At 49.1% G+C, this 237,283-nt stretch overlaps 1 protein-coding gene across 2 annotated transcripts; it reads left to right on the plus strand.

The window, feature by feature from the left end:
• The first annotated feature begins 13,501 nt into the window (after positions 1–13,501).
• Positions 13,502–162,486, plus strand: Kcnn3 (potassium calcium-activated channel subfamily N member 3). 2 transcript variants are annotated; one of them, XM_041656246.1, is made up of 8 exons: positions 13,502–14,465; positions 55,320–55,415; positions 103,252–103,670; positions 133,264–133,405; positions 139,642–139,752; positions 148,961–149,088; positions 150,319–150,388; positions 154,781–162,486. In XM_041656246.1, the coding sequence occupies exons 1-8, from the start codon at positions 13,539–13,541 to the stop codon at positions 155,075–155,077; spliced, it is 2,190 nt and encodes a 729-aa protein (XP_041512180.1). In that variant the 5' UTR covers positions 13,502–13,538; the 3' UTR covers positions 155,078–162,486. The 2 variants fall into 2 exon arrangements, with proteins under 2 accessions (XP_041512180.1, XP_041512181.1); XM_041656247.1 differs by lacking the exon at positions 13,502–14,465 and adding an exon at positions 15,309–15,414.
• The last annotated feature ends 74,797 nt before the right edge of the window (positions 162,487–237,283 follow it).

The raw sequence follows: 237,283 nt of genomic DNA on the forward strand, positions 1-237,283 counted from the left end.
TCCTGGAACTCACTCTGTAGACCAGGATGGCCTCGGGCTCAGAGATCCGCCTGGGACTAATGGTGCTGAGACTAAAGGTGTGTGCCATCTCCATCTGGCTCTGGTCTGTCTTTCTTCACTCACCTCACCCTCTTTCCTTCTCATATCTCTTGCTCACTTTGGGGTAACCTTCAAAGTCCCCTTCAGCTTGGCTTTAAGGGCACTCGGAGAGGGCAGAGTTGGGGTGTGTTGAACCCGGCTACTGTCCTTGTGCATGGCCTTCTAGAGTCTGGATTTGTATGCAGGAGAAGGTCTCCCTGCTCTGTGTGTCTCTACCAGGCGGAAACATATCCAGGCAGATAGTCATCAGGCTTCCTCCAGGATATTAAAGACCCCAGCACCATGCGGATGTTCGCATCGCTTGTTCATAAGTTTCACAAAAGGCTTTGTCTCCCTGGTCTGTGATAGAACAGATCTAATAAGATTTCTTCTCCAAGTCTCTCTAGCAAAGTCAGTCGTGTGTGTGTGTGTCCCCTCTATACAGTTTGCAGGGCTGGCAGGTTCTCATTTGGGGTCAAGCCACTGCCTCTCTCTTTCCTATCTAAGCCGCAGGGACACAGATCACACCTTATGGGTTCAGACTGCGGAGCTGCCCCCGGGGAAGATCTCCTGTATAGAAGTATAGACTAAGTCACCTGGTGGCCTGGGTGACCCAGCACCTGCCTGTCCAGAGGCCAGTAATAGTTATTACTGTGTGTGCTGTGCTCTAGGTTCCAGCTCCTGAAGTCAGCCCCCCACAATGTGGTTATACCCCCACTTTTGCCAGTGGTGGTTTAGGTCTGAGTATGTGACCCATTTTGTGAGATGGGAAAGAAAGTCTAGGGGCTTCTAGGGACTTTCCCTCTATTATTAAGTAGAGATTCATACATGGCAGACTTTCCCTGGTCGTCTCCAAACCCGAATGGAATGCCTGCCTATGCTGCAGTCAGCACGCTGGGGATGGAGGATCAGAACCCCAAAAGAATCATGTTCTGGTCACAAGTGCTACCAATTAATGAGACTTTCAGCTCCCAGGGGAGGAGATAATAGCCGTACTTGGGTTGTTTTTGTTTTCTCCTGGAGATTCAAAGCATCTTAGCAGATACAGAGAGGCCGGGATGCCCCCCTCATGAATTATGAAGGTCGAGGTGACAGGGTAAAGCTGGAGTCGATGGTCTCCATGTTGGAGCACCAGGTTTGCAGTCCCACAGTGCACGCCGTGGGGGAGTAGCCCCCTTCTCCGAGCTGACGCTTCCTTGGGTCAGAATGAGTACTGAGTCCGCACGAATGCTCAGTGATCATCACTTCTCTCCTCTGTCAATGTGTTTATCTTCCAGCTATTTTTAAAGGGACCGAGAGGTGCCAGGTGCAGGGAGCTACTTAACGGCATTTCAGTGCTGGAGAAATTTTACACAGAGACCGTTCTGAGCCCTTTACCCAGTTGTTCAAAGTACAAATCCTATCTCTAATGCCAGCAACGGAGTTGAGGGGGAGGAGGATACACCCGATTCTCGATTCTCTATGGTGATGAGGGTCCTGGATAACTGAAAACAGCAGATAATCCCTGAACCTGCTTTGAGTCATTGGCTTCCATCACCTCCCCCAGTGTTGTCTTTTGTGGCGGAGCTGACAAACTGCCACGCAGATGCACGCTTCCCCCTCTCCTCTGTGTGTCTCTTGGCAAAGCTACCAATGGCCTTTCGATGGCCCGGTTGAGGTGACAGAAGAGAAGAAGGCAGCCTGGAAGCGTCGTGGGTGTGCTTTGAGTTGGGCTAGCATAGCTGAGATTTCCAAATATTCTTTAGCACAGTGTTCTCAATCTCCCTAGTGCTGAGACTCTTGAATACAGTTCCTCATGTTGTGGTGACCCCAACCATAACATTATTTTTTTGCTACTTTATAACTGCAATTTTACAACTGTTATGAATCGTAATGCAAATATGCAATATGTCTGATGGGTGACCCCCTGCGTAAAAGTCATTTGGCCCCCAAATGATTTGAAACCCAGAAGTTGAGAATTACTGATCTAGGACATCAGTTGGGAAGGCTTACGGACCCTCAGGGGGACAAGGGACAGGAGCTCAGAGAAACCCAACTTCTCTCTTTGAGTGGGCACAACCAACCACACGGATGTTCTGAGACCCTTCCATAGACCGCACATCCTTGGCAACAGCAATCACCTCTCCTCCCCTTCTCTAACACAGGGCATGGCTGAAGATGAGTGTGCCGTGGGAAGACCTTTTGAAGTTTTGATTCAAGCTCCCTCTTCAGACAAGAGGGCTGAGAAGCCAGGCCTGGTGGCATCTGTCTATACTCATAGCTACTCAGGAGTTACAGAGGCAGAAGGACCGTGAGTTTGAGACTAGTCTGGGCCACTGTGAAGACAGTGAAATAGTGTGGGAGAGTGGAGCTCGGTGGGAGAACGTTTGCCTCCTGCGTGCAAGGCTCGGGGTTCCGTCCCCAGTGGCACGAGACGAAAACTGAGATAAGCAAACAAAGCCACACTCGGTCCCCTAGCCACGCCACTATTTCTGGGAAGCCAGTCTCTTCGGTTGGAGCTGACTGGCCAGCCTAAGAGATATTTGCTTCTCTCTTGCCTCTGCTGCCAGCACCACCCAAATCAACTTCCTAAACCCAAACTCAGGGTTTCTTGCTGGCCTCTTCTCTATGCTAGAGTTTTGATCAGCTGAGCCTCCTGGCTTGGAGTGCTGGGCAGCCTGAACCTCTCCCTGGGCATGGGGAAGCCGATGGCTAGTCTGACCATGTTGGGAGGTGCTGAAGAGCCCCACGGGCCAGAGTAAAGGCTGGTGTTGCTGGAAATGACAATAGACAGTTGGTGTTGGGTGCCGCCCACGCTCTGCTCTTGTCCTTTCTTTAGCTAGAGTGAAGGAGAGATGCTACAAGCCACTGGCTGCTCTGCTCTGGGGGTTCACATTTACCAGTTCTTGGGGGCCTCCAGGAGACTCACTAGGTTTGTAGAAAGCACTACACACAGAGAGGATTCACACTCAGCAGGGTGCCTGGGAGCTCCTGGGACAGGGCGCAGGCTGTGGGAGCAGCAGTTTGTCAGGGAAACAACCCTGGGCACACAGCTTTGGAAATATCAGAGTAGACAGGACAACCTCCCAGCTAGAATCATGGCTTTTACGTGGTACGCATTCTTTCTGGGACGCATGGCCTTATTCATCTTATCCCCATTCTGTCCTGCAGCTCCCCCAACCCCCTGCCCCAGACAGGGTTTTTTTGTGTAGCCTTGTCTGTCCTAGAAGGAGTTCTCTAGACAAGGCTGGCCTGGGATTCTGAGAGATCCACCCACCTCTGCCCGGGTGCTGGGATTAAAGGCGTCCATCACCACCACCCTTTTTGAATGGCGTAGGGAAAGGAGAAAGACAAGGGTGCTGGACCTGAGACTGGACCCCATTGAATCTGGGGCAGGTTCCCAGGCCTGGGTCCCAGTGTCACTATGAATGGGGACAACCAGAATGACCTCACACAGAGACATACTGGCAAATGACTCTATGTTGCCGCCAATCCTTTTACACACAAGTTCATATGCACATACATGCACATACGTGTAAGTCTTCTTCCTACTCCAGCCTCTATCTGCCCATCTCAAGGATCCCGAGCCTGTCCACATTCTTCTGGGAGTGATGGGGGAGGGGCGATAAACACGCAAAGCTAACTTTATGTCATGCTGACTCACTTATCACGGGCTCTGAGGGAGACGCGCATGGCTTCCAGAAGGCCGCCCTGGAATTCATGCAGTGACTTTAGGGCTAACATGCTCTCCTCCACGTCCTCTCCTGTTCTGTGTGGCCACTCTGAAGCATTCAGCCACTTAGTCTTGCCCACAGCAGGAGTCCCTATGGGACACTTTCCATGGGACTTGAGTCTGTGGCGCTGTCTTGGTGTCCAGGTCCGAACAGTAGGAGATAGCTCTGACGTCATTGTGGAGAATATCCTCTGATCCTAATGCGCAGAACAGAACGGCATGATGTCCCGATGTCCTAGGGAAGGTTCTCAAGACAGTGATGTGCTCTGGTCTCATGGTTGTGGCGACATTAAAGGTGACAACGTTCCAAAACCACAGAGAAACCCTGTCTCGAAAAAAAAAAAAAAGGTGACAACGTTTGTCATATAGCAGGAACCCACGCAGGGTATGTTCTCTGAGTCCGTGGTTGGGAGAGTGGCTAGCGGCAATGATAGTGACCTGATTTTCAGCTGTACAAATGAGGGGCAAGTGGGGACCTGGGGGACTTCTGCCCACAGAGATCCAGGAACACGCTGACCCATGGCTGTCCTGTTTAGCCAAGGGCCGTGAAAGTCTTTCCACAGACCCTGCTTGGACCCTCGCTGCAGAGAGACACCAGCTGGAGCAATTAAGTGTCTGACTTGGTGGGGAGCCTGTTTAGACACCACTGCTTTTCTAGTTCTGGCTGAACCGACATTGGTTTTGTCAGGTCTCCCAGCATAGGGCAAGCTTGTTGCCTCCAATTCCAGGTGATTTCCATCTTGTTTCTCTCCTTCCTTCTACAGCCCCTCTCGTCCTCAGGCTCTCAGCTGGCCAGTCCCTCGTGGAAAGGATCCAGGCTGCCTTCCAGGCTTGGCAATTAGAGACCCAGTCTCCAGCAGGGAGGGCAGCTTTGGATTATTGCTGAGGAGGGAGAGCGCAGCCGTGTGTCCATAGCAACCCTCCAGCTTTCACCTTTACCGGGAGTGAAAGGAGACAGGGAAGGGGTGGGCGAAGGCTGCCTGGCCTGCATCTCGGCAGAGCCCCGGATCTGGGGCCCTGGTCCTGGGTGTGTCCACTGATGCAGCCAGGGGACACGGCTTCTCTCCTCACTCGGCAGTGGTGACATGTGAGCTGAGGCTGTGACTGCCATTGTAAGGGTGACAGTGGGAGACGCTGAAGGGCGGCTGGTTTACGTCCAGCTGAAATGGAGAAAGGGCCAGTCAGGAGAAGAGCACAGGTGATGAGGCCTGGGGCACCCAGCTTGTCCTTAAGATGTGTGAGGTTATGAGGTCGCCTCTCAGTTTGTTTTCCTGGTGGGTAAAGGCAGGCCTGAGGCAGTTCTGTGCCCTTGTTCAGCCTTGCCTCTCACAAGCATTGGGCTGTCCTCAAGGGGGCTAGGAGGGCGTGTGCCTTTTCTACGAGGTGCTAGCAAACTCCAAACTTGACAGATAGAAGCTACCTTTGTGCTATTTGAGGCCAATGTGATAGACATAGCAAGTTTCTAGCCAGCTAGGGCCACACAGTGGGGCACAGAGGGCTTCCCCACACTCCAAAGATCAAAATATCACTTTTCAAAATATCATAAGCCTGAATGTCGAGTTGGCAAGTTCATATTCTGTTCCTCTGTATGTGTGTGTATGTACATATGCATGCGTTCGTGTGTGTGTGTGTGTGTGTGTGTGTGTGTGTGTGTGTGAGACTTCCTTGAACGCAAGACTATGTGCATGTGGCTCCAGCAGAGGGCGCCACACTCCTCACAAATCCTCCACAGGTGGCTCTGCCATAGGTGGACAAGCAGAGCAAATCTGAGCCTGTAGGGCTCAATCTCGAGGCTGTATCTGGTGTGTGGGCCTCCAGGTCCTCTCTTTGGTGACAGGTCTGATGTGGTGTGCTCAGGGTGCTCAGGCCAGAACCCAGTCATGTCCCACAGTTGCATCTCACCCTCCCTGCAGGTGGCTCGTTCCCCAGACTCCAGAGTGGCTATGCCCTCTTTTCCTGTTTACCTGGGTAGTAGACAGCAAGCCTTGTCTACCTGGGTCTGGCTCTTACCTTAGCTGGTTCTGGAGCCTGCATTGTGTCTGAGAAACTGTTAAAGACTTCTTCTTTAATTATTGTGGGTTAAGGGCCAAGAAGCCAATTTACTCAGCGTATTTTACTAAGAGCATGCTCTATGCAGGCAGTACTGGAGATGCTGGGAACACAGCAGAGGTGAACGCTGCCCAGGTGAAGCGGTCCTCACTGTCTACAGAACAGCCAGTCTGCCAGGTTCTCTCTATGATTTGGTCTCAAGAAACCAACAGTTTGGATAATTCTGGGAGGAAGCCTCCTCTAGCCAGGAGTCTACATGGGCCTGACAGCAGCCAACTGCCCCTGTGTTTGCCCAGCCTCCATGGGTGGCCCCGTTTATGGAGTATATGTGCTACCAGTGGTGGTGGAACCCCGACTCTGTCCATTCCCCTCTTTCCTGGACACACGTCCTTCCCGTCACAGCGTTGATACCTCTCATTTGACCCTGACCCTCGGACAGGTGTTCCCATCCCAAGTGACTCATCTGTCTGGACGGTGAGTTCTCACATCAAAGCCCTGAAGAAGGGGCCGAGAGAAGCATTTAATGCTCTATCTTGGTTTCCACAGCCAGCTGTGGAAGATGCAAAGGACCTGGTTTACAGGCTGCGTGCTGAGATGTGTTCTTCACGGGCACAGGCAGAAGAAGGGCAGCTGGAAGCTGGGGGGTTGGGCCCCCAGCCCACGGTGACTCCCAGTGCACTGCCCAGATGTCCCGTCCTGTCTTAGCTGGCCGTTTACAGTCAAGGGCAGACTCACCGCCTCCTCAGAGTCTCTCGTCATCAGAGCGGATCCCATGAGGACCTGGGGTAGGAGTGGAAGCATACGGAGCACCTTCCCTGAGAGGAAGGAGCCCAGTGGTGAGGCAGAGTGGACAGGATACAACTGTGTGGGTTCCTGGCTGGGCCTCTTGTCTCTTCTGTGAGTCAGAGCCAGCTGCTCACTGTCGCTCTAACTTGACTCCATTTTTCCAAGTGTATAATGGGTATATTGATCTGATATTGGCTGTTGGCACCACGTATGCACAGAATAAGTCCCAATAAGTGCTCGAGGTGTGGCAAGGCCATAGATCTTTGTTCCTACCACAGTGATACCTAAGCCAACCGTTTCATTTCTTTCTTCACCAAAGCAGGATGCTGTGTGATCCCTTGGCTGGGGATCCCTTGGCTGGGGATCCCTTGGCTAGCTAATAGTGGTGTGGCTAGGAGTTGTTAGTGTGTGGCCTGGCGGCCAGAAGGCACTGTAGTCAACCTTACGCTTTAGGTCATGGATAGGGTATAGTTAAGTTTTAACACACCTCACTCCAGGGTCTGAACATAGAGGGACCCAGAGAAAAGAAACGGGAGACCTATACTTTTAACTGGCACCCCTGGGGGCCAGGGTACAGGCCAGGGGCAAGGACCCCAGAGTCAAAGTGCTCCAAGCTCTCACTCCCACATAAACTCACTGGGTGACTTGTTTATGCAATACACCCTTTGCATCCAGGGCGATTATTGCTGGTGGTGTGTGTATGTGTGTGTGTGTGTTTGTATGTGTGTGCGGTGTGTGTGCTTGTGTGAATATGTGTGTGTGTGTGTTGTACAATTTGTACCTTAAGCTCCTGTCACCAAGAACTTTATGGTACAAATTAGATGCGGAAGAGAAAAGCCACGCACATCGACAAAGCCGAGACAGGAGGAGGTGACGAATGTCTCCAGAGAGAACCTGTGAGAAGGGTTCAGAAGTGAGAGAGCATGTCCGGGTGTGGGAGGGTGCCCAGGAATCTGGATAGAGGGCAGGCTGAGGCAAGAAGGCATGGGAAGCAGAAGGGACAAGGTGCCATAACTAACGGAGACCTCGAGACCTCGAATCACTGAGCCCTTTCTGCCTTAGTTTATCTGGGCGGAGGCCCCAGCCTGCACCTCCAGAGCTCCCAGGATGTGCACATGAAACGATCTATGTGCAAACTGTAAAGGGCTGTGCAATCAGAGTGTTATGATGATTTTAGTGCCAATTAACCTAACACCAAAGCTCTTAGATGCAAAGACAATGCGACCAATGAGCCAGTTCTTCAGTCTAGAGCTGTCTCTGATCCAACCATCTGAGTGATGTGGGGTTGGCCCTTCCTAGATGTCTGAGGAGATCCTGCACCCTGTCTTTTCCAGACACCCCAGCTGGTGGTCGCTGTAGCTATCACCCACCCAGCCAGCCTCCAATTCACTTTAATAAGCGCCTGCGAGCTCAGATCCCTGCCTGGCGCTGGCCTTCTGCTCCCAAGGAAAGGGGTGCACGTGACCTGAGCCACGGGGCACGACCTTCCAGTCAGTTCTGTTTATAGCAATGAGGTCTGTAGAGTAGACAGTTCCAGAGCTGGAACACCCAGGAAACACCTTCTCTGTGGCACCCATTTCACCACACGGGAAACTGATTGTTGGGGGACGTGCTGTGGCTTCCTCTTCTTCGCCCCCAGAAGATCTCTCCCTGATTTCCAGGCTGGCGCTTTGTCCTTTCTCAGGCCTCTGCTCTATGCCCAGCTCTAACTGAAGGTCTCCCCCCCCCCCCAGGTTCCAGAATAACCACTCTAAGGTTTAATATTAATTATAACTGCTTGACCAATGACTTGGGCTTCGTACTGGCTAGTTCTACATATAAATTAATCAAATTCTAATAATCTGTGTATTGCCACGTGCCCCCTGGCATGCTCTGGCATCTTATTCCTCCAGTGGCTGCTGGCATCTCCCTGGACTCCGCCTTCTTTCTCCTTCTCTCTCTGTTTGGATTTCCTGCCTTGCTATATTCTGCCCTGCCATAGGACAAAGTAGCTTCTTTTTAACCAATGGTAATAAAACATATTCACAGCATACAGAAGGGCGTCTCACATCACCTAGCTCTGTGGAGGAGGCAGATACAGATCGTCCCACCCTCCAGAAGGTTGCAGTTAGGAATAAGGACACAGAAAGTGATAGAGAGTTGCACTGTTTGATGGTGACAGGGAGTCCCCAAAGGAAGAGGATAAGGGCCCTGATTTGCATTTGGGGAGTTCGGGGGAGGAAGGATTTTCTGAAAAAAGACCTTTGAGCTGTGCCTTGAAGGCCAAGGAGAAATGTGTTGGGTGAAGGTTTGGGGGAAAGGCATGCCAAGCAGAAGGGCACAGAGGTGTGAAATGTCATGACTCAGGAGGAGCTGAAGCTGAAGTTGGGGTGGTGAGGAGTGAGTCTGGAGGGAGGGCAGAGTGGCTTGCCTGTAGTGGGGATGGCTTGGTTGGTGGCTACCCTTCTGAGTTTGGGGACTCTACCCTCACCCACTCTCCAGTACTCCATGAGGTAAGAAACTTCATTATACCACCCTGACCCTCATCTTTACAGTCAGGAGAGTCCCAGTGTGCCATCCTTTTGTTCCAGGGCAGTGTAAAGACTCTATGTCTCCAGTTCTAACATCTCCCTGTGTGTTTAGGTGTCTTGCCTGCATTTTTGTGTATACCAATTGCATGTAGTTCCTATAAAGGCCAGTAGAGGGCATCAGATACAAGGGAACCAGAGTTACAGCCAGTTGTGAGCGTTATGTGGGTGCTAGAAATCAAACCTGTGTCCTCTGGAAAAGCAGCCAATGCTCATAACCACCGAGACATTTTTCTAACTACTGTGAGCCTTTCTGTTAAAGTGGATTTTATTTATTAGATTTATTCACTTTACTTTGTATGTGAGTTTCACCTGAGTGTGTCTGTGTGTGTGTGCACCATGTGTGTTCTTCATGCTCATAGAGGTCAGTCCTAGGAGGGCATCAGATCTCTTGTGATTGGACTTATGGATGTTTGTGAACCACTGTGCTGGGAATCGAACCCAGATCCTCTACAAAAGCAATAAATGCTCTTAGCCGCTCAGTCACCTCTCCAGCTCCAGGAAGCCTCTACTGACTGCCCTCTGCTCTTAATGAACCCCAGCTTCTTGGATACTCATTGAGATTCGTGTTGTTTCCATCCGTCTGATTAGCAGCTACAGAGAAACCTTAAAAACCTGGCTAACGCCTCAACTGTCTCACGGTGCTCCCAACTCAGGGGTTGTTGCATATAGACAGGCGCTGAGGGCTCGGGAGAGGCACTAGGAGCTCCTTATTCGTGGGCATGTACAATGGAGGGAAGTCACCAGGTGTGGCGCAGCTCCGGGCAGCTGGAAAGGCTCTGTGTGCACAGATCCTGGCTGGTTCACACTTTCAAGTTACAAAGCCTGGTCTGCCCTACCTTGGAGCTAAGGAGAGGAGGGTGTGAGCGTGTTATCAACAGACCTGGGTCTTCTCAGAAATCCAGCTGTGTGCTGGGAACAGGAACAGTCTCTGGAGATGAACAGCTGGAGCTGATTGCTAGGGAACAGGAACAGTCTCTGGAGATGAACAGCTGGAGCTGATTGCTAGGGAACAGGAACAGTCTCTGGAGATGAACAGCTGGAGCCGATTGCTAGGGAACAGGAACAGTCTCCGGAGCCGATGGAGGAGAAGGAGGCAGCCCTGTCCTGGGGGAGGTTTACCAGCCAGTAAAAACTTACAGCCACATAGTGGGAAGAGGCAAGCCTGGGATGACATGTCTATCATTCCGAGATGTAAACACGCCCACCACAGATGATTTCAAGCTGCCAGTGTGGCACTGGTGAACTGGAGTGGGCAAGGCTGTCAGAACTGGCTCTTAAAAACCAGTACTGCCAGGCCCAGGGGCACACACCTTGGATCTCAGGACTTGGGAGGCAGAGGCAGGTGGAGCTTTGTGAGTTCGAGGCCAGCCTGGTTTACATATCAAGACCCAGGACAGCCAGGGCTATACAGAGAAACCCTGTCCCAAACCAACCAAGCAACCAGCCAACCGACCAACCAGGACTGGCAAGCTCCAACACACTCTGGAGGGACAGGGTTGCTGTTTACAGTGAAGAAGGGAGGTCAGCACGGCAGTCAGGACGTCGGCACGGCAGTCAGGACGTCGGCACGGGAGTCAGGACGTCGGCACGGGAGTCAGGACGTCGGCACGGGAGTCAGGACGTCTGCACGGGAGTCAGGACGTCAGCACGGGGGTCAGGACGTCAGCACGGGGGTCAGGACATCAGACGGGAGTCAGGACGTCTGCACAGGAGTCAGGACGTCAGCACGGGAGTCAGAACGTCTGCACGGGAGTCAGGACGTCAGCACGGGAGTCAGGACGGGAGTCAGGACGTCAGGACGTCAGCATGGGCGTGTGCTCATCTCATCCACCTTCTCTGAGGACGGAATTGCTGGACCTCAGGGGTGGCAGCTGCCGCTGGGGCCTCCGTCTTAGACCACTCCCAGATGAGCCTCTGGAGAGCAGCCTGATCCACGATGGTGACATCCCTGGTTCTGTGTGGATCCTGTTGTTGTCTCAGAAAGGTTCGTGGAGGCAGAAGACAACCTGTGTGGTAAAGAAGCTTCCAGGCCTAGAAATGAATTTCCAAAGCACAGAATCTCCATCTCTTACCAAGTCCAATGTACTTGTACCAATGTAGCACAGCATATTAAGCCTAATCATCTGACCTGGAGCCTTGAGTCAAGCAGGTGACTCTATTTGGAGATTGAGGAGGGAGGAACATCAAGGAGGAGCGTGAGAACAGGGACTGGGCAGGCTGGGCATGCTGGAAGGCCTATCTGGACCCAGAAGAAGGTTCGAGACCCTAGGCTTGCACGGGTGCCCCGATGCTACGACTCAATGTATTAGCAGCACTCATGCGTGTGTGTGCATGCATGCGTGAGTGTGTGTCTGTGTGTGTGTAAATTGTTCCATCATCATTGATAGCAATCTTGTGCAAGGAGTGATTGTCATTATCAGGTCCCTGGGGGTGAGGCTGATAGTGCAAGTAGTTCAACTCTCAGTCTTCTGGACTGACAGCAGCCTACAGAGGTGAGGGCTGACTTTCAGAGGGGGACCCTGAGCTCACTTGGTGGGAACTCTGCCGCTCTCTGACCTGGCCACTTGCTGTTCACCATTCAGGAGAAATGCTTTGGAAGCACGATGGGCATGCATAGGTGTGCATGTTCTATGTATGCTTGCACTTGTACACACTCATGCTCACACATACGCATCTCTGTGTTCCTGGCTCTCCTGGTATTTCCACACTCACTTAGGGAAGGCATTGGACAGAGGGCCAAGGTGGTGGGGACCTGGGAAGTTGACAGGAAGGTGTCTCCCCGTGAAGGCCCCAGGTGTGCCTAGAGGAATTCCGTAGCCTTCTCTTTTCCTCTGATCCCTAAGACTGCCACCGTTAGAAATGGAGATAAATTCATCTCTGCCCTTGTCCCTTTGGAGCCTCTTCTACACACAGTGGGAGTTTAATAAATACTTTATGAGGAGGATTCTGAACCAGCGAAGCCAGCAGCTGTTTCCGGCTCTGACTCTCAGAGACCCATGGGGCAGATCAGACATGGAGCCACCAGGATCTTCAATCTTCCTTCCAGACCCTGAGGTGACTCCAGGCCCAGCTGTTCAGGAAGAAGCTGGATGCAGGTTATTCCACACATCCTGCTTAGGGGAAGTTGGCTCTTCCTTGACGGGTTCTCTTGGCTCTTTCCCATCTGTCATGTGAACACTACTTAGTGAACGACCACATTGTGCTGACCATCACAGAAGAGGGGTATTCTGGGTACCAGCATAGTGGGGTCTATGTTCAAATCCCAGTGCCTTTACTTAAAGAGGCATTTCTTATCGGTGCCTGAGTGGGTTTCTTTTCGTTTCTCTTTTTCTCTTTCTTCTTTTATTTCTTTTTTAGAACGATGACGTCATTTCATAGGGTTGATGTGAGGTTTGGAAATAACAGGCTCGTGCACTCAGCGCAGGTGCTCCGGCCGTGGTGGGTGAGCTTCTCCCTGCCAGGAGGAGTGGGTCCCTTCCACTCCTGGCCGTTCTCACTCAACGTCTCTCTGTGTTAATTTTCTTCTTTGGAATATGAGAGCAGAGTTCCGCTCGGTTGGGGTTTGGGAAGGTGTACCTGGAATCCTATGTGTCAAACAACCTGTCACAGACGCTGGCCATTAATCAACGTTTGTTCTCTGTTCCCGGTCTCCCCAGCATGACAGCTTCCTCTTTAGGATGCCCTCTGCCTCTTCTTTCCACTGCCCCAGCGCCAGCGTCCAGCCCCGATCAGGGTGGGGGTGGGGGTTCAGGGTCCTTAGCCATACCTCCCTGAGGAAAGAGGGCAGCTGCTCGGCTCGGGGTTGGGGTACGGAGGGGTTGGGGGTTGGGGGTCTTGGAACAAAAACTACAGTTCCCAGCCCTCGTTGCGCTGCCACCCGGCGGGGAGCGGAGGATGGCAGGCCCCTTCTAGGAGGCGGAGCCTGGGTGAGAGGCGGAGTTAGGAGGGTTGGAGAGTTAAGCGAAGCCAATGAAACCGCTGGCTAATAAGTGGGCTTGGCTTGCCATATAACAGTGTCAGGAGGAGGGGAGCGAAGCTATTGAGCCAGCGAGGAGTGAAGCTGAGTCTGCCTCATACACTCCTAGAGGACCGCCTCCCGAATAGAGTTCTTTTCGCCCCTTCCTCCTTCTCCCAGCTCCTCTCCTGGCCTTTCTACCCGCCCAATACAATGCACACCCGAGTGGCAGCCCCAGAGAACTGAAGCAAACCAAAGACAGAGGACTGGAGCGAAGACACTTCTGGTGGGGAAGCTTGGATGCCTGGCTTTCTTTGAGGTCATCTTTGGAACAAGGGTGGCTTTGGGGTGGAGGGTCGTGCTGCAGGGAACCCAGCCAGGCCCCAAGATGGACACTTCTGGGCACTTCCATGACTCGGGGGTGGGGGACCTGGATGAAGACCCCAAGTGTCCCTGTCCATCCTCTGGGGATGAGCAACAGCAGCAACAGCAACCGCCACCACCGCCAGCGCCACCAGCAGTCCCCCAACAGCCTCCAGGACCCTTGCTGCAGCCTCAGCCTCCGCAGCCGCAGCAGCAACAGCAGCAGCAGCAGCAACAGCAGCAGCAGCAGCAGCAGGCTCCACTGCATCCCCTGCCTCAGCTTGCCCAACTCCAGAGCCAGCTTGTCCATCCTGGTCTGTTGCACTCCTCTCCCTCGGCTTTCAGGGCTCCTACTTCAGCCAACTCCACCGCCATCCTCCACCCTTCCTCCAGGCAAGGCAGCCAGCTAAATCTCAATGACCACTTGCTTGGCCACTCTCCAAGTTCCACAGCCACAAGTGGGCCTGGTGGAGGCAGCCGGCACCGGCAGGCCAGCCCCCTGGTGCACCGGCGGGACAGCAATCCCTTCACCGAGATAGCTATGAGCTCCTGCAAATACAGCGGTGGGGTCATGAAGCCCCTCAGTCGCCTCAGCGCCTCTCGGAGAAACCTTATCGAGGCCGAGCCTGAGGGCCAACCCCTCCAGCTCTTCGGTCCCAGCAACCCCCCAGAGATTGTCATCTCCTCCAGGGAGGATAACCATGCCCACCAGACTCTACTCCATCACCCCAACGCTACCCACAACCACCAGCATGCTGGCACCACTGCCAGCAGCACCACCTTCCCCAAAGCCAACAAGCGGAAAAACCAAAACATTGGCTATAAGCTGGGACACAGGAGGGCCCTGTTTGAAAAGAGAAAGCGACTGAGTGACTATGCTCTGATTTTTGGGATGTTTGGAATTGTTGTTATGGTGATAGAGACCGAACTGTCTTGGGGTTTGTACTCAAAGGTAGGGGCTGTGGTTTCTCTTTATACCTTCAACAAAAGGAGTATGTAGAGGAGAGAGAGAGAGAGAGAGAGAGAGAGAGAGAGAGAGAGAGAGAGAGAGATTTCCTTTGCTTAGTTACAGGGAACACCCTAACTTCCCGTGGTTTTCCTCCTTGGTCCTCTGAGAATCCCTTCTCCGCTCCCTTTGTAGGGACAGCCCATACACTGTGTCTGATTTGTGCTCCCTTTGTAGGGAGCATTACAGAATCCCTTCTGAGAATCGCTCCTTTCCCCTCCAGGCTCACTCGTACTAAAGCATAACCCAGCAGCTTAACACACCAATTAATTACCCTCTGCCTTGATGTGGCTGCCAGTTCCTGCGACTTCCCTCCTTTCCTCCCCTCCCTGCTCCACTCCATTTTCCCCGGGATAAAAAAGAAATAAATGTCTGGCTGGGGGTAGGGATCCTGTACCATTCCCCAAGCACCCCCCCCCCCCTTCCCAAGTTTCTATACTCCTTCCCAGGGAGACTCCAGGGCGAGTCTCTCCCAGGGGCACCAGGTTAAAAATACAGGGGGAGGAAATCAGCAGTCCCTTCCTTCAGGAAAGAGGACTCAGAATAAACCTGCCGCTGCCTTGTAAACACGCCCTGATAAAAATGGCTACAGGTGTTATCCAAGCAGAGCAGATGGGCACCGCCTTGGCATCACGGGGAGAGCGCCTCTCCTTAGGAGATGACAGGGCTTTCCCGGCAGCGGGGCGGCCGCGGGAGCCAGCACCCCCCCGGCTCAGCCCCGGCTCTTCCCTCCCACCCCAATTCCTTCTCCTTGGGATAAATAAAGATGAGTGTACACGAGAGTGCACACTGGATGGAGAGTGGCAGGCACTGTCTTGTGTGGGGGGCTCCACTGCCCCAGCCTTTCGGTCGGAGGAAAAGAGCTCCTTCCCAGAGGGCAAGGAGGTCGAGGAAGGTGGGTTTTTGCCGATGTTGTATTTGCCAGGAAGCTGCTGTCTGGAGGGCTTGGAGATGCAGGGAATTGTTGGACAAGTGGTTCCCCCCACTGTACCCTCTGGCCCCAGTTTGTTGGTGTTTGCATTTGTGTGAATACGCGTGTCTCTGTGCACTTGTGTGAGTGCCTGCTTGCTGTGTGGATTCCTGTATTTATTTGTCATTTTGGACATGGGCTGGCTGGGCTTGCTGGGCTGGCTGGTGGGGAGTTGGGAGGGGCTCAGCTGTTGGAGGTTTCAAATAGAGCCTGTTTCAGGCAGAGCACAGCTGCTGGAGACTGTCACATTCCTTCTTGAGATCTAGTCACAAAAACCTGGGAGTCACTGATCAGATTTCCCCCATTCCCAGAGTCTGACTTGAACCCAGGATGGGCAGTGTTCCTTGTCAGGCAACCGGCATGGGCAGAGTCCTCCAGGGACCTGCTGCTCTGCAGGGGCTGCTCGAACCAGAGCACTTGGAAGCTGCTTTAGTCTAAATAGCTCATGGTTGAACAGACCTCTCCACGAGCGGAGAGTGGGGTTTCCCCTGGAAGCCCAGCTCACTTAGTCATTCCCTGTAATGAGAGTCTGCAGTCCCTCTGCCCCTGCCTTCTCAGAACCGCCTCTCCTGCTGTGTGCTCTGCCTGGGAGATGGCTGGCAACCACCCCTGGGAATCGGGAGCCCTTGCTAGGGGAAACCCATGGAAGCCCATATCCCGGGGGTGTGGGGTGGCACCGCATGTTTAGTGTTCCCCGGGGTGGCTTTCCTAGGAGTAGATGCTCCGAGCATGGGATCCATGGTCATTTGTCTGGATGTGTTGGGAGGGTGGCCACCAGGCAGGGATGAGCTAGCTTCTCTGACGGAGTACTCATGGGAAGAGGCTTCCCCAGGAAGGGAAGCGAGAAGTGATGGCAGGGTGAGATGACCTTGGGGGTGTGCTTCCCCCACTTCGAAGACAGGCTTCTCTGTGCTGATGGCACCCAGGGACGGTGGGTCAGAAGCTCCTGCTTACCTCAGCTGGTGAGGTGGCCACTTCCTGTGTACTTTGGGTACAGGATTGGAACAACAGAATGTTTAACGAGGCCATGGAGGCAAACAGGATCATATTGAAGAATGGGACCAAAGCTGGAGTCCCAGCTCGGCCACTGTTGTGTGACAAGTCACGTGCAAGTCCCTTCCAGCTTCCAGGTGGGGATAGCTCAAGGCCCTCCATAGCTCCTCTCAGGAGGAGGGGTCTGCTGGAGCTGCTTGCGATGACCAAGGAGAGAGATACGGTCTTCCTCTGTAGTCTAACTCTGCCTCTGGAGTTAGGAGAAAAGTTCCGCAAAGCATCTGGGTCTGATTGGAGACCATCTTCAAACATGAGGCAGCTGTTGGGGAGAGGTGTCAGTCTTGGGGGTGGGTGGGGCATGGGCTTTGGGACAGAAGAGCTCAGAGAGGGTCAGGACAGATGAGTGACTCTCCTTGGCTGGAGGTCTTGCGTGCTTGCCTGGCTCTGATGGTTCTGGAAGCCAAGACCAGACCAGGTACCCAGTCATTTCAGGTGATCCTGCATCTACGGTGGCTGTTTCTGCTTAAATGGCTGATGGTCTGTAACCTGTGCCTTAGCCAGCCCCGAAGTTCTCTGCTTTATCTCACAAGGTTACACCTTTCTATTCACCTGTCCTTGGCTGCTGTCTGCTGCCGGGGGAGTAGTGCACCACGCAGGCCCCGGGCGGCGGGGAGAAGAGCAATGTGGCGGGTACCCTGAGCGTGCTCCAGGTTGTTGCAGCAAGGAGCCAGTGTGAGGAGGCTGAGAAATGGGGACAAAGTGCTTCCCAGCTCCCACCCTCACAGGCTGTAGGCGATGGCACTGGAAAGAGGGGAGGTTCTACTGAGAACGGGAGGTGAAAACCCAAGCAGGGAGGGGGCTGCCTCCCAGGCCCTCAGAGGTACTAGGCTGTCTCTGAACTGAATGGGACTCTAGTTTGTTCCTGCTTGCCTTCCTTCTCCCCCATCTCCCCACCCTTCTCTGTTCCTCCTGCCTCTCTTCCCTCTCCTCCTCACTCATCCTCCCCCATCGTCGTCTTTAGTAGATGAGTAGTTTCTTATCTGGAGACCTAGACAACAGGAAAGGGCAGAGTCTAGGGATTCTGCTTGGAAATCTTGGCGATCCATCTCTACCTTTCAGACTCCCTCTAACTGTTAGAGCCGCGCATGGTTAGGGCAATGAGGATTTAGGTGCTTTTCTTACCGTGTTCTCTATTTTCTTCTGGAGCTGGGTTGGCCCACACAGCCCTGTTGCCTTGAGCGGACAGTAATTCACTCTCTACTGGGAGAGCCTGGCCTGCTCTCCCTCCTCTACAGCCCGACAGACCATCAGGCCTTAGCCTGTGGCTGCTTCCGCAGGAAGTCTGATGTGCTGGGCAGGAGAGCAGCTGTCTGTTTCCATGGATTTTGCACAGTTTCCAACAGCTTCCCCATCCCCAGCCTAGGGATCCGCCTGAGCTTCGTCTCTGCCCCTTGTCCCTCTTGCTCGACTTCTTTTCTTTCTGCTCCTTCTGATACCCCTGTTTGTCCTGTCACTAGGACGCAGATGTAGGAACCCCTGTCTGCTCCTTCTGATACCCCTGCTTATCCTGTCACTAGGACGCAGATGCAGGAACCCCTGTCTGCTCCTTCTGATACCCCTGCTTATCCTGTCACTAGGACGCAGATGCAGGAACCCCTGTCTGCTCCTTCTGATACCCCTGCTTATCCTGTCACTAGGACGCAGATGCAGGAACCCCTGTCTGCTCCTTCTGATACCCCTGCTTGTCCTGTCACTAGGACGCAGATGCAGGAACCCCTGTCTGCTCCCCTGGTGGCCTTTCTCACTTCTTTTTACTTTTCCTTCTTTGGACCAATCAGTGAGCTGCCACCTAAGGGAACTAGTTCTGCTGGGCACCTTGAAGAGGTCTCTGATTAATACTCTTCAGAGAATGGTGGCGACTAGGCCTATCTCTTTTCTGGCCTCACAGAGAACAGAGAAGCCCCTCCAGCCTTCAGCTGGAGTGACTGATAGTATTCTAGGATTTATTTTTGGGCCTTGTAGGGTGTGTGTGGGGAGGTGGTAGCCACAGCTTCACACTGTAGGTAACACTCTACTGAACACATCCCCGACACTCCAAGAACCTCAGTTCTGATCCTCTGCCCTCCTGGGAAGAGAGGTCCTAGCTGCAGCAGGGCAGAGAGTACCGGACTTCACAGGACGGACAGCCCTGCCTTTTCCTCTCCAGCCCAAGTGCTACTTGAGGTTAGGCAAGTGGTCACTGGACCATTGGTTTCTGGTGGATTTGGGGGGCACCAGTAACTGTGATTTCAGGCATGCTGGGGTAGTAGGAATAGGGCAGACCCTTGGGTAAACCCCCTGCAGGATGCCCCCCCCCCCCCCGTGAAGGCAGGAGACTTGATTTGAAAAAGGGCACTTTGGCTGTAGGCAGGACCCTGAGAGCTGGTAGCCAAAGGCCTCAGGTCTGTATTTTATTGTCACAGGGCATACTGGCAGTGCTAGCCCAGGGGAGGGCAAGCGGATCCGACAGCGTGAAGCAGCCACAACCCTGCCCCCATGGTGACCATTTGTTTATATTCTTTGTGGACAGTGAGCAAAGAAGTCAAACCTTTGTAACCTATACGGCTACTGCTAAGTCGTCATACGCTTTCCCTTGCATGTCACCCCACTATTTATAACTGTCCTAGGGACAGACTTTCCTTCCCCACAGGCGGTATCATGGGTGCCGGGCACTGAGACAATGGCTGGGCATTTGTCTCCTGAATAAGCTAATCAGAAAGCTACTCCATGGCCCTTTACTCCCTTCTTTAGCTTCCAGGAAGGAGGATGTATGAGGACATCCTCAAAAGATCCTCTTTAAAAAATTAGGTAGAGAAAAACAACAAAATTTGAGTAACCTGTGTTGTGATTCTGAGGCTCCAGTGGATATGTGAAATCAGAGCAGAGAGCTTAGGCTCCGGACCAGTTATTTATGAAACACAGTGAGGGAAAAATGAGGTGTGTGTGTGTGTGTGTGTGTGTGTGCGCTGCGCGCGCGCGCGTGTGGTTGTGAGGGCGGCTATATATTGATACAGTATTCCCTTTCTTTGCTCGGTGACAGGACACTAGAGCATTTGTTGGTAGTTGTTTTTCTTTCAGAACCCCAAAGAGAGAGAGAGAGAGAGAGAGAGAGAGAGAGAGAGAAAGCAGAAAGCCTTCAATTCCTCTTTAAATCATGAGGGTGGGAAATTCTAAGACTGCGCTGTTCTCAGGAGCCTTGGGGAGGAAAATTCTAGTGCCTTTTTTTGTGCGGGAAGTCCGGAGGAGGCTAATGGGTTTTCAAGGCCCCCTCCCCTTGTCATTCCACCCCCAGGTGCTCCGGAGTCAAGGGAGGCTGGGGGCAGGGACCACACTGTTTCTGCCCCACACTGCTCCTGCGTGAATCATTGCTGAGTGACAGGCGAGGGAAGGCGAGGACCTTTTCTTAAGTAGATGACTTTACACCCCAGAGTCCTAGAAGTAGGTGGTACTGGAGGCACCCTAGGCTATGCAGATGAAATCTCTCACTAAACTAACGCTGCCAGTGGGTGTGGTATTGAGATAAGAACCCTGCCCTTTTGACTCCTGAGTTTAAGCTCTTCTGTGCTGGTGGCAGCGGATGGTTTGCTTGTATTTCTGTGTGTTTCCACTGTGGTGTTTCAGTGCAGAACCTTGTACATGTTTAGGTAAGCCCTCCGCTGCTGAACTAGCTTCCCTGCCCAGATTGCTTCTCTCTGCGTGTGCTGTGTTCTAGCATATGCGCACGTGGGGTTGGAGGTCAGTGCTGGCTGTCTTTTTTATTTTGTGGCAGGGTCTCTCACTGAACCTAGAGCTCACCCAGTCAGCTAGTGGAGCAGCCTATGAGCTCAAGGGCTCTTGTGTCTGCCCTCACCTGTATCCCATCTACCCCTGCACCCTGGTTTTATGTGGATTTTAGGGATTGAACTCAGATCCTTATGCTTGTATGGAAGAGGTTTGACTGACTGAACCAACGGCCCCCCTGCACCCCCACCCCTGATTTATTCTTTTTTAAAAATTTTATCTTTTAAAGAAAGAAAACAAACTATCTTTTTTCCATTTTATCTACCAATCCCAGTACCCATTCCCTCCCCTCCTCCCATTCCCTTCACCTCCCCACCCCCCCATCCACTCCTCTGAGAGGGTAAGGCACATTGCTTTGGAGAAGGTCCAAAACCCTTCCTACTATATCTAGGCTGAACAAGGTACCCTGATATGTTCTTAGAAAACACAGATCAAGATCTATGGGCCAGAGACCAGAGATACAAAATGTTGGGGCAGGAGAAGCTTGACCAAGAGACAGGCCGAAGGGCTTGATTGGAATGGGAGCTGCTGGTGGAGAGACCCAGAAAAAAGATTCTACAGCCTGGGTTCAGGGTGAGGTTGTGGGCAGGCCCATGGTGGGTCCTTGAGATGTTTTCTCTATGGGGGTGTGGTCGTATACTGTCAGGGTGACCCTGGATAAATTGTGAGGATGTTGTTGTGGAGATTACAGGGAAAAATGAGAATTTGCCTTGTAGAGGCTTGTGGTAGGTGTCTACCACAGCACCGTTGCCGCCTGAGAGCCAGTGGGGCCCAAAATATCCATGTTACCTTGTTCCCTCTTGCCTGGATCTTCTCTTAGTCATCTCCTTTCTTTTCCTGTGCTGGCTGCAAGGTGGTACTAGGGAGTGGGGCTCAGTATCGTATATCTGCCTGGCAGAGCCCATCTGCTTCCCGGCATGGTCCCCACGGCGGCTCAGAGCCATTACAGCCCACTGTGAGAACCACTAGACCCCCTTCTTAGATGGTTCTAGGATGGAGTTCAGGGCTCTGCTACACTATTAGCTCGCTCTTTCTTTCTTTCTTTCTTTCTTTCTTTCTTTCTTTCTTTCCTTCTTCCCTCCCTCCCTCCCTCCCTCCCTTTCCCCCAACCCAGAGAATCTCTGAGGATTTCTCCATTGTCTATTCTAGAATGTTTTTCTTTCTTGAGTCCGTTTCCCTCTCTCCATCTGTGCGGTCAGCACAGTCAGTGCTGAAGAGGGCCTGCTCTCTCTTTAAGGAGCCCCAAGGAGGTGCTGGTACTTGGTGCTTCTTGCTTGTTTTGTGATTGTTCTCAACTCACTCAAACTTAACAAATGCACTCCTTTTCTGCCACCAGGCCATGTTCCCCCACAAGGACTGGCTGAGCCATTGTCCTCAAAGCCACATTCCCCAGGGGTATCTTGTGGGCAGCCAGACAGCCAGACAACATTGATCCAGGGTGGACGGTTTATAGTGTTGGCGCTTGGGAACACTATGAGGGAGACAGTAACTCGGGCTGGAGTTATTGGGGACTCCCCGTAGAAGGTGGGGTGGTCACTGAAGGACCAGAGCTGTAATGGAAAGAGGAACTCAGTTTTGAGGGTGAGAACTGTAGGCAGAGGGGATGGAGTGTGTGGGAAACAAAATTGGCCACGCAGGGTATTGTGAAGATGTCCTAGGATGTGTGTACAAAGGCAGATGGGAGGAAAGAGAAAATTGTGCAAATTGTTGGGGGCTGTGCCGCGTCCTGAGAGGTTCTGAGGAGGGATCAAAACACTCCTGCCAGGGGTGTGGGCACAATGATGGAATTGCCATGAGCCCTGAAGATCCAGGGCTCTTTTCCCCCTCAAGAATGATCTTACCCGTTTATGGCCTGGTGTGGCAGTTAAGGGTTCGGAATCTACATTCATATCTTAACTCAGCAGCTGCTAGTGGTGGGAGTTTGCTGAACCCTGAGCCTGTTTATTCAGACGGTAAGAGGGAGTCCCAAACGCTCCCTATGCATGGCACCCAGCATCTCTCTGCAGTGTAACACCAGCAGCCTTCCCTGTACCGCAGCACGCAGCATCCTCTGTGAAGCACAGCCCCTAGTACTCAAGACGTCTGTCTGTACTGGAGTGCCTGGCCCTCTCCCGAGAGCATGGTGCCGGGAACCTTGCCCTGTAGTATAGCCCAGAGCCCAGAGTTAAGCATGCGTTGACCCTCAGCAGCTGTCTGCTAGACAGCCAAGCCTGGATACAAGTGCCCACGTCACCTGTGTACACTTTCCAGATGGCGGTGGAGAAGATGGGGTTCTAGTGAGGGGAAAGATCTCAGGAAGAGCTGAGCATGTGGCGACCCTGCCTTTATTCTCAAACACGTGCCGCCAATGTTACTGCTGGATGAACCTCAGTGTGTAAGTGAGGGGGAAGGTGGGACTGTCATGGTGGCCCGGCCTGGCCTGGCCCTCTGGAGTCTCCTCACTCAGGGTTGGCAGTCTGTGGCCTGGGCATAGCTAATTGGGTGTGGACGTCCAAATTGGACAGGTGGAGAGAGCACAAAAATAGAACCACGGGGCCAGGCTAGAGGCTGAGAGGAAGATCAGGGCACACATGATGATCTGGCAGGAAGAGACTGTGGGCTCTAGGGAAGGAACCAGTCAGGAGGCTGGCCTGGGACAGACCCAGGCCAATGGCGAGGGCTGCATCTTGGCAGTTTCCCTTCAAGACCTGAGAGGGGTGCTTAGCAGACCTTAAAAGTCTCTCCTGCCTCTTTCACCGGGCTTAGGACATAAGGCCATGCTCCCGGCCAGGCACCAGGGGGCACCAACAGTAGTTGGGTAGAGGAAGATATGCCGGGGGGGGGGGGGGGGGGGGGGGGGGGGGGGGGGAGCCGTTCTTCCCACCCCAAGGCCTGGTCACAAGATACTGGAGCTGTATTCTGAACACAGCCTTGGTGATACCAAAGGAATAACATGCAAATGGTGTGTGAAATAATATGCAAATTGCTATCTGTTATTGTGGAGTCGGCTCGTTGGGCATTTTCTTAAAGGATAAGAATGTCACTCAGTGTCAAGTCAGCATGAATGCTGGCTTAGATGGCGGGCTTGCAAGGGCTCTGTGGACGGTGTCAGCGGCTGCATGGACTGGTGTCTGTACCTTCAACCTGTGGGTTCTGCGTCTCCCAGGTAGCATGTTTAAGGCCAGTTGTTTGGTATTTAGCTTGGAGAAGTCCAAATTATGACCACCTTGCCCAAGGTCACCAGCAAGCCGGGAGGAGGCAGCAAGATCAGCGGATCTCCAGAGCCCTTTCCCTGTGGGTGGCTTGGAGCTGGAAAAGGCTGTGGGGAGCCAGGAAGAGCTGGCTGCCCTGGGTCCTAACTGCCGAGTTACCCTCAAAACTCTCTGAGCCTCAGTTTCTCCATTTATAAATGGAAGTACTGGCATTTGTAGACAGGAATACCAGCCCACTAAAAACCACATTTGGGAGCAGAGAAATAAAAGCCAGCATGGTGCTGACACCTCTCCCAGGCCGGCCATCCCTCCTGATGCCTTCGCCTGAGCTGCCACCTGCCCACGTTCCCCTGAGGTTCTACTAGCAGGGATTTTTGCTGGGTCTTCTCCCTTTTGGTTTCTGATTTTAGCAAGCTGAAGATTAGGCCCTTTTTCCTCTGCTGACTTAGCAGGTGAGACATTAACTTTGCACCAAGCTCCTACACATGGAGACATCTGAACTGCCGGCAAGGCTACAGTTCTCTTCTCGAGAGGGTAAGGTTCTGTTTTGGTTCAGGTCACTATGTTTGTAGGGGGCTCAGAGCTGGAGGCCATTGGTAAGAGAACCCTTGGAAACCTTCTGTGGGGGAGAGCTGGGGTATCCCTACCCTGGGTGGCATCATACCTGCCTGGACTGGTCAAGCTCCACCAGCCTGGCTGGGCATGCTCCTGCACAGACCCCACTTTGGTGAGGGACACAGTTTGGGGACTATCCTTCAGGACTCCAAGGCTCAGAGAGGGTGTGCAAGTTCCCTGAGAGCACCCAGTATTTTAAGTAGCAGAGGCACAGCAGGAATCCAGGGATTCCAGTTTCTGTCATGCTCCTCCTTCTCTAAGCATTCCAGGTTCTAGGAGTGGAAAGGGTCGCGTCCCCGAGGCCTAGAGTCAGCTCCAGGGATCCCTCCCGACCCAGCAAGCACATTGCTCTCTCCACCTGAAGGTGCTGAGACTTCACTGCAGACTGCAACAGTGACTGTTGAACCGAGCTCTTTGTATGGTGGAAGGTGGGATTTTAAATCTTCTTGCTGAGGGTGGAGGTGGGGGACTGAGTACAGACCGGGCTGGGACAGTAAATCACTGCCCTGCTGTTTACCTCACATACTTGAGGCACTGGGCTCCGTCCTCGTGCCCAGGATGGCAAGGAGAACACAAGTCAAGTGAGCGAGCCAGCTGGATAGGCATGGTCCCTAAGGGGCTCTTGTTCTTGGCAGTGGTGATCTTGGCCTTTGGTGTCTCTTCTGAAAGTCATGGCCTTGTGATGTTTGGAGTTCCTTCATTGGTCCATGGTTCCCAATCCTTCCTTGGTCCATGCTGTTGGCAGAGATCCTGAGGTCCCTGAAGAGTGAAATGGATGTGAACTGGGAGCCAGTCTTAGATGGAAGCTGAGTCTGGGGAGTTTCCTCATAGGCAGGTGGCTTCATAGACAATGCTTCTGTCCCAGCAGCGTGGGAGAATATGCTGCTGGCTTAAAGTGGATGCGTCCATGGGAATAACACCAGAGCCATCGGGATGGCTCAGAGGATAAGGACACTTTCTGATTCTTTAAGTTCAGTCCCCAGGACTGACATGGTAGGAGGGGAGAATCAGCTTCCATAAGTTGTCCTCTGATGACCGCGCATACTCCCCTAAATAAGTACATAAATGTAATTTAAAAAATTCTAAGTGGATAGCCATGTCTAATTTGGTGGTGGAAAAAGGAGACAGAACTGGGAGAAGATAATGAGTCTCTCCGAAGTCTCTACTCCTGTCTCCATACACCGCCTTAGCGCCTCGCAACAGTGTATGAGGTGGACGTAATCGGCCCCACTTCAGGAGTGATGTGGTCTTGCCCAGGGAATTGCAGTTAGGGCATCAGAGCTGAGCCTTAATCCAGGGCAGAGTGACTGAAGCCTGAGCCTTGATCCAGGGCAGAGTGGTTGAAGCCTGAGCCTTGATCCAGGGCAGAGTGACTGGAGCCTGAGCCTTGATCCAGGGCAGATGATCCAGGGCAGGGTGACTGAAGCCTGAGCCTTGATCCAGGGCAGGGTGACTGAAACCTCCCTGCGCAGTAGACAGGCTGTTGTAGGCTGGTTCTTGGGTGTTCTCCTTTAAGCCAAAAAGCCGCTGGGTCTTTCAGAGCCCACCTTGCTCCCTGTCCTCTTACTTTATGACTCATCGGCTCACTCACCTGGTCTTCTATCCCTGGGGTGTGTGGAGGGGTGGGCAGAACGCTGTTAGTTTAATGGACACTCCAGGAGCCAGGGACCGGGAGGGCTGGGCTCGCTCAGTCCGTGAGTTTCTGTCTGGCTCTGTGACTCTGAGCCTCCATCTCTAGGTTTGCATGTGGGAACAATGAGGATGTGTTGTGATGGAGACAAGGTGCAGTGTGGGCTTTGGGAAGGGCTATGTGAGTGCCAAATACTACATCGACCGTGTTCTCACCGAATCAACTCCCAGTGCTGGCTTCACCCCGAAACTGAGGACTAGAATGAGTCCCACTCCTTGCCTCCTCCAGGCAGAGTCGTCTGGGCCCCATGTGCCTATCGTTCTCCTGGTTTCGTGTTCTCTCTGGGTCTAAGCTCCATTCTGGCACCTGCTAGCTTTAGGAAGATGCTCCAACATCGTGACACAATGCCCTTGGTGGCTAACGGTACCCTGGCTGTTCAGGCTTCTGCGGGAAATGACGGGTTGCTGTCAGCAAGCTTGTGACCCGGCTTTTGGCCTACACTGAGCACTCCGTACTGTGGGTGGCTGGAGAGAGCCGCTCTGGCTAAGCATGGCAAGCTCGGCACCTGGAGACGGAGCAGGGAGCTGGAGGAGCCTCCCTCCGGCCATCTTGGGCTGGTTGTGGTGGCCAGGTAGACCTGGGGAGTGAACAGGAGAAAATGGTGGTACTCTGGCTGCAGGGTACTGCGCGCAATGTCTGCTGGAGGGGTGGGTGGGCAGTTATCTGCATGTCCCACATGTGAAAACCCGTGAAGGCAACGCAGCTAAGTGGATTTCCTCTCTCTCAGGAGACAGCTGAGAGACAGGCCCTTTGGCCAGGCGCCCTCACTGCTGCCTCCTCCCTGCAGGCCAGCCCTTGGCACGAGGCCTGTTTGTCTCCTGAACCCTCCTAGCAGCAGGGATTTAATCACTATAATGCAAGGAGCTGTGGCCCGAGGCCTTCTGGCAGAGGGGAAGCAGATTTGTCTTCTCACTGGGAGAGTAAAAACTGATGGAAGGGAGAGCCGTGACCCTTCCCTGGGGCGCCGAGGCTGCCAGCTTGTGGGGCTCTTTTCTGGGGATAAGGAGAGAGGAGCAGGCAGGCGGGGGTCCAGTGTTCAGCGTCAGGTTTCAATTTTCCTTCTATGAATGATTAAGCTAAGCTGCCTCTGTTTTCCCAGAAATCTTAGCAACAGACATCTGCCAAGTACCTACTATGTGCTACGTATAGCCCTTGAGAAACTTCCTGTCCAGGCAGAAAAGCGGGTACTTCTACCTGCTCTACAGATGGCTAGTGACCACCTGTGAGCACAATGCAGTGGGAAAAGCCACAGTAGACAGAAGTCCTGTCCTTGGGGACTCTCGTTTCCATAGCCGAGCCCAACAGTAAGGATGTCAGCTAGTTATAGTTTACGTCTGAAGTGCTGGGAGGGGAGGAGAGCTGGGTGGGAGGGCACAGGGCTCCAAGGGGAAGCTCGGAGGAGGCCTGGTTGAGAAGGTGATGTTTGTGATGATATGAGGTCTTTGAGCAAGCCAGGCATCCTTGGGAGTGGAATGGGTCAGGTTTATGGCTGCCAGGTCTGGATAGCCCTGTCCAACAAAAATAGAACATGAACTCTCTTGGTCCTTTTATGCTTCCCAGTAGCCATATATTTTAAAAAGTAGGACACATGAAATTTATGTTAATATTTTCATTTTATGTGATGAAACAAGATATTATAATTTCAATGCATAAGTGATGTAAAAATTTTCAATGAGATGTTTTAGCCTCTCTCTCCTGTACTATGTCTGGTGTATATCTGACAGCCCATCTCAGTCAGATGCTAAATCTTCACTGGAAACACTTAACCCGTTTTAGAGTCCATAAAATTTATAGTGAAATAAACACTCACATTGTTGCAAGCATACTTTAGAGTTTCCTAATAAATTAGTGGTGAATCAGTTTTAAATTTATAGTTCTTTATTTGGGTTCTAGGGATTGAACCCCGGGTTTCCCATGTGCCAGGCACATGCTGTACTGCTGATTTATACCCCCCAAACCTTGGCACATGCTGTACTGCTGAGCTATAGCCCCCAAACCCTGGTACGTGCTGTACTGCTGACCTATAGCCCCCAAACCCTGGTACGTGCTGTACTGCTGACCTATAGCCCCCAAACCCTGGTACGTGCTGTACTGCTGACCTATAGCCCCCAAACCCTGGTACGTGCTGTACTGCTGACCTATAGCCCCCAAACCCTGGTACGTGCTGTACTGCTGACCTATAGCCCCCAAACCCTGGTACGTGCTGTACTGCTGACCTATACCCCCCAAACCCTGGCACATGCTGTACTGCTGACCTATAGCCCCCAAACCCTGGTACGTGCTGTACTGCTGACCTATAGCCCCCAAACTCAGGCACATGCTGTATTGCTGATCTATAGCCCCCAAGCCCTGGTACATCTGTTTTCAGATGAATCACTGACCACAAAATGCACATAGAAACCGCTTGTGCTAGCCATGCCAGTGGGGCTGGTGGAACTGGTGACATCCCACAGTCAGATCTGCCTGGCTGAGCAAGGGGAAGGAGGCAGGACTTGGGGCAGATGGCATCAGGCTAGGGCTCTGAGCAGAGGCTGACGAGCTGGCTTTGGCTTTAGAGTTCGGCTCAGACAGGGAAGCCCTGTAAGAGGTGTGGGGACTTCAGGTGAGGCTGGTGGTGACCTCCACCCGGAGGTAGCTGGAAGATGATGAATGTTGGTTGGTCCTTGTGGTGTTTCTGGCGAAGCTGATGAAGTGGGGAGGTGGGTAGGAGGCAAGGGGTAGAGTGTAGCCCTAGACATTGGGAAATTTGTGCATACCATACTTGGGTTATAGAAGGTTCTTGTCCAGCCTCTTCCCATATGGATAGCTCCTCTTGCATCCCAGAGGACAGTCTGTGACAAGGTTGGCAATTAAAACAATCAAGGGATGGGCAAGATGACTCAGTGGGGGTAAGGATGTTGCTGGCCAGCCCTATCAGCCTGGAACCCACAGTGTGAAAGGAAAGAAGCTACTCCTGGCCTCCACATGTGTGTCATGGCCTGTGTGCAGCCACCAGCCCCACAACATAAGCGTTAGAAGAAGAAAACCAAACAAATCAAATAAGAGACTGTGGAGATGGTTCGGTGGCCAAGGCTCTCTCAGTACATGTGTCAGGACTCAGCTTTGAGCCCTTATAAAAATCCCAGGGCTTCTAAGGTGAGGTGGGAGGCAGAGATGGGAGAATCCCTGAAAGCTCATGGGCCTACTAGCCTGGTGTATACAGTGGTGAACAGCAAGGAGATTCTGTCTCAGGGTAGAAACTAAGGACCAATACTGAAGATTATACCCGAGAACTACACCATGCAATGTACATCCCCCACACCCCAGCCGAGACACAAATGACACACACAGAACCAAATCAAACCAACCAAAATCAAGCAAGTTATCTGTGCTTCTAGTATCTCTGGTGCTTAGTTTCCAAAGGTCACAGCAAGCCTGGGGTTTTCTGGGTCGGTCCTCATTTGAAGATCAAGTCTTCTTATTCTGGACTGACCCCAAGAACACTGATGGGTAGATCCAGGAGTGACCGAAAACTCCCTGGGTATGGATGAGAGATGACTGAAATAAGATAGGCACCAACGACTCCTAATATTTTAACACCTTCAACTCTGTGGGCACAGGTTTGTAAGGTAACTCAGAGGTGAGGCTTCGATGTCTAGAGTTGCTAGCTGACCACTGTGTGCAAAGTCGCTAGCCAACCACTGTGTGCAAAGTTGCTAGCCAACCACTGTGTGCAAAGTCGCTAGCCAACCACTGTGTGCAAAGTCGCTAGCCAACCACTGTGTGCAAAGTCGCTAGCCAACCACTGTGTGCAAAGTCGCTAGCCAACCACTGTGTGCAAAGTCGCTAGCCAAACACCGTGTGCAGTCGCTAGCCAACCACCGTGTGCAAAGTCGCTAGCCAACCACCGCGTGCAAAGTCGCTAGCCAACCACCGTGTGCAAAGTCGCTAGCCAACCACTGTGTGCAAAGTCGCTAGCCAACCACTGTGTGCAAAGTCGCTAGCCAACCACCGTGTGCAAAGTCGCTAGCTAACCACTGTGTGCAAAGTCGCTAGCCAACCACTGTGTGCAAAGTCGCTAGCTAACCACTGTGTGCAAAGTCGCTAGCCAACCACTGTGTGCAAAGTCGCTAGCTAACCACTGTGTGCAAAGTCGCTAGCCAACCACTGTGTGCAAAGTCGCTAGCCAACCACTGTGTGCAAAGTCGCTAGCCAACCACTGTGTGCAAAGTCGCTAGCTAACCACCGTGTCCAAAGCTTACTGATGGTCCCAGAGCTCTCAGGGACTCCAAGCGATGCCCCTCTAAAGGTTTCCTTTATAGTGGTGGAAAAAGGGCAGGAATGGCTTTAAAGGTATTCTCCCGGTCTCTTGGTGTCTGATGGTTGGCCTTAGAGGGTGGGAGGGTCTTGGTATCTGTGGGCCAGCTCCCCTAGTTGGGTGGCCAGGCATGCTGGGTGAGGGCCTTCTGACCCCTTCAGAGTTGGACCCTGCCACTAGTTGACCATAAGACTGTAGTAACTGAATCTTCAACTGTTAGTGGTGCAGGCGAGAGTGATGTTAAGGGATTATGGTGATCTGCTGGTTCACAGATGCTGATTCCTCCGTACACGAGGCATTTCAGGAGTCCTGTGCACAGGCTTCTCTGGCCTTTGGGTGGAGAGAGATGTCGTGTCTGGGACTGGGATGTGGGTGAGGAACAAAAGGTGGGGAGACGGCAACAAGGGGACCCGGGATCTAACTGACCTTTGACCCAAGGCTTTCCACCTGAGGAGCTTTGGCAGACATGTAGCAGAGCCCAGAGCCATGTTTGGTTATCCCAACCAGGGAAGGATTTGACAGACACCTAGTGGGCAGGGGCCAGGGATACTCACCGAAGCGAGGCATTACCTGGTTCCAACAGCAGATGACGAGGAAGCTGGGTATGACTTGTCACCGGGACAATGGGAGGATGAAATGCCATCCTAAGTGCAGTGTGACACTTGTCTGCCTTCTCTGGGATGAGGGACTAGGACTTGAACATGAATTTTGTTGTTTGTTTTGAGGGTCTCACTATGTAGGCCACTGCTGGCCCAGCACTTGCTATATTAACCAGGATGGCCTCAAACCTCAGAGGTTCACCTGCCTCTGCCTCCTGAGTGCTGGGATTCAAGGCGTGTGCTACCACACCAGACTCTCGGACTTGGATCTAAGTTCTGAGTTCATGTTCAGGCCCCTCTGGAGTTCGTTCTTTGTTTATGATCTCTGTGTCTTTATATCCTTGGAGGTTTTCCCTGTAGATGAGCCTGGGGTGTGAGCCACATGGGAGCCCGTGAGAAGGAAAGATGTAGGGGCCTCTCCAGGAACCCCTCTTGCCTCTGAGAGGCCTCAGATGTTGCCCCCTTCATCTTGGTCTTTTTTTTTTCTTTCTTTCTGAGAGCAGGTGGAGCTGTAGTCTCCATTTAAGAAAGAGAATTTGCAGGACTCTTACTTCTGTGCTTGTGAGTGGGAGACTTAGCTGGCTGAGTGGCAGGTTTCCTGACATGGGGAAACAGCTGGTGTGCCAGTCTGGGTCCATCTAGAAGCCTCTTGAGATTGCGTTGGTCAGTGTTCTCCAGGTCTACCTTGGGAAGCAAGTTCTTGTACTGAGCTCTGTACAACCCCTGGGAAAGACAGATGGAGAGAAGTAGGTGCTGACACACAGAAGCTCGGAAGGCCTCCCACTGGGAGGACTCTCACTGATGTTTGCTCTTTGCTAGGGGCTGACCCTGGTGACACTGGGAACACCGAGATGGATAGTATATGATTGGGGGTATGCAGGCTGTGGTCGCTTGGAGGCTTGCAGACAGCTATGAACTCCACAAGGTCCCTCCCTCCTTACAGGTGTGCTGTGAATCTGAATGGAGACCTCTCAGATGGACTGGGGCTTGAGGTGAGCTTCAGGGCTTCATGAGGCAGAAGTGAAAGAGTGTTCTGAGCTTGAAGGGGTGATGGCAAAGGGAGGTTACAAGACCCCAAATTGGAGAGTGCTAGGTGTTCTGGGAGGACCTGAGGAGGCAGGTTTCTCTGGGAGTGAAAAAGAACGGACCAGAATGGGACAGGGGTTCTCTGGTCTTCACATACCAGACTGAGGGGTTTGCATGCTTGTTGAAAGGCATAAGGAGCAGGGCTGTAGTGCGGTGAAGTTTTGGCACAGAGAACAGTGGTAGGAAGAAACTGGCTGTGAGGTCAGGGCTTGAACCAGACAGGGGCAGTGGGCAAGGAGAAGGTAGAAGATGATAAGTCGCACATGGTGGCCATCCTCCCTCCGGCCCAGGATTTCCGAGGCTGTGTGTGAAGGCTGATACAAGTCCTGTGGCTTGGGTACCTCCCTATTCTGCTCAAAATCCAGCCCTTTCTTGGAGGACAGGCATCAGTGAGCAGCCAGGCAGCCTGCTGTCCCAAAGAGTCGGGTGGCAGAATGCCCACACCACCCGGCACCAATTGGCACCAGCGCCCTGGCTGGGGGCTCTCCTTCTGGAACCCATCAGTACTGGCTTCCAGCCAGACCCGATGGAGATGGAGACACCCTCTTCCTGCATGTTTTCAAAGATCCGGGCGGAGTGGCGACAGCATACAGAGACAGCCCCATCCCCCTCCCTAGGCTCATGTATAGCGGAGAAGTGTCTGACTACACATGGGGGCAAGTGGGCAATGATCGGGACTCCCTGATTAACCCTTGCCATGGCTGTCAGAGAGGACTCGAGAACACAGGTGGAGGATTCTGGCTCGGCAACAGTCACCATTTTGAATTGTCAAGGAGTAGTGCTGGACTGAACGGGATGGGAGGCAGAGGCGGGTTATGGTTGCATTGAAGGAGAAGAGGGAGAATGAGTGGAGATGGCAGCTCCCTTAGGCTGTGGCTCTGGAGGGCTCGAGGAGTGTGGGAGGCCATCGAGGGGAAGCCTGGGGTCATCTCACGTCATGGTATATAGATGATTTTATTCTCTAACATGACCGACTTTTCAAAAATACCCATCATCCATCCCTACCAGCCACCCCATGCAGTGAGCAGAGGTGTCAGTGGGGTCAGCAAATCAGCTTAGCCTCTGGTCTTGCCTGTGTCACTGGAGACTTTCCTGGATCCCCAGTTCCTCCCTCCATCACTTTGTTTCTCAGAGGCTAGCTGGCTCTCTTTCCAAGTTGGGGCCTGACCCAGTTCAGGTCCCAGAGAAACAGAGTCCTGGCTGGCACTCTTGCCCTGATGTTCACTGTCCTCTGCCCTCTCTGTGTGTGACCTGGACAGACATGAAAGCTCTGAGGGGTGGTGTCCTGCATAGAACAGGATGGTGATGCTGCTGTCTGGGTCCTCAGGAGGATCTCAGATCAGGGGTGAGCTGGCGTCAGCGCATGGAGGCTGCCTGCAGGTATTTGGTAAGCGAACAAGGATGGGGTAGGCACGGGATGGCAGAGGTGGGTGAGAGGAGACAGGCCCAAGGGGAGGCTCACAGCAAGGAGTCTGTGATGAGGTGTCAGGAGAACAGAAAGACTGTCTTGGGGGCTGGGGGAATGCTCCAGTGTCTCCAGCACAGCAGGTGACAGGTGTGCTGTGTCAGCAGCCCCAGTGACCTGCACACCACTCAGGGGCTGCTCTTCCTTCAGTGAGTACAGTAGTTCCCAAAGGGCCGTCCCCAAATACCTTGATTACCCCCACAGTGGCAGGGGAAGCGGAGCACACGTCTCAAGGCAAGCTCTCACTGTTGCTGTGCTCTTTCCCATATGCCTTCTGGCTGCTCTCTTCTCCTGGAATTTGATCCAACCCTGTGGAAATCTGCTGCAGACTCCTAATGGCTATGGTAGACTGAGAAGTGGGGCAGATTTGTCTATTCTAGGTGTAGACCATAAGGGGCCATGTTGTCTGCAGAGATGGAAAATGAATAAAACCGACTGGAAGTTGGTCCGCTTTTTACTATGCACTTGTAAACAAGGTCTGTGGTAGTCTACTGTTCTCCAGTGGTGGGCACGGATGCTCCCGCATGCTAGAATGGAGCTGGCTAATGGTCCTTCTGCCCAGGGTCGGCATGACTGCAAACATTAAAACTCCTCAAGTCTGCTCCAGGAGGGCCCTGGATGATTTGAAAGGATTTGAAAGATGAACCCACCCAGGACTGCTTTGGGAGCCAAGGGACGAGAGAGAGGGAAAGAGAGAGAGAGAGAGAGAGAGAGAGAGAGAGAGAATGAATCTCCCTGCGAGATAAAGGCAGAGGAGTAGTGAGCAGAAGGAAGCACAGTGGCAGCTGAGCGCTGTCTGGGTCCTTGGTTGTAGGCAGAGAAGAGCATGTCTGATCTGTCTCCTGGGGACTAGCTAGCCAGCACTGGTGAGTTCCAGAAGACCTAGCTAGGGCGCTCTGGGGCTAGCAGGCAGCTTTCTGTCTTCCGTCTGGTGAGCAAAGGAGTGTCAAAGAGCTCTGGGCAGGGGCAAGGTTCACGTTTCTCTGCTCTGAATAAGAAGGGTTCTTTGAGGATCGCTGTGAGCACTTTAGGGTTGTCCCAAAGTTGTCCAAACAGGTTCCCTTGAAGGACATGATGCGTGCATGCATGTGTGTATGTGTGTGTGTGTGTGTGTGTGTTTGTGTTTGCTTTGTTTGTGTAAGAATTGCAGGAACATTTTCCCTTCGATTTGGGAGACTCAGCAGATGTACAGGGAGGAGGTGTGTTCCTGAGGCTGCCTAGTCGCAGGACAACATGCTTGTGTGTGTGTATGTGTGTGTGTGCGTGTGCACACACATGGCTCTCATGTGTGTGTTAGGCAGTGTTTGGTCTCTTTTCCAGCTGAACACCTTGAAGGGTCTTGTTTCAGAATATTCAGGCCAAGGTTACGTTTTGGAAGTGTGTCACTGCTGCAGCTGAATGTGGACATTAGTTAAGGGTGGCTTATGATCCTGTGTGGTAGGTAGGCCCTGCAGGCACAACAGCGACCTTTCGGTCCTCTCAATCCCTTTCAATTGGCAGGTGTGTCCTATTCCCTCAGAACCCATTTGGAACTGGTCAGCAGGCTAAGGGGTGTCATATGGGTTCCTGGGGCTGAGCAGCCAGGCTAGGCATAGCCCACAAACAATTCTCAGAAATTTGTGGCGCTGTCACCATGTTGGCTGAATACTGAAGAGTTGGCAGGATATGGAGTAGGCATAGAGAAGAGGTTTTATCCGGGTGTTAATTCTGAACAGTTGGCACCAGCTGCCAGAGGAGCTGTGAAGAGGAGGATTCTGAGGTGCTAGCTGCGCTCAGTGAGAAAAGTGCTGTGATTGATTTGTCATGTCTGTCATGGAAGCAGAGATGGGGAGAGGGCATGTGCTTTCCCTGCAGAAGGAATACAGAGATCCTAGACTGACTGTTAGTGAAGAACTCATACTTCGTCATATCCCAGTTTCTTCAGCCCTAACATGGGAGTGACAGGCTGATTGTAGGTACTGAGGAAGAAAATGGAGTTCAACATTTTACAAAAGGTGAAAACATGGAGTTTGGATCTCGTTGATTGGAGTCACTCAGGAGCCCAAAGTGGCTTCACAGCCATAGTACAGTCTCTGCCTCTCTGCTTGCCGTGGGCACCACAAGGACAGTGTGTAAGACACTTGATTGGCATGACTTGTGACCAGTCCTGTGCCAGGCACCTGATACTATGATACATTCTTTACTGAAGTATCAAAGAAGTGTTCGTTACATTTCTGACTGGTAGTCATTTTGTTTTTGCCGATAATTCCCCCATGTGATAATTTAAACACTGTTTTTGTATGTAATGAGGAATTTTGTTTCTGACTCTCCATTAAAGGTAGCAAAATTGCTTTATACAGTCTGAAAGCCCAACAAGATCATATACTAACAATGCATACATTATGCAAATCTGCATGGAGTTACTTAAGTTGCATAATGGGTGACTGAAGGAGGGCTGGGAAGGGGGAGGGGGAGTGGGGGTTCTTCCCATTTACCCCACAGGGTGAGTTTTCCCCGCCCATATTCACCCATATTCGTGCTTGGCCTTGAGAAGGCTGGTCCTGTTTTTTCCTATAGCTGCCTGTCCCTCTGTAGTCACCCTAACCTGCAAGACAGTCACCCAGGCAGGCACAGAGGGCCTTGTGCTTGCTTCTTAGCAGAAGGATTTCATTAACTCTCATAGACAGCTTTCCTTGAGAGGTCTCCTCGGTCATTGTCTCTCCTGTATTTGAGGCTTTGGACTTTGTTAAGCCATCGTGAATTGTGAGTCTTACAACTGGGTGGCTTTTTCTTGGGTTCTATGGGAAGTGCAGGGGAGAAGGTACCTTGGGGACACCACTCCTGATCTGTCTGCTTTCTCTATGAACATATCTGATTTTATACCTAGCTATGAGGGGTTTCAATCTTCTACTCTTTCTCCCCAACTTCCCTAACCTTTCTAAGCTCCCCTTTGTCCTACACCCTCAGGGGCTAGGACTCAAACCTGGGGTCTCCTGAATGCTAGGTACTGAGTCCCAGTCCTCACAACCCCTCTTCCCTCACGAACCTCAGGGCTTAGAATTTGACAAGGACTGATATCGAGACCAAGGGTATTTGAGGCCAGCGGATGCTCCCTGGTAGCCTGGGGATTTGGAGGGTTAAGGTTTAAGAGGTGTTGGGAACCAGATGTGTAGGTCAGGCAGGCGTGGGAGCGTCTGGGCAGTTGACTTCTCTGGATAGTGCAGAGAGTGTGCTCCGTGCAGTAGATAGGTACAAAAGTCACCTCTGGCAGAGGGTGGCTAGGGGGCTGAGTCTGCAAACAGTGTGATCAAACCTGCTCCAAGTTCTCAGTACCAGAGCTTGTGCTAGGCTCTAGGACTCTGAAGGCAGGTGCCTAGTCCTGGTACTTCATGAAGACATTAAGATTATTGCCCCATTTGTAGCAGAGTACTGGTAAGGCTCAGTCTCATAGCCAATGAGAGAGCAGCCGTGTGACTCCCAAGGCCCGTTCTCTTGACACCGAGCATCCTATCCAGATCTCTGGTGACAGGGTGTGAACAGAGGGTCTGTGCAGTGTGCTAGAACCAAGAGGAGGGATGGAGCTGGAAACACAAGTAGCAGGACATTAAAGGACAGTGGGGAGGGCCATGGGTGAGCCATGTTAGGGAGTCTAACATGCTGGCCTTGTCTTTGGGGAATGACAGAAGTTCCTTGGTGGGGGTGGGGTGGGCAGGGACATTGAGCAGAGATATCTGCCCAGACACTGGGGAGCTGTCAGGTGAGGCAGACCTGGTATACTGGCTCCTGTCTTGCTCAGATGGCCATGGTTGGGGAGGTACAGGGTGTTGCCCCTCCTGTTGGCCTGTTTGTTGAACTGGTGCATTGTTATCTCCTGCTTGGGGCTGGGTGTGTCTGAACAGTTTGTGGGCCCTTTTTCTCTGGAGTGAGGCTAAAGCTCTTCCTACATCCTCTCACGCCAAGAACGGGCCCCACAAACTTCGTGGAAGACCAGGCTGGAAGGATCCATGTGGATCCACGTGCAGAAGAGGAATCTGAGCCCCCGTGAGGGGAGCGACTTTCTTCATGTCCCATATGCAATGAAGGACTAATCATAGGCGTTCTGGTTCCCAGGTTCCTGGAGTCCTTCCTCACTTGCTCTACTTTGGGCTTGCCGCATTGCCTTCTGTGTAATGTCTATGCTCTTGACTGTATCGTCTCTATGTCCTTTTGGGTTAGGCGGCACTTAGTTCTGGAGAGATCTCAAATGATAGCGCCAGTTGATGGAGCAGAACTTAACGATTCCACGACTGCCTGGTGGGGCCATGCACACACACAGTCTGCTCTCCAGCCAAGCACAGACCCTGTGTTCAAGCTCCCGAGTCTTGGAGGAGCTCTGGTTTGGGGTTGGGGGTGGACAGTAGGGAGGTGCCCCTGGTGTTCACATTTGAGGTGTTCTGCTGACAGCTCTGAGTGTTAGAGACTGACTTTAGGCGGGCGATTTAGCCTGTTAATTTTCTCATGAATAAAATAGGATATAACAGCACCTTCTTTAGGGGTGCATAAACCCTGATACATTTTCTTTTTAAATCTGAGACGGGGTCTTTACAGCCTTCAGTGGCTTTAAATTCTCTATGTAGACAAAGTTGACCTTGCATTCAGAGGTCTGCCTGCCTCTGCCTGCCTGCCAAATAGGGGGATTTGGGTGTTTGCTACCTTGCCCAGCCCTTGCTACATTTTGGAATTACCTTGGGATCTTTTTTTTTTTTTAAAAAAAAAATGTGTTGTAAAGGAGAAACAAAAATCAACAAGTAAACAATAACCAAAAAACCCATGATGCCTGTCCCAGCCTTCTGACCGCATTGGTTGGAGTAGCCTGGACACTGGGAATTTCCCAAGTTCCTTTTGTTATTCTAGTGTGCACCAAAGTCTGGGAACCACTATCATAAGTTTGCTGGAGATTAAAGGAGATAACACAGGTTCCTGTGGCAAATTCAATAATGGAGGTAATTAGTATTCTTAGTCTTCCTCTCATTGCTTTTAATGTGAGCTTTGGTAGGAGAGGGAGGATTTCACTTTTATTCCACTGTGGGTCTGTCCTCAGCGGCCAGTTTTTACACAGAAGAGTTCCTCCCTCTTTCTGGCAATTATTTCTGCCACTTTAGGGCCAGCTTTGGTCTTCCTGATGGCTATGATTAGGTTGGGTGCCCAGAGGTGAGCAGGGATGTGCTGGACTCAATGGCAGGTGGTCAGGCCTTTCCTTGAGTCCCTTCCTGGTTGCTTTGAATCCTCAGGATAGCCAATAGAGTCAGAGCTGAAGATGCTTGCTGGATCTGTGAGAAGTTCTCGGCTGTTGCCTGGCACCAGCAGAGGCTGTGAAGGAAGACACATTTCCCCAGACTCCTCTGCTGCCCTAACAGGAAGTTGTGCATCAATGGGCTGACAGGAAGAGAATGGCTCTGCTGCTGGGAGAAGCTGATGGGGGCTGAGGGAAAACGTAGAATCTTTTGGTCCACAGTGAGGAGTCTCTTTCCTCAGGCAATTCCCCTGTTTATTTTCCTTTCAACACGAAGATTGGGTTTCGCTAACGAGGAGCCGCAGGAGGAAAGCAAGAGGGGCCTGTGCAGGTGTGGCAGTGGGGAGTTTGGTGACAAGCTGCCCTGGCTTTTGTCAGGATCCTTTCTCCCAGCCCCCTTCCTTGGGGACTGCGAGGTGACTAAGCACTCTGTGATCTCCAGTGCTTTGCTCTGTCTACCAACCCTACCTTTGCAGATGCCTTTGATTTCTGTTTCTTTTTGCCACCCTCCCTTCCCCAAAACCCCACAGTGAGTCTTTTAATAGCATAGGCCTTTTGGATCTCTAACCAATCAGTTGCCAAATCCTATCTAAAGTACACCCAGAATAGATGCTTTTAATAAAATATATCACCTTTAAGCCAGCAGAAACCTGTGAAATTTGTACATTTCTTCTGGAGCATCTCTACAAATTTTACAGCATTGAAATCGCCACCCGGTGACCTTTGAGAAAATACTAGACAAATTGCAAGCAATAAATAGACAAACTAAGCACCGTTCTAGCAAGGGCCTTTCCTGGTGGACTCTGAGCCTGGGCCTTTTAAATCCCTGACTCCCACCCCCATCCCAGGCCATGGAGCTGCCCCGTGCCCCGAAGGCCTGTTTCCTGCCTGACTCCTAGCAAAGAGCTGATGGCATGGGAGTCCTTAGCCTTGCCAAGCATGAGCTGAGCTGTGGTCTGAGCTGGGTGGCCTTCCCGATGGGAAGACATTCCGTGCCTAGGCTGGTTCTTGGTCACCTGAGTGTGATGATGCACTCCAATGGTTAAGTTGTCATTTGGTCCCCTAGGTCCAGTCTCTGCTGTTTCTGCTGTCTGGGTACCTTCTTGCTTGCCAGTTGCTGCAGCACAGGGACTGTGCAGGGGTAACACCCTGTTTATGTTTTATATACGGAGAGCCATTTGAAGGCAATGGTCTGTAAATAATAATAATAATAATAATAATAATAATAATAATAAATCTCATCAGTGGGAACCCTCAGAGAGTCTTGGTCATTCAGTGCTCCCGCCTCCTAACGGCTGCTCATTGCAGTTGCTGCCATGGCTATGGTCATGTGTTTGTGGGTTCGTTTCACGGGTAAATGAGCTTAGTCACCGGCCTGGCTGCTTTGCCATCACCATTTGATGACCCATGGCAGCATCAGTGGGGGCAGGCCTTCACGTCACTTGGATTTCCGTCACTGTTTTCCTGTGAATTACCACCTCACAAGGCTCAGTTGTGCCTGAAACCCTACTCCCCTCCCATGTGGGGAGGAAGGGAGAGAAGAGAGAAAAGCAGAGGTTACAGCATGTTCAGAGCCGGCTGGCTTTTCCATAGGTGACACGGCTTTCTGAGACCAACGCAGTCTGAGTTCACTCCCTAACTTGACAACTGAGTCTACCAATATTACTGACATTTTTTTTTCATATCTCAGGCAAAATGCTGGTTTTCTGGAGATAGTGGAGAGATAGGAAGACAACAGCCACCCGACTCCCTTGTGTGTGTGTGTGTGTGTGTGTGTGTGTGTATAGGGTGGGCGGAGTCTGATTGTCTGGAGCCTATGATGTAAGTAGGAGCTGCAGAGATGGGCAGGGCTTGTACATGCAGTGCCTATTCTGTCCCAGAAACTGGAGAAGTGACAAAGACAGCCTAAAGAATGGGGGGCATGGCCTGTTTTATGTCACCTTGCTACAGAACCAGTGTGATACCTCAGAAGAAGCACTGAGGTCCGGGTCCAGGATCCAGGCTCTAGGTTTTGTTTCTGGATCTGTATTCTGCAGCTAGGTGACTGAGACCTGTGTGTCCTGACCTGCATGGTGTGAGGAGCCTAAGACCTATCCTTGCCCCGAGAGTCCACACTCAGGATCTCCCTTCTTGGCAGCCATCTCTTTGTTCTGTATTTGTCCCCCTGCCTCTTGCCATCTGACTCAGCCTCCTGGCTTACCATAACCAGCAGCTGGTGGTGGCTGGAGCCGGAGGGATGAGTCCCTCGGGAAGAATGTACCCTCCTGACTCTGCAGCCCATTGGCTTCCTCCCTCTGACCCCAGGACTCTGGACTTCCACCATCACACCCTGGGCCCAGCTGGCTCTCTTCAGTGAAGTCACCACTTCCTGTGCCTACGACCCTTCCACCTGGCCTGCATCTGACAACAGGCAGCTGCTTCGTAGCCAGTGACGTCTTTGTGAGAAATGACAGTGCACTTGGCCCGTCCTGTCTTTTTCCTATGCTGACTTGGGTTTTAAAAGCTCAGCTGTTGTCGTCTACGGTGGTTGCCTGTGAACTGCAGTGTTGGCTTTTCCCACCCTGGGAATCACTTCTGAAAGCCTTATTGGCCTTCTGCTCCTCTCCCATCCAAGTGTTCCTCCAGGGTGAGGAGCCCCAGGAGGGATTGGCAGGCTTTCTGTTTTCCTTGGTCTCTGAGCACAGCTGTTAGAGTTCAAATCGTGAGTGATGGATGCTGAACAAACAGCTATCTGTTTAGCCAGTGGGATGAGGAAATTAAGGTGACTCAGATATTAAATTCCTAACTCTAGTTGTGACTACCTGAGGGATCAAATCTGTGGCAGAGCAATGCATAGCTCCCTCTCCTGAGGAATCCGTTCCTTCTCCATCTAGCATCTATGAGTAGGTGCCAAGTCTTGTGAGGGGCAAGGGAGCAGAAGGAAGAGAGCCTTCCTCCCTCCTCCCTCTGGTGCAGAGTAGAAGACCATACGTTCGGGACTTCGAGGGTTCTAGTGGTTTCATCTAGACTCCACTCTTTGGCTGGCAATCTTAAAGCATGTTCCTGGAAAACAGAAACAGTGCAGAAGGGAAGAAGTATGGGGGAGGAGCCTGAGATGAAGGTGGAGGAGAGAGACGGAACATCGCAGCTAACTTTCCCACGAGGGAGTGTTCCACACAGTTGCCTGCGGAAACCCACAGCCTTGGGCAGCAGGAGGCCAGAGGAAATGAGTTCTTTCTCAGCTCTGCCCGGCTTGTTTCTATATGGTGCCTCAGTTTTACCATCTGTCAGGTTTCTCTATGTAGCTCTGGCTGTCCTGGAACTTGCTCTGTAGACCAGGCTGGCCTTGAACTCACAGAGATCCACCTGCCTCTGCCTCTTTCTCCCAGTGCTGGGATTAAAGGCGTGCGCCACCACACCTGCTAGTTTCATTATCTCCAAAACAGGCTTTGGGTGAGGTGACAGAGAGGACTGCTTAGATCTGCATTTCTGAGAGTGGTGTGGGGCTGGCACACTCTAATCATGGACCCAAATATCAGACACTCAGGTGTCAACTGACTTTCCCTGGCTTCTCCCATTTCAACACTGGTGGAGGCCTGTGGGAGCCCTGTCACCTCACTTGCAAGGGGTGCCTTCCAGTGGCACTGCAGCGAGATTGGAACCTCTGGGTCTCTGTGTTTGCATGTTGTTCTGATCTGGACATATTCTTCTTAGAATTTCTTAATTGTTTTTCTTTCTGTCAGTGAGGCCCCTTGAAGCTCTTATGGCAAAGGGCTCCGAGCCTGACACACACACACACACTGATGCATTTTGTTGGCTTCCTGTCAGGCCTGTTTCCAGGTAGCTGTGGACCATCCCAAGTACCCAATCATGGGGCTACTTCAAAGCACGGAAAGAACCCCCAATGCAGTTCACACCCATGGATTTACCAAAAAGGCTTGATGATGTTTTGGCTATGCTGTGTTGGCAGAATTGGGGTTGGCAGAATTGTGGCTTTATGTACTTGGTTAGATATCCCGGGCCTTAGGTTTTCTGTCCATGCATCAGGAGTGACTTGCTCTGTCTCCTAAAGATCAAATAGGGAATTGGGAAGGACAAAATCAAACAAGACCCATAAATAGGAAGATTCTAAACTGATGTCCAGTGATTCGATTTCAAATATATTCTGCTAGTTAGCTCTTGACATGTTGCTACCTCTGAGAAATTCTGTGCTGAGAAATTCAAGCCAGCGAGGACTAAAGCAAGCTCAGCTCATGACTATGGCTGTCCATAATTGATATGATAAACCTTAAAGGAGTGACATAGAAGTGCAATTAATCCAGGCACAGTGACACCGCCTTGCTAAAAATAGTGTCTACTAATAATCACTTTGATCTAGCAAATGATGCCAGTCTGTGAGCCTGGCTGGGGCAGAGGGTCTGCTAATGCAGTAGAAAATTCCTTTCCTCCCTTCTACAAGGTGAGAGACTTCAGGGTGGAGGGGTAGGAAAGTGAGCCCTTCTCTCAGGCCCACTGGCAGCAAATGCATTGTGGATAAGAAGGTGTCTGACTCACTGTCGGGTGTCATACAAGGCTACTATTCATATTGATAATTATGTCAGGCACAAAGTGGACTCTCTGGGCTAGCGGACATTATAGACACCCTGTGTATGGGTTGTGCTGTGAGCTCATGGGAAGTCATGACTACTACTAGCTCACATTCATCATCTGGCCTTCACAACAATCCTGGAGGGGAGAAGAGGTTTTGCTGTCACTGAATAGATATTAAAGACAATAACAGGGCCAAATGGTTCACCTGCCATTTTGGGACTGGCTTTCTAGGTGGCTGTCCTCACGAAGGTGGAGGCAGCTGGCTGGGGTCAGGGAACTCTGTGGCCATGGAAACAGAGGGAGGGGTCAGTCAACCTGGCTTCTGCAGAAGGGGAGCAGGTGTCAGCAAGAGCAGGGTGACCTCAGCAGGCCTCAGCCTGGGACTCTACTAGTCTTGGACAAGGGATTAGAAAGCTAGGGGTTAGCTGAACGTGAGCGTGGTGGTAGAGACCCCTGATCCAATACTCAGGGCAAGTAGACCCTGTGAGTGTGAGGCCAGTCTACACAGTGAGTTATAGGCCAGCCAGGGTTACACACACACACACACACACACACACACACACACACGGCGGCGGGGGGGGGGGGGGACTTGAGGTTAGAGTCCAGCCCCTCTACTTCCCAATTATCCTTGGGAAAACTTATGGGTTCTCTATGCCCCAGTTTCTCAATTGTCAAGTGCAACACCATGCTTTTTTTTCTTTTGGAGGTCTTTCCCTCCCTCCCTCCCCTCCCTCCCTCCCTCCCCTCCCCCTCCCTCCCCCCCTCCTTTCTTTCAAGATGGTTAGCTCCAGGACCTGCTGGGCAGCAGTTTCTCAGGCTGTCTTTGAGTGTTTGAGATTGGAACGTTCCCAGAAGCAGTCTTCATGGGGCCCCAAAGCTGTGGACAATCCACTGTTGCTAAACAGAGACACATCCAGGCCTTGTGGTTCCTTGTAGGGGGTAGTTTCATAACTATCTGATGCTCTGTAGTTAGCTCTCATCCACACTGACGTGCAGATCTGCGGAGGAGGCAGCAGGGACACAGGCTACAGAGCCCCGAGCTTGCTCAGGGACTCTTCGCCCTCACTGTATTTCTGGATCACCAAGTCGGGACGGCCCCTGTTCCTTCAGCCAGTTTTGTTTCACTGGGTACATGCAGGGCCCGAGTTTCCTTCATGGCAGGTTCTTGGGTGTCCCTAAGCATCTGAGATTTGCTTCCTAAAGCTGATCATGGTGGATATGGTCATGAAGGTAGGAGATGTCTTCCTGACTCATCGCCTGTTCACTGAAGCATCTTATGCTACCCTTCCTTGGGATAGCCATTTTGTCCGGTCCCAGCTGGGAAGGAAGCATACGGGGCCTGTAGAAAGCTGCTCTGTACAGCACCTCGATCTCCGTTTACGTCAGTGGCCATGTGACCCACGGCTGGCCTTCTGGGCCCTCAGATAAGCTTGCTTGATGGGAGTAGTTGACATGGCTCAAGTGGTGCCCCATTGCTGGCATTGCTGGTGCTCAAAACAAGGTGGGCAGGCTGGCAACGGTTTGGTGCCAGAGGACTAGAGAAAGAGACGGTTTGTAAAGGTACCACAGCCAGCCCATTCATAGCCCATGTTTGGTCTCCGCCTCTTCTGTCAACATCATCTATCACAGCGAAACAATTGAAAAGCCCGTGTGCCAAATGGTTAGGAGTTAACAGCTCATGGTGGCGCTGAGTTTCCCAAAACAGTATTTCCACTTCTTCTGCAGACTGAAATGCCAATTGTTCCATGCCAACTGGTTATTTTTCCAGACCATTTCTCTTTATTTATGTTGAAGTGGTTGTGTTTTAAGCGAGAGGAAGATGGAGAAACTGGAGTAGGTAATTGCTATTTCTTTTGATTTGAGCCATTGGAGGAATAGTCTTTCCTCAAACCGTGAAATGAGCCCACAGGTGCTGAGGAGGCTCAGGCGGGCCCTGCCCTTTGGGGGAGCGTCAGGCTAGTGGCAGGCAGGATAGGGGCAAGGGGAAAGGCCAGCCCAAGCCTTGAGAGGCTGGAACTCTTACCCCTTTCAGTTTGTAATGTGATCTTGGATAGGAGGGGCCTCAGTTTCCTCATCTGTAAATAGGGACTGGGAGATGCAGTCTGAGGCCAGCAGCCGTGGCGAGTGTGTGTTCTGTATTGCTTTTCGGCACAACAGGACTCATGACATTGCTGACTGGCTGATACTCACGTGCCACAGTAGAGGAAGGAGAAAGAAAATGACTAGGTGATAGGCCTGGAAATGGCTTCTCAGGCAGGGTCCAGGCTTTCGGAGAACAGATGAAGTCAAGTGTGACGGGACTGCCAGGTGAGCCTGTGAACGCAAACTTGGCTTCTACAGTTGCTCTACCACAGGCTGACTTCTGCTAGGGACAAGCCAGCCTTCCTGTCCCTACCGTCCTCATGTAGAATTTCCAAGGATGCCTTCAGACCTGGCATGAGAAGGGGAACTGCCATAGGGACCTGTGAGGCCAAGTCGGAGTGAGACTCACAGGGGTACTGGCTTAGCTTCACACCTAAGTAGACCGAGGACAGATTTCTGAGACAGTCAAGGCCTTCCAGGGGAGTGTCTCTCAAAGGTGCCTGGAGAGGAAGCAAGTTGTCAGCCTGAAGAGTCAGTCAGACAAGCCTGGGCTAACAGCTGCTGCCACTCTCACACAGAGAGCCAGGAGGGTTTAACTGTTGCCACCAATGGCAAGATTCAGGACTCCATCATTTTTATGAGCATCTGCTTAGTGGCATCTCAGTGATGACGCTGATTCCCGCCTCCCAGATTCCTAGAGGAGAAGCTCTCACCTCTAGCCTGCATATCAGAGCCAGAGATCATTTTAAAAAGCCTGCAGAGATTCTGAATCTGTTGTTCTGGTTAGGGCTGAGGTCACTCCATCCTAGGCCCTGGGTCTTGTGCCTGGGGGAGTTGCATCCATGTTCACACTCGCAGTGGGACAAAGAGACGCTGCTATTCCTCCTTAGCATTCTGAAGCACATTTGCTTGTGCTGGCTTTGTCCGGGAGAGGCCTCGGCAGCTCCCTCTGGAGTAGCAATCAGGCTCTGGGAAGGCCCCGTCCTGTTGTGTCTACCTCCCACACAATGCAATGCCTGGCATATGGCAAGTGTGTAACACAAATTCTGACTGATCGCCAGTGTCGTAAGTGTGGCAGGAAATGCAGGACAGGCGGCGTGCAGCACACCTCCTTGTCTGTCTGCCCTTTTCTGCCCACACCTTGTAAAGGAATCATCTCAATCAGAATTATGTCTGTGGCTGAAGGGGCTTGGGACTTGATATCTGGAGAACCTGGTTCCCAAAGTGACCTTCTCTTTCTTTCCTTGGGGCACCACACCACGGGAGAGCCAGGCGCCAGGAGGATCGTTGCCTCTTAAGCTGGTGCCTTAGTCTTCATGTTGGCTTCACTAGACAATACCAGGCCACCCTCTGCTCAGACCTGAGTGTCCTTGGTTTTTTCACTGCAAGATGTCCCTCAGATATCAGGTCCTATGCCCTTCTGGAAGTGACAAAATAGAAGGCCACAGACAAACATCCTAGGCCAAAGTGATTTTATGTGTTTTAGTCCTTCACTCACTGGCACCCCATCTTCCCTCCCCATGCCAGGTTAGGCCTGGGCTGGACTTGCAGGGACAATCAGGACTCTCAGCTCTGACCTCAGACTGTCGTTGTCACGCCAAAATCACTGAGGTTTAATGGCACAGCTGGGGCCTGGCCACGAGATTTTCTCCAGACCCTCTGGATGTTAGAGTCAGACTTGTTTAGGTTCAAATCTTGCCTCTACTTCCTCCTTGCCCAGGGACTGTGTATAAGTGACAAGCTTTCTCTCAGCTTCAGAACTCTCTCTATAGGGTGGGGCCACGTGGGCCCCGGGGCAAGTGAGCACATATTACTCATTCTTTTGGTCGTCCCCTTTTTGCTTCATGAATTTGAAGATCCAGCATGGAAGTGTCTGCTTTGGGGACACATCTCTAAATTTTGCTCCCTTCCTTCAAATATTCAGTATTCAACATTCAACTGGTATTTATCGACTTGCTATGTGCTGGACGGTAGTTCCCCTGTGATGACTTACGAAGGAATTTAGTGTTAAGATACACCCTCCTGACTGGAGTTCTGGCTAGGATGAGCAACAGTAACAGGTCAGGTCTTGTCAAGTGACCCCCAACTTGTGTGTGCGGCCTCGGAGAGAGTGTGGGGCAAGAACAGGTCTCAGGCAGGTAATGCTCCCAGCTGAGAGGGTGGATGAGACTGGAGGCAGAGAAGGTGGCACAGCAGGGCACGGCTCCAGGCAGCCATCTGTTTAGATCCCCCCCCCCCCCCCCGAGTTAGTCAGCCTGCACATAACGGTCCTGCTGGGCCCAGGGCTGAGAGAACAGAGTGGCCCACTGGAGGCCTTCTGCCAGGGCACTGTGCTCAGACACACTCAGAACAGAAGCACTACATGGAGGGAAGAAGAGTTACATGCGTAGTCACTGTAAGGATGAAGCAGCCGTGAGGACCTTGCACGAAGGGTTGCGGGAAAGGTGTCTGAGGCTTAGACCCAGGAGCCCTCGAAAGCTCTCTGCCAGTGGGTGAGGTTGCAAGGTTGCAGCTCACACTCAGAACGCAGGGGCTCCTCAGATGGCTCCAAATGTCGCCTCCTCTGCAAGGTTGCAGCTCACACCCAGGATGCAGGGGCTCCTCAGATGAGTGTAGCCTCCTCTGGTCCCGGTCACTCCTTGATGAGCACAGCCCTAAGGGACCATGTCTTCTCTCAGTTGGAGATTCCTGTCTGTTTTGACCATCTCTGCCCTATTTGTCCTCCTGTCCCTGCCTGCCCATTGTTTCTCTCTTTTCTGGCATTTGGCTGTGTGCAGGGCGAGCGCTGAGGGCGCATGTCCAGAAGGGTGTAGTTCGGCTATGGAGGTCAGGGTGCTGATGGGACAGGATTCCCTCAGTACAGTGGAGTGGTTGTGGGGGACCCCGGTGTTCTGCAGAGGCTCAGCCTGGAGCCTGGGCAGGGTGGTGGGGGACCCCAGTGTTCTTCAGAGGCTCAGCCTGGAGCCTGGGCAGGGTGGGAGGGAGCCTGGGAGAGCAAAGGCTCAGCCACATGGCTGCCTGAGTGAAGGAGATGTAGCCGGGTGGTGTCTCTGAGGTGCTGAGAAGACAAGGTGCTGATGGTGGAGCCTGCAATGGAGACCAAGTCAGCTTCTCTGCTCTGCGTGACAAGAGGAAGTGTATTTGACTTAAAAAATGTGGAAAAATAACTATATCTTATGTGTGTGAGGTGAGAGAAGAGGAGGGACTGGAGACCTTGGGAGGATAAGGCCCAAAGAAGAAACTGGAAGCCCAGTGTTAGAGCAGAGAAGTCTCAGAGACATGACTTGAATTCTAACCTTTTGTTGTCAGGTTATGTGTTATAGAAAGAGACAATGAAAACGTTATTATCCCCACACTAACAACAGGTTAGAGTGGGCTGAGCCTTTCCATGACTCCATTCTGGACCGTGAGTACCTACAATGAGATGGGACATCACGCTGAGGATGCTGGTAGTGCCAGCATGACCTCAGGTGACCTCATGACCCAGATGACCTCAGACAGGTACACCTGGGAGGAAGACGAGCTAAGGTCTGATCAGGCAAGATGGTGAAAGTTCAGAAGGCAAAGTGAGGAGAAAGGGGCAGGGAAAGAAAGATAGGGGAAGGAAGGCAGGGAAGGAAGGAAGGGAGGGAGGGAGGAGAAGGAAGGGAGGAGAAGGGAGGAGAAGGAAGGTAGGGGAAGGAAGGAAGGAGAAGGAAGCAGGGGAAGGAAGGCAGGGAAGGAAGGAAGGAAGGGAGGAGAAGGAAGGGAGGAGAAGGGAGGAGAAGGAAGGCAGGGGAAGGAAGGAAGGAGAAGGAAGCAGGGGAAGGAAGGCAGGGAAGGAAGGGAGGAGAAGAAAGGGAGAAGGAAGGCAGGGGAAGGAAGGAAGGAGAAGGAAGCAGGGGAAGGAAGGCAGGGAAGGAAGGGAGGAGAAGAAAGGGAGAAGGAAGGCAGGGGAAGGAAGGAAGGAGAAGGAAGCAGGGGAAGGAAGGCAGGGAAGGAAGGGAGGAGAAGAAAGGGAGAAGGAAGGCAGGGGAAGGAAGCAGGAGAAGGAAGGCAGGGAAGGAAGGAAGGAGAAGGAAGGCAGGGAAGGAAGGGAGGAGAAGGAAGGAAGGGGAAAGAAGGGGAGAGAAGGAAGGAAGGGAAGGAAGGGAGGAGAAGGAAGGCAGGGAAGGAAGTAAGGAAAAAAGGAAGGAAGGAAGGGAGGAGAAGAAGGCAGGGGAAGGAAGGCTAGGCTAGGTGCAGAATGACAGGCCCAGGCAGAGGAGAGAAGCAGGGTCTCCCTGGAGATCAGCAGTCAAGAATGCTGACTTCCCTGGCAGCAAGGGGGAGGGGGGGAGGGACGGGGAATGGGGAAGGAAGGCCTGGCTTAATCTGCATAGCATTAATTAGCAAGAGTGTCTAATTAGGACAACCATTACAGAGCTCCAGTACGAAGCCAGTGCTGAATATCAATCAGTCTTGGAGCCTCTCCATGAAATTGAAGCAAAGGTTGACCTTATTAAACAGGAACGATTCTAACTCAATTATTTCCCAAGTCGAATGCACAAAGCGAGTTGATGTCAGGAAGGCACATCAGACCTTAATTCAGGAAATACAGGTTCTGGATGTTATCACCTCCATCCCTTGGGGGCTCCTAAGCAGCGACAGAGTCATGAATGGGCCATGTGCATGTGCTGCGTGCTCGCGTGCACACCCTTGGAGCTTATTAACTTGGCTGGGGAAAGGAGCCTGCACAGACTCTGGCGCTGAAGCTTGCATTTCACTTTGGTTCAGGGCTCCTGCATGACTCTGTCTGCATCATTTTCTGTCCCCCACCCGCAATGTTCCAAATAATAAAACACATTAAAAACTTCAAAGTCTCTGGGGAGATCTACTGTAATCATTACAATTCTGGCCTGTCTCTGGAAGCTGCAAGCCAGGCCAGGAGAGCAATTTATCATGCAGGCTCAGAGGCCTGGGGACCACTCTATCACCTTGTGCACAACCCCAGGAAGGGAGCAGCAGCCCTGAGAAGCTGCTCCTTGATTGAACATGGAGGCCAATGGGGCCCAGCTGCAGGGCTGTGGGCTCAAAGCTGGAAGGAAGGTGGGTCTGAGTGGCAGCCTGACCCCCCAAACCTGCCTTTGCTCTTTGTTGGCTTTGCCCTTGAACAAATACAGTTCTTTGGAGCCTCAGTTTTCCTTGTCTGCAAAAGAGAGTTCATGATGGCTCCTTTGAGCAGCAGATGCCTGTACTAGCAGGATGTTAGTCCAGATTATTATCAATGGGAAGATTACAGACCTGTGAAGGGCTGGTTCGTGTCCAGGGGCGGAACAGGACCACTTGGTGGGAACGTCTCCAGGAATGTGTCTTGATCTCCTGCCCAGCCAGAAATCTCTTGTGTAGCCCAAGGCTTCACTGAGGTAACAGGACATACTGTCTCACACAGTCCCAAGGACACCGAAGGGCAGGGGAAGTGTGGGACTCAGAGAAATCTGGCAGATAGCTAAAGTCTGAGTGAGCTGCGTGACCTGGAAAACGTCACTTCGAGGACTCTCCAATTCTCGGTGTTTTATGGTAAAACGGTGACAGGAGGTTTATCAGGGGTCAAATGTGTGGTGGGTCTGCTCAGAGGAAGCTCGCGATCAGGGCTCATGGTGGGTCTGTTCCGAGGAAGCGTGTGATCAGGGCTCATGTGTGATAGATCTGCTCCGAGGAAGCGCGTGATCAGGGCTCATGTGTGATGGGTCTACTCCGAGGAAGCTCGCAATCAGGGCTCATGGTGGGTCTGTTCCGAGGAAGCGCATGATCAGGGCTCATGTGTGGTGGGTCTGCTCCAAGGAAGCGCATGATCAGGGCTCATGTGTGGTGGGTCTGCTCTGAGGAAGCGCGTGATCAGGGCTCATGTGTGGTGGGTCTGCTCCAAGGAAGCGCGTGATCAGGGCTCATGGAAGGTTAGCTGTAAAGGAAGTATTTCTTAAGTGCCTGTTATCCTCAGAGCACCAAACAGGTGATGGGCTCACACAGGACAAATGTGCTAACATGTGTTACCATGTGGGTTAGATAGATTGACAATCAGTGAAGCAATAAAGCCGCCTGAAGCAGGCACGCGTGCATAAGCCCAGCCCAAGCGATTAAGGGGCCCAAGTGCCCACCTGGCCTAAGTGTGAAATCTGCTCAAGCTGAGAATAGTCTCTCTTTGAGCACAACACTGGGGAATGGGCATGAGTACATGAAATGAGCTTTTGAAACCCAGAGGAAGCTTAGACCATCATCCCCAAGCCAGAGGTGCACTTGAGGCTCACTTTCTCCTGCAGCCACCGGTGCAGAAGGCATGTCACAAGTAAGGCTGTAGCTTCCCACTGCACAGAAGCCTCTTCCTGGCAGTCCAGGGCTCAGATTTTGAAAAATAAACTTTTCAATTATAAATGCTATCTTCCCATTATTAATAATTTGAGGAGAGAAGAAAACAGTCTATGATACAGAATATTGGTATTTTCACAATCTTTTTTCTACATGGGAAAATTGAAAAATAATCAGAAACATGCAGTTTGAGGCTCAAAACTTTCCAGCTAACAGTCTATCCCATCTTCTTTCTCTCTGTGACTTCTGATGCTTTCTATCTTTATGGCCATACTATCCTCCATCACTAGCTGCTCAGATGGTCGGAGCCACTTGAATATCCTTGAACCTATAGGACTAGATGGATTTTGAAATGAGTGCTGGAGAGTGGTTAAGAATGCATACGGCTTCTCCAGCAGACCAGAGTTAGGCTCCTAGCACCCACCGTGGGAGGACGTAAGTGCCTGTAACTCTAGCCAGGGGAGTCTGACTCCCTTTTCTGGACTCTGTGGGTGCTGTCATCACATGCACCCCTCTTACATTCATATTTTAAAAATAAAAGTAAATCTTTATATATAAAACTTCCCCCATCAATGGAATGTGCCCTGCGTATCCTGCTTGTTGGGGGTTATTTCTTTGTTGTTAAAAAGGCCTCAGACATAGGGGAGAAGGGTTGACTAGTTGACCGCAGGACTCCTCACGGCCACTGAGTCGATTTTAAGGCCCCAGATGGAGTGTGTTAGGGCACAGCGGGTGTGACAGGTGCCCCACCATGTGGTGTTTTGCGACTAATTAGTCAACCCTGTGTCATTGGTGTCATCCGAAGAGTCGCATCAATTTCAAGCTTCACTAAAGTTCAAGTGGGAAAGAAGATGATAATTCAACATTTTAGCAAATAGAAAATGTTCCAGATCCAGCTAGACTTTTTTGACATGTTTTATAGGTGTTAGAAAATGAGTTAATGTTTTTCTTTTATTGACGTGCGATGAGACCTCAAGGCTGTCTGTAAAGTCTCTAGGGTCTCTGTCAGTCCAGTGCACAGCCCTGACTCCCCGCAGGCTGCCACTGGCCCCGCAGGCTGCTGCAGTCCAAACCTCTGAGCAGGTGGGAGTTGCCTTTTAATGGAAAAGCTTTGACCTTTGGGAGAAATGGAAGATGCTTAAAGGGAGGAGACAGCGTCTGGCCTCTGTCCCTTTACCTCTTCCCCTAAAAATGATGGAAATAGACATAGATTCTGACGTTAGCTAGTTTTTTGCCAAGAAGATGAATTAGGGGCGGGAAGGGTGCCGCTGCTCACAGGCCTTCCTGGGGTAGGCGTGATGCTGGCCACATGCTTCTGGACCACTTTGACAAGGACCTTATGGTCATTTCTGGCTGGAGAGCATGGTGAGCTGTCCCAGCTCCTTCCTGTAGGGAAATTCATCATGTCCCACAACAACCCGAGTGTCCCTGTGCCTCCAGCTTTTGTCTTCAGCCCCAGCTGGGTCTGGGATCAGAATCAAGTAAGCTTTCAAAGCTTGAACCTTTTGGAGGGTCAGAATTGGCTCTGTTTCTCCTGGTGTTCACGTTGCATCAGCGGAGCACCAGGACTCCCTGAGACACCCCTATACTCACGGGCTCCAGACAGAGCTCCAGGATGCTCTTCGCTCTGAAGTGCGCAGGAGATGCTAAGTAGGCCAGCACTGGGGACAGCATCCAGACCTCTGCCTTGTGCGGTTAGCTCTCTGAAACACTAAGCTACACCCCAGCTTGGCCATGTTTCTCCACAGTGGGAACGTGTAGTTCAACTAAGTGAGTGTTTACACAAGAAGACAGACTAAAAACTTCCCGTGGGCGGGGCCTTCTTTGTGTACCCCCAGCATGGACCACGCCCTGGGGTGTCTAGCAGGTACTCAGCAAGCAAGAACTGGTTGAAACTGTTGTGAAAACGCAAATGAATAAGAACTTGGGATGCTGAGGCAGGAAGATGAAAGTTTACATACCTGGACCTTGTCTCAGAAAACAAAACAGGCTCTCGGGGATGGCTTTACAGGTAAAAGTGGTTGCCACACAAGCTTGATGACCTGAGTTCAATTCCTGGGTTTTACATGAAAGTGGAAGGAGGGAACAGACTTCCAAAAGTTGTCCTCTGGCTTCCACATGAATGCTCTTGTGCATGCACATGGCTGCTTGCCGCATGTGCACCCTGCAACAGACAATGCAAACACACAAAAACCAAGTGTGAATGAACGAACCAGTGAGTTATTTTGCTAGTTCTTCCTTGGAGCTAATTATATTATATTGATATTATATTATAATTATATTGATTATACCAAGGAGATAAGAGATGAGCTTGATGGACACACCAGAGAGAGTAGCTTCCATCCCATGTCTGCGCACAGGGAGTGCCGAGAGCATCAGCATGGGCATCTGCTGGTCAACCTCTGCCAGTGATGCCTCCCTCCCTGAAGCTCTTTCTGCTCTGCTATGAGAATCCCCAGGCTATTAACCTTATTAACCCGTTAATAAGGCTATTAACCTGTTGAAATGCTTCTATTGTTATCTTAGAAATCTTAGCTGAAACATAATATGTGTATATTTCTATGGGAGTTTTGTCACAGACTTTGAAACATGCATGTATGTGATAACTGGCTCAGGCTGGAAAATACCCCATCCCCTCAGACATTGTGCAGTTCTATGTGTTAAGAACGTTTGTCCTTTTCTAGTTATTTGCAATGTGCCATAGGTAGTTTAACCATAGTAACTCTATACAGAATAGTAGAGTTTGTCTGTCTTACCTAGTTATATTTTAGCCTCTTGTCTTAATCGGCCGTTTAGATCTGTGTCGGGGAGTTTTCACCAGCATCCCTACTTCCTGGCAGAGTTAGCACGGGGCAATGGCCTGGGGGTCGGAGGCTCTGGCTTTGAACTCTGGCTAAAGCCATTTGTGCCTCTGGTCACGTCGTTGCTATAAAGCTGGAACATGCAGAAATTGTACATTATTGATTTCCTTGAGGATAGCATTGTTTCTTTGGTCTCCCCAGCTCTCAGGACCATAGAGAGGTGCTTGTTGCTCAAGGCTATGTGGAGGTAGCTCTCCTTCCAGACTTGACTACTCAGGAGTAGTCTCAGCTATATGCTCTGACTGCCAGGAACAAAACTAATGGCAGCCAACACTCACTGAGCCAGGCTGATGTAGGCACCTTGATGGTCATGCGTCTCTGAGTAGCTGGGGCAGGCTCTGGACCCACCAGACAGCCCGAGAGCGAATGCACAGACTACAGACTCTCAGAGCTACCTTGGCAGGAGCTGCAGGCAGTGTCCTCTGCCCTGACCAGCAGGCCACCAAAACCTTCCCCTACCCAGAACCCCTTTCTGTTCCTTTGCTGGCCCCTCAGCCACCCAGTCATCCTTCTGCTATCCTTGTCCTTCCACTATTGCACTTGGCTGAAGTCCGGGGACAGAGAAGCTACCAGGGCATTCTGATTCATTCCTAACAGAGCTCTCCATGGCTGGGGATGTGAATCTTCTGGTTTATGCTAAGATAGGAACATGAGCTGACAAGGTATAGATACCCAAACCATATAACAATGGCAAAAAAGGAATTACATTCTTAAGACTTATGAGCATGGAGGCCAATAATATAAAATCTAGCCAGGTATCACAGACATGAAGCACTGCGCCTACTGGAGTTGTTCTGGGAATGCAAGAATGTTTTCTTATCAAAAGCAAAGGCTCAGAAGGGACAGCCCAGGCTCAGGCTAACTTCCTGCTCTACCCTGCTCCCAGGAAGGACTAAGGATTCTCCTTCCTCGGCCCCGCTGTTTGCTGTTGCACCCCATGAGCTACTTCTTTCCCGGACCCCTAACTGTCTTTCCCTCTCTCCTGCAGGATTCCATGTTTTCGTTGGCCCTGAAATGCCTTATCAGTTTATCCACCATCATCCTGCTGGGTTTGATCATCGCCTATCACACGAGGGAAGTTCAGGTATGTCCCTCTGCTTGGAGCAGTGGCCCATCCTCCCGCCCGGATCTGGGCTGAGCCCATCTGTCTCCAGCCCAGCTTGGAGGGATTTTACAAGATGGTGTCTGAGATCTTGGCTCTTCTCTTTCTCTTTGGATCCTCAAGAAGGGCATCTTGATGCTATCTTGTGACCTTAGAACAACGGAAACATTATTTTCTCTCAGGTGGCCTCATGGGGCGAGAATATGGCTTTGTGACTGGGAGTTGTGCTCTACATACACACCACACACACCACACACACACACACACACACATACACACACACACACACCAGCAAGGGGATTCTACCTCTGCAGACGCCAGGCGATAGAATGGATGTGTGATGTGGTTGAGGATGCCTCTGGTTCCTGGCTGCCCGGGATGACTCGGTACTCTGGGAAATATTTCTTGGACATCTGGGTATTCTTCCAGCTTGGCTGATGTAGGGTGGATAGTTGAACATGGACTGTGAGGGTAATTCTGAAATGAGTGGACCTGGGCATCCTCTCATGACAGTGAGCTGTCATCCCCTGGCCGCCCTCTCCCCTCCCCTTGCAGGCTGATCTGCTCACGGCTGACCCAGGTCACCCAAATTATCCAGATGTTTGTGATCATGTGTGTGTGAATCTGGACACTGCCCCAGTTCTCTGGTCAGAGGGACAGAGACAGAATCACATCTGGGCAGCAGGAAGAGACTGATGAGGACCAGAATTCGAGAGTCAGAAAGATGGGGTTGAGGCTTGGCCATGACCTCTTCTTGCAGTGTTTTTGGCTAGCCCTGTGACCTTTCACCTGGATCATGGAGGCTTTATTCCAGCTTTGCTGGGCTCGTGTGAGGATGGAAGAAGAAAGTGGGTATATGTATAAATGGCAGTCAGCAAATCCTGGCAAACGTGGGTCCTTCTGTTTCTCATTGTCCTGAAGCAGATGCACCATGGGGAGCCTCCTGGTCCCTAAGTGAGGGCCAGCCTTTGGCTAAGTGCTGGAGTTGCTGTGGCTGGACGGGATGTAGTTATTTTTACTCTTGGCCTCCTGGGCAGGACTCTCAGTGCCAGTGCCACGAGGACACCCCTTTAGAGGCTCTACTCGAGCTTTTACAGAGTCTTGTGTGCTTAGACTGGGCTACGCTTTGAGGGCTGATTATAGGGCTCACTAGGCAACGTCCTTCAGAGTCAAACTGGAGGAAGCTGCTGGACTCAAACCCACACTGTTCCCTAGCAGATCCCAGAAAGCAGCCAGTAGCATAACTGAAGCAGACCAAGGGGCCATGGCAGGAGAGGGGCCTCCAGCGTCGGCTTCAGCCCAGGCTCCACCATTCCTGGGCGTCTGTGGCCTTTCAACCTCTGGAGTCCCCATGTTCTAATCTGCAGGGAGGCTGCATTGTTAGACACCACCCTGGCCTATGTGGGAAGTTGTCATAGAGGCCAGATTGAAAAAGAAGAATCAAAACTCTGTTGGACCCGGGTTGGAAGGAAGGGCAGATGGTGGTTCCCAGCACACAGTGGTCCTCCCTGATGGACTCGGGTTGGAAGGAAGGTCAGATGGTGGTTCCCAGCACACAGTGGTCCTCCCTGTTGGACTCGGGTTGGAAGGAAGGGCAGATGGTGGTTCCCAGCACACAGTGGTCCTCCCTGTTGGACTCAGGTTGGAAGGAAGGGCAGATGGTGGTTTCCAGCACACAGTGGTCCTCCCTGTTGGACTCGGGTTGGAAGGAAGGGCAGATGGTGGTTCCCAGCACACAGTGGTCCTCCCTGATGGACTCGGGTTGGAAGGAAGGGCAGATGGTGGTTCCCAGCACACAGTGGTCCTCCCTGTTGGACTCGGGTTGGAAGGAAGGGCAGATGGTGGTTCCCAGCACACAGTGGTCCTCCCTGTTGGACTCGGGTTGGAAGGAAGGGCAGATGGTGGTTCCCAGCACACAGTGGTCCTCCCTGTTGGACTCGGGTTGGAAGGAAGGATAGATGGTGGTTCCCAGCACACAGTGGTCCTCCCAGACATATAGACTTCCTATTTCTGCCCCAGGCATCACGGGGGAAGAGCAAGGCCTGACTGTCTTAGGGCTGGTCCTGTTTCCTGCTTCAGGTCTATTTGCCTGACTTAGTTCAGGATGCCACTGGTCACGCTGCTGGCAGACATCTCGCCCTCAACTTGGGTAGTCTCTGTTTCGGTTGTAGCCACACTCTCATGCTCACTCACCAGCCCAACACTCACAGTTTTAGAGAAACAAAGTGAAGTAGGGAGCTTTGATTTTTTTTTAACTGATTATTTTTAGTTTTAGCTTTTTGCTACCGTGTGTTGTTCTGGGGATGGAACTCAGGACCATGCCCATGGCAGGCTAGTGCTCTGCCTGTGGCCTACACTCAGCCCAGAGGGATGGCTTTGACTCTTAACTCAGACACTTCAGCTTGAAGGACCTTAGGACAGTATCAAATGCTCAGCTTTCCCACCCAAAGGATGGAAGTCCTGCTGCCCACTTTGCTGGATTCTTAAGGGTGCCGGATGGTATAGAGTGCAGTGTGATTTCAAGAAATAGAGACTTTCCTGTCACACACGCTCCTGCCTTCTAGTTTCTAGCTGCACCTTGGAATCTGCCAGGTGGAAGAGCGGTATGGTCACTAACGCTGCTGTCCAGCGCTGGCAAGTGTGTGGCTTTCCTTCTGTTGTGGCTGGACTTGGTTCCTGCGACCCAGACCCCATCATGCTGTGCCCACTGACTCCCAAGGGACGTTACTAGTGTCTTTACCTTTACAGTCTCTCTGCAGCTGCCTGTGCTATGAATGACTTGGGCCCAGAGAGCCAGCAAGAGAGGTGTTCCCATCCCCACCTCACCTGGCCAAATTACAGGTTTCTAATGATGGCTTTCTCCTCACTTTGGAGACAGTGAGATCATTAATATTTGCATTTCTAAAATTTCTACAGTGCCTGACAGAAAGCTGGTGCCTGCAGCATATTTTGGAATAGAAGGTTCTGGACTCAAAAGTTCTAGTTTCTAAAACAAGTTCCGTCATTATTTTGCTCTGTGGTCTTGGGCCTCAGTTTCCAGGAAACTTCTTCAGTCATTAGAATCCCAGGCCCCTGGTTTTAAATTCCCCAGTCTAGGCATCCCTGTCCCTTGTGTGACTGGCAGAGAATTTCCAGGGGAGCAATGGAAATACTTTCCTCAGGGCAGGCCAGCTGCTGCTGCGGTGAGCAGGGCAGGAAGGCTGTGGCTGTCCCATCTCCTAGTCTTAGAGGGCTGCATTCTGTGCCCACCTGCCTAGCACAGGATCTGTTGGGCTTTGCGAGTACTACGGTGACAGAGTGACAGCCCCTTGAAGAGGAGCACCTACCAGTGACATTGTGCATCTAGAACACCCCCTTTCTGCTTCAGTCCTGTCTCTGGGACAGCAAGGAAAGTACCCTGGTTGCCACGTGGTCCCTTCTGGTGTTAAAGACATCGCCCTGCCTGCCTTCAGCCTTGGCCTCTTGTGATGCTTTGGAGTGAAGCGTTGAAAGACTCAGGCACCTTTCGTCCCCAAGCCAGTGTATCCTGAAAAGGAATGAAAACACAAAAGCTATGCATTTTGGGCATTGCTGAAATGTACCTGGGTGCCAAGCTTGTTGACGATTTACTCCTGTGTCCTTGTGCTTTAGATGCCCCTGGTATATGTCACTGCGCTTATATGCCCCTGGCATGTGTTCTTGTGCTTTAGATGCCCCTGGTGTATGTCCTTGTGCTTTAGATGCCCTGGTATATGTCCTTGTGCTTTAGATGCCCCTGGTATATGTCCTTGTGCTTTAGATGCTCCTGGTATATGTCCTTGTGCTTTAGATGCCCCTGGTATATGTCCTTGTGCTTTAGATGCCCCTGGTATATGTCATTGTGCTTTAGATGCCCTGGTATATGTCATTGTGCTTTAGATGCCCTGGTATATGTCCTTGTGCTTTAGATGCCCCTGGTATATGTCCTTGTGCTTTAGATGCCCCTGGTATATGTCCTTGTGCTTTAGATGCCCTGGTATATGTCCTTGTGCTTTAGATGCCCCTGGTATGTGTCACTGTGCTTTAGATGCCCCTGGTATGTGTCACTGTGCTTTAGATGCCCTGGTATATGTCATTGTGCTTTAGATGCCCTGGTATATGTCCTTGTGCTTTAGATGCCCCTGGTATGTGCCTTTATGCCCAAGGCTCTGAACTGGCTGCTCTCCTGATAGCCTTCCTGCCCTGCTCTCTGCTGCCCCTCCAGCTTGTATTTAGCAAGGGCTTTCATGAGGTTGCTCTGTGCACAGCTTGTATGGAGCTCTTCTATCTGAGCTGGAAACCCTGGCACCACCATTGCTTCCCTGAGGGGTTGCCAGCTTTGACTCTGTCTGGTGCTGTCTTAGAAGGCAGGCACTAGGTTTTTGATAAGATGATAACCAGCTTGGGTTCAAGCCCGACTCAAGCCTTTTGGGGTAGGGTATATGGTGACATTTAGAAAGTTCCTGATTCTCCTATATTCTGTTTCCTTCCTGTAAAGTCAGTAGTGACTGTCTCTACCACAAATACTGCTGCAGAGGCCAAATTTGGGCATCATAAAAAATGCTGCAGCTTAGATAAAGTCCGGTATGCCTGGCTCACAGGGTGGAGAATGTGTCTGTCTTGGTCACTGTTCTACTGCTGCAAAGATACACCAAGGCAACTCTTCTAGACGAAAGCAATTAATTGGGGGTTTGCTTACGGTTTCAGAGGTTTATGGTCAGTATCATCATAGTGGGGAACGTGGCAGCACTATGCTCTAGCAAGGGGCTGGAACAGTGAATGAGAGCTGCATCCTGGTCTTTGGCACGAGACGGGTGTGGGGAGAGAGAAGGAGAGAGAGGCAGGGGCCTGGCTGGCATGGGCTTTTGAAATCTCAAAGCCCATGCCCAGTGACCACACCTCCTATTTCTTCTCAAACAGTGCCAGTCCCTGGAGACCAAACATTCAGATACATGAGCCTGTGGGGCCACTCTTATTCAGACTGCCACGGTGTCCCACACAGAGGTTGCACAATAAACACAAGCCCTGGGGTGGAAGCTGCATTAGGCATGCATCAAGGTAGCAGGGGAGCTCCACGGTGAAAGGTGGCGGGCCCGGTGGCATCCGTTTGTCTTGCTAGCAGGTTTCGAGATGTTCTGTAGGCAGCAGCAGTCACAATGAAAGGGTGTCAAGCTGGAGGGATATTTACGTTTTTGACATACTCTCTGCAGCTGCTGGCGAGCTTTAGAAGGGTCAATTTCGGAGGCAGGAAGATAGCTAGAAGCTGATTACAGCATCCAGGTGAAGGATAGCGATGTCTAACCAGGGCAAGCACAAGAATGAGGACGGGGGGAGGACATATATTAGAGATGCTGGGAAAATGGAAACAACAAGACTTGGTTACCAATTAGGGTGGTTGCATTCTCTGCAGGGAGAGAGGAGTCTCTCAACTGCTTGGATAACTCAGTGCTGGAAAGTGCCATTCATTAAGACTGAAAACACAGAAGGAGGTCAAGGTAGGAAGGGTGTTGGGGGTCTACTCTGGGCATAGGAGGGGCCCCTAGCTGCCTCCAGCAAGGGGATGGGAGCTAATGATGTAGAGTAGCTAGGAATGGGTGTACAGGGGCAGGGAGATAAGAGGAGGGGCAGGGTCCCCAGAGCAACCTCGACAGGTGATAGATAGGAGACAGAGAAGGACAGTTAAAGACTGTAAGGAGGGGAGAGAGAAGGGAGCCATTGCATCTGCCGCATGGGGGCAGGGCTGAAGAACAACTTTGTCCTCTGCTTTAAATTATCCTTTTCAGCGCAGCCATTGGGAGCGGCAGTGATATCAGGGGGTGGAATGAACAAGTAGAGACAGTGAACGTAGGTGGTTTTCCTTTGTGGATGGACCAGGAGCAAGGAGTCAACTGAAAGGAAGAGGGAATAACCAGGCTTTCCTGCCTGGTCCAGGAGCATGCATATGGGGAGGCTGGCACTCCCAGGAGGAGGTGCCTGGCTCAGGCTGGGATATGGACAGCAGTGGGCGTGCACATCAGAAGCCTCTGGATAGAAGCTGCACGCGCCAACAGTCACAACTTGAGCGTCAGCAGGGTCATGCTTATCTGCTCCTGTCTAGAAGTGTTGACCCCTCAAGACCTAACCTCAGCCTACACACACTTCTTTAGTTCCTCCAAGGTGACCGGAACATAACGGTAGTGATAAGATATAAGCCTCCAACTTTATGAATTTGGACCACAAGGGACCCAAAGTGGAGATTTTCATTTATTAGGTATAAGTGAATATTTTTATTAAACACCAATAGGGTTACCAGAAGACAGGGACATAAATTTATAGGACATAAATTATAGTCAAGAGACAGCTCACCCTTGTAAAAGGCTCACCCACTGCGGCATGATTGTCCAGGAGATTCAAGACAATGTGCTGTCACCAAGACACAATGTGTGGTGCAGACTCTCTGGGTCCCTATGCTAGAGGTTAGTGGCATCTTCCCATCTGGGAGAGGCAGACAGTGCAGTCCTGCTCTTTGCCTTCCCTTCCTTTAGAGGCACGGACTCAGTCCTGGCCCTGCGAGGAAAGGTGTGACGGCTGCTCTGCACCGACTTCTCCACATCAGTGACTTTACCCTCCTAGAATTTATAACACTGAGCCTGCTCGTTCATCTCTTTACTCAATAATCACAATTTGCTCGTAATTCCGCCTCTTGGGTATGTTTGACCCACACCTTGAGCCGGCTGACCCAGGGTCATAAGCACCATAGGAGGTGTGTGTGACAGTCCATGGGGCATGAAGGAGGGAGTGGGTTGTGTCTTGAGTTCTAGGGAGGGGATGCTGGGCACTGTGGTCACTTGGAGCAGAGACCTTGTTTATCATAGACAGAGCTGGCCTGGAGCAATTCAGAGGCCAAAGAGAGAAGGAGGAAGTTCTGTCTTCCCTGGGAGCTAGAGGCTGCTCACCTTTCTGCAGATGGACCGCAGACAGTCCTGAAGGTAGCCTGCTTGATCGATTGATGAACTCCAAGTGCTGACTTGGGCTAAGGAGATGACTTGCCACCAACCATGTGGACCTCAGCAACCACACAGAAGCTGGGGTTGGTGTTTGCAGCCTATCTGGGGGCTCATATAGCATGTGCATGTCTCTGTGTCTCTCTGTGTGTTTGTCTCTGTGTGTGTAGATGGGTGAATCTCTAGAGCTCATTGGCCAGGCAAGTTAGACAAAGTGAGCTCCGGTTTCAGGGAGAGACCCTGTTTCCAAGAGTAAGATGGAGAGTGGCTAAGGGAACCATCTGTCTTTGCTTGGGTTTCTACTACAGTGCTAAGACACAAGATCCAAAGCCACTATGGAGGAGAGGATTTATTTTGTCTTCCAGCTTGTAGTTCATCATCCAGGGAAGTCAGGGCGGGAGCTCACGCAGGAACCTGGGTGCAGGGACTAATGCCATGCCACTGAGAAATGCTGCTTACTGGTTTGCTGAGCCTACTTTATAGCATCGAGGACTACTCCTCCAGGGTGGCACCACCCTCTGTGAGATGGGCTACTCACACCAGTCATCAGTCAAGAAAGTGCACCACAGGCCAGTCTTGTGGGGGCATCTTTTTCATTTGTGATTTCCTCTTCCAAAATGACTATCCTGTGTCAAGTCAACAAAGAAAGCACAAAACTTAGTGCTTGTCCACATGCATGTGAGCACACATATGAACTCACACACACACACAGACACACACAGACACACACAGACACACACACAGACACACACACAGACACACACACACACACACACACACACACACACACACACACACACACGAGGTGAATTGTTAGCTCTGAGTTCCCAGGATCTGAAGACCCTAGGTAGCCATCTCAGCCTGGCTTGGTGTGAGGGTAGCAGCACAGAGGAGACCAGGGCTCAGATGGGCACCCAGACTGACCAGGACATGCTGCACAGCAGCCTCCTCTGCCAAGTTTATGCCCATCTCCTGTTCTGCTTTCATAAATCTCCGTCGATAGCTCACAGCACATGTGGGAGATTGGAAACAAGGAGCGTGTTCTAGGGAGCTCGCTGTGGTGCTGCTAATCCCGGGGTCAGCCTGTGCATGGTGGAGCTGGAAAGAAGGAAGCAAGAGAGAGGAGGGCCTGCCATGAGGACACATGCCTATAATCCCAGCGGTCGGGAGGAGGCAGGAAGGGTTGGAGGCTTGGGCTATAGTGTGAGGCTGCTGTGTCTCAATAAAAGAAGAAAGGAGGGTGGGAGAGAACGCAGAGCAAGAGAGTGAGCGAGAGGATGGATGCTTGGCTCCAGCAGAGCTCCGGGAGGCCTGGTCATGTTCTCGGAAGATGGGAGACTCAGCGGCTGGCACTTGGACAACTGCCTGGGAGGTGACGGTTTCACTGCCCTTAGCCTGGGCTTTGAAATCTGAAGGTGTTTCCACAGGCCTGTCGGCTTTACTGTCTTCACCTTTAGCCTGGTAATTTCTCTTCTAGTTCTGGCCACCTCTGGTGCCCAAGCAAGGTTCCTGTCTTGTCCGTCACTTAGCCTCAGCTCTTTGCCGGCTGCTGCATGCTTAATTGGTGGATCGCAAATGCCGGCTCTTGTCAGCCTCTCTTCGCTAGATGTGGACTCCATGGTGACAGGGACTGTACTGGGGTGAAGAGGTGCCTGTCTGGCCCATAGTTAGACTCGGCAAGAGCTGAGCGGTGAGTGGATGGCCTGAGCTCGGGTGGATAGATGCAGCCTCTCTTCCTTCTCTGGGGAAAACTCATCTCCAAAAGGCTCGACGGGCCTAGGTCCACAGCACAGACTTCTGGCCCAGGATTTCTGTATCCCAAAGGGTAAAAGTCTCAGCAGGCTACTCTTGTGAGCTGGTCTTGCCACTGCGGTCCACGCTGCTGCACTCTGGTCAACCTCAGTCCCAGGACCTGTTCATTTAGATCTGCCCCAGCCATGAATTGCCGTGGTTACCACATCAGTACTGATGGTCAATTTCTATGTAACACTATATCTTTATTTGCTAAATATTTAAACACTTGAATTTAACTCTTTTGCCTCACAGAGGACTTCTTGCCTCTGCTCCTTTTAGTTGGTGTGAAGGTCTCTGCTCTGCCCTGACTGCTGGGGCGAAGGGATAGCCAGGTTCCATCTTGGCTGTCTGTACTAACTTTCAGTTGTGGCGTTGGGAAATGCATTCTGAATCATGCTGCTTCCTGCCAGTGTGTGCTGTGTTTGTCAAAGGTTGAAAACCCATAGCCTGGGCATGTTGGGACTTGTCCCAGCCAGAAGGACAGCTCCAGCTCCGGACTTCCCAAGTTCACTTGCTAGGTGCCATTGACTCGAGGGTAAATGCCTGTGGGAGTGAGTAAGTGGGGAGGTGTGTGTGTGTGTGTGTGTGTGTGTGTGTGTGATTTGCTCTCGCTTGTATGTGTATACATATGGAGGCCAGAGGTCGACACTGACATTGGATGTCTCTCACAGGTTCAGCTAGACTGGCTGCCAGCGAATCTCCAGGACTCACCGTCCTATGCAGTCACAGGTGCATATGGCCCCTACACCCAGGGTTGGTTTTTTTTTTGTTTGTTTGTTTGTTTTGTTTTTTTCAGTCAGGATTTCTCTGTGTAACAGCCCTAACTGTCCTGGAACTAGCTCGTATAGACCAGGCTGGCCTTGAAATTATAGAGATCCGCCAGCCTCTGCCTCCCGAGTGCTGAGATTAAAGGTGTGCGCCACCATTACCTGGCCTGCCCCACACCCATGGTTGGGGCCTGAGCTCAGGTCCTCGTGCTTGGTGTTTGCTCAGGAAGGTATTTCACTCACAGAGTCATCCTTCCGGCAGATTCCTCTTGCCTCCCCAAAGCTTCCTGGGCCCCAGCAGTCCAGGGTCCTAGACCCTGGCAGGACCGCGGAGCACGTTAGCTCCGGAGGTGTTGTCTTGCCAGTGGAAGGTGGTTCCTCTTCACTTCTCCCTTCACTGGCTTCAGACAGGCCACAGCATTCAGAATCCACCTGCATGCGGTTGCCTTGGAAACCACACACTCGCCTTCACCCTGGGCTATGTGGGTGAGTGAGCCTTGACTGTGTGGTTCAGGAGACTTCAGCAGTGCAGAGCCCACACCATGGGCAACTGACCAAGGGTAAGGGGCCCGGCACCTGCCCCACCCAGAGCTCTGGCTCCAGCAAGCTCTTCGCTGTGATGTGGGACTAGAATCTGGGTCCAGGTTGTCTGCAGTACTGATCACTGTAGTCAGACAGGCTGCCACCAGCTCAACTTTATTATTATTAATATTATTGTGTTTTGTGGTTGCTAAGTAGAGAGATTGGTCAAAATGATTCTTTGGGGCTTCTGAGTCTATGAAGGTGCCATAGCCGAGGGACACTTGGTGACTAGGAGAGAAATAGAAGGAACGTGGCTGGAAGCAGTTTGGAGGAGAGTGGCTGGCAGTGTGCTCAGGGCTCCTGCTGGGCTGTCTGAATGACTCCACCACCCTCTAATGGTCTTATGTCTTTCCCAGAAGCAGAATTGGACACCTGGCTAATGGCCTCAAGTTGACATAGAAAGCCATCAAAAAGACAGTTTTCTTGGCTCTGGTATCTTGTAGTTTAAAGGAGACCTCTCTCAAGTCCCTTACAGATACAAAGTGCCCACCACTCAAGGCCTTTAGGATAATTACGGTAGGTGGCCACTCAAGGCCTTTAGGATAATTACGGTAGGTGGCCACTCAAGGACTTTAGGATAATTACAGTAGGTGGTGGAGCTTCTTCCCCTCTCAATTCCATCCCCCTTTCTCCAAAGTCACTGGGCTGCAAGCTCACTTCATGAAAAATACATCTCTGACTCTGTTGAAGTGTATGTCTATGACTTTTTCAGAATTAATTTATCCTACATCTGTATTGTTACTTAGTGTTTGTTTCTTCATTTGAGGTTAGGGTTTACCTTGCAGTTCAGTCTGGCCTGGAATTTGTGGGTTTTCTTGCCTCAGCCTCCTAAGAGACTATTTGATTTCCAGATGTGTGCCACCATACCCAGCTACCTTTCCCCCTGATAATTTATGGAGTATTATTGTAGGTGACCTATTTAGGGCTCAGCACTCAATAGTACTATGATTAGCTATTAACCTCCACATGAACTCTGACCCTGCTGAGAGATCAGCTGAAGGTGACCACAGCACTACTCTATGCATATAGCATAAATATTTAGAAGACACTTTGATGGCCTGCCATTTAGTAAAAGAACAGTAGTAGGTTCCTCCCTAGGACCCGTGACCCCAGGAGCTATGGACTTTGGACCAGGTCTACAACGCCAGGCCTGGAATCTTCACTGCGGACCAAAGTTTCAAATCCAATCCCAAAGCAGCTTGTTACCTCCACAAGCTTTGTACCCTATTTCACTAGTGGCATCTCTTGTCTGGAAGTCAGTATTGTAGCATGCAGGGTTGGCTGCAGGGTCACCATGGGTACATTTTCTTTCCCAGTAGCCTGGATGGAACCTTCTGGAACTGTAAAAGCTAGTCAGCAGGGAGGAAGTTTTCATGTTTGCCTGATTCCTCTTTGTCCTTCAAAAAAGCATGTTGTATTTTCAGTAATTGATTCTTACCAGTCAGTTCTGGTGGGAAAATGAACTATGGCAATAGCTTGTGTTCTTTAAAGGCCTTGGGCCTACCTGACTCATACCCTTGGTACCGAGATTTCCATTTAATAATCCTTGACAAGCCTGACCACGCAGGGCATAGCTACTGTTTTTAAACGGTGATCTTTCCCACGATGGGGTAATCCTCCACCAGAAATGTGTATTAGGCCCAGTGTACTTGTGCCTGCTCCCCCACAGGCTATTGAACCCCACTTCCATAGAGGTTCTATGCACTGTAGAGGAACAGTGCCATTTGTGAACTCAGTGAAGGAGGTGTCTTCCTTCAGCCATCTGCATAGCTGCTCCTCCGGTGTCTAATAAAGGTACTGTACACAGTAGGAGCTCAGTGATTCTACACTGGGCAAACAGAAACTGACTCCAGGGGGTTTGAGAGATCGGAGACACTGTAGAATTTTACTTTCTAGAGATTTCTATACCATTGTTATTGTTATTGTGCTATGCTGCCAAGAAAATTCTGGGAATTCTAGCTTCCTGTTGGGCAAGCATCTAGTAAAGTGGCATTTCCCCATTTCTAAGAAGGAGATGGTGAAATAGGCACAGCTTAGATCTTTCTCACCCAGTAACTGGATTAGGGAAGGTGGGTGGGGCCTGCCTTCCATTTCTCTACCGTTGAACAGTTTTGTGTAAGTTAGAAGAAATCCTGTCACTCAGGCACCTCCCCTGCGGAAGGGACGGACGTCCATGGCCGTGGACCCGGCCCAGGGTGCGGCTTTGTCATTTAATTTCTTTTCTTAAAAATGGTAGAACGTCTACACAGCATAGATTTGCCACTTTACAGTACGTGCAATGGCATTAAGTGACGTCCATGTGTGGTCCAAGAATTGCCACCGGCCGCCTCCAGAACTGACGTAACCACCTCTGTAATCTGTGTGCCTTGTTATGAGACAGATTGCTTCCTGCCCTGATTTACACAGTCATCTTCCATCGTGCCAGCTCTGACCCTACCCTGGGCAACACCCCTAGACTGGTCTCACATTCATGGCAAAGTGGCAGCCCCATGTGTCCATTCTTCTCTTGTGGGTCTGGGATTGCGCCGTTGTTGTTCCACTATCCCTGCCAGCAGGCTTGTTTTATAGATAGTGGGGCTGGGAGAGAATAAATTACCTGCTCAGAGTCATGCGGCTGATGAGAGGCAGAGCTAGCTTCCAATAGATGACCATCTCCAGAGCCTACAGAGTTCCCTGCTGGCGGGAGTGACCCCACTCTCAAGCCCACTCCTACCCCTCACTCCCGTGGTGTCTAGAAGCACCTGGGAGCATAGGTGAGTGGCAGGGCTCACATATGTAGCTGAGAAGAGTGAATGGGCCGGGGCCAGGGCTGAAGAGCAGCACAGACACATCGGTCCCACCTTTCAAACTCCTGAGGTCTTGCTGGTAACACCTCAACATCTGCTGTGCCTTAGGTGGGCTCCGCTCCACCTGTTAGAACCTCTCTCTCTTTCTGGCTTCTCTGCCGTCTTCCTATGGGTCCTATGCTTGTCTAAGGACGGAGCCCAGTTCCCTGGAAGAGAAGGTTGTGATGCTGGTGAAATGCCCGTGTTCCCTGCCTGCCCTCCCCTTTGCTCTAGGTGCTAGTCTTTCTTGCAGATCAGCTGCTGGGTTGTTTTGTCTGCCTCCCTGCCCCTCTCACGGACAGGCACCCATTTCTTGTGTCCTTCTCTGCCTGTCTGGAGCCTCTAGCCCTGCTAATCCCTGGGCTATCAGGTTCATATTTGCTTTAGCTCAAGGCACTGAAGACTGGGCAGCTGGGGGTCTGCTTTGGACGTTGTCTTTGCTCACTGTAATTTTATAGGTCAGCTCCTCAGGGTCCCTCTGCCTGGGGACTCTTCCTGTGCTGAGCATCTGTGCTCTGCTCCCAAACCTCCTGGAGGGGGACCCAGAGCGTTCCAGCATCTTCTCTTTTCAGATGGAGCTCGGGATCCTGCCCAACTCTGCTGCTCTGGAGAGATTCAGGCAGAGGTGCCACACTGGCTCCATGCACACCTGGTCTGTAGGGGCCCCCTCCTTGCTTTCTCATCCTTTAGACCTGAAGATGACTTCCACGGCAGCTCGCTGGTTCACTCAAAGCCTGCTGTTTTCCTGAGCTGATGGGTTTTCAGCTGTTCACCCCCTGCCTTAGTCTCTGTTTTTTTGCTGTAGAGGCAGCCTTTGGGGGGAGGAGCCTTTGGGGGTTAGGCAGCCTTTGGGGGGAGGAGCCTTTGGGGGAAGGCGGGGGCAGAAACCTGCACCTTTAGTTGTCCCTGTTAGATTTCCCTTGCATTCCTTTCCTCTCACACTGCGGCTCACTCAGCAGCAGGATCTTTGTCCCCAGTTCTCACACACTGGAAGAGCTTTGTCCAAACCGCTGTGATAGAGGTGAAACCAGAAATTCAGTCTAGGGCAGTACATTTTCTTTAGTTGGACTAAACAGAGGGAATTGAGGTTAAGAAAGAAGCCCAAACGTTTGTGAGTTTTTGTTCTACAAACAGCGACTTCCCCTTAGGCCACAGGGTCGCACCTGCCCACCACACTGCCCTACCCAGCATGCGCATCTGCGGAACACTCATCTATCTCAGTGTTACCCAGTGTGCTTACCCAGCTACAGTAAGGCTCCGTGCTGGGCTCTGGATTGGGTAACACATGACGCTTGGCCATTTGGTAAGACCATGTTGTAACAATGTTGCCCCAACAGTTTGTGCCACAGGAGAGTGTTGACACATAGCCACATGCCCTGTAGCCCTAACATTCTCAATTGCTCTACCACAGCAGCTGGGCTGGGCCCTTGCTCCTGACCTGTGACTAAGCTTGCTACAGCCACAAAGCAGGGATCAGTAGCCAGCCACGGTGGAGCCATCTGCCAGGTGCAGAGCAACCACAGCCTCCAGACTCAGACCACGAGGTAGCAATGCATGACTTCCAAAGTCCCTGACACCTTCTTCCCCACAGACCCTTCCACTCTCTTCTTCCGTTCCTTCCTTGGTGCCAGTGGAGCAAGGAGCTAAGTGCTCTCCAAGGTCCTTCTGGGTTCTCTGATTATCACTTGTTAGAATGTACTAGAAGCTGTAGCCATTTGATAGCAAAGAGGAATTGCCTCTACTGGGTGTGTAGGATGGAGGTAGGGAGGGGCAGGCCTGGCGACATGGCCTCCTGTTGTCAGAATAGCAACTGTTCTCCAGCTTGCCCAAGGGCTGGACGAAAGATGGTGAGTTTCCTTGACTCAGAGCCGTTGAAGGTCTGTTCTAAGCCACAGGTACCATAAGGCTCCAGCCTAAACTGGCTCATGAGCTACCCTGAGACAAACATCTTGACTGCAGGTACAGGGAACAGCCCAATGATTCTTCCCATGGGGTGGGAACAAGGACCTCACAGTACCAGGGAGGTGGTAGGAAGGTGGGTGGAGTTCTAGCAGAGGCTGGAACCGGGAGGGCCCTCTAGGGGAAGGATTCTGCCAAACAGCCCGGAGAGGTAGGTCAGTCTAGCACTTTTAGGGGTGGAAAAGAGAAGTATAAAGGGCTGGAGAGAAGAGAGGGTAGGTAGCTGGGGCTGTCTGTCCTGGTGGGACTGGAACGGTGGCGGTCACAAAGTGCTTAGGAGAAGGACAAGGGATTGCAATCTGACAGAGGCGGGGGGGGGGGGGGTGGGTTATGAAATGTCTCCAAGCTGCAGCTTATCAAAGAAAAGGGGTGGGAATGGCGTGGGCAGGTGGACATATATGTGGGGGAGTTCGTTGCCTGGCCACAGGCATTGGCTGGGACTTCCAAGTTCTGAACTGTGCTTGGGGATAGGTTGAAAAATCTCCCTCACTGGAGATCCCCAAGACTAAAGATGGCAGCTACCAGCTGCCCTTGTTTGAGAATCAGGAATGACATGTACCATCTCAGCCTAGAACCCCCAGATTCCAAAGCCCATGGGTAGATCACGCCCCAGCAGGGCCTGTGGGACCTCCGTACACACAGGATCAGATCTTCTCAGGAGATGTAAAGCCCTTCAGGCTCTACAGGAGCCTGAGCATTTTACAATTGTGTGGTTCTCCTATTGTTCCCAGTTACCTCCACTTAGAAACAGACATCCCCAGCACTCTGGGGAAGCTAGCTTCTCCCAAAGGCAAGGGTTGGAATCTTTTCTTGTCTTCAGGATCCAAACTTGCTTGTTTGGCCAGGTGGCTGGGAACCGTCACTGTCCCAGACTGTCAGGAGTATGGGCTCCTGTGCAGTGACCTATCTTGTGTGTAGTGGCGGTCACTTAGGCGGAGGTGTGCTGCCTGGGCGGGAACTCGGGTGGCGCAGCTGTGGAGGATCTCAGAGCCAGAGCCCAGCTCACAGTCTTTTCGGTGTTCCCATTTCTGTGTCTCCAGCCTTTCCCCAGCAGAGCCCTGCTCTTCTCCCTGAATGCGCTCTCCGCTCTTTTCTTAATTGCGGCCATCTTTTACTTTTTTCATTTTTGTATCGGAACACGCGGTGTTTGTTGTTTGGGTTGACTCTGCGGTAGCACACGCATGTGTGTGTGTGAGTGTGGTTTTACAGTGGGATTGACAGCAGTGGATTTTACAGCCCATACTTCCTGGTTCTGGAGAAAGAGAGGCAGACAGTGAGGGGCAGGATCTCTGAAGTAGGGAACATTTTGATCTAGGTGTGCTTTGGGGATAAATTTAGTTCTCAAGGCTGCTGCGCTGTTCTGATTGAGCAGGAGTCCTTGGGTACCCACAGCGGGGAGTGGCCATGCCATCTCTCACCTGCTGATCACCCTTAGGGGCCACAGGAAGCCCAAAGCTTCAGAGCTCTGACTCCAGCAGCCCTAGACTCCCTCCGTGCTCCTCCAGGTGCTAGTGGGTTTTGAAACACTGCAGTTTTTATGGCTGGCACATCTCAAAGAGGAAATACAGATTAATGGTGTATATGGCCATGTTCTCATGTTCCCAGGATTAAATCAATGAGACCTGAAATATTAATTGGGCTTTTATGAAGAGAAAATGAAATATGGTGTGGCATGGGATATTCTAAATTTAGGTTCATGAGTTTGACTGTCAACCTCAGCTGAATTGCTGGGTTTCTCTGAATCTGCTTCTTCCATGTATAATAGGCTGGCCATACACACATTGTATCTGCTCAGAATACCTCCAAGCCTGGAACACACAGGAGTCTGGGTGAGTATTCTATTTTGCCTCCTCCTTGGCAAGACTGCCTTTTGCCTATAACACAGGGGCCAGCTCTCGGCTGTGGTTTCGCCTGCTGAGCCAGTCAATTCATTCAGCTGAGGTCTCTGAAGCCCTTGCTGGCTGTACTCAAGTTCTTTCCAGAGATCCGTTTCCTCACCATCTACCATTTCCGGTACTAATGATCACACTAGGGCTGTAGGGAGCTTCCTGTACTTCCTGCCCAAGACTGGCCAGTCCCTACTGGTCTAGGTATAAACTTATTGTGAACACTTGGCCACAGAGCCCCTCATTCTCCTGAGTCCTGGGAACTGGGTCTCAGGCTGGTAAACAGAGCACGGACAGCCTCATTAAAGCTGCCTGGCTGGATAGAATGGTGGCAGGGGAAATAATAAAGCATTACACACAAGGCCACATGCTACACTACACAAACAGTATCCTATTTAATCTTCATATTGTCCTCAATTTACTCCCATCCATTTTGTATTTGCGCTGTAGCTTGAACCAGCGCGCATTTGTTATCTTACATATGGGGGTGGGGGTCAGAAGTTCAAAATGGCGCCAGCAAGACCGAAGCGTTGGCAGGACTATCGGGATAATCCATTTGCTTGGCCTTTTCAGCTTCTGGAAGTGGCTTGCCTTCCATCTTCCAAGCCATTAGTGGCTGGTTGAGTTTTCTCATGCTACATCACGCTGCCAGTGCCTCTCCTGCTTTCCTGCACTGTATGTAAGGGTCTTTGTGACAACACGGTCCCTCTGATAATGCAGGAGGAGCTCCCACCTTACAGCCTGCTCATCTTACTCGTCTGCAGCCGCTCTGCTCCTTTGCTGTGGTTTGGGGACTGGACGTGAACCCTTGGTAGTGTTGTTCTGCTTACCACAGCCCCCTTCTTGCAGTTGGAGAAACCGAGACTTCATGTGACTGCTGGAGTGGCAGGCTGGAACTAGAGCTAGAGGTGGTTGATCCAAGAAATTCAGAGAAAAACACTGCAGAATAACCCAATTGCACGTGGCAGTCAGGGGAGAGGAAATGGGAGGAGCTCGAGGTTGAATCCCAGTTCATCTTAGTCTAGAATGGGGAGGATAAACTGGCCTGGTTAGCTACCGCAGGAGAGGCTGTGGTTCTTCAATTTGGCTGCACACTGGAATCACCTGGGAGCTTCTAAGTGATACCAGAGTGTCACCTCTGGAGAGTCAGTCATAATGGCTCTGGGGAGACCCTGAGTTCAGGGATTTCCCGTGCTCTCACTCCAGGCTTCCCGAGTGGAGCAGAGCCAGCATTTTAACTAAACAGAGCCCCAGCTGTGCTTCTCACCCTAATAAAGACTTTCAGAGTCCCTGGCATTGGCTGGAGCCCCTCTCTCCCTCTCCCCCTCTCCCTCCCTCTCCCTCTCCCATCGAGTCAGGCTCGTGAGCCTTTGCTCTCCTCTGCCTCTTTGTAGCCCCAGTTGCAGGCTCCAGGGCATCATCTGTCCCCAGAGCCTCCCCTTTGGTGACGCACGTGTTCTTCTCTGGCTCTCTTCAGTCCCTCTTGTATGGCCATCAGCACAGCTGTATCCGTTTCTCCTGTTCATGCTAATGGACAGAACAGACTGAACAGAAGCACACTGCCCAGGTTCAAACCTTAGCCCTGCCAAGTCCTTACTGAACTTGGAACGAGTTAGTCTTCCTCTCTGTCCCTTGGTTCCCTCACCCATGAACTTAAGATACAAAAATGAAGTAACGCTTGCCTGGGCAGTGTGAAGATGAATGGCTTTGTACATGAAGGAGATTACAGATAAATGTTTGCTAGTGTTACCAGCAGCTTCATCCAGCCCTGTGGGTCCAATTGATTGTAACAAACATTGATTCTTTACTTAGTGCAAGGTTAGGAAAGGGTGAAGTGTCTTCCCTGCCTTGAGATAGCTCACAGTGATGGAAAAGGGAAATCAGTCGGATCAGACCACTAATTACAGCACAGCATCTGGTGTGGAATCAGACAGCATAGAGAGATAAAGGCAGGGATACCGTGATGTGGGATTGTGAGGACCACGGTCTGAAGGTGCATCATTAGTTCTTGGCACTAATAAAATCTTAGTGGGCTTTGTCTGTGTCTGCACATCTGAACCTGTGGGTTGTATACCCTACCAACCCCCTGAGGCCATGCTGTGGATTTAGGCAACTTGCAATAGCCTTCACCAGCAATGCAAAGGTGTGAATGGCACCCCAAGACCCACTGTGAATGTAGGTGCTGTCTGCAAGAGGACAGTTACAGGCTCCTCGGCAAAGTGGATCCCGCCTCCTATCCAGCTCTCCCTGGAGAGCAGCAGGAATCACTGCAGAGACAGAGGACTCCTGTAGACAAAGGGGCTATGGCAGCATTGATGAAGGGGCGTGAAAGAAAAACATGGATGCACAGGGTAGGAGGGCCTTAAAAATGGGCAGGGTCTTGTTCCAAATGGCCAGAATAAGAAAAAAAAAAAAAAGGTTGCCCATGAAGGAAGTGAGGTAGTGGTGGGGACAACTTCAGGAGAAAGGCAGAAGGTGTCCTTCCTGTTCCCGCTAGCCAAATGGCCAGTGGCTCCACTCACACTTCTCTCGTGAGGAGCATCAGCTCTCTCAGTGTTGGCTGATGCTGCTGGCAGCTGTGGGTGTCTCTGCCAGCTGTGTGAACAGCTGTGCAACAACCCTGGGCTGTTCTGTGCCCTGGCTCATTTCCCATCCCTACTTGGTTGAATACACTTTAAAAACCAGGCTCTTGAACTCCCTGGTTCTAGCTGTAAAATACGTTGCTCGGAGGAAAACAGTGTGTCGTCTGCCGGGGGAAGACAGGGAGGTGAGCGAGGTAGACTTGCAGGCTTTTCTCGTTTTTAAGAAAAGCTGTCTGAAGCAGACAGGTGTTAATGAGTGTGTTTCTGTGTACACGATGCAGTAAGAGCTAATAACAACACCAGATCTTTCCTGAACGGCAGTTGTCAGTTCTGACTGAATCCCACAGGGCTTTCCTGTCAGAGATCATTCGAACCCCACCTCTGTTGGTAAGCTTGCATGCTGCTGATTCCTTCACCTGCAGCCTCCACAGGACTTCTAGAAACTTCTAGTAGCCTGGAGCTTGCCTGAGTGTCCACAAATCCACTGATGTGGCTCACCTGGGGTGAGAAATGGCCCTTCTTTTTCCTGGGCTGCTGGAGTCTATAGGATTCTGCCTGGTACTTCTGGGTGGGCAGAGTCAGGGAGGATTTCCGAGCTGTTTCTCAAGGCCTGGCCAAGGCCAAAGCCCAGGGACACACCTGGAGTAGAAATGGTGGCTCCATCCTTAATGAAGGAGGCCAGAGCCTTGACTTGTCAGGGTACAACACCAAAAGACCTCCTGAAGACAGTGTTTCCCTTCCACACGATCTGAATAAGCAAAAACATCAAACATCTAGGAATAAGGCCAGGGGAGAGGTAGGTCTTAACACGACAGGCAGAGGGAACCTTGTGGGAGCCTCTGGGATTGTGGGCTTCTGCCCACTGTTGGGAGCTCCGTGCATGCTGGCGAGAGCAGGTGGGCTGTCTTCTGTGGTGAGTCTGATATCCAGTCCTTGCTGGAGGATCATGACTAGATCTGTTTTTTTTCTGTAATAGTCTAGATACTATCATGATTATTATTTGGTTTCAGTGGGTTATGAGGTTGCTCTACACACCCAGCCCTGAACTTAGGCCTCAAGGCTCCATGCTTGCTGAGTTTACCTCTGCCCCGAGGGCGACCCCCTCCACCTGCCTTGGGGATTCTAGGTCTTACCTGGTCCCTTTCCTGTGTGTTCTGTGACTTCCTCCCTCTTTGCTCTGGAGAGAGCCCCTTGGGTGGCGGGGAGGCGTCTCCTGCTGCTCTGTGCCGGATTCCTGAGTCACATAGTCTTTGTTCCTGCTGACAAGCTCAGTAAGTGCACATGGCATTTGTCTTCCTCTGACCCAGAGTCCGAAGGATCTGGATATAAATTTCAGCTCTGCCTTTCCCTGGCGATACAGCCCCAGGCTAGTGGTTTAAGCCTTTGTACTTCAGTTCTCTCATGGTAAAGCCGAGTAGAGCTAGTGTCTTCCTAACAGGTTGCCACGACCAGCAAGTGAAATAACACACGAGTGCTGTGGGCGTGGGTGCCATATGGCGGCTCCTGTTTCATCTCATTCACCTAGCCAGGACATGCGACTTGGACCCCATATCCTTTTGGGCTGTCAGAGCCTCAAGCTGTTCTCAGAAGCCCTTCCCAGGTCCAGGTCCCGCTGCTGTTGGCTGGTGCTGCCAGCTGCGGGAATAGCTGTGCCTCTGCCATCTTCCCTTTGCCTCCTCCTGGGTGTTTGCTGTCACCTTAGCAGGCAAGTGTGCTTAAAAACCAGTGGAAGAGCTGAGCGTGTTTGAAGTGTAAGGTGTGTCGCTCTCGGAGAGGGCGTTTGCACTGTATAATAGATGAGAAAGAGCTATCTGGGTAAAGAAAGTTTCTTGGCTAGCTTTTCTTCCAGGGCGTGGGAGGAGCATCCTCCGTCCTGGTGTGGGCTGGGGAAAGAATGAATGTGCTCTTCAGAGCCTCTGCACAGGCTCTCGGTTTGTGGCTTTCTCATTGATCTATTTCTCTCTAGTGAATGGGCTTAACAGGAGGAGAGAGAGATTTTTCCCTAATGACCAGGATAGAAAAGAATAAAAAGTGACTTTAGAGGTATCTTGGGACCTGGGCTGTCACTGTGTGCTGGGCTGATACTTCATTTCTGAATGTAAAGGGCCCTGCTTCTGTTTGGTAGGAGAAATTGTCCACTTGTCAGGGGCAGCCAGGAAAGAGGCCAAAGTCTCCGCCTAATAACACACAGCATGGAGGGGTCTCTCTCTCCTTTTCTCTCTGGGAAAAATAAGGCTGGTGCTTGGGTCAGCTGGCGCTCAGGACGGCTCAGCATGGAGTCCCAGTGAATTGTTTGGAGCAAATATTTCCTAGTGTTACTGGGAATCCAGGCAGGGTGTGCTCAGTGGGCCTTGAAGGCCTGTCTTAGGCTTCTGCTGGGAACTGGTGCCCAGGTAGGAGGTGGCTGTGTTGGTCTGCATTGGTCGAGTGATGCTTGTTGACCCTAGGATCCTCCATCCTACCAGGTGACAACCAGGACAGCTCTGGAGGTTTGTACTGGGACAGGAAAACACTAGGCCTTGAGCACCCATTTCTTTGGTGAGAATTTGGGTCAGAACAATCCCTTGAACGATTTTGAGTCCTGTGCTAGAGAAGGTCAGAGCAAGGCTAAGTGGCTGCCCTGCATTGCTGCACGTTAACCCAGCATGCGATGGTGTTCTTCGGCCCAGAGGGACTGGCATCACTTGGCATCAGTGCTGACTGAGCCGAGCAACATCAGCACAGAGAACCTAGGCCAAGGGAAATCAGTGAGCTCACCCTGTGCTTGAATAGATGGATGGAGGAAAAGCTTACGGCTTCTCCAGGAACAGGTGGTCCTCGTGGTTTAAGGCTGGGACTGTGATCCACCAAGAGCTGGGACAGGGGATCAGGGCACAACAAAGTCCTCCTTTGCTTCAGGGTGAGAGGCTTTTGTGCTTTATTCTCTAAGAGTCAGACCAACAAAGCCATCAGAAGCAATATGAAGACAGCAATGACAGGCTCAGTAGCCTGCCTTGGTCTAGTTTTGTTGCTATAACTGAATACCATAGATGGAGTAAGTTATAAAGAGAAGAAGTTTATTTAGCTCACATTTATTTAGACTACAAAGTATAAGAGCATAATGCTGGCATATGCTCTATAACTGGGAAGGTGTCTTGCTTAAAGTATGATAGCCTGGTCTTTCTTCTTCTTTTTATGAAACTAATAATGTCACCTGGGGTCTCACTCTCATGACCTCATGACCTCATCCCCTAAAGCTTCTAGATACCATTAACACAAATTAAGGAATTGTTTTTTTTTAAAGTCCTTCCTTTGTTGAAGGAGCTACGAGCTGCTTTCTTGCCACCCTGCTCCCAGCCACCTGGCTAGCTTATGCCCCGAAATAACAACACACAAACTGTATTCATTTAAACACTGCCTGGCCCATTAGTTTCAGCCTCTTAACCCATTTCTAAAAATCTGTGTAGCACCGAGGTGCACTTACTGGGAAGATTCTAGCCTACGTCCATTCTGGGTCGGAGCTTCATCACATCTGCCCCAGAGAGCAGAGCTAAAGCGTATGAGCTCACTTCCTCTTCCTCCCAGCATTCTGTTCTGTTTACTCCACCCACCTAAAGGCTGGCCTATCAAATGGGCCAAGGCAGTTTCTTTATTAGCCAATGACCTTCCTCCATCCCTTCCTAACTTCCTTCCTTCCTTCCTTCCTTCCTTCCTCCCTTCCTTCCTTCCTTCCTTCCTCCCTTCCTTTCTGTGTGCCACGGTTGAAGATAACCCCTATCCTTCTGTTTCCACCTCCCAAGTGCTGGGATTGTAACAGCGCATCACCTCACCCTGGTTCTGTGCAGCGCTAGGGACTTTGTGCACATTAGACGTGTACTTTAGCAGCTGAATCACATGCTTCTTCAGCCCAGGAATCACTCTTCTGATACGTGAGCCTTTGGGGACACCTTCCCAGCAGGGCAGAGTGCCGAGAGGTAAAAGCAGAGAGTCTCACATGAGTCCGGGACTCTGGCATCCTGCAAATTGTTTGTCAAGTGTGTGGGTAGGCTTCTAGGAGGTTCCTGAAGATCAGCAGGGAGGGTACATATCAACCCAGCTCCTGTCAGGAACTGCGTCCAGCTCTCTAGGTGAATTTGTGTGGTACTTAAGAAGCTGAAGGGACCTGGCTTTGGCCTTGCCTAGGGTTCTATTCAGTCAGCTCGGTGTGAGAATCAGGGACAGAACCCGGGGATACCTGAGGTCTCAGCAGTCATCTCTGGACTGTCCTCTGAACGGCAGAGCAGTGGGAGACTTACTCCAGCCCAACCTGGCCCGAAGCCCTGCCTTGGTCAGCCTTCTGCACTCCGGCTGAGCCTTGAGCACTTACTCCACACTCACTAGTCAAAGCTAGGCACTGGAGAGCAAGGACAAGCAGGGCAGAGCTAATCCCACCGTTGTGGAACCTCCACTCCATGGGAGGAAAGGGCAGGTCATAATGAGGGGAGAGTCAAAGCGGCCAGAGTACCCGGGCTCAGTGGGTCATGCTTGTAGTCTTTAGTACTTAGGAGGTAGAGGCAGAGTCGGGAGTTCAAGGTTACCTTTCACCACACAAGTGAGTTCAAGGCCATTCTGGGCTACCTCAGACCCTGTCTCAAAGGAAGAGTTTATGTAAATTTTGTAAAGGACAGTGAAGAACAGAACAATGAAGGAGAGATTGACCAGGGCTGAGGTTTCAAGAGTGACAGGTGTCTATCTTCGCGATGGTAATTTGGGTATCACAAGGTTTATTTCTGTTAATATATTTCCTTTTCCTGAATACTGAAGTATTATCTCCCCAGGAAAGTGAGGCTTAGGGAGACTTATTAACCCCCTCGGTCACACAGCTGGCCAACAGATGAACCACGATTTGAACACTACTTTGTCAGACTCCTAAATCCAGGCCCTTTCCTACCTTACTTGGCTGTTTCCAGTTAGGATGATTGTATTCTGTTCTTCATGGCTACAAGGTAACTGTTAATGTGAGCAGGAGAGGTGAGGTCTGAATCCGGCTCCACTGCTCCCATGGCCCCTTTTGTAGGAAACTGTAAGCTGGATAACCCGGGGGAGTGTCTCCCGTCTTCTGGAAGTGGCCTCATTAAGAACGAGGTGACAGTGTCCCAGGGCCAGCTTATTTCAGCCACAATCTATCTAACCCGGACTTCTGGGTTAGAAGCTGGGTAAAGCACACCCATCTCTTTAGGCCCACCAGGCTGGCACACTGGCGTGCCCCCTCCCAAATGTTTTTCTCATTTCCGGTTTCATGGTTGTTTTGAATCCTCAGGCTCGTTTCATTCATCACCAGAGCAAGGCGTGCAATGGAAAAGACACATCCTGTCCTCCAGTGCTGCCTCATTTCCTGCCTGTGACTGACAAGTGCCATTGGAGCACTTTCGCACTCCTTAGGGGGGGGTTTGCTCTTCCTGTGGCCTGCAGGGCCGCCATGCCCACAGTCGCAGGGGCATGCAGACGAAACTCCAGCTGCTTTAACGGATGGAGTCAGCTCTTCAGCTATGACTTGTCTCCCCAGCCACAGATCCGTCACCTTTTCACTGTGAGCCTCTGAAGCCTGTGTTCCTCAAGGTTTTAGCCAGGTGAAAATTCTAGACATGTATGGATGGGCGCAAGTGCATCCCCGTGTTTGTGTGCACACAGTGTCAGTGGCTGACGACACAGACATGTGGAGTGTCACCCACCCCTCAGCCTGTTTCTACTGGGGACAGGAGATGTCCTCCAAGGACTGTAATCCCAGGCCCACAGTGATGCTGAAGAGCCCCGGAGACCAGGGGAGGACACAGTGCAGATCTGGAGTTGAGGCCGGGGAGGAGCTACTAAGGCTCTTTGAATACTTTCTTGACTGTTGCTCATTGTGCTAAGGTATTTCTCAAAGAACGCAGGGAACTCTTATTAGGTTTACTTTATTTTATATTTTATTTTATTTTATTTTATTTTTGGTAGTGCTGGGGATTAAACTGGTCCTTGCACAAGTAGGCAAGTACTTGTCCAGTCACATTCAGCGACTAATTCACTGTCACCTCTCCATCCCGCTCATCACCCTCACTCGGTCTCAGGGTGCTAGGACAGCGGTGGCCTCTGTGTCCTTTCCCCCGTCCTCACAGCTGGCGAGCCCTCAAATAGATGCACACATTGACCTTGACCTTGACCTGGCCTGCAAGCTTCCTGTAGCTACTTACTCCTCATCCTTACACTTAGTTCAGACTCTGTAGGACAGCATCTCTCGGAGCTGACCCTGCCTGGTGCTGAAGCCACATTCATGCCGCCTTCTCTTTGAACACTTGGCAGCACTGTGGGGTCTACATAGCCTCAGAACTACATTTCTGACCCTTGGCACATACCAGGTCTTCCTGGTTCCAAGTGCCACCCTGTTGCTGTGAAGTATCCCAGGTATCCCCACCTTCTGCCTGCCTTGTGACATGGGCATCTCCTGTGCCCTTGTGTGCAGTGCACAGACATCTCTTTACTTCACTGAGTCTTCCAAGGGCAGTCCTGGCCCATGCCTCTGCACCCCCAATCTCATATGGCATCCGGCAGAGTGGGGGTTCAGTGAGTGCCTGGTAAGTGAATGGATTCCCCACAGCATCTGCACACTGTTAGCCAGCTAGCCGCTCATCGGATCTCAGAGCAGAGCCACACGCTTAAAGAAGTTTCTTTCCTTCTGCAGGGACTTGAACCACCTAGAGGTGGCTTTGCTGAATGACCTCAGGTTCCCTTACTCGGAGGACATGTACAGAGGTGGCCTTGTGAATGACCTCAGGTTCCCTCACTCGAGGGACATGTGTGCAGACATGGCCTTGCTGAATGACCTCAGGTTCCCTCATGTCTACCAAGCACTTGTCTAGATGGGTAACTAGACTCTTTCCACAATATCCAGCCAGAGAAGAGATACAACTCCCCATGCCACAAAAGGCAACATACTCCCAGAATTCCAGAGTTTCTGTTTGTTTGTTTTTTTAGTTTGTTTCATTTTGCTTGTGTGATAAAAATGTGAATGTCATAAAAAACACAAAGTCTGAGACTTTAGGACTTCGGCATTGTGGTCCATCTGTTCCCCTGGGCAAGATAGCAATATTTGTCTCACTATGAAGTCCTGTCCTACCTTACTACATAGGGCAGATTGGTCTCAAACTCACAAGGATTCACTTAGCTCTGCCTCCTGAGTGCCGGGGGAGGGTGTGTGTCACCTCTTCTGGAGCTCTCAGAGAGCGTTCTGTGGAAACGTGAAAGGTCCGACGTGATGCCTGCGTGCTTCCGTGGCTCCAGTGTAGGCTTCTTAGGGACCCATCGAGTTGTGTGACAGCTAGTGGCATATACCAGCCGTGAAGACGTGGCCTCCTTTATTACACAGAGCCCCTGTGTTCTGACTAGGTGAGAACTTACTCTCCAAGGCCAATGAAAACAAGCTCCCCTACATCTTCATAGCAATTTGTCATAGGGTTCTTATGCACTCATGCAGACATGGCTTATCTATCCCACAGTTCTTCCTTGGTGAGCTCCTGGGCTACCTCAGTGCAAGCGACCCAGCTGGAGGCATACTCTGCCTCTGTGACTCTGCTTGATCACTGACCACAACTCGTGATCCCAAGGCCTCAGTAGCTACTCAGAAGATGAGAAAAGTGATGTTAAAGTCAGAAAGGAGCATATAAGTCACCTGTCCTCCACAGTCCAAACACTGTCTCACCCCAGAGGGTCGCTGCCGCAGATAGCAAGGCATCTTGCAACAGGCCAGGAACAAAGCAGCCAGTGTTTGGAAGCCTAGGACTGAGTGCCCGCTGGAGTGTGGCAGAGGGAAGGGAGGAACAGTATCCACAAATGTGAGTGTCAGGGAGGAGACGAATGTGCCGGAGAGCTCCCGTGGAAAGCCTGGTGGTGGTGGGGAGCTGGAGTGGAAAGACGGCTCTCCTTCATCCCAGGACAGGGAACACCCTGGGCAGCCACTGGTCTCCCATCTCCAGCTCCTGGGCATGCTGATGCACCTGAGGACTGAAGGAACTATGGAGGAATATCCGGTGTGATGGGTGGCGGCTGCTCGGCCATCTTGAGTGTCTGCAAACAATGAACTAGAGGCTCTGTCCTGTTGTCTGAGGTTTTCTGTCCCATCAGGTCCCACAGCCATTTAGTCCCAATTAAATACACAGAGGTGCCTACTATCTCAAGCTTCTCATTAACTAACTCTTACATCTTAAAAAACTAGCCCATAATTCTTGTCTGTGTTAGCCACACAGCTTGGTACCTTTTACTGCGAGGCAGTCACATCTTGCTTCCTCTGTGTCTGGCTCACAACTACAGACTGAAACTTCCCTCTTCCCATAATTCTCGTTGCCATGCCTCTACCTCCTACCTGGTCGCTGTTGCCTCGCCTATACTTCCTGCCTGACTATTGGCCAGTCAGCATTTTATTAAAAATAATACAAGTGACAGGATAAAAGACCATTGTCCCCCAGCACTGTCCGGGTCATGACTAGCCTGCGGGACTTTGACATTTCTTGCCTTCATCAACTACCTTATCTGCCTTGGCCATTCTTGGAACTATTTTATTGGAACCATTTTGTGTTGTGTGTTTGCCTCAACCACAACAGTTGGGCAGTGCCTCCCAACATTTTAAGTAGCAGGACTTAATATTTTCCATTATTAAAATTATTAATGATTCATCGATAATTTGAAGTTTTCCTTAACCACATTCACTCATGGTGATCATCTATTGGCTTATTACTTTCAGCTGGGGTCTGTGTGTCTGTCTGTCTTCTAGCCTGGTGGCTTTTTCCTTGGGCTACACTGGAGTCTTCTACTTGCTATTGGTGGCTTTCTTCCTGTGCCCCTTGGGTTCTTCTCCGTCTCTTCTGTTGCTGTAAGGTGCAGCAAGGACAGCTGGGGGAAAGTGTTTTGTGTCTGCCTCTTACCGGCTTTTGGGCACCTGCCTGCCCAAAAGACAAGCTGTGTTTCCTGTCTGGCCTTCTCTCTGGGCAGGAGGAAGGAGGCCACCACTGCTCACTTTCCTGCTGCTGAAGGCTCTGACTTAGCATTCCTGGTTTGCATGTCTGACACCTCACTTGGCACATGATTTATTACAGTTTTAAATAGCCTTTTCTTCCTGGATTGAACTGTCCATATCCATTTGGAGTGGGAAAATCTGGCTATGGTGTTGGTAGTGAGAATGTTTTTGAGTGCAATTGTTTGGGGGTTCTTGGTGCAGCTGATGCTCACACAGTGGAGAGTGCCCTGTGTCTGGCTGGGACCCAGGAGACAGAAGCAGACAGTTGCCTGCCACTTGGATGAAGGCAGCAAGGATGCAGAGAGCCTTTTGTTCCATTTTGTCTACATTTCAGAGACAGAACATCCCAGGTGAGGGGAGGTAGTCTTACAAAGAGCCTGGAAAGGGCTTTGAGATCCATCCTAACCATGCCCCTGCCTCTGTGGTGGGCTTTACCACAGGTCCCTGGCTTTGGTAAGAAAACCCTTCAGAGGGAGGAACACCCCTTACTTTCTCTTTCTCTCCCCTCCTTCCCTGGGGGTTGGTAGTCTTTCTAGCCAAGTCCTTTTCGCTGTGGTTAGAGTCTCTCTGGAACAGTTAAGCTGGAATACAGGATGGTTACAACGAAAAACATGCAAATTCCCTTTCCTCTTACAGAGATCTATGTCCCCTAGATGCCACCTAAATTAGCTCATCACATTGTCATTGCCGTCCTGGGGTTATGATGATGTGCCGGTTGCCGAAATCCTTCGAAACCCTCCATCCTCCAGGGGGAGGGGGAGCCCCCCAGCTTCCTGTGGACCGTTCTGTTCTGGTTCCTTTTGGTACCCTGCACTCCTAGACTGGGGTCCACTAACAGGTAAACTCCTGTGCTGATGGTTGGAGAGCTATTTTGTGTGGCCCCAGGGAAAAGGGAGAGGGTTTATCACGGCCGTGAGAGCCTGGCAGAGAGAGGACAGAGGGAACAAGTCGCCTGGGTTATCTCACACAGGGATGCCCACCAGCCATGTCTCTGCCCTTCATCCCCCCCCCCCCTCAGGATTCCACAGAGAGCCGCTCACCCATTTTCACTGCAATGGCAAATGCTTCTCTCAACAGTCAATTCTGAACCCTCAACGGCAGTCCCTTGACCATGAAGCCGGTCTCACCCTGTCGCGTTGACTTTGGTTTATTTTTTTCCACTTCCAAGGTTTCCTTGACTAGCTAGAAGGGTTCTTTTTCATTTGGAATGATAGGAAAAGATGAGATTTCTGAGGGTTGGAACCAAAGAGTGAGAGCTCTTGGGGGAGGTGTGTCTTCCCTTCCAAATTCAGACAAACAGTTGAGAGGTTTCAAGAATGCTCCAGAAAACTCTACCCCCATTCGCTTGGCACCAGGAGAACATAGTATGACGTCCTGGGCAGAGCTTTAGGTTGTCTGGAAAGTGCACAGCGGAGCTCTTGCTCCTCTTGAGAGTTTCTTGAAAAAATGGGCGAGAGCCCCTTCTTATGGCTGTTCTTTACCACAGCGCAGTCTGCCCTCCTCCTGTGTGCCCCTCCCCATGTTCCCTGCTCCTTACCACAGCACAGTCTGCCCTCCTCCTGTGTGCCCCTCCCCATGTTCCCTGCTCCTTACCACAGGGGCAGTCTGCCCTCCTCCTGTGTGCCCCTCCCCATGTTCCCTGCTCCTTACCACAGCACAGTCTGCCCTCCTCCTGTGTGCCCCTCCCTACGTTCCCTGTTCTTTACCACAGGGGCAGTCTGCCCTCCTCCTATGTGCCCCCTCCCCATGTTCTCTCTCAGTGCTGTTGCCATCGCTGTAATCACACTTGGTATGGGTGCTCAAGCACCAGTCCGTAAGGTTTCTAACCCACATGCTCACAGTCAGGGGAGGTATTAGAACCGGGCACTGACCCACTCAGTGGTCAAGAGTAAACACTGTGTACCAGTTGGAAATGGGCAGAATGGACCGACCATGATGTTGCCCTGCAAAAACTTGCAGTGTAGAAGCAGGAATTATAGTTAAATACACCTAATATAAAATTTATCATCTTTACCATTATTTTTTTCGGAGACAAGGTCTCTTGTATCCCAGGCTGTTCTCAAACCCTGTATGTAGCCTGGGGGGAGCTTGGACTCCTTTACCATCTAGGGTTCCAGGCATACAGTGGTACCAGGCCCTTGTCAGTGCTAGACAAGCATCCTGTCAACTGTAAATTATATAGTCAGAAGATGTCCATTCGTGAGGGAGTGGGGGGGGGGTATGGGAGGGTCTGGAGGGAGGAAGGGAAGGGGGAAGAGATATAATGATAAAAGGGCATTGTTGGTGGGTTAAGTAATCCCTTCCCCCACAGCTCTTAATCCCTGGATTAAGTGTGGTTAAATCAAGGACTCAGAGTTGAGAGCCAGCCCTGAGCTATCTGAGGGCTCTTATGACCACAAAGGTTCTTGTGAGCAGGGAAGCTTGGCCACAGAGGAAGATGTGGTGAAGCCAGAGGTCCAAGTGCTGGGGGAAAAGACTGGGAGGGAAGGAGAGTGGGTACCTTCCAGAAACCAGGCCGGGAAATGCATCCCCTCAGCTCTCGCAGGAGCCGCCCTGCTCACAAGCTCCACTTAGTCCAGCCGGGCTGAGTCATCATCTGGGCTCCCAGACTGTGAGACAACGCGTTTGTGCTGTCACTGCTGCCGTGGTGAGTCCTCACAGCGGCCACAGGAAACAGACAAACAGGCTGAAGGGGACAGAGCAGGGTCAGTCCAGGCTAAGTAACTGAGCAACTGTGTGCTTTCGTCTCTTGGCACCTCGGCTTTAAATACCAGGGCTCCCTCAGAGGTTCGTTAAGGGTTTGGAGTTAATATTTGTCAGCCACCAAGGACTGAGTTGGTGACTTGAGTGTGGTCACCCGTGAACTGGAGCAAGCTGGGGAGGATGGCGACTTATAGAAGCCTCCATTCCCTGTCCTGCCACGTGCTTCCTCAGAGTAAGAGGGCAAGCACATCTCTGGAGCTGTATTTCAATGCTGACCAGTTTGCTTATGTGCCAGTGAGCTTAGCGAGTCCTGGGAAGCACGTTAAATATCTGGCACTGGCCCCCTGGTTCTGGTGTTCCCCCAAAGACCCGAGTTCTCAGAGCAGGTCTGTGAGCCCTGGGCTGCTGCAGAGGGTAGGACAGACCAAGAGGGGGCATCACCTCTATGTACCTTGACCTTGGAAGGATCTAGAAAATATGGCTGTGGATTCTACTTGCTTTAGTTAGTCTCCAAGATGGTCAGAAACAGTTGTGGCAGATTCATCCCTGACATCTTCATGGCCGTACCTAAGATGTCTGTGGGATACTTTGATCATCACATGAGTTCCATCCAGCTCCCCTCTGAGGAGAGGAGCAAGGAGAAGGTACCATGTGGCCCTGGAAGCAGGCTTGGCCCTTTGAATAGGGGATTCTGGGATACTGGATATCGGAAGGTAGGCTGATGAAGTGGGGTGGCCCATGGGTTTCCAGACCTGTGAGGAGGGGCTGGGGAGAAAGCTCACATGGGTTGCAGAGTGGAAGTCCTGGTGTATGGGTCCGGGGCAGTCACAGTCATCCGTGTAGTGGCCAGGCCCTGGGTGACAAGTAGCACTCCCCTCTGCCTACCGCCAGGGGGCCAGCCATCTGCTCAGCCCGAGCCTCACCTCAGGTGTGTCCCTGCATCTCTGGGACACAGCCTGAGCTCTGAGCTCAGCAGGGTTTCCTCTCTAACTCCATAGAGCCTGGCACTGGAGCTGGCCCAGAGAGGCCAAGGGACACTGTCACCTGGGTGACTGTTGACTCTGACTTTCTCCAGACCTTCTCCAGGAGGGAAGGGGCAGAGGACAGTGGCTGATGATTTCAGGGGTGAGAAGAGGCCCCTCCTAGCAAGCCAGCCTCCATGGAACTGGGCAGGCTGGACATGCTGCAGCCTTGGGAGGCTGTCAGGGCCTGTGAGGGGCAGGCCTGGGAAGAAGCGTCAGGGTTTATTTCTTATGCATTGGTGGCTTGGCTGGGAGAGGGTGTGAAACTGACCCTGGGAGTGGCGCTGGCCAGCAGGGAGGGGTCGGCTGGACGCACTGAGAAAATATCAGGCAGGGGAGCACGGAAAGGGTCAATTTCCCTCTAAGAGTGGCCAAACTTAAAATATCTCCAGTAGGCTCTGTGAGTGGCCTTCCCCAGGAGACTTTTGCTAAAAAACGTTTTTATTAACTTTTTAAAATTACAAAAGAAATATTGGTTTGTTTTAGTGCAGAGGTGTTCTCATTATTAAAGGGGGAAAAATCAATAGTTCCCTTGATTCCTGCTCTTACCTCTCCATAATGTGAGGTGTCAACTCTGTGAGAGTAGCCAGAAGTGGTCTGCACACCTGTGTGCACATCTGTGCACACTCACACAAGACAGGACACCTGGTGTACACACCGAGGGACACTTTCTATGTGCATATCTGTGCACACTTACACAAAACAGGACACCTGTATACCCACCGAGGGACGCTTTCTGTGTGTGTGCATACTCACACAAGACAGGACACCTGGTGTACACACTGAGGGACACTTTCTATGTGCTGCTGATTTTGGAAACTGGATACTCACACTATGCCCACTGCACAGCCGTTTTCTTTCCTCTGTTTGCTTAGCATTGCAAACCTTTCCTAAGTCAATACATATAGACCCGCTTCATTTTAAACAGCTGCATGACGTTCCACGGTGTGAGCATCATGATGTCACTGGTTCCCTGTGGCTGTGTATTCGGGTTCTTTTCTGGTGCTTAGAAAATGGTGAGCAAGCAGCTCTTTAAGGAATGGTATTTGATTTCTTCATTTTGTGTATTTCTTTATTCTCTTGCCTTGGAGAATTAGAGAGGTGGTTATCAGTGAGGCACCCTTTTCCTTTCAATCGCCTGACATAGTTTGGAACTTCACTGTCTCCGGATCCATCTGGGGCATCCCATGTTCCCTGAGCTTGTGCTTGGCACTGTGGCCATATGGAAACCAGTCCCCAAGGGCCCGGTGTCAGTAAGGGGGCTGACAAGCTGGGGCAGGCACCTTTGGTGAGATGGTCCGGGCAAGAGCCACTCAGGAGCAAGTTCCAGAAGGAGGCCTTTATTAGGTAAGGGCGTGGACTCGGGGCGCTACCCTGTGAGCTGGAGATGGTCCTCTTGTGTTGCCCTTGTGAGGAATGCATTAGTGAACATGCCCAAACACTGTAGGGCAGGAAGAGTGGACTTGGGTGACCTACAGCCCAGCAGTGATGGTAGTCCATCACCAACTGTGTGTTCTCAGAAGCTCTAGACATGGGAATGTCATGCACTGAGAAACAGTAGGGGAGCTGGAGATTTGACTCAGCATTAAGAGAACTGGTTACTCTCCCAGAGGTCCTGAGTTCAAATCCCAGCACCCACATGGCAGCTCACAACCACCTCTAACTGTAGTCCCATGGCATTTGACACCCTCTTCTGTGTGCATATATGTGGACAAAATACCCATGTATGTAAAATAAACAAATCTTTAAAAAGAGAAATGGTAGAGATGAAAAGCTAAGTCCCTTTATTTTATCAGCACACATGTTCAAGTGTCACAGTATGCCCCACTAACGTACAGTTACTACGTGTTCCTTAGACAGAGATGAAGTTCCTAATACAGCGTGAATGGAGTAACCAGGCAGTTACCTGCTCCCTGAGAGACCAGCAGATGCCCCCGAGGGCTGACGCTTCAGAAAGCCCTTTTGTTTATTTTATTTTTAATTAAAAATTACATACAAATCTATTTATTACTCATTTGTGTGTATGTATGGGCATCACATATCATAGCGACTGCGGAAATAGCAGAACAGATTTCAGACGTTGGCACTCTTCTTCTGCCATGTGGGTTCTGGGACTGAATTTAGGTCAGCCATCATGCAGGCTTCTTGCCCACTGAGCTGCCTCACTGCCTCCTGCCATCGATTGATGATTGACTGACAGCATCTCGTGTGCTCGAGCTGGCCCTGCACTGCCTCCTGCCTTTGTTTATTTGTTTTTGCCAGGGGTTCACATAGTTTAAGTGGGTCTTGGATTCCTGATGTAGCTGAGGGTGACCTTGAGTTCCCGGTGCTCCTGTGTCCACTTCCCAAGGGCTGAAACCACAGGTGTGTGCTCCCAAGGGCTGAAACCACAGGTGTGTGCTTCTGCATCTGGTTTATTCTTGTTTTTTCCTGAGACAAGGTCTTCTCTGTAGCTCAGGCTGGCCCTGGACTAGCTACCTGGTGCTGGCATTGTGAGCTGAGACCTTCACAAGCTGGTCCTTGACAGTGAGTTGAAGGCCCCGTCGGTCTCCCAGGACTCCCACTAGGCCCTGATCTCAGCCCCCAAGGCTGCTCAAGGATTCCAAACCTCTTGACTTGGCCAGGTTTGAAGACTCTCCAAATGGTAAAGAGGTTGGATTACTGGCCTGGTGGCTGGGCCCTCACCCTAACCTTCCCAAAGACCCTTTCCTGCGTCAAGCCAAAATGGAAACTTAGACACTTCCTGTTTGGAAACCATTCTGCTTACCCCAGACATCACGGGTGTTCTTTCATGGCAGAAGGGACCGGGAACACACTCCAGCTTGACCCAAAATGAAACACCATCAGGTCACCAACCCCCCAGCATAGCCTGTGCTGGGACCCAGTGGTCAAGAACATGGATGTACAAGAGAGTGGATTTGAAGGAGTCAAAGCTTGCCCTTCCTTAACGGTTTGACTGTTACTGAGTCCCCACATTTTCCCAAGTATCAACTTCCCTGTCTGTGTAATGGGAATAATAATACTTTCAGAACCTTGTTCAGGACGGAACGGGCTAGTTCTGTAAAGCACACAGCGTAGGGCCTGGCACCGAGAGAGTACTGTTGCACTCTTTCCCCGCCTCCCTGAAGTCGGGACTGGCACTGTTAACTTCTGGCCATCCCTCCCCAGCTTCTGTTTGGGGATCAGAGGGACTGAGAAGTCCCCGAGATGAGTGGAGCTGAAAGAAGGGCAGTCCCCTGGGAAGGAGCCCTCTGGGAGGGCAGCAAGGGAGTGGCCCAGTGGGCGCAGCTTGTGGTCTGAGTGCCTTGGTGGGCAGGAGGCTCTGGGTGTGCGGTGGCAGGTGGTGGTGGGGACAGAGGGTGGTTCTGAGGACGGGGTCATCTGAGCTCAGATGGGGAAGAGCTCTTTTTACCAAGTGAACTAAGAAGTTGAACTTGACCCAGAACACCCCAGGGAACAACTGTCAGGGTCCAGCCAGGGAAGTTATGTGGCTTGGTTCTGTTTGGGGACATTCACTTTGGCAGCTGAAAGGTGGGTGGAATGGGGCCCCTGCCAAGACTAGGACGTGGCAACTGTAACCAGTGGCCAGCGAGGTCACTGTGGTCTCACTGCATCAGACAGAACTGGACAAACTCCAAACCTGTCTCCAGAAACCCTGGGGAAGGAGGCTTCTTGGAAACCCTGTTTCTCCGGAGTTCACCCCCAGTGGGTGCTGGGTAGCCTCCGTTCCCTTCTGTCCTCTCCTCAGGCAGCGCTGTCCCGGATGCCTGCAGGATCACACTGTTTGTGTTCAGACGTCTCTCATTTCTCTCCCGTCTTACGTTCACACCAGCAGGCATGGCTTATGATGTTATATGGTTCATTTGCTTACTATTTGTTCCCCTGCAACACACGCTCCATGGCCCAGGCTTCTTATCTACTGGTTTTTGGTGTTCCAGAGCTTAGCGTGAGAGTCCAGAGGCAGAACCCAGCACGAAAGGGGCATAGATGGCTGATGAGCCCTTCAGAGTGAAACTCTATGCCTGTGCATCTAGAATCTTACAATTTAATTTTAAACTTTTCAATCTAGTTGAGAGTTTCCCTGCTGTACACCTGTGCACCAAGTGAGTGTAGTGCCCACGAAAGCCAGAAGAGAGCAGCAGATCCCCTGGAATTGGAGCTACAGAGGTTGTGGGCCACCCTGTGGGTGCTGGGAATCCAATCCAAGTCTCCTGGAAGAGCAGCCAGTGCTGTTAGTCGCGGAGCCATCTCTCCAGCCTCACACCCAGGGGCTTTAGAAGGAGGCCCCAAAGCTCTCATTTCTAGGAGCACACCCTGCCTGTCACAAGTGGAGGAGATCAGCGCTTTTCCTGCTAGGCTAGTGGGACACAGAGGCTGTGCAGAGACCCACGTAAGTGGAGAGGGAGGAAGTTGGCACTGAATGATGTCCCCCACCCTTAGCCCGGACAGCTGACTTCCTTTGTCTTATTGGACTTGAGGCTGCAAACTGAATCCAACTCTCATGATCCAGATGAAGAGCCTGAGGCCAGGGATGGAGAGAGACTTGCCGGTGGGAGAGTGCTGTCCCCAGGTCCTGCTCAGGGAGAGAAGGATTCTTGCTAAGAGAGAAACATGCTCTTTCTCAACTGTCATTGCTTGACCGTCATTCTCCAAGGACTGGGATGGGCAAACGACACATGGACAAGGCTGCTCCTGTCTATGACAATAGACTAATGGTTATGTCTGCCAGGGCCCCTCCGAGAACCTTAGTCTGGCTGGGGCAGAAGCCACTGTAGGACATTCCACATGGCCTGTGCCACCAGCTGTGAGAAGTTTGTTTCAGGTAGGGAGGATCTCTTCTTAGAAGGATGCAGAACAACTGGGCGGTGGTGGCGCACGCCTTTGATTCCAGTACTCGGGAGTTAGAGGCAGGTGGATCTGTGAGTTCCAGACCAGCCTGGTATATAAGAGCTAGTTCTGGGACAGGCTCCAAAGCTACAGAGAAACCCTGTCTCGAAAAACAAAACAAAAGAAAAGAAAAAGAAAGGAAGGCAGGAAGGCAGGAAGGAAGGAAGGAAGAAGGATGCAGGACACAGAGCAGGAGAATATCACTCCCCATACCCTAGTCTTGCTGCCGTTACAATGAGAGTCTCTATAAGGCAGTTTTTTTTAATTGCTTATTTGTTTGTTTACTTATTTATATATTACTTTCTACTCACTTAAATACTTATTGGTTTTCTGAGACAGGATTTCTTTGTGTGCCCTGGCTGTCCTGGAACTCACTTTATAGACTAGTCTGGCCTCAAACTCAGAGATCTACCTGCCTCTGCCACCCAAGTTCTGGGATTAAAGGTGTGTGCTACTACTGCTTGGCAAAATTTTAATGATTTATTTTTATTTTATGTGCATTATTTGCCTGCATGTATGTCTTTGTGAGGATGTCAGATCCTCTGGAACTGGAGTTACAGGCAGGTGTGATATGCCACATGGGTGCTGAGAATTGAACCTAACTCCTCTAGAAGATCAGCCAGTGCTCTTAACCACTGAGCCGTCTTTTTTTGATAATTTTTGCTTTTTCGATTTCAATTTCTTTTTCTTCCCTTTCTTCATCTAGTTCCATGTAGCGCTTGCTTATTGGAAATTTTATGTTCACTGTTGCTGTAGACCTGGAGTTCAGTCTACAGTCAGTCTTGTCCTCAGGGAAACCCAACTAGGGATCACAGTACTTTTTGATGTTGTCTCCATAGTAACCCCATAGTAATGGTGTACATACCTAATATATGTTCTAGGGAGTTTAAGTCTATTTATCTACAAGATATACAAAATAACACATTTTAAGAAAATTTGGGGCTGGGCATTGGTGGTGCATGCCTTTAATCCCAGAACTTGGCAGACAGAGGCAGATGGATCTCTGTGAGTTCGAGGTCAGCCTGATTTGCAGAGCAAGCTCCAAGACAGCTAGGGTTACACAGAGAAACCCTGACTTGAAAAACCAAAAAGAAAAAAAAAATGGATTTTTTTAAAATTTAAGATGTTTTCTTCTGCATTAAAAATTGTTTATTTTTAATTTTATGTGCACTGGTGTTTTGTCTGCATGTATATCTGTGAGGGTGTTGTGTCCCCTGGAACTGGAGTTACAGGCAGTTGTGAGCTGCCATATGAGGGCTGGGAATTGAACCTGGATCCTCTGGAAGAGCAGCCAGTGCTCTTAACCACTGAGCCATCTCTTCAGCCCCTTCTTCTGCATTTTTTTTAGTGATGGAAAATTTCTTTGAAGTTTTTCTCCCACAGGGAACAGCGGAGAACACAAGCGGTTTCCCTCACATCCCATTTTCTCACTTGGATCTAGAACATTAGAGTTGAGTGAGCATGGTCAGGCTGGCTGTAGTTGTTCACACAGGGCCTCCTTGATGGCTGAGGACGTTTCGTGAGATGGTTCTGCTCAGATAGAGAACAGAAAGGCCTTAAGACTTTCAGACTAGAATGGAGGGAGCAGTGATCCAATGAGACAAACTCACTCCGAAACCAAGAGGACAGTTAAAGCCTGCCCTTGCTTTCCTGCCCGGGCAGCCACTCTGCCCCCTGCAGCTGCCCTGCGGGAGGCGCCTCAGTGAGCTGGAGACAGTCTGAGGGGGAAGAAAGCTCACCTCAGTGAGCTGAAGACAGTCTGAGGGGGAAGAAAGCCCACCTCAGTGAGCTGAAGACAGTCTGAGGGGGAAGAAAGTCCACCTCAGTGAGCTAGAGACAGTCCACAGGGGAAGAAAGCCCACCTCAGTGAGCTGAAGGGGCCGAGAACTTCTCTGTGCTCAGGCCTGTGAAGAACAGGTACCATGGTCAAAACTCAAGGGTCTCTGGCACATGCTGAGATCTCTAAGATCCTTTGGTATCATCAGTGGCCACTCAGGGTTGGAACTGACCTCTTTGCCCTTGCCCGCTAATCTCCTAACTCCATGGGTCTGCTAAGGAGCTCCGCTCTTCCCACGCTCCATAAATTCTATTTTGCCTGTGTTATTTGATCTAATTTTCCAGTGAGCTTCCTCAAACACTTCCAGGAAACACTTCAAAAAATAACTAAACAGTTTTGACAATAACTTTTTAATACTTTGACTTATTTCTTGGTATCTGAAATGAAGCACGCAGAGGATGGTGGGTAATGGAGAGGCTCTTGGTCATGACCTGCCCTTCCCTGCACTGGCCAGCCCTATAACTACGGGGGTGGGAGGGTGTGAATAGGTGTGTGGGTTCTTTCCAGAACGTGTGGCAGGAGAACTGAAAAGCGAAGTGTCGGGCATGGAAGGCCATTCGCCTGGCTCTCCCAGCATCTACCCAAGTACATGTCAGTCTTGGTGGATGTTGTGGTATTGAGCTTCTGAGAAACAGTAGCCTAAGACAGCGTCTGTAACCGGGGCTGGCTCAGCCTCCGTGTGGGGGCTCTACAGAGCTGCTGCCATGCAGCTGGTCTAGGAAACCTCACTGTGGTGCCTGGCACAGCTGAGTGACAGGAGCCAACGAGGCCATATGTCTGCAGCAAGCCCCACAGAATCCACCTTTAAACCTTGGATGCACTGCATCTTATAATGTCCTGTTGCCCAAAGAAAGGCACACAGTCAAGTTCACACTCTAGAATCTGAGACATAGACTATGTCTTTTGTGGAATGGGGAGATGATGCCACACCCACAGAAGCAAGTGGTTCTGTGGACATTTTCTGTAAGACATGTGGTACTTGTCTCCGAGTGGTGCTGAAGTCCCATCTTGCCCGAGAGGCTCTCCTGTGAGGGTCCTCATCTGCCTCTCTGATGCTAGAGCCACTTGAGACTGCAAACTGGTTTCTGGGGCACACGTTTGACTCATGTTTCTGTCTTAACCCAGGTGATTCTAGCTGGTTGTTTCACTGAACTGAGTTGAGTTGAAGCAAACTGCTCCGGCTTTTCCCTAATCACTGCACGTGAGGAATAGCTCTGCTGTGTCCCTCCAGAAGCTCCTCTGCTCTCAGAGTTAGAGAAGTAGTAGAAGGACCTGGCCTGGAACAGCCTCTCTCCATCCGAGGAAGGCCATGGTGCTCATGTCCCCTCTGTAGGCTGGACCTCCCTTCTAGAAGAGCGTCTGCTTTTCAATGAGAGGCAGCAAGATTCAGCAATTTAGAGATGGGATTTCTTTTCCTGCAGGGAGCAGTGGGCAGGGGCAAGCACAGGCTGAGTCGGGCAACACCTCTCCCTTCTGGGACTATCTGTGGCCCTGCCTCATGGTTCATCCCATCAAAATCGCCCCAGGGCCTTTCCAAAACCCACCAGAGACTGTAGGGCTGGCTCTTTGAGATCAAGTTCTCGGGGAGACCATGGGCCATTTCCCCTGATTCCTCTGATCCAGAACCACTCAAGATCCTGAGTCTAGGGCCAGCCAGAGGTTCATCAGGGACAGGTGCTGCCACCAAGTCTGATGACCTGCATTCAGTGCCACATGGTGGAACGGGAGGACCAGTTCCAGCAATCCTCATGAGCTTGCCCATAAATAACAAATAATGTAATAAACATAATAATAGATATCATTTAAAAAATTAATAAGAGATGCTGGTTCCAGGTTAGCTCTAGAACTTTCTGACATCGGAGATCACCTGGGGAGTGTCTTAGTTAGGGTTTCTATTGCTGTGAAGAGACACCATGACCATGGCAAATCTTATAAAGGAAAACATTTAATTGGGACTGGCTTGCAGTTCAGAGGTTTGGTCCATTGTTGTCATGGTGAGAAGCAGGGCAGCACACAGGCAGATGGTGCTGGAGAGGCAGCTGAGCGGTCTACATCTGGATCCAAGAAGAGACTGAGACTCATTTCCTCCAACAAGGCCTTACCTCCCCTGATAGGGCCACCCCCTGAGCCTATGGGGGTCACACCTCCCCTGATAGGGCCACCCCTGAGCTTATGGGGGTCACACCTCCCCTGATAGTGCCACCCCCTGAGCCTATGGGGGTCACACCTCCCAACAGTGCCACCCCTGAGCCTATGGGGGTCACACCTTCCGACAGTGCTACTCCCTGAGCCTATGGGGTCACTTTCTTTCCAGCCACCACAGGCAGTTTGTCAGATTCCTCTGGGGATGGGGCAGTGTCCTCTACGGCATGAACTATATCATCAGGCCCTGGTTAGTCATGGGACTGGGAGTGAATTTTCTGCAGGAGTCTCCATTCTGGATTCTTCATAAAGCAGTCATCAGCTCCTACTCCTCATTAGCCAAAAATCGACTTAATGCCACAATGTGCTGGCACCCTCCCTGGCACTGGAAGTAAGTGAACCAGCATGGGCCTTGCCTGGAGGAGCTCACAACACCAAGAACACATACATGCCGGGTAGGAGTCGCCGGCAGGAAAGTGCCTCAGAATTCGGGATCCTCAGAGCAGGATGCATGTGCTGGTTGGTTTCCCCCAATCTGACACAAGTTAGAGTCATCTGGGAAAAGGGAATTTCAGCTGAGTCACAAATGGGGGAGGGGCATGAGAAATGAGTGGCAAACATCTCTGCCCCCTCAGTCCCACCTCAGTGAGGCCGGGCTCACCACTTGAATTAGGCATCCAGCACCATCAGAACTCCCACGGGAAAGCCCCAAAATCGACAAAAATAAATGCAAACGGGCCCTGAGCCCTAGTGGCATGTACTGAAAAGGGGTACTCATGGAGATGGAGCCGAGCTCAGCTCGAGCACATGCGAGAAGGGCGTTTTCCAACGTGTGGCCATGGGCCTGTGGGAAAAACAGCCCCCCTCCTGACGGGACTTCCAAATGTTAAGTATCTTCTAAAGGACGAGCTTCTCCGCCAGCGCAGGTAATCCCAATCAGACCGAATCAGACCAAATTAAAGATGCCCGTGTTTAATGGAGCGCTCCTGGGTGGCCCCGGGAAAGTGTGGAGAGGGGAAGAGAGGGAAGGGGAGACCACGTGAAACCCGGATACCATGTGTTCGTTTAAATAGCCTGTGGGAGTGGTCCCGACCTTCCCTGGGGAGGGGTCACCATTTGGTGGGCTTTCTTGGAGGTGGAGTTTGGACTGAGGAACCCCTAGGGGAGGGAGCTTATGCCAGGAGCTGGGATGAAGCTCCCAGCCAAATATTCCACTGAGGTGATGCTTCCAACCAAACACTGGGTGGGTGGTCCTGACTTGTATAAGGATGAGTGAGCCATGGAAAGCAAGCTGGTGAGCAGCAGTCCTCCATGGCTCCCTCTGATGATGAACTGTAACCTGTAGCCCAATAAGCCCTTTCTCCCCAGGTTGTTTCTGGTCCTGGTGGTTTATCACAATGACAGTGTCTTATTTAGGTCTTCTGTTGCTGTCAAGAGACAACATGGCATGTTAACTCATATAAAGGAAAACCTTTAATTGAGATGTCGACTTACAGTTTCAGAGGTTCCGTTCATTATAGTGGCGGGACATGGCGCTATGCAGGCAGACAGGGTGCTGGAGAAGTAGCTGAGAGTCCTACATCTTGCAGGCAACAGGAAGTGGTCAGTCTCAGTGGGTATGGGTTGAGCATATATGTGAGACCTCAAAGCCCGCCTCCACAGTGACAAACTTCCTCCAGCAAGACCACACCTCCTAATAGTGCCACTTCCTTTGCGGGGCATTTTCTTTCAAACCACCACAGACAGAAACCTGAAACAGTGCACACTGGGGACCGTCATGAAATTCTTCATCCTCAGAGGAGGAAGCAGCCCAAGAGAGGGACGATTAGCTGCCCAAAGTCACAGAAGTGGCAGCGTTAATAAACATCTACTACATGCTAAGATCGAGGTTAGGCATTGGCAAGAGTAGGGGTCAAGGGAGTTCCAGTTGTAATCACTGGGTCCCAGCCCTCGGTATACTTAAGTATCACCTGCGGAGAACAATCCCAGCACCCAGGAGGTTGAGGTGGAAATATAGTAAGTTCAAGGGTAGCCTGGCCTACATAACAGACCTGATATGAGAAACTAAAGTAAGAACAATCCCACTCCACCCCACAAAGACCTCAGCCCATCGAGCCTGTCTTGGTCTAAGGATGGACCTTGGCAGGGAAATGCCTATCTTTCCTTTGTCCTTCTCACCCCACCCCCTGCCTCTTCTGCTGTGCTCCTGTTGGGAAAGGCAAAGGGAATTTTACCAGGCCTCCAAGTGGCTCTGGTGTGCAGCCACATTGACAGCCCCTGGGCTAAGTGACGAGACCAAGGAATAGCTGAAACTTGTGATTGGCAGGGAGTGAGCAGGAGGCTGAGACGCTGCAGGGTGCATCTGCAGGAAGTGAGGTCACACTGCAGAGCTGTGATTCCGGGGGCAGAAAGCACAAGGCATAGGCTGTCCTGGGTGGGAGAGCCATGATGTGCTGGGAGGTGCCGGGCTCTGCAGAGCCACCAAACCTTGCCATGGTGCCTGTCTAGCAGGTGCTCTCAGTCTGTAGCCTGAAATAGGTTCTTGTTCCTCTACTCCAAACAGCCTCCCCCAAATGCACAGTGCTTGAGAATGCCCCAGCAGCCAGCTCTGTGATCCACCTACTTAGAGAACAGTCAGCAGAGTGCGGAGGAACAGGTGAATTGTCCCGTAACGGAGACAGTCAAACTGACTGAAAGAGTCTAATACCTGGTCGTGGGAAGCTTCCATCCAGCGCACCAGCCTCTGGCTTTGACTACCCAGTACTGCCATCTTCTTAGCATCAGTAAACTGAAGTACAATGGGACATCTGAGAGCCGGTGGGGCACCGCCCCGGTCCAGCTCTCCTGTTGAGCTGTGGAGATCATGGAGACCCCATCCTTCAGTTTAGATGATGCACCAGCTCAGTGCCCACCAAGCAATCAAAGGAATCTGTTACTCATTGCTTCAGTTCCTACTGCGTGAACCCAGTTACCATAGCAACCGAATGTGCTTCTTTATTACTGGATGGAAGGCTTTAATTTTGTATTAAAAGGGTTTGGCCAGATAGTCATGTTGCCATGACTCGGCCTGTCGGACCACAGTTAGGATGCCTTGGAATGGCCACAGATCTGTCGTTCTAATTGATGGATCTAGGTCTGGGAAAGCCCAGGCTGCACTGCATTGAGAGTGAGGGACAGGGAGGCTCCCCTGGTGCTGGGCTGGAATCTTTCCCTGTTCCCAGATGACTCTATGGGAGGCCTCTCAGCCAGGCGTGCTCATGGTGGCCTTGCTTGCCTGTTTTTTGCTCCACCCCCTCCCAATGGACAGCCACACACGCATTATGGCCCTGTATTGTCACAGTACAGGAAGGGGGACGCTGAGGCCCCCTCCGCAGCCACCTCTCTTGCCTCTCAGTGGCCTGCTAGCATGTCCGGAACTTGCTACTGTAGCTCATAAATGTCACAGGCAGACACTAAGAGCAAGAAACACCCCCTCTCCACCCCACTGTCTACAGCATGTGACTCACCTGTTTGCCTTCTATTTGTATCCGGGGTACCAGAGACTATCTGACTCGCAGCCTTATTCTTGGAGACCTCAAGCCCAGGCAGCTGAGTCTTCTCTTCCTCTTGGGATGAAACAACTCATGGGAAGGAGTGGAGAAGGGTGAAGGCCTAGGGGTGGGGCCCAGACCTTGTGGGAGATAGAGGCAGTCTGTTGCAGGCGAGAGTGGGCAGGGAAGGGAGCTTAGTCCTTCTACCCTTTGGCCAGCCATCTTTTCTCCTTTGTGGATGCTGGATTTCGGTTAAACTCATCTTTCCCCAGTTCCTGCCACAGCTTCAGCCTCTTTTGCTCCCAGCCTGACTGTTTGCTGGCCTTTCAGAACTGGTCATCCAAGACAGGACTCGGGTCATTCTCTTTCAGGATGTACAGGTGGGGACGCCTGCACCCCCCGAGGCTCTCTGCCCCAGAGTGCCGTGTGCACCAGAGTGCAGGACCTTCGCCCTAGCTCTTCATTAAAGGCCAGCAGAAGTCGTGCTGGAAGGGAACAGCTTCCCAGGCTTCTGAGCAGAGTACATGGGGGTGTGTGGCAGCAGGTGGCATCTAGGGAGGTACAGGGGGTGTGATGGTCACCTCCAATGTCCTGGCTATAGCCTCAGCCGTAGGCAGGCCCCAGTTGCTCGGGACCTTCAAGGCTCCTCTGTTCAGAGATGGCTGAGCTTGCTGAAAGACAGAAGTACAACTGTCTGAGCAGTCATCAAACACAATGGGACCCCATAGTGGGGCTTCCTTGGGGACAAAGGCTGGGCCTTCCCCACATAATCTCAATGGAGTGTGGGCAAGGTAGGTAGCAGGTATCTAAGGAATGCCTGCTGCAGTGGGTTCTCATGACCAGGCCCCAAGGTTTAAAGATTTGAAGAAGGCTGGAACTGGAAAGGAATGGAGACAGAGCCGAGCCCAGTCCTCACTTTATGGGAAGACCAAGATGCTACCCTTTGTAAGGCTAAAAGTAACAGTCATAGCTGATATTAACAATCGCTAATAGTCACCGCTTTGCTCATGGTAGCTAATAGTGTGGTAGGGGTTAGGCAGGGTGTGTTGCACACTGGACATACTACTGCGCATGACACATGCGATGTGCCCACTGTAGCCTCCTCTGACGTGCTTGCAGTGGATGTCACATTCCTGGACAAGAGAATGAAGGGGCATTGGGGTTCAGGAACTCACCCAAGGTTACCAAACTGCTTAGTCCTAGGCTCAGGAGCCAGGCAATGGATGCTCCATGCATTGCTCGAGTGCTCTGTGGTCAGCAGACACTTGCTGCCTCTTCCAAGTTGGAATCAGAAACCCGGTCACTGGTGAGCTCAGTAATACAGGAAACACTCCCTTCCATCACACCACACTTGCTGAAGCTCAGAGATGTGGGGTTTCTGGTTTTGTTACCCCTTTAAACACAGAAGCACTTTTAATCCCCCTGACACATGGAGGCTGGATCCTTCACGCTGGAGGGAGCGTGGCGGTGTATAGCAGAAAGAGGCCGACCCAAGGCCTTAGTGCTCTGCTCTTGGATTTGCGGGAGTTTTGTCCCCACACCAGACATGAACCCCAGAGGGACGCTCAGCAGTTAACCCAGCTCTAACACTCCACTCGAAGTTAGCATTAGACGCCGCTGGCAGAAGAAGGAAGCCACTTGTTCCCTGGCTGCCCAGAACCGAAATAACCACACAGAAACTATATTAATTAAAACACTTAGGCTTAGGCTTCTTATTAACTAACTCTAACATCTTAAATTAGCCCATTTCTATGATTTTATATTTTATCACGAGCTCATGGTTTACCAGTAAAGTTTTGGGGCATCTGCCTCCTTAGGCAGCTACATGGCGTCTCTCTGACTCCGCCTTCTTTTCTCTTCTATCTCTGCTTGAAATTCCCACCTTGCTCAATTCTGCGCTGCCATAGGCCCAAAGCAGATTCTTTATTAACCAATGGTAATAAAACATATTCACAGCATGCAGAGGGGAATCCCACATCAATTGACTACTGACCTGGTCCCTCAGCTCTGGCTCCACTCCTAAAGCCCGCATTGGGCTGTCTAACTGGCCAGCTGTGAGTCAGGTCCCCTGTGACCTGGGCCTTGGATTTGAGTCATCTGCTGGAGCCAGGGAGACATTTGCACAGTTCTTCAGGATGCTTCAGAGAATCCTGTTAGCAGCAAGCTGGAATGGACTCCCAGGGCAGGAGTGTGGGAAGGGCACAGAGCTCCTGGGGTTTCTGTGGGTGTGCTGCCCTGCAGGTACCTCCATATGCTCAGCTATCCAGAAGTCTCCAGACCTTGTCCTTGGGTTTTGCAGAGGCTCACTATGTGGCACACTTGATGAAATGTTTTGCCACTAATGCCACCTGGGGAGGGTGAGACTGATAGCCATTTTCTTCCTAGTTCCTACCCCGTGGATGACCAGCACTTCCCAAGCAGTCATGACCCGGGCATTCAGTCACAACATGGACATTTAGGAGATTTTGATTGTGCTGGTGGTGTGGCTCAGTGGCAAAAACTTGCCTGGCTTGTGTGAAGACCTGGTCTTAAACCCCAGCACTAAGTAATAGTAGCCAGGTATGAACACTTTTAATCCCAGCATTCAGGAGGCAGAAGCAAGTAGATCTCTGTGAGTTCAAGGCTAGCCTACTCCACATAACAAAACTCAGGATTGCCAGAGCTACATAGTAAAACCCTGTCTCAAAACAAAACAAAACATCCTCCTAGTCATTTTTGAAGCTCATTGTATGTGTGTGTGGTATGAGATGTGTATGTATGGTGTGTATGTGTGTGTGGTGTGTACATATGTGTGTGCATGCATGTGTGTGTGTTGCTGGGGATCAAATACAGCATCCTGTGCATACTCTGCCAAACCCTGTCCTCTCCTGAGGTTTTAATAACTGCATGCCTCAGCCAAGGTGAAGACCAAATATATTCTTTTTGATTATAAATCTCAATATCTAGCTTGTCATGTTGGCTTATTCTTGTAATCCCAGTACTAGAAAAGTTGAGGCAGGAAGATTTCCATGAGTTTAAAGCTAGCTGGCTACAGAGTGAGACCTTGTCTCCGACAGACAGACAGGCAGACAGACAGACAGGCATGACAATATCCTAGGAAGCAACTTGAAGAGAAGGAATACAAGGTGCAGAGAGTGAGCATTTTAGCCAGGACCTTCAGCTGACCACACAGGTCTCAACTCTTGACTGGGACTCTCACCACAGGTAGAATTCCAGCCTGCCCCTGAGGAGGTCAGGACAGTGGAACCCCATTAGCCTCTCCTGTGATGTTCCTGCTCACCTGTCCTGGCCACACTAATACACTCTCTGCTCCCCCAGCTCTTTGTGATCGACAATGGTGCAGATGACTGGCGGATAGCCATGACCTACGAGCGCATCCTCTACATCAGCCTGGAGATGCTGGTGTGTGCCATCCACCCCATTCCTGGAGAGTACAAGTTCTTCTGGACCGCACGCCTGGCCTTCTCCTACACCCCTTCTCGGGCAGAGGCGGATGTGGACATCATCCTGTCCATCCCCATGTTCTTGCGCCTGTACCTGATCGCCCGCGTCATGCTGCTGCACAGCAAGCTCTTCACCGACGCCTCCTCCCGAAGCATCGGGGCCCTCAACAAGATCAACTTCAACACCAGGTTCGTCATGAAGACGCTCATGACCATCTGCCCCGGCACGGTGCTGCTGGTGTTCAGCATCTCTCTGTGGATCATCGCCGCCTGGACCGTACGCGTCTGCGAAAGGTATTCCAGGGAGCCTCTAAACATGGTATGGGGACGGGAGGCGGAGCAGGGAGGCCCGGGTCTGAGGTCTGATGAAGGAGGCGGGAATGTTCTCAGACCCCTCAGAGGAGAAAGGAAATGGGAATGAGAAGGTAGAGCTGGTTTAGAATGTTGACCATTGGAGCCCAGGTGAGCGGGAAGATACACAGAACTAACTTCTGTTCCTTCCTCAGAGCAGTGTGTCAAAGCCTTCTGGTTGCGTCTTAGCTCCTATTCTGTATTCATCAATTTACAAGTTTCTGACTGCTCTCCCCTTGGAGATGAAGAGTGCTTGCTGATGTTTCAAATGCTCCTGTAAGTCCTGCCGTAATGAAGCCTGTTCATTTTGCTTCAGTATCGGCATCACTGGGGGACTTGTTAGAATCCAGAGCCTTCGCCCCAGAGTTATTGACTCAGCAATGATGTTCTAGAGCCTCTCACCATGATTCATTTGGACTTTAGAGCTGGCGAACCATGTTGTGGTGAAATAGATTTGGCAAAGATTACAGGGAGCCGGTGATTCAGGAAACCGATGATGGGAGCGAAGTGCGGCCTGAGACCGCGGGCTCTGTGATGACCAGCCAGTTCTCAGAAGAGCCACCCTGTGGCTCCCATTAGGACCGATAGGACCTCTACCTCCCTCCTCCACTCCTCAGCCCAGCTGGGGACACCTGCCTTTTTCAAGCTGACACCGTAGCTCATTCTAATCTTATTTCACATGGAGGGTCCAAATCGAGGCAAGGCCTCTGGAGTCTGCCCACGAAGCTGAAGTTTCCTCATTTTAAAGTAAGAGTCACTTGAAATGAAATAGATAAAGCCATGCTCCAGGGGTAGAGAGCTTCTCTGTGTGGGAGGCCCAGAGAAAATCTGTGCGGCTTACACAGACCCTGGTAGCTGCCCTAATGCATCAGTGCTTACAGTTTGTCTGTCAGACCTTCTGTGTGCCCGGGTCCGAGCAGATATAAAACAAGACAGAGAATCCAAGTGGAGAGTTGGCTAGAATAGATCTCACACAGGAGCCATTAACTAAGTTTCTCACTGGCTTTGGGGTGTTATCTGTGACTTTCAGATTCCAGACGGAAGCATTGTGCTGCCTGGAACACAGTCCTTAGATTGAGAGGGGCAGCCTCTGAGGACCAAACTGTGACTGTCAGTATTGGGGGCCTCTGAGAGAGCCCCAAACCACACCAGCTGACTATCTAGAGCCCTACCACAGCTCAGCAGCAGAGCTCTTCTCCTAGCAGGGATCCACACTAAACAGTTCCCTGGGAACTTTCTCTGGCAAATATGTTCCTACACCAGAGAAAGTGGAGCTCTGTCTGTTTCCAATCCCAAACTTCTCATGGGACTGTTTACTGTTTATTTGAGACAGGGTGGTCCAGGTTGGCCTTGAACTTGTGATCCCTCTGTGCTGTTTCCACAACCCCTCCTCCTGCTTCCTCACACTGGGATGGCAGGTGCATGCCCACCATGCTGGCTGCCTTATGGGACTCTCTGCTGAGGAATAGCAGCTACTCCACCTCCCTGGGCTTTAATAAAGAATGAAGGATAACAATACTGCTTTATAGGATTTATTGTTTGAGTCCAGCAAGGCGACCCTTGCAGTGGCAATCAGTTAATAACAGGCGTTGTAGGATCCCCAAGTAACTCAGGGACTTTGTGGTTGCCTTTTTTAAAATAACCAGAATAGACAGACTCCTACCAAATCCCGCTGATACTTACCCTATTTTCCTTTCTGATCATCAGAAGCCAAGATTTCCAACAGCAGTAATTGAATTTGTATAGCCTTTTGGGACACTTGAGGTTTTCCATGTTTGTCCCTTGCCTGGCATGTATTTCAGATGAACAGTCAGCCTGAACATACAACCAGGTATCCCCAAATGAGCTGCATTGTTTATTGAAACTGTCACAAGTTTAGCAACTTATTTATTTGTTTCTGGAGAATAACCACATTGTGGAAAACCTCGTTTTCAGAAGTCTTTGCATCATAGTTGATATTTAATACCTTCCAAAGCTTCCAGGTCCAGATTGGGTTAGTCTGGTTAGACAAGGTTAGCTTGCATCAAGATGATTTAGCCCAGGTTAAGCAAGATTAGCCCTTGTTAAGCTAGGTTAGCCTGTGCTGCTACAGAATCCCCAGCTGCTTTCTAGGCAAACATGGCTCAAGAGACCCAGCTGCAGATCAGGAAGCAGAGCCAGCCAGACCCTCCCATAGCTTGGCCTTTAAGGACACAGGCTTCAGGATGGGTTGGTGCTGAGCTCAGTGCCCTGGCTCCTGCTTCTCACGCTGCTGCCTCTATAGCTCACGTTCCATGCTATCCCAGATTAACCTAACACAGACACGAGGAACCCTGACTGTCCTCACGCTGGAGTCGCTGGACTCGGCTGCTGGGAAGTAACTGGTTTGCAGTCACAGGGCTCCACAGTGCGCAGCCATAATGCAAGCCTGATTTCCACTCTAAACTTCACATTTATCTTGTCAACCCAAGCTGGATCCTACAGGGCCAGGAAATTGTGCCCCAGATTGTCCTAGCCATGTCCCCAGTCTGAGGTCTAAAGGCCACTGTGGTGACATAAAAATGCCAGGCTTGCTGTTTGGTCTTCTCTGGCGTCAGTGTCCTTCACCACTTTGCCATGCTGCTGCCAGGGTTGACTCCATGTTCAATGATGTCTTCATGTGTGTGCATACATGTGTACACGTGCATGTATGATGTCTGTGCAACTGTGGATGTGCATGTGTGTGTGCAATGGGTATTAGCGTGCACCTGCTCCACCCTATGCTGATTGGGGCACTCATTGCCTTCACCTGGGATTGTGGCACCTCTCAGGAGAGCTGCCTGATTCGGGGTCACGCCCCTTTTCAGAGGTGGCAGGAACCCATCCACTAACAGGGAGTTTGGAGAGCCCTTTGCCTCCTGGAACCTAACTCTCTAGGGCCATCTAGAGGTTTCTGTTACCATTGCGCCACAGCTAGTCTGTGCCATGCTTCCTGTGTTGATCCAGAGAGCAGCCCCACCCCCAAATTTCTGTCCCCAAATCTCATGGTCTTTGGCTCTTGCCCAGAATCTGACCTATAGGGCCATGAAAGTATACACAGACCAAGTAATCAGGCAAAACTCCTTGCAATGGTCGGCTAGTCCTTTTCGGAGCTGTAGGTAATCCTGTGCTTCCCAAGGTCGAATCCTAAGCATGACTGGCCGAGACACTGAGATAGGGGCTGCACTGCGGGGCTGGAGCGTTGGACCAGGGTAGGAAAGGAATATGGCAAAGATGACCTTGTTCTCTCTCAGCTTGATCTGATGGAGACTCTGTCACCAAGTGACTTGCCATGGGCATTAAGCGCCATGATGGGTTCTAGAACCTTCTCTGGCTCTGCAGCCCAGGCCAGGCTTCGCATAGGGTCCAGGTGGCTTCCGTCAGCTGTACTCGATCCTAGCTGTATGCACACGCTTTTGAAGTTGCTATGGAAATCCCTCTTCAGCAAGATGCATTTTTGAAATCATGTCTCCTATCTGGGCTTGGTTTTTATGGGACAATAAATGTTTCTACATCTCCTGCCAAGGACAGACAGGAGTTAATAATGGCACAGAGGAGCCCTGTGTTGGGAGAGCAACACCTGGTTGCCAGGAGGGCAGTGGCAACATCAGCTTGTTTTCCTGGGACCCCAGAGATGCATGACATCACTGCCTTTGAGCCCTGACAGCGGCAGCACTCAGCATTCTCCAGGATTCTCTTGGCTGCATGCCCACCTCCCACAGGCCTCCCAGGGCCACCCCAGGAACCTCCTCATTAAACACTGTCAAATGCCAAGCAGCAGTAGAATGGGAACAGTGGAGGCCCCAGGTCCCAGTGCATCAGGCTGAGGAAGTCAGCTTTCCCTGTACACCCTGAGCCATGCTCTGGCTGCCCACGTGTGTGTTTGTCTCCTTGGAAGAAGCAGAAAAGCCTCCACGGCACTGACAAACATGGGCTGCATCTTGCTTTGCAAGTAAACCTTCCCATCTTCTTGAATGCTTGGACCCTTTTGGATTCTCCGGCCTGTTAGCAGGTGTTTGATCTTGACTGTGTAAATTTTATTTCTTTCTTACAGATATTCTAATGAAGAGTTTGTTTCTAGAGATCTGGCCTGCAGAGTCAGAGGGAACCAGGCCGTTCTGGGGTTGGGGTTACAGCTCAGGGAAAACACTTGTCTGGCATGCACGAGGCCTTAAGTTGATCCTCAGAAGTATAGAGGAGGAGAAGGAGGAGGGGCCAAACTATACTCCTGCTCTCTGCTAGTATCTGGGGAAGCTCTGAGGCAGGAGCAGGAGGGAACAGGGGGGCCATGGCAGTGACTTTGACGTGAAGAAAGCGTGTCTACAGGATGACACATTGCAAATGTAGTCGAAAACATAATCTAAACCTTTAGGTTCCCGCAAGTAGGATTTAAAAACAAAGATTTATCTTTATGCTTGGGTGTTTTGCCTGCACATGTGTCTGTGCAGTGCCCATAGATGCCAGGAGAGAGCATCAAGATCCACTGGAACTGGAGTCCCAGACAGTTGGGAGCTGCCTTGTGGGTGCTGGGAGTCAAACCTGGTCCTCTGGAAGAGCAGCCAGTGTTCTGTAACCACCGAGAGAAACTCCTCTGGCTCCCACAAGTAGGACTTTAAAACCATGCAATAAGGAAAACACTAGCATCAGCCATGGGTCTCCCACACACCCTAAGTTGGTACCTCACCTGTCTGAGGCCTCATGTTTGTGTGACATCCCGGTTCCACACAGGATGAAGCTAAGGCATGAGGAAGTTAAGCAACATGTACTTTCCATACATCAGGTCCCACTAAGCTAAGACAGAAGAAACAAGGACTTGGGACTGGAAAGTATAAGGACAGAAAACACAAAACCAGATGACAGAAAACCAAATTTATAATAATCCAAAATTTATAATGATCAACAATAGTTGCATTTGCCTCCTCAATTAAAAGACAGTGTTCCTTACTTTGATGAGATTTCAAAGTAATAGTTATTTTCATGCTATTTTAAGAAGAGGAAGCTAAAGCAAAGGGACCCAGAAAAAAGTAAGAGCCAGGAGTTATTATGTAAATGCGAAGCAGAGGGCAATGGGGCCAGGCTGACTTCACCGCATAAACTGCTATGTGGTTCAAAGGAACCGCTTAACATTTTAGATGAAAAGGGACTGGAGAGATGGCTCATCAATCAAGAGCACTGGCTGCTCTTCCAGATGACCAGAGTTCGATTCCCAGTACTCCAGTTCCTCTCTGCAGGCGCCAGACCCACAAGTGCACAGACATGATGTAAGTGAAACACTCATACACACGGAACAAAAGAAACTGGCACTGATGAAAATGTCCTAGCACAGAGTGCACTTTCGTCCTGGAAAGACGAGCATGGGAATCTGGGGCTGGAGAGATGGCTTGGTGGTGAAGTTGAGGATCAGCTTTGGGTCCCCAGAACCCACATAAGAGCCCAGTGGGTGTGGCAGTCACCTCTGATCTCATCGCTCAGGAAATAGAGATAGAATCTCCCCAGCAAGCTAGCCAGCCAGACAAGTCAAAATGGCAAGTCCAGGTTTACTGAGACATCCTGCCTCAATATATAAGGTGGACATGGACTGAGGAAGACATTCAACATTAACTTTGGGCCTCCATATAGACACATGTACCCCACCCCCACACACATGCACCCCACCCCGGCATGCACCCCACCCACACACACATGCACCCCTACACACACATGCACCCCTACACACACACATGCACCCCCACACACAATGCACCACACACACACATGCACCCCCACACACACATGCACCCCTACACACACATGCACCCCTACACAACATGCACCCCCACATGCACCCCTATACACACATGCACCCCACACACATGCACCCCTGCACACATGCACCCCTACACACATGCACCCCTACACACACATGCACCCCTATACACATGCACCCCTACACACACATGCACCCCTACACACACACATGCACCCCCACACACAATGCACCCCTATACACACATGCACCCCCCACATGCACCCCTACACACACATGCACCCCTACACACACATGCACCCCACACACATGCACCCCTACACACACATGCATCCCCCACACAATGCACCCCTACACACACATGCACCCCACCCCGCATGCACCCCACCCCCACACAATGCACCCCTACACACATGCACCCCCCACATGCACCCCTACACACATGTACCCCCCCACACACATGTACCCACACACACATGCACCCCACCCACACACACATGCACCCCCCCACACATGCACCCCCACACATGCACCCCACACACACATGCACCACACACACATGCACCCACCCACACACACATGCACCCCCCCCCACATGCACCCCCCACACATGCACCCCACACACACATGCACCACACACACATGCACCCCCCCACACACATGCACACACACAATGCACCCACACCCCCACATGCACACTCATATGTATACATGCTATGCACATATACAAAATAAGAAAGGAATCCTGAAGTACTAAAGGTTTTAATGGAGAACCATGTACTCAGATGAAAGTACTCTTTATCGTCTTCATTGCTAAAATGTGAAGGAGATTGGAGAGATGGCTCTGTGGTTAAGAGCTCTGGCTGCTCTTCCAGAATCCCAGGTTCAAATCTCAGCACCCACATGGCAGCTGACAATCATCTGTAACTCCAGTTCCAGGGGATCTGAACCCCTCTCTGTCCTTCGTGGGGATAAGCATATATATGGTACACTGACATACACACAGGCAAAACACCCAAACATTTAAATAAAAATAAATACATTTTTTAAAAAAAGTGAAGAATGAAACCAGGTATTGTGGCACTCTATGTACATGCTTCAGGAGGCTGAGGCAGGAGGATTACTTTTAGTGTTTTACCAGCATGGGTTGCATGTTGAGTACCAGGGCTGTATACCAAGATCCTGCCTCAAAAAGCCAAGAAAAAGAGATAAAGAAGGAAAAGAGATAATACTAATGAGAAGAATGAAATAAGTTTGGGAGTGGTGGTGCTCACCTCTAATCCCAGCACTTGTGAGGCAGAGGCAGGAGGATGTCTGTGAGTTTGAAGCCAGTCTAGTCTACAGAGCGAGTTCCAGGACAGCCAGGGCTGTTACACAGAGAAACACTATCTTGAAAAACAAAAATAAAAAGCCTTATATAGAAAGCAGATTAAGTTTATAATGAAGAAACAGGAACTAATAAATTTTAAAAACAGGATTTACAAATCTGAAAGTTACCAAATTTAATCAATTTTTGCTGAATCGGAAAACAAAATTAGAAAGTTTAGGGAAAAACAGCGAGTGATTCACAGAACATTTTAATAATAAGTGAAAACAGCTTAACTCTTACAAGAGAAGCCCAGAGAGGGAACTTTCTCTGTGGATATTAAAATGTACTATAAAACAAAGAATAATTAACTCCCTTGGGCATTACTCATTACTAAAGAACCAGTAATGGCAGATCAATGAGACGTAATGGAAAACCCTGAAATACATCCTAGTGTGCAAACCCAGTCATGGAGAAAGAAAACCAATTAGGAGGCAATAGATTATTCTATAAACGTTCATGGGGAAATTGGAAGCTTGGATGAAATATCAAATTGGCACACCACCTCTCACCAGCCGCCAAAATAAATTCCAGGTAGATTAAAGAGTCAGATAGAGAAGAAATGGGAACAGGAGCCGGAAATCAAAGTGAATATTTCATCAATCCCGGGGTGAAGAGAAATGTTAGACAGAACATCTCAGAAGAGAGGAGCCGTAAATACAATTTAAGATTTCTCTCCTTTAAAAAAATATATAAACTCAGCCTGGAGAGATGACTTAGTGGTTAAAAGCACTGGCTGCTCTTCCAGAGGACCTGAGTTCAATTTCCAGCAACCACATGTTGGCTCACAGCCATTTGCAACTTCAGTTCCCAGGAATCTGGCGCCCCCTTTTGGCCTCTATAGGTGCTAGGCATGTGAGTGGCGCATAGACATACATGCAGGCAAAATGCACCCCCACAGTATGAGGATCGTGTGCTGTACATAACGCTCTTGTATATTGTAAAGATTTGCTACTCGGTATTGGTTTCATAAAACATGGATTGACGACAAGCCAGGCAGGAAGTATGGGGGATGGGTAACCAGACGAGAACTTCCCTTGAAGAGGGCCATCGACCTTCCTTCTTGAAGGTTCACCTTCCTACCTAGCAGTCAATGGCCTTAGAAAAAGGCAGGATAACAAGAGCCTTGTGAGTCATCTCCCTGGAGCCTCCCTTGGAATGGCTGGGTCCTGGGCTTGTGGCACCAAGGTGTGGGTGGGTGGGTCACGGGGGTGCTGCCTGGCACCGTCCTTGGTGGGAAGGCGTGGGAACGCTGCAAGTGAGGGTCCATTTGGAGATCACAGAAAGAGGGGACATGCTCTTGCAAGGAGGGTGGGAAAGGCGGGTGGTTCCTTGACTCCGTGGCCACAGCTGAGCTCTGGCGCATGAAGGAGAACGCTATTCCTGCACCTGCCTGGCCGCAGGGGCGGCTGCACCCAATCTCCCCTGAGCCTGGAGCAGAGTGGCCCTTCTAGGGCGCTGCCATGCCCAGGTTCAGTGGGCTACAGCCGGGGTGACTTCAGCCCTGGGCCATCGGTCGCAGGACCCCGACTCAAGAATCAGTAGAGTTCCGATCTCAAATGTCTGTCTGGATCTCCCCATCCTCACTTTTCCACAGCTGAGTTTCTCTTTGTTATTTCTGATTCACAGTTTTTCTGTTTTTTCCCTTTCTCTACGCAGTATGTTTCTCATCTTTGACACTTAAACAGCAAAATTGTTTATTTGTTGTTATTTTCTTTATATTTTTATTTATGTTAAATACACATTAATTATAAATTGCATTGCAATTAAGGATAGCATCTCTTAGAAGAGTCTAGAAATGGGAATCTGGAAGGTCTCCTAACAAGGACAATGTTGAGCTCTGTACAGGTTAGCACCTGAGGAGTTAGCCTTGTAGGAGCGTCTCCTCCCCCAGGAGTGTGCCGGGAAGCAGTGCTTTTCCCAACACACCATCCCAGCTATGCCAGCCTGAGGTCCTGCAGCTGGGTTTCCCTCCACTCTCTTTAGCAATGGCATTTTGCTCTTCAGGCTGTCTGCTTTGGGGACACCAGAGGAGAAGGGTTGTAAGCCCCCACCCCCGCTATGAATGGTTCCCTCCCACTTTGCCAAGAGTGTCTCCAGCCCCATTCAAGAAGTGGCTTTTCATCTTGTAGTGGATGCTGAAGGACGTTCTGGTGTGCGGAAAACAGAAGGCTCTGCTCACATTTCCCAAGGTGGGGAGTCCTTGGATAGGGAGGAAGACAGGGGAGGGATGAGCTTCCGTGATCAGAAATCCATGTCCATCCCTCAGCTGCTGTTAGTCCAGACACGAAACCTGCCTTCTCCCAACCTTCACAATTTAACCCTTGGTGGCTTTGTTTGGTGCTTGAGACTCCGCTGTGCCCTGCGTCTCCTGGGACTGGGGAAATGGAGTCTTTTCCACTTGTGTTCAGAATCACGCCTAGGTGTGCAAAGATGGGCTACTGGGCCACCGCTATCTTCATGGCCAGCATCATCAATCACCCCATGCCTGCCCCACCCAACCTTCCACAAAGGGTTTCGAGCTCTGTGGTTCTTGTCTGTATTTCCCTTCAAATCACCTTTCTCCGTACCTGCCGGCACCCACCCCTGTTGTTTTCCCGTCTGTAGAAGCTTCTGGTTCTGCTACACCCCACCCCCTTTCAAAAGCCTTCGATGTTCCCGACAGAAGATTAATTCATATTCCTTAATTTAGAGTCTGCAGCTTCCACTGCCCAGGCCCAGTAACCCACGATAAACTAGCTGAGTTCTCGTGGTGGCTGCAGTGCCCCTCACATCTCTCCATGGAAGCTTTATTGCTTATAGTGAAACGCATCACACTGGAGTGAGACAGCCTGGGCCCAAGCTGCCATGGTGACACCGGCCTGTGTGCTGTACCCACGCGGTCTGGGAAGCAAAGGCATGGAGACTGTGCATTTTCAGTCAACCTGGACTATATAATAAGACCCTGTCTTTAAAGACAAAAGAAAAAGGAAAGGGCCCCTGAGATGGCTCAGTGGAAAAGGGGCTTGCTGCCAAGCCTGATACCTGTGTGGTAGAAGAGAAAGAACCAGTGAGTTATCCTCAAATCCTTCAAATGTGCCATGTCATGTATACACATGCACACACATGCATGCACACACACATACACATATATAGCACATACAACACATACATGTACACACATGCACATATACACACGGAGAAGGCAGGAAGGGGAGGAAATAGAAGAAAGAGAAGAGAAACGACAGGAACAGAGAAAGACAATGAGAAGAGGAAAGGAGGAGGGTTGGAGGAGATAAGAAAGCTGGGGCCCATTGCCTCGCAGGGCGTGACCCTCACTCAGTTCAGTGACTGTGGCCGGCTCTTGTTCAGCCCTGGCCTTTCCCTCACTGACCCCATGTTTCTGGTCTGCAGATTGGAATAGAGCACGCCCTGTGTACTCCAGGGTGATTCAAGAAATGGAAGACCCCCAAACAGCATGAGCTTTTCTGCTTCTTTTGTCCCACGGAGTGTGTGGGCAAGATGGGAACAGGAGAGTCCCAGCTATGGATAAGGATGTGGGGGTTCTGGGAGTGGACCTGAGACCTGGGGCCTTCGGTACTGCTGCAGGGCTGGCTGGGTGTGAACAGGTTGAGCTGGGGAAGGAGGGAGCTGCAGAGACAGCATACCGTGAGGAATGGATTGGGCTTGTCTTGCAGTGGGAGCCAACTGCCTAGTTTACAGTTTCTTGAGGGCATGCTGTCTGGTGTCTCAAAAAAATCGTGATTGGTGTGATTTACAAAAGAGGAGACCCACTTCCCATAAGGGAGCACAGATGGAAACGCCCACTGTTCTCTGGGGAGGGGCATTGGATAGGCTTTTTCTGAGAAAATACAAACCAGAACGAGCCCCATTGACACCTGTATTGTCAAACTTTTAGAGTTAAATAATCGCGTGGCTGACTGGTTAGTACTTTTAATTACTATTTTATCAAACTTAACAGACACAGTTCGCCTGGGCTGTTTTAATGTGTTTTGCTCCCGTTTATAATTTAAATTATGGACCTTATGTAGGGAGTAGACTTATTTGAGGCTGTCCATTATTTCAGAAGTTAGACTGTAGTCTCCTGTGACCATCAACCATCACTATCAGACCAAGTTGTCAAAGGCGCTACAGGGAGGGTACTGGGACCCAGCCAGACCTGGAAGTCTGAGGAGGAGAAAAAGCCATTGCTTGCCGGGGCTGGCTGCAGGTACTGCTGTGACACTGGCTTGTCACAGTGGTCACTGTGGGTCACCTCCACTTCTCGGGTGGAAGCTCTGAGGCCTGATTTGGGGACCCTCCCATCATGGCTGAAGCTGCTGTGCAGTTGCCTCTGATGGCAATTGGCAAGTTATCTCACAAGGTCTGCCAGGACACTGCCCTCGCAGGAGCTGGGGATGGCTCTGTATGGACAGTGCATGCTTCCCCTACCCCCTGGTCCTCTGTTTTCTTTGTTATTTCCTGCGCTCTGTGAAGGGAGAGGCAGAGTCACCCTCCTTCTTCAGAAATGTGGAGGCTTCGGGAGGTGCATAAGGCAGGTTCTGACCTGGACCAGGTCCCCTTGTGTGTTGCTCTGGTCCAGAACCACACAGCCCGGAGTACCTAGACCAACATGGATGATGGCTGGACCATCTCTGCTTTGGAATATAATTCTGATTCTTTGAAAGCCAGAGGAGAATCAGGCCATTGCTTAAAGTGTGTTTTAAAAAAGTCACTTGTCAGTCATTACCATCGTCTTCCTAAATGAGACTTTATTCCCAGCCAGAGCAGACAGGACAGGAACCAGACAGAGGAGGCTTCCCGAGGAGCTACCACCCAGCTCGCTTCTGGCTAGCCCCCTCAGTATGGAGCCTCCATCTGTGTGCTGCTGGGCCCTGCACACCTGCCAGGCTCACTCTCTTCCCCCTGGGGTTTCCCACTTCCAGCATCTTCCTCCCTTTGCACCCCCTTTGTTCCTGACCTCAATGCTCTCATCTGAGGGTGTCCAGTCCTGTGAAGTGTCCGAGGTGGGCTGTAGTTTTCAGGCAACATTTGTGTTGCCTAGCAACGTGTTACAAGCACCTTCTTCTATGTGACTGCTTCCTCTAAAACCGCTGGGGCCAGGGACACTGGGACCAAGGAATCCTGCGGCCTCTCTGGGGTGATGAAGAGGAGGGAAAGGAGGAGAACAGACAGACAGCAGACAGACTTGTGTAATTCTGAGGGAGGTCGTTCCTGCTCTCCCGTGGTTTGGCTGCCAGAGCCTCTCCTGTCCTGTCATGGATCCCAGGCGACGGTCAGTGTCACAGTCCTGGCTTGGGAGCCATCAGTGTTCTTGGAACTCACTTCCTGGCTTGGGAGGCACCTGCAGTGGTGTCTAAGGCAAGGCCAGCCTGAAGGTTCCCACCTGAGCTGGCCTCTGGCTTTGTTTTGTTTCCCGAGATGCTATAGGCCTCCTGGCTTGTGCGTGTGTAGCCAGCCCAGCTGCAGGTGCCCTGGGAGTGGGAGGGGAGAAAAGGAAGGAGACAGAGTGTGATTTCAAAATGCAACAAGGACCAGGGAGATGGCTCAGTAGGGAAAGGCACCTGCCACCAAGCCACTACGCCTGAGTGGGCTCATGAGCTGATTCAAGACAAGGCCCATGAATCTGTCTTCTCGAAGATGGCCTTTGAGGGCCAAGGGCATTGCAGATGCTCACTGCCTGATGTGCCGTCAGTGTGGGCTGCCAGAAAGCCAGCCCGTGGTCCAGAGATCACAGCCACAGACTGGCCTTGATCTAGATGAGGGCAGGGGGCCCTGAGTGGCAAATACCATGAGGACAGGGGGCCCCAAGTGGCAGGTACCATGAGGGCAGGGGGCCCCCGAGAGGCAGGTACCATGAGGACAGATTCCACACCTTATCTCCAGGCCCCGCAGTTGACAGAAATCTCCGTGGGTCATCTCGCCTTTGTCTTGTCCCTCATTTTTCTCCAGCAAGCAGCTCTCAGTTCAAAAGGGAGGGAAGGGGAATTTTCATGGTGGCAGTCTTTACCCCATGTGGCTCAGGGGTGGAAGTTGTGGCCTGAGCCCCAGCAAGGAGCACTGCTTCTAGAGGCTGCTCTCATAGGTCATGGGACATGCCATCTTTGAGGACATGAAAGTCCATCCAGCAAGAAAGCTCCTCTTGAGGGAAAGAGTTGTGGATGATTGACTGTCTCCATCCTTCTATTCACAAGTACTAAGCATGACATTGTGTTCCAGAACCTTCCAGTTAATCATGCCAGCTAAAGTTTCAGGCAGTTGGCAGTGGGAAGGGTGGATCTGGTCTAGCCTGAGCTACCTGAGAACCTTCTACCTCCTGTACTGGCCATCCTTTGCTTGGAAACATGTGATGCCCAGGTCTGTGGGAACATTTTAGGAGACACTGTGGTCAGGGAGCCCCATGCCTTGTCTTTAGAAGATGGCAAAGGCTAGCTCTGTCCTTGGCCTGGCCCAGATGCCATTGCAGTGACCTCTCTCCTCATGGCTTTCTAGTGGCTGCAAACTCAGTCAGCTAAAATTCTACCCCCTCCACACAGCTTCCAGGGTTCCTTCTCAGCTCCCCACTTCCCAATTGCAGGGGAGTCTTCCCACCCGAAGCTCTCATCGTGCCTTTTCCTGGGGTGATGAGCAAGGAACCCTTTTCAGGGCATCCCCCCTTCCGTTTTAATTTGTTCTTGGCCACAGAGTGATCCCCACCTCCCTCCCACACTAACCCTGTCTGGGTGAGAAATTGCCTGCCTGTCATTCTCTAAGGAGAAACCCCCTTCCTCCCTCCATCCAGAGAGTCTCTGCAGTCGCTCCCCCCAGGGGGCGCCATTGAAGCCTTTGTGAAAGCCGCTTCCTGGGGATGCACATAGCCTGTGCTGCTGAACCAGTAACCCTAGCTCTTAATTACAAGAGTTCTTTCCATAGAGATCCAGGCCCAGAAACCAGAAAGGGGGGAAGTCCCCAGCGACCTCTCCACCCCGTTTTCCTGGGCCTTTGTTTCCTGGGAGGCATTCCATGGCTAAACACAGGGCTGTGCTTTGGGGCAAATGCAAGGCTGCACTTAGTTTGGCCATTCAGTTGATGCTTTATTTGTTTCCTTTTTTGGGAGGTGGCAGAGACTGAATTCGGGGCCTTGCATGTGCTAGGCAAGTGCTCTGCCTCTGAGGTTTATCTCCAGCCCTGGGTTTTTGTTATTGTTTTGTGTTTTAGACCAAGTCTTGCTCTGTAGCTCAAGCTGGACTTAAACTTACTATGTAGCTCAGACTATTCTCAAACTCCTGGTCCTCCAGCCTCAGCGTCCTGAGTGTTGAGATGACAGGCATGCACCTCCACCCTCAAGCAAATGCTTTATTTTGTACACATGCCCTGATCTAGTGGAGCTAGGTTTCCTATCAGGGAATGAAAGATGATGGGTGTTCATCTTTTTATCAGAGAGTGTGTACAGTGTGGGCACACAGGGCTCCAGCTGGCCTTGATTGATGATGACAATGGTGGATCCTTCTTAGAATAAAGCGACAATCCAGCCCTGCCTACCTCGGGGAGATACTTCTAGATCATAGAATAAAGTGACAATCCAGCCCTGCCTACCTCGAGGAGATACTTCTAGATCATAGAATAAAGTGACAATCCAGCCCTGCCTACCTCAGGGAGATACTTCTAGATTTTACAATAAAGCTACAATCCAGCCCTGCCTACCTCAGGGAGATACTTCTAGATTTTACAATAAAGCTACAATCCAGCTCTGCCTACCTCAGGGAGATACTTCTAGATCTTAGAATAAAGCGACAATCCAGCCCTGCCTACTTCAGGGAGATACTTCTAGATCTTAGAATAAAGCGACAATTCAGACATGCCTACCTCAGGGAGATACTTCTAGATCTTAGAATAAAGCGACAATCCAGACATGCCTATCTCAGGGAGATACTTCTAGATCTTAGACTAAAACTACAATCCAGACATGCCTATCAAGGAGATAGTTCCAGAAATAAAGCGAGATGAGAAATGGAATATTTCTAAGATCACAGAGGAAATACTTTGCAAGACTCCCCACTACTTTTATTTTTGCCTCTGTGTATGAGAACTCAGCCATCAGAAAGCCCTTTGCCTACAAGTCGTGCCCTGTGACTGATGGCAGGTATCAAGAAAGGCTCAACCAGGAGAAAGAAGACTCCCAGACAGGGACAGAGGCCCTGGGTGGGCACAGCTAAATGAAAACCAAAGACAGTAGAGGCCCATAGAGGAATGAAATGAGACAAACCCGGTTCATTCCAAACTCACATGGCTGAGAAGCTGGGCAAAGTACCAGAGGGGCAAGGCCTGGGTCGAGGGGTGGTAGAGTTGACAAGCTCAGAGGGCACTTGGCCAGGAAAGCCGTCTAAAGGAGGTGAGGGCCTCAGCTCCACGGGGTCTCTAGACAGGAGGACCGGTATGAGCAGCATTCAGGAGTATGAGAGCACAAGAAGCAGCTGCTTTCTGGGGATCAGGACGAGAGTCTGGGCCTCTCTCCTTCAGTGTCAGAGAGGGAGGTACGGTGTCAATCTAAGGACACAGTCCTAAGCTCTTCAGTCAAAGCCACAGTTCCCAGCCAGTTCTTCTTCCGGTTCTGCTGTTCAGATCCCTGGCTTCCGTTCACCCATGTGCCTCAGGTATAAGTCATCTCCATTACAGTAGCTGAGTCCCAACCTCCCTTCCCATGGAAGGAAGCAAACCTAGGTCCAAGAGAACGAGGAGGGTCTTCACAGGGCTGTAAACCAGCACGGCCCAGGGGCAGGCGCCACAGCCACGGCGCTGGTGTGTGCATCACGTGTCTCTGGAGGCCATTTCTTCTTCCTTCGCATCTTCCAGGCCAGTGGGAGCCACTGTTGAATTGGAGCGCTGGAGGCGCCCGAGTTTTGGCAGAGTTCCTAGACTGCAGCTTAGAGGGAGCTAAGAAGGCACAGGCTGACTGTGAGGCGAGGTGCCTGGTAGGATACGGCTGGTATAAGGTGTAGCAAGAGTGTGGAGCCGCGGCCCACAGGACCGCTCGACGGATGCGTAGTGATGGCAGAGTAAGATCAAGAGCAGCGCCTGGGTTCTAGAAGATAAGAGTGGCCCTGGCCACGTGAAGATGTAGGAGAGAGGTATAGAGAGGACCTGGACAGCAAAGAAAGGACCGCTCTAAGAGCAGGGTCAGAGATCAGTTGGTTTACCCGCTGCCCTACCCCTTCCATACCATGTGCCGGCAGCCAGCAGACCACAGATGTAGTCCGGCTGGCCCCACTCACTTTCTGCTGCCCTGACTCCTCAGGGGCTCCCTGGAGTAGGGACCTAGTCCTGGCTCATTTTCTGCCACCTTCATCTGATCATGCCTGGCAGATTTGAGCAGAGACTGGTATCCCCCAAGAATGAATGATTACTTGTGGAGGCATGGGTGATCTTCCCCTGAAGTGGGGCTCCCATTCTGAGCCCTCCCAGGAGGCTAAGAAAGTGGAAGAGGGACAAGGAGAAGGGCAAAGAAGAAGAAGAAAAAGGAGAGGCAAGAAGAGGGTAGGGGAGGAAGGCGCATAGTTAGGGAACGCAGCTGCCAGCACAGGCCTCCATGCCTTCTTGTATACTAAAGCCCTGTGCTGGTGATTTGGGGCAAGTGTGTCTTGGCTTGTACAGCTTCCTTGGTCCTCAGCTCACTTCATCCCTCTCCTGAGCCACCCTCCTCGCCTGGGCCCTGCCACCCCAATCTCTCTGGTGGTTCCTCATGAACATACTGATTTCAAGGAAGGTGCCTTGTTCCATGTGTCTAGACTCATCTCAGCACACTTGTCTCAAGTAGACATGGTTTTTGTCGTGCTGGTGTTGTTCAGAGTCTATCTTCATGGAGTTAGACTCACTCTTACTCACTGACGGAACACAGAGGTTACCTGAGGCTACCATGCGTGCAGAGCTATATGGGAGATGTGCGTGGCCGCTCACATGATAGCCCCACAAACCCGGGAGCTACAGCATGCTTCCTGTCAAAGCCCGAAACGTGGAGAGGCAAGCCCTTAGCACAGCTAGACAGCACTGGCATGGGAAACCACCCTGCTCGTCTCCCCACCCACACGGTCTTCACCATGAACATCCCAGTGGAAGATGCTTCCCCAGGAAATGTTCCTTCTAGGCCTTGCTTTCCTCCCTTTCCACACATCTTGTCAAACATTTCCCAATCAGAAAACATGGAAATATTTTTTAATAAGAAGAAAGAAACACTGCAAATTGAGAAAGCTCTGCCAGATGAGCCAGCTGGTTTTTGATTTAATAACCATCCAAAGAGGTGGACAGCGCTCCCTGGGAGGAGGTGGACTGTGGAGGGACTGGCAGCTGGCTCCCCTCAAATGCTGCTTCCTCTAGCAAGGTTGGGGGGATCAAAACAAAGAAACCAGAGGCTGAGGGGGACAGCCAGAAATGCTGGAAGGCTCAGCTGGTGTCACCCAGATGTCCCTGGACTCTGGCAGAGCTGCTTCCTCACCTCCTGGGGTGTGTGCTGTTAGCTCCTAGGGAGAGATTTAGACGTTCCTTGGAAAGCTGGGTTGTCAAAGGGAAGCATTATTATATCTCTAAATTCAAAGTCGGCTTTTGGAAAACTGTGCTGTCTTTGAGTGTAAAGGGACCAGGGAGTGTCTTTCTGACCACGTTGTAGCGCGTGCACTATAGGACTTGTGCTCTGCCTTTCAGTTGGTATTTGAAGATGTTTATAGAAGAAACTGTCTTTGGGGTGGAAATGAGCAGGAATAGCCCTGATGTCCCCTCAGGTGTTTACTTTTCAGCCAACTTTGAGTTTCAGTGACCTCTTCACACACTCCCGTGTTTCCCCAGTGCCTCTGAGCTGAGGCCCACGAGCCCTTGAGAAATAGCTGCAGTGGCAGGACTGGCATGCTGAGGATACTTGATGATTTGAGCCAAGTCGGGACGTGGACAAAGGCAGAAGTAAGGATCCCATGCTATGTCTCCTTCAGCAATAGCTTCCAGGCTCCCTCTGAGGAGCAGGCAGTAACCAGTCATGCACACACTGCCTTGCCATTAGCCAGAGGCAGAGGCCCTGCCTAGCCGGTGAGACTGCTCCCATGCCCTGTCCTGTTCACTGCAACTCTTATGTCTGGGCTAGGAACAAAGTCAGTCCCAGCCTCCACTGGTCCTCTGCTTCCTGGGAGAAGCTAGTTTGGTCAGTTATTCTTTGGAGGTGTTTTGTTTCCTACATGTAAAATTAGGGCAACAGTCCTCACTCTGCCGACTTTGTCCTGCTAGCTTGTGCCAGGGCTTTGTGACTAAATGGGCTCTTCCCTGTCTCCTTCCGTCCATTTGCTTAACAAACATTCATAGAGTATCCGGGATGCATCAGGAAGGGGCTGAGAAATAGGAACAACGAAGCCAAATATGTATCATGTTGGGTAGTGTAATACATGGGGTGGGGGCCAGGACAGGAACTGGGGCGTGATAGGTGCATCAGGAAGGCTGGTAGGAACAGGGTGGCCAGGAGCCTTACCATGACACTGGCAAGTGAGCCAAGGGCTGCCATGTCTGGGGGAAGAGCCTTCCGAGAAGGAACAGCAAGTCGGAAAGCCAGGAGATAGGAATAAAGCTAGGCTGTTGAGTTGCTGAGCTGAGGAAACAGGAGGCTCACGGCAAAGGGGCTCAAAGTGGTTCCACGGGTGTGGAGGGATGGTTGCTAGGCATCTGGAAGGACTAGCTTTTGCTCTGAAGGACCCAGGGATGTCTGGCATGCCCTTTCCCCTGCTGTGGTGAAACCATGGTGGTACAAGGTGTGGTTGTTCAAGCAGAGGCGGAAAGGTCAATCAGCCAGTACCTCCATGTCCGTGGTCCCTGTGAGAAGACAAGACCATGCCCAAATGAGGAGATGAGTGCTCCCTACCGACTCTCTCCGTAAGGTGAAGCTGACAAGATTTGATGGCACCAGGGGAGATAGAGAAGGGGCAGTGGCCCACCCATAAGGCAGAGCGACCTGGCAGAAGAGAAAGCACTGTGGGGAAGCTGGGCTTTCCTGAATGGCGGTGTCTAATGCCTGCTTTCCCTCTGCATCCTGTGCCGCTGTCCTTGCCACTAGGACAGAGCCCCAGGTGGGACGCTCTTCCAGAGGCAGTCACGTGCCTCTATCTGTGTCCTGCACAGAAGGCTGCTCGCTCTTCTACACTCTAGTAAGAGAGGCAGGGATAGATTAGGCCTGGTTCCCTGAAGGTAGAGCAGGGACAGGATTATCCAAGGTCATGAAGGACGCTTTGGGTTTTCCTCCAGTTCTGCCAAAGCAAATCACACCCAGAAGACTGTCATGGCGCCACAGCTGCGAGTGCAAGAGAGCCCTGTGTCAGGTGATGTTCTCACTCATGGGAAAGGAACTCTGCGAGCTGGTGTCCCCTTTCACTGGGAAACTGGGGACAGGTACTGCGTGTACCGTGGGGAGGGACCAAGAATTTGTGGTCTTGTTCTTGTGTTCACATTGACGCCAAACAGGCTGGGGCCTTCCAGCTGCAGAGCCAGATCAACAGCTGGATAGTGAGGATGCTGTGTGGTGTGGGAGTTAGGAGAGTTTGAGCTGGGTCTCATAGGATCAGTTAAGACAAAGGCAGACCAAGGGGAACTGAGAGATGTGTGCACCGGGCAAAGTTAGGACACCTTGGAAGCCAGAGGAAGAGACTCAGAAAACATGGATGAAGAGGAAAGGAGGCGAGCAAGCTGCTTAAGATGCCAAGGACAAGTCGTTCTGAGGAGAGCAGGACAGCGGGTCCAAGGCCACCACTGATCCAGATGCATGCTGTCAAGTTCTTCACTGGAGATCTGAGCAGGAGAGCCCAGCTCTGTGCAGTGTCTGACCGTGAGAAGCTGAGCATGGGAGGACAAGTTGAGGCAGTCATCCATCTGGAGGGAGGTTCTGCGCAAGGCCCGCCTGGCTTGACTCTTGTGACATTCCAACAAACAAAGCAACCCTAGACAAATGGCTGGAGCCACCACATCCCTCAGATCCATACGGAAAGACTCTGCTATGGAGAAGCTACTTTGCACAAGTGTCCAAACTCCTCTGGAGACAAAGGAAGAGCTGTGTTCTCTTCACTTGGGCTTCATTCCCATAACCTTGTTCTGGAATAGGTCACAGCCAGTGTCAAGAAGCTGAGTTCTTATTAATAGTGAAAACCAACTCGAAGCTCGAAGAACTGGCAGCCACTTTGACAAAAGTCAGTCTGCCGGAGACAACGGCTGGAGTCATTCCAGCGTGCTTCACTGGGCGACTCAAGCTGGTATTGATTCAGGATGGCACAGAAGCAGCCATAGCCATACCACAGACATTTAGTGAGCACCTACTATATGATAGATCTGGAGGTGGTACCCAGAACGGGCTGCAGAGAGAACTATTATGTAACTGTAGGGTTACTAGGGCAATGGAATAGTATGAAGAACTCAGAAATAGAGCTACTTGCTCATGGAGGAAGCCCTGAAAGTCAGGGAGAGGAAATCCAGTTTCGGATGAACTGCAGAGTCTCATAATCTCAGGGAGGGAGGGGTTTCCCAAACATCACCCAAAGCAGTAAGTGCAATGACAACAGAGAAATGCAACTTCGCTGGAGTCCCAAACTTCCATGAAAGATATCTGAGTACCAGCAAGGTGCCTCAGCGGGTGCATGTGCTTGTTGCCAAGTCTGATGATCTGAAAACCATCTCTGTGGTCCACGTGATAAAACGAGAGAATCCTCTTCCACAAGTGTTCCTCTGACCTTCATACGCAAGCCGTGACATGTGTCCTCCAATAAAGTAAATACGATTATCACCTCCATGGGTCAGGAATCCCAAGGCATCTTCAGTGGGTACCTTTGGCTCAAGATGTCTCATGAAGTTAGGGCCTTTCTCTCTTCCAGAGTTTAGGCATTCAAGGTCTTTCCTGTGCTTGGTGGCATGGAATGAACCCTCACCATGGTGCTGGAGGCGATTTTTCATTGGCTTGCTTCAAGACATGGGCAGTGTCTTCTCTCTGGAAGAGCAATGCCAGAGAGAATAGGCGGGACATCACCAAGACAGAAACCCTACCTGGTGAGTCTAACTTCTGCTGAGAACCTCCATCGCTTCAGCCACATTGTATGTATTAGAAGTGAGTTACCAGTAGATCCGGCATTCAAAGGACAGGACTGCAAAGGTGTGACTCCCTCGGGATGGAGATTGACTGGCAGCCACTTCAGAAGCTGCAGAACACACTGAGATGAAGTTTACTGCGAGAGGAGGAGAAAGAAACAGAGTCCAGGCTAATGATGGCTAGCAGGAAGTGGGATGGGGAGCTGTGGGAACACACTGGCAGGCGTGACGGTTGGGGTTGGTGGTCCTTCCTGGGGGCTTATTTTCTTGTTACATTCTGTGTATTTTCTTTATGTATTTGTGTGTTGTGTATCAGTTACTTTTCTTATCCCTGCAACAAAGATGCCTGGCCAAAGCAGCTTAAGGAGGGAAGACTTTATTCTGGCTTCCAGCTTGGGAATGTAGCCCACTGTGGCCAGGGAAGCTCACTGTGTCCACAGGCAGGATGCAGAGACATGAATGCTGTAGCTTAGCTCCCTTCCTCCTGGCTCCCATCTAGGACTCCTGCCCTCGAGGTAGTGCTCTTGTGTGCAGGGTATCTCAGAACAGGTCCTCGCAGACACATGGAGGAGTGGTTCCTGGCTGATTCAAAACCCTGTTAAGTTGATGACAGCATGCAAACATCTTATTTTATAACAATTATTATTGTATCTTCCTTTACTTCGAGATTGTTATTGTTGTTTGCTTGCTTTGGAGACCAGGTCTCTATCCCAGATTGACCTTGAATTTGCTAAACTCTTGATCCTTCTGCTCCAGCTCCTAAAGACTGGGATCTGCTGATGTGGACCACAGTCCAGTTACGTCAGAGCTGGATGTCAAGGCCAGGACTGTGTGTGTTAGCTGTCTTAGTTACTGTTCTCTTGCTGCAGAGGGACACCATGACCAAGGCAGCTTACAAATAAAATCAATTTAATTGGTGACTTGCTTACAGTTTCAGAAGGCTACTCTATGACCATCATGGCACAGAGCACGGCAGCAGACAACTTACACCTTATCTGGAAGCTGGGGGCAGAGAGAGAAGGCCTGGGCCTGTTGTGGGCTTTTGAAACTTCAAAGTCCACCTCCAGTGACACACTTCCTCCAATGAGGCCACGCCTCCTAATCTTTCCCCAAACAGTTCCACTGAGAGCCAAGCATCCAACAGATGAGCCTATGGGAGCCATTCTCATTGAAACCACAGTAGGCAAGCACTCTGCCAACTGAACTGAGTCCCCAGTGCCTTGCATTGCTTTTATATTTGATATGTATGTCTGCAAAAACTTTTAATATTTGCTTATTTATCTGCTTGCTTATTTGTTTTAGTTTTTTTTCTCTCTCTCTTGAGGTAATTATCTTACTGTGTAGCCCAGGCTGGCATTTGAACTCACTACAATCCTTCTGCCTCAGACTCATGGACCCTGATTGCAGGCATGTGCCTCAGACCTGGCTTTCTGCAGAGCCTGTTCGGTCTGTGGTCCTGTGATGTTTTCCATGCACTCTTAGCTCTCCCCACTTAGCCATTTCCAAGCCTGTGACTTGCCTGGCCCTGCTGATGAGCCTGGAGGCTTCCTCCAGGGCCCTGAAAGCATGCGTGGACTGCGTACTTCCGGGATCTTTGGGTTTAAGCATTGTCTGTTCACTTCCAGGCTGGAAGGTGAAGGTCTAGTTCCCTATCCTCCCCTCAGCTCTTCCCATCCCCGGTTCTTTTCTAATAACTCCATCTTATTTTGGTTAAACTAGAAATCAATGTTTATATCACTTAGTTGAGACCAATTTGATTCTATTCATCGTTGGACCTTAGAGTAAAATTTTCTCATTTTCCTTTCTCTGCAGAAGATTTCATTTTCTCTAGAGTTGTTAGTGATCATTTTCCTTCATTTGCTTGTCTTTCTTCTATGTGCCCATCACTCGTTCAATTCCAAACCATAACATTTGTTTGTACCTCCTTTGGGGAAGCTCAGGTTTCTCAGGCCTTTGAAACCTACCTCCCGGAGACTGGCCGCAGAGCCTCCCACCTTCACGCCTGTCTTCCACAGGTACATCATGGTGTCCTGGCCTTTCCTCCTCTGTGGGGTGGCCTTCTCTAACCCTGGTCTTCTTTCTCCTTGCCTTTGGAGAACCTAGCCCCGTTGTGCTGGCTAGTTTTATGTCAGCTTGACACAAGCTAAAGCCATCTGAGAGAAGGGACCTCAACTGAGCAAACACCTCCATAAGATCTGGCTGTGGGGCATTTTCTTAATTAGTGATTGATGGGGGAGGGCTCAGCCCATTGTAGGTGGTGCCATGCCTGGGCTGGTGGTCCTGGCTTCAACAAGAAAGCAGCTAAACAACCATGACGAGCAAGCTAATAAACAGCCCCTCCATGGCCTCTGCATCAGCTCCTACCTCCAGGTCCCTGCCCTGCTTGAGTTCCTGTCCTCGCTGCTTTTGACGATGGACAGCGATGTGGAACTGTGAGTGACATAAACCCTTTCCTCTCCACATTGCTCTCGGTCATGGTGTTCCATCACAGCAACGGTAACTTCGTTACACCCACTATGGCTTCCTGGGGGAAAACAAACTTTCTAGAGCCTTGTGGATGGGCAAATGCCTCTCTCTCTCTCTCTCTCTCTCTCTCCCTCCCTCTTTCTTTGACTCAGTTAACCCTTTGATACTTTTCTATTGCTGTTACAAGGTACCATAGGCCAGGTAACTTACAGAAGAGTGTATTGGGGCTTGCAGTTTCAGAGGCTCCAGGACCATCATAGTGGCAAGCAGGGCAGCAGGCAGGCACACATGACCCTGGGGCAGCAGCTGGGCACTCATCTCTTGAGACACAACCACAGGGCAGAGCTAACTAGAAATAAGCCTTTTGAAACCTCAAAGCCAGCCTTCAGTGACACACCTGACCTCTTGTCTTAGGGTCACTATTGCTGTGATGAAACACCGTGACCAAAGCAGCATGGGGAGGAAAGAGTTACTTGCCTTACACTTCTATTGCACTGTTCATCATCAAAGGAAGTCAGGACAGGAACTCAAACAGGGCAGGAACCTGGAGACAGGAGCTGATGCAGAGGCCATGGAGGGTGCTGCTTACTGGCTTGTTCCCATGGCTTGCTCAGTTTACATTCTTACAGAACCCAGGACCACCAGTCCAGGGATGGCACCATGCACAATCGGCTGGGCCCTCCCCCATCAGTCCCTAATTAAGAGAATGCCCGCGGGCTTGCCTACAGCCTGATCTGGTCCCATGGAAGGGATCTCTTTTGAGTCTCCCTCCTCTCTGATGACTCCAGCTTATGTCTGTTATGCCCAGATTACATAGATTCCCCCCCTGCCAAAACCCACCAGGAGACTGAGTCCTATATGTAAAAGCAATTTATTCTTACACAAGTTTGCAAACTCAGACTCTCCTATGTCCAATGCATTGGAGTGATCAGAGAGCCTGAGCTCAGTGAGGGTTGGGCTTTATAGTAGCAAAGGTGGGGGTGAGGGATTTCTAAGGTGCAGAAGCCCTGAATGGCTGATATTTGTCTAGGGGTGTCCTGGTGAAAAGCTATGGGTGTGTGCTGGCAGGTAATCCTATCTACAACAATTGGAACGTTAGGGATTTCCTTGGGATGGACTGTTTCTGGATGGTGCCTGGGTAGTCTCAGTTTGTGGTCTTTCTTGGAACCAGGTATTGCCCTAGGGTAAACTACTGAGACCTAGGCCTCTAGTGAGCCTGTCATGGCTGGGTGCTACAATGTCAAATTGACATAAAAACCAACCAGGACACCCTCTGATCTTTCCCACCAACTGGGGACCAAGTACTCAAATGGGGCCATTCTCATTCCGACCATCATAAATGGGTTTGGAATCTGGTATCTCTTAGAAATTAATTTCTTTTCAATTTGCTATCAGATTTTTTTTAATTTCTTTTCAATTTGCTATCAGATTTTTTTAAGTGTACAAATATTTTGCCAGCATGCATGTCTATGCAGCATATGTTGCCTGTGGAGGTCAGAAGAGAGCACTGGATCCCCTGGGCCTGGAGCTACAGATGGTTGTGAGCCACCATGTGGGTACTGGGAACTGAACCTGGGTTCTCTGCAAGAGCAACAAGTACTCCTAACTACTGGGCCATTCTCTGGCCTCATTTTCTTTTAGAATTTTGATGGATGTATCTAGCCTTCTAACTTCCAGTGTTCTGGGGTAAGCCAGAAGTCATTATAAATTTGTAATTTCTTTGTCTTTCACCTTCTTCTCTCCTGCTGCATCCAGGCCACAGAACCCTGCAGGATCTCCTTCCTTCTCCTGACATTAGGAACTTTCACAGCAACGGGTCTGGCTGGTCGCTGTCCATTGTGCTGGGGACTTTGGTTGCCACTCAGCTCTGCCGTTCTGGGGAATGTTCGGATTTCTTCAGTGATGACCTCCCTCCCCCAACAGTTCTTTCTTTCTGAAACTATTCTCTGGGCAGTAGACAGATTCGCCGAGTGTCTCACACTTCGTGATCATTTCACTCTTTCAGTCTTCTGCTCAATTTCTCTTCTGGCTCTATTCGATCGGCTTTTCCTAGGAGAGCAGCCATTTATTTTTAATTGAAAATAGAATCTTCTCTCATATAGTAAATCTTGACCACAGTTTCCCCTCCCCCGATTCTCACCTCACAGATGCAATGTCTTATTTATCTCTCTTGCAGTATTAACTACAGGCTTCCTCCCCACCCTCCCACCCTCCCCACCCCGCCCATCCCTTCCCAGCCCTGCCCAAGGGTTCTTCTCTGTGAATGATCTGTTGACCCCGACTCCTTTTCTTGATTTAAGTGACTAATTTGGTCTGTCTTTGTGTGTTAGAGGCCTTCCTTCTTCAGGTGTCTGGAGGTTACTGCTTGCTTGCTTATTTTTAAAAGTAAGGAACTTCAAACTTAGTTGTGAGAGATCTGCGGAACAAAGGTAGTTCTGTGTGTTTAATGAGAATCTCTCAAGCCATACTTTTTTCTTAGCTCTTATTTATTATGTAATATTAAGTAGAAAAAAGAAAGAAAGAAAACCATCGTTCACCCTGATGGAAAAATTAGCAATTACAATAAATATTCTTGAGTTCAGAGAAAAAAAATCCATCCTCAGCCCTTAGAGACAAACATGAAACTACTTTCTCCCCAAATTTCTCTATTGCAAAAAATAGCGTGAGGTTAGTACGTGGCTGTGTGACATGTGTAAATGACTTAGAACTGTGAATAGGCCTGGAGCCGCTCTCCCTCCCACAGCCCTGAATCACCAGCTGATTGCTCGCTCATCACTTCCTGCTTGGCGAGCTGCACGTGGGTCTGTCTCCATCACAAGGCTTGCTTACGCCACAGCAGAGCCACAGCGGCTCCCAGCAGCAGGGCCAGGTCAATTGTGGCCCCTCCTGTACCCCCACCACAAGAGGAGGGGGCAGCGAGTGAGTCTTTCCTCAGCACACAGCAAAGGTGTGTGTGTGTGTGTGTGTGTGTGTGCTGAATGAAAAAGAAACCTACACGAATAATTTTAAAAATCATAGAAACAAAAGCAGTTACATATCATCTTTTAAATGTTTTGTTTTTGAGACAAAGTCACTGTATCTAGCCCTGGCTATCCTGCAAGTCACTCTGTAGACCAGGCTGGCCTCCAGCTCACAGAGATCTGCCTGCCTCTGTATTCCAAGTGCTGAGATTAAAGCCGTGTGTGGCCACACCTGGCTTGCCTTGTATGGGATTCCCCTTTGAGCTCTGACCTCTGTACCCAGAGTTCACAGGGGGTGCTGAGGACAGCCAGCAGCTCAAGGACACCAGTGTAAGCTGCAGAATTTGCCAGAAAAGGACCAAGGAGCCCCCAGGCGCAGCAAAGCAATCCTGTACACATTGCTGCATGTGCCACACACACTATTTTTGGTCACCTGGTTGGCATTAAAAGCTCCCCATTTCTTCTCCAGGTGCCCCCTGCCCAGGGCCTGACCTCCTAGGCTTGTGGGCAGTCACATCATGCTCAGATGGCCACAAGGGGCTTGTGCTTCTGATTCTTCTGTTCAGGGTCAAGTGTGTCCATCTAAACTGAGGACAGTCCTGCGGCTGCCTTGGTTCACCCCTGCTGGGACTTTGCTCTGACATCATAACTCCTGCCCGTCTCCGCCCTTCCCCGTACAAGCGGTTACTGCTGATAGGTGGGGGCACCTAATCTGGGCTACTGCATTACTGTTGCCCATGGGCTATTTAAATCTTCCCGTTAGCAGGAAGGAAACTGAGTCACAGAGGGATCTAAGTCACTGTCTACAGCTATGGAGCTCCATCCAGTGAAGCTGGCACTGGCCCATTCCCTGACACACTACCCCTCCCGACTGAACGTCAGTGTCCTCAGACCTGATCCGAGATGGCGTTCCAGAAAATATCCTGCCTAATTGGTGACACTGGCTGCACCCCTGCAGTGTTTGCATCTGCGTTCTGTCTCATTGTGTGGGTTCATTAGTCTTCTTCAGTGTCTTTCCCACAACCACCGTGTCCCCACGCTACATCCCCAGTCCCAGGGCCTAGTTTTGTAGGCTACAGCCTGGAGTCTCATCATCTCCCAACATGCAGGAAGGGACTGCAGGCCAAAGGCCTGGTAGGACAGGCAAGCAGGACAGTGGACAGGTACCTGTCCAAGGTGTGCCTCTCCAGGGTGGCCAGGGGAGCAGAACAGGCCAGCCTGCGGATGTGAACCTGGAAGAAGCATCCACCAGGGTCCTAGGAGAGGAGCAGAGTATGGCTAGGAACTGGAGGCAGCCTGCTTTAAAACAGGGATCCTCAACTGTCCCCAGAAGTTACAGGAACCTGTGCCCTTGTACAGGCAGCGGTGAAGACACCGACACCCGCTGACGATTTGGGACTGGACTTGGGGGCAGGAGGCAGCTGCAGCCATAGCAACCCCAGCTCTGCACACACTTACCCTCAGATGGCTTCCTCGCTGCGGCGCTGCCTCTTCAAGCGTCCTTCACCACAGACCTTCCCAGAGAGCCTTACCATGCTGCATTTCCTCCACCAGGCAACCCAGAATGGCCTCCGAGCCCTCTAATACCGGATGCAAGCATCTGCCCGTAGAACTCCAGGCCCCCCAACCTCTTCTGCACACTGGCCTCCCAAGCCCTCTCCCAAGCCCTCCCAAGCCCAGGTGCCCTCCTCTCGTGACCCTTTCTCTCACTCTAGGACACATGCCAGTCACTTCCCATTCTCTGGTGCACAGTGCAACAGCAAAAGCCCATGGACTTTGATTCAGTTATTTTTTGTGTGTCTTTGGACAAGTTACTCAATGTCTCTGTGCTTTTAGCTGCTTACTTCAGCCACCTCAAGGGGCCCTGTAAGCAACAAAGTCCTTACATGCATAGTGTCAGCCGTGCGGCAGGGGCTCAAAGCAAGGCATCCTCTGTACTCTGCTTTGGTGTTCAGCGTAGCTGCTTCCCTCTGGCCAGCAGCTCTTCCTCTTCCTTCAGGAACATACCCAGCCACAGCTTCACCTGCAGATGCCCCTGCATGTCTCACTCATGGAGTTCCAAGCTCTCTTGTGCATGGAGGTCACAGCTGGGCATAGCCATGACTCCGCTGTTTGTATGCCATGTGTCAGTCTCCGTGGTTACAACACTCTCCAACAGCTGTCCCTGCTACCAAGACAAACCTCTCTGGCCCAGGCTCTGTTCCCGAGAGTGGCTGGGAGACGGACAGAAGTCCCATTGCACTCTATGCCGCTCACACTGGTCCAGTAGGGTGGCCCTATGAGGAAGGCTCTTCCGTCCTCTCCGGCTCCCCTCTGCCCCGCACGCTGAATTGGAGGTCCTTTCCCCAGGCCTGCAGGAGAGCTGCAGCTCTGTCCCTCTGTGTCTCAGTGTCACTGTCACAGAGCACCACAGACAAAGCCTAGTTCTGATGCTTTGGGAGGCCAGAAAGTCCTCTGTCAAGGTGACAGCAAGTTTATGTCTGGAGACACACCTTGTTGCTACATCCCCCAGAGGGAAGGCAGGCTGTGTCCTCGCAAGTAGAAGGCACAAGAGTGAACCATGCACACTGATGTATAAACCTCTTAAGCCAGGTGAAGGGTCACAGGCCTGAAGTCCTGTCACTTGGAGATGGGGGACGAAGATCAGGAGTTCAAGGCTGGCCTGAACTATGTATTTTAAAGGAAAATTTAAATTTTATTCCTGCATGGTTTTATCCGAAGCCTTCCTACCAGCAGGGAAAGGAGTCTAAGGTGCACTGCAAATCCGGACTCGGCCGCTGCAGGGGGCACCTGGGTGGGCTGCAGGACCCTCAGGAGCCTAGAGAGAGATGTCGCTGTCACCGCTGCACCTAACTCAGCATGTCCCCATGTCCCCAGCCTCTGCTCCCAGAAGTCATTTCACATTTAACCCCTGTCTCCCCTTGGCAGGTACCACGACCAGCAGGACGTGACCAGTAACTTTCTGGGCGCCATGTGGCTCATCTCTATCACGTTCCTGTCCATCGGTTACGGGGACATGGTGCCCCACACATACTGCGGGAAAGGTGTCTGCCTTCTCACTGGCATCATGGTGAGTACCGGCCCACGGCCCTGCCCTCGAGGTGTTCCAGGAACACAGAGGGGTCTATTTGGGGACCGGGGAGGGGTGTTAGTCACTAAGACCCTATGCCTGTCCTGTACATCAAAAGGCAAGTGTGAACTGCGTGTGCAAACCTAGCTTTCAAAGCCCACCCCCAAGTGACATGAGATTGGTTGCTGCTCTCATCCTTGGTTCGCTACCAGAGAACACCAGGGTTGTGATTTACCATGCTCCTTCCTGTGTCCCTTGTTCCACAGACCTTAGTACCAGTTCTGATCGAGTGAGTTTAGCTAGAGCTGAGAAATATAATATTGAGGCAGCCTGAAGGGACCCACGCCCTGGATGGGGTTGGCTGCTGGCATGAGTCCTGGTTTGCCCACACGGCTCAGGGCCAACTCTTGACTTTCCCATGTGTGCGCACTGGATTGCTGGCTGAGTGCCAATGCTTTCCAGCTTGGGTATCTGATAAGGCCAGCAGGTCTCTAGGCGCCCAGCACCGAGGTCTAATCTTCCCACCCTCAGCCAAATGCCTCGGATCCAGGGGCTCTGAGACATGTGTCCCTTGCATCACTGGGGCTGTGTGCAGCATCTAGGAGGGAGGTGATGTGTGCGTTAGACGCAAGAGCTGAGTTTTCACTATACCCTCACTGTGCCCTCTGACCGGGCATGCTTACACTCTCCTGGGTGAAGTGAACCTGGGCACCTGACTGCCCTCCTCACTGGCTCGTGGGCCCCAAGAAGTAACTAATGTGACGGTTTGGGGTAAACAATGAGAGCTCTACCCAGGCCATCCCCACTTTTGAAGTAATTGGGGTTGGGGGATACTTTGGAGGTGGGACAGGCAGTGTCCCCTTTAATGCCCTACTTGGAGTCTTAGAACCAATGCCAGACTTCCTTCTTTGAGCCCAGTTGAGACCCTCTTCTCAGAAGAGGAACGACTTCGAGGAGAGGGTCCACAGTTAGTCCTGGGGCACTAAGGTTGGTGCTGGAGTGGCAGGAGAGATAGGGTGCTTGGAGCCTGGTACGAGGTCCCCATGGGTTGGCCCCCCACTTTCCTGTCACTGCCTTGCTCTGCAGCCCGCTCTGTGCTGCAACGCCCTCCTTTCGGGGCTCCTTTTATCTCAGTTCCTTTCTCACTGCTCCCAGGAAGCAGGACAGCTCTTCCTGCAGGGCAGTGACCTGTGTCTGCAGAAGGGAAAGTTCTAGCTAACTCCATCAAGGGAGGAGACACTGTCCTTCTCTGCTCAGTATGGTGGCCATCAGAGCTGATGCTGGTGGGTAGGAACCAGGGGGCCATTAGGAGCAGGGGAGACCCCAGGGCAGTGGGTGGCTGGCCACAGCTTCCTGTTCCTTCCAGCCCCCGAGCAGAGCAGGCCCGTGTGAGCAGGCTGCCTGGAAACAGCTGGTAGTGACAGAGGCATAGTGCCAGGCTGGGATAAATCATGGTAAGTGTAAGGCTTTAGAACAAACACCTCCCATCGTTCAGTAGGAGTCTGTCTGGCACAGCTCCAGCTGTCACCAGGAAACCAGGCAAAGACTCTTCCTACCCGAAAGGAGCGAAATGTCACCTGAGAGCTGTGCCTTTCCTCCTCAGACTCCTGGAGTGGGCTCCGGCCCCACCCCAGCTCTCAGGCAGGGTGCTCAGAGCCGTGCTGCCAAGAGGTGGACGGGCCCCTGTTATTTTTAAATACCAGCCATTCTCCCTCTCAGCATGGAGCTGTGCCCCATCCAAGAAGCTGCCCAAGCCCACTGTTTCCCTGGCTCCCTGGCTCCATGACTCTTGGTTTCTATTCGAAAGCCTGGTAAAAGCACAGAAAGCCCTGGCCCAAGACACTGCTTCTCCCTAGGCAGTGTGGCCACCCCACCTTCCAGCACCCTTGGTGGCTGTGTGGGCCCACAGTGTTCCTTGTGGATGGCAGTGGGATCCAAGTAGGAAGGACCCGCAAGTGAGGGACCCCGCACTGCTTCCTGTATGACAGTTACAGCCCAGGCCTTTCCTGGGAGCACTTTGCATAAAGCGTGGCTTCAGGAATATAAGCTTTTCCCCCACAAAGGCTCCAGTGTGAGACATTGCCTCTGTTCACTGCCATTCAGTGTTCAGTACGCACTCGGGAAGCCTGGTGGCTTTTTTTTTCTATTCAACGTGACTCTCCAGCTGAGTCATTCCTTTCTAGGGGCTCACATTGCTAAGGCTACCCCGCCCTACCCCCAACATGATGTATATCTCCTGATTATTATTCCAAGGGCCTTGACTAAAGGTAGGGCTTCCTGTTTGGTTACCATGGACACCACAAGGACAAGGCAAGGACTGCACAGGAAGGGAAAAGGAAGGATTTAGTGTGCCTGCTACAAATGGCCTTAATCGTTGTTTTCCTCTGGCAATCCAGCAAGTGCATAATTACCGACCATTAGGCAGGGCATGCAACTGTCTGGACAACTTGACACTGTTGGCATAGGCCTGCAGCATTTGAGAGTTCGCTCATTAACACCAATCCACCTTGAACCGCAGCATCTGCCCATGAGGAAGGATACTTTACAACGTCCACCCAGAAGGGAAACGGGCTCTGCTTCTGTTATCTGGGAGAGCCTCAGGGTCCCCAGAGACTCCGCTTCCCAGGGATGCTCTCTGCCACCCTGGTGTGGGCTGTGGACAAACAGGCCTTGAAGCTGTCCCCAGCAGTGTCCTGCAGGAGAGGTGACACAGAGCCAGTGACTTGGGCGCAGCATGGGAGTGGCCTGTGCGGTGTCTCTCCGCACGCAATGCCGCAATGCCGCAGGCCGCCCTCCTCCATTTGTCATTTTCACTTATGTTTTATTTCCTTCGCGGCCTCTCCAGTTAAAAACACCTCATACTTTCCCCCTTGGGAAACTTGTTTTTCCAGCATCTAAGATTTTCCAGCTGGAAATCTTTCTTGCAAGCAAGAAGTGGGAGGCCTGGTGTGGAGCAGCTGGGGTCCAGGTTTGGGCCCGAATCTGCTGACGATTTAGACATGTTCACCCCGAAGACACCCCTTTTCTGATCAGTCTGCGTCACTCTGCCAACTGTGTACCTTGGAAAGTCTGGCCTTGTCGGAGGCGGGTCCTCTCCCTCCGTGGGAACAGGGCTTGGGTTGATATCAGTGGATTCAGGTCTTGGCATCTGAAGGCAAGAGGCCAAGACACAGATTTGCTTCTCATTCTGATCCCACAGAAGTCATGACAGCAGCTGCCACCTCCCTTATTCCACCCCACCCTCTACTCACGTGCTCCTCTGTCCCCCTCTGTCCACCAACATCAGCAGATTCTGCACCAGGACGACACAAACCCCTCTAAAGTTAACCAGGTCCCTGATGGTTCATTCACCTGTTACACTAGGCTGCACCATGGCCAAACCTTGCAAACACTCTGAGGTGACAAATGCGATCCTGGGGTGACTCTTGGAAGCAGGGAACACAGACTATGAAACTCAAACCCACAGGGACGAACAGGGCTGGGCCAGGGGGAGGAGAGGGTCCCCTGCCGCCTCTCTGGAACTGGGGTTGAGCACTGCCTCTGACTTAGGCTCTGTCCTCCCTTCCTCTCACTGCTCTGTTAGTCTTTCTTTCTTTTCCCTCTCTCCTTTTCTGTTTCCTCACTAGTGCTGGTTAGAATACGGTTAAACTTGTTCTCTAGCTCGTTCCCCATCTCCCCCCTCCCTCTCATCCTGGGAAGGACTAGCAGCCTGGCTCTTACTACTCCACACCATTTTTCTGAGGGCTGCTGATGTTCAATCCCACATCCACAAAGTTGTCTCTTAATCCACATTAATAGCTTGGCATTATCATTTGTGACCTCCCTAGTTACATTTAGACAACGAATAATCTAAAAAAAATCAGAGCGTGCAAGCCAGCAGGATGACACATTGGCTAAAGGCATACTGCCAAGCCTGACAACTGAGTTCAGACCCACGGACCCATAGGTAGAAGGAGAGAACTGGCTTTCTCAGGTTGTTCTATGACCTCCACACGTGCACCATGGCGCTCTCTTCTCTCTCTCTCTCTCTCTCTCTCTCTCTCTCTCTCTCTCTCTCTCACACACACACACACACACACACACACACACACACTCGCACACATGCAGGCAAATAATTAAATTTGATAAATTTTTAATTAAGATTGTGAGTATCTGCTGAAGCTGGAATGATATTAAGAAGGTAGCGCCCTCTGGAAAAACAGCTACAAGAGAGTGTTTACATTTTTAAGTTGAAAGAAATTGGGCCCTGGGATTTAGTCTATACAAAAAGAATGTAGGATGGGTAGTTCCTTAGTTAAAGCACTGCACTTCCTATTAGCAGTTCTCTGGAGTCAACCAGCTCGGCTGTGGGTCCGGACTACAGGGCTTCTGTCTAGACCCCAGCAATTGGAACATGGCCAATTCTGTTGATGATGTTCCCAAGATCCATGTAGCAAAAAGGGGACTCTCTCTTCAGATGTCACCCCAGCTTTCCCCTGGTGATTTAAGTGGAATTATTTCTGAACCCGGGGAACCTGGGAAGAGCCCTCTCCTTCTGATGTTCCATTTTTAATCCTGGACACATCCTTCTTTTTGAAAGTTCCATACAAAGGGGAAGGTTGATGCTGGCTCTGCTCAAGAGGAGAGGGAGCATGCATCCTCCCTCCAGGACGGTTTCTTTTAAGCTATTTTTGCTTTTGGCAGCCTGGCTAAATTGATTATAGCTATAGACTGGGCTGTCCAATTGCCCATATCCTCTGAAAATTGGGCACAGAGTCTCCAGCAAGTCACAGATGCCAAGAAAACACAGCTATCCCCAAACAAATGGGCAAAATGAGGTCAGAAAGAAAAGTTTACAGACTGGGCACTGGGCTTGAACTGGGCGGCCAAATGGACAGTGTCACATACCTGTGTTAATGAGACCCTGTGGAGAGTCTCTTTCCATGGCAGCGTCTCACATGAGACGCCGTCATCAGCAAGGAGAAGAAGGGCAGTGTTGAAGGAAATGCATTTGTCCCAACTCTGCTGTAGACCGTAGTGTTTCTGAGAAATATTCTCCTCGTTTCTCACCACATTATAAAACCTATTAAGCCAAAGGTGTTACTAGTGCATTCCTCCTCGCAGCATCTCACACTGCTAACCTCAGCTCCTGAGGCACGGGAGACTCACTGCTGGCACTCCTAAGTCTGCCACCTCTTCCCTAGGTGGTGGTCAGGCAGTGGTGTGTGACGAGAATCCAGGAATGGTTTTCATTGGCCTCCAGAGAACCAGGCAAAGGGCTTCTGTATCTTTCCTCAGGACACACAGGCCACCAAGCTTCTAAACACAGGGACATACCACTTTCCTGTTCCTGCTCATTGCTCAGTCAGGTGCACAGCTAAAAGACCAGGCAGGAAAAGGGGTCCTCCTGTTCCGTGGTTCAGATCAGGCCTGCTGCTTTGCTTCTCCTCTGCTGTGCTCTCCTGTGGGGCTGGGGAGAGGGAGGGTGTGGGGGGCAGATGGGGGCTACCTGAGCAGACTAGGAACATTGTTCTACAGAGGCTGAGGCTGCCCCTCTTAGTCATTCAAATCCTGGCTGCAGGCAGTAGCGTTGTCACCTTTAAAATTCCTGCATGTTGGTGAATGCATGTGTCTCCTTCTGGAAGCCAGTTCCTGGTGCTGAGTCACAGCCTAGAGCCTTAAGGAGAAAGACCCACACGTGGGGCAGGCACTGTAGTTGACGCCTATCCAATAGTGTTCCCTTTGGGAGGCCACACTCATCTTTGGGGAGAATGCATTGCCTCTCCATTTAGCTAATTCTCAGGACTTCCCCAGCTGTGCACTGCAGCCCACACAGGGCTGTCTTTCCCCTGGGCCTGCTGGGCTGGAGCTGGTGTGAGCTCGGGACAACATGAGACAGACAGACAGGCAGGCTTCCATGCGTTTGTCATTTGCTGCACTGTGCAGGAGCCTGACTGGCCATGTGTTTGAATCCCCCAAAGACTCTTCCTAGCCATACAGTGCCGAGAATTGGCCAGCTCTAAGAAGACTCATCCCCAGTTGGGGTCACAAGACGAGAAGCATTGTAGACTGCTTCTTGGGTGGGGATATCAGGGCACAAGCGGGTTTCGACAGGCTTGATGGAATACCTTGACCAGTCAGAGCCCCGGAGTCTTGTACCTGCAATGCCCACACTGAGCACAGGGCTCCCTGAGTCTTGTGCTTTGCCCTCCTAACTGTGTATTCTCTCTCCTGGGGCCTCTGACGTCCTCCGGCAGGGTGCAGGGTGCACTGCCCTTGTGGTGGCTGTGGTTGCCCGCAAGCTCGAACTCACCAAAGCAGAGAAGCACGTTCACAACTTCATGATGGACACTCAGCTCACCAAACGGGTAAGACACCTCATGCCCATACCTTCATGTCAGAAAGAGACCACACGCCAGATGTGGATGAGTGGTTGGGGGAGCCCCAGCTCAGGCCTTCGGCTCCTCGTCCACAAGTGAATCCCATCAGACCAGGCGAGCCACCATTAAGTCACTGTATGCGTCAAGCAACCAAATCATTTTCCTGGTGATTGGGTAAATAGCACGCAGTCATGGAAGCTGCCTCCCTGCCTGATGGGGCCACATCAATCAGCCAGTACGGTGCTGTTTTTTCTATGCTCAAATATTTTCATGATTCTCATTAAGAAGGGCAATATAAAGCCTTAAAATTATCCTGGATATATATCTAAAGCCAACCCCTTTGTAAAAGCCATTTAAAGAGATCATTGCAGTAGAGCCCACATCCCAAATATTGTTGCTTATCAAAATGGCATCATCCGGGTTTCCCCTTTGGGCTTTCTGGATAATGACTCTCACTTGCAGCCTTATGAACATGGCTTAGGAAGAAGGTAAGTTGAAAATACAGGAATGGGCGATTAGCTGCTGCTCACACACTCCCACTGGGTTGTCAGAGCAAAGGAAGACCGTTTAAGCCAGGCACAGCGATCCCAGAACACAAGCGGCTGAGGGAGGAGGACTGTTTCAAGTTTGAAGTCAGCCTGGGCCACCTAGCAAATCCTGCCTTAAAACAAAATAAAAGACAAGCAAAAATTAATAAGGCTCTCCTTTAGAAAAGAGAAAGGATAAGGCTTCTGGGAACAACAGACCCAATAAACTAGGTAGGAGCTGTTTCTTCAATGACAGCTTTCATGCAATCTTGAAACAAGTGGCTGCCTGAAGGGTAGTCAGGTGTACGACCTCGTGAGAGGCTGCTCTTCTCAAGACACAAAAACCAGGACCCCGTGCTCGACTCAGACCCTGGGCCCCAGGGAAACATGTCAAGGGGACATGAGTACACAGCAAGTCTACAGTCTTAGCTGAGGATTTGAAGGCTGGAGGAATTCTTCTGTGATTGACGTTCCAAAGTGATAAGAATGTTTCTGTAATAGAGACAGGCAATAAGACAGAACAAAAACAGACCTGAGAAGGAGTCGACAGCTGGCTGGGGGAAGCCAGTGCAGTGTGCGGTTGCCAGGGTCTCTCAGCTTCTAAGCAGAATTGTTTACAGCCTTTGATTGTTGGGTCTTTGATTGGGGCTTCTTTAAAAGAGCTACCATGGATATGAACCTGTACAAAGAAATTTTTCATATCGTTGGCATGCAGACCACAGGAGCATCATGGCCCCCAAGCCACCAGCCAGACAAAAACACGGAGCTCCAGCGTGATAGTATATGTCCCGCCACCCGGCAGCGCTCACAGCAAATGCTGCGAGCACCCTCATCCTCAGCCCCCTCTCCGCGTGTGCCATGGACACACTCAGCAGCCAGGGAGGCTAGGGGTGTGAACTGTCCAGGTGCCAGTGCCCTCCTGAGTCAGCTCAGTTTCCTATTTTGCAGCCCCGCAAGCCAGGGGAGAGGGGTTTTGCCTCCCGCTCTTCTCAGAGGTTCTTTGCTAAGAACGGGAACGTTAGCGTTCTCTGTTTACTCTCCTTTGTCCTTTCCATTCTTCACCCAGTAAATCAGACACCAGAGGGAAATAAAACCAAGGAAAGCCGGCTCTCTCACGGGCCAGGGAAATAAGCACATTTTTTTCCTGCACTATAATTGTAGAAGGAGATGAGGTTGTGGTTGCTAATTTCAATCTTTCAAAAATAATTCACTAAAATCCTCTTCAAGTTCAGTCACTTTTGGAGGAACAGGGCTGAAAATCAAATCCACAGATATTTATTGCTCATCTGCGAGTGCATGGTGCCTTCTTAATCGAATAACATCTCACTCTTCTCAGAACACTTAACCCCACAGAAACGTCCCTCTAATATCTTACATCGTTTCCCAGAGAAATAAACACAAGGGGAGGACTCTCACAAAGGGAGACTTTCAAAGCTGGCACTACTGAGACTTTACAGCCGTCCTTCCGTGTGACCTTGAGGGAACTCAAGCTGGCTCTGACCTCTCACACCCAGGGTAGCCCCAGAGGGTCCTAAGCTGCCCTTTGCCCTTTCCAACCGGCTGTATGTCCAGCTGCAGTGACTCATGGGCCAATGAGATGCCAAGCTCAAGTCTGTGCCCAAGACTCCAGTGAGTTCTCAGAGAATGGTCCAGAGGAAAGCAGCTGCCATGCCTGTTGCCCTTCAGTAGTGGACAGTTAGTAGGCTAACCCGACAAAAGCAACCTCTTGCAGGTATATGCAATATGAACCCCTCAAACATCTAAGCAGAAAGAAACCATGAATCATACGTAGCCTGTGGATCATAAAAATGCAAATCATTCTCATGTTAATTTATCACCTGTCTAACTTCAGCCCAGCCTCTCTGGGTAGCATCAGGCTGTTGGTATCTGGTTACAAGTCAATGGGTGGACCCCGACTAACAAAGATGAGAAACATCACGTTTTTCATGAGAGACTGCCAGCCAACCTGGCAGAGCTTGAGCGGAGGTGCCCATTATGACCGGAACTGGAGCTGGCAGCAGGAAGGTTGTACTCATTTCTGACTTTCCCAAACCCATGTCTCCTTTCACCTAAATAACTTAACCTTGGTGGCAATGTCACTTCTGTGTTTAATGGGATCATGTCTTCCCACACTGACTTTTCTCTCACTGCCGCTGTTAACCTATAATTATAACTTACTGCCAACCCCTGGGCTACTCCATAATATCTAAGGAAGTGACACACAGCGACACTACATGGACAGGAGATGGCCCAAGTACCTCCCTGACTCCCCACTCAGACCTGAGGTAGCTCTCTCTAGTCAGTGTGATAAGTGCGTGCCTTTGGCTTAGAGTGGCCTCCTTCGCCTTGCAGAAGGGTTCCTCATCCCCTAGAATCTCACTGAACTACATTTCCCATGATATCAGTCAGTAAAGCCAAACCTAGCAGCCCTGAACTATTTCTGGCTCCTGACTCTCCAGGGTATCTAACTAACGTCAATGTCCCTCCAGTGTCCAGTCCCAAAGACAGTGCCAGGTCTGACTGGTCTGTTCCTTGCAGCCCACAGGGCTCACTTGTGCACTGTGGCTGTTCACACACAATGATGCCTCCCAGGCTCCTCTTGCCCATCCATAAAGCTCCCTCGTCGTGGTTTCCCTGCCATAGGATCTGATTATCTTGCATCCACTCGTCAGCCTCCCCCAAAGTGCGGTCACCCGGCACTTTGCTTTCCCTTGAATCCCTTTAGACCTGATTTCACCCTGAACATATCGCTACCACACTGAAAAACCTCCGGCAGACCTGCTGAACAGTCCTAAATAAAACTTGAACTCTGAGAAAATGTCAAAGGCTGGGGAAAACTGTTTCCAGCAGGCTTACTCAAAGACTTACTCTCAGCAGGGGTGTGTTATAGGGAAACAGAATGGCGGTCGCTGTTTCGCAGATGGATGGCCCACAGCTGGTCTGGCTCCTGAGTAGATCCCCAGAACAAGCCTTTCTCTGTAGACTTCATTAGGTAATCAAACTTGCCATTATCAGGGATGCGAATTCTCCCAGAAGAGGATTGTAAATGACATTCCCACAAGGTGGTGGCCCAGAGAGACTGGATATGGTGTTTCTTTACCGACAGGAGTAGAAAAGCAGCCTTCCCGAATGGGAAAGACTCTGGGGATGAGCAGAGTGAACACTCAGACTCAGAGAGGGGCGAGGAGGGAGGGGTGGATGCCCGGCATGTGCAGCTGGCTGTGCCACCCGGGATCTGGTTGGTCCTCCAGCCACCACACAATGCGGTCAGTTCCTTGAGGTTTGCATGGCTGTGAGGGTCCCAGGCCTGCCTGGGAGGAGCCAGTCTGATTCTACATTGGTCGTGTAGCATATTAATATCACTGTGAATGATCTGCCATTTATCACAAGTCGCTCCAGGTAGAGCTCCAACTCCAACACTGAAACACAAAATACATCTCCCCATTCCAGATTCCTACCAAAAAAGGGGATGGAGCCCTGTCCAGGTGAGGCAGGGAATGTGGACTAGGATAGAGGAAAGACAAGGAGGTGTAAACAGGGGGGAGAGAGGGGGGGAAGGAGCAGTCTCAGGAAGTCAGCCAGAAGTCAGTGGAGGAAGATGAGGGATGAGTGGGCTGGCGGGCTGAAGGGAGCAGCCTTCCCATACAGTTCTAGTTATAATGGACACCTCCAATCAAGCTCTTGACAGGCTGGCTGGCTCTCAGTCTCTCAACGTTATATATCTCATCTCTGTTAGTTGGGAACCACCCATTGACTCGTTGGGGTAGGAAAGCCATAGCTGCCAGACTGACCTGGATTCCCCCTTTGCCCTTTCCAATCAAGAGGGACACTGCTCCCCAGTAGGGCTCCTGGCAGCAGAGCTGGGGACACACCAGTGGGTGAATTATTCTGTTGGCTTCCTGTGGCCACTGAGGCCATGGTTACTCAAGAAAGGAGCTCTTTTTATCCTCCTTGCACCCTGGCCACTCTCCCTGTGACTCACAGCCCTTCTGTAATACCTTGTGGCAGTTACCTTGGCAGAGAGGTAGCCAGAGCAGCCTGTAACATGGGATGCTGTGGTCAAGAGTGCAGAGACTTGTGTCCTCTTGCATGCTTTCTTTTCTTGGGGGCTGGGGCCGTGTGAAGAAGCTGCTACATATTCGAAAAGCAATGCCAGTAAAGTGACAATAGGCCTATGAGATGACTCAGTAGAAAAGGGTACTTGCCACCAAGCCTGTTGACCTAAGTTTGATCCCTGGGACCCCATGGTAGAAGGAAAGAGCTGACTAAGTGGAGTTTTCCTGTTCCACAGCCGCTCTCAAATAAACATTGAGGCTTATATTATAAATGCTCAGCCAATAGCTCAGGCTTATTACTAACTAGCTCTTACATTTTAAGTTAATCCATATTCCTTAGTTATGCCCTGTCATGCATTGGTATATTTATTAGCATGGCACAGTTATCTCCTGCTTCCTCTGTGGCTGGTGACTCCAGACTCTGCCCTCCTTCCTCCCAGCATTTTCAGTTTGGCTTCCCTGCCTAACTTTATCCTGTCCAGTTATTGGCTAGTCAGCGTCTTTATTAAACCAATCACAGCAACATATATTTACACAGTGTACAGAAAGATTATTCCACAACAGTGATTCATACACCACCCCCACAATAAACAGATAAATGTAACAACAGATACAAGAAAACAAAATGACTGTGCATTGAAATACACCATGGCCAGGCTTTATGCTAAATGCTCTATGTGTATTTCCATTTAATCAACACAGGAGTCTGTTTTGCCGATGAATAGCACTTGTAAGACTCTGGCCCTGAGTCATGCTTTAATTTTCTTTAAAGCATGTAGTATCTGATACCATATTTTTAGCTGCATCCTTCCTCACCCAAAGATTATAAATTCCATGACAGCAAGAATACTATTAGTTCACCAGGACTGGTAGTGAACATTTGTGATCCCAAAAAGCTGTGGCAGAGGATTTTACATATGAAGTCAGTCTGGAATAATAGTGAGGTCAAGGTTGATCTAGGCTACATCATGAGACCCAGGTTTTTGTTTTTTTTAAGAGAATGCTATTGATTTGTTGGTCTTTATACTCTCACCTTCTAGAACAGTGTCTGGCTCATCATAAGTACACACTAATATTCATTAATTGTCCTTTAAATGGGTGGAGAAAATAAATCTCAGAGAGTTCAGCAATGGAGCCAAGGTGGAGTTAACAACCCACCACTCACCACATTTATCTGGAGATTAATATGTGAGATAATGCAGGTGTCAGTGTTCTCTAAAGCCTGGCACAGTGCTTGGTAAGATGTAACTCACAGTTATTTGGGAGATCTTCCTTGGACCTGTTTCTTCCCCAGGCCCACTAATATGAAGAGTTCTTCCTAGCCAGGTATGATGGTATATTCCTTTAATCCCAGCACTCAGAAAGCAAGACAGGTAGATCTCTGTAGGCCAACTTGGTCTACATAACAAGTCCCAGGCTTTCCAGGACTGTGTGGAAACGAAACAAAACAAGTCCTTCTTATAGTATATGGACCCTAAGCATAGTAAAAACAGCAATATGGAAGACAGGGAGCTTAGAGACTCAGTGAGCTGTCAGCTGGCATGCTCACAGGTCTGCAAGCCAGAGAGCTGGCTTTCACACGTAAAAGATCCTTACCTAGCCTCCTTCAAAGAGATCTCAACTAAGCCTCTCAGAGCCAACCTAAGCCAGCTCACTGCTTCCCTTTCAAGCCCTGACCCTCCCAACGCTGCATCCTGGGAAGATCTTTTAGGTCAGGAGAACTCAGAGGTACCTAAGTCTCTGCGAGGGAAAGGTGTCTCCACACTGTGGAGGCTGAGCAGGCCCCATGAGGGGCTGAAATGGTGCTGTCTTCTCAACCATGCTCAGAGTTAGGCGCCGGGTGACATGGAGGGAGACCCAGGAGAGCCCCGTGCGGTTAAAAGCCTATTGCTTTTCCTCTCGCAGATATTGATCTGCTTAGCTCTGCGCCGGGCTGTTTGCTCGCAGTTAATTTCAGTCAGCGCAAGGCTTGCATTTAACATCATCTCCCCGAATGCTCAGGGGCCTCCCTCCCAAGCCCGTGAAGACAGATCTGATGTTTCCCTGCCGCCCGGCCAAACTGTGACTTCAGGATCTTTTTCATTTAGGCTGGAGTTAAAGGCGAGCATTGAAGTCTGCCTTCTGTCGGGTGGCTGAATGGGGGCCAGGATGACTTTAAAAAGCAAGACAGAAACCAAACTAGCATCCTTCCCAGTTCCTTGATCCTGGGAAAGAGGAAATGGTTCTGTTTGAATTCAGACGAAGTCCAGACCTGCCTCCCTTCGGACCATACGAGAATCGTATGCACCCCTTGGACCTGACTCTTGATTAGACTTGGCCATTAACTCCCTGTGTGAGTCTGGCCTTTCATTCCATCTCTGAACTGCTTCCTTCTGTTTTAAGTGGGGAACTTGAGTTGTATAATAATGACTAATATCTTTCTGGCACCTTAAGATTTATATAGTGCTCAAATCCACGTTGACTGTTTGCTGTTGGTAAGCTGAGGGACTGGGGTGTGTGTGTTAGCCCAAGATGTCTTCCCTTCATCTTCAGGATAATTAGGCTGAGGGACTGGGGTGTGTGTGTGTGTGTGTGTGTGTGTGTGTGTGAGCCCAAGATGTCTTCCCTTCATCGTCAGGATAATTAAGCTGAGGGATTGGGGTGTGTGTGTGTGTGTGTATGAGCCCAAGATGTCTTCCCTTCATCTTCAGGATAGTCAAGCATTTGCTCCTAAACTGCTTCATGATGCACAGGCCGCACAGGCTTTCCCATGTCAAGTGTTTTTGGCAGGACACAGGGACCATTGTCAAAGGCTTGTCTGTTTTGTTGTCCGGTGGCTCTGTGAGCATTCCTCAGAAGGGACTGTGTGACTAGGGCCCGGCCCATCCTATGAAGGCTTAGGCAGGCTCGTTCCCTCCTTCCTATCTTTAAGGCTTTCCTCAGAGGACAAACACCTGTGGAAACTGAAAAGATTCTATATGCCCACCCCTTTAAAGGACAGCAGCAACATCTTCTCTGCCAGGAGAAAGCCCTTCCTACTCTGCCACCTCCTTAGCCAACCAGAACCAAGGCCCAGAGTCAATCATCTGCTTGCCCCTCCTTGCTAGCCAGACACGAGCCAATCCCAGCCTCAAGTCACTACCAGTCAAACAAGAAAGTGCCAGGGGTGGGCCAATGGAAGGTTTAAAACCATTTTCACTGATTTTTTTTTTTTTTACTGAACAACAATGAAAAAAGCAATATTTATGTCACTTAAACATTCCTGAGAAGACTTAGATGTTCTTTTAAAAATCATGTTAGCGCCAATGAAGAGTATAAGCCATCCTTAGTAATAGATTTGTGAAACACACACAATCAGCCTGCGAAGCATTGCTTCCCAGGCCTTCCCACGCGTCTCAGCATGTTAGCTACGCCCCATCTGTTGGCGTTGGTCTGAGAAGCTGGTCTGTGCTCTCTGATTTTGTTAAAATCCTATCTGGCAAGCCACCTGATCTTTCCTGGCTGGTCTCCTCACTTCCAGGCTCTGGGCCTGTGGTCCTCTGCCACTGTGCACGGCTGACAGAAACGGAGATGGTTAATGAAAAATATGTTCAGCTCGCACTTTTTTTTTAATTTAAATTTATTTATTTATTAAGGATTTCTGCCTCGTCCCCGCAACCGCTTCCCATTTCCCTCCCCCTCCCCCGATCAAGTCCCCCTCCCTCATCTGCTCGAAGAGCAATCAGGGTTCCCTGACCTGTGGGAAGCCCAAGGACCGCCCACCTCTATCCAGGTCTCGTAAGGTGAGCATCCAAACTGCCTAGGCTCCCACAAAGCCAGTACGTGCAGTAGGATCAAAAACCCACTGCAATTGTTCTTGAATAAGGAGTGTTTTCTCTTGTTCTTGCCACTAAGTGCTGAAGTTGTCTGTGTTTGGATTAAAACTTTGTCCCCTGCTGTCTGGATGCCATTGATATGTCTCAGCTCGGTCGTGAGCTGGATGTTATCAGTGGTTTCCATGTCAACAGATGACAGAGTTGTGTGTGGAGCTGTGTGACTGTGGTGCCCAGGAAGCTAGTCCCAGGGACACAGCTGTGCTCTCACACCTGGGTATCTCCCCTGATTCTCCACATCCCTGGGATGCTTTCAGTTTTGTGCCAATTGCATTTACATGTGAAATTGGAGCACACAGTCTTTGGTCGTTTAGGAAAGGAACAGTGGTACCTGTCACTGTGACAAAAGACATCTCCTCAAAGACACCTTTTTAAATCTCCACTTGGTAGGGAGCCTGTTACTCTCAAGTGTGGCACCCTGGATGTGAGGGCATAGCCGGTATTTATTGATCCAAACTGTACCCCAGACTTCAAGGGCTTGCTAAACAGCCTGTCTAAATATAGCATCAGCAATGGCGGCCGAGAGGCAGTGATGAAACCATTAAGGAGGAGAAATGCCTCTCAACTCCAAGCTCCAGTTTCCTGCATCTGCTCCAAGATTAATAAAAGATGCGTTTTAATCTAGTCTCAGAGTTTCCTGCTCTTGATGGAGATCTCTGAGGAAACATTTTCCCAGGAGGGGGATGGCAACCATACATGTAGAGAAAACATACTGTGTGAACCCAGGACTCCACCTGACAGCCCCTTGTTTGCTTTCCCTTAGATCAAGAATGCCGCCGCCAACGTCCTGCGGGAAACATGGCTAATCTATAAACACACAAAGCTGCTAAAGAAGATTGACCACGCCAAAGTCAGGAAACATCAGAGGAAGTTCCTCCAAGCGATCCACCAGTGAGTACCAGAGCCGTGTGCTGTGTAGCCAAACTGAGTGTGGGATCCCACAGTTCAGCTGCATCTTCTCAAACCAGGGAGGTGCGGAAGAATCTGCTATGTTCTACTCAAAAAGCTCCCAGGCCAGGCTCTTCTGTCACTCACTGCCCTGTGAGGCAGCAGGCAGGCTGCTGTGGGAGGGTAAAGGTCAGAGCAAGGGCCTACGGGCTCTCATGCTACCCAGACACACATGCACAGGTATGTGCAGACATACATATACACACACAGAGACACACATATACACACATAGAGACACATACACACATATGCACAGACATACATGGACATACACAGACACACATAGAGACACATACACACATATGCACAGACACACATATATACACACACAGAGACACATATACACACACATAGAGACACATACACACATATACACAGATACACATATATACACACACAGAGACACATACATACATATGCACAGACACACATGAACATACACACTGCACAGAGACACATGTACACACATGCACAGACACATATATACAGGCACATATACACATAGATGTATACACATATGCACAGAAACAAACACATACATACAGACTTGAGTGCCTCCACATGTATGTGTTCATACACACACACATACACACACACACACACACACACACACACACACACACCACAACTCCAGGGAGGAACCAGTGTTCCTTCTGTAACCGAGGAATAAGTTCTTTTAAGTATAGTGGAAAGCTGGGTATGGCAGTGCATGACTATAATCCCCAAACTCAAAAGGCTGAGGCTGGAGGATCACCATGAATTGAAAGCCACCCAGGACTACAAATTCAGTTTGAGGTCAGTTTGGGTTACAAATTGAGACTCTGCCTCCCACCCCCAATAAATATGTAAATGAATAAATAAACAGGGCAGAGAAAGCTAAGAAAAAAATTGTTCTGATCCAAAGGTTTGGGAAGGCCGGGTGGTCAGGAAGACATTCGCGGTGGTAGAAGAACCCAGACAAAGGCATGGGAGCCATGGAATGGCTTGAGAACAGCAAGGAAGGGAAAGCGACAAGGCAGTCTGGATGGAGTTTGCTTTCTGGGGCCCTGACAAGTCTAGTTGTGACAGTGCTGCCTGTGCTCAAGGTCCCAGTGCTAAGTTCCGAGCTCAGGTGCAATGAAGGGCTGACGCTTACTGTGAACTTGAACTACCTGTTCTAACTCTTCTCCACAGACTGAGGGGTGTCAAGATGGAACAAAGGAAGCTGAGTGACCAAGCCAACACCCTGGTGGACCTTTCCAAGGTGAGTGGCATCCAGGACAGGCCTGGCCCATGTCCACAGAGCCAGTGCAGGGACAGGAAGGCAAAGGTTTGCTCTTTGATGGGCAAACACCCAGGCTCATGCTGCGCATCTTAATCTACTGGTGTGTCCTGTCTTCGGCATTTGTTTCTAAGTTAAGGAGCTCAGATTTGTCTTTGTCATAGCTCATTAGCTAACCCAGTTCTTGCTGGTGTGTTTATTAGCTGTGCATGGGTGGGGGGGGGCTTCTAAAGATGACTGAAGACATACAGGAAGCACCTTAGTGAGGACCAGATGGGACAAGGGCCCTACAGATGACCTGGTTATATAGACTTCAGATGGTTCTTTTCAATTTATTGTTATAATAGAAATTCATTTTCCTGTGCCTTCTGATCCTGACAGCCCAGGTTTTCCTGCCTGACACAAACTGATTGTGTGTGTGTGTGTGTGTGTGTGTGTGTGTGTGTTTCACCACAGGCAGGCAGCTGACAGTGAACATGGAGATTCTAAGAACCGAAGATCTTAAGGCTCAATATGGCACTGTGTTTCAGTGTTTCTTGTCTTTAGTGCCATAAGGAGCACAAAAGAGACTCTCTTCTTGAAAATCAGCACCGTAGGGCTGAGCGTGGGCAATCTGACCAGGAGCTCCCACCCCCACCTCCATGCCTTCTCATAGAAATTATAAAGCAAGTGCATAGCCCAGGGCCAGGCTGGCAGAACATTCCAGCAGATGTCAATTGTAATGGACCCTCATTCCCTGGGACAGCAAAGGAAACTCCCCCAGGCCAATTAGGCGCCCTTTGAAAAGAGCCTGCAAGCAGAAATTACTGGTGGCTGGGCCTTGTGCGGGTGCCTCTTTCTGGAGGGATCAAGGCCAAGAAAGGGCCTCCTATGCCTGGGAGGACTTCACTCACAGCTGGGGAGACGCCCACAGACCCCCATGCCAGTGGTGGGGGGCATTCAGGTGGAATGTGGGGTTTCCCAGAGCCCAGTGTGGGAGGAAGTGAATGGACCACTGAAGTCTTGGACATGTTGGTTAATCCTCTAGATTCCAGTTACCAAAAATACTAGAAGTACATTGTAAATGGAACCATTTATTCCAAGGAGGTAAGGGATTCTCAGGAGACTTTCTCTCACATTAGCTCCTCTCTCCTGCTCAGATGCTGTTCAAAGGGCCAGCTTCCCCACCCCACCCCCACTCCATCTCCCTGCAACCCAGGTCACCCTGGGTTTAACTGACTTTCTTTTGTTCTTAATTCTAAATTCTCAAGAGAGGTGATTAAGGGCAGTAGTGGCGCTGGCCTTTAATCCCAGCACTGGGAGGCAGAGGCAGGGGGATCTCTGTGAGTTCGAGGCCAACCTGGTCTACAAGAGCTAGTGCCAAGACAGGCTCCAAAGCTACAGAGAAACCCTGTCTTGACAAATCAGCTGTGGCTGGGAAGAAAAAAACCAGCTAGGATCCATTCTGTGAGCCTTGGGTGTGGCTCAGTGAGATGCCCCAAGATATTTCTTCAAGGGCTAGCAATGTTTGCCATCCCCCTCTCACCAATAGGACACCCTGTGGCTGATACTCCCCCAGGAATATCAGGCAAACACAAGCTTTGAGTTCATCTTCCTGCAGTGCTGCCCTGTCTCTCGGAGATGGACTGTCTGGTTGATAGGGTGAGAGAGACGGCTTGGCAATGAGACACTGTGTGCAAGCACGAGTTCGAATGCCCAGTGCCCACACTGAGCCAGGCAGAGCTGCCTGTGCCTGTAACTTCAGCACTGGTTGGCAGAGAAAGTGAAGTCTGATGGCCAGTTCGAGCTTAGCCAAAGACAGCAGTTTCTGGTTTGATGAGAGGCCCTGTTTCAAGGGGATAAGGCAGAGAAGAATAGAGAAAGATAGTCTACGTCCTCCTCTGGCTTCTACATGCTTGCATCGTGTACTGGCACCCACAGTATCACGTATATCCAACACACACACACACACACACACACACACATACACACACACACACACGTGCACGCACTCACGTACACACACAGTGAGTTAGAAAGACACTCTCCTGTTTTGCATTGGGAAATTGAGCTATATATAACTGGGGAGTGAAGTACATGGGAGTAAAGAATGTGCAGAGCCATCGTGAGGGACGTGCGTACTGAGGAGTGGCCTCTGACAGCCATCCACCTAGTCTTTGTCTTTTCCTCCCATGAGACCAGCCTAGATTCAGCAGCAATTGTGTGTGTTTCACGTCGGTCTCCATTTGCTCAGCATCCTGTCATCAAGCACTGGCAAGAGAGGGAAAGCATGATGATGTCATGCCTGCTCCCTTCCCTTTGTATTTCAACTCCTGACTCCTCTCCTCCCCACCTCTGTGCTTTGTTCCTCCCTAAATTAAGACTGTGGCCTCCTGCCAGGTGGCGGTGGTGGCACATGCCCTTAATCCCAGCCCTTGGGAGGCAGAGGCAGGCAGAGAGAGTTCAAAGCCAGCCTGGTCTACAAAAGCTAGTCCTAGGACAGGCTCCAAAGCTACAGAGAAACCCTCCAAAGCTACAGAGAAACCCTGTCTTAAAAAAAAAAAAACAAACAAACAAACAAACAAACAAACAAAGAACGTGGCCTCCCAACAGCATTTTCTATATCAAACATACTTTGTGAGCTGGGGGGGGGGGGTGGTCTGATTATAAACACAGATAAGGAAACCAGACCCAAGGAGCAAGATGACCATCACCCAGTCACTGCAGTTCATCAGGGTGCTCCTGGCCCAGCTGGGGATGCGTGGTTCAGCCACTCTGAGGGGACCATGTCCGGTGAAGAGGAACTTGTCTACTCAGGTCACCCTTTCTACCCTTTCTCTGAGGACGTCACCCTTTTCCTAGAGAGGAGCTGTCTCCATACCCATTCCTCCAGTATTCCGAGTGCAGGGGGTAGGGGCTCTCCTGCGTTTCACTGTCTCCCCGTCTTCTCCCCTGCTACCTGTGTCTGTCCTGCCTTTCTCCTCCCACCCTGCTTCCTGCTCCTCTGGGGTCACTGTGGCGTCCACATCCTCCTAGATCAGTGTTCTCAACCTTCCTAATGCTGTGACCTCTTAATACAGTGCCTGATATTGTGGTAATCCTGACCATAAGATTACTTTATTGCTACTTTGTAACTGTAATTTTGCTACTGTTACAGATCATAATGTAAACATCCGGGATCACAACCCACAGGTTGAGAACTGCTATCCTAGAGTAATGACAGGTGAAATGAGATTAGGGTCCCGCTGTGGGTCCCACAGGGACAGAGCTCCCCTTACCAGGGTTCTGCCATCAGAACCCCTTTTTCTCACTCTGGGAGTGTGAGACTCCTCAATTTTACTCTCAAGTTTGAACCAGCACCCCCGGTGCATGTTGACTGGATGTTGTATAGTCTAGGATCCTGCAGCTGGCACAGGAACCACAGGTGTCATGCAGGGAGTTCTGCTAGTGCGTGGGACCAAAGAACACTGTGGATAGTGTTGGGGTAGGACACCATCAGGAGCACCCTCGAGGCACCGTTTGCTAGGCGTGTGGAAGGCAGGACTGCTCCAAGGAGTCAAGTGTGATCTAATCACGAAGACCTCAACCAGGTGTCACGGGCCTTTTACCTCCCCTCAGGCCAAGAAACAGAAGAGTGGTTCCTCAGCAGAGCAGCCCCTTCTGGTCCAGAATCATGCCTGAGGCATTGATTACATTTTATATTCTGATTGCTGGATAGAAAAGGGGATGGGGTGGGGTGGGGATGCAATCTCATAACTATGTGTACTTATTAACTTCCGTTTTATGAGGAGGCCGGGATAAGTGAGGTTAAGAGGCCTGCTAGTGAGCCGAAGGTTTGCAGCTTCAATCCTGACTTGTTAATTGTGAGTCTATGGCATTGGCCACCCCCATCTCAATGCCTTTTCTTGAGCCAGCCCTCTGTATGAATATGAGAGCCATTTAGAGCTGCATTCCACGTAAGAAAAAAGAGGAATGTTTCTTTTTTCCATGCATATGTACTGTTTCAAACTGATAATTGAGTTGAACGTGGTCACCCCTGTCTTTAATCCCAGCACTCAGGAGGCAGAGACAGATGGAGCTCTATGAGATCAAGGCCAGCCTGGTCTACATACTGAGTTCCAGGTCATCCAGGGTTACACAGTGAGACCCTCAATCAAAAGAACAAAACAAAACAAATTATAAAATTGATCATTGATACCCCACCCCTCTAAAAATACAAAAATAGTGCCCCTCAGCCTGCCCACCACCTGGAAAGTCCTAGAGTTGACCTTTGGTGACATGGGACACAGCTGGGTGGAGGTGGCTTCTGCTGCAAAGTGGAGGGCTTTTCACCTCTCCACGGCGTGTTCCTCTGTGGTGATGGTCTCCTTCTGTCTTCCACTCTGACTCCCCCAGATGCAGAACGTCATGTACGACCTAATCACAGAGCTCAATGATCGGAGTGAAGACCTGGAAAAGCAGATCGGCAGCCTGGAAGCCAAGCTGGAGCACCTCACGGCCAGCTTCAACTCCCTGCCCCTACTCATCGCAGACACTCTGCGCCAGCAACAGCAGCAGCTGCTCACTGCCTTCGTGGAGGCCCGCGGCATCAGTGTGGCGGTGGGAACTAGCCACGCACCTCCCTCTGACAGCCCGATTGGGATCAGCTCCACCTCCTTCCCAACCCCGTACACAAGTTCAAGCAGTTGCTAAATAAAACTCCCCACTCCAGAAGCATTACCCATAGGTCTTAAGATGCAAATCAACTCTCTCCTGGTCGCTTTGCTATCAAGGAAGTTTCAGACCAGGGACAGAAGGAAGAGAAGTGGAGCTGATGAACTAATTCACGTTCTTTCGGCGTGCTTGGTTCGATTTGCCTTGAAACCAGACGTCTAATCTCTGTTTAGGTGCCTCTACTTGGGAGCTGGAAGAGGAGGTGACTGGAAGCAACACCTCTGTCAGGGCCCTTGCTGCAGAGCTGGCGGAGGACAGAAATCCCTACTCAATCTCAGGTTTTCACAGGGAGGTGGGGAGAGGCAGCCACTCTGAGGCAGCTGAAAGTGAAGTCAGCCAAAGTGGGGTGCATTGGGCAAGGGTGGTATCAGGTTTGGGAAAGGAACTCCTGGCTGCCTTGGGACCTTAGAGGCGTCTCTCCCATCCTTTTGTCCAAGGAAGCCCCTGGGTGGTAAAAGTAAAAAGAGAGCTGCCCAGAACTTTCCAAAATGGACATAGCCAAATTAGATTGGGGTGGGGGGTGGCATAGACAAATGAAAAGCCAGATTTTCCACCCAATAATACTATTGAACACACACACACACAGAGATGTTACAACTAGGTCCTTTTTTCTTTGAGTTGAGCCCAATGAAAGGGACCTGGTTCCTTGCTGTGCACACGGTGAGGAAGGTCTAAATCTGCATTGAGACGAAGTGTGAGGTGTGTTTGGTAGAAGTTAGCAGGTACTGGCCACATTCTACATCACTGAAGATTCGGGTCCCTCCTCCACAATGTCCTAGACGCACGCCTTGCCTGATTCTAGTGTGTGCCATCCCCAAACTGTTGGCATTCTGGAGAGAGAAGCAGATGTCTAAAAATAACGATTTCCCAGAGTTTTCTTCCGGCCAAAAAAGCTGTGTCTGATGGGCCCTGAGTTCTCAGGGGTCTGTATGTGGGAGACGAGAGTGTGCCCGATGCCACCGTAGTGAACAGAACCGGGCTTTGCTGAGGTATCATCACCCAGATGTAGGATCGTGAAAGGGTCAGTTACTGAGTTGGGCGAAGGATGGAGAGTGTTCCTGTCGTCCCCTCTACCTTACCTGGACTCACCTCAAAATGAAACACTGTGAGAGCACAGGGAGCCCCAAGACATGCGTAAATGAGGGGTTCATTTGTTAGAAGCCTGTTTCTGTTCTGTTGTGTTTGTTTTGCGGCGAAAACTACTCCACTGAATCTCAAAGCCCATAGACTCCAGAACCATCTAGATCCAGGCTAGGGATAGGCGCTCAGCTTGCTTCACTGCCCCGTGGTCTGACCATACACAGCATCTAGGAGGTGAGAACTGCCAGTTACCACTTTCCCCATTCTGAAGTCCTTGATTTCTGATTGTAAGAAGTTATGTATGGAGTAGTTCATCTGTCTTTGGTAGAACAAAAGGGTGTTATCTGTGTTTGGTTGCTATCTTGAGAATAGCCCTGTGAGCAGCTATTACGGCCACCCTGGAGGCACTGCCTTACTATGTGGGTTTTTCTTGTGCAATGCTGGTCCTGGTCCTGTTAGGACAGGGATGGCTGGATATTAAGGTGGACAGCTGTGGTGTGGAGGTCACTCGGTTTCTTTGCTCAGTCTCTTGTTCGTCATAATGTCTTGCTGTCCTGTGCTTTGTTTTGCAGCGCTGGAGACCAGACCTGCAGCCTCATGCATGCTAGGCAAGTGCAGTTCCCCTCACCCACACCCCAGCCTGCTGCTGTTGTCTTAATGGCCTATCTTCTTAATGGCCTATCTCCATCTCTCCCCTGAGCCTTTTCATTAGCTGTTTTGCACACCAGAGAGGCCACATTTGTCGTTAGTGTTTAATTCTTTCTATTTGTTCTTTTAATTATTAATTATCTGAAAGATTATTTTTATCCCAAGAATGGTATTGCTGTTTGCAGTTTAACCGAACCGACAGGCACGTATACAAACAGATGAGCTGGCCTTGCGCCCCACCCCCAGCATTGGCTGCATTTCGCAGAATGACAGTTCCTGATGGGCCCACTTCCTGCTCATTTGGCCTAGAGCCCTGGACTGGTTTTCTCTGCTCTCCCCTTGCATCCTGCTGTGATCTTGTGCGGGGTGGGCACACATGGCACAGCTCGAGATTAGTCTCCACTTCACAAATGACTTGCGAGATTCCACTGCCTCTGCTGCCTTGTGTCCATCCTGGTCTGGACATCGTCTGAAATCTGTCTCTTTGTTGATTTTCTTGCTCCTGGAGACTAAACTGGCAATGCTAATCCAGAGAATGGCTGGAGTTGTTTCCAGGAGGGTACCACTAGCATCGGAGAGACATGTGGGCGTATTTGTAGGGTAGCCTGGCCTACTGGAAGTGCAATAACTGTGTGTGGTTTTATCTCTAGTGAAAGAATATACCTCGTAAAAAGTGACAGGAATCTGAAGGTTGGTTCTGCAATGACAAATGAACTGCCGTTTCTGTCCTAGTATTTCAGCTCGACACGGGAAGTAACACTTCTCTTGCAAATACAATCAGCCCTCCCTGGCCTAGGTATTGGGGATCCTGGTTATAGCTCATGCAGATATATTCCTGCATCTTTCAGCTGATCCCACATCACCTGAGCATCTCTGACTGTAGGGAAGGAGGCTAACAGACCCTATGGCTGTATGTTAGTGGGACAAGTTTGAGTCTCAAGAGTGGGCTGAGTATTCAAACCATGAATTACTGTAATGTTACTCTAGCCCTGAACTGGTCGAATTCCACCCACTCCTGGAAGGCTTGCCAATGGCAGAGGCCTTCCTGCCATCCTTCAGGAATGCAGTAGCATATGGAAGCACTTCAATATTTCCCCAAATATCTGGACACTTGAATTAAAAACCTAGAGCCACCCTCTCATCGCTTAAGCCATATTATAGCTTCATGTACTGTGAAGTCAGGGATGTACTGTGATACTCCAAGACCACTGAGCTCAGAGGGATTCGGGACATAGCATCAGCTGGTCATTTACACCCGGCTAGAAGCCCATTCCTTCTTAGATTGAAGTCCAAATAAAAATCCGCACCTTTGGCTCAAAGGGCACGCATGCGATCCTTATCACTAAATTGTCATGAAGTGTCTGAGAGCCATTTTTACCACCTTCATAATGTCTAACTCCATGACATCATGTCTTGATATGATCCAAAAGATTGCGAGGGGCATAGCCATGAGTCACCAGCGACTGTGACCCCAGTAGGGTCCAGCGCTGTGTGTAACAACAATCTTGTAAATTAGATGTAGAAACTGTACATGAAACTTAGTTCTCAAGTGCTTAGCAAGTTATTAAAGGTCAAGAAAGGGCATTGAAAAATGATGACTTTTAATATATTTAGAGATCTTCCCCTTCACTTTGCAGTAATCTCCTTGTAAAGAAGTCATGGGAAGAAGAAAACTAGGGATACATACAAAATCAGAATAGAGAAAATGTTAAGACTGGAGTCGCATATCTGGCCAGTATGTCTTGCTTTGTGTGTATTTCAAGGTGAAGATGGGTTAATAATTCAGTTCAAAGTATTTGGTAAAGGACATATGAGACCACTGCTGTCAGCACAGTAGTACTGACCGGCTAATCCACACTTAGATGTTATATCTGAGTGTAGGGAAAGTTACCAAAAAGGAATCAGATAGATAGTAAAGTCAACAAGGCAAAATATGGGGTGTGTACATAGTTCTGGAAGCCCCCCTCCTCCGGAGTGTGACAAACAGTGAACCCAAAGCTGAGTCAGTGTTTCATCTCCAAACAGACAGCCAGGCTGCTGCTGGAGACGCCCAGCAGCGACCCTGTGACGTCACTGCCCTTCCTCAGCTACTGCTCTGACCTGCTCAAACAGGCCCCTTCTCATGCAGCCACTCCACTGCCCCAAACTTCTAGACGCAGATTAAGGATCCCTTCGTGGTCATTTTGCTGTCCCTGTTGACTCCATAGCCTTTGGTTTCAGTCCCTTAGACAGCGATCTGCAGGCTTCCTGGCAGCCATGAACAGTCCCTTCTCTACCCTTCAGTCAGTTGACTTGATCATGCCTTGGGTAGTATCCCTTCCTTCTCTACTACTGCCAAAGCAAACATCTGGGGAATGGGATTGTAGCTAGCCCTAAGACGGGGAGCGGAAGGGTAGCAATAGTGTCCGCCTGTGGTAGCAGGAGGCTTTCGCAAGGCTGCATGAATAGCCACTGACAGTTAACCCTGGCAGACAGGAATACATAGATTTTTATTGAATTAGGCCACATCTTATGAACAAGTGCCCTGTGCCACAGCCAATAGACAGCCACAGAGGGGACCGTAACTGCGATCTTTTTGTCTTACGCCCTTACTGGAAGCACTCAAACATGAACTGGTGTTCCCTCTGAACAACATGTCAAATCTTCAACAGACCACCTCCAAACCAGGTGCCACACGCCTTGCCACAGTTGTTTACACACCGAGAAACGTATTCTGGAAGCTGTGACCTCGGGCCTGGACTGAAAAGGGACCTTGTGACCAATCAAGCTGGTGGAGGAAAAAGCACAAACTTCAATACCAACCTCTAGTCAAGATCCCAAAGAAATGCTGACATTTCTGGCAAAATAAATAAATAAAATAAAAAATAAATAGGAACAGTGGCAAATAAAAAACACAACCAAATCTGACGGAACAGCCGACATCCAGCTTCCCGGAGCGAGGACGGGGCTAAACACCATTCTCCAGGGGTATCAGTTTTTGGATCCCAACCAGGGCTGATCCACCTTCATCATACGTGGAGTTTAATTGGCGCAATGACGTGACGGATTTAGTCCCAGACTCTCCATTCTGTGCTGGCCACACGAGAACAAAAGTGAGCAATAGGATGTTGATGGAGGAGCCATTTTCATAGCAAACTCAGAAATGGAAGTGTTTATATTCCAAACTAGACGGGCTTCAGTATGAATTTGCATCTTGCCTCTGTACTGCTTGCTATTTTTTAACGATAGGAGAAAGCATAACAGTTTATTTTAAATATGAAATATATTGCTATATTATGAAATATATTGTAACTTTCGATTAACATTTTGTATCGAGCTAGTCTTTAGCAGGCTGAGTGACAGCCTGCTTTCCTAACGACTGTTTCTGAGTACACATCGCTCTTAGTGGTTGCCTGACCCCCAGGCCCAGGTCCTGGTTCCACAGCGTGCCGGACGGCCATATCCTCATTCTCCAAGACTGAGTGAGTAGTAGAGACAAAAATAGCCCTGACATGAACTTAGAAGAATCATTCTACCCCTGATTCTATCAAGCCATTTCAGAAGTGATGTTTAAACCATCACCCCTTCAGGAGCTGTCAGCCAGTTTAGTACAAGCGTAGACTCTTTCCATCTAAATGCAAAGGGCCCATTCTGTAAATTATTGCCTCGGGCACAGCCGACCAGCTTTCCTCTGGCAATATCAGAATTAAGCATTAAAAAACAGTCTTGTTTACTTTGCCTCAAAATACTCAAAATTCTTAGCGTTGAGTTTTTCAGTGTAAGAGGGCAACCAAGATTAGAATTCTCTGCAGGCAGAACCCAGTGAGAAGAGAATGTGCCCTTCTCTGAGATGCAGTCTCTCTGGGGGATCAAGGTTTCTGCAGTTTGTCGTTGGTGGCTGAGGAGGAGACAGAGTGTGCACAGCAAGACCCACAGAAAGCCGGCTTCCTTGTCTGCTCTTTACTCTCGCAAGGAGGAGGTGGGCCTGACCACCGCATTTCCCCTAAGCGGTTCACGAAACCCATTCCCTCCTCACCACAGCACCCGAGACACGTAGAGTTTCAGAGTTCCTTCCTTTGAATTGCCATGGTCTTATACTGTACCATAGTGGATGAAGGAAGTCTTCCATAAGTCCACACGTCTTCCGTGAGGACCTTGCTTCTGGCCATCACTCCTACAGAACACTGGAAGGTGCAGACCAAGTAGCATCAGGGGAGAGCTACCTGCCTGCCTCTTCCCTTCACCAACTCTAGACATGCACGCAGATCCACAGAGCATGCAGGACCATAGGTGCTGCCCTGGACAAAAATCTAGAAATCTCCAAGTCTCTCTGAATTTCAGCCTAGATAGGGCTCGGGCCTCCATGGCACCTGTTAGTCATGCTCAATGGCAGGCAAGTGTCTAAATGCCCGGTACCAATCTGCTGGGGAAGCCAGGGCTATCTGTGTGCACAAGTCGTGTTCCTTTCTCTCCGCATCTGCACTGCTCCTCAGTTATCTGCTAGGCTGAGCTTCATTAAAGCCATCAGAACATTTCTGACTCACTGGGCAATGGAAATGAGCTAACTCTCAATTTGGTAATTGACTGAGAGACATTGATTTGTTTCTTTATACATCTCCTGCTCAAAACTGGAGCTGTTTTGACTTCTCCGCCAAGTACTCTGTAGACCAGCTACGATGTTTACATGTATAGAGAACATGTATATTCTTCTGACCTTTGCCATCGATGCAGTAACTCATCCACAGTCAAGGATACGAACCTAAATTCCAGATCTCGAGGAAGCAGGCTCTGGGCAATAATTCATGTGCGTAGCCATATACTGATCCTTGCTACTCCCAGTAAAAGCCAGAGACTGACAGCGTTCACATCCCCTTAAGCCCTTAGACTCAGATCTGCAGACCCCATGCCGAGCCCACTCAATCACAATTGGCATTTCAACCAGAGCCCCTGGAGATCTGTATGCAGTCAACACAGAGAAGGTCCAGCCTCACCACACTGCAATGGTAATCAATAATTCAGAAATTCTGCTATTTCTTTCGCAGGCCTCAGTTACCAAATTGTTTGGTAATGGACAGGTCTTACATGATTGTAAGGATGAAGATGCGTGCATCTTAAAATTTCATTTGCTGTTGCACAGCCTAAATGATAGGCATGGACCGTACTATCAGGAGGAGTGGCCTTTCTCGAGTGTGATGTGAAAATCATTCCAGTCACAGCATCGAGCCCCCTCAGAGCCCCCTCTGAGCCTATGCGAGTGGCCGTCGGAGGACAAGTCCCTGGATAGAAGGCGCCTGGGTTTCTCCCAGTGCAGCATTGGGCATCTCTGGTCCCTTGTCCCTCCATGAAGAAGGCAGCCTTCCCAGTGAGGACTCTCCTCCTAGGGACTAGAAAAAGAACTCAGTTCAGCCATTCAGACACAGTCCAAATCTCCTAAGGCTATTCTCCTGTTCGTCGCATCAGGCAAGGTGGGCAAGGAAAGATGTGAGTTCTGATATTGGCACCCTAAATTGATATGTACCCAGAAACAGTTATATTCTAAATTAATGGCTTTAACCTGTTCATTGTAAAAAGTGCCTTGGACTTCAATCTAAAAGAGGTCAGTATAAATATGTATGTGTGTGTGATGTGTATGTAGGCAAATATTTACATATTTATACATACATAGGTGCACACACATATACCTGCACATTCATATATAATATATACATACATATATATATGCTTCATAATATATCATATTGCTATTCACAGCTTCATATTTTGTTTGGTCCTATGTTTATTTGTTTAGTGAGATCTTTACATAGAAAGGTTCTATTCAGGACATGGATGTATTTTTTGTTTGTTTTTTACTTTTTATTAAAAAGGTAAAGGATATTAAAAGACAAAAAAGCAAAGTGCCTGAAAGTTTTAAATGGAGTTGTGGTAAACTTTCACAAGTCACCAAAGAAGAAATTAAGTTCTATTTGAGAAATATTTTTCTGTTTCAGCGACTTTGTTCTCCTTGAGGGAAAAGCACAAAGAAGAAAGTGTGAACTGCCCTTAAAGCCCATTAGAACTACAGCCCATGGTCTCTAAGGCAACGCTAAGGTTTTTGTTCAGTTGGGTACCTACCTTTTCACACGTCTGAGTCAGAATCTTGTCCTCACAAGGCAGCGTGGTTTGGCTGGCCTTGTCCTTTGTGTCCCTTCTGAGAAGAGGCAGACTCTCTTGGGGACGGGGCTCCATGGCAGCTGTTGCTTCTGTGTAGTGACACCTTGGGTGAAGATTAGTGGGAGCCCCTCCTCCTAGCAAGTGGCGGAAGGGCCCTAACAAGCCCGCTGGTGCTCCCTGGGCCCTGCTGGTGCTCCCTGGGCCCTCCTTTCTACAGAGACGCCCAGCCTCCCTGCCTGAGCCACGGCTGCCGATTTGAATGATGGGATCAAAAGCTCCAGAGGGATTTTCTGGTTCCCAGGGCCCTGCTCACAAGCTGAAGGATGCATTATGCACTTCTTCAAACCAATTAAATCTGTCTAGCAGCCTGTGACGACACCCAGGCAACCCCAGGACACCGCCAGAGTCCAGGTCCTGCAGTTACAAGGGTAATGTGCCTCTTTGAAATTCCGTTGTGGTCATAGGCAGCCATATGCACAGGGTGTTAACAGGAAGACCCTGCTGTGCATCTGGGAACCAAAAAAACACCAGGTCCAGCAGCTCCAGGCTGCAGGCACACGGGGGGATTACTGCTAGGCAGGTCCAGTTGCCAGAGATGCACTGGAAACAGAGTTTCCGAGCTGATTCCCCAAGCCCTCAGTTTCCTTCCTGTGGACTTTTCAGAGCTCTAGATAAAAACTTAGCATCATCATCTGACTTAGGTGCTTTCATGCAGAGGACTTAATATTTGGGACTTTTTCTAGGTTTCCGACCAAAAGGTTTTTCAAAAACTCACCTAGCTCTATTTCCGTCACTGCTCATTCCCGAGAGTTCTCTTCTAAAGACTCCTGAGCAGATGTGTTTTCTGACTCTGTGGTTACTCAGCAGTCTCGTTTATGCTCACAGACAGTAGCACTTTTGTTTAAGGACCTCAGAAGTCAGTAAACTGTCACCCTGGGAGAGAGGGTGTCAAATATTATACCCATTATCCTGGTGTGAAAACGAGGCACAGACAATTGAGCAGGAAGGGACTCATCGAGGTAAGAGTCAAATGGACTGGGTGACCTTGACACCTGGTGGTGCCGAACCAGAAGCTGCTTCCGTGTGGCTAGCGGTGGGTGAGCCCCTGGATTCGTGCTAACCAGCTGAGGGCATCAGACTGCGAGTGGGGGCCGGTTAGTAGGTCGGCGGATCTGGCGGAGACTACATTTTCTTCTCTGCAAAGGGGATGGGAGTGTGGCATGGAAGGGGCTCAATCCGTGGCCTTCCTCACTCCTGCATGGAGACTGAAGAGCATGTGTGTACACATGCTATGGCATGTCCCGGTGTGATATGACAGCATTATGCACTTCTTCAAACCAATTTTGAAGTTTGTTGTGCCTAAACAAGAGGGCACAACACACGCGAACCCTAAAACGGAGCAGCTCTTCCTCTTTCATCTCTTTCCTTCCCTCGGTTTTTTCCCCCCATTTTTTATAGACCACTTGAGCTTAACACTCCTCAGCCTCCAGAGGGCTCCAGCCACAGGTATGAGCCACTGTGCCCAGCATTGACAGGGTAGTTTAAAATCATTTGTAGGGGTGTGATGTGTGTATGTATATGTTCATATGTGTGGGCACACACGTGTAGGCAATACGCGTGCACATGTGTGCATGTGAACAGGGAGGTTTGAGGCAGATGCCCACAGACTTCTCAGTCTCTCTCCACACTGTCTGTTCACTGAGGCAGGGTCTCCCCACTGAACTCAGAACTCGCCGTTTCAGTTAGTCTGGCTAGCTGGCTTTCTCGAAGGGTCCCATCTGCATCTTCCAACAGCACTGCGATTCTAAGTGCATGCCAAGCCCACCCAGCATTTATGTGTGCGCTGGGTATCTGAACTCTGGCAGCCAGCTTGTCTGGCAGCACTTGACCCACAGAGCCCCCTCCTCAGCCTTTTAAGCAGGAATTTTAAAGGAGGAATTTTCAACTTAGCTGAGAAGAAGGGAGGAAGGGAGGGAGGAAGAAGAAAGGAAAGAAGAAAAGCAACCCCTGGAAAATTGCTTTTCACAGCAAGACCAAGGCTGCCCTGACTAATAGCAGTGCTGACCCAGTTTATCCCCATGGGGCTTCAGTCTAGCCCAGCTGCCCACCAGGGGCATACCTGCATCTATGTTCAGATAAAGCCCGAGGCAGTGGCTCCATCAGTCTGAGCAGAGACAGGCACCCTCCTGCATTGGTCCCCTTAGTCCCATAGATGCAACAGGACATCCAGAGTGGCTCTTGGGTCCCACGGGGGCTTCTAAGGATCATCTGGCTTGAGATTGGCTGTGTGAGAACAAACTGGGTACCTACTTGTGCCCAGCCTGGCCCCAAGGTCCCCAACTTTGCTTTCATCCAGTTGGAGCCTGGGAGGAGAGGGCTATGGAGGGGGGCAAGGAAGCTTGCTATAAAGATGGTGGGGTGATCACAGCTTGATCCTTTTCTTTTTAATTCTGGGCCCATAAGCTTGCGCTGATTTGCATTCAGGCGCTGCTTGCATAGGCAAACAATGCCACCAGGTTATTCCAGCTCAGTGGCTCTCTGTCTAGCTGCTCGGCTTCTGCTGGCAAAGCCAGTCTGAACATCATGTCTGTCTTTGGCCTTACCTCTGGGTGAGGGTGGGGAAAACAGTTGACAATAACACACTGTCCTTGCTGGCAAGCATGTCACTGAATGTAACAGAAAAAGGTGTAGCCACTGTTAAACCCATTCATTTATCTTTTCAAAACTGCATCCAACCATAAATAAAATTCCATCTCTTATGTTTTAAAAAAAAGCCGTTATTACATTACATATAACTCAGTGCTGGAGAAACAGAGCATTAGGATGCAAAGGTGGCCCCAGTTCTTCAAAACAGACAATTCTACTAATTGCAGAATCCAAGGGGTCATGAGTAACAGTGACTCCTGCAGGCCAGTAGGACTAGAACAGTTTGCAAGAAGAGAAACATGGCCCCAACATCCACAAAAAGACCCATTTATATGGCTGTCAAAAGCAGAGAAGGGAGAGGGGGCTAGAGAGGTGGTTCAGTAGGGAGGAGCACTGGTTGCTCTTGCTGACATCCTGCTTCAGTTCCCAGCACCCACATAGTAACTCACAACCATCTGTATTGTAAGTCCAGTCCCAGGGGATCCAGCACCCTCCTCTGGTCTCTGGCCACCAGGCACATCACATACATGGTTCACATACATAGACACAGGCAAAACATTCATGCCCATAAAGAAAATAAGCCACAAGGTGCTGGGCCTGAAGTTCAGGTGCTAATGAGAACAGGCTGCCCGTCCATCTAGCTCACAGCCCTTGCTACATGTACTGGTTTCTTGTCTTGTTGCTATGACAACATACTTGACAAGCTTGGGGAAGGAAGGGCTTACTTTGACTCATGGTTTGAGAGCACAGCCTATCAAAGTAGGAAAGGCAGGACTTTGAGGTGCTGGCCAGCCATTGTACCCACAGTCAGGAAGCGGAAGTGATGGATGATGGTGCTGAGCTCACGTTCCCCTTCCATTCAGTCCAGAAGCCCGGCCCATGTTAGAACGGCTCTCCCTGCTCCTCAGTAAAACCTCTTTAGAAACTCCTTCAACAGACATCCCGTAAGTCTGTAACCTACGCAATTCTAAATCCCATCAAGTGATAACAATTCACCATCACATCAGCTTTCACGTAGGAAGTAGAAGTTCAAGAGGAAGAACTTTTCTAAACTCATTGGGAAATACAAGAAACAAGATGGAAGCTGTGTTGTGTCCCCTTGAGACCTGCGGGAAGTGAAGGTTGACCCACATAGCTGACACTGGCCTCAGTTCATGATCCACCCACGCCTGTCTATCTTGCAAGTTCTGGGATTGCAGGCATGTGCTAGCACACCTGGCTCTGAGGATGTTCTGTGCCGGCACAGTGAACCCCACCCCACCCAGACCCTCTTAGCTTACCTTAGCTTCGGTAGTTGGCTAGTGGCATTACTAAAGAGAAGAGGCTCTGTTTCCAGCACAGGCACCCGAGTTCGAGCCCCCAGTCTCCCTCAGAGAGCCGAGGTGTGCTTGTGTGATACTGCCGTTTATCTGCCGTTCATTTCAAATCCAGAGATGTTGGTCATTTGGGGGCCGTCAGTTAAAGGAGTTTAGAGTTAATACTCTTAAAGCTACTAGAATCTCTCCCTGTTAGGAGACAGGAAATGAGATTATTAAAATGATGCAGATGTATATTCAGCATGAGAGAAGAGGCCGAAGGTGTTCATTGCAGTCACCACCGCTGGAAGGAACAAGAGAAGATTAGCCCACGTTAACTTCATCTCTTTGCAGCTTGAATTTGAAATCTACACTTTTTTTTTCTAGAAATAAGTTACACTTAATTGCATAAAAATGCAGCCTGTCTCTTGGAAGCCCAAAGGTGGGGGTTGGAGTTGGAGCAATGCACATAATATGTTACCGCTGCCTACAGGTGTTGGCGGAGGCTGCTCCTTCGTTCCCCACCTCCCAGAACCAAAACTATATTATTTGCAATACTGTTTGGCCAATAGCTTAAGCATATTTTTAGCTAGCTCTTAATACCCTAAACTAACCCATCTCCATTAATCCATACATTACCACCAGGTCATGTCCTACCTGCAAAGTTCCGCGAGCTCCAGCGGGGGCGTCTGTCTCCTGCAGCAGCTACATGGCTTCTCCCTCCCTCCTGGCTTTACTCTGCTAAGCCATTTGGCCGGATCAATTTTATTCAGTAACCAATAAAATCCACACACACACAAAGGGACTTCCTCCCACACTATACAGGCAATTTCCTCTTTACTGAGGTAAAGCTACCTTCCAAATCTGTCCTGCCTTCTACTTCTAGGCCCTGGGTATCATTTAAAAGCAGGCAAGTACATATATGTATATATTAGAGAGCACCAAGGAACACACACCACGGCCAAGTACATATATGTACATATTAGAGAATACCTGGGCACCCACACCATGGTCAAGTACATATATGTATATATTAGAGAATACCTGGGCACCCACACCATGGTCAAGTACATATGTGTATATATTAGAGAACAAAGGGGCACCCACACCATGGTCAAGTACATATATGTACATATTAGAGAACACCGGGACATCCACACCATGGTCAGGTACATATATGTACATATTAGAGAACACCGGGACATCCACACCATGGTCAAGTACATATATGTACATATTAGAGAACACCGGGACATCCACACCATGGTCAAGTACATATATGTACATATTAGAGAACACCGGGACATCCACACCATGGTCAAGTACATATATGTACATATTAGAAAACACCGGGACATCCACACCATGGTCAAGTATATATATGTACATATTAGAGAACACCAGGGCATCCACACCACAGTCAGGTACATATATGTACATATTCGAGAACACTGGGGCACCCACGCTGTGGTCACTTGTCCGGGGAAGTGTCCCTTTGGTAGGTGCCTGCAAGCTCCGGTTCTACTGGCCTTTCTGGAAATGCCCTCCTCACTTCCCACCTTTTGGAATGAGAAGGTAGAAACGCAGCTTAATCTGAACTCTGTCATTTAGAAGCCCCAGCAAACCGACTCTCAATTGATTTCTTAGTGATTTTCCCCTAAGAATAACAATGAATGGTTACTTGACTCACAAATGTAGCATCAGAGACCCCTGCTTGGTTTCAGTCCAAACAGAAAACACTCACCACCCACGAAGCAAACATAGACGAGAGGGATCGATGTGTCCAGCTCTGCTTCCTAGCATATGGTTGAGAAAGTCAGAGGCCACTCACAGCCTCCACAGCACCTAACCCCAACCCTCTGGACACAGTTTTCTTTGATGAATTCATCTTCCTCTCTCCTCCACTGAACAGCGCTCCCTGATCTTGGTGGCCATAGCTAACTGAAGCCCATCAGGGTGCCTCATCACCTAACAGATCCAAAGCTTAAGCCAGAACTCCAGAAAGGTCCTTGGGCTTCGGAAGACCTGGTGTGATGAAGAGCCGCTGTGTGGAACACGAGGATGAAGTCCAAACCATCAAAGACCAGAGTACAGGAGAGACGGAGGGACCCTATGTGCGCACTGGGTCCTTGCCCCTGGTTCCTGGCGGAGATCCTAAATGCTGTGCCTTCCTATAGCAACTTTCTTTTCTACTGTTTTATCTTTGATCCTGGTTCCTGACTCAAGCCCCCTAAATTCCAGAGAATTTCCCAGGCAATAAGAGTCCTTTCCTGGGCTGGAGAGATGGCTCAGAGGTTAAGAGCATTGCCTGCTCTTCCAAAGGTCCTGAGTTCAATTCCCAGCAACCACATGGTGGCTCACAACCATCTGTAATGAGGACTGGTACCCTCTTCTGGCCTGCAGTCATACACACAGACAGAATATTGTATACATAATAAATAAATATTTAAAAAAAAATTTAAAAAAAAGAGTCCTTTCCTATGATGAGGGGTGTCATGCCGGGCACCTGGAGAGCTTCAGGATGGGGCTGCTCACCAGAAAGGCCATGTCTAGTTAGCAGCCTGCTTCCCCTCTGGGAAAAAGAGGGGGCTGGAGACATGCCTACATGGTGAATCATCTGTGGGACCCCATGTGAAGGGCTTGACAAGCTTCCTGACTGGAGAACACCTCCACATGGTCCAGCTGCATAGAACTCCCCCCAACACCCTAGGTCTTAACTGTGTGTGCTTTTATGTTCACCTGTATCCTCTCTAACATCCCTCACAATAAATTTAAGTCCATGAATTCTGTGAGCTATTCTGGAAAAGTATTGAAAGTCAGGAACAGTACCATACGTTTGTAGTCCCAGCTACTCAACGGGCGAAGGTAAGACGATCTGCTTGAGCACAGAAGTTCAAGACGAGCCGGGGAAACACAGCTACACTTCACACAGCTTGCCCATCCTGGGGAGGCTGAGCAGGAAATAGATCATCATGAGACTGAGGTCAGCACGGGCCACAGAGTGACCTAAGCCAGCCTGTACTGAAGAATGAGATGAGAAAGTAGGAAGGGAGGGAAAGAAGAAGAGGAAGGAGAGAGAGAGGGGGGTTGAGGAGGAAGGAAGGAAAGGGGGAAGGAGAGAGGAAAAGGAGAAGGGATGAAGGAAAAGAAAAGAAACCGTGCACGTGGTGGCACATGCCTGTAATTACAGAATTATAGAACCCGGAGAGGCTGGGTTAGGAATGCATCACATTCGAGGGAAGCCTTGGCTACACTGTTGAGACCTTGGGGTCTCAAAGGGGAAGAAAGGGAAGGGAGGGAGGGAGGGAAGAAAGGAAAACTACCTAAGGATATCAGGAGTGGGGATCCTGGGACTTGGCGCTGTCACTAGCGTGGGGGCCTCCTGTGAGCCTGTGCTAATTGTAGGCAGTTAGTGTCAGAACTGGGGTTAAACTGCTGGGCAGAGAGCTGGTGGCTGGAGAAAGAGCTGGTCGTTGGTATTCGAAGACACACCCTCTGGTCCACTACAACTTCTGAAGGAAGCTTCCTGCATACCGAGCCATTTAAACACGGGTTTGCAGTCTCCTGCAGCGTGAAGCATGCTGGCAGAGCAGAACCAGCTTTCTAGGGCAAGTCTGGTCTCCCAGGGTGCAACAGTTGGGCGTGGCAACACACACCTGCAATCCTACCCCTAGTCTGAAGCAAACCTGCGCCACATAGTGTGGTCCTCCTTACAACACAAACTCGGCTAACAAGGAAATTGGGCCTCTCCCTGTCCAAGCCCCCAGTAGACCTGCTCTCCACCAGTTCAGTGATGACTGCCCTCACTGGCCTGCTGCAAACGAACCAGGGCAAGCTGAGCTCTAACTCCCTGGCAAGCCCTCTGACCTCCACCAGCTGCCCAGATCCTGTCTCTGCCCCAGTGGTGGACAGAGCTGTTCTGGAAACAGTGACCCAGGTCCCACACAGACCCCCACATACCCACTGTCCATAGTGCCCACCCTCAACGAGTGCTGTTTTCTCTCCCAGACTGTTTTGTTAACAATAAATCAGTTAGTTTGCAAGAAAAAAACAAAACAAGCAAACAAAAATGCTCACAGTGGCTCAGGCCTTTAATCCCAGCACTCAGGAGGTAGAGGCAGGTGGATCTCTGTGAGTTTGAGGTCAGCCTGGTCTACAGAGTGAATTCCAGGATAGCCAGAGCTGTCATGCAAAGAAATTTGTTTTCAAAAACAAGGAAGTAAAAAGAAATATGGGACTTCTGAATCCCCTCTGGAGGTGCCTTGAGCATGGGAAGCAAGGGTGGTGGAGGAAGACAACCATCGAGACTAACACCTAAAGTACCATGTCTATCAGAAGAAGCATGAGGAGGGGCATGGCTCATCTGTACTGCTCTCACAGAGCACCAGAGGCAGGGCCACTCGTGTGACAGATATCAGCCCATGGCTGGAGGCTCAGGCACCTGGCAGTTCCTCTCGGCCACGGCTTCCAGCCCCGACGGCAGAGGAGCAATGCAGCAGTGCAAGCCCGGAGCCCTCGGGCCTCAGCACCTTTCCACTCTCAGTGCTATGGCACTGTCAGTTATGGTTCCAACAGCTGGCCCTCGTGAAATGTATTCGCACAATCATGGTCATTAACAAGTGACATGTCTAACACAGAATGAAGAGGTGCTGTAATGTACCGTCCGCGTCTCTGTCTGTGTGTCTTTGTGTGTTTAAATCTCCAGGCCCTTGCCTGGGGAATGGTCCTGTGGTGCAGGCTCTGAACTACAGACATAGTACCGTAGTACACGTAGTAGTACGGATGATACAAGTGGAGGTCCCACAGAGATCAGGAACTAGGGACAACCTGAGAGATCGCCCTCTGGAATGGTGAGGATGGATTGAAGATTGGTATGTGTGTTATGTGTATTTTCACCCTCAGACTCTTGTCTGATAGTGGTTCTGGGTGGTGCAGGCACCACAGCAGGAGGCACAGTGGAGATGGGGAACTAGAGACTCTCTGAAGGATGCCTCTGGAAAGCTGGCCAGCAGGAAAGTAATAAACAGGAGGCAGGAGGGTGAACCGAAGGCCTCAAACGGAATGGAAGAAAAGGAGTAAGTTTAAAAGAGACAGCGTATAGACAGATTAAAAGGAGTATGTGTTTCTTCATCCCCAGAGATGCTCTGAGAGATGCCCTCCAGAAGGCTGGCCAGTAGGAAAGTAATAAAGAGGAGGCAGAAGGGTGAATTGAAGGCCTCAAAAAGATAGAATGTGTACAGATGTATGTTATTGTGTTGATTGTGTTACAAGGGGACCCGGATCCTTTGTCCCCTAGGGAACTTACCCCCACAGCTAAAAAAGCTTTGATTGATGCCCTTCCCAGTTTGGAAATGGATCATCAATCGCCTGGAGCTGAAAATAAATTGCACAACTGGAAGGAATTTTTCCATCTGCTTTTATTGTCATCCTTCCTTTTGTGACATGGAGTGGGTTGAGATCTAACGAGGAGGGGAGTCTTAATTGTTCTCTCAGCAATTGTACCACAGAAGACAGTGCCCTCCTTGTGAGGATTCCTGCTGCCATGCCTGTGCCAGCTAAGGATGAAGCTTAACAGGGCACATCCCTGTTGTTCTGTATCAGCAGAAGAGAGACCATGGAATCACCGCAACCATGGTTGCCATTATTGCCATCTCTGCAACCGCAGCTACTGCTGCCGGATTTGCTCTCTCCCAGACTGTGCAAACAGCTGGGACTGTCAGACAGTTGGCTGAAAAAGTCAGCAATGCTTTGGACATTCAAAATGGACATATTCAATTGGGCCTATTGACCTTAAACCAACAAGTGGCTCTGGTTCAGGAGCAAGTGAACTATCTTTGGACTTTTCAACAGTTAATCATGTTATGTGCGTTACTCCTGGCACTGTATTACATGCTTCTGCTACTGTTGTGGAACTCAACCATCATATGAGAGGGGTTTGGGATACTGCTTTTGTTAATTTTACCACCCCGTTAGTGCATGCTATTCAGGCCGTAAATTCTGCCCCGGTTGAGCCTGCCCTGGCCAATGATTAATGGGCCTGGATGGCTAAAGTAGAGGGATAACCAGCACTGGTCTGGCCCGTTGGCGCTGTCAGTCCTGGGGATACTTGATTTAGGGCTGTGTCTGGATCCTCTGTCGGTTCTGCCGCCAGTGTCAGAATCAGATGAGTGCCACCCGACAGGCACTCCTAGCGATGGCTGCACAGCCTGAACCCACACAAGTTTGGCAGCAGATGCTGGATAAGCGGTAGCCACGAATGGGAAATACCTTAGGGGCAGGATGCCACCTAAGACAGGGAATATCAGAGGGCTATTCCCTATGACAGGTAAGGAACTCCACCCAAAGTAACCTAAGATAGGCACCGTTTATTTGATAAAATAAAAAGGGAGGAGTCGTGATCTTGCTACCCTCACTCCCCCTGACCGACAGCTAAACTTCCTTGTAATCAACAAGGATGTTTGTGTTCTTTCTGGTTGGTGGTTTTCCGCAGAAGTGTTCCCAGTATAGGATGCCCTGATCTTGACCTCTGGCTGCTCAGCATGTCTCCAGCCAGCTGCCTAAAGGTATAAAGGGCTCTAGCTCAGGGCAAAATAAAGGTTGTTCTTCCTCCCTGCATTGAAGCCTCCATGTCTCAATCCCGACACACACACACACACACACACACACACACACACACACACCAGTTTCGGTATCCAAGTCCCGCTGGCGCGGCACTGTGACATTGGTTTTATTCTTATTTTATGTGTATGAGGGTTTTGCCTGCATGCTTACCTATACATAATCTGTGTACTTAGTGTCATCGAATCCGCTGAAGTTACAGGTGCTTGTGAGCTGCCATTTAGGTAAGGAGAGCCAGACCTGGGTCCTCAGGAAGAGCAGCCAGTGCTCTTCATTGCTGAGTCGTCTCTCCAGCTCATAAAGTACCTTTCAAAGATTCAAGAATATATTAATCCAAAGAAAGTGATCACATTTACATAAATAGCAGGTGGGGAAAAGATTTTACTGTAAAAAGCACTGGGTTCACAAAAAAGTATAACAATTCTAAACGCACTGTATTTCCATGTGTGCACATATGTGAGTGCATGCTTGTATCTGTGCAGTTGCCTGTGTGTGTGTGTTTGCATTTGCACGCTGTCAGTAAGCACAGCAAAACCAACTATCCCACCCCTTGGGGAGAAAATCAGTTTATTGGGAGACAAAGTGTTTTGCCCGGGCTGTCCCACAAGAGCAGGGAGAGAGCGCTGCAGTCCAGAGGGAAAGCAAATGGTAGTCAGCAGGATGGGGACTTTGAGCTGATATGGCTGTTGTCGTTAATTAGGAGTTAGATGCACTTTCCTCAATGTAGGTGACCATAGCTATGGAGAAGGGAAGTGGTGGCTTTATTGGCAAACAGTAACCTACATCATGAGGTTTCTGAGTTTATGTTTCTGTTTATCCAATAAGAATCTGGCCTGGGTTGGGCCAGGGCCGTCATTTGGGACATTGTCAGCAGCACTGCCATTTGGGGGTCTGCTTTATGACCTAACACACACATGTGTGCAAGTTTGTGGAGGCCAACGGATAAACTTGCCTGTCATTCCTCATGTGCTGTCCAACTTGGTTTTGAGACAGGTCTCTCAGAGGCCAAACAGACTAGGCTGGCCAGCCTGCAGGCTCCAAGGGTTATTCATCTCTGCCTCTCTGAGCGCTGCTGTTACAAGCGGCCACCACAAGCCATGTTTCCATGTATCAAACTCAGGTCTGCTCATCAAACTAAACCCCTGGTCACTAAGTGTGTAAGCGTTTAATAGTGACTGCAAAGCATGCAGAATGGAGTGCAGAATTATTACAAAGCACAGACAAACACAACTGCAGCATGGAATACGAACATCTCTGAGTACGTAGTAGATCAAGTGCACACACAAAGGTCACAGAACATACAAATGACCCAATAATCATGAAATCGGCCCATGGACGGAGACCAACCAATGAAGGGATCCTAGGGACAGTCCAGACCATCTTAAAGGAATGGAAGCGTGCAAACAATATTTTCTGAGCAAAACTGAAATCATAACGGAAAGAATTCCCTCAGGAACGAAGACATATAGATGATTGCAAAATCAAAGAATAAATCATAATGAGCATTTTAAATATGAAAAACAAAACATTCACAAAACACCCCATTTCGAAATGAGTTTCACACAACTTAAAGAGTTAAAAGGAATAACGTAATAATTCCAAATAAAGCAGAGGGGAGCCAAGCATACCAACCCCATCGTCCAGGCCAGCACTCAGCAGATGGGGCGAGAGGCTCACAGAGAGTTTGAAAACAACCTGGGCTTCAAAGCCAATTCAAGGTCAACCTGGGGGAAAAGGAAAATGAACAAATAGAGACCAAAGCAAAAATAATTTATTAAAACTTATTATATTATATAACATTTTAAAAAGCCTGATGTTGATCCTTTGGAAAGACAATAAAAACAATAAACCTCTAGCTGAATTGAAAACAGAAAAAATTGAGTAAGTGATACAATGGGGGCGGAGCTCTGGGGACAAGATACCCTCAAAGCCAGGTATGTGGGCTCCCACCTACCACTTGGGAGGCTGAGAAAGGAGAATCAGGAGTTCCGCGCCAGCCTCAGCTACATAGTGAAGTTGAGACCGGCCTGAACTAGATGAAATCCTGGATTTGAAAAACTAAAACCGGGCGGTTGGTGGTGCACACCGTTAATCCTAGGCTCTCAGGAGGCAGAGGCAGGTGGATCTCTGTGAATTCCAGGCCAGCCTGGTCTACATGAGGGAGTTCTAGAACAGTCACAGCCGTGACACAGAGAAACCCTGTCTGGAGAAACACAAACAAATAAAAAAACGAAAACAAAACCGCCCTGTAAGCACGCCAGCTTGCAGCTTGCTTCCTGCTGATCTTCGCCATCTTCTGTGCCTCCAGTCCATCCCGCTAAGGCAATGGACGAATTCCCTGACCAGGTCACTGGCCTCTGATGCTGCAGCACTGGAAATGAAGCCTTCAACACATGAGCCTTCAGGGAGCGCTTCCCATCAAACCACAGACTGCTCTCTGGCACTTCTTTCTATGTCTGCTATACTTAGTGTTTAAACGACCTTTGGTGCGGTGTAGCAGGGCGCCAGAGGACACAAGGACATCTGAGGGGCATAGGAAAGATGGTCTGGATATGCATGGAAGCAGGGTGAAGTCCAAAGATCACTCCTGGAGGCCTTTGATGCCGTTTGGACCCTAGAAACAAAAGCCATCCACCTAAATGACAGCCATTTTGAGGTAAGCACAGGGATTTATCCCCAAGAACTTTGACCTTGAGCGTTTGTCAAGGTCCTGGAACCTGGGAACAAGGGACTTGGGAGACTGTGCCCTGTGCTGCCAAGAGTGCACTGAATCAGGAACAGAAAAAATGAGCTGCACCCGACATCCCTTCCACCTGCAAAACAAAAAAAGTCAAGGGGTGGCCATGAAGATTGAATGCAGCAGCTGAGGTCACGTCCCCGGGGGCCCCCTTGGCTTGTGCCTGTTGGTGTTCCTGTATACTCAAATCGAGCTTGCTTTCTCAGCCCCTGCCTCTTTACTTTTACACACCCATGTACCTAGTACTTGCCGCACCTGCTGCTGTTGATTGTCGGCACACAAGAAAAGCAGGAAGTCCCACAGCATCCCAAGGGCTGAGCGGCAAGCCTGACTCTTGGCTAGGCTCACATTTGTGGCCCGGGAGTCTCGCATGTCAGCAAAAGAGGCTTCTCTGCCCCCTCCATTGTGACAATCCTCCCAGTAATCAAAAAGTCATTAGGACTGGCAAATGTTTCTTCCCCATCTAATTTCACAGAGATCGGCATTTCTCAAAGAACATTTAAAAGGGAAGCCCGGCACTTGGGAAACCTTGGCAGGAACCCCCCCCACCCTCCCCCCACCCCGGCCACCAGCAGAGAAGGCAGCCTAAGAGGTGGCATCCCTGGGAACTGCCTGTGCCCTCGACCTAGGCTGCCGCTCAGCTAATACAGCTGGAGTCCTCAGGCCCACCGGTCACCTAGGTGACCCGGCTGCTGGGCAGCACAGAGACCTAACTTCCTCATGGGCCTCTATCCAGGTCTGGGACTTGTGCCTTCCTTCTCAGCCCCAAGTGGGGGGGGGGGGGGGCTCTTCACAGTGCATCCAGTTTCCAGCAGCCAGCCCTTGGCTCTTACCAGAAGCACTACAATGTTTCTGGCTAGATTGATTATAAATCGTCATCTTTCTGTTTTTCTGCTTATGCTAATTTTCCTTCAACACATCTGCCTTCCTGGAATAAAGAAAACAACAGTCCAGAGTTCCAGTTATTTAACCTCGAATTCTTTCTTTTTATTGATTTTTATTGAGCTCTACATTTTTCTCTGCTCTCCTCCCTGCCTCTCTCCTCCCCTCGAATCCTCCCCCAAGATCCCCATGCTCCCAATTTACTCAGGAGATCTTGTCTTTTTCTACTTCCCATGTAGATTAGATCTATGAATGTTTCTCTTAGTGTCCACATTGTTGTCTAAGTTCTCTGGGATTGTGGTTTGTAGGCTAGTTTTCTTTGCTTTATGTTTTAAAACCACCTATGAGTGAGTACATGTGATAACTGCCTTTCTGTGTCTGGTTTACCTCACTCAAAATAATGTTTTCTGGCTCCATCCATTTTCCTGCAAAATTCGAGATGTCGTTTTTTTTCTGCTGTGTAGTACTCCATTGTGTAAATGTACCACATTTTCCTTATCCATTCTTCAGTCGAGGGGCATTTAGGTTGTTTCCAGGTTCTGGCTATGACAAACAAAGCTGCTATGAACATAGTTGAGCACATGTCCTTGTGGCATGATTGAGCATCCTTTGGATATATACCCAAAAATGGGATTACTGGGTCTTGAGGAAGGTTGTTTCCTAATTTTCTAAGAAATCACCAAGCTGAAATCCAAAGGGGTTGTACCAGCTTGCATTCCCACCAGCAATACGTGAGTGTTCTCTTTTCCCCACAATCTCTCCAGCATAAGTTGTCATCAGTGTTTTTGATCTTGGTCATTCTTACAGGTGTAAGATGGAATCTCAGAGTTGTTTTGATTTGCATTTCTCTGATAACTAAGGATGTTGAACATTTCCTGTTGTAAGAAGTGGTGGGTTGCATCCCGCCCAGCTCCGCACAGCTAGCTTTACCCAAAATAATTACACCCAAACTGTATTCTTTTAAACACTGCCTGGCCCATTAGTTCCAGCCTCTTATTGGCTAATTCTCACATCTTGCTTTAACCCATATCATTGTAAAGAAATGTCTCTCTGTACTTAGCTCCTTCACAGTCAAAAATTTTAAAGAAAACACAATGTACATAATCCAGACTCTCTGTGAATTTTCCATTTTTACGTGGCTTATTTTTTTTATTTCTTTTAATCTATAACTATCTGTACTCTGTCTCTTTAAAGACTTTGCCGTTTTTAACATTAACTTTATTTTCTATATTCTTTTTCTTCTCTCTCCCAAGCCTATGTACACTCATCCAACATTGTGACCCACAGAGATCTTTTATGTCTGAATCTGTCCTATTGTGAATTTGTAATTTTTTTACTATCCAGGAGCATTTCTTAAAATGTTAAGCATTTCTTAAAAACTTAAATTGCACCATGTAGGGGTAATACAGTACTGCCTGTTTACTGCCAGTCTAAACCCTAATTGTGCTGTTATTATGGTAATTACGATGGTTCCTGCCTGAGGTCAGCACAGTTCAGCATGGAGCAGGCACTCCAGCCTCAAATCCATTTGGTGCCCCTGAGCTGCGCACAGTTCCAGGCACATAGCAAGTCCACATTGAAGCCACAGTCAGCAGTTTAACTCTGAGACTGAGCGTGCAGCACAGAAACTCTTTTCATCCAAGTTACAGCCAAATCTGACATGCAGAGCACTGCGTATTCTGAAAACACCTCTCTGTATGGCCGCAGGAATCCGCCATGCTCTCCTGCCTGACCAAGTCTGATTCTGCCTTCTGCCCAGGCAGGAAAAGCTGAGCCATTGGCACTCTCAGAGCACTCTCTTCTGATCCCGAGCAGGTACACAAATATCCAGTCCCATAAAAGCCATTGAAATGCTTTAAAGCCAAAGTTTGCACTGAAGGCACAGCTCCAGGAAGCCACGCTTTAAAATGACGCAGCGTTTTTTCTGCTGCTATTGCTGAATCAGGAAATCTCTCTACAGCATGTCCTAGAAAACAGCAAAATCTGTTAAACTCTTTTTCCCTTATTTCTAAGCCTTCTCAGGTTTTTAAGTGGATTTAGTTACAATGTTGGGTGCCACTCTGTTGTATGGAGCAGCGGGCTGTGTTCCTGCCGCCCCAGCTCCCGGCTGCCTGGCTAGCTTATGCCCCCAAATAATTACATGGAAACTGTATTCTTTTAAACACTGCCTGGCCCATTAGTTCCAGCCTCTTATTGGCTAATTCTCACATCTTGCTTTAACCCATATTTAATAATCTGTGTAGCACCATGAGGTGTGGCTTACCAGGTAAGGTCTTAACCTGCGTCTGTGTCGGGTGGGAGAATCATGGCGACTGACTGACTCAGCTTCTTTCTCCCAGCATTCTGTCTACTCCGCCTACCTAATTTTCTGTCCTATTAAAGGGCCAAGGCAGTTTCTTTACTTAACCAATGAAATCAACACAAAACAGATGACTCTCCTCCATCAGTTTCCTTAAGTGTCTTCCAGCCATTTTAGATTCCTTTGTTGAGAGTTCTATGTTTAGGTCTGTACTCCATTTTTTTTATTGGATTATTTTTTCTTTTGATGACCAATTTCTTGAGTTCTTTGTGTATTTTGGAGGTCAGACCTCTGTCTGATGTGGGGTTAGTGAAGATCTTTTTCCATTCTGTAGGCTGTCATTTTGTCTTGTTGATGTGTCCTTTGCTTTACAGAAGCTTTTCAGTTTCAGGAGGTCCCATTTGTTAATTGTTTCTCTCAGTGTCTGTGATGCTGGGGTTATATTTAGGAAGTGGTTCCCTGTGCCAATATGTTCAAGTGTACTTCCCACTTTCTCTTCTATAAGGTTCAGTGTGGCTGGCTTTATGTTGAGGTCTTTGATCCATTTGTACTTGAGTTTTGTGCATGGTGATAGATATGGATCTATTTTCATTCTTCTACATGTTGATATCCAGTTATGTCAGCAATGCTTGTTAAATATACTTTCTTTTCTCCATTTGATATTTTTTGCTTCTTTGTCAAAAATCAGGTGTTTGAAGGTGTGTGGATTAATATCTGGGTCTTCGATTTGGTTCCATTAGTCCTCCTGTCTGTTCTTATGCCAATACCAGGCTATTTTCAGTACTGTAGCTCTGTAGTAGAGTTTGAAGTCCGGGATTGTGATGCCTCCAGAAGTTCTTTTATTGTACAGGATTGTTTTGGCTATCCTGGGTTTTTTGGTTTTCTGTATGAAGTTGAGTACCATTCTTTTGAGGTCTGTGAAGATTTTTGCTAGGATTTTGATGGGCATTCATTGAATCTGTAGATTTTGATGGGCATTGCATTGAATCTGTAGATTGTTTTCTAACCTTGAATTCTTTAGGGGCTCTGCTGTAGGAGGTCTAAGCCCAACGCGGGGTGGTCCCCAACCCGCCAGCCGAGGCTCCTCCTTTTTTCTCCTTTTTTTTCTTCTTTCTGTTTTCCTGCCCTCACCCCCGCTCAGAGCCACAGGTGCACAATCAACTAGACTTCTAAAGCTGTTTTCTGTGGTCTTGAGCTACAGTGTATATGTACATTGCCTCTCCACCTGGGTCACTTCTGTCTACATTTGCCTAAAATGTTCTACCTTATCCTTCAAGATCTGCTTCTAGAAAGTCCTGAACAGGATAAGCTAAAGCCATCAACAAACTCCAAAGCCTCACAGGTGATTCTTAGACATGGCTGCAGCTGAGGGGCTGTGCTGCACATGGCCACTGAGACCACAGGCTTTGGATCAAGACAAGCTGGGTCTGAGACCTAGCTTTGCTGCCCATGGTCCGCCAGTCTGACCTTGGGATGCCCAGCCTATAATGCGATGGAAAATGCTTGTTAAGAGTAAGTGACCAATCAGCACTGTTAGTGTATGCCAATATCACTCTTTTCAAATCGGGCCAGGAGATATAGGCCTGTAACTCCAATTGTTTGGGAGACTGAGGCAGGAGGATCAGAAACAGGATTGGGGAGATGGCTCAGTTGGTAAATACCTCCCATGCAGGCCTTCAGACTAGAGTTCAAGCCTCAGAACTTGAAAAGCCAATAAAGCTGGCGATGGTGATGCTCACCTGTAATCCCAGCACTGGGGAAGTGGAGACAGAAGGATCCCAGGCTGTGCCCCAGCAGCCTGCTTAATCAGTGAGCCACAGGTCAGCAAGACCCTATTTCATCTCTTGAAGAACAACACTTGAGGCTTGTCTGGCTGTCACACACATGTACCCCTGTATATGTATATGTATGCACACATGCCTACACACACACACGAGAGAGAGAGAGAGAGAGAGAGAGAGAGAGAGAGAGAGAGAGAGAGAGTTCAAGACCAGCCTGGACTAGAGAGGTCCTATCTCAAAGTTAAATTACAAAAGACTGGGGATGTAGGCCCAGTGGTAGAGTACTTGCCTGTAGTAATAAGAGCGGCGGGGCTGCGTCCCCAGCACCCCAGCCGCCTGCTAGCTTATGCCCGAAATAACAACACACAAACTGTATTCATTTAAACACTGCTTGTCCCATTTCTATCTAGCCTCTTCTAGGCTAATTCTCACATATTAATTTAGCCCATTTCTAATCATCTGTGTGTAGCACCACTAGGTGTGCTTACCGGGAAGATTCTAGCCTACGTCCATCCTGGGTCGGAGCTTCATCGCGCGTGTCTCTGCCCAGGAGAGAGGAGCATGGCGCCTCTCTGAGCTCACTTCCTCTTCCTCCCAGCATTCTGTTCTGTTTACTCCACCCACCTATGTTTTAACCTATGAGGCCAAGCAGTTTCTTTATTATAGTTAACCAATGACCTTCCTCCATCACTTGCCTAGCATGTGTAAGATTCCAGGTTCAATCCATAGTAACACACACACATACACGTGGTGGGGTTGGGCGGGGACAGAGCCTTACTATGCTAGTCAATCCTTGAATTCCTGAGCTAAAGTAACCTTCCTGCTTTGCCTCCCACATAAGCTGTGGGAGGAGGTGGCCGCTTGTTGGTTCCCAGCTGCTCAGCCCTGAAATAATTACATAGAAACTATATTATTTAAATCACTGCTTGGCCCATTAGCTCTAGCTTCTTATTGGTTAACTCATATATATTAATTTAACCCATTTCTATTAATCTGTGTATTGCCATGTGACTGTGGTTTACTGTCTAAAGTTCCAACATCTGTCTCCAGTGTGATTACATGGCTTCTCTCTGACTCTGACTCCTTTCTCCCAGCATTCAGTTTAGTTTTCCCTGCCCTATCAACAGGCCAAGGCAGTTTCTTTATTAACCAATGGTATTCACAGCACACAGAGGGGAATCCTGCATCACATAGCAGAAACTACAAATGTGTACCAGAACGAATATTTCACACAAGGAATATATAGCAAACTGGGGTTGGCAGCAAACCCACCCCACAGTCTGTGCCCATGCTAATAAACCATGCTGGGCCTTTCATTGTGTTGAATCATACTGACATAGCGTTACCTTCTGGGTAGGACCCACATCTTGGACCATGAGCTGAACTTAGCAGCTTACAGACACCTTGGAGCACTGTCACTTGGTGGCTTCTCTGCCTTTCTTTTCTTGTTTGTTATTCTGGAGACTTAACATCTGTCCCATAAACCACAGTCCTATAAAGAGGATATTAGTAAACTTAACTTTATTTTTTACACTTTAAATTTTTATTTTTACTATTTTTACTATTTGCGATTGTGTGTCTCTGTAAGGGTGTGTGCTCATGCGGCAGATGCCCTCAGTGGCCGGAAGTGTCTGATCCCCTGAAGCTGGAGTCACAGTGGTTGTGAGCCATCCTGCAGGTGCTGGGAACTGAACTTGGCTCCTCTGCAAGAGCAGTATGCACTCCTAACCACTGAGCCATCTCTCCAGCCCATTATTATCCTTATTTTTAAAATAGAAAAATGTTAGGGGCTCATTATATAAATATGAATTTACATATATATGAGACCCTAACCATGTGATATATATATATGCATATATCATATTTTTTAGATATAGTATTCACCCTCAAAGCAGCTAAGAAAATGACACTAAAGCAAAAATATTGCGACTGGCAACTTAATAGAAATCTTGTATCTCAGAGTTTGGGCGTCTGGGAGGTCAAAGAGATGGCCCTTGGCGAGGCCCCTTCCTGGTCTGCAGTAGCTGCCCTCTCGCTTTACCCTAACATGGTAAAGAGAGAGCTGAGGTACTAAAGAGATGGCTCAGTGGCTAAGAGCACTGGCTGCTTTTCCAGAGGACCTGTGTGCTCTAGATAGGCAAGCAGTTCACAGATGAACATCCATACACGTAAAAAATAGAAATAATTTTTAAAAAGAGAGGAGACAGACTGAGAGATGTTGTTTCTTTTTATAAGGTTGCTAATCATTCATCTTCACGACCCAATTCTCTGCCTCAGCTCCGTCTCCAAACACCATCAAACAGGATTAGAGCATCAACATTTGAGTTCTAGGAGACAGCTACTCAGGCCAGACTAGACAGTGAGCATCTAGGCCAGTCAAGAAAGTGTCGTTATTGATGCTTCCACTTCGGTTTCCCTCTGTACTGCATACTGGAGCTTCTGTCGTGTTTTGATCACGTGTTACCCTCTGTCCACCATGGAGTCTACCTTTGAGGGGTGTGTGGCTGTTATGTCTCTAGAGGAAGCCTGGGGTGAACAGTGAGGCTGAGCACCAACATCTGCAGAACGGAATTAATGAAGGGGGCACATTGTCTGAGGGGACAGAAGTCAGCTCCTCTGGCTGGGAGGACTGGAACTGGATGGCCTTGTCCCAAGCAGTCCCAGTGTGTACTGCTATGGGGACCTGGTGTGAGATGAATTACAGGCAAGGAATGACAAAATGAGGGTCTAGGACACTGTCCCAGCCTCCAAACTTGCAGGTCACACTTCTAAGTGTTAGTTTGGCTTTCTCTGGTAGTATACTACTTTGGGTCTAGAAAGTCTGGAACGTCCCCCAAAGGTGAAGACCCTTCTGCATCTGTGGTGCTGATGAGATGCAGTGGGAGCTTTTGGATATGTGGCCCAGTAGGAGAAAATAAAGCCATTGTCAAGTCATCAGAAGGGGCATAGGAGCCAGCGCCACCTGTCTTTCTTCATTTCTAGCTCCGCTGAGGTGAACAGGCCTTCCCTCTCTCCACACTGCAATCCAGAAGCAACAGGACCGAGCAACGCAGACCAACAGTGAAGGTCTGGAGCTGCGAGGCCATGCAAGCTTCTGCTTTTTCTCCGATGTCCCGGGTACTCTGCTGCTGTAAAGCAAATGCAACCACGCACCTGATGTGATCTTTGCAGTTTCTGGTCCTACTCTTATCATATTTTTCCCCTCAAATGTCTCTTCCCGTCCTACAAGCTCTGGCCCTTATGGAGCAGCAAGTACACAGTGTGAGGTTAACGGGGCTGATGGCCCAGGCTTTGGCCTCTACCTCCCAGGGAGCTGGAGCAGGGAGGTGGGTTGGGTGAGTAAGGGAGGTGGGGCAAGGCTCTCAGGAGCATGGTCTCCACATACCCTCTTCTTGCTCCCTGCCAAGTAGATGCTTCTCTTTTCCAGGTGTGATAGTCAATCCTGATTGCCAACTTGACAGGACTTAGAATCACCATGGAAACAAATCTCAAGGCATGTCTGTGAGGAATTATTTAGATTGTGTTAATTGAGGTGAGAAGTCCCACCTTAAATGTGGGTGACATCATTCCACGGGCTGGGGTCCCAAATAAAGAGAAAGTAAGTTAAGCATGGTTGCCCTGAGCAAGGATGAACAATTTTCCCTGAGGTGAACAGGCCTCCCCCTGCCCCTCCCCCCACCACGAGGCTCTGTGCTGTTACCCACTCCAGTAAGGATTCCTGCCTCTTCTTGGCTGATGCTCCCTGGCTATGGAAGCAAAATCACCAACCACCCCTTGCTCCTTTACTATACCTTTATCATGACGGAATATGTCTCCAGGAACCATGAGCCAGAAGAAACCCTTTTGCCAGGTATTTTGCCATAGCAACGAGACAAGTAACTAATCTAGTTATGATGACTCCCAAGGAGGAAGGTACCAGAAGCATTCTAGAACACTCTGGGCCATGGCTCTGTTTTGGAAATGGCACCAGCCAATGAGATGATTGTAAAGAAGGAACTGGAGCAAGCCAGAGCCTACTAAATGGAAGGAGGGGCATCCTCTCCCTCCTTCTTTCTACCTCTTCCTCCATTCTCTCTTCTGTGTCTTCTCCCCCTTCTTTACAAATATATATTCCAAATATTGTCTCTGAGAGCTCAGGTTTAATTCTTGACCTAAAATTGGGGGATTGGTAGAAGAAAGCAATACTTGGACAGGAAACACAGAAAAGAGTCCCTGCTCAGGTGGCACACAGGGCTCCATGGATGAATCAATATTGTGTCAATTCACAGCTAGGGAAAGGGCACCCAATCTTGATTTGCTTATCTTCACAGACAAACTCTGTTTTCTCCATGAGCAAGTTTGCAGGCCCTATAGTTACTTCCTCTTTCTCCTGCCTCATTTTCACACCATCTTCCAGATTCAAGGCTGGAGTCTGGGTGTTAAAATACCTAATAGCACCAATATTTCATTTCCAAAGACAGACATGCCGATATCTGGCACCAAGAACTGCGTCCCACACAAAAGCGCGTCGGCACTTGCCACCTCGGCGGCTTCTTTGCCACACGCAGGGCAATTGCAAAGATGAAGGGGTATTGCTACATTCTTCAAGTCTCAAGATGTTGCACTGGTATTTGATGTGGGAATGATTTCTTATTAATAAAGAAACTGCCTAGACCCATTTGATAGGCCAACCCTTAGGTGGGTGGAGTAAACAGAACAGAATGCTGGGAGAAAGAAGCTGAGTCAAGGGGTCGCCATGATTCTCCCACTCCAGACAGACGCAGGTTAAGATCATTCCTGGTAAGCCAGCTCTTGGGCTACACAGATTAATAGAAATGGGTTAGATCAATATGTAAAAGCTAGCCAATAAGAAACTGAAACTAATGGGTCAGGCAGTGTTTAAAAGAATACAGTTTCCGTGTAATTATTTTGGGTAAAGCTAGCCGTGCGGGCGGCCAGGTGCCGGGGACGCAGCCCCGCCGCTCCGTATTTCAACAGGTATTGGTCCCTGTTTCATGAGTTTGGAAGCCATGGCAATCAGAGGGACCCCCCCCCACACACACACACACACAGTAGTGCAGTAGCTAGAGGGAGGATTTGGGGTTCAGATCGACAAGGCACATACTACTAGGGTATGTTACCGGGCTATTTGTCTAAGTGAGTTCTCTTCCATTAGACTAAATCCCCAGCCTCAACCTAGCTTTCTGAACCTAGGTTTTTTTATCTGCCAAGTGAAGACAATTTTTATACTAACGGGCTGCTGAGGACTAAATGTGAGTGTTTAAAGCATCAAATTCCTGGTGCAGCTGCTTCCGCATCCCTGGAAAACTTGTTAAAATGTAAATAAGCCGACCCTAACCTAAGCCTACTGAGTCAAGAGCTTTGCGGGAAGGATCCAGCAATCTGTGCTTTAACGGGTCTCTCTATGAGATTCTGATGATGGCTCTCTGGTGAAGCGTACGGTACAGGCAAATCAGACATGCAACTGTTTCTTCTGTTCTCTCCACGTTTGTGAGATGTGTCTTGTTTTTGCAATGCTGGGCAAACGCTCTCTCACTGGGAAGTACCCCCCAGGCCCTCTTTAAATAACGCCAATAATCCTTTACATTGAATGGCTGGCACATGAAATGAGCTGGGGAATTCAGGCTGCTTGCTCGGTTGTACCTACCAAGTCGATCCAAGACGCATGCTCATAGTCTCAAAACAAAACATCACCTAATACACCACAATGTTGTCATTGTCCCCCAGGTGCAGCGAAGGTGGGGTGGACAGACCACACTCTGCATGGTTTTAGGAGGGTTGCCTTGGAGGAGAAAACCATAGCCATTCTTTCTCAGGAAAAAAAAAAAACAAAACAAAACAAAACAGGTCTTTTCCAGTTCTCAGAGCCGGGGCCCTATCAGGCTGGGATTGCGTATTGAGCCCTGACTCAATACTGCCATCATGTGGACAGAAGGGAGATGGGCGCGTGATCACCGGCTCCACCCAAACCAGCTCTTCCTTGGCTTGGAAGAGCAGTAGACCTTGGTGGGGTCAGGCAGACCCAGAAGTGCCGCTGCTGAAGTGAGGTGCCGCTGTGAGGTGCCGGAAAAGAACGGGAGGAACCGGTGCTGCACGGTGCAACCTGGTTGGTATTCTCCTCCAAGTGCATAGCCCCGAGGAGGGTGGTGCTTGCTCTCAAGGGCCCGAAAAGCCTGTTTAAATATGCAATCTGTTCCCAACAAGCAGCAGAGAATTTACAGAACTATTAATAAATCTTCCCAGACAACAAATATACATTTTTAATGAGAAGCTGAAAATTAAGAATAACTGAAAAATGCTGTTCAGGCTCAGCTTCTAATTATAACCTAGAGGAGAAAACATGGAATGGCTTCATTTCTCCTGGTAGACCAGACACGACGAGAGAGCTCCGATTGATAAATCAGTGTCCTCGTTTATATCTACTCCTGTCATGTGATTTAACATTCTAGCAGGATACTTCGCTTTAACAGAAAATACCACTTGTGAACAAATGCAGTTAGCCAAATTCTATATTCATCTAATTCAGTCTCTCATAAAAGGATTGTTTTTTTTCCTAGTGCCCATCTACAAAAATAAGAAATTGGTTAATAATGGAGTAAGTCAGAAATATCTAGGGAATACTTCTAACTTGTAAAATAAAATGTTTCTTTGTATAGCTGAAGTGGGGGGAGGGAGAGAGAGAGAGAGGGAGGGAGGTTTTCTCAAGGCCAAATCTTCCATTAAAACACCTGAATAAAATACAGCAACATAAGGCTCACGGGATAAAGCAAGGAATGTGAACCTAAATAGGTGCAGAGCCAACAGAAATCCAGATGGAGAACAGGGCATTGGAAGCAGGGCTGGGAGATGGCTCAGTGGGTAGAGTTTGTTAAACAACCTTCACTTCAAATCCCAGCAACCAAATAAGAGCCAGATGTTCGTGCTGTCTGTAGTGTAGAGTGCGGTGGGAGACAGGCAGGTCCTGAGGGCTGATGGCCAACCAGTCTATACACAATGGCAAAACTCAGTGAGAGACTGTCTCTAAATAAAGGGAGGCAGAGAAGTGATTTAAGAAAATATCCAAATGTTAACCTCTGGCCAGTATATGTGAGTACACTGACCTACACATGTGACATTTACCTACACAACACATACCACACACATACAGAGAGAGAGAGAGAGAGAGAGAGAGAGAGAGAGAGGAATAAATAAATAAATAAATCTAGCTGGGCATGGTTGTTGGCACATGCCTACTGCTGTTTTCAATTGATTTATTTTGCGTGTGGGTCTTAATTACTTTTCTATTGCTGTGATGAAATGCCATGACCAAGTCAACTTATAAAAGAAAACATTTAGTGTGACTTGCAGTTTCAGAAGGTTAAAGTCCATGATGGCAGAACAAGGAGCAACTGAGAGAGCACATCTTGATTCACAAGATCGCTGGGAACCTTGAAGCCAGCTTTCAGTGACATACCTCCTCTAGCAAGACCACACCTCCCAATCCTTCCCAAACAGTTCCACCAGCTTGGAACTAAGCATTCGAATATATGAGCTTATGGGGGCCACTCTCATTTTAACCATCGTGTGTGTGTGTGTGTGTGTGTGTGTGTGTGTGTGTGGGCGCGCGTGTGTGCATGTACAGACATGTGACAAATATCAGTCCTCTCCTTTCACCAAATGGGTCCTAGGGACTAAACTCAGGTCATCAGACTTGGTAGCAAATCATTTTATCCACATACATTTCAATGGGCATCAAGCAGAGGTACCTGACCATTCTTGTCTCTGTGTGGTTATTTGGGAGCCAATTGATGGGACAGAGCTGACTAGAGAAAGTTTGCCTAAATAAGTCAAAAAGTCAATAATATTAGTGTGGTGGGGCTTACCTGTACACCTACACTTGGAAGGCTAAGGCCAGATGATCACATGCTTTAGGGTAGCCTGAACCACAAAGCCAGAAACAAAAATGGGGAGGTGGGATGTGAAGGAGGAGGGAGGAGGGGAAGGAGAGGTTAGAGATATCTAACCATGAGTGAAAATGTTACAGGAGACTCCCACGGTGAAGTGTATGTGCATATGTGTGCATGGCATGGAGGGGCAGAGTCCACTGCCACATGCTGCCTGTCCAACCCATGAGACAGGTCTCCCACAGGGGACAAAAGTTTTCCTTGACTTTTACGATTCTGGCAGCTTTGAAGAGAGTGGTTTAACTCTTAGTTAAACTGGCAGAAACCACTTATCTTTGATTCTCTGGTGAGCATGGCAAACCCCAGCAAGTAGGACATCCTGGCCATGGTCAGACACCTCTGCTTGATGCCCATTGAGATATGTTGCAAGGGAGCTGCTGGTTTGTCCCAGCCGCACAGCTAGCTTAGCCCCAAAATAACCACACAGAAACCGTATTCATTAAAACACTGCTTGGTCCATTAGCTCTGGTTTCTTTTTTTTTTTTTTTTTTTTTTTTTGGTTTTTCGAGACAGGGTTTCTCTGTGGTTTTGGAGCCTGTCCTGGAACTAGCTCTTGTAGACGAGGCTGGTCTCGAACTCACAGAGATCCGCCTGCCTCTTCCTCCCGAGTGCTGGAATTAAAGGCGTGCACCACCACTGCCTGGCTAGCTCTGGTTTCTTATTGGCTAATTCTTACATCTTAATTTAACCTATTTCTATTAATCTTTGAATCGCCACATGGCTGTGGCTTACCAGTAAGATTCTAACTGGCATCCGTCTCAGGCGGAAGATCCATGGTTTCTCTGACTCTTCCCTTCTTCCTTCCATCATTCAGTTTTGTTTTCCCCACCTACCTAAGTTCTGCCCTATCAAAAGGCCAAGGCAGTTTCTTTATTCATTAACCAATGAAAGCAACACATGAGCAGAAGAACCTCCTACACCAGAGATATATGTTTGACTGTGATGCCAAAGCCTCCAGCTGGGCAAACCTAACTGATAAAGGCTTGTTATAGGAAATCCTTTAGTCAGCAGCCTTTAAATTACCCACCTACTTTGGCATGGCCTCTTATACTATAAATGCCAATATAAAGTGCACACTCCCTCTCTCTTCCAGCTGCTGAATTCTGTTGCTGTTTCCCATTCAAGAAGAGGAGTCTGAGTCTACCCCTAAATAAATAATCCTTTATTATACTCAATTCTGAGCTAGTGTGGAATTTCTTTTTAGCATCCATCTTAATCTGGCGCCCCACATGAATCCCAACACCACACCTACTGGGTGGATGGGTCTAAAGGCCCAAACAGTACATGGCCCAGAAGGTCTCTGACCCCTGCCCGCCTGGCTTGCTTTCACCTACTAAGCAGTTTTTTGTAAAACCCCACCACAGCAGAGCTAAATGTGAAGCTACTTGGAAATTTCCCAAGCTCGTGCACACACACACACACACCCGCCACCACATTCCCTGCTGCTCATCAATGTATGCAGCTTCTGGTTTGTGCTCCCAGCTCATGAGTTCTGGTTCCTTGGTCCATGTAAGGAACTGATTTAATTGCCTTTAATTTGTCAAGCAAAGTATATTTGTCAGGATTTAACCAGGCACCAAGGTGGAAAACCAAAGCAGTGCAGGACTATTCATGCCGCCAATCACGACTCTTCACCACACAGCTGCAACCTTGACACCTGCTGGACAATAAAGATCATTACACCTAGCCAGGCAGTGGTGGTGCACACCTTTAATCCCAGCACTTGAGAGGCAGAGACAGGCAGATCTCTGTGAGTTTGAGGCCAGCCTGGTCTATAAGAGCTAGTTCCAGGACAGGTTCCAAAGCTACAGAGAAATCCTGTCTCAAGAAAACCAAAAAAGGGCTAGAGAGATGGCTCAGAGCTTAAGAACACTGACTGCTCTTCCAGAGGTCCTGAGTTCAATTCCCAGCAACCACATAGTGGCTCACAGCCATCTATAATGAGATCCGGTGCCCTCTTCTGCATTCAAGCACACATGGAAGGAATGTCGTATACATAATAAATAAATAAATCTTTAAAAAAAAGAAAACTAAAAAAAAAGATTATTACACACAAAACAATTTACTGAACCACATAATGAAGGTAACTATTTGATTAATAAATAAATCAATAAACTTAAAAGTTATATAATTGTAGATAATATTACTATGCAAAATTTTAATAACCTTTTTTGCTGATAGTATGAATTTATACTTCAAGGCTTATATGGTTATTGTGAGACATCCATTTATTGGATATTGGAACTCAGTTTTCTTCTATGTATTATATCCTTAAGAAAATGGTTTTGATAAGAGAGCCAAAAATGAGGCGCTTTTAGAAATGATACAGTCTTTACAGACTAATAATGAACAGCCAGCTGACAGGATTAAAAATCAAAAGTTACCTGAAAAATTACTACTATTGAAAATGATAACATTAATTTGACAAACAAAATTCAATCTATGTCAAAGGATACTGAGAAATTATCTGAAATAATTCATACTGTTGAATTTGACAATTAAAATCTGTTAAAAAGTTATGATAGTTTAGTAGATAGGGTATCTCTTTAGGAAGGCAATCTGCACACTATCCAAATAGTGTCCAAGGATGAGATGTTATCTTTAAAAGAAAAACTTCAGACCTTGGAGTCCCATGTGCAGAATGAGCACCAGAGGCTATGTGCCTCAATGAACTCACTAGAAATATATACAGAACAGGAGATTTAGGCTTTATAAAAGACAATAGCAAAAAGATTTGAAATGATTGGGGAAATTATTGGAGCTGATGAGCAGGGAAAAAAGATACAAGGACAGGATTTAACATCACCAGAAGCTGTCAGAGATGACTTACCCAGGGTTTTAGCTTCCTACCCTGTAATCTACTCTGACAAAGCATCAAGTTCTAAAGACCCAAAAAGATCCAAAGAAGATAGATGGGTACCTATAGGAATGGATGATCTAAAAGAAATCAAGCAAGCAGTAGTATCTTATGGCTTGCATTCAGCATTTGTTAAGGAGATGGTAAAGACATGGGCTTCTAGCAATAAGGCTATCCCACACAACTGGCTTCGATTGGTTTCAGCAGTCTTGAATGATGGGGCACAATTACTATTGAAATGTTATTTGTGAGAAGAGGTAAAAATTTTAGAACAACAGGGAAAAGCAAAAGGACTTGAGACTTCACAAGATCAAATTCTTGGCAAGGGTACTTATGCTGACCCATAGGCTCAAGCTCTTTATGATGAACAAATCTTGTTCCTATGCCACAAAGCAGCCTTAAATGTTTGGGACAAGATCAAGAATAGGAAAACGAATTGAATCATATACCAGGGTTAAATGTGTCCAGAGAGAACCCTTTCGTGACTTTTGACAATGATTAACTAGGGCTGTACAAATAGCAGCAGTAACAGGCCCAGGTGTTAGACAAGTACTTATTGAAGCTCTGGCTTTTGAAAATGCCAAATTAGAATGCAAAAAGATACTTGGGCCTTTAAAGGTTAGATCAGCACCAGTGGATGAATGGATCCTACATCAATGAACACTGAGACATTTGACCATAATACTGAATCTTGGGTAGGAAAAGCAATTTCCAAAGGAATGAGGAGACATCAAAATGCCAAATGTTTTAATTGTGGTAAAATAGAACATCTGAGAAGGGACTGAAGATAAGAAATTCCTAGATTCGAAATTATGTCTCCTCTGGGAATGGCAAAAATAAAAGATATCAACCTTCTGGATAATGTAGAAGGTGTGGCAAAGGCTGACATTGGACCAATGAATGCAGATCAACAAAAGACAGACAAGGCCACCCGATACCATTGGGAAACTCTTTGGGGGGTCTCTCGCAGGCCCCCCAGTCAGAAGTGGTCCAGTCATTCCCAGCCGCTGTGGAGGACATGTCTCACCAGGAAAATCAAACAATCCAGAGCCTTTGGTAAAAGACCATACTATTCTGGATAATGGAATAAACATGGAGGAATAATCAAAAATTCCAATAGGAAGTAGGAAACAGATATTCTGGTAGACTTCTATAGATGATCAAAGACCAAATCTAAGAGTTTGTATAAATGGCATTATAATTGTGGGTTTGATAGACACAGGTGTAGACAAAAGTATCATTACTCTAGAATCTTGGCATCCAAATTGGCCTCTTCAAGAGGCAAATGTTCAATTCCTAGGAATTAGAACCATATCTCAAGTTAAACAAAGCACAAGATGGGTTGAATGCATAGGCCAGAAGGATAGAGAGGAAGGCTGAGGCCGTCTGTGGATAATATGACAATAAATTTATGAGCAGCAATGGAATACCCAGATTCTTGCAGTCCCAGAAACTTAGATTTCTAGGAAGGATATTATAAAGTACTTCACACAAAGGTCACCAGCCATTCATGCTGTACAAGAACATAAAAAAACAAGCAAACCTTTAGCGGTACCAACAGTCCTACCTTTAAGATGGTTAACTGAGAAGCCAATATGTGTTAAACAGTGGCCTTTAACAGAAGACAAACTGCAGGTTTTAGAACAGCTGATACAGAAGCAACTAGATGCTCACCATTTTGGCTTTTTTTTTTTTTGAGACAAGGTTTCTCTGTAGCTTTGGTGCCTGTACTGGAACTAGTGCTTGTAGATCAGGCTGGCCTCAAACTCACTGAGATCCACCTGCCTCTGCCTCCCGAGTGCTGGATTAAAGACATGTGTCACCACCACCTGGTGATGCTCACCATATTGAAGAATCTACCAGCCCTTGGAATTCTCCTGTATTTGTTGTTTTAAAATCAGGAAACTAGAGAATGGTGACAGATTTTATAGCTATAAACAAGGTTATTCAACCTATGGGCCCTCTACAATTTAGAATTCCTCTGTCTTGGGCCGGAGAGATGGCTCAGAGCTTAAGAGCACTGACTGCTCTTCCAGAGGTCCTGAGTTCAATTCCCAGCAACCACATGGTGGCTCACAACATCTGTAATGAGATCTAGCGCCCTCTTCTGGAGTGTAGGCACACATGCAGCCAGAGCACTGTATACATAATAAATAAATAAATCTTTTAAAAAAATTCCTGTCTTCTCCATTACCAAAAGGATGGTCTCTCATAGTTATTGATTTAAAAGATTGTTTCTTCACTACACCTTTACAAGAAAAGGACAGAGAAAAATTTGCCTTCACAGTGCCTACTTATAATAATTCTCAGCCTACTAAGAGATACCAGTGGACAATCCTTCCACAGGGAATGCTCCATAGCTTCACCCTGTGTCAATATTTTGTAAGTCAGTCTTTGGAAATAATACGTTAAAAATTTCCTAAATCTACACTTTATCATAGCATGGATGACATTTTGCTATCTGATTCAAACACAGATACTTTAGAAAAAAATGTTTGAAGAAGTAAAGAAAGTTTTGCGAAAATGGGGATTACAAATTGTTCCTGAAAAAAATACAGAGAGGAGATTCTGTCGATTACCTAGGTTATAAAATAGCTTTACAGAAAATTAGAACACAAAAGGTACAAATTAGGAGAGATTAAGTGTGGACTCAATGACTTTCAAAGATTGTTATGAGACATTTCTAGCCTACAACCAGTTGTTGGGATAACACCTGATCTAATAGTTTGTTTAAGCAAAACTTTAGATGGTGACAAAGACTTATTCCTATTCCACTTCAGCTACTTAGCCCCAGGGAATTAACAGCTGAAGTGGAATAGGAATTGATTGTTGTTGAAGAATTACAGGAGGCTCGTGCCAATAGGGTGGATCCTAATCCTAATTGCATTCTAGTCATATTGCCCAGAATTTCTCCTACAGGAATTTTAATGCAGAGGGAAGATATTATCTTAGAATGGATCTTTTAACCACATAAACCGAGTAAAAAAATAAAAATTTCTGTAAAAAAAAAAGGTCTCCAAATTAATTATAAAAGGAAAATTGAGACTTTGTCATTTAGCAGGAATAGACCCAGCAGAGATTATAGTGCCTTTTACTATTGATGAAATTAAAAATTATGGGAAGACAATGAACCTTGGCAAAGAGCTTGTGCTAATTTTTTAGGAGAGATTAATAGCAATTATCCCAAAAATGATAGAATTAATCTTATAAAGAAAACTACTTGGATCCTTCCCTGCATTGTATGTAACACACCAATGACTGGAGTCTGTCCATTCTATACTGATGCAAATAAATCAGGAAAGGCAGGTTACAAATCAGAAGATTTAAGTAAAGTTGAACAAAGCTCTTATGATTCTGTTCAAAACGCAGAATTATATGCTATTCTCATGGTGCTAAGAGATTTTAAAGAACCTCTCAATATAATTTCTGATTCACAATATGCAGAAAGAGTTGTCTTGTATATTGAAACTGCTAAATTTATACCAAACGATACAGAATGGACTTCATTATTCACACAAGTTCAAGATATAATCAGGAATAGACTTTGTCCCATATAAATAACACACATCCAATCCCATATGGGTCTGCCAGGTCCTCTAGCATAAGGTAATACAGAAATCGACTGATTATTGGTTAAAAATATGTTGAAGGTCTCAGAATTTCATAAGAAACAGCATGTCAATAGCAAAGGCTTGAAGAGTTTCCTATTACATGGCAACAAGATAAGGAGATTATAAAGAGATGTCCTACTTGCTCTTTCTATAACCAAACATTGCTACCTGCAGGGAGTACTCAAAGGAATGAAATCTGGCAGATGGATGTGTTCTACTTTGCAGACTTTGGAAAATTAAAATACGTACACCACACCATTGACACTTATTCAGGTTTTCAACGGGCAACTGCTTTGAGCTCAGAAAAGGCTAATTCAATAATCATGCATTTATTAGAAGTTATGGCCATCATGGGTATCCCTAAACAAATTGAAACAGTTTTTGCTTATTATAATATAAAGTATATTACAGGTATACCAAACAATCCTACAGGTCAAGCAGCTATAGAAATATTAAATTGAACTATAAAAGATATGTTAAACAAACAGAAAGAGATGGAAAATACCCCAAAAATAAATTTCATAATGCCTTGAGTTTTCTTAACGCTAATGAGAAAGGGACAACAGCAGCAGAAAGACATTGGATAATAGAAAAATCTTCTGTATTTCAAGGATGTGTTGACCTCACAATGGAAACCAGGAGGTATGCTACATTGGGGAAGGGGTTTTGCTCTTGTTTCCACAGAAGAAGAAATGTTGTGGATACCATCAAAATTAATAAAGATTTAGTTTGAAAAGGGGAATTTTTTTGAGACAGGGTTTTCTCTGTAGCTTTGGAGCCTATCCTGGAGCTAGCTCTTATAGACCAGACAGGCCTCAAACTCACAAAGATCCACCTGCCTCTGCCTCTGGAGTGCTGGGATTAAAGGCATGTGCCACCAGCACCCGGTGGGAAATCTCTTGAAAAAGAGAAATGATGGCTCATTCACAGAGGTGATAACCATACAAATGGTAAGGAAACCTCATAAGGGTTAGGGCAGAGTTCTGTTCTTGTCTTTGCAGGAAAATACTCATCTTCAAAAAGTCAAGAGACAGCCGGGCAGTGGTGGCGCACGCCTTTAATCCCAGCACTCAGGAGGCAGAGGCAGGCAGATCTCTGTGAGTTCGAGGCCAGCCTGGTCTACAAGAGCTAGTTCCAGGACAGGAACCAAAAGCTACAGAGAAACCCTGTCTCGAAAAATCAAAAAAAAAAAAAAAGTCGAGAGACCCTGGACATCTAGAAGCCTAAAGAGGAAAAGATAATTATCCAGATAGGATCACCAAGCAAAGAGAATTATGACTTATGAGGACAGGTCATACTATAATAATAGTCATGACTCACTTAAAAATCAAAGCTGACTTTGTAGTTGGACAATGACTCTGTCCTTCTCTAAATCCAAGAATGTTGTTAAAAGAAAAATTCAGAGTTTCTGTCTCATGTAAGGAGCCATCTGGTATGGGACAGAAAGAAGAAAGAATTTAGAAAAAAAAATTTACTTTTCTTCATTCCTATTTTTGTCTCTGTCGTACCTTTCATTAAATATATGTTTATATAAATAATGTTTAAGTTTTGCACAATGAACAATGAATTTTCCTGTAGTAATCTTTGAAGTTTCCAGAAAGAAGATGGGGCCCCATAACAATGACTCCACCTTGTTGATATGATGTCATGATGCTGATAGTGCTCCTATAAAACCTGTTTGGGGTACCAGCTGCTCAAGATGGGTCCAAATTGGTTAGCTGAAATGGTGCACTTTTTTACAGTGCTATGGCCAGAACTCCAAATAGGAACCTCAGAAAAACCTTACTGAATACTCAGAGACTATGTGCAATTATACCAGACATGAATCTTGGAACTTTACTTTCAAAGGATCCCATAGAAAGAACATTGCCCCCATGACAGCTGGAAGTAATTCTAGAAGATGACGTCCCCTCTCCCAACAAAGTTTGTCCTCAGGATTAGGGTCATCAATTAGGGGTTGATTATAATTGGTATAGGATTGGAGGTTGGGGTGGAAATTATGTAAGCTCAAGATTTCTTTAAGGAAAAAAAATGGGAAATTGGATGGGATAATAGATTAGTGTGAGCTTACTCACACTAATAATAGTAAGTAATAGAGTGAATACTTGTGAGCGATTATTTATAGGCATTTTACATTGGTATAGATTCTTGTATATTAATACAAATTCAAATTATATTAAGTATGTTCCTATTTCTGTCTACAATATTTGTATACCTAGGCAAAGTTATTTTGTCATATTGTATGCAGGCATGCTTCTACCTCTGCTTAAGACATTTTGTACAATTTTAGAATATATTTATCATATTAAAATATACATTTCTACCTCTGATCAAGATATTTATACATTGTTTACATTTTGAGATCATTGTCCTCATTTGTTGCACAGTTGTTTAAGGATTGTTTAATATTCTAATATAAAGTCTTAGTCTTTAAACTTTATAGGTATTAAGGATTATAGGTCAATAGTCATTCGTGTTTGTTATACTTTTAGTCAGACTAATCAGGTTCTTTAGATACATAGAGATTGTATTCTGCATAGATAGGTAATCTTCAACCACTTTAAAGAGTTGTAGAATACAGCATTTAAATAACTTAGACACAATAAATTGTGTCATGTTCTGTTGACATGAGACACAATTGCTCCTGGAAGCACCGATTTATTCCCAAGAGAATGTTGAGCACCAAAGACACTCGGAGCTTGTTTTCTTCTTGGCAAAACTGGCCTTTGGGCAAGGAACTGCCTATACAATTTCTGGACAGGACAAGCAGGATACAAGAAAAAAGACTGTCAAATCTTGCCAAGACAGAGTAAGACAGTTTTGAAAAATTTCCTACCTCTGAAAATGTCAGTTACTCTAGGCCTTAGCCAAAGTTCGTTGCTCCAACGTTGCAAATGAGACTTTGGGTGATTGGCTGGGTAGCCAGTTGTCTCTGTCATTTGTTGCACATTTTGGAAGTTGCTTGATTGCACTTCCTGCCTACTCAAGTAATATTATTTCCCTTCTCGGGTCTTCAATGGGGTTGAAGACTAGATAGTCTTCCTCTCATGACTTGGCCAAGTTATTAATAATATAAGACTTAGACTACTGAAGAAATGATAATTTTTGAAACATTTATCACAAGTTTCTTGCTTGATATTGTTTATGCTGGTTGTAATTCTAATTTTTATACTTGATATTTGTTCTTATTGTATATAATTTTGTATTAGGCTTAGAACTCTCTAATTTAAACAAAAGGGAGGGGGATGCTGTAGGAAATCCTTCAGCCAGTAGCCTTTAAGTTACCTGCCCACTTGGGCATGGCCTCTTATACTATAAATGCCAATATAAAGTGCACACTCCCTCTCTCTTCCAGCTGCTGAATTCTGTTGCTGTTTCCCATTCAAGAAGAGGAGTCTATGAGTCTACCCTTAAATAAATAACCCTTTATTATACTCAATTCTGAGCTAGTGTGGGATTTCTTTTTAGCATCAGGGGCTTCTTAGCATCAACTGCTCAGGGTAACACAATAACTTGAGTTTTATTTTCTTGGTACCAAAAATGTAAATCTGGGAGCCCATAAATGTGGCTCCATGCTATACCATGACAAAGATACACACTCAAGCTTCAGGTGGGCGGAGGAATGGGAAGGGGAAATGCTTGGTACTTCCCTCTCTTGACTTCAGACACTTGGACTGTGTGACAGGAGTCTACAATCCCAGTGAAAACCAAAAGAAATTTCCAGAAGACGATGAGGGCTCAAGTAAGCAGGACCTGGCTGGAGAGGCTCTGGGCCAGCTGCTGGGTAGGTACCATGGAGGAGCACAGGAGTAAGCAGCAGATGAGGAACTGAGAGAACCCCATCCTGCCTGCATCCAGAGCATTGCATTTCCAGAGAACCTTTGCCACCCTGATATATTAAGTCACCACCATCTTAAGCTCTTGTCCCCGTGTAAGCTGAGGACAACTGGTTATTATCTCAGATGCCTCATGCAAGAAGACCAAGTCATGATGTTTAGGCCACAGCACCCTACCCTGGCAAGCTTAGAACCAGACATGTTGAGCATGTATGTTTTCTAGCATGATATGATATGCAGTGAAGAAAGACTCTTAAAAGAAATCTCACACTAGCTCAGAATTGAGAATAATAGAGGGTTATTTATTTGGGGTAGACTCACGGATCACAATCCTCTGCTGGAATGGAGAACCAAATCCTGCAGCTCCTGCAGCTGGAAAAGGGGCCAGAGGTGTGCTTTACATTGGCATAAACAGTATAAGAGACCATGCCCAAGTGGGCTGGTATCTTAAAAGCTATTGGCTAAAGGAGAGGAATGTGCTCCCCCAGGGTAGCTGGGCATGATGTCCTACCCATGAGTGATTGGGCAACGCACATTCACAAGGTTTCTCAGAGGCTTACATTAAACCACACACAGCATGTGTCTCACAGACCCCCTCAGTTTCCAGTGTAGGCAAAGGCACACGGGGTGAGTGGCTTTCCAAGGAAGACCTAACACAGCTGGGAAGGGAGCACGTGAATGGCAAGTACTTGTCTGTAGCACCCTCCTCAGGGACCACATCCCAGTGATAAGATGTCTGGGGTACCAGCTGTGGCCTTGATGGAGATAGGACGGCCTGTGAGTCCAGGCACTTCAAAGCACACTATCCAGACCTATACTTCCTCTTTGCTCTTAGGCCTGCATCCTCAGACTCTGGAAGGCTGAAGGGAGTAGCACCTTGGTGTAACTTGCTTACCTCAGATGTGAAAAGCCCTAGGTCTGCTCCCCAGCACCACGTGAACAATACACACACAAGCATAGACAATTACACACACATGCACAGACACACACACCTAGACACATACACATACATCCACAGAGAAAGACAAACATACTCACACCCCCAGACACACACAGACAGACAAATACACACATGTGCACAGACAAACACATATACAGATAGAGAGACATAAACAGATACACACACACACACACACAAATACTTTAAAGAGTACCATCTTTGGATTAGAATCCAGTTTCTTCCCTTAAGGGGCATCCTAAGAACAGTTGTTGTCTTGGGCTCTGTGCCTTAAGGTTTGTATCTGTACAATGGATAAAGCATAAAGCATAGGGATAAAGCGAATCTCCCATTCAATCACTGGAGGTTTGCTGAAATCAACTAACCATAAACAGATTAAACAAGAGAGGTATACAACTTCTTGAAATATTCAAAGGGGAGAAAATCACAGGAGTGTGACCACCCACTAGCCCAATATCATCCCAAATGATATCCCTCCCAAAAATTACTATAGTGATTCATTTTGGCATTTTAAGACTTATTTGTATTTATGTGTATGTGTGTGAGAGTTTCTGTACACTGTGTGCATACATGAGCCAGAGAGGCCAGGAGAGGGTGTTTGATCCCCTGGAACTGGAATTACAAGTGGTTATGAGCCACTGTGTGGGTGCTGGGACTGAACCTGTGTCCTCTGGGGGAGCAGCCAGTGCAGGTAACCATATAGTCGTCTCTCAGGCTCCAGAGCTCCCCTTTGCAATATAGAAGGTCAGGTGGAAATAGCAACAACTCTGATGCATCTCTCCCAGATCCCACATCAATCCCAGCCTCTCTTTGGAACTAGAATCATCCTACGGGTGGATAGGAAGACTGCCACTTTGAAAGCCTTAGTTTTGCAGCTGTAGTCCAAGGTGGGAACGAGGTCTTGAAATTCTGACTTAGGTTGGGTTTTCAATGCAGGGGTCTGGGAGTTAGGATTATGTAAATTATTTGCTATAGACCAGAAATGCTTGTAATTCTAGCACTTGGGAGGCTGCCAGGGAATGGCATGAATTTGAGACTAGCCAGGAGGACATAGCAAAGCCTTGTGTCAAACAACAAGTCATGGTATAATATGTAGTTTAGGATTGTAGACGCAGAGAAGGGAGGGTTTGAAGCCTGCCTTAGACAGTAAGTGTCCGTTTGTTAAGTGGGAAGAGATGAAAGCAAAACAAATAGGGCTAGGGCTCAAATAAGAAGTGTGGGCCATTTTGGTTATTCTCTGTTGCTGTGACAAAGCGCCATTGCAGCTGGAATTGTCCTTGGGCCACCAACCAGCTCCCAAATAAAGACACGGAGACAGAGCCGGGCGGTGGTGGCGCACGCCTTTAATCCCAGCACTTGGGAGGCAGAGGCAGGTGGATCTCTGTGAGTTTGAGACCAGCCTGGTCTACAAGAGCTAGTTCCAGGACAGGCTCCAAAACCACAGAGAAACCCTGTCTCGAAAAACCAAAAAAAAAAAAAAAAAGACACGGAGACGTATTATTAATTATGAATACTCATTCTTAGCTTAGGTTTGTCCCACTAGCTCTTTAAAAAAGAGATTATTTTATGTGCGTGCTTTATCTGCATATACGACTTAATGCCAGAAGAGGGCAGCAGATCTCATTACTGAAGGTTGTGAGCCACCATGTGGTTGCTGGGGTTTGAACTCAGGATCTCTGAAGGAGCAGCCAAGGCTCTTAACCTCTGAGCCACCTCTCCAGCCCATCCCACTAGCTCTTATAACTTAATTTAACCTGTTTCTATTCATCTATGTTTTGCCCCAAGGCTTTTTACCTTTCATACTGTATGCCATAGTTTCCTGCTTCCTCCCTGTCTGACTGGCTGGGCCCTGGCATCTTTTTCTTTCTTCCTTGAGCCTAAATTCCTCCTCCTACTTACTCTTCCTGCCCAGAAGTCCTGCCTATACCTCCTCCCTCGCTATTGGCCATTCAGCTTTTTATTAGACCAATCAGGTACCTTAGGCAGGCAAGGTAAAACAGCAATACATTTTTACATAATTAAACAACTATTCTGTAACACACCATGATCAAGGAAACTCACAAAAGAAGGAGTTTATTGGGGCTTATGGTTCCAGACGATGAGTCTATGACCGCTATGGTGAGGAGCATGGCAGCAGGCTGTAGGCAGAGGCTGAGGGTTTACATCCTCAGACCCAGAAACCAGGCAGAGAGAGAGAGAGAGAGAGAGAGAGAGAGAGAGAGAGATGCACTAACTGGGAATGGCATAGGCTTTTGAAACACCAAAGCCTACCCCTAGCAAAATATTTCCTCCAACAAAGCTATACCTCCTGGTCCTTCCCAAACAGTTCCACCAACCAGGGACCAAGCATTCAAACATATGAGCCTATGGGGGCTAGTCTCATCCAAACCACCACAGGGGCCAGAAAAAGTATGTTAAGCAGGATCTCCTAGATGAATAGGATTGATGGGATTATATATATAAATACATGTGATGTGTGTGTGTGTGTGTGTGTGTGTGTGTGTGTGTGCATGTGTGTACTAGACTGGCTTACACAATAGGGTCTGTGTTCTCCAACAATGGCCATCTTGTCTCAGGAGGCAGAGAACCTGTAACTGCTCAGTACACAAATCTGGATGCCTCAGCAATCCCAGGTTTGTGCTAAAACCCTGGAAGATTGTCAGAAAGTCTCTGGTTATCCATTCAGTGAAGCAGGAACCTGTCAGTGAAGGATGGTGGCCATCACAGCAGCAGCAGAAGCAGTAGCAGATAGACTTACCCACAAAAAGGAAAGCTAGACAGGAAAGCAGCAGACCCTTTCCTCGGACCTCTTTAGACCCGAGACAGCCATTGAACGGCGCTGCCCTCCCTAGGGGAAGAAGGTCTCTCCTGGATTCATCTTTGCTGGCAATGATCGTGCAGACATCTGTCCAGCCAGAGGTATTGCCGTATGATTGGTTCCATATCCTACCAGGTTGACCAGCAAAACTGACAACCACAGAGAGGGAGATGGAACTTTTACTGAAGTGACACTAACTTGGGAGTGAGTGTGACATCTAATTTTTGTCACTCAATAAAGATTCCCAATGTTCTTTGCAGAGGTCTGAGGTTTATATATAGTTAATAATGATTTACCATCATCTTTAGCCTTAGTATCTTTTTTTTATTTAAATTTATTTATTTATTAAGGATTTCTGCCTTGTCCCCACAACCGCTTCCCATTTCCCTCCCCCTCCCCCGATCAAGTCCCCCTCCCTCATCTGCTCGAAGAGCAATCAGGGGTTCCCTGACCTGTGGGAAGCCCAAGGACTGCCCACCTCTATCCAGGTCTCGTAAGGTGAGCATCCAAACTGCCTAGGCTCCCACAAAGCCAGTACGTGCAGTAGGATCAAAAACCCACTGCAATTGTTCTTGAATTCTCAGTATTCCTCATTGTCCGCTATGTTCAGCTAGTCCCTAGCCTTAGTATCTTAAAGTTTTAAAGCTGGTTTTCCTCCCAGAGCTGATGGACTGAAAGACATCTATCAGTAAAATGCCATTTTACCATTGGGCCAAATGCTCCAGAGCTTTTGTTTTGTTTTGTTTTGTTTTGTTTTTTAAGCTTACCATCCAGGGAAGCAGTTGACTGTGTGAGCCCGCAAACAGCAAAATAAGCCTGTCCTGGTTCCTTTCTTCAAAGACAGGGCAGCTGGAGTCCCCAAGTTGTGGAAGCCGTGACTGTCTGCAGGGGGCGCCCTAGTCATACCTTCCACGGCTGACTGAGGAAAACAAGAAACCTGAAGGAGACTCTGCCAGTTGCTCAGCTCTGTTAAAATGTAGCTTAGCATCAGCTGTAGCCTTCAGGAGGCTTTGTGTTGGCATCCTTCAGCTGTGGGAAAGCACCTTACTGTACAAACCTGAGTGCAGATAATGAGGGTGGATGACGGCTGAGACCACACTGACCAGGACTGCTTCACTTATATATTAACGATGGACTTGAGGGTCACTGGGCCACTTTATTTGTCCGGCCTTCCCAATATGGCTACACTCAAGAAGTCCCCTGTCTCCTCCCTCCCTCTTTCCTGTCTCTTTAAATAGCAGATTGGAGATGGGTGTCTGGGCCTCACATGCTAGGGCTGCGAGGATCCAGGCTTTAACCTAAAGTCTCCGTTTTATCAGTGGTGGAGGAGCAATCAGCCCAGCACTGCCCCTAGTACCCCAAGGTGTCCCCTGTAGTGGCCACCACTCAGTTAAAGGCAGATAGCACGCCGTGGATCCAGGGATGAGAAATGTGTGGTTCCCAGGCAGATTCTAGCCATCTGTCCTTGTTAAAGCAGGCAAGCATAGGTTTGGTTTGGCCATCTAGGACTCCATTTAGTCTGGGCTGTGTTTTTTTTCTAATAATGTGCCTGGCAGCCTGGGATCCTTAGCCACACATGTTATGAACACACATGTGAGTAAACTGGACTCTGCCTGCATTGAGCTGTACCCTTCTGCACTCCAAAGTCATTTTCTCCCCTCGTAACAGCCATCAAGCCCAGATAGCTTTTACTCAATCACACTCATTATAGCCACGTACGCGGGTAGGGGAGTTGACCTAGCCTCAGATAGCTTAGGGTACCTGTACAGTAAGGTACTGCCTTCTATGTGAACTTCTAGAAACCTTTATTTGACATCTTACAACTAGGTAATTTGGGAGTGCATATGATTTCAAACAGATGCATTATGGGAAGGAACATATGCAGTAGGGAAAAGGCTAGTAACTCAAAATAGAGGACTGCCCACAGTATGTCACTCGGTAACCAGCCCCACCATCCTTTAGACCCCTTGAGAGGCGCTCTAGGCTAGCTCCCATTCACACTGCCTGGTCTCTCTACAGCAGGTCTCCAGGCTAGCCCCCACTCACACTGCCAGGTCTCTCTCAACAGCAGGGCTCCAGGCTAGCCCACACTCACACTGCCTGGTCTCTCTCAACAGCAAGTCTCTAGGCTAGCTCACACTCACACTGCCTGGTCTCTCTCAACAGCGAGTCTCCAGGCTAGCTCACACTTACACTGCCCGGTCTCTCTCCACAGCAGGGCTCCAGGCTAGCCCCCACTCACACTGCCCTGTCTCTCTCCACAGCAGGGCTCCAGGCTAGCCCACACTCACATTGCCTGGTCTCTCTCAACAGCAAGTCTCCAGGCTAGCTCACACTCACACTGCCTGGTCTCTCTCGACAGCAGGGCTCCAGGCTAGCCCACACTCACACTGCCCGGTCTCTCTCCACAGCAGGGCTCCAGGCTAGCCCCCACTCACACTGCCAGGTCTCTCTCAACAGCAGGGCTCCAGGCTAGCCCACACTCACACTGCCTGGTCTCTCTCAACAGCAAGTCTCTAGGCTAGCTCACACTCACACTGCCTGGTCTCTCTCAACAGCGAGTCTCCAGGCTAGCTCACACTTACACTGCCCGGTCTCTCTCCACAGCAGGGCTCCAGGCTAGCCCCCACTCACACTGCCCTGTCTCTCTCCACAGCAGGGCTCCAGGCTAGCCCACACTCACATTGCCTGGTCTCTCTCAACAGCAAGTCTCCAGGCTAGCTCACACTCACACTGCCTGGTCTCTCTCGACAGCAGGGCTCCAGGCTAGCCCACACTCACACTGCCCGGTCTCTCTCCACAGCAGGGCTCCAGGCTAGCCCACACTCACACTGCCCTGTCTCTCTCAACAGCAGGGCTCCAGGCTAGCCCACACCCACACTGCCTGGTCTCTTTCGACAGCAGGGCTCCAGGCTAGCCCACACTCACACTGCCTGGTCTCTCGACAGCAGGGCTCCAGGCTAGCTCACACTCACACTGCCTGGTCTCTCTCGACAGCAGGTTTCTTTCTGATCAGTGCTTCACTTTGAATGAAGTCGCCTCACTGTTTTGCATCTGCATGGGCCTTTATTTCATTCTTGAACAAGATGCTAAGATTTGGAGACATCCAGTCCGGACACCAACTGGTGATAACACTGAGTCCCATAGTTTTCCTGTCTGTCTGTCCTGCCTCAGTTTCATTTGGTCTTCACAGTTATATGAAGTAAGCCAGAAGAACACTACTGCCCAGTTTTATAAATGTAGAGGCTGATGCTTGGCTAAGGAGGATCATGGAGCTGCCATGCAGGAGCCACCAGGACCTTGGCAGCACCACACTGCCCTCTTTGTTTTGCTTGCCATTTTAAACATCTGTTCTCAATTCTTCAAAGTCTCTTATCAGCCTGTAAACTCAATGTAAAGCTGGGCATAGTGTTGCACACCTGTAACCCCAGCTCTGAGGCCTTGGAGGTTTGTCGGAAGCTCAAGGCCAACTTCTTCTGACACGTGTCAAGTTCAAGGCCAGCCTGGTCTACGGGAGACCGTGTGTCAGAAAAAGACTGGATATATTTGGCAGAGGAGGACAGACTAGGAGAGGACGGGAAATAAGCCAGAGGACAGACTGATACACTGCAGTCATGTTGATGTTAATACAGCCAAGGGTTAGTCTCATTGTAAAGCCTCGGGATACACGACAGAGGAGACTATCAGAGGAGCCAGTCTCCCCGGTCATGTGGGCACGAGGGAAAGTTTCCTCACCAAAAGTCTCTGCTCACCAGTGTGCTCCTGAGCAAGGACTCAGCTTGCCTTCCTAAGCCAGGAACAGCCGCTCAGGCGGAGACTGACCTTTTCTAAGTTCATGGAACTGTGACTATATCAAATCTCTACCACAAAGAGCCTTTTGAAAGACAAATTACACTGGTGCTCATTTCTTCTGTATAAAAACAATATATGTCTTAGTTGAAATTTTCACATATGTAGAGACCATTTTTTAAATGCTGTTTCTTTTGTCATTTGGGAAGAATTTTTTTTTTTTTTGAGACAAGCTTCTCTGTGTAGCTTTGGAGCCTGTTCTGGAACTCGCTCTTGTAGATCAGGCTGACTTTGAACTCACAGAGATCCGCCTGCCTCTGCCTCCCAAGTGCTGGGATTAAAGGTGTGCGCCACCACCACCTGACTAAGGAGAAATTTTAGACATACAAAAATCAAACATGTTTTGGTCTCAAGTCCTCAGGCCTCTTTTTGTAGAAGATAGGATGCTCTTTCTCACAATGAAACAAGCAACAAGTTTAGGAGCCAGAAGAGAATTATAACTAGCCTGGATGGAAGAATGTTCTGGCAATGTGCTACATAAGATATCAATAAAAATAACAAAGCAAAAATAAAAACACTCACACTAAGAAACTCCTTTAAAACTGAATACTTTAAATACTGAATGAAAAATTTAAACACCTAGATATGCAGAGCTGATCTGCTAAGAAAGGATATCTGTTCAAGGCCAAAATAAATCTGTGGTATTTGAATGTAATTGGTCCCATGAGCCCATAGGGCGTGTGCGGTGGTCTACAAGCCACTCAGTTTCCATCTGGAGTCCGTCCTAACTCACAAGTCACTTGAGTTCAAGCTTGCTCGTTTCAGTCTCCCTGAGAGCTGCGAGAAAGTTCTGATTAAGCCATGGGAAAGAACGCGACACAGGCTGGTGAGTGCCAGCCGGAGACACGTCCAGACAGAGAAAGAAACTGTTTGCTGCTAGCAGAATTCCTGTGACAGATAGCAAGCCTGCTTGCACTTCCTCCCAAGGACAGTGCAGGGAGGTGGTTAGCTGGCTGTACTTCTCTTTGTTCTGCCTTCAACCTGTATAGAAGGAAGTTCTGAAATAAACTCTGGGTTATGCGGTATTGACTGGCAGTCCTCCCAGATCGATCCTGTGTTTCTGTCTTAATTTCTTTCAAACTGCCATTTTCTCAACCTTGCACTCCCCTCCAGGTACCCAGATAGATTTGTTGGAGCAGGCTTCAACAGGAATGGCATTATTGGGAGGTATGACTTTGTTGGAGTAGGTGTGGCCTTGGAGGAAGTATGTCACTGTGGAGGCAGGCTTTGAGGTCTCCTTTGCTCAAGCTAAGCTCAGTGTGACACTAGTCTACTTCCCATTGCATGTGGGTCAAGATGTAGAATTCCCAGCTCCTCCTCTAGAGCCGTGTCTGCCTGCATGCTACCATGTAACACCATGATGATAATGGACTAAACCTCTGAATTGTAAGCTAGCCACCACAATTAAATGTTTTCCTTCATAAGAGCTGCTGTGGTCGTGGTGTCTCTTTGCAGCAAAAGAAACCCTAACTAAGACAAAATCAAAACCACAAATTCAGCATATGGAGATGGCTTAGTGGGTCAAGTGTGAGGATCTGAGTTCAAATCCCCAGAATCCAAGTAGAAGTTGGGTGCTACAGGGTGTATCTGTAATTCCAATGCTCCTATGGGGAAATGGGAGGTGCAGACAAGAGAACCTAGGAAGTTTTCAGGTCAACTAGCCTAGTGTACATAGTGTTTAACAACAGAGGCCCTGCATCAAACAAGGTAATAGGTGAGGACCAACACCAGAGGCTGTCCTCAAACCTCCACACACAGTGGTACACACGCACGCACACGCACGCACACACATACAAATAACCACAAATACATTTACATCCAAATAAACACATACACACATACACAAACACTCAAGAGCACACAAATAAAGACACACATACACAAACATACATGAAAACAGTCGCTTAAAAGAAATCCCACACTAGCTCAGAATTGAGAAATAGATGGTTATTTATTTAGGGATAAACTCACAAATCAGAATTCTCTGCTGGAATGGAGATCAGAAAACCAAAATCCACAACTGAAACAGAGGGAGAGGCCAGAAAAGAGAGCGGATGCAGGTTCTCCATCAGCATATATAAGAGGCCATGCCCCAGTGGGCGGGTAACCACAGCTGTAAGACTTCCTACAGCACACACACATACACAAACTCTCACACATACATATACCCAAACACATAAACACACACACACACGTAAACACAAACACACACACAAACACATACAAACACACACACACAATTTAAAGGGGGAGAAGCACAGACTTAGAGGATTAACCCATTGGCTTTCTTAGACTCAGTGTCAGACTAAATAAAACTCCAGCCTGATTTGATGCCCTTATCCGCTATAGAAGTGGCACTTGGAAGGCAGAAGCAGGGGGATCTCTGTGAGTTCAAGGCCAGCCTGGTCAACAAGAGCTAGTTCTAGGACAGGCTCCAAGGCTACAGAGAAACCCTGTCTTGGGGAAAAAAAAATGCTTTTATCCTGGTCACTGTAATAGTCCTGCTTCTCTGTCCCAAATCACAGGGTCTTGTGACCAAGTCTTAACCAATCATACTTAGCATCGTCTTGAATTAGTCTGCGGGTGTCCCGGCTCAGTTCTCACCCATCTGCAGTGGGTTTGCCTGGACCAGGTGGTTCTCCTAAAAAGAGAGACCAAGTGTTGGGAGGGGTGTGGAGAAACTAGTACCCATGCATACTGCAGATGGGGATGAAAAGTGTTCCCAACACTCAGGAAGTGCTTTGGCAGTCCCTCAAAATGTTAAACATAGGATTATCATCTAAGTCGGAAATTCTCCTCCTAGTTTCCTCTCCCAAGGAAAAAAAACGAAAATATCTATGAGAAGATATGAAAACATTTCTATGCAAAAACACACAAACATTCATAGTGGTGTTATCCAGAATTCCCAAGTGTGGAGAGGATGAAACATTTCAGAAACAGATAAACAAATGTGTTGCTTCAGCACGGGGACACCGAGGAGGAATCGTGAGCAAAGTAGCTACTGGTGTATATGCTACAATGTAGCTGATCCTGAAAAATGCCTGCGAGGGCAAAGAAGCCTTTAGAACAGAGCTTGTCTTGACACCAGGTGTGGCAGTGAATAACTATAACCCCAACACTGAGGATGCTGAGGCAGGAAGAGTGCTAGTTTCAGGCTAGCCTTAGCAGCTTAGCAAAACTGATTCAAAACCAAACAAGTGAAAATCATGATTCCACTAACATAAAAGATCTAGAATAGGCAAATCTGTAGAAGTAGAAACTATATTAATGGTGACCTAAGACTGGGGAAGGGATTAGGGACACGCTCAGTGGTTAAGAATACTGGTATGGGGGCAGGAAGAGATGGCTCAGAGGTTAAGAGCACTGGCTGCCCTTTGAGAGGTCCTGAGTTCAATTCCCAGCAACCACATGGTGGCTCACAACCATCTGTAATGAGATCTGGTGCCCTCTTCTGGTCTGCAGGGATACATGCAGGCAAAACACCATATACATAATAAATAAATCTTAAAAAAAAAAATACTGGGCTGTTCTTCCAGAGGACCAGGGTTCAACTCCCAACATCCTCTTCTGGCCTCCCTGAGCAAACACATGGTGCACAGACATAAATACAGGCAAAATGCTCACATAAACAATTACGTTTTTAAAAAGACAGCTAGCTATAAGATAGCTATGATTCACTATAAAGACTGAGAAAGGTTGGTCTGGTGGGATGGTGAGTCTGGAGTTCATTTCGATTAAAAAATGATCTAAAGGTGTGCAACACCACTGCTGGGCTATACTTGTTTTGTTTTTAAAGCAAAATCTTATGAGGCCTAAATTGTTCTCAGAGTTGCTGTGTGTGTGTGTGTGTAGATGGCCTTGAACTCCAGCTTCCAGGGGCTGGGCCACAGGCATACATCCTCACGCCCATAGAAAGCTGGTTTTCAACAAAGAAAGCTGACTCGCCAGCTTTCCTCTCCTTATTTTCCTTTGTGGTGCTATTGCTGTTGCCTTTAATCCCAGCACTTGGGAGGCGGAGGCAGGAGGATCTCTGTGAAAATTCAAGGTCAGCCTGGTCGACAGAGTGAGTTCCAAGACAGTCAGGGCTACGTGAAGAAACCCTGTCTTGAAAAACAAAACAAAACAAAACAAAAATCTAACCCAAGGAGCTGGAGAGATGGCTCAGTGGTTAAGAGCATTGCCTGCTCTTCCAGAGGTCCTGAGTTCAATTCCCAGCAACCACATGGTGGCTCACAACCATCTGTAATGAGGTCTGGTGCCCTCTTCTGGCCTGCAGATATATACACAGACAGAATATTGTACACATAATAAATAAATATTTTTAAAAAAATCTAACCCAAATAAAAAAACAAAACAGATAACTTAACAAAACCCCAGCTTTGTGGAAATGTGATAAAATCCACTAGTTTAAAGTCTACAATTCAGTGATGACTTTATGTGTGTACACAGGTGTGTAACCACCACCCACAACCAGATTCCTGCTTCCGGAATGTACACAGGTGTGTAACCACCATCCACAAACAGATTCCTACTTCCGGAATGTACACAGGTGTATAACTACCATCCACAAATAGATTCCTACTTCCAGAATGTACACAGGTGTGTAACCACCATCCACAAACAGATTCCTGCTTCCGGAATGTACTCAGGTGTGTAACCACCATCCACAGATTCCTGCTTCCAGGTTTCTGCCCTGTTTGAGTTCCTGTCCTGACTTCCTTCCATGGTGAACAGTGATGGGGAGGAGTAAGCCCTTTCCTCCCCAAGTTGCCTTTGACCATGGCGTTCCATCACAGTAATAACTAAGACACTGATACTCTATGTTTACTATTTTAAATCTAGACTGTGCTAGACCTTGTTTCAAAAACTGTAAAATGCAAAATCATAAAACCCACAGAAGATAATATAGGATAAAATTTAGATATGATAGTGTCCAGTGAAGAATTTTTAGATGTGACACAAAAAAAAGGAAGAATTGATAAGATGAACTTTATTATCATTAAAATTGTTTGCTCTGTGAAAGAATTTTTAGGAACAATAGAAAAGAAAATATTCACAAAGATATGATTGATAAAAAACCATCATCGAAAACATACAAAGAAATTTTGAACAGCAATAAGAAAGCCAACAAGGGTTGAAGGATGGCTCAATGGTTAGGAGCATTGTCTGAGCATTCCAGAGGATGTAGGTTCAATTCCCAGCACCCACATGGCAGCTCACAACCATCTGTAACTCTGGTTCCAAAGGATCCGATGCATATGGTGCAGAGACTTACATGCAGGCAAAACACTCATACACACAAAATAAAATAAACTTTTAAAGAGGAAAGTTAATGCTGGGTGGCGGTGGTACACACTTTTAATCCCAGCACTCAGGAGGCCTGGGCAGGCAGATCTCTGTGAGTTCAAGACCAGCCTGGTGTGCAGAATGAGTTCCAGGACAATCAGAGCTACACAGAGAAATCCTGTCTTGAAAAAAAGAAGGAGGAAGAGGAGGCAAGTTGTGGGGGAAAAGGACCAAGGTCTTTAACAAATATTTCATCAAAGAAGGCACAGATTCTCAGAAGAATAGACAGCTGAATGCTTGAACCTTCAGCTCTGAGTAAGTGAACAATGAAACCTACTGAAATCCAGAAGAAGCCACAGGTAAACAGTCATTTGGTTTAGTTTTATAGTAGCTATGTTTGCTATAGCAGTTAAAAGTGGCAATCCTAATCTGCGAGGAAAGGAAAACTTGTTCCATGAGCTGTGATTGACACACCCCAAGGAGAAAGGAAAGATATTATAATTAGAAACGGAACAATGAAGGACATTGCAGGAGAGGTGAGGACGTTCACACGGAAGCAAATTGATACCCACTGAAGAAGGTCCAGGTTCAGCAGCTCTCATCTAGTGACCCCAGAATGAAGATAAGGTCAGAGTTAGGGATGGGAAGATCAATTAAAAGTTGATTTAAAGTAGTGAAGGCCTGGACTCTTCTCCACACTTACTATGTCTGCCTCTCCTACTGTAGGGAATTTCTCAGGTTTATTTTATGGGGGAAAGAAAGTAAATTTAGCTAGCTGTCTGTTTACATATTTATCCAGTGATCCTTTTATTTATTTATTTTTACTTTATGTATATGAGTGGTTTGCCTACATATATATCTGTGTACCACATGCATACAATGCCCACTGGAACTGGAGTTATAGATGGTTGTGAGCCACCATGTGGGTGCTTGGATTCTAACCCAGATCCTCTGGAAGAGCAGCCCTCGTTCTAACTGCTGAGCCATCTCTCTGACACCCTTACCTGTTTGCTTCTTTAAAACAAGGCCTCATGTGTTCCAGGCTAGACCAAAAGTCACTCCTTAGCCCAGGATGACCTTTCTTTCCCCTCCAAGGTGCTAGGATTACAGACATGCACCATTGCACCCTATTTGGTTTTATCTTTTCCTTTGGGATGTTTTGCAGGGGGTGTGAGCATGTGCACGTCCCGATGTGAGTGTGGCTCGTGTGTGCAGACCAATGACAGCAGGAATCCTTCTTGATCATTCTCCCATTGTATTTATTTATTTATTTAGAGCCAGGGTCTCATTGTGTGGTCCAGGCTGGCCTGGAACTCACAGAGATCCCTCTGCCTCTGCCTCTGCCTCTGCCTCTGCCTCTGCCTCTGCCTCTGCCTCTGCCTCTGCCTCCCGAGTGCTGGGATTAAAAGCGTGCATCACTTTACTTTTTGCTGTTTGTTGTCTTTGAGACAGGGTCTTACTCTGCGGTTCTGGGTGACTGGGGGCTCGCTATGTAGAACTGGCTGAACTAGAAATCAGAGATCAGAGTGCTTCTGTCTCCCTAGTGAGGGAACCAAAGGTGTTTGCTGCCAGCACGTTTGCTATGTAGCTCTGGCTGGTCTAAAACCGAGGTGGACCTACAATTTGTGATAATCTGTCTGTCTCAGGCTCCTAAGGATTGAGGCTGCAGGCTTGGGCCATCATACAGAGCAAATCTGAAGATGTCTTGGTCACCAGAGCCTGCTGAGGTGAAGGGTAGCTGTTCTGAAAACTAAAAAAGGAACATTTACTCATTAACACCTCTCAGCCTTCTTCCCAGCTAGACTCCCACCTTGTAGATATACCCGCAGGCATGCATGAGTATACAGAAAGAACTAGGGAAGATGGCAATTAAGAGCAAAAATCTCACTTTAAAAAGATTTAAAAAAAACAGTTATTGGAATATAAAATTTAATCTGCTAAACCAGGCCTAGTGCTATACCTGTAATCCCTGCTACTTGGCAGACACTGGAACTAAAGGATCAAAAGTTCAAGGCCTGCTGGGCTGGAGAGTGAGCTCGAGGGCAATCTGGACAATTTAGAGAGATCTGGACAAAAATAAAAGATAAAAAGCAGGCTAGGAGTACAATCCAGTAGTACAACGCTTGCTTAGAAAACAAAAGGCCTGAGGTTCAACCCCTAGAACTCCCCCCCCCCCCAAATATTATCAAAAATAGTAACACAGCCCTAAATATACTCAGACTATAGGAAGTAGCCAGGCCTGGTGGCACTCACCTAATCCTAGATCTCTAGAGGTGAAGGCAGGAGGATCCAAGTTCAAGGTTATCCTGGGCTAAAGAGCCAATTTGAAGGCAGCCTGGGTGTAGAACCCCAAAACTGTGAGCCTATTTCCACCTTAAGCAAAGGTCAGAGAGTTGGAACCCACCTCTATTTCTCCAAGGTTATTGTGTTTCTACCTAAAAAAAAAAAGGTCCCACCTAGATTCAGACCAGAGAGTTCTGCTCTCTCAAGGTTAACGTAAACAGGTGTGGCTAATAGCCAGGCCTTGTGTTTCACAAATAGAGAAGCAGATAGATTTCTACCTCAAACAAAAGTCTAAGGATCCAACTAAGGTTCCAGTTCCTTTAAGGAGTAACAATGGATTCCACCCAGGGAGTGATTTGCCTACAGGATGTTTTGGTCTAGGGTGTGAGTGTGACTCGTTTTGTTCTAGCAACAGAATGTTCAGACTGATTTAGCCCGCGACCTTCAATTGGTTGGTTCATTTCCTTGTACAACAGGTTAACACAGTTTGTATCTTATTCCTGCCCTTTGGGATGAGGGATATTTTAAACAATTGGAAATTAAATGCGGGCAATTTCAGTATTCACTGGACCTCCGTCCTGGTACTATTTCTATTTTTCAGATCCCCAGACCCCTACCCTGGCAAGAGGTAAGTTTGATGAGGTTGGTCCCTGACACCTGGGATACCTGACACTCTGTGTGTGCCCCCCCAATAAATAAACACACATTTGATAGATTTCACTAATCTACTGTATTTGGCCAGATTTTTCAACGTTCTTTAATTGTGACTGGTGATTGAAGCAAACACAAACCATTAAAGATAGGGGATATTTGAACAACAAAATTGCCAAATTTTTACTAACGGACAAATATTAATTTTGTATTCAACAATGGAGATGCACAATTTTTTCATGCACATATTGCCATTTCTAAGGCTAGATCATCAGTTAGGCTACCAAGCAGAGAGCACTTTTTATTTATTTATTAAAAATTTCCACCTCCTCCCATTTTCCTCCCCCTCCCCCCAAAGCACTTTTAAAAGTGTTATGCCCAAAGTCCGGATCCCCAAAACATCACCACAAGACCATATCTGATGCAAAAGCGAAGAGTCTTTATTGCAAGTTAACTCGGGTCCCTCTGTCTGTCCGAAGCTGTGCCAGCAGCAGTAATGGCAGCAGCAGCAACAGCAGCAGCGATAAACACAGCAATAGCAGCGACAGGGACGGCACAGGAGAGACTCCAAGTGGCAAAAGAGGGGGTTTATATAGGGGAAGAGGCTTGGGGAATTCTTCTGGGCTTGTGATTGGCTGCCCCTAAGTGGGATTGAGGGGGAATTCCAGACTTCCAGGCTTGGGATTGGCTGCCCCCTATGATTTAGGGGGATTTCCTGGCCTGAGCGGGAATTCCCAACTGCCAGTAACTGCCTGCCTGTGGGGAATACCAAGCCTCTAAGGGGCTCAGTGATTGGTCCATTTTCCCTGCTCAGGGATTGGCTGGTTTTCTGTCAGGGGCAGAGATGGATCTGATTCTGAGACCAAACTATGTTTCTTTCTTTGGTTCTTTTTACCTTTATACCTCTAATTTTGGGACCAGGGTGAATATCTTTGGTATTCTCTGAATCTAGGGGCCTGGATTCAGGGTCCGGAGACTTTGTTCCGGTTTTAGGTTCAGGGACAAAGTGTTTCTTCCCCTGGCTCTGGTCCCATATTCAGTGAGTTTCTTTCCCTGACTCTGAATCCAGAGCCAGGCTGCTCAGTGTTGTGCTAGGGTTACGGACTCACTGAATCTGGGGGGCCTGGGCCTCTCTAAAGAAAAGTATTATAAAAAGTATGCTGGGATAAGACAACTATAGTAGAGGTCAATTGTAAACCTCTATAGTTGAGGAAATAAGAAATTTGATTTCCTTTGTTTTTAAGGTATGGTGTTCGACATTGAACTCAAAGCCTTGTGATTTGCCCTATCCCTGAGCATGGTGTTTAAATAACCTATGAAGCCAAAAAGAAACCATAAAAAAGACAAAAAATTCAAAGTTAAGAATATCTATTTTTAAAGTAGAAAGGGAACAAACACAAATGGAAGCAAATTTGCAATGAAATCGACAAAGAACATGTCCATTTTACATGAGAAAATTGACCAACAGCCCACTAAAACCATGGGGAAGAGTCTGATGACCCTGGTGGGTGGGAGACAGACAGAAATACCATGTGAAGAGAATTTGGGTAGAGAGCTTATTTAGTGGGTATTGGGAAGGGTATAAGGGTAAGGGAATCGGGGGGGGGGGGGGGAGAGAGAGAGAGAGAGAGAGAGAGAGAACAGAGAAAGAGGATGCTTGTCTTGGTGGGAAGGAGGGAGGAGATGGAGATTGGGGGGTGGAGCTTGTCTCTTAAAGGGATGGTACCCAGGTGACTGGGAAGGTCAGCAGAATTATAAGGTCTTGAGGAGGAGAGTATCAGGACCAGGGAATTGAGAGAGGGGTGTATCTGATCTGTTTAAGGTGAATCCTTCAATTCGGCTCCCTGGAACTCACAAGAATTCTTTGAGTTTGTAAAATATAAAGTTTAGACACATACATTGTATAAACAGCAGCATATTTATGCCAGAATGATTGTGACAGCTGTTTTTGCACAATGAAAAGTATCTTTAGAAAAAGATCAAAGAGAATTTAAAATCTTGATCACGCCAGGAACAAAAGGCAGACACAGAGAAAGGAGGCCGCATTTCCAAGGAACAATCACCGACAGAATGTAAACTGATGACAGGCGGCTGTGCAGCTTGGTATGTGAAGGGGGAGGGGCAGTCTCCATGAGTGAGGCAGGAAGGTCCAGAGACTGAACTCCAGCATCCCAGAAGTTCAGCATGGCCTTGGGTCGTCACTCACAAAGTCCAGAGGCTGTAAGAACCGGTGAGCACAAACCGAACCCCTAGCTTGTCACGTGGAGTTGGGGGCCTGAGCGAGGGGCTTAAAATTTTAAGCCCCATAGGCAAGTGGTTGACCAGTACCGAGTCTTTTGACGCGGGGAACCACCGCCGAGCGATTGCACACTCATGGAGGCATAGGATAACAGCAGAATAATAGCACCAAAGGCAAAACACAAGGAATAAACTCTACATAAATGGAGCAAAGGTGGGCTGGCCGCCTGGCCCCTTGGTTGCTAAATTCTTCACAACAGTCTGGAATGCATTGATTCAAAAGTTTGTCAGCAGCACTAAGCCCAAATGTTTGCATATTCAAGAAGGGTTTTGTTTTGCCATAAATAGCACTAGCTGTCCAGTCTAAGGGCTGGCTTGGAGTTCCTAGGGTCAAGGGAGCTCCTTGCTTCAGAAACCTGGAGCCCCACCCCTAGGTCCATTTAAGGCCATGTTTGCCTGGAGCTTATGAACCTGTGAGAAAACCTGCTGGTTCCGGGTCAGGTAAGTCCTGCATCTGTGTGGTTCTGGCTCTGCTGGCCAACTCCCCACTATTAGATTCTGGGCTGCAGGCTAATCAAGTTGCACTCGTGTTTGGCCTGCCACAGCCGTCTCTTCCTCTCTCCCCAGCCTCTCAGCTCCTGGCAAGCCCTCCTTTTCCTCCAAACGTCTCTCTGTGACTCGGTAACCTGCTCAGTGGTAAGGGTGAAACCAAAACAGGAGCCACATTGTCACACGCTGTTACTAAGTCCCCACACCTTAGAAGAATAAGTTTCTATTTCCCAAGCCCAGGGTATCCTGCAAACCATGCTTACAGCCTATGCTGAACTTGTAGCCCGGTGCTGCGTCCCCACCTCTAAACTCCTGACCCTGTGGTGACTCCCCTCCCACATGATGGACTTTCTCTGCAGTCATCTACAGCCCCCAGCCTTGCGGTGCTAACAGCCCGTTATTGCGGTTCTTTTCTATCAGCCCTAACCCTTCCCCATGAAAAGGACCTCAAAAGCCAGCGAGGGGCTTCTCTCTGAAACCCCAGGCTTAGAATGAGGCCACCGGTTGGCCAGTCTAAATAAAACTTGCTTAATCAGTCCTCGGAATGTTTTCCCCGATCAGTCTAATGCCAGGACACAAGGAAAGAAATGTTAAATCCCGGACCAGACACTGCTCAAGCTGTGTCCTCTCCATCCTTCTAGTTGGTTCCAGGATCCCTTCTGCTACAGGAGAGACAGATACCCGACAGAGAGCCTGTCTGAGTCTATAAACAGACTTTGCAGGTGTCTTTTTCCTTCTGGGATGTGAGGCTGCTGCTGGGGACAACACATCTTCCACCTGTATAATGGTTCAGCTGAATTAAATATGCCTCTCTTCCACATACCCAGAGTGGTGCATCACCCAGGAAGTTCCTCCCTTCTCCCTGACACCCAGGAATCAGAGACAGCCTGGCTGTATGAAACATACTTCTGCCTTCATCGAAGACCTATAAAAAGCCATTCCTCACTCTGCCATGGGGTCCTGAACTCTACCAGAGCCCCACCCATGTTTCTGTCTGTCTGTCTGTCTGCCCACAATATTAATAAGTCTTCTAATAAATCTCTTACCCAAAAGAACAATCGGCCTCGGTGCCCCCTTATACCCAGACCCCTCACCCACAGACTGCTGAGCACCGTGACGGTAAACGCCCTCTCCTTTGGAAGTTTCCCCGCATTCCTCTCCCCAGAATCTCTGGATCTTATGTTGAGAGAACTGACCCAAGTAAAGCTGCCGTCTTGCCGTCGCCGAAGCCTTGCTCAGCCCTGGAATCCATTTCACAGCAAAGGGCAGCAGACGACCTATCCGAAAAAGAGATGTTTAAAGGTGGACCAATAAGACCAGGATGGGATTCCATCTAACACTTATTCTTAGTAGGTGCTCTCCCCTGACTCCCAACGGGGAAATTTCTGACAGCCGGCAGACTCCAGAATGCTGATAGCTATTAAAGCAGCCCCAGTGGCAGCAAAAGGGAAGCAAATGATAGCCTGCAAGGTCACCATAGCAACCAGGAAAAGGACAGCTTTCACAGAGGAGTCTGTTTTCACACAGCAGTAGCAGAGCCCTGTCTACCTACCTTCCTGTTAACTTTTGGCAACTTCCCGCAGGCTTATGATTCTTCCCCCTTCCCCACCGTGGCTGACAGTTCTTTCCTGATTGGTCTTTTTTTTTTAATCTTATTTGCATACCCACAATCCGTCAATCAGAGCTCAGCTGGCATCCTATAAATTCATGCACACAGATAGAATCACGGAATTGTTGGAGAACGAAGACAAGGAAGGGTTCAGGGTCTGCTTCTAGCTCAGCCTGGGGGCTGGGGAGAGGGCACTGATCTTCAGGTGCTCCTGTCAGTTTCTGAGGTAGCAGCCCGAAGATTTCAGGGTCTGGCTCTAAGCTGGCTCACTCCTCAGAGAAGGAAGAGTGTCTTCCAGACACATAAGGATGGGACGTGCCAAGGGCTCCATGTGCCTAAGGCTTCTGCCACCTGGAGCTTCAGCTCTGAGCAGGGTGTTTGCTCAAGCCAGCCTCACCCATTCCTGCCTCAGACTCCAAGATGCCACCCATCAGCTGCAAAAGGGAGTTTGCCTCTGCCGCTGCTTCCAGCCCCTGAGACTGCAAGAGCCAGCAGATGTGCCAGCTGTTGCTGTTATGCCCGCTGGTGATCTGCAGACTGGTTCTGCACGGCACTGCCGTTGGTTGGGACCCCAAAGCTCACTGAAAGACTTCTTGGAGCTATAGTGCTTCTCTGATGGCACCCCGCTGGTCCACGTGGCAGTTGTTTAAAGTTGTCTCATTCCACTTAAGGTTGTTGATCCTGCGTCAACGGTAAAGCACCCCCTATCTGTATACTCCCCATTATCTGCCCGCTCCATTCTCAGGGGAGGGCATGACAAGAACCTGGCTGGAGACAGGAAACGTTCTTTGCCAACCATCCTACTAACAAAAGATCTGAGATATTAGAGGAGACATAAATACTAGCTGGTGTGTGTTCTGTGACTTCCCGTGGAGACTCAAACATCTAAACACTTGATAGATGAATGACAGGCCAAAGTAATGACTCTACCAAAGTCCAACTTGACAAAGCAAGGAATTCACTGGGATTACTTATAAGAGTACAAATCAAAGGCTCACCCAGCATAGAGGACAAGGCACAGATGCTGCATCCCTAGAGCTCTCCACATAAGGAAGGCAGAGCCGCCAGCTGTGTATGCTCTCCCTAGCAGTCTGTTACTGCTTCTGTAACCATGGGGACAAGGCCTTGTGAGTTTTCTAAGTTTCAGGAGCTTCCTGGGTCTTATGTGTTATATTAATTCCATAGGTCTTTTGGGGGGGGCTTTTGGTTTTTGGAGACAAGGTTCTCTGTGTAGCCCTGGCTTCCTGGAACTCACTTTGTAGACCAGATTGGCCTTGAACTAAGAGATTTGCCTGTCTCTGCCTCCCAAATGCTGGGGTTAAAGGTGCACTTCACCACACCAGGCTTAGTCCCTGAGTCTTAACAAAAAGAAGAAATCACTATACAACATGGCATACTTTCTATAAACATTAGATATTATGCTACAAGATGGACCATTAACATACAAAGACCATCAGTCTTGCATCTAGATAAAAATACCCAAGAAACTGCACAGTGGCACCAGAGTATAGCTGTTGGGAGCTATGAACCCCCAGATCCTGAATTTCTTGTAAACAACGTGTTATGCTTACAGCTGCTCTGAGCATGAGACCCTCAGGAGTTCCTGATGACAGGGGAGTGGTTTCTGGTGCATTTGGCTGGGGCGTGGCTATCAGTTAAGGATCCCTATATAAGTTGCCCCTGGACACAATAAAGGGGGCATTCTTGGGGCATTCCTGTTTTAAGGATGACCCGTGTCTCTGTGTGTCTTTCTGTGCTTAAAATTTCCAGGCCCTTGCCTGGCTCGCAAACGATTCTGTAGTGCAGGCACCGCAATACAGGTGTAGGGTTTTTACATATAGCGATCATAGTCACACTTGGAAAGAGAAGACTGAGAATTGTGTTTAAATAAAGGAGGAATGCAGGGCTGGAGAGATGGCTCAGTGGTTAAGACGACTGGCTGTTCTTCCACAGGTCATGAGTTCAATTCCCAGCAACCACATGGTGGGTCACAACCATCTGTAATGAGATCTGGCACCCTCTTCTGGTGTGTCAGCATACATGGAGGCAGAATGTTGTATACATAATAAATAAATCTTTAAAAAAAAGAAGGGATACATAAATTATGGCGCATAATAAACTGTTTTCTATCAGTGAAAGTGTACAATGTGCAACTTGCTTAGGAGACATGATGCTTAACAGGTTTGTGAAAAGTCCCAAGAAATATACACACAACTAATGAAAAATGCGTTGTTTAGTAAGAAAGTGAAAAGAAATTAAAGCAATGTTGTAACTGTGAAAACGCAAATTCAAATGAGTTACTACTGCGGGGAGGCAGCAGAAGATTGGAACCACTTACAAAGTGATGAAAGGATCATTGGCAGTATTTCTGGTGGGTGCCAAGTTGAAGATGTGTTCATTATGCTGGTTTATTTGATGATTATGAGTGTTTTTGCATGCAATGTGTCTGTGTACCACACGTATGCAGTGCCAGTGAAGGCCAGAAGAGGGCGCGTAAAATTTCGCCGGAACGAGTTACAGATGGTACTGAGCCACCAAGTAGGTGCTGGGAATCCAATTGAGTCTTCCAGAAGAGCCGCTAAGTGCTCTTAGCCCCTGAACCATCTCTCCAGATTCCATTATATTGCTCTTTCCTGCACTAATTTAATTTTAACAAATCATCCGAAGTCTACTGGTTATAGCACATTAAAAAGCGGTCCTGTGCTCTTCAGGTCCACTTGGAAAAGAAGATTGTATCTATACATATTCTCGGGTCTTCCAACCAAACCACATTATGGAGGACTGGGGAGTAGTAAGCCCTGGGCAAAACCGCAATATTCTGACACCAAGTACCTGGCTCCCACCATGCACACAAAAATGCCCTCCTCCGATGGTGAGCTGTTAAGGAAAACAGAGCCACAACAAGCTCATTTTCCAAGGGCTCAAACAAAAGAGGGATGCATCACACGGGCCTCCCTCCCACGCCGGCGCGCTAGTGATGTCACCAATCTGCGCCCTAACCATTGATTCCTGACTGAAGGTGGAGGACTGCGCGTTGGGAGCAGCCGGGAAGGTCCGGCGCAACGACAGGCTCACGAGTGGGCAGCGTTCGAGGAGTCGCGCGCGGGTAAGACGCTCCTCGCCTCCCGCAGGCCACCGCCTCCGCAGCCTGCGGCGCCATGGAAGAAGGCGCTGCGGTGGAGGCGGAGGGCGCGGCGGGGCTGCTCGGATGCTCGGGCGCTCTTGCGGGCGGGAGCCGTTTGGGTACCCGAGGCCCTGCCGCGGCGAGTATCCTTCCCTGGGGATACGGGGTTGCCGGCGCCTGGCCCCGAGAGCCTACCTCGCCCTGGCGTGGCTGGCCCGGTGGCGCGGAGGTGCCCACCGTGGGAACCCACGCGGGGGTCGCGGTCGTGGCGGTCGTGGCGCTCAGCCTGGGGCTGGCTGGTCCTGAGGCAGGAGGCCTTCTTGCGTCACCTGTCGTCTGTTTGGCTTGGTTCTTAGGCCCTGCTAGACGGTAAGCCGGCCCGAGGTGTTCCGCGTCGGTATCAGTCCGGGAAACTTGCGGTGGGCGTTTGAAGCATAGGGGGAGAGGGCAAGCGTGCCCTCGGCGGGACGGCGAGGGCTGTGTCTACGCGGCTGCAGGAGGATACCGGCACCCCGAGGCCTCCAAGGCTGGCTGCTGGAGAGGGAGGACAGGTTGCTAGAGGAGGTCATTGACGACGGAGGACGCAGAAGCGTCAAATTGTGGGCAGCTGAGTGATAGTGCCAACCTATTTCTTTAGGTCTTGTTCCCATCGTTTTAAAGATCCTGAAAAACATTAATGTTATTTACAGTTGAGTGCTTGCTGTGGGAGGCAGAGAAAGACACTGGAGCGGGCATGAACGGTGGAATCAGGTCCTCTGCTTCTCAGCAGTGTGACATTGCGGTATTTAACCTCTCCAGTCTCCTCCTTGGCCTTATCTACAACATGAAGACAGCGAGGCCCCTCTCGACCAGCTGTCAGAATTTGAAGCGGCTAGCTAATGATTAGGGGCGGGCCGCCAGCATTTGTACCGCTGCTGCTGAATCCTCTTCGCTGCTGTAGCTTCAGAGGCTGGAGATCTTTGTGCTATTTTGGATCTTTGTTGTCCTGCATTGTTTCCCTCCTGTAGACTGCGTAAAATTCTAGAGCTGAAAAGAGATTAAGACTAATTCTACGTCTCTGCTCTTTTGAGCATTTGTTCCTGCTACTGTGTCAGGGACTTCAAATGCACTAATTTATTTAATCCGGCCAACAACCTAGTGCAGTAAGTACTGTTCCCATTTTACAGATGGCAGAAGGTAAGTCTTGGCCAGGATCTTAATACTGTGGCAGAGCTAGAGCTTGAAGCCAGCCATCAGGTTATGCAGTTTGGGTCTTAATCTTCCTCAGTGCCCAGGGCCCTGGCAATGTGAAGGTGACATGGTCAGGGAAGGGAGCGGGGGGGAGGGGGGGCATCATCTCTGAGGACAGAATCTAACTGTCTCAGTGACACGTCACCTTTTATTTTACATCCTGCCCAGTATTGTCCAGAAGGGAACTAAGATTTTGCTTTTTTGGGGGGGGGGGGGGGGGCTGGAGGGGAAGGCCCCTAGGCTTGGGCATGCATACCGCTCTGGAATACTGGGCAGACAGTAGGTATTTGGTGATTGCTTGTAGTAAGAAGAAGGAAAAAAAAAACAGAGGCACTGTTACTCTTGCCAGAAGGAGACGTGGTGCTTCTCCTTAAGCTGCTATTTTTATATGCAGCAAACTGTCACACAGCGTCTTACTGATTCATAGACTTGAAGGCTTGAAGCTCTCATTTAGACCAAGGTTGGCATTACTATCTGTGACAAACTGATTAGAGTTTTGAAGTCTGCAAACAGCAGAATCTGAGCTTTGGGGCTTTGGCTGTGATCTCTTGAGCCCCAGCAATTTGTTTTGCTGTGACATCTGGTAGACGTGACCTTAGTGGTCGCAGCTGCTTCCCGAAAGCACTAGATGATTGTTTGGCACTGGGGATGAAGAGTTCAATGTTAAGTTTCTCTGAGATGTAAGTGTTTAGGAAAGATCTGTGACTAATGCTTTGCCCACTTGACACAAGCAGAGTCATCTGAGAAGATGCCTCCGTGAGATCAGGCTGTGGGCAGGACTCTCTTAATCAGTGATTGATGGGGGAGCCCACTGTGGGTGGTGTCACCCCTGGCCTGGTGGTCCTGGGTTCTATAAGGAAGAAAGCTGAGCAAGCCGTGAGGAACTAGCCAGTAATCGACCTTCCTCCATGGCTCATACATCAGCTCCTGCCTGAGTTCCCGCCCGGACTTCCTTCAGGGATGAACTGTGATGTGGCAATGGAAGCAAGTAGCTTTCTTTGGTAGCTTTTGGTCGCGGTGTTTCATCGCGGCGGTAGTAACCCTAACTAAGATAGATGGTCATTAATGTGGAAATGGAACTCGTTTTAAACTATTCTTGGCGTTTTATATTGCTTTGTTATCTGTGGTACTGGGGACTGAGCATGGATGCTCGTACATGCTAGTTAAGCACACGCTCTGCCACTGACCTGCACCCCTGGCTTCTTCACTTTTATTCTAAGAAGGCTCTCTAATTTGCCCCTGCTGACCTTGAACTCACAGTCTCTTGCTTTAGCCCTCCTGAGTAGCTGGGATCACAGGCCTGTGCTACCAGGCCCAGCTTTTTGATGTTTTAAAGCAGCTATTGTGTGCCACTTCTGTCTTTAAACTATAGGTCGCTATAGTAGGTGCTGGGTTTATGGAACGCATCCACTTTAGACTGTGGTCTAGACACATATCCCTTCCTTCCTGAGCCCAAAAAGCTCAAATGATTTTCTGTACCTTCCCAAGTGCCAAAAACCTGCCTGTTTCGCTAGCTTTATTAGACTCTGGGAGAGACCTGACATCTGTCCTCCTGTCTGTCTATACCCTTCCTTGCCCAGACAGTGAAGTTCTCTACCTGAAAGAGGACATGTTAAACTAGTTCCAAATCCCAGGAACCCAGTGTAAGCCACTTAAGTAAAAGGATTTCCCTCCTTGATTGTTTCAGTTGGAAGTCCAAAGGTGAGTTTTAGGATGGCTAGATCTTGGGGCTGAAATGACGTCATTAGGACCCTCTGGGCCCTGTCTTTCCTTGCACCTTTTTAGTTTTTTGGGTGTTCTACACACTGAAAAAGCTGTGACCACTGACTGTCCTAAGTCATGACTTTAAGGCTGGCTGTCTTCTAGCATGGTGAGCTAATCCCTGTGGACGAGGGGGTTCCATGGTTGGACAGGTCTGCATCACAGGCCCCTCCTGGGATGGAGGTGCACACTGCTCTGCGTAACTACAAGAGCCTTTGACCCAAAAGGAAGATACCTGCTTTTGTTTTCAATATGGTGTTTTTCAGTGGCAGCAATTGCCCCGTGCCTCTCATCCAGCCAATGCTTTCCCATCTGCTGTTTGATTGACCTCAATGACTGCTTCCTTTGGCTAATCTTTATATTTAAGTGTGATAGTTTGTTGTGGAATACTACTTAGAGATGTGATAATTTGTTTAATGATGCAAAGATGTGTTGCATTATTTCCTGCTGCATTTGTTTAACTGTGTGAAGCTGTCCCCTTTCTTAGGTTTCTACACTCAGCGAGTGTAGATGTTGTCCTTGAAGGTTTGCTTTTCACCTAACCACAACTAACTCTACAAGTGGCTTGATCTCACCTTTTCTACAGCCACCCCTAGCTGCAGCCTTAGCTGCACCATGCTCTCTCCAGGGCGGAGCCACCCTTTTGGAGGGGGTGTCAGAGCCCTGTGTGCAAGCTTCCCTGGAGCCCTGCTCAAGCATCCAACTTCCACACCCTTAGGCCTTTGTCGATGGCATCCATCTTCCTAACTTGGTGCACTTGACCATAAATCAATATGGTCCTCCAATAACAGCACAACAGGGAAAAACATGCCTTCTCTCTCTCTCTCTCTCTCTCTCTCTCTCTCTCTCTCTCTTTCTTTGGTTTATTTGTTTATTTAATATATAGTGCTCTGCCTGCATGTGTCCTTGCAGGCCAGAAGAGGGCACCAGATCTCATCACAGATAGTTGTGAATCACCATGTGGTTGCTGGGAATTGAACTAAGGACCTCTGGAACAGCAGCCAATGCTCTCGATCGCTGAGCCATCTTTCCAGCCCCTCTTTTCCTTTTATAATAGAAACAAAAAGTACATCTCAGCCTGACCTGGTTGGGCAGGACCGTAACCTTAGCTACTCAGACTGCATTCAAGTCCTGCTTGGATAACCTGGCCAAGACCCTAATCTTTGAATAAAACAAGGGAAAGTGGGATGAGATGGGTTTAGGGATATAGGTCAGTGGTACAGGCACTGGCTTAACTTGTAGAGGGTCCTAGGTTCATTCTCAGCACTGAAAAAGAAAGAGATGGGGGTGCTTCTCATACAAATAAACTCTTAAGGAAAGAGGGTTACTGTTCAACCCTGTTCTGGCTCCAGATGTCCGAACTCCCAATTCCTGCCAGAGAACCACGTCCTGATATGCTTCCTCAATGTGAGCGAGGAGTGTGTGGCCCTTGCACTGGTCCCTTGGGACTAGAAGTGTTTTGGATAGTGTGTGTGTGTGTGTGTGTGTGTGTGTGTGTGTGTGTGTGGTTTAGGGAACACACAAAAAGTCATTATATTTTCGCAGATCTTTATACACAGCCCTAGCACAGTCTCATATTGTAGTTTTGCATTTTGTGTGTGAAGCAGTTTCATGGTGTAGAATTTTATACTTTGGACCACATCAGAGCTTGAAAGGCCTCAGCTGCAGCATTTGGCTCTAACTGTTTGGGATGCTGCCCATAGCTACTCCCGCCACCCTCGGCAGTTTTGAGACAGTCCCTGTGTGGCGTCCTCCCTGCCTTTCAAAATGAAGTGTTTACACTAAACTGGGAAAACATAAGATCAATTTTTAAAATATTTGATTTTACTTTACATTTTATTTATGATTACGTGAGCTTTTTTCCATATCCTGTTAACTACCTCTTTTATACTCAAAATTCTTAGTAGATTTTTGTCTATTTGCTGTGCTTAAGTGATTTTGCACTTTACTTTTTATTTTGATTGTGCAAAAGTAAATTGCACAGATTTACTAAAGCAGGGGTTCTCAGTCTATGTGGGTCATGACCCTTTTGCAAACCTGTCTCCAAAATAGTTACAAAACAGTAGCAAAATTACAGTTATGAAGTAGCAATGAAATAATTTTATGGTTGGGGGTCACCGCAACATGAGGAATTGTAGTGTATAAAAGAAAAAAAAAGCTAATTTACTGTGGACTTTGTTCCTGAGTGGCCTATCTAGTCTAAGCTTTGGGGTTGAGCTTACAAACTTTGGGATTGGGAGTGTAGCTCAGTGGGGCACTGGCCTAGTGTGTACAAGGCATAGCTTCCAGCCCAGCCCAGAAGATAAGTCACTTTTCATTCTTCTGAAGCTTAAACTACTGTAAGCTTAAACATGTCCCCACCTCCTTCGTTCTTTATTCTAGATTTACATAATTTTAAAAAGCAATTTTCTGTTTTATTTCAGCTTTTAAAAAGAAATTTGATGAATATGTTTTTTTAAAAAAATAAAAATAAATGTGTATGGGTATTTTGCCTGCACATATCTGTACATCACATGCATGCCTGGTGCCCATGGAGACCAGAAGAGGGCGTTGAATCCCACTGGATCTAGAGTTACAGATGGTTGTGAGCCTCCGTGTGGATTGGTGCTGGGGATTGAACCTGGGTCCTCTGGAAGAGCAGTTAGAGCTCTCAAGGGCTGAGCCATCTCTCTAGCCCCTTGTGTAACATTTTAAATAATAATAATAATAAATTAACTAGCTAAAGACTGGAGCAATGACTCGGTGATTGAGAGCACTGACTGCTCTTCCAGAGCATGTGGGTTCATATAGCAGCACACGTGACCACCTAGAACTCCAGCTTCAGGATCCAATGTCCTCTTCTGGCCTGCACAAGCACTGGTAATATCTCTCTCTCTCTCTCTCTCTCTCTCTCTCTCTCTTCTCTCTCTTCTCTCTCTCTCTTTCTGTGTGTGTGTGTGTGTGTCTGTCACACACACACATACGCATGAATAGTTTATAAGAATTTTAACTGGAGGTCTATGCTTTGTCTCGACTCCGCCGTTACTGCTGTGTTGTGAAAGTGCCCGTTAGTACAGGCACTCCTGGCTAAGGCTGGTCTTGCTTGTGCCTTTTCAACTCTCTATGCATGCAAAGAGCACATGCGTCAGTAGGAACAGTTCACAGTTTGATCTTTCCCTAGGCCTGCTATGTGCAATTCCATCTGGTAGTACCCAGTCACACCATCCAAGGGGCACCCAGAGGGCTTTTCAGAGCCGTTCAGCCGCGCACGGTGTAGCCGGTCCTCTCCTGGCGTTCCTTTGGTCGGAGAGGGAAGTGGTGGGATGTAACCCCATGGAAGTCAAGGTCGTCCATACAGTTCATTATTTTAGTGTTCTTAGCGTGTCAGAAAGTGCTGCGGGAAATTCTGTGTGTGTGTTAGTGCAGAGTCTTTCCATGTGCAAGCGGGAAGATGGCTTCAGTCTCTGTCCTTGCCTTCTCATGTGTTCCTGAAACTTCCCCGGCATGATCTATGTACTTGTGTGTACAATTTTATGGGAGTCACCGTGTATCTTAACAGAAAATAGACCCTTTTAATTAGTAGCTAAATTGAGAACTAAAACGTTTCTCCTAGAAAATCGTTGCTGCTAGTTTCTAGTCACAGCTAAAGAAACGCCTAAAAGACAGCTGCTCTTCTCAGGGTCTTCACCATAGACCCATGTAATGGAATCACACAGTGTGTACTTTTTATGTGTGGGTTTGCTTGTTTTTTTTTTTTCAGACAGTTTGATAAATCTCAGGCTGACCTTTAATTTGTTATGCATCTTAGGGTGATCTTGAACACCTGGCTCTCCTGTCTCTACCGCAGGTGGTGGGATTACAGACTCTCCCATCACACCCAGTTTCCATTGTGTGCTTGGTGTGTGTGTGGTGTTTATGAATCCATATGTGTGTGAGTGCGTGTGGAGACCAGAGCTGGATGCCTCGTGTTTTCCTCCATTTCTCTCCAGCTTGTATTCTGAGGTAGCTGGCCAGTAAGCTCCAGGGATCCCCCCCTCCCTCCACCCCTTCCTCTACAGTGCTGGGATTCCAGATGTGCTCACTCTGCTGTGTCCAGCTTCTTATGTGAGTGCAGGGTCTTCACGCTTGTGTGGCAGGCGCTTCACCCAAGCGGTCTGCAGTGCCACTTGGAATAGCACTGAGGTTCAGCAGTGGAAGGGCATTCGGCTGGTTCCCTGAGGCTCTGAAGACTAAAGTTCTAAGACCGGTGTGGTGGTGCACGCCTTCAATCCCAGCACTTGGGAGGCAGAAGCAAGTGGATCTCTGCGAGTTCCAAGCCAGCCTGGTCTACAGAGTGAGCTCCTGTCTCAAAATAATATGAAGTTCTAAGGACTGGGGATGGGGGGAGGGGTGGTTCATTAAGTAAAGTGTCTGTGAAGGACCTTAGTTGATTCTCACAGCCCGAGTTTAAAACAAACAAAGCCATGCCTGCCCGGTGGTGTGCACTTGTAATCCCAGTGCTGGGGAACGGGACAGGGAGATCCCTGTGGCATGGTGGCCGGCCAGCCCTACTTAATTGGTAAGCCTCGGGCCAATGAGAGACCCTCTTTCATAGAACATGGGCTGTGCTCCTAAGGTTGTTTCTGGCCTTCACACACAAGTAGGTGCACTTGTTCCCATGTGTAACCCCCCCACACAAATACTCATATCCATGTGCACACTAAAAGAGAATAAGTTACGTAAACACCCCCCCCCCCATTTTCTACTGTGGTCAAAACAAAGTTTATTATTGTAAGCCATTTTAAGGACATAATTCTAGAGTATACAGGCCTGCAGGAGCAGCTTTCCAGGTTGATTACATTGTTTAGTTAATTCCTACTGATATAGTCACCTTAGAATCATTAACTGAAATTAGACACACGCTGAAGGCTTTTTGTGCAATGTCCAGTTGCTTTGCAAAGCAGTTGAATTTGTCTGTTTAACTTTAGAAGATAGTTCCTTGGTTGTTCTTTTTTAAAAATTGTACTCTATGTGTATGGGTGTTTTGTCTGTATAGATATCTGTGCACCAGGTGGGGTGCCTGACATCCTTGGAGGCCAGAAGAGGGCTGGGATCCAAACTCAGGTCCTCCAAAGGAGCAACAAGTGTTGTTAACTGCTAAGCTATCGCCCTAGCCCTCCTCCTCTTCCTCCCCCACTCCCTCTTCTCCTTCTGCCTCTGCAGGGTTTCACAGGGTGGCCATGACTGGGCTGGTACTCACTCTAGACCAGGCTGGCCTCAAACTCAGAGATCTGCACCTTCCTCTTGAGTGCTGGGTTTAAAGGCCTGAGGCATCATATCTGGCTATTTTAATTTGTTTTTTGAAGCAGTGTCTCACTATTTAGCCCAGGTTAGCCTTCTGAAGCCTCCCAGTTGTTGGGATTAGAGACAAGACGTGCTGGCTGCTTCTCTTGATCACAATAGAGCATTCTCTGAATGCGTGTTTTGCTGAATACTTTCTGTCTGCAAGGCTTCAGGCTGTGCTGTGACAATGGCAGCTATTACTGCAAGGCAAGCAGGCTCGACCCGTGGAGATGTGTAAGCACAGCGAGTAGTGAGGAAGGTGCTAAGGCTGCGGGCACTGTGACTTCATTTGTCTCTATCCTCTCCTGTAGGAAAAGAGCAAACAGATAACTGGGGCTAGGCGTTTTCAAGCCTGCAAGAGTGTGATTTGACTATTGGGCAAACAGGATGGAGAGTGGGCCAAGCCAACAGTAGATAATGTGGCAGACATTGTTTTGGACCTAGACCTTTATCCTAAGATTAATTTGTAACCTCCAAAAGACATCAGTAACCTGATCAGATTTGAAAACACTTTAGAGAAGGCCAGGGTAGTCTCCTAGAGTCAAAATAGGATTGTGAGGTATCCATGGAGTCCCCAAACTGCATTTATGTTGTTGTTGTGGGTGTGTCGTTTTTGATTTTGTTTGTTTTTTGACAGAGCTTACTCTGTAGCTAGGCTGGCCGTGAGCAGGTGGCTCTGTTAGCTTAGAGAGCATCCTGTCTCTGCCTCTGGAGTGGTGGTGACTCCTTACACAGAGCTTCACGTTGTCTATTGGAAAATTGAGAATGTGTGCTTTCCCCATGAGGCCTTGGTCTCCAAACTGCATCACAAATACTGCAGGCAGCAGATGACTCAGCAATGCAGAGGCTGCTCTCCCAGCCTGGAGGCTGCTCGCTGTCACTGCATCCCAGTGGAAGTGAGAGCTGGGCTGAGCTGCCTCCATAGGGGATGTGTCTGGCCTTGCTTGCTCCAGGTGGCCACTGCTTGGCTTGGGGCTGCATCCTTGTGTTCTTTAATGTCAGCATCTCAAATTGCTTTCCTCTGACTTCACAGGACCTTCTCTTCTGCATATCGGTGAGATTTCTGTGACCTTGTCAATAGTGAAAGAATGATATTTAAAACGAGTTAGGAAGCCTGACATGGTGGCACACACCTGTAATCCCAGCACTCAGGATGCTGGGACAGGAGGACATCCAGCCACAGTGGTGCTCAGCTGGCCCCTTGCCCTTGGAGCTTCCTCCTCAGCATCTGTTCTAGGACAGCAAGAGACAGCATCACCTCTAGATTCTGATAGGAAGATGAAATAAAACTGTTCAATTGAGATTGGAGAGGAAAAAAGTAAATTTCATGTATTGGTTGTTTCATAAATTAACTATTTGATGAATTGGCCATCTGGCAAATCAGCTTCCTGTGAATTGGCTGTTAGTGAAATCCACCTGCTTCACACGAAACACTGTAGCACTCAGGGCCCAGCGCTGTTGCTAAGAAGGGTATAATACTTATCCCCTCTGCTTCCTACAAACTGGAGATGTAGCCGCTGCTCTGCAGGAGCTAGGACTGAGCAGAGCTCACAGGCTGGGCCTGGGGGAGAAGAGTAAGGAAAGGACAGTTGGTAAGAATCCCCTACCATGAGTTCTAACTCAGTGGAACCCAGATGTGGGCCAGTAGCTGAGTCTCTCCACTGGTCAGTGCTGCTCACGGTACTGAGCTTGCGTAGGACAGGCAGCCTGAGTACCATACAGGATTAGTACATAGAGCCGCAGGTGTATGGTCACTTTGTGGGCTGCTCATGAAGCTGAATGTGCAGTGATATGCCCTCAGAGTGTTCTACACAGGACTGTTAGCTGCTGTTTTGACGCTGTAGCTTTATTGTGTAACTACTAACGGTGCCCGGCACAGGCATCGTTCCCTTTCATTACTGGAGAGCTCTGACTCACTAATACAAGCATATCCCTTCTTCTGGAGACTGCTGTTGTTTGGGGGTGCCCCAAACAGTTCTTGCTTTAACTTCAAAAATGGGAAGTTTGGCTTGGTGACACACATCAGCACTCCCAGCTGTTGGAGGGTAGAAGCAGGATGATATGGCTCAGTTGAATATGGAGTGCAAGGTGACTCTGGACTATGTGAGACCCTGTGTCAAAACAAAACAAACATACAAACAAACCCAAATGCTGCTTCTGGCTACTGGCATCCGTAGAATATCTGTCGGGGTCTATAGAGCTGGCTGGTGCCTCGTTCTTCTGTGTCCTGAAAGCCCCCAGATGATCTGAGCAAGTTCGATTGCAAGGAAAGCCCTGGAAACGAATGTTGCAGGGATAGTAGCTGTTTTAGTGGAAGGAAACCCAGTGATAAATATTAAAGAGGCTGGGTATGGTGGTACACACCTATACTGCAGCATTCAGAAGGCTGAGGCAGGAGTTTAGGGCTAGCCTAGGCTACATAGCAAATTCCTGGGCAGCTAGAGATATACAGTAAGACCCAGGGACAGGGGAGAAACATTTAAAAAAAAAAAAAAACAGAGAGCAGAGACTAATAAATTTACACCTAGTAATAAGAGCTAGGTTATAGGGTGGGGGATGTGGCTCAGTGGTAGAGCGCTTGCCTTAGCATAGGCAAGGCCCCTGGGTTCAATCACCAGCATTGAAAAAAGCGAGAATAAGCACTTGAGTGCATTTATGTGCCTATGCACTTTGATGATGATGCCACCGATGCCTGCGGGGTATTAGGGCTGCTCAGCTGTTGATTGCACATACTGCTCTTATGAGGACCTGGCTTCGGTTTCCAGCACTCACATCAGATGGTTCACAGCTTCAGGAGAACCTGAGACCTCCGACTTCCTAAGGCACCTGTACTCATGGCATGTACCCCGCCCCGTGTATAAACACACAGAATTTAAAATAATTAACATAAATCTTTAAAATACTAATGCTGTTAGTACTTAGTGTGTCGCTACCTTCTCTGATAACACATTGTTAGTTGTTCATGTAGCGTGTGGTCCTGAACAGCATGTTTCTCTCTCAATGCCCCTATGGCATTGAGCCAGCACCGAGGGCGAGCAGACCCTACTGCTTTGTAGACCAAAATGTTCCACCTGCAGGTAGACAACCATCTGTGTACTGAAGTGTGGCTACGAGAAAGGACAGAGTCAAGAACTGATGTAGTGTGTCTCTCTCCACAGAGTGAGGCCAAACAAAATGTACAACAGCTCACCCAGACCACAGGAACTGCAGTGCAAGCCCAGGGCCTGGGGGACAGACCACAGGGACTGCAGTGCAAGCCCAGGGCCTGGGGGACAGACCACAGGGACTGCAGTGCAAGCCCAGGGGACTGGGGGACAGATCACAGGGTCTGCAGTGCAAGCCCAGGGCCTGGGGGACAGATCACAGGGTCTGCAGTGCAAGCTCAGGGGACTGGGGGACAGACCACAGGGACTGCAGTGCAAGCCCAGGGCCTGGGGGACAGACCACAGGGACTGCAGTGCAAGCCCAGGGGACTGGGGGACAGATCACAGGGTCTGCAGTGCAAGCCCAGGGCCTGGGGGACAGATCACAGGGTCTGCAGTGCAAGCTCAGGGGACTGGGGGACAGACCACAGGGACTGCAGTGCAAGCCCAGGGCCTGGGGGACAGATCACAGGGTCTGCAGTGCAAGCCCAGGGGACTGGGAGCTAAACCTGGTGCAGCCCTGAAGTGGACTAGAGACTGGCCACAGTGAAGCCAGGCTTGTGCTGAGGTGTGTGTGTGTGTGTGTGTGTGTGTGTGTGTGAGAGAGAGAGAGAGAGAGAGAGAGAGAGAGAGAGAGAGAGGTGGGGGGGAACTGAATTATTTGGGCGGTGACTAATGAGTAACTCTCAGAAATAAGTACATTGTAGGCTGAACTGAGGTCATCTCAGAGCTTTGCAGGAGGCCACCAAGTTCCTAGGGAAGAAAGCTCTTTGTCACAGGACAGCCACCCTGTTTGTTCCCAAGGCCCTCAAGCTGAGGGAAAACTCTGGAAAAGGTAGGCACCCACAAATTGATAGTGGAAGCAGAAAGTTGGCTTTCATTATGTATACCTGCTCGTGTTTTCTAAACACTTCCATAATAAACAATAATAGAACAGTATGAGATCTGTTACCAGCCTGGGAGAGGTAAGAGAGTTCTCGAGGGAGAGGAGACAAAGGTTTGTGAATGAGACTGTGTGCAGATACTCGGTTTATGAATAAGACTGTGAAGATACTTTGGTGCTGAGACCTTGGCAACAGCAGTTGTTCTTCCAAGGCATAAAATGATCTTGTAGGAAAGAAAGTTGTGTGTTGAGAGCTCTTCCTGTGTTTGGTTCACAGAGGATGGAGGTCTAGAAGGACCTAGAAGGACAGCTACCTGCACAGGAGTCACCGTGAAAGCTCTTCTGGATTCTTTCTGATTACTTACCAGGAAGGCCAGAAAACAGAGGTAAGGCACCGTGGGATTGTGTGGGCAGAGCAGAGGACATGGGGAGGTGGGCTAGACGGACTGCAGGGGTGTGGGGTGGCTCGCTCTGTTTCGTTGCCTTTTCAAGGTGTGTACTCTAGCACGCACATCCATACATACATGTATGTAAACATGAATAAGTCACCAGTGCATAACAGTCAGTTAGCAAACGTGTAGTCTCTCCCCAGGTGGAAACTGGACTGTAACTAGCACCCAAAATATCCCTTCTGTTCAGGGCACCCGCCCCTGGGAGGCCAACCTGTCTGTGCTGCCTGCTCAGGGACTTTACATGTCTTCTCTTATGTTAATGCATTGTTTCCATCTGTTGCATGTGGTTGTCGTTTTTACCTCGATTGCCGTACAATATTCTGATGCTGGTGCATTTGCTTATTTTTGTTTGATAGATTCTTGGGTTGTTTCCAGTGTTTTAGAAGTTATCCTGCTAGAGGCATGGAATGGTTAAATCATGGGGTATGTTTTCCTAAGTAGAGACTTCCTTAAGTGACTGGGGGGCTGCTCCTACGTGGTCCTCTGTGCTAGCTGGAGAGTGGACAGCAACGGTAACTCACTGTGACCTTCTTCACTGAGGTCCCTAATGGACCTCACTGGACTTTTCCATTTGTTGGTTGCTACTTTTAGTCCCTCCTGTGCAGTGTCTGTTTTATACATTGTTGTGCTTATTTGAGTGCCCTACTGTCCAGTCCGGGGCTCACTGTGCAGGGGCCGTAGGCTAAACAGCTCTGTCCGTGGGTGAGCCCCAGAGAGCACTGAAGGCTGCTGCAGCAACAGGAAGGCCATGTTCAGGAGTGTTTGAGCCATCCTTCTTGCCCAGGCTGCTGCACAATGTGCTGGGTGCTCAGGAATGTGACAGTGTCTTGCCAGCTGTAGGTGCCCCGCTGCTGACAGAATCAGCCACACAAACTCCTCTCCACTCACTGCCTGGAGTCGGAGAAGACTTCCCCGAGACACAGTCTGTGAAGCAGATTTTGAAACACAGCTTCATAGAGCTGCAGAATATCATTGTGCGACAAGGAGGAGTTCCCCAAACAAAGTGGGTGGAAACATCAGACACTGTGTCAGATAATAAGGGAGAGATCACAGGTCTGAGAACTTGGTCTCAGATGTGAAAGAGCTCATGGTAGCCCTCCTCCCCATCCTCAGTTCCCCTGAGGATTGTCCCAGTCCTGTGACCATGTTGTCATGAAGACTATCCTGACTACCCACCGTAAGTGGCGAACACAACGTGGTCACTGAAACTGCCTGTGCTGTGGGTGGGATCCTCCTAGGTTGTAATGAACACCCCATTGAGGATCGTGTGCTTGCTTCCCGTCCCCCAGCAGGGCTGGCGTCCTGCACAAGTGATGTAATGGCATATTCAGTGTTGACTGCAGACTGGACTAAGAACCCTGCTTACACCGCAATTGGAATACACAGTCTTTAACTTCTTCCATGAATGTCCACCTTGCCTAGATGTAAAGCTTCCCAGAATGCATAGCCATTCAGTGTAGATCTTACTGAAATGTATATTTTACTAATGTAAGTATATTTTAGAACAGCAAAAACAAAAGCAAAAACACTTTACGGAAAATGCTAGTAAATGTGCTGGCTAGAAAGCCAGGCCCAGTGGTGCACATCCATAAATCCTCTGTACTCGGGAGGCGGAAGCAAGATGATTGTTGAGTTAAAGGCCAGCCTCAGCTACATACTGAGCCAGCCTGGGTTATAGAATGAGACCC

Source organism: Microtus oregoni, unplaced genomic scaffold (assembly GCF_018167655.1).
Source record: "Microtus oregoni isolate MIOR12 unplaced genomic scaffold, Mior012 000007F_ref0000211, whole genome shotgun sequence".
Lineage (NCBI taxonomy): Eukaryota > Metazoa > Chordata > Mammalia > Rodentia > Cricetidae > Microtus > Microtus oregoni.

Coding starts and splice junctions, on each gene's coding strand:
- Kcnn3 (XM_041656246.1), top strand. CDS start 13,539: ATGGACACTTCTGGGCACTTCCATGACTCGGGGGTGGGGGACCTGGAT. Junction 14,466..55,319: donor CTTGGGGTTTGTACTCAAAG/GTAGGGGCTGTG, acceptor TCTCTCCTGCAG/GATTCCATGTTTTCGTTGGC. Junction 149,089..150,318: donor TTCCTCCAAGCGATCCACCA/GTGAGTACCAGA, acceptor TCTTCTCCACAG/ACTGAGGGGTGTCAAGATGG.